The 288,358-nt window shown below is 37.3% G+C and overlaps 1 protein-coding gene across 9 annotated transcripts; it reads right to left on the bottom strand.

Moving 5' to 3' along the window:
• Window positions 1-99,713: 99,713 nt before the first annotated feature.
• On the bottom strand, window positions 99,714-261,877 carry MPDZ (multiple PDZ domain crumbs cell polarity complex component). 9 transcript variants are annotated; one of them, XM_045840215.1, is made up of 48 exons: window positions 261,581-261,877; window positions 237,481-237,567; window positions 231,129-231,196; window positions 229,524-229,690; window positions 203,043-203,249; window positions 202,224-202,363; window positions 200,609-200,822; window positions 199,638-199,766; window positions 197,992-198,186; window positions 195,259-195,373; window positions 194,824-194,912; window positions 188,776-188,959; window positions 181,595-181,704; window positions 179,298-179,444; window positions 178,273-178,437; window positions 177,724-177,909; window positions 176,372-176,581; window positions 173,668-173,784; window positions 171,290-171,457; window positions 163,669-163,953; window positions 163,297-163,420; window positions 159,317-159,515; window positions 152,262-152,366; window positions 148,561-148,653; window positions 142,042-142,219; window positions 138,860-138,970; window positions 134,297-134,395; window positions 133,466-133,537; window positions 131,131-131,290; window positions 128,507-128,703; window positions 127,154-127,245; window positions 126,843-126,933; window positions 124,584-124,664; window positions 118,580-118,672; window positions 118,417-118,491; window positions 117,012-117,186; window positions 114,917-115,062; window positions 114,049-114,132; window positions 113,693-113,886; window positions 111,257-111,404; window positions 109,598-109,684; window positions 108,660-108,750; window positions 107,727-107,770; window positions 106,567-106,689; window positions 104,849-104,953; window positions 104,180-104,292; window positions 103,263-103,386; window positions 99,714-101,431 (listed from the first exon to the last, which is right to left on the bottom strand). In XM_045840215.1, exons 3-48 carry the CDS (start codon window positions 231,142-231,144, stop codon window positions 101,285-101,287), a joined length of 6,195 nt encoding a protein of 2,064 aa, XP_045696171.1. In that variant the 5' UTR covers window positions 231,145-231,196; window positions 237,481-237,567; window positions 261,581-261,877; the 3' UTR covers window positions 99,714-101,284. The 9 variants fall into 9 exon arrangements, with proteins under 9 accessions (XP_045696171.1, XP_045696170.1, XP_045696174.1 ...); XM_045840214.1 differs by lacking the exon at window positions 237,481-237,567; XM_045840218.1 differs by lacking the exon at window positions 237,481-237,567 and having other exon boundaries at window positions 107,727-107,767.
• Between the last annotated feature and the right edge of the window lie 26,481 nt (window positions 261,878-288,358).

The following is a 288,358-nucleotide window of genomic DNA, read 5'->3' as shown; positions in this document are numbered from 1 at the left end:
TATCTAATTTCTACCATGTCATCTAAGGAAGTACACTAAATGTCACTTTTCTGCCTTAAGGAGAACAGATATTATCATTAAAACAACTGTTTTCACCCATTACTACCCATTGTTTCAGAAAGCTTTATATTAACACATACTCCCTTATTCTATAATTTGAAATAGGAGACCAACAATATAATGATAAATGAGAGGGAGAAATTCACTGTTAGCAAACACAGAGAAATTTCCACCCTCAGCATTAATTATGTAATATAGTGGCTTTGAGGGCAATGGATATAGAACGAAGTGCAAGCAATCAGCTGGCTTTATTCACTGAGATGGAAGAGACTGTCAAAGACACAAACAGCCAATCAGCTCCTGACTATGATGAGTGCTTTACCGGCATTCAAATCTATCATAGTGACCAAGTAAAGTCTACCATTTACCCAGCAGATAAGTAACTGAAGCTAATACATGTAAAGCAAATCTTAGTGGACATAAAGGGAGAGATCAACAGAAATACAACCATAGCAGGGGTTTTTAACACCCTATTGATATCAATGGATAAATCTATCAGACAGAAAATCAATAAGAAAATGGCAGCCTTAAATGACCTACTAGATCAGGAGAATTTAATTGATATTTTCAGAGCATTTCATCCCAAAGCAACAAAATATACATTCTTTTTAAGTGCACATGGAACATTTTCTAGTATAGACCACATGTTAGGACACAAAATAAGTCTCAATAAAATTAAGAAAATTGAAATAATTTTAAGAATCTTCTCTGACCATAATGGTATAAAACTAGAAATCAATCACAAGAAAGAAAAAAAAACACTGAGAAACACACAGAGACATGGAGGCTAAATAACATGTTACTTAACAATGAATGACTTAACAATGTGATCAAGGAAGAAATCCAAAAATACCTTGAAACAAATAAAAATAAGAACACAACAGTCCAAAATCTATGGGACACAGTGAAAGCAGGCTTAAGAGGGACATTCATAGCATTACAGGTCTACCTCAAGAAACAAGAAAAAGATCAAATAAAAAATCTAACTTTTCATTTAAGAGAACTAGAAAAAGAACAACAAAGCCCAACGTGTGTAGAAGAAAGGAAATAATAGAGATCAGAGCAGAAAAAATTAAAGAGTCTGAAAAAGAATATAAAAGATTGATAAAACCAGCCCTGGCTGGCGTAGCTCAGTGGATTGAGTGCGGGCTGCGAACCAAAGTGTTGCAGGTTCGATTCCCAGCCAGGGTACATGCCTGGGTTGAAGGCCATAACCCCCAGCAACTGCACATTGATGTTTCGCTCTCTCTATCTCCCTCCCTTCCCTCTCTAAAAATAAATAAATAAAATCTTAAAAAAAAAAGATTGATAAAACCAAAAGCTGATTCTTTGAAAAGATAAACAAGATTGACAGAACTTTAACAAGACTCCTCAAGAAGAGAGAACCCAAATAAATAAAATTAGAAATGAAAAAGAAATAACAATTAATACCAAAGAAATACAAATGATTAAAAGAAAATATTACAAGAACTATATGCCAACAAATTGAACAGCCTGGAAGAAATGGAAAATTCCTAGAAAGACACAGTCTCCCAGAACTGAATCAGGAGAAGTCAAATATCTGGACAAATTACAACTAGTGAAATTGAAGCAACAATCATAAAACTCCCAACAACAAAAGTCTTAGACCTATGGCTTCACAGGTGAATTTTACTAAATATTCAAAGGAGAATTAACACCTATCCTTCCCAAACTATTCAAAAAAATTCAAGATGAGGGAAGATTCCCAAGCTCATTTTACAAGGTCATCATTATCCTAATTCCAATACAAATAAAGACACTACAAAGAAAAAAATGTAGGCCAATATCCATGATGAACATAGATGCTAAAATCCTCAACAAAATATTAGCAAATCAGATCTAGCAATACATGGAAAAGATTGTATACCATGATCAAGTGGAATTTATTCCAAGGATGCATGGTTGGTACAATATCTACATATTCATACATGTAATACACCATATAAACAAAATAAAGGATTAAAAAAGAAACCTGATTATATCAATAGATGCAGAAAAAGCATTTGAAAAAAATCCAGCACCCATTTATGATAAAAATTCTCAACAAACTGAGAATAGAGGGAATATACCTCAATGAAATAAAGGTCATATATGAAAAACCTACAGCTAACATCATACTAAGTGGTCAAAAACTACAAGCATTTCCCTTAAGCTTGGGAACAAGACAGGGATGTCACTTTCACCTCTCTTATACAACAGCTGAAGTCCTAGCCATTGCAATCAGACAAGAAGAAATACAAGGCATCTAAATTGGAAAGGAAGAAGTAAAAATTGTCATTATTTGCATATGACAAAATATTGTATATAGAGAATCCTAAAGATTCCACCAAAAAACTACTAGAACTAATGAATGAATTTGGTAAAGTAGCAGAATACAAAATAAATATCCAGGAATCAGATGCATTTTTATATACCAATAATGAACTATCAGAGAAACCAAGAAATGAATCCTATTTATAATAACATCAAAAATAAATAAATAGATAAATAAATAAAAAAGCCCTGGCTGGGTGACTTAGTTAGTATGAGCATTGTCCTATACACCAAAAGGCTGTGGGTTCAATTCCCAGTCAGGACACATACCTAGGCTGTGGGTTCAATCACTAGTTGGGGTATGTAAGGGAGGCAATTGATCGATGTTTTACCCTCACATGGATGTTTTTCTCTCTGTCTCTCTTTCTCTCTCTCTCTCTCCCTCCTTTCCTCTCTCTCTAAAATTAATAATCATATCATGGGGTGAGTATTAATGTGTGTTGGGTGATTAATATAATTAATATAATATAATTGTATTATATTAAAAATAATAATAAAATTTTTTTAAAAACTAGGAATAAATTTAACCAAGGATGTAAAAGACCTGTACTTAGAAAAATTGTAAGACACTGAGGAAAGATACTGAAAAAGACACTGTGTTCACTTCTGTCTCCCTTGTCTGTGATCTCTTACCTGGATTATTGCAAAAGCCTTCTTACTGATTTTGCTGATCATAGCAGTCTCTCTGAAAGTCTATTCTCAACAAAGCAATAAAGAATATTTTAAAACATGCATCAGAATATGTCGCACTTCTACTCAAAACTATATTTAACTAAAAGACCAAGAATTTATTATGGCTGACAAGGCCCATATGCTCTAGCTTTTCATGACAACTCTGACCTCATTTACCACTGCTTTATACCTCACTTGCTCAACCCCAGCCACACTGACCTTGCTGTTGATGGTACCAAGAACATGTACCACAGAGCACCTGGTGTACTCTTACCTCTGTTCAGAGCATTCTTCCAGCAGACACGAACACAGTTTAGTCCTTTGCCTCGTTTAGGTTTTTGCTCAGGTGTCTGTCATCTTCTCAAAGAGGTCTTTCCTAGCTGCTCAAGTAATAACTGCAACTTCCTTTTTTTGTTTTTTTCTCCATGTCATTTATCACAATCTGAACAATCTCCACTAAATGCTTAATGAATATTGCATATTACTACCATTAGAATATACATTTCATGAGGGCAGGGATTCCTGCCTGTGTTGTTCTCTATAGTACCTTCAACATCTCGGAGCTCAACAAATAGCTGTGGAATAAAAGAATAAAAGAAAAGAAGCTTGAATTTTGAATAGGTAAAAATTATGCATTAAAATATCTCTGCATATGTATCTAAAACTTCTCAAAACCACAATTGTGACCTCTGTGTTGGGTGATCGATTATTGTAGATTGATTAGTTTTGTACATTGTTGTAAGGGATTTAAGAACATAAAGAAATGAGATGATATTAATTTTAAAAACCTTTTCGTGGTTTTTAAAATTAACTGTGCTCTCCTCATCTATAAATATACATCCCCAAACAAACCCATTTTGGGAGACAGCACTAATTACACACCTCCCACTTCACATAAATGAGGTCTATCCAGAAGGTATCCAACTATGTAATATGAAAAATAGAGACATTTATTGGAGAAGATACAAGTTACAAGAAATATTGTACATAGGAAAATGACATCTCAATCCCCTTCAAAGTAGACACCTTGGGACCTCACACAGTTCTCCCAATCACCTTCAGCTGCTCTGTTGTTTTTTCTTCAATCTCATCAATTGTTTGAAATATCTTTCCTTTCAAAGGTAATTATTAGTTTTGTGAAAAGCCAGAAGTCACAGGGTGCCAAATCTGGGCTGAGGGAAGGGGGCTGAGTACCTGGGTGATTTGATATTTAGCCATAAAAAATTTGCACAAGACGTGATGCATGAGCAGGCAGATAGTTGTGATGAAGCTGCCAATCACCAATTGCCCATAATTGTGGCCTTCTGAATCATCTGAATAGTTTCCATGGAGGAACATTCAAGTTTAATGTAAAATCTGAGGGAGATTCATTGCTCTACTCAGTCAGTCATTTTGAATGTGAAGGCCACACAGTACACATGCTCACTCAATGGCAACTACTGCTCCCGACTAACTAGTACAGTGAAGTCATTGTTCATGCACACACATTCCAGTCTATTCTCCTTGGGTGTCAGGTTACATGGATGTCATGCAAACCATTCTTGTTATATTAACAATGGCTGTACTGTTTCCAGACAGACCTTGTATCCATGTGTTATTTGCCCTTCTTCTGTAGTAGCAGATATGTTAGCTAAACACATGATCTCTAAGCTGAAGCTGAAGACCCCAGTCTGAGTTTCTCAACCTCCTTTCCATCTTGATGTTACACATGGACTAGGGTCTTGAAAACAGGCTGAGAGAGAGAGAGAAAGAGAGATTGATTTAAGTTAATATAATAGTCCTTAAAAGAAATGGACACAGCCATACATTTGTCTTTTCCATATTTCACTGGCTGGAATAAAGATATGTGTTCGCCACCTCACTTTCAAGTATGGGCTGAAGATAACATCTGAGGAGAGCACAGTTATGACATGGGAGAACCTCGTCTCACCCATTCCATTAAACCATCAAATCTGTTACTCTGAACTGTTACAGGAGAGAAAAATGAAATAAACAAAATTCTCTTCTGTTTAAGCCAATTTTTTATTAGAGCAATCTAGACTGGATTCTAGATAACATAGTAAAAATAATCATCAAAACTCTAAAAGAAATAAAAATTCTAATACTTAAGGTAGGGAAATTGTGGCAGTGATTTATTTAGAAGTAAAGTGTAGAAACCAATGTCAACTGGAATTAGAAAATTTTTAAAAATATAAATATAACATTACTCAATAGAATTCATGTGCTAGAACTGTATGCACATTATGTCATTTAATCAGTATAATAACTTCCATACATAGGTGTTACTATATGTGTTTTACAGGTAATACAAGGATTCAAGATGTTCAGATTTTTTAAGGAAGCACTGTAAGTAAGTGCTAGAGCTGAGCCCAGTTCTGTGAGCCACTCTTCAATCTTTAGATCAATACACACTCTCCCTCCAGAGGTCTTTGAGAATTTCAAATGGAAAGTAGTTGATTAGCCACTCAACAAATAGATCTCTACTCTTCCTGCTCTAGAATGGAGTTCTGCAGAAGCAGTGTGATTCAAAACCCTGAGCAGTAGACAGAATAACTATTAAGTTGAAGTCTAACCCCCCAGTTTGAACTTGGATTTCGAGAGTAAGATATTCAACCAGAACCTGAACCTGTTGGCCTAGTTCCTGCTATAAGATAATTCCAATAATAAATTGCCCTAATTGAGCTACAAATGCATTGGCAATAAGTAGAATTCTGTTCCCCCAGACACAATCCCTACTCATTTGAGCAGTCTGGAGTCAAAAGCAGAAACTAAATCCAAACAACACCTACAGAGTTGAGGTTCAGTAATTCTACAGATATGATTACAAAGTGGATTCAAAATTCTATTGTCTTTTTTTCCTGGTTAGGAAGAAGGGAGGTTATGAAAGAAGTTTAACAAAAATAACAACGGAAACTAAACTTACAGTCCTGAGGCACTGATGCATGTACATATGTGTGTGTACACATACACAACCTGGGGAAGTCCTTGCATCCAAGTAAACTACAATTAAAGAGTCTAAAGCCCAGTCTAACTAGTAATCAGTGCACAATGTGCTAAGCTACCTTTAGACCTCAGAGGCAATTTGAATACTCAGGACACTTACCTCTTTTTTAAATTGAATTTATTGCTGTGACATTGGTTAATAAAATTATATAAGTTACAGGTGTACAATTCCATAATGCATCATTTGTATATTATATTGTGTGTTCACCACCCCAAGTAAGGTCTCTTCCCCTCACTGTTTATGTCCTCTTTACCTCTTCCACCTTCCCCATCCCTCTTTCCCTTTGGTAATTAACACACTGTTGTGTATGCCTATGAGTGTGTTTGGTTTTTTCTTAATCCCCTCACCTATTCTCACCCAGTCTCCTAACCCCCTCCCTACTGACAGCTGTCAGTCTGTTCTCTGTATCTACAAGTCTGTTGCTATTTCACTTGTTAGTTCATTTTGTTCATTAGATTTCACATATGAGTGAAATCATATGTATTTGTCTTTCTCTGACTGGCTTATTTCACTTAGCATAATACTCTCCAAGTTCATCCATGCTGAAGTAAAAAGTAGTATAGCCTTCTTTTTATGGCCAAGTAATATTCCATTGTGTAAATGTACCACAGCTTTTTAATCCACTTTCTACTGATGGGCACTGGGCTGCTTCCAAATCTTAGCTATTGTAAATAATGCTCCAATGAACTTCGGAGTGAGGAAATTTATCTCTGGAATCTGGGTGCTTTCTCCACTGGTAAGAGCTCAATCTCAGCCCGTGAGAGTACTAATAAAGCACATAATACTTGACTTTTTATTTAGATGTACCAGCCAACACCATGGTTCAACACCCAATTTAGAGTTGAACCTGTGGGCTTAACATTGCACTGTATAAAGAGAAAAAAACAAACTTTTCACTTTGAACTCTTGAATTCATCATTATGTCTGTTGTATCAAGGCAGGAATTTCCCTTCCAGACCATTTGAGGAAAATTGTTAAACCTCATTTCTCCTCCCATATCTTTTCTTTTCTCCACTTTTCCTGAAATTTCTGTTTACATTCTCAGTGGTTTGGGGTTTCCTCTAGATTGTACTAAATCAAGGAAACATTTGGGGGACAACCTGAGGGAATAATATACAATGATGGACACTTAAGATTTTCTTCCCTTTCTGAAATGATTAAATTATTTGCATCATCTTCCAGAACCAGTTAGTAGTTATCCAAAGTGATTGGAAAATGTAACTTACTATTTTTATTCAATGCTGTGCCCTCTCTATTCAGTCTGCACTGGGCATCTCCTAGGTAGGTGCTCATGATTACCTGGTCGATATACATCAGATAAAACTAGTACATTATTCCTGCCTAATTCATTATGTGAGTTCTTATATGTATTTAGAGCAACTAAATTTGTTATTTATTAGGGGAAATTACAAAAATTCTCTGAGGATTAGTAAAGGTGTAAAAGGTTTCCAGAGTCATTTTCTCATTGGGAAATTCTATCTTGCTTTTGATTTGCATGTGTGTAGGAAGTGAGAGGCAATTTCATGTGTACAGTTCCTAAGGTGAGAAAAGACTGTAGAAGATGTACAAAATGGGTTAAATTTTTCCTAAGCATTTTCCTCACATCTTTCAATATATTCAAATTACTTGATAAATTTAGATGGGGCTGGATAGGATTCTTTCTTCAAAAAGCTGTACACTTGAGGGAAATGTCTAGATAGAGCTTAAGAATTCAGGCGTGTCACTATAGAGATGCAGTATAGTACGTGAGAAAGAATATCCTGTGTGAGAGTTAACAATATATACAAAGTACCTTGTGGATGCTATACCTTACCTGGCAACTATTATTATAACTAGTTCTCTTATGTTTTAAAGTAGTTACCATCTATTTAGACCTCTGTTTCATTTACCTATAGTCAAGTAACAAATCACACCCACAATTTATGTCTTAAAACACCAATCACTTAGTATTTCTTGTAAGTTTATGGGCTACCTCTGTAGTTCTGCTGGCCTAGTGGGGGCTCAGCTGATCTCAGCTGGACTTAGCAGCATTCAGCAGATAAGTTAGCTGGAAGCTAAATGCTCTAAGATGCCTGAGCTGCAGGACTGGACTCTGCTCTACTGTGGGGGTCTCTCTCAGGGCAAAAGCAAAGGTTCAAGAGAGTGAGTGAAAACTTGCATGGTCTTTGGTGGCCACAGTTAAGAATTGGCATACCCTCATTTCCACTGTATGCTTTAGCCTAAGGAGGTCATAAGGGCAGCCTAGATTCAAGGGGTATGGAGGTGGATCTCACCTTTTATGGGAAGAGCTGCAAAGTAAAATGGCAAATAGCATGGATCCAGGGAGCAGTGGACTACTGTAGTCACTTCTGCAATCAGTCTACCAACCCATCTCTAACATAAGACACCAAAAGTTATTAAAAAGTTTGTTAAATTTCCATGTTATTTTACATAAAATTATTTTCACCACATACCAAGATACCTCAAGCTTGAGAGCTTTGGATAGCAGCTTTGCAGTTCTGCTCCATTTAGTTCCCTCTCTTGAGACTGGTCCTCTTCTTTAAGGGGGAAAAAAAAGATGTTTCTGAAAATATATCACTGTAATTTTAGCCTTCATATATAATTTACAATACAATTTTCTTGACCAAAATCCTCTGAAGTGTTCAATCTTTGGGATTCTTAGGGGTTGTTAGATATGTTGTAACTATTGATTACCTAAGTGCATCTAGCAAAACCAAAATGCGTAGGTTAGAGAAGAAATTTTAGAACTGGAAGAAATATAAAGTTTGACCTTTTAGATAGAAAAATGTGTTAAATTTTATATAATTGTTTCCATTTTGTTAATCTTGTATTTTAAATTGACACCCATGAGTCCTCAGTGTCTGGACCCACAAAAGGACATAAGAGCATAGAGAAGTGGATCTCCTCCAGCTGGTTTTCTCATGAGAGGGAGGCTGTGCACCGTGACCATGCAATTGTCTCTCATGATGCCTGCCTCTTCAACGGCTACCAACCCATGTGAGTGAAGAAGTGAAAAATCCATATTATGAACAAGAGGTCTTCTGAGCAGAAGTAAATCTCAAGTGTGCTGCCTGTTTCCAGATGTCTGCAGATTTCTATAGGCAAAGCAATTGGAAGAAACGGTCACCATCCTATCCTGCCACAGAAGCACGTTTGTAACACTGGAAATCCCACGCAACAGTCCTTTCTCATCTCTTCATGAAGTGTCAGTTTGGCAAAAGAGACCTGAGTGTTTCAGCAACATCAACTACACTGATCGTAGGACCCTCAAACAATAGACTTACCTCCTCATTCATAAAAACACTGAATGAATATATTCATAAGACTGAATTTGCCAAGGGGGGGTGTGCTTGGATGGGAGTAAAAGACAGAAAACTGTACTTGAACAACAATTAAAATTAAGAAAAGACTGAATCTGTACATAAGCCCATGTTATGAATGAAGTAATTATGGTTGAATTATTCAGAGGCATTTTGTGAGATTCAAAAAGAGTGGGCCTTCTGCCCAAAGGTCAGTGAAGCACATCAAGACACGACCCATGAGAAGTCAGTAAACTTCTGTGAAAAAGATGAAAACTGTTTTTCTTGTTGTTGTTGTTCCACTTATTTACAAGATGATGATTATGGCCCCAGTTTCCACATTGCCAGCAACTTTCATGGAAGGAGAAGAGACTTATTTCAGGGTTGCTGGTGGTAGTGTTTTTATGACAATGTATACCAATGTAGAAAAGTCTTAAGTCACAATGATGAATGAAACTTTTTCTTCACAAAATTCATGAAGATTAAGACTGCTATGCTCTTAAGTTGCTACTTCACGCACAAAATATCAAGAGTTTCATCCAGACCAAATTTTGCTTGAAAAAGAAACTTTGTCCCATTTGAAAACCTTTGAATATCCCCAAGGAGATGCACAAAAATAGGAATTCTTTCTTAATGACATTAGTATGCACATAGCAGATGAAAGTTAGAAGCTGGCTTCACTCAAAGACAAAAGAAATCTCTTTCAATTGTTGCCAATTTTAATATGACCTTCTTCTAAGTTATAAAAGAAATGTCACTAATTCTGCAGTTGATCACACCAATTGATCAAGGTCATACTTCCTATTTTTTCTCTTGCTCCCAGTTACAAATCACCCACTACTCCATCAGGTCCTTTCAGACTGGGGCTTCCTCCATTAAGGGATGTTCTGAGCAGCATTCACAATGCAGTTTGAATGCTGCGACAAGTCTGAGATTTTTTCAAATTCTAAATTGAAAATTCTCATGGACACAATATGTACAAATCGATATATTTCAAGGGTGGAGAAGCGTGTTGTATACGAGCAGTTTCACTGGTGTCCTTGTTCCCATTGTCAGGAACCTCACCTTATGGGCTTTTTGGTGATAGACTATGTGAGTTTCTTTCCTATTTCTCTTTTTAACATGCTCTAATTAAGTTTATCAAATGCAAATAAAAACAGATGGCAACAAGCAAAATGTCAGGATATGTTTTAATTAATTCCTGTAAACAAAAACCTATTGTACATAGTGTTGCATCACAACATGGCGATTACAATTAGCCAGATACAGAGTAGCTGCTTCTAGCACTTCACAATTGTCTGGGTGAAAAGTTGCTTTCATAGCATAATTTGATATAGAAGTAATTTATTTCAAGAAAATTTTACTGAAACAAGAGAAATATCAAGAGAAAAAATACATACAAATGAATGTGGCTTGGAAACTCCCAATTAAGAACCTTGGGCCTAAGACAAGCCTTCTGTTCTTTTATTATCTAATATTTTCAAATATTTTGAAGCAAAACAGGCTTAAATATTTTAACTAATTCCTCCCTCTATATTCAGGGTCATACAACACACTGCCTATAAATTTGGGGGAAAATAATAACCCTTTTATTTTAACCGGCTTACACCCATATACAGGAAACTCTCGAGCCTTGTTATAACGGGATCTTCCCAGACCAGTGTTGTATCCTAATAATTGATAACCATGATAATGACTATGTGGTTCACAAAGTTTATACAAGGTCAGTGATTCATGAAAAGAAAAAAAACTGAATTGTGCACAATATATTTTTAGCTTGGAAACTCTCAGGATTTCAAATACTGCTGGCACTCCTTACCCTAATGTCTTCACCAGCCACAGCTGCTTAACCCTTTCTCCTCGAATGATTACTTCTGGGAAAAAGCATCTAGCAAGTGCTTATTTCTTTTTTAACATCCTGTAGAAAAGTGCTCTGCAAACGTTTTGACCATGATGCCCAATGAGTAACACATTTTACTTACCTATTCAAAACACACATGTGGATGTGTATATAATTTAACCCATAGAACCACTCCTATCAGTAAGTGAAATGTACTACAATATTTTCTATTAGATGCTTATCGATTATATTATGTTAACACTGGTCTTAACTCACTAAATTTATTTCAGCAACAAATAATGGGCTGCAACCTATAGTTTAGATGAAACCAGCCAAATTCAAAAAGAACTATTTATTTCTTCCTACAAGATTAGTGGATTTACTTATTCACATGTGTTTCTAGAGATTATCATTTGAAAATGAGGAGTCTTCATTCTATTTTTTTTAATTTACAATTCTGAATTAACAAACACATTCTATTATCCAGAACACATTATTCTTTGCTGGTCAGTCTTAATAAAATAATTATCATTGCTAGGAAGGAATTTTGTATAATTATTTCTAATATTCATAATAAGCCTTACACATAGGATGTATGATTTCCATTTTGAGAAAATAAGGCTCAAACAGGTAAAGTACCTTGTTGGGTCATATTGCCAGGAGATGACAGTGCCAGGGTGTGGCCTCAGGTCCCTCTGACCCAATGCCTAAAGTGTCCCTGGCTTTCCCTGTCCTGCCTCCGAGATTGCCGTATAAAATGCATGCCTACCATTTTCATGAGCACTCACCATATAGGTCTCTAGGCCACAGGTTAAAGAATCTAGGATAATGTCTCATGTGTTTCTCTCTTCCTTTGTTCAAGACACTTTCAGGCACCTTGATGAAGAACATAAAAACCCTTCCACCAAGAAGCTAAAATCTTTTAATTAAATCCCATGATGAAAGGACCAGGCAAGTGACCTGGGAGCACAGAGAAGGACTGACTTATGGATCAATTAGAACTTTGTAAAAAATGTTTTACCATGACCCATATTGGAAGAAGTGACATCTCATCTGAGCTATAAAGGACACAAAGGATTTCAAAGGGTAAAAAAGAGGGACAAGATTAGTTTAGGTCCATAAAAAGAGCTTGAGATAAATCATGGGAAGAAGGGGAATGCACTCTCTGGGGCTCAAGCGGGAAGCCAAATAAGGCAAGTGAGGAAGACAAAGGGAGGGTAAAACGGGGGATGAGTTGGGAGATTCAGGAATCAGCCTCATTCTTGAAAGGACGGAATACCATAATAAGAAACTTGTACTGTATTCCCTGTTTTTTATTTTGAAAGTAATATATATTGTTTCGTGTTTTACAAACTTCCCTTTAAAAAAGTAGATTTTGACTCTACTGTCAGTCTTCATTTAGTCAGAAAAAGCAGAATCAATCAAAGACAGATTTATTAAATTTGAACCATTAAACAGAGTGGATATAAGCTCTAGAAATGGCTGAATACATACAATGGTATACCCTCACATGTAGGTTTATCGGTACTACAATACATGTTTTAAATAACATCATATTAACATGGTTTCCCAGCCTTGTGAACATTCAATACTACATAGGTGTATTCAATAGTTTTCTATGGTTTTACATAAAAATACAGATATCACTGCCTAAACAACGTACTCATTCACAGTGGAAAAAAAATTCATGCTCTAGTCTAAAATTTGAAGTAGAAACCAAACAGCCTTTTAATTTCATATAAGCTCATAAACTTAAGGCTCAAAACAAGCTATGTCATATCTCAGAGCAGCAAACTTACTGAGATTTGGGAACCAAGCTGAAATTCAGCCTCTCTTATCAAAGTTTTCAATTTAGTCCGTTATTTACCATAACCAATCTGTTGTCTAATGACAACTGATACAATTTTAAATCTTTTATAATACCCTGTTTTTAAACTTTTTAATGTTTTTACTATTCTAAAGTGGTCCCCATGGCATTTTCCCCGTGAGCATGCTCAGAGTGAAATCCCAGCCTGGTTTGCCAGCCATGGCTTCGTCCCATGCTCGAGCCAGAGTACACGAGGATGCTGATGGTGCTGCCAGGAGTGTGATGGTTGGTCCAATGTGCAGACAAAGTAAATACTTCACTAACCAGGTATGAACTTTATAAAATCAGCCATTACTTTTTTCAGTGAAATTATGCATCATATCCCTACCACCTAACACAATGTAAGCACAGAGTATAAACACTCATTAATATCTACTGAATAAATAACTAACTGAAATAGTATAATTTTCAGCTGGGGTGACTCTATTGTAATACTCTTTAGAAGTATGAACATGTACAGGACTTTCAAAGGGATGAAACACACAGACCAAGAAAGAGAAACAGATTAACTATGTCTGCTTTCATTTTTTCTTATTTTAGGAAGCAAATGAATAATTTAAAGCTAATAAATGCTCTGTCATAGTGATACTTACCATTGTGAAAAATTTGGAATTTGTAAAATAAGAATGCTTTCTTTCCATCTGAGCTCTTTCCATCTTTGCTGCCCTCCTCTGGAATTTTTATCTTCTTGTTCTCTTTTCCAACAATATATGTGTGCTTCACATTTGCCTTTAGAAAATAACTAAAGAAGGAAATTCAAACTTTTTAATTTCTATTTTGAAGTGCATTTTTATCCAAATTTATAGCACAGTCTGGGGGAAATACCAATGTAAATAATTGCATATTTGTGCTATTTTGTAGGAGTTCCAAAGACCCCTTCTGAACAATCTAGGAAATGGTTTGTTATTTTGAAATACACATTTCTTTCCTACCATCTTACAGTTAATAGTCACTTTCTTTTCCCTTAATCATATGTCATCTGCATTGCATTATGTCTGATATATCATTCAGTGTTTTAATTATGATCAACAACTTTAAAAAGAATCTTAAAACTGTACAATATTTATTCTCTAAATGTGAATTTTCATGTACATTTTTCTGCATGCTTACTGATCACAAATATATTTCTCCATTGTACCCTGTTGAACAAACTAATACACAAGAGCACTTAGAACAATGCTAAAGCAATAGTAGCAACCCCACTCAGTGAATTCCCTGAGAGATTATTTTCCACTCTTCTATCTCCCTTGTATCATAACTATCATCTTTTATGCCCCATAAATCACTGCTTCCTAAAGCTTAATTTGCATATAAGACAGGTACTTGGGGATCCTGTTACAACGAGGATTCTGATCTGAGAAGCACTGCCATTCCTCGTTTCCAACAAGCTCCCAGGTGTTGCTAATCTGCTAGTCCAAAAGAACGCTGTGAGAAGCAAGCCCTTGGGATAGTGCCGTTTAATAGAAATAGAATCCAAGCCATGTATGGGATAAATATTTTTCTAGTAGCCACATTTGTAAAGATTAAAAAAAAAAGGCAAAATTGATTTAAATTATATATTTTACCACATTAACCCAGTAATATATCATATATTATCTCACAGCATATTATATCACAAAATATTAATCCAATACATTGTGATTTCATTATGTAATTAATATAAGAAGTTCTTGAGATATTTTACATTTCATATTATACATTCTCTGCCACTTGAAGCCCAGACATCCACCGCCCAAAGGCAGAACCACCTTGCCAAACAGCAGCTCCCCCAATGCATGAGTGAGCCCCGAGAAGAGCAGAGTTGACCTACTGAGCCTGACCCGAATTGCCGACCCATAGAACTGTGAGCTAAAAACATGGCTGCTGTTTTGAGCCACTGAGTTTTTGGTGTACAGTTAAACCAAACTGATACAGAAAGGGCTGGGTTTTTTGGATATTTTTTATTGTTTGCTTCAACGTGGGAGATATTGTAGCATATTTGTAAACAGAAATAATGCAAAGGAAAAGAAAAAATTATAATGAGAGATGGAGAAAATGTTAAGAGCAGTGTTTGGAGTGAGAGAGCAGAGGTGCAGTGCAGTGCACCAGTGTGAGTACTGGCCTTGCCGAGGAGTGAGGACAAACCGCATGTGTGGAAAGGAGCTGCAGGAGTGCCATGGACAAGTGAGTGCTCAGTATGATTTACGAGTTATTACTATCCTGGAGGACATGAACTTCAGACCCAGCATTTGAAAGGGGTTTTTCTAAAACCACCGCTAAATGCCACAAATCTGTTCTTTGCTTTGATTGGAATTCTGTTTTCCATCATCTCTACACATCCAACCTCATCGTTCTTGAAATACAAACGTCACCTATCCATAAAGTCTTCCCTGCCTTTCCCACCTGGAATTAATCTTATGTACCTCTGAGGCCCATAACAAGCGATTTCATATTCAATTTACAACTTTCTAACTTGTTTTGTAATTATTTGGGTTCATAGCATCTCTGCCTTAATGAGTTATAAATTGTTGAACATAAAGTTTATATCTGACTTATATTTGAATATCTGCAAGATCTGCCTGAACACACTATACAATGCACAAATATGAGTGAATGAAAAGGTTAAGGTAATTAAACATTATATTTAATGAGACATACAGAACCAATGGAGATAAATTTAAAGGCTGACACAGTTTAACAAATTATTTTAGGTGACTACTGATAGTCTACCTTTGGACACTGGAAAAATATGCTAATTGGTTTCTGTACATGAATGGATAGATTAGATAGTGTGGAATAGTTTCTCTGTAATTTCCTGCAAATGACAACTGCATTTTAATTTCTAAACTGGGGAATATTAAATCCAGCAACATTTCTTTTGCATTTTTTTTGTCCTTTGAAAGAGCGACTGTTGATTCTCTCACTGATTCCTTACAGTTCATTTAAATTATCTCGATGTGGCAGCAGCTGAATGTAGAAAGCTACCTTTGTGGACTTCAGCCAATTGTGACACAAGTGTACACAAAATATGCATAAAATAAGCATGCAAAATAGTGAGTATGATGCCTCCCACACACAGAATTTCTCTTCTTTTCTCACTTTTGCAGTAGAAATGTATATTAAGCATTAAATTATTATAGAAGTAAATCCCAAATAATTCTTCTCAAGGCCTCTGATATCTACCTAATCATGAAAATTCCTCTAAAAAAGACCTTACTCATAAAGAAGAATGACCCAGTTCAGGTCTTTAGGGAGAAAGAAATCCTATTCATCTGTTAGCTGTTGAACTGACTAGTGGGGACACCACTGAGGGACCAGAGAGGTGGCACCTGTCAGCTGTAGAGAACACTGTTTCACACACCTGTGTTGCACAGACTCGTCTTCCAAAAGGGCTATCACATATACGTGAAACAGTAATATGAGTTCCCCCCAATAGGTGTGTCTATATGTCCTTCAAAACTTGAAAATAAGCTCCTGTAGATTATTTTCTGGTCCATTTTCTGACTATCTAAAAATGGGTACTGGCTGTTCAGGATGCCAAAGTATATTGTATGATAAAAAGGTGAGAAAGTGTCTATAGTTCAAGCAAGAGAAAACAAAAACTAGATGATCTGAGCATCCAATGATCCGAGGTCAAAGAAACATTAGAAATGCAGTGAGATGGAAACAGGTTATCTATAGACTGGGGAGAAGAGTCCCTGAGCAGGGGAAGGACGTGAGAGGAGGACAAAGGACATCAGACATGGAGCTGCCCAGAGGTGTGAACCTTCCTTTATCTTTTGCAGTTGCAGTGAATTCTTAAAGACCAATTGAGGGCAAGATCGACAGTTCAGCATCTCTGGGAACCCCAGAAATGTGATGTCCATATCCACTTGTGCAATCTTTTCCAAGATTTCCCCACCAAGCACTCATGAGAAACACGAGAGCCAGGGCAATGGTGGGTGCCTCCTTCAGTAACACAAGGCTTGTCATAGATTGAGGGTGGAGCAGGTGTATTTTCAGACGCCAATCCATTCTCCACAAACTCTGTGAACATAAGGAAATGATTGGCTGCTGCTATGAATGGGCACAAAACCTCCTGTGTCCTGAACCCCTTTTAAAATACAAAGCAAAAGCCACCTGCCACTGGAGAGTGGGAAAGAAAACATGCCTGAGCCCCAAAGCTGACCTTTCTTAGCCATGAGGCAAAGCTGACTTCCTCTGTGGGTGGGGGGGCAGCATGGGAATCCTTCCATTACCCATCCCCAGCACAGATCAGCTGCAGCTGGGGGAAGTAGTAAAAATCCCCTTTGTGCATAAAATTCTGCCATTTGCAAGGCAGTATTCAGCTGCCAAACAGGAGAGAGAGAACCTTACTCACACTCAAGGTGTCCCACCAATAAATGACAGAGTGCAGTTGACACCAGTGGGGAGAAGTAGTACATCTGCTTGCACTCTCCAAGTACACAGAGAAGCAGGCAGGACTGCCTAGGAAAATGCTACTCCATAGGCGCAGGTGTACAGGATCTGGCTAAGACTGAGAATGGAGTAGTAGGAGAGATGAGAAACCACCCTAGTTTCCCCCAGAAGCCTTGCACCAAATGACAAAGAACATTACTGTACTCTAGAGGAGGGGCAAGAGCATGGAGAAAGCATGGAGAAAGTACACAAGGCCTGCTGCGGAGGCTGATGCAAAAACACTGGAGAACACCCTCCTCCAGCACCCCAAGCTTCACACCAGCCCCAGGGAATGTAGCCAGAGGACATCCATTTGCAAAAAGGATGAACCTCAACACTTACCATGAACAAAAAATTAACTCAAAATGGATCATACACCTAAATGTAAGAACTAAAACTGGAAAATTTCTAGGAAAAAACCCCGTGACTTTTGAAATTCAGTAAGAAGGCAAACAACCCAAAGAAGATATAAGAATGGCAAATAAGCGCATAGCAGATGCCCCTCATCTCTAATTGGGAAAATACAAATTTTAAAGCTATTTTGAGATACTACTATCCAAACACTAGAATTAGTAATATAAAAAGACTGATCAAACCAAGTTTTGGTAAGGGTGTAGAAAAACAAACTTTCATTCATTGTGGGGGGGGGGATGCAAAATTATAGTCACTTTGAAAAAACCGGTCTGACCATTTTTAATCTAAAGGCAAACATACATTTACTACATAAGCCAGATATGTAGCCAAGAGAACATCAGCCTATAAAGATCTGGGTATATGTTCAGGGCGTATTGCAAAGTGAGACATGACATTACTAAAACACAATTTTAGGAGAAAAAACAATGCATTGTTTGCATACAAGGGTGAGGGAATTCAGTGGTATATGTAAAAGAACAAACATTAAGTTGTTAACTGTGGTCATCATTTGGTTGCATTCTAGGCAATAGTTTTTTCATTTACTTATATTTTCTCACTCTTATGGTAAACATGAAAGAGTTGTGAAATCAAAACGAGTATCTAAAACTCATTAAAACTCTCAAGTTAGATCCTCAGACAAAAGAAACTGACCAAGACCAACATATATTTAAAATAAATACAGAAATCCTTATTTTTAATCTGTAACTGCTACATATATGCTGAATGATTTATCACGGAATTGTTCTGTGTAACTAAATATAAAGTCATGAATTTGGTACAATAAATATGTTTGTTGAAATAATAAAAGTAGTTTAATGTCTAATTAGCATAAGGCCAACCCTCCAAAAATTTTCTGTGTAGTTTCACAGAAATATTCACAGAATATTACCAATGACATGACTCTTTCTTCTTAATAACCCTGGGACTATCTTTTGATTAAAAATAAGGTACAACTTCTAACATGAAATACAAACTTATAAAGTTTGTAATTGTAATTATAAAAGTACTTGTTTAGTGATTCACTATATGCCAGTTTCTTTAGGCAGCCAGGGTCTGTTCTTAATCATCATGATATACTACTTTTTAAAATATATATTTATTTATTTATTTATTTTTAGAGAGAGAGGAAAGGAAGGAGAGAGGGAGAGAAACATCCATGTGAGAAACATTGATGGGTTGCCTCTCACACGCCCCCTACTGGCAACCAAACCTGCAACCCAGACATGTGACAGAAAATTATATCCACATGAATACACAAATGTATTGGTAGTAGAAAATGATTTCAGTGGGCTGTCTGTAATTTCAGAACCTTATCAAGGAGTCTCATGTGCTAGTTCTTGGAAGCTTCTATGTTAGTTCCCCATTTTCTCTTTGCCCAGAGTGACCCAAGGCCCTCATGGGGCTTGCAGTTTCCAAGGTTAGATTAATCTTCTGCAAGGTTTCCATGCTGACTACAACTTCCCTGGGTATTTTCTATATTCTACTCCTTAGGAAATACATTCCAAACACTGTGGCTTAATGAAATATTATTAACAAACAGAATAACTGAAGGAAAGAAGAAAGTGGCTTCTCCCATGTAACTTTTGGGGAAGCTGAAATGAATTCTCTCACTGACCTTTCTCCCACATTCCTGGTCTTTCCACTGAACCCAGGAGATGAGGAAAAAAAGGTCCCACCACGCCCTCTGCCTGTAAGAGTCCTGAACTTGACTAACACTCTCAGTAACAGCCTAATTAATCCTACCCATTTTTTACTGGATTTCATGTTACAGCTCAAGACCAAGTCTGACTAATGGTTAAAATCATTAGCATGATAAAGCCTGGCCCTTCTGAAATCCAGGCATCAATAGTAACACTGATTTAAGTAACTGAGCTACTCAAAAGGTTAAACAACACAATTTATAAATACATGGATCCTCTTCTTATTAATTATCTCATTTTTTTAGTCTTTGGGTAAAAAGTTCACATTTAATAATCTGCAGAAATTCAAAATAACTCAGTATATTTCTCTTTGATCATTTCATGGTTTGTAATGTCCCAGCACCAAATTTTTATAGTATTATTTAGCTAGTGGATTCTGATAAATATTCTGTCAGTGTTCCGGATACAATAGCTGGGATGACAAATGCCTGAGCCTCCATTTCCCTGATCAACCTTAAATTTTCTGGCCCTGTGTGAGTAAATTCTGTAGCTGGTACAAACAGAAGAAAAGTTTGGCGAAATGTAGCAGCTCAACGAATTTCTCCCTGTTTCTGTTTAACCCAGAGCTTGCTATAACCAATTGTTGAAGCTGAACAAGCTCCAGTCACTCATTTCAACTAATCTAGGCCTGGATAAAAATTTCAGAACTTGAATTACTAGTTCCCTATAGATAAAGTACAAAATCAGGGAGTAATAGATCTGGCCTCATTGTTTTTGTCTGTGTCTCTGGCCTGTTCTTAGTGTGCCCTCAATTCCACCCCCTTTCTCAAGGTCAATACTGAAGGGAATACTTAGGATCAGAGATTCATAAAAAATCTTTACTCCAACACGTAGATGACTTGAGCTTTCCTTTTTCTTTTCTACATGACAACATTTGAAGTCCTTGAATTCTTTGATACCCTTTCCCCTAGATGATTGAGAAAATCTGTTGATAAAACAGAATACTTACATTTTAAAATCTTGTGTAGTAAATACAGAACAGAACAACTTTTAAAAAAAGAAATGTGTTTTTTTAAAGATTTGAAATTTTCTCAGTGACAAATGCTCTCTGATCTCTGGGGCAAGAGGAATAGCCAGCAAAAGTGGGTTAAACTGCATAGCTATGCAGTTCTCACTGCTGTCTCCCTCCCTCAGTCTGAGTAATGACTATAATCACACCATCGCCCAAGTCTTCTGCCTCCAAGAGGAGTGCCTGTCCTAAGGCTGTTGCCAAACAACAAAATTGCCTCTAGTGACTATGATCCTGTGCATGAAATTATTTTCAACAGCCTACAGCATAACAGAATGTTTTATGTGACAAGTTTAAGAAATGTTTCTTATCAAGTGGCACAGGAGTCACTTTTTACCTCTGTTCCCAATCTGATGTGTCAGGTTTGAATATTTGTAAAAAAAAACCACCAACTTTCATCATAATTTCTCTGCTTCTTCCAGATACAGTGTCAAACTAATACATAAATAAAGTTGCTTTTTAAAGTATGGATGCCATAGTTTGGACACTGTCCAATTGTGCCTTAGACATCCACCAGCTTCCCTTGGATTATTACAAGGGAAGCTGGTAAACAGCTGGAAAACAGCTGAAAAACATCTGAAAAACAGCTGGGTCGAACCCTGTCCAAGAACAAGAACCAAACAATTACAATGACAGGTAACTAATTGATAATGATGTTTTAATCCTCAAAGATACTAATTTGATGCTTGACAATATTCAGATATGTAGCAGTACAATTTGGATGAATCATTTAAGTATTGACTCTGCCCTAGAATTACATAGCACCTTTAGTCGGAAGGCTCAAAACATTTCCAAGTATAAACCTAGACCAGAATAACAATGGAACTAACAATTGGGAATTAACAGGGGCCCATGAGTACATATGCTGTTCCCCCTTCATGATACTTGGCAGGTGGTTTACCTCAGGGACTTTTTGACAATGGGAAGTAGAGAAGGCACTAGGCAAGTGTCATTTGAAAGAACTTAGCTCAGTTTCTTATGGTCAGGTTATGATTGGTATCAACTAAACTATTTTAATCTTATCAGTTCATCATGTATTTATTCAAATGTACCCCAAGAAAATATCTATAAAGGGAGAAATCTGGTATCCTGGTAGTTTTATTAGTCAAAAATTTCTATAGTGAGCTGGCATGTCAACTCATGATAGTTAATAGCACCCTTCCATGAGGTTTTTATTTTTAGAAGAAGGGAAAATAAGAGAGAGAGAAAATAATGAAAGGAAAGAGGAACAACTGTGAATGAAAAAGGGTCTATGCAATAAACCCACCAAGCTCAAGGGGCTGCAAGGCGGTGGCCAAAAGTAACCACACAGGCTAGTCTTATCACAAATTCCTAACTGGTCAGGCCACTGCGGGCAGTCACATCCCTTGTCTACAGCATCCTTAGCAAAGGTCAATTTTTACCTTATGTGAGCCCTGCTTATCATTCCTAAGCATCTAGGATAACATACTTTTGAAATGTCAGGGTAATGTCAGGCCTTTTGAAGTCATAACCCCCGGCACCAGAGCAGCACAAGAACATTCCTGAGACCCAGAACCCCTCACTGCTATCTTGTTGCCTGCAAACCATCTCTGTGTGTTGTAAAGGTTAAAGGTTCACTATCTCGTACCCACCAATGTAAAAGAAGCATGTGTTTTTTTTCATTTTGCTCTTTTCCCAGTCTTAGAGATTTCTCCATTTTGCATCTTTTTCCTCCTTAATCTACCATCAGTGGATTTCATGTTCCCAATCCATGGAGATTTTGCTTCTGGGCATGACATCAATATTTTGGATCAAGTAAGCTCTTATAAGAATTTTCCATGCGCTGGAAGTTCTTTCATCAATATAACAACACAAAAATAAAAAGGAGATGAATGTGGGCACAGGAATAAGAGCAGGGGTGTAACAGCAGATTCTCTCTCTAGCGAGCAATGAGCAAAAAGACCATATTGATTCAGGCAAGACAATGGTGGGAAGTTACAGTGGGTAGATATGAGACAGCTGCTAGTATATCTGACTTCTGTATGGGGGTTTAAACCTCATGCAAAGCATTAGTTTTCCACTGCTGTGGTAGTAAATGACCACAAATTCAATGGCCTAAAACAACAGCCATTTATTTTCTCATGCTTTTGTAGGGAAAGTCCACATACAGCATGGCTCTACTCTGTCCCTGGCTTAGAGTCTCAAAGGCTGAAATCAGGATGTGTTTGAAGGCTGTGTTCTTATTTGAAGATTCTGGGGATAAATCCCTTTATAAGCTCACTCAGGTCATTGACTGAATCAGTTCCTTGCAGTTGCAGAACTGAGGTGCCCCTTCCTTGCTGACTGTCAGACAAGAGCCTGTCTTTGCTCCTACAACGTGCCCACATTTCTTCTCATGCCTTCCATGTGGCCCTTCCAACAATGGCAACAGGCCTCACACCACACATTTCTCTGACTCTCCTTCTGCCACACTCCTCTACTTTTAAGAGCTCATGTGATTAGATTGGGTAGAACCAGATAATCCAGGATACTCTCCCTATTTTAAGGTCCATAGCCTTGATTCCATATGTAAGGTCCCTTTGCCATGTAATATAACATACTCACAGGTTTCAGAGGTTTGGCCATGGACATCTTTGAAATGCCATTATGCTACCATAAGCACCTTTGCAGATTCTCTTGTTGGCCATCCTCCTCCTCCTCCCCTTCTTCTTCTCCTCCTCCTTCTCCTCCTCCTCCTCCTCCTCCTCCTCCTCCTTCTTCTTCTTCTTCTTCTTCTCTCTCTTTCTCTCTCTCTCTCTTTCTCTCTCTCTGTCATTCATGCTGCCCTTTCATGTTAGGAATAAATGGGAACCCCACACTAAGGCCGCTGACATCAGGTTTTCTGAATAACTAGTGGGGGCCCATCTGATACAGCCTGAAATGTGAGGAGGTGTGTCTCCCATAGTTCAAGGGAAGATACCAGTATAGGCCAATCTCCCTGCTCAGCGACCCCTGGGTCTCTAGCTACTGAGAAGTGGTAGCAGTATGGTATCACATCATGTTGCTTCACACCTTTATTAGCTTCATATTCTTTTTCTCCCCCTTTTTATATACCCTCCACACTGGGCTCGTATCTCCTAAATAACATATGAGCCCTTTAATCCTTGCCACAGGCCCTGCTTCCCAGAGGAGATTGACTAAGAACATTCCTTTTACAACCGTCCCCTTCACAGAGGTGGACTGTGGTGTATTTATAAGACAATATTTGATCTATTGGATAGACATTCAGAGAATACCACTGCCCCAGAAATAAACAATTGGGCTAGTAAACACTAATCTCTGTTTCCCTGCAGCCAAAATGGAGGTGATGGGGAGAACCATGGACAATGAAAAGCAAAGAAAGCTGGACTGGTAAGAGAGAAAAATAGATAAGAGACCATGAGATAGCACACAGATATGCTGACCTACAGACAAATGGAGTTAATGCTTACCTTTGTTCCTGATGAATTTTCAGTTTCTGTTTTCAAACCCTTGTGGTAAGATGCACTTGTATCCTTACAAAAATATTTCTCCCCTTGAATTCAGCTTGTTTGAAATGTGGCTTTGCTACTTGGAATTAAAAAGACTCTTCTAGTTATTGTTGTGATGTAATAAACCATCCCCGAGCCCAGTAGCATAAAGCCACCCTCTGATGATACAGATCCTGTGGGCAGGAATTTAGACAGGGCACACTGCAGCCTGCGTATCTCTTCCTCACAGCACATGGGGTCTCTGCAGGGAAGACGGGGAAGCTAGAGGTGAATCAACAGCTACAGTCTGAATCGTTTTGAGATACCACCATTCATTTGCCTGGTGGAAAAGGCTGACTATGGTTAGCACAGCCTCCCTGTGTGGCCCTGCCACGTGGGCTGGTTGGGTTTCCTCAGAGCATGGCTGAACATTCCAGAAGAACAAGGAAGTGCATGGCACGTTTGTGATCTAACCTCGGGAGTCACCTAACAGCACTGCTACTATGCTCTAATGGCTGAAGTAGTCACAAGGGCCCACCCAGTGTCCAGGAAAGAGGACACAGGTCTCATCCCACCATGGGGAAATGTCAAGGTCACATTGCATAAATAACATGTGCCATGTGAGACCTTGTTACCCTAAGACAAGAGGTGAATTGAAAACAGGTTCCGGAGGGTTCAGTGACCCATGGGAGGTTTGGAGTCCATCCTGGAGTCAGGGCGAAGAGGAATGTTGGAGCAGAGAAGTGAGATAAGTAGCAAACTGGAAGAAGGTGGCCAGATAAAAAGTGTGAGAACTGTAGTCTCCTGAGATTGTCCCATCTAATACAGCCAGGACTTGGACTGTGCTTTGAAGGAAAGGCAGGCCGACCCTGTCATTATCTGTATCAAATGCATTCCCAGTGACTTTGTGTTACTCTACCAACGTTGCTTCACAATAGTGCTAAAAGCTAATCTGAACATGCACTTCACAATATGAGCATGCAGAATAAATCAGTAGTACCAGGGTGTATGGAATCAATTTAAAACAGTTTTATTCTGTTGGAAAGGTAATGTTTCACTGTTTATCATGGCACTGACTGCACACACAGTGCCACTCCCTCACCCCCATTCAAGCTCCACATTCAAGGGTTTCTATGGCACAGGAAGCTTCAGCTTAATTAGAAAATGTTCAAATGATACATGATATTCTCTCTCTTTCTCTCTCTGTATGATTTCAGATTTGGAATGAAAGCTTTGGGGCCAATGAGGAAAGGCAGTGGAGTAGATTATTAGTAAAATCTTCATCAAAGAAAATAGGCCAAGATAGTTCCCCAGCAGCATTACCTTTTCATTTTTCCTGTTTGCTAAAATGCTGTTTATTTTTCATGCCATAGAAACATACATTATATCCATCAGGAATCTATAACATGGCATCTAAAGACTTTTAAGAGACTCTAAAAGAATAACATCAATTAAAGAAACCATGAAATGTTTTGTATCCAAAATTTTCCCTAATACACTTATTTTACTCATTTCAAAAGCTGTTTATCCAGCTTTTAACTTACTAGAAACTTCTGTGCTTAAGTCTATCAATTGCATTTATCCATTTTTTTGCTTAATAAGAAGGTAGAGTGATAATTCGATGTATTTTTTTTAGGTACCCCTCTTAAAATATCACAGGGAATAATTCTGGAATAAAACAAAGGTTAAATGTACCTTAGATTTTTCCTTTTCAGTACTTATATGAAAAGAGACCTATTGTTTTATAAAAAGACTGGCTAAATGGGCTCCATGGAAGTAATATTTCATTTCCTAAAATAACTCCTCAGTTTTCATAAGGGTTTCAGTTCTGTACTCGTCATGTGCTTTACACTGGGGAACTCTGTCATTTCCCTAGGCCTGATCGGCACCATCTCCACTTCCTGGGCCAAGGCAGCGAACATTTCGCAGAGCACATACACAGGAGGACACTACACCCTGTTTGTTTCACGTCTTTCATGATCATCTTCATCTTCCAAGTGTTTCACATTTTTAAATCTAAGTATCTCTTCTTCATGAAGGTATTAGGTAAGAACTTACCGAACTGACGATTTTCATATGGCAATAAATACCTAAGCTGACTGCAGTCCCGCTATCAAAAGGACAAAAGCCGTGCCTCCACTATCTGATCACTAAACTCTTTGAGGACTTGAACGAAACTTGCAAAAGTACGCCAGTGAATGTATGCGTGATCTTTAACAGCCACCTTGGAAGATGTATGCGTCACAGTTGTGTTACTGAGTCAAAATAGTTGATTTATCGTGGGCAGACTGTAACTGAGACATTAAACTTCATTAAACCAATCAGCAGAAAATTAATTTGTGAATAAGAACATTAGTCTTTTCTTCTTTTGTCATTATTCATTATTGTTACGAATCTAGCTACCATGTAACATAGGGTCCCAAATTCTATGCCATGGCTGGAGTTTTCCATTACTCATTCCTTATAACTCCTGGAATTCTTGGGATTTTTTAAAATGGGGAAAACACATAAATGAGCCATTGTTTGCAATATGAAAGCAGCCTGATCTGTGGGGAAAGCACAGCTGGGTTCATCCAACTAGGCCCCTTCCTTGTTGGGTAATCTGTGGCAAGTTACTTATTCTTGCCAAGACCCACTTTCTTCAGCTAAAAGAGGAGCATAATATACCTCCCCCACGCATCTTCAGAGTGAGTGTGAATTAAGACCCTCCTACATGTAAACTGGCCAGTACAGTGCCTGGGTGCTACTAGGTTTTCAATAAATGATATCTGTGATTATGATTATGTTTACCACAGGGAGATTTTATTCATTCATTATCAAAGATTTATGGATACCCACTTTCTAGGTCATGGAATGTGGAGCTTACATTCCAGAGAGTAAGTCACAAAATTAATGCCTTAAATAACCCAACAGGATGTTTTTCTTTCTGTCTTAAAAGTGAGGTCTGAGACAGCAATTAAACAACAGGGGCTGCTTTCTGCTGTGGCTGCCTTTCTGGTCTCTGCCACAGAACCAGAGACCTCAGCCTCATTCCAGGCAGTGTGTGTGAAGCTGTGGAAATAAATCACTCACCACTGGTTTGTGGGGCGGAAATGACAGAGACCTCGAAGCTTAGGCACACTCAAGAGCTCATGCATGAAATGCACTAATGGGTTAGTCAGTGGGACAACAGGCAAACTAGAAGCAGAGAAGCCACATCCAGCAGCCTGCCAGAGATGTGAGGCAGATGCTTACCTGAGAGCAGACGGAAGCAAAGACACTCCACCCTCACATCCTCCGTCTCTGTCCCCCACGTGTCCGTGTGCAGCCTCACACAAACTGATGAGCAGAAGATACAAATGGGGGTGAGCAGCAGGCTTTATTTTCTGTTCTGATGAGTTCAAACAGTGAAAACAGTGTCATCGAATTTCTGAGGTCAAAGTGTTAACTCACAGTTTTTCAACCTGTACATTTTTCTGTGATACTCAGTGGCTACAAATGAACAGTGACAGCATTTGGACCCATTTTGGGTACACAGAGGAGACTTGATTTTTCTCCTATCACTGCCTTCAGAATGCAGTGGGCACCCCCTTTTCCACACCTTATAGATATCTCCTCACTTTCTGGCCACATTCAGATATTAAAATGTCAAGTCTGGTCTGATTTTATTCAAAGTGGGCTCTGTTCGTATGTTCATTTTTCATCTGCTTTGAACAGCACAGAGGACAAGGGATGATGCAAAGGGACAATGGGATAATGGGGCACCTGGGTGGGCTCTTTAGAGTCCCTGATGTGGACAGTGCACTCATTAGCTGACCTCTTCAAATCCTTCTTTAGCTTAGGTACATCTTCAACCACTTACAGCTAGGGGCCTGCAGGCAGGACCTACCAGGTGGCACAAACACCCACAGCATTTTTTGCCACACCAAACCTGGACCTACAGTTTCCTCTACTGTGAGCCTCTCTCCGCACGTCTATTTCAGCCAGTTACTACTTCTCTAGCTAAAAGCAGGCACTGATGCACTGTCATGCTCCCAAATTTCTGGGGACATGTCAGATTCTCCAGCAAGAACTCCTGTCACCCAGCAGCATCCTGGTGGCTTCACAGAGATTGGACTGAGTGTGGCTAATCTCACCCCTTCTCATCTAGAAGGGAGAGGTCAGGTCCTAGTTTCCCTAGGTAGCTCCATCTTCTACATTGTATTCTCTTAGACCTTCCCAGATTTTGTACTGCATGGGAGTGTGATCAGGTAGACAACTCCCCAGTTCTCTACAGGGGAAGAGAAAAGTCAAACCTCTCTCTACTCCTAGGAGAATGCCTTTCAAGGATCCTCCTCTTGGAGTCCCAGATGTGGATAATAATCACTAGACCAGTTCTCTTGTTTATGAGTTCTGTATAAATGCATCTAGCAGCTAGTTCTTTCTGGGATATGGACTTATTACTGTATGTTATCCTAAATTTGAGGCTTAGTTGAAATTCCAAGACAGCAGGAAAACCTCATTCTGTATTCTATTACCCACTAGTAGGTTTACTTGAATTATGATCTAAATTGAAATACTGTTACAGAACAGAAGGAGTTCATCCACACAATGCTAGCAGAGCCAAACACTAAACTCTGAGAATTACAGCGGAGAAAGTTTGGCTATATTACTGATGAATGACACCACTCAGGACAACAGAAAGCTAATACTCAAAAGACCAAACTCCCCAATGGCATGCAGGTCACAGATACATAGGGCAAAGTCACAAAGCACTGTGGGTTAAGGATTCAAGGTTGTGTTGGGAGCTGATGGGTTGAAGGTAAAATCAAAGTAACAAATCATATTTCTTTAGATCTTGAAGACAGTTCTGAGCTCCTTCTGACATCTCTCTGTCCAGTCTCATGGGAAAGGAGCCAGGACATCATCCCACCTTAGAGCTCAGGGACTGAATTGTAACTTAGGTCAAGATGTTATCTCCAGCCTGCCAGAGGTCCTCACCACGTGATTATTAGTCAGGTCCAGGCTATTGTCATCTGCCTCAGGGACTGCTGATAATTCAGGGTAAAGGCTAGGTTTCTAAGGGGTTAGAGAAAGGTTGGGGGTCTGGATATGGTTTCTTGAGCTAGGATTTAAAGCTCAATTAAATCAAAGTCATAAGGACCCTCATTTCAATACCAATCAAGGATTCTAAAAACTGAACACTATAAGAATCCATACGACTTCCTTGATATTTTCTTTTCTTTAAGAGGGATTTGTTTGAATAAAAAGCTGCTTGCACTCTACCTTTTTTCTCAGCAATGGGTCCCCTTTTCTTCTGGCATTTCTTTGTTTGTAACTCCAGACTTTCATCTTTAAGAAGAGAAACAGAGAAGCAAAGGCTCATGGGGGAAAAGATGAATTTTAGATGATAATATTAGCCTATTATTCTGAATTTTCCATGCTACTTTTCCCCCAAAGAAAATAAGATCTCAGCTGATATATGATGGTTCTTACTTTTCATGATGTGACCTACATCTTTCAATGGATATGTGCTTGTAGGAGGATTGGGGGGAATATATGTGAATTTATCCTGAATAAAAGCAGAAGTAATCTTCTCAGAAGCAGTATCATTCTATTCTACATACAGCAAAGTTTTCCCAGCTGATCCTGAACCAGCACTGACACACACAGCCTGCCTGACGTGGGTGGGTTGGGATGACACCCTCAGGTATCAATCTGCAAAGGTAGATAACCTGAGGACAGAGAACCTTTGAAGCTCTGTGCTAGGTGCCTGGAGATCTGCAGAACCCAGGAAGCTGAGTGATAAAAAACATCCCTGTCCCAGCCTAAGGGCAGGGTCAGATCCCCATCATAGAGGTCTGCATTTCTTAGAGGATTTTCATAACCAGTCTGTAGTTTTCTTAACCCTGCTTTTAATCATACACTATGGCTGCATTATGTATTAATTGTTTTCTTCTAATATACTTACATTCCACATTTGAGTTGGAAAGACTATAAATGTTGTTTTCTTACCTTGAGACAAATATCTTGCCTTCTGTGGCTACAGTGTGTTAAAAGTACAACACAAAAGAGTGCTATGTACTTGATTATAAGATGGACACTGGCTTGTTAAAATTTTATTCTTTAACACCCTGGCACTGTGAACAGTTTTCACAGCTGTTGGTGAACTAGGCCTTAAGCAGGGGAGGGTGGCCATGTGAAGCACATGTAACTGTGGCACTTATTTTCATTAACCAGAAGTAGCAGTGTTGTGGGACTTAAACCATAATTCATGTCTGAGAACTAAAAACATCTACATCAGGGCAATGCTCAAATAATCCAATTGTCCTCAGGCCCCACCAAGTGTAAGGTAAAATGAGTGAGAATAAGGTAATATTAAAAATCACTGTCTCAGTTGAATTCCTCTTCAGCTTTTCCTAGTGTCGCTGCACGCTCCCAGCTGCCACCATTGCCCTCAGCCCCCGCAGTCTCCTTTCTCTACTTTCCTCTTGTAACAGCTTTCTTTTTTTCAGTGTAGGCCTTTTTATTTTGGTCCCCAATATAACAAAAAATAAAAAATAAGATCACTGAGAACCTCCAAGGTTTACATTTTATAGCTTCAACTATACAGAAAAAGATTAGACCAACCATCTCTTGAGCCAAATGTAAACTCTAAAGGCACAAACTTATTGGACCAGTTAGGGTAGCAACCAACTCCTGAGCCAGTTAGCTGTAGCATCTTGGACACAGGCTGCTTCTGTCTCTGTGGTAGCTTGAGAATTATGAGAGGTGGATACCACCTCAATCCAAGGAGATGTTTCCTAAGGAGCAAATAAGGAATTAAGTTTTCATTCTTTCATTCATTCATCTACTATTTGCCAGACATTTTACTAGATTTGGGGGATAAAACCATTAATGAGGAGGATAATTCCTGTCTAACAGAAGCTATGTGTTAAGGTGGAGAATGATATTAAACAATAAACAAGAAACAAAAATTCAGTAAAATAATAGTTACCGTGAATACTTTTTAAAAAGATATTGACAGGATCATGTCTTGCCTCTTCTGACTTCTGGTGGCCCCAGATGCCCCTTGTGGTAGCGTAAGTCCAGGCTCTGCCTCCATTTTTTCCTGATGTTCTTCCTTCACTTTTACATGACCTATTTCCTGCATCTTCACTTGGCCCTATTCTCGTAAGGACATCAGTCATGTTGGATGAGAGGCCCACCTTTCTGTAGGAGGGCATCCTCTTAAATAAACTAATTATATCTGCAATAACTCTATTTCTGAATAATGTCCCATTTGGAGATATTGGGGGTAAAGACAGCAACATAACTTTCTGGGTGTGGACACAGTCAACCCACAACACTAAATAATTTCAAATTGTGCTTTAAACGGGTTGTACCAGTGTTCACTTCCAGTAACGATGTATTACAAATCAGTTTTCCACATCATGAACATTAGATTTTATAAATGTCTAAATTTATGATGACAAAATGGTACTTCCCTGTCATATCCTTTTGATTACTAATGAAATTGAACATCATTTTATATGCATATGGGCATTCTAATGTCCTCTTTTGTGAATTGCTTGTCCATGCCCTTTGTCTATATTTGTATTGGGTTGTTTGGTCATTTTTAAATTGATTTGTAGGAGGTCTTTATAGTTTGGGGATACTAATGGTGGAAACTTAAATGCCTGCTGTATTTTTCATATTTAACAACTTAAACTTAATCTTTAATGCCACTGACTTACTCTGTTAACATAAAACAGGCAGAAATGAGATGTTGCAGAAGGAGGAGTAATGCGTAGCACTTGTCAACTATGGTGCGAGCATAAGAACAGAATTGGTTCTCACACACACACACACACACACACACACCTACACTGACTAATTATTCTTATTTCCAAGGTGAAAGTGCCACTTCCAGACAAGTAGACAAGGTTCACATGAAGCCAAGTCCCTTAGTAGAGAGCCCAGAGGGATCTTCATGACTAAGAACAAGATTCAGGGGAGGGCCAACCCGAGCCTCAATAACTATTTTCAATAATTTTCTCTATTCTTCATGTAAAATATTACTTTAGAGCTAATGAAAAAACCTGAGTGTCGACATGCTGAGAAATACCATATGTGTTTACAAAAAGACTGGGGCCATTTAAAGAAGCACATGTCTTCCTACACCAATAAGAAACCTGAATTCAGCAATAGATAAAAGCCAGCTGACTTCCAGAGTCGGACCTGTTTGCAAATATTTAGGAACGTGACTAGAGGGAAGAATACAAAGATCTCTAAGAGAAAAAGGTGGTTGTCTTCCCTTTGTGCTCAGGAGGATTTTAGAGATAATGACTTCTTAAAGTATGATTTGTCCATTCATAAAAGTGCATAATATATAGATATATATTCAAATACAAAACTGAGAAAGTATATGCAAAATTATACTACTAAAGGGGAAGTATATTTCTTTCCAGTCTTTTTATAAAATATTTTTTACTTTATTTTTAGAGAGAGGGGAAGGGAAGGAGAGAGAGAGGGAGAGAAACATCAATGTGTGGTTGCCCCTCATGTGCCCCCCACTGGAGACCTGGCCTACAACCCAGGCATGTGCCCGGACTGGGAATCAAACCAGCAAGCCTTGGGTTTGCAGGCTGGCACTCAATCCACTGAACCACACCAGCCAGGGCATTCCAATCTTTTTTAAACATAAAATTTTGTTTGTCTATTTACATATTTGGTTGACTGGTATATTAATCAGCGAAAGTCACAAGTTATGCTGTAGTAAAAATAATTACTATATATTATTCCTCAGGTATCAGTAATTTTTATTATCTAAAAAATTACCTAAAAATTATTATCTTACTATAACAAAGGCTTATTTTTTGTTAACTCTGAATGACAGCTCACTATAAAAAATGTGGTTTCAGAACTCCTTTCAGTGAAAAAGTAGAAACAGAAAATTGCACTGAGGCTTTTTTGTTCACATTTACAGACAAAATCTCATCAATTCTCCTTCCCCTCCCACCCCCCAGCTGCAAGGGATCTGGGAAGGGTAATCCTCCATATGCTCAGGAAGAGAAGAGAACTGCATACTGATAAGCATTATAATGCCCATCAGAGTCTGTATGCCTTTTTTTTTTTTTTTGGACTGGTGGTGTTTGTTCTTGTAAATGGTTTCTAAGAAATTTGGCCTTGTATCTTTTTATCTTACACAATCCAGACTTATCTCAGAATTGTTGGGAATGTCCACGTGTAATTTCATGTTGGCACTTTTTAAACTAAAGCATATTACGTACTAATTCCTTTCTGGACAGGACTGGCGTAATGTCCTATCCAACATAACTGACTCCATGAGCAGCAGGCAGCCCCGGAAGGTTGTAGGCAAGGAGTGCTCCATGGCCATGACCTCTGGGAGCTTACATCTTATCGAATTCCAGCCCTGACATTCCAACTACACAGGAGTGTCACAGTCTTTAAGATTAGAAAGTAATGCATTTAAATTTATTATGAATTTGAACTCTATTCCTCCTCCACAAATGGGTCTTTTGCATTTGATTTTACTTTTTAATAAATATATAGCCCTTTCTTCTTTCCTCTAAAGAAGAAATAATTAATTAGCCACAAGAAAAGTTGAAATAATCCAAAAGATGTATGGGGTGGGAAAAGTCATTTTCAGATTTAATAATGTCAAATGTGCATTTTCACACCTTTGGGAAAGAAAAAAAGAAGGCTAACACTAAATTTTAAGAGAATGACTTTTGATCTGTTCTATATATTTTACGAACTGTCACTTTGCCTTTACAAATGGAGAGATGTGATGGAAATTCATACCTTTATCACTGGACACAATAATCACTGCCCATAGCCCTGCCTAGCATCTAGTGATACTTCAGTTTAACTTCGGTCTGTTTCTCACACATATTTTTATTTGAGAAGAAGAAAAGATAAAATGTATTAATCATGCATTTAGGGGTTTGTTACCTAAAATTTTAAAATGTTCTTAATTCAGCCCTGCCTGGGTGGCTAAGCTGGTTGGAGCACCATCCCATGCACCGAACTCTGTGGTACAAGCCCCAGGCAGGGCACAGGCCCAGTCTGTGTGTTCAGTCCTGGTCAAGGCTCATACAGGAGGCAATCTCTCTCTCTCTCTCTCTCTCTCTCTCTCTCTCTCTCTCTATCTCTCTCTCTCTCTCTGTAAATCAATAAATATATCCTGGGGTGATGATTAACAAGAGAGAAAAAGAAGAAAATATCCTTAGTTCAAACTAAATGTGCTTGATGCCATGGTTCAGTCTAATGCCATCTTTACCACAGCTTTAGAACTCACTAGAGGAAGTTATCTGTTCATTCTCCTGTCAGTTTGTATCATTTGTTAACCAACCTCTTTAATAAGGAAATTATTACTTCTTTTAATTTAATTGGGTGTTTAATGTTCTCATCTAATTGATATTGAACTACCTGGGAGCAGGAAGTATATTTTACTTCACACTTAAAAGGAAAACTGTATTAGTTTCCTATGACCACTGTGACAAATCACCACAAATGGTGTGGCTTAAACCACCAGAAATCTATCATCTCAAAGTTCTGGGGGCCAGAAGTTTAAAATCAGTTTCACTGAGATAAAGCTGAAGTGTCAGCAGGGCTGCCCCTCCACCACAGTCTCTAGGGAAGGATTTGCTCCTTGACCCTCCCAGCTTCCCGTGGCTGTCAGCATTCCTTGATTTGTGGCCACATCACTCCAGTCTCTGCCCTGTGGTGAGACTGCCTTCTTCTCTTCTCTGTGGGTCTAATCTCCTTCTGCCTCTCTCTATAAGGATGCTTATGAAAACATTCAGGAATCCCTCAGATAATCCAGGATATCTCCATCTCAAGAGTCTCATCACATCTGTAAAGATCCTTTTTCTAATAAGGTAGCATTTACTGGTTTCAGAGACTAAGACATGGGCACATGGTTGGGAGCTGTATCAACCTACTACAGATCTCACCCACTGCCCACCTCAGCAGAGCACAGTCCCTGGAACACAGATGGCACTCGGGAACATCTCAAGAACTGTATCTTCCTGTTTTCCTGTCTCTCTGGTTGCAGTGTTTCTTATCTCTACTTCTCCTGGGTGTTTTCTAGTTCTGTGGCTCATTATCAATCCCAACCAAATATGGCAGCTTTCAGCCTAAGAACTACATAATTTTGCACTCCAGTTGTCCACAAATTACTAATTTATTCTTTCACTGGTCTTATTTCAAAATTCATGAGAAAGATCATCTCATCTACTCATCCTTTCTGTCTGGTATTCACTACTTATGCAGACAGTTTACACCAGAAGAAAGATCTCAGGATTATAGACTTTTCAGATTCTCCCCTAAGGAAGCAGAGCTGGGAGGGATGATAACTGTACTTCTGCTGTGGCAGAGGGGCACTTCTCTAATTTTGGAGATGAAATACTAACTTCAGAGGATAGGTTTGCTAATCAGAGTTTTAGGACCTACATTAGAGGAAATTTCCTGAGTCACACCCATTCCCTTTGTTTTCTGCACACCATCTCCAGAAATCTGGGGACTCTTCCTTTTCTGGGTACACTTTACTGGGCATCACAAAGATTGAACCTTGGAGTCTCTATAGGTTCAGGGCAAGATGCCTGATTTCTATCCCCAGTTTAATCTCTATCTCTATGCCCATATATGACACCTTTCAGCAAAAATACATTCTCCCTGCTTCTGATTTTTCTAGCTTCAGTAGGGAAACATTGTATTTTAATGTATCATTCCCCACTAACTCAAACAACTCTAACTAATGTACAAATATACTTTTAATGAGTAATTAAGAAGTACTATAAATTTCTACATGAATAGATTTTATTGTCACTCCAAAGTAAATCATATGATGCACTGTGAAATCCAATAATAGAAACAGAAACAGGAATTTAAAAAGACAGAGAAATTCTATTTTTTTGTTGCCAACAAGCTGGAAATCCCCTTCGAGAAATATTTTTAAATTAAGATAACAGCTGGAAGCATTTAGATATTCCAAAATACTTCAACATTCCTTATAGACTAACATTTGCAGAAGATTTTTAATAATGTATTTTAAAAAGAAACAAAGAGTGGGCCCATCAGCAAAGTGATATTTAGGAAAAAAATGCTCTCTTATTTCTAAGTAAAGCAAAGATCATAGATATTTGGCTCCACACAAGCCTTTTCTTCTGAATCTTCAAGAAAGTACCCATGATTTGTGCCTGCTGCTCCTTGGCCCTCTCCCTGCCCCCTGCCACCTCCACTGCTATTTTCAAAGCGGTATAGGCAAGAGAGGAAGGGCATTAATCTCACATATATTGAACCAGTAATGAAGTAAAAAATGTTTATGGAGTTTCCTCTAAACATTTTATACATGGTTTTGTCTGCTATTTTACAGTTTGGACTTCTTAAAACTTTGTTTTCCCAAGAGACTCATAAGCCTCTTCCTTAAAATGCTTCCATCCTCTTTGCTTAATTCCTCTTAAAATTTCCCAGGACATTCTTAGGCTCCCTGAGAGCAGACGTTAATTTTCAGGAAGTTCATTAGATTGCTGTGAGTGAGAGCTGTCCTGGGCACTCAACACAGAATATCTGCCTTCTAGTTGAGATGGTGCCTAGTCTGAAAATGTGTGTTACTTTAATGCCTCTGGTTGCCCACCTCTACACTGAACATAAAATATATGTCGCCTCAAGCTTCATTATTGTTAATTAAGCATGCTCACTTCCTCTTATGAAAGGTAGTACTTATGGCTAAACTATAACATTTATATGTTAGTTATAAATTTACTTTATGAGGAAAGCACTACAAATTCTTTGAGGAAAACAAATTTTTCCTGACAATATTTCCACTTTTCTCTCCAATTTAGAAACTTCCCCAACAAAGACTGATGTAAGAACAAGACAAAGAAAGAGCATAGTTTAAGAATTCTGACTAATGTGAAGAAAGTCAGGTTAGGGGACAGATACCTTTTATTTCTGATGTACAGATTCCAAGTTCTTAAATTTGTTTTCTTTTTTGTGTGTGTTTTTTATTAAGAATATGTTATTGATTATGCTATTGCAGTTGTCCATTCCCCCCCTCTTGGTCTCCCTCTGCTTGGTACCCCCATTCCCTCTAGCAATCCCCCACCCTTGGTTAATGTCCATGGGTGGTGCCTGTAAGTTCTTTGGCTTCTCTACTTCTCTTACTATTCCCAACATCCTCCTGTTTATTCCGTACCTATCAACTATGCTTCTTATTCCCTGTACCTTTCCCCCCCATGTTTTCTTTTCAAAGCTGGGTGTTTAGGTTGCTGTTAGAACACACCTGTGTCCTTCCCCTTCAACATTGTGTTGGTTACATGGGATCTTGTACCTTTCCATGTAAACTTTAGGGTCAGTTTGTCAATACCCAAAATAACTGGGAGAGATTTTGATTGGGATTGCACTGAATCTATTTATCATCTTGGGAATGAGTGAAATTTTGACATTATTGAGTTTTCATATCCATGAACATGATCTATTTCTTCATTATTGAGGTCTTCTTTGATTTCATTGATCAGAGTTTTGTAGCTTTCATTATACAGATCTTATAAATATTTATTAAATGTATAACCTAGGTATTTCACTTTTGGGGGTGCTAATGTAAATTGTATTGTGTCTTCAGTTTCAAATCCCACTTTTGCATCACTACTGTATCAGGAAAAGATTGGCTTATGTTCATTAACCTTGAATCCTACAGCCTTGCTACAATTGCCTGTAAGATCAGGAGTTATTTTGTTAATTCTCTGGATTTTTGACATAAAAGATAGTCTCACCTGTGAACCACAATCATTTTATTTCTTCCTTCCCATTCTATATACCTTTTGTTTCCTTTTCTGGTCTTATTATATTATCTAGGACCTGGCTGAGCTAGGACTGGGCCAATTTCAATGTAATTAAGTAACTCCATCTTTTTCCTTATAATATCTAAATATAGGACAAAACAAAGAAAATCATGAGCATGAAAGAGGTTCAAGTTTATAAAAATATGGCAACAATAAAATCTCTTTTTAAAATTGTATGTGTTCTACCATCTGTGTTTTTGTTGTTGTTGTTGTTGTTGATGTTTATAGCTGAACTCTGCTCTTAAGGTAAAGAAATAGTTTTGGGCTTGCACTCTGACCTCTGTGAGGCCACTCAGTCCAATAGCAGTTTTCCCTATCATACAAGTGGAAGACATCCAGAGCCAGCACATTCTAAAAGGAATAAAACATAAATGACTCATATTATGCAAATGCCAACAAGACTTCCAATCAAATGTATTCATTTAAACTGGGAAATAAGTTCATGAATGATCATTTAATCTGTCAGCGGTATGCAGCATCCCTAGTATGTGATTACCGTGGAGGAGTGTAAGAAGCTCCTTAGAGAAGGCAGAATTAGGTAAAAAGGAGTTTGGAATGGTCTGTAGCCTAATGCCTGCCTGGAGATGTACTGAGTGAGGTACAGTCCTTAACATGATCTGAATAGATGATTGTGTCTTAATTGCTATGAGTATGAATAAACTAATAATTTCCCTTCTCCTATCATCATTGCTATGACTTCTAGCATAGTTTTTATTCAGTAAATACTCAAAATATTTGATGGAATTGTTTTCTGCCTTTTCAAAGGTATGCAAGTCAAGTGTCAGAATCAAATTCTTCTAAATGAATTGAATTGTTAGTTTTGTGGTTTATTTGGGGGTTTCCCACACATCAAGTGCCATGTTGAGCAAAAATTACTCCTAAGGGGTAATTTTATGAGGATGATGGATAGGTAATGCAGGTGTGTAGAAATTTTAAAACTAATTGAAAGATAAATGCTCCACTGCTTTGCCCTGGAGCCACACACAGAACAGCAGGTAATTCATCTTTGCTTTTCTTTAGTCCCTTTTCCAACATTTTCTTTGCCAATAGATAAATCTCTTTATTTCTTGTGCATTTATAGTTTGGCATTTTAAAATTTTCCCCTATTCATTTCCAAACTCTATTAAAATTGCCAGTTTTGTCTTAGCCTGTTAAAAATATTGGTTTGTGGTTGCTTGCGGCTTTATATAAAGCAGTCACTGGTTTTCAACATAGATAAGGATGGTATATAAAACTTCAGTCCTAAATAGAAATATTTCTCTACCACCAGCCAATAGTCCACGTGTGCATTATTAGAACTCACCAAAACTTGGTGATGAGTGATGATGGTTAAAACTTTCAGTTTCCAGGATATCCTTCTACTTAATGATCAGAGTATCTCTTATGGTGAGCATTATATTTAGCATTTCTAAGAAAGAAAGAAAATCTCTGCGCTCAAGATGGTTATGAATTCTTTGAAAAGATGTCCACATGTGAAAAGGTGAACAATAGGAGAATTAAATAGCTTATTAGCCCTGGCTGGGTGGCTCAGTTGGTTGCAGCATCATCCTGTAAACCAAAAATGTTGCCAGTTCAATCCCTGGTCAGGGCACATATCTGGATTGGGGGTTTGATCCCCAGTCAGGTGTATGGGAAGCAACCAACTTGGTGTTTCCCTCTCACATGAATGTTTTTTTCTCTCTCTCTCCCTTTCTCTTTCTCTAAAATTAATAAAATAAAAACATATCCTTAGTGAGGATTAAAAAATTAGCCAATCAAAAAATAGTGGAAGAGATGTTTCCAGGAATCGCACATTAATGTAATATAGGCAACAATACAAAGACATTCAGATAAATTCAGAGAAAACTGTAAGGAAACTCCATCAGAGAATGTTCCATTGCTGGTCAGACTTAAAAGGTGGGTAGGATTTAGAGAACAGAAGATAAGGGTAAATATGTGAATGAATGAAGAGACTAAATGGTCTGAAGAGAAATGTTGGAAATGAGAATGTATTAGAAGAATAACTTTATCATACTAAATAGTTAGGGAGGTCAAATTTAGAATGTTCTTTCTAATATCTAATGGCACATTTGAACACTTCTTCCTTTGTGTAGTGGGGAACTATTTTAATAATGTTATAATAGAGCATATCATATAGCTCAATATTGTTTTATGGATTCATTCTTCAGTTCAACTGAGATTTTCCAGAGGCTAGGGCTGGGTTCCTTCTCTCCATCACCACGAGTATCAGTACACAACCTGGTACAGAAAAGTCACTCACTAAACCTTAGTTGAATGAAAGAAGGCAAAAGAAATACTGATTGATTTTCCTATTAGTAAAAGTCATAGTTTGCCATTAATTACTGGAGTTTACATTCTCACTAAGAAAGGCATAAGATATTTGAAGAGTCTTTGGTTTCAAATGAAAATCTATATGTCTTTTCACTAAAAAGGAATCTATTGAAAAACATTTGAAAATGTTAAGTTAAATATATTTAAGTAAGTCTATTTTTAGGTATCCATTCACTCAACAAATACTGAATACATCCTATGTGTTGGGCACAAATCTAGGGAAGTTGAATAAAGATAAAGTAGTTAACAAAATAGATTCAAGAAATCTCTGCTTTCTTGGAGCTTATATTCTAGTAGAGGGAAACAGAACAAATTTAAGTGAAAGTTCCAATGTGTATGATCATTTAAAAAAATGACTAAAACTGTTTATCTCATCCTGTATCCACATCCTTAGTTGTATGCCATCATAATGCATGCTCACTCTGATTCTGTGCTTGGCCATGTGACCTGCTTTGGCCAATAGAACATTAGCAAATTGAAAGATGAGAGATACATGCTGTAGTGTGAAGATGTGCCAGTCGTTCTGTGGGTGTCCTCCTACATCAGCCAACCTCCAGGAGACCTGTGAACAAGCCTAGCCTGTATCAGTAGAACGGTCTAGATGAACCATGGTTGGCCACAGACACAGGCATGAACTCAGAACAGATTAGATAAATGCTATCCATTTGAAGCTTAATAAATGTTGACAATTACATCTCATGAGAATTTGAAGTTATGTGTTAATATAGTACTATTGTGGTAATGGTGATTAGTGTGATAGAGAAATAGAAAGCTGAAAAGGTCAACAGGAAGTGCCAGCAGGGAATAATATGCAAGATTAAATAAGGTAATCAAGGAAGTTTTCACTAAAAAGATGAAATTTCACAAACAACAGAGAAAGTAAGAGAGGGACCCAAGTAGGTGTCCAGGAGGGAAGGGAGAGAGTTTCTGGTGGAGCGAACAGCATGAGCGGAGGCAGCCTTGTGTGGGCTGTCTGAAGGCTGACAAGGAGGCCAGTTTGGTCACAGACCAGAGGGCAAAAGAGTGATGAGGGAGGTGAGGTCAGGACTGTAAAAGGAACCAGGCAGACCCATTTCTGTAGAGCTCTAGAAATTTTTCAAAGCCTTAATACACTGATAACCTTGTGAGTTTCCAAAAGGTTAAAATTCCACAATTCCTCAAATCGTTTGATGATCCTATATTTTTTTCATAGAGTGTCTCAAAGCACTAGAGCTCTGCAGAACCCACCTGTGGGAAGTTTCCATTTTAGGGTCCCAGGCAAGGGGCAGACGGTATGAGAAAGGCTGAACTGAGCACCCAACCAAACTTTCCAGAAGAGGTGGAGTCTGCTCCAAATCACGCTCCTGCAGTGATGGGATCTGACATGCAGCAGATATATTGGCTTTTTTCATTAGACAAGTTTCATATGTGGCATATTACATCATCACATAAATGTTCCAAATGAAATAAAAATTCAACTGAAGAAATTGGACAGTGTGTAAAAATGCACAGAAGTTATAAATCACTGAGCCTTCCAAGCACTCCATGAACAGAAAACAAGGGTGGATTCTCCAGATGTTCCTAATCCACATCGTTAGGATGGAGGGCCAATACTTTAACCTGTCTCAGCAAAGAACATCTCATTTCTAAATAAAAGGCAGAGATGAAATTGCTGCAATGATTTTAAAGATGGATTAACATTTAAGTAACTTACATAAAAATGCACATGGCCATTAATTTGTTACAGGAAGGAAGGATCATCTCAATTCAAGGTCCCTGACGTCAGAGCAGTTTTTTGTTTCTGCTGAATGTAAGACTATGTTTACGTGAAAAGAGACTTTTCGATCACACTATTCCTGAATCCCAAACTCCCCTTTCCCCCTCCCTCTTCATTACACCATGTTGCCCCCATTCCTTCCATCATAGCTGCTCCTTCTGAGAGTAAGAAAACATTTTACAGGTGTGAATGAGTAGCATATACTCTGAAACAGAATCCATTGTGTTATGTTTAATCTGTGAAATCTCTTGGCCATCAGAACCACTTGATCAGTTAGTTATGTCTCCCATATTTTCCCTGTCATATTATATATGAAATAATGTGGGTAGAAACACTTTAAAATACTGTAAACCAATCATTTCATAAGGAAACTCATTCCCTAAACAGCACACCCCATACATCTAACAAAATTGCTATGTAAGTGCAAAGTACCTAGCTGGAGGCTGAAAGAGGCAACTTTTCCTTTGCTCCCCTTAAAGATCCACATCCCCTCCCTCGGTGGCAAATCACACTCCTTCAGCTCCTTTTCTGCAGGACAGAAGGAAGACTTCTTCCTCCTGCTCCCGTTCCACATAGCTAGTGTTCCACACAGGTACCGACTTACCAAACACCTATAAATGTCAGAAAGCAGGATATACAGGAGAGCGAAATGCAAGCCCCTCAGATTCTCCTCTGTAGAAACCTGCTGTCCCCCTTCTTCCCAGCACGGGTTATATGCTGCCTCCTAGGATGGGGCCCACCCAGCCCCTCCACACGTGAGCAAGGCACTGCCTCCTGCCAGATGGTGGACTGGGAAGATCTGCTTAATCAAGTAGAAAATATTGATTGCTTACCTGAGAAACCCTGTCTGCTATGTCCTCAGAGAAACCTAAACAATGACACCAATCCTGGCTACAAGGCAAATACACTATAGTTAGGGGAATAGGACAGTGTTCCTGTGTACAAAACAATCATTAACTGTTCTGAATAGAGTTGTTCAGATACTAACATTACAGAAGTTCAGTAGACTAAAATCTGTTACTTTGGGATAAGTCAGGTCATTGGGGAAAACATCAGAGATGAGGAAACTTATTTCAGCCTCAAAACATAAGCCTAAATTCAGTTTGATGGGTTGAGGGACACACAGATGGGCACAAGCAAGGCTTTTGATGGATATTCCTTCAAAACAGAAAACTGTTTTAAGTGTGTCAGGAACTATCGTAGGTGGAAAGAGGGTAACAAACCAGCTAGAATGCCCATTCCCTTGGATCTTAATCTAAGAGGAAAAAACAACAGACAGGCAACAAAAAAGAATAAGCATCACATTCAATTGTGATAAGTATTATGAAGAAAATAATACCGGCCCAGGCAAGAGACAGCAGTTTTAACCAGGATGGTCAGGGAAGGCCTTCCTGTGCAGGCGCCGTGTGCCTGCCGCCAGGACCGGGGCGCGGATGGTTGGGCGGCAGGACTCTTCAGCTCTAGGTTGCAGAGCTGTGACGTCTTGAGAAACATTGAAGAGTGGTTGAGAGGGAAATAAAAATACCACGTTCTTTTCCATAGAGACTCTTTTGGGCTCCATGACACACAGCATGGTAAAGACCCTTGGGAGCCCTGCAGTGAAGACGACCTGTCCAGTACGACGCTTCTCCACTGTGCCTGAATGTGACCGCCACGTCTGGGCGGTGGCGTGGATCTGTGTGCGGGGTGGGGGAGTGGAGGGGCAGGTTGTGACATAATAACATTTCTGCTATTGGTTCTCAAAATACCGCTTAAGACCAAACTGAGTTTGAAGACTCCCATAGAGTAAAACCTGAATGGGGCTCTCTATAGTCAAGCCATACCGCAGTTTGTTTGGAGTTTGATCTATAGTAAATGGGAACTATTTTAATTGTTGAAGAGGAAATCCACAAGGAAAGACTATGTGTTTTGAAATTGTTACCCTGACAGTGATGGTGCTGAGTGGGGTTTAAAGAAGGAAAATATGGGACTAGGAACCCTAGTCAGCAAACTACTATTCTGGCTTCACCACTCGCGTTTGAACCAAGAAACGGTGAAGCGGATGAAGATAACGGGGCAGATGTGAAAAACTAGGAAAAAGACTTTGCCAGTTGAGTGGGTCTCTCATCCTGAACGTGGGAGAAACGCTAATTAGTGAGTTGGAAGCAGTGGACTGATATTGTGATGATGGGTCAGAAAAAAACAAAAGAAAATTAAATAACATTTTACAAACAAACAAAGTATAGGCAAAGATAGAAAGATGAAATGGCAATGAGGACTGAAACAAAGTGTGACAGAAATGGCCAGGAGTGGAAACCTTGGAGTTTGCTATTCCTTTTGTACAAGGAAGCTACTGGGGTCTTCTCAGCAGCTTCAATGTGAAGTGTTTTAGTAAGCTGCACTGGGTACCAGTGTGCAGGGTAAATCTGGGCATGGAGATAGGAAGCGCCATGAAGGTAAATTTCCAGAGGCCAGGTTGAAGATGATCAGTGTCTAACAGACAATGGAACGTGGGAATAGGAGAGGAAAGAGAGGCTAACGCTATCTCACAGGTGGAGTCTGGGAAGGGGTTGGGACCAACCGTGTAGCAGACACTGCTTGGGAAAGAAGAGACAGGTATGATGGCATCTTCATCAGAACTAGGAAGGTAGGTTACACAATTGATTTACAGTTAAGGGTGGGGGCAACAGGTACCTGGCACAGATTCTCCATCCAGCATGGGTGGAACATGCTGAGTTTGACTCTCTGGCGGGTTATTCAGGGAAGATGCTCTGCAGCCCAGTCCGCAGTGGAAGGGACCTTTCAGGCCTGGAGCTAAAGAGGGAACAGAGGATGAGTTTAGCACAGAGGTGAAGACTGTCTGACAAAACTCTGTTTTGCCTCTATGGCAGGGGTGTCAAACTCACTTTTACCGGGGCCCACATCAGCCTCGAGGTTTCCCTCAAAGGGCTGAATGTAATTTTAAGACTGTATAAATGTAACTACTCCTAAACTAGGGGCAAGGAGCTCAGCGCTGCCACCAGGTAGAAACGAGGTTCCGGGCCAGATAGAACAAGGTGGAGGGCCGGATTCGGCCCACGGGCCTTGTGTTTGCTGCCTCTGCTCTATGCCCTCTGTGTGATTCTGCACGTTACTTCTCCTCTCTGTGACTTGCCTTCCTCTCGAATAACATGGGAATAATACCAACTTCATAACACTGTTGCAAGGGTTAAATAAATTAGTGTACATTAGACATTGAAAACAGTATCTGGCTTGCAGGGTTTTCTAGGACCACAGTTATACTATTGTTTTTATTGTTGCAATCATTGTTATTAAATGACGTGGATGAGGGACTTTTAAAGCAATGAGTTGAAGTAAGAGTCTGCAAGTAACTTTTTCTACTCTCAGTATTTAACTATAAAAATCTTTATTCTTCATGAGAATGAGTCAATACTGCATATTGCTATGGAATTTATATTTTGATTTTCATATCCAAGCTCAGAAAAAAAATAGCATATTAAAGGCATGATATACTATACTGCTGCCTTGTGAACAGAACAGTGTTAGTTCTTTGTGACGGTTAATTAGACCATTATTGTAACATATAGGGATTCAAAGAGATGAGTGGAAGGGGAAAAATCACTTTATTCCTGAAGATTCTATTTCAAATGTTTACCTTATTGATGATCTTCATCAGACTCAGCTCAGACACATTAGGGTTAGGGTCAGAGCAAGGGAAATTTTAAAGCAATAATTTCTCCAAAGATGTATGACTATGAGAACATTTGCCATTTTTTAATAGAAAAGCTTGTTTACTTTACACTGGAATGTTCACCAGCTATTGCTGCAGCAAAGCTGCAAAGCTGGCTGGGCACTGCTGCTTTAAAAATTCATGCCCGTTAATCCAGACGGGCTGTCAAAGTGGCCCTTCCCAGAGGAAGGGGTGGCCGCATCAGCACACCCTGTGCTGTGGTGCAGCGAGGGCACTCCGTGGGTCCAGCTGGTGATGGTCTCGGGAAGCAGCGAACACCCTGAAGGGCAAATGCTCACGTGAGAACAGCACAGTTTCTCTTTCAAAAGGGAAAACAGTTGGTTCATGTGTCTTACATGCAAAAACCTCAAAAATAAAGTCACAAGACCTGCTTTTGGGTGAATTTTGAGTGCCTGAAAAATATTTTTAATGCGTATTTTAAATGAACACTCAGTTCTTTTACTGAACCTTTCCTATTAGTGACAAATTACATCTGTTTAAAATTCTGATGACACATTAACTGTTCTATCCTATACATGAGCATATACAAATTAGATTTCTGTCTCTTTAAGTGTTTAAAACAAAGGTACATAAAATAATTTTTAATACCTCAATTTTGTTATCAAATATATGTAGACTGTACATGTTTTAGTAACTGCAACCAGCTCATATAAATATAGAAAGATGCCCTGGTTGGTCTGGCATGGTGGATTAAGCACCCGCCTACAAACCAAAGGGTTCAGGTTCCACTCCCAGTCTAGGGCACTTGCCTGCGTTGTGTAGTTGCCGCTCGTGAGCCAGGTCCCCAGCAGGGGGCGCGCGAGAGGCAACTGCACATGGATGTTTCTCTTTCCCCCTCCGGTCCCCTCACTAAAAAAAAAAATAAGTAAATAAAAGCTTCAAAAAACAATTGAGGCAGAAGATATTTCCCGTTGTTGATCCTAAGTTTCTACTTTGGGGCTTTTTTAAAAGATTATGGGTCCCCCCCCCCCACTTAAGTAGTACTGTGAATTTGAAGATGTTTCCCTTTAAATTCATAAAAGGCATAAAGATGGTTTGGTGTTTAATGTTTGAAACACCTGGAGCTAAAAAAAACTGCTACAGCCTAAAATTCATAATTATACTTTATATGAAATAACACATAATCTCTGCCTTCAGTTTAATAAAAATCTCCCTGCAAATTTGAATGGAAGATTCTTTTCGGAATCTTCCAGGAAGCTGACACACTTACAGGCATAAAGGGCACTGGGCTGGCTAGTTTGGGGTGGGAGGGGCGGGGGTGTCATTGAGTCTGAAGGGGAGGATCTGGGCTTCCTCGTGCCCTCTTCTTTGACACAAAGTCCACAGTGACTTAGCACAAGCAGGAGTGAAGGAGTATTTTCCAAAGTCTTAGTAGGGAAGATGATCTTTTTCTAAACGACAACTATGAAGGCTGAGCACCGGAGAACAAGACCTGGTGAGAGGATCCTAAGGTGAGATGCACTCATGGTTTCCTAAAGAGCTTCAACTCCTTGAGAGCAGACCGTATAATAGATTTCTTTGTCCAGTAAATTTAGCAAATATACATACTCTGCTCACACACACTGTATCTTTTTCTAGCTTGGTTGTGAGGCCAGTCAGAGTACTCACATTTTCTCTCAATTTTAGGCCACGAGAAGAGTCCCTCTTTCCTGCCCTGACTCCCCAGTGTTGGTGCAGAAAGAGAGCCAGCTCCCTGCCTGCGGGGCCGAGGCTTCGTCCTCTTCTGGTGCCTGTGACCACTGAGGCCAGAGGCCAGTGTGGACACAAGTTTGCTGCCAACTGCCTGGAATCTTCTCACCTGATTATAAAATTCTCAGACTGTTCATATGCATCATTTGCATGACTGTGAAGCAGTCAGGGGAGACTGAGGTTGGGAGGGGGATCTGACATATGAAACATTAATAGAGTCAAAGTCAGAAGTCTCATCCTAACTTCCCACTCTGTGGCTTAAGAGAGAAATAAAACCCAAGTGCCCTTCAGAGCAAAAGGAAGTTAATTTACCAAAACCCCTGAGGAAGTCAGGTTGATTTCAAATCTTAAACTAATTTGAAATAGTTCAAAATAACTGTTTTGTAATCTAATAAGTGGGGAATGGACAAAATGGGTGGGAGATACATAATGAAAGAAATAAACAGGCAAAAATGTAAAAAATAGCTTGTTTTACACATGTCATACATAACATTTTTCCCTTGATGGTTCACTTCCCACACATAAGTTTAATGACAGAAGAAACGTGGTCTTTCTTTCCCCTCAGTGTTTGTAAGCTCTGTCCCTTATAAGTGTGCCTAATGTACAGCAGGCTCTCAATAAATAACTATTGAATTGAATCAATTAATTAACAATTATAGCCAGGTTTTACAAAGGGTATGGGCAAGTGACACAAGTAACAGGACCAACACAGGCTTTCAAGGCAGCAGTGCGATTACAGCGCGGGGTGAGGAAGGGGGTGTGATGGCTGCTTCAACAAACCTTAGATGCTCCCCTTGGGCTCCTGGAGCAGGCTGTCCCCATCCTTCCTGCATTGGCTAATTGACAATATCACTCTAAAGTTTAGTCCACAGGTTTTACTAATGAAGATGTCAGGAATCCCTTCTGTTTTTAGAGGAAAAAGAATTACAGGGAGATATTGTTCTTGGGGTTTTTCAGGCCCTTCGGATGGCTTTGGTTTATTATTCTATTTTTTTAACGCAGTGGGGAAACAACTGGTTTCTTCCTCTGAAGTTCCAGAGATGGCCACATGATGGCGCTGGCGCTGCACCATAAACAAGCAGTTAAGGTGTGGATTCCTTAGGTCCCTCCAGGTGCCTGCCGCCTCCTTTCCCTGCCCCCACTCTGGCTGTGTTTCCCTTCAGGTCCTCCTTCATACCCGTAATACTTGCCAAGAAGCTGTCAGGCCGGAACTGGGTACTGCCCACCTGAAGTTGGTATTTTCTTTGTTCTCCAAAAGGCTAAATTCTATATATTCCTCCAATCTGAAAAAGTATCCAAGAACATTTTGAATGCTGTTTAAAGCTGTGCACTCAGTTTGAGGTATTAGTCTTTTTATTTTTCACTCAATTGGCTCTTGCAAGTGACCTATTCCTTCCTAAACAAAATAGCCAACAGAGTAAATTATGTCCTGATGAGTTATTAAAATCTTCCCAACTAAGAAAATTGAGACCCAAAGCTTTGATAATGTATAAAAAGTGTACTCTTGCACAGTATAAGGCATGTGGTTGTCCACATTTAAGATAGATTGGAAAAGTGATAGAGCAAAAATAAATTACATGACAATCACCTCCTTGCTAAGAATTAAGAGTTCAGAAAGCAGATACCTAATGTGATTTTCAAAAACAGAAAAGGGATAAAATTTCCTTGAATTAAACTAGGATTGTCTTTTATTTTTTAATGAAGATAAACTTATGGAGAAATGTTCCCAGGTTTGTTTTTATTAATAATTGTATCCACTTAGGTAAAGAGCCCAGTGAGTTTCGACAAACTTGCACACACTACGATGAACCCCACCACAGTCAGGCCCAGAACCTCCCTGCCGCCTGGCAGAGCTCCTCCGGGTCCTCTCAGGTCCGTCCTGCCCCTCACTCGCTTGACCTTTATTTCCTGAGCAAAATGTTGCCTGATCTTGACTTTTACATGAATAAACTCATACCATGTAAATACTCATTGTGCCTGGTTTCTTTTGCTGTTTTTGTTTTGTTTTTGATCCTCATCCATGCTATGGAGTGTATCAGCAGTTTGCTCTTTTTCATTGCTAAATAGCGTTTGACTATACATATATAACACTTTTAATTCATTCCATTCTTGGACATTGGATTTGTTACCAGTTCTGGCTAGTGTAACTGAAACTTCTATGAACATCCTTATATAAGTACTTTTGTTGACATATGATTTCATTTCTTCTGGTTAATGTCTAGGAGTAGATTTGCTGGGCATTGAGCAGGTGTATATGTTCTGGGTTAAAAGAAATTGCATTTTCTGAAGTGGTCGTATCAGTTTCCTAGGACCGAGAAGACAAAGGACTACAAACTGGATGGATAAAAACTACACAAGTGTATTGTCGCGGGGTTCAGGCAGCCAGAGCTGCTCAAATCAAGTCGTATGATGTCAAGATGCTGCCATGGCCAAGCTCCCCTCTGAAGGCTCCAGGGAAGACTCCTTCCTTGCCTTTTGCAGTTGCTGCAGTTGCTCAGAGTGCTCGGCTGTGGAAGCGGAATTTCAGTCTCTGCCACCATCGCCACACAGCTTCCATTCCGTGTGCTTCCTCTGTGTCTGTGTTTCAGTTTCCCTCTCTTCCTAAGGACATCTATCACTGGATTTAGGGCCCATCTTAATCCACTGTGACCTCATTTTAATTTGAACACACCTGCACAGACACTCATTCCAAATAAGGTCACATTGTAAGGTTCCCAGTGGACATGCATGTGGGGTTGGGGAGGCTATTCAACCAAGCAGAGTGGTTGGTTGAACAATTTTACACCTCCCGTCAGTGTTTGCAGGTCTAGTTGTTCCACATCCTTGACAATCCTGAGTGTGGTCACTTTTAAAATTTTAGCCATTTTCATATGTGAGTAGTGTAATCTCATTTTTCTAAATCCTCACCTGAGGAGATATATAGACACACACACACATATATATGTATGTGTCTATATCTATTTCTACATCTATATCTATATCTATATACATATGAGAAAGGGGAGAGAGATGTCGGTTGTTTCCCTTACACACCCCAACAGGTGATCAAACCCACAACGGAGGTGTGTGCCCTAGCCTGGGATCAAACCTGCAAGCATTCAGTGCATCGGATGATGCTCCAACCAACTCAGCCACCGGCCAGAGCTCTTTTTGGTTTTAACTTGCAATTCCGTTATGACTCGATGTTGGGCATCTTTTCACATAATTACTTGTCATTTAGGAATCTTCCTCTATAAAGTTATTTAAGATATTTCCCTTTTAAATTTGGGTTGTCTTATTTTTATTGATTTGTAGAGAGTTATTTATAGAGTAATCAGGCTATGAATCATGTCAGATATGTGTATTGTCCAATATTTTCTCTCAGTCTGTGGCTCTACTTTTTATCTTTTTATTTTCTTTCTTTTTCATGTCTTTTGATGACTAGAAGTTTAATTCTGATATAGTACAATTTTAAACTTTCATTTTATATTTAGTGCTTTTTGTGTCCCCCACTCCCCAAAAGTCCACTCAAACCCATGGTTGTGAAGATGTTATGTTTTCTTCCAGAAGCATGTGGTTTCTGCTCAGGACCGTGCGGAGGTCTATGGTCCATCTTGAGTGGATTTCTGTAGATAGTATGAGGTGAGAGTCAGTGTCCGTTTTCCCTCCTGAGTTTTCCCCGCTCACATTAGCTCTGTTGCCAAGAAGCCTCTCCTCACACCGTTATATGGCTTTGCCTGAAAATTAGCTGACGGTACATGTCCTGTTCCAATGATGCTGCCTATTCTCGCCACATTGTTTTAATTACTGTCATTTTCTAGTAAGTCTTGAAATCAGGTAGTGTGAGTCTTCTAAATTTGTTACTCTTCAGGATAATTTTACTATTCTAGATACATTTCTTTCCCTTACAAATTTAAGAATCAGCTTTTTAATTTTTACCAAAAAAGAAAAAACTGTGAATTTTATTGATGGTTGAATTGAATATATAATAACTAGCTTTTTAAATACTTAATTTTTAAAAATTCATTTCTTGCTAAACTTTTAAATTTTCTCTAAATTGCCTTAACTTAGAAAAATATGTATAACAGACTTAAACCAGATAAAATTTTATTTTGAAAATCTTGGAAATCATCCAATCCATTTTAAGCTCCTCTTCCTTGGGTCGGGGGGAACAACTTTTCAATAATTCAAGTCTGGGAAAGAATTTTTCTGACATTAGAAAAAATGTACATACTTATGATAAGTAAAAGCATAATTTCAAAAATGTTTTAGAAGATTTACTAAAAAAACATTAATTTCCACATTCATTTAACTGTTAATTTATAAATAGTCTTATTAGACTAGATCTGATAAAAAATACTACCTAGTTATTTTAATTCCACATATTCAAATTCTTAAGAATTAAAAACAAATCTACTTTAATCACATCACTCTCATTCCTCCATCCACTCTAATTACACATCTGCATGATATGTGCGCAGAATGTCTGAAAAATGCACCAGGCCAAAGGAAACACGTGCCACACTTCATTCTTCAAATGTGTTCTGTCTTAGGTAGTTCTCAGTCATTTTTGTGCTTCTCTCCACATGAAATATTTCAGTGTCCAGGAAGTAAAAACCTGCAAACAAATCCTCCATTGTTTCCTAGCTCCACGTTTCTTTACAACTTCTTGTCCCACAGCAGTGGCGCATTTTGAAGAAAGCAATTCAGCCCACAGCCAGACCTTACCTGATATTACGTCACTCTAACCTAACCTCTCCCAAATGTTCAGTGCATAAAATACCTGGATTATAACATTATGGTTTTTTATCTTCTCAACTCCAAAGTGACGAGAGCTGCAAAATTAAAGAATTATTGTTGACAGCATCACAGTGATTCAAAGAAACCTGCAACTCTCACCTGATCGTTTGCACCGTAGTGCCATGTGGAGGGTGCCATCTTTTGGGATTTTCAGGGCGCACAGAGCTACTTGCGATGGAGACTGTCTCCTCATTATTTGAGTAAAAGAAATAGCACCTTTAAAAAAAATGAACTTAAATTTGACTCCAAGCACTCATCCCAAAAGGCTTTCTGGAAATGCAATCCCAGTTGGAATTGCGACTTTCTTCTCCAAGGTCAAAAATATTGCCACAGAGCTCAGAGTTTTGTTTGGCGTGAGCATGGGGAGCAAGTGAGCACCAGTCACCTGAAAGCAGCTCAGAGACTGCGACTGGGGCTCTCTTTGTCATCGCTGCATCTGTGCGGTCCATGGGGCACATGACCTTTCACCCAGCGTGGGAACCTCATTGCCAGGCCACTTTCCCCTTGAAGTCCCTCTCTGATACCTTCCAGTCACAGTCCCTCAGGCTGGAAGGCTGGCTTTGGGCTTCCCATTCTTTACATCACTTCACCCCTGTTTGGGGCATAAAGTAAAGTTTTATGTTTTAATGTGGGAAAGATGAAAAGAGCACGGGTAATTTTTTCCATTCTCAATAAATCTTGTCTTTCTGTTGCCGGGATGAGACCTCGAAACTTCTTAATCGAAGTAGCAAGGCTAAATATTTACTCTCCTTTTATGTTACCAGAATACAGTTCTTACGTTTTTCCCCACTCCTCTTGCCCCTACACACGCAGCTCACTCGGCCCGGCAGGGGTTAACCCGAGGACAGCGCGAGCACCCACCGCACAGCACCCAGAAGGCAAACACGAGCAAGCAAGCGAGCAAGCGGAGCACTCATCTTCCTAAGTACGCCTCTCACGATTTCTCTCCTTCAACGTCTGCCAGGACCAGTTGAAAGTTTTGCAGGACCATGCAGGTGAAAATGCAGGGTCCCTTTTTTAAAAAATTGTTAAAAGTTTCAAAAGGTAGCAACAGAGCATAAAGCCAAGGGCAAGTCCTTCTGTGACTGCCTGGCTCACAGGCCCTGCAGAGCCTTAGTTCGGGCCTTTGTCCCCCGGCTTGTTATCCAACCACCTCCTACGACGTCAGGTTTTGTCTTTAGACTTGCTCCCTTCCAAAGCGTCCTGTACACACCCTCCATGTAAAAGGTCCCCAAGCAGGCGTATGGGTCTGTTATATCCCTGTTTAACCCCTTCAATAAATCCCCTACAGGACAATGTCCAAGTTATGCACATGAACTTCAAGCCGCTCCTCTATCCGGCTTCTTACTGGCTGGTTATCTCCATCTTTCTACTTCCTGCTCCACACGCTAGGCTCCTCCTCCGTGTCGAAGTGCAATGCCATCTAGGTATCATGGCCTGAATCTTCAAACCACCACAGACAGTAGGAAAGACAACACTGGACCGTGCTATACACAGAGGCTCCATTTCATGTTGATAGACATCTGTCCTTCTAGAAGACACACAGCTAGCACACATGTCAATTTGTCGGCACAGGAAAGGTCAAAAAGCAGCAAATCAAATGATGTTTTAAATATGCTTGAGATTTGTAGACACTATTGATGTTCTTTCCAATCCTACTATAGTACAAGTTCTCGAGTGGCATAGATTTAGAGATTTCATCATTCATATTTGTTTTCACTATTTTGTTTGGTAATCCTTTGAGCAAATTTTTATCGTACATTTATATGTGTCAGGTACTTTGCTAGGTGCTAAGGCCAGAAAGATGAATGAGATAAAAAGTATATAATTCCTTTTTGCAAGGAAATGATAGTTTAAAGGAGATGAAGAAGACAATTTGGTTAACAAAGCAGTTACATTATAATATACTGTGGCCAGCATTTACTGACCCCTTACAATGAGCCAAGTACTGCATTGGGAATTTCATATGTGCTATTATGAATCCTCAGAAAAGGTGGGCAGGAAGGGGTTTGGTGGGGACTGGTTGAAAGAAGGTGAAGGGATTAGACAAAGAACATATATGCAGGACCCATGGCCATGGACAACCGTGTGAGGATGGACTGTGGGGGTGGGCTGGGGGTAGGAGGGCAAAGGAAGAAAATCAGGACAACTGTAATAGCATAAAAATAAAATATTTTTTTAAATGTGGGCATTCCTATTCTTATATGACAAATTGAAAAACAAGTTTCCTAGAAAGTAAGCTTGTAGTTAAATCCAAGTGTGTTTGATTTCAAAGCCTCTGTTCTCTGCACTATGTTACAAGACTGTGTCTTATGTATATTAAGAATGGCACTCTACAGCTAGTAGTATGTAGTGACTAGCCAACCCTATTCCAGGTTGTCTAATAAACTAGACAGAAGAAGATACAGAGTGACAGGCCTTGTGGACAGGAGTGAAGAGAATGTACTGCCAGCTTCCAAAGAATGTCATTTTCTGGAACTGCAAATAGTGTGGAAGGAACGGCCAACATATGGTATAGCAACACGTGGAGCCAAGAAGTGAAGCAAAGAGCCACATGTCATAAGGGCTTTGCGGGCCACAGAGCGAGTGTGGCCGTTTTTCGGTAGGTGATGAGGGGTCCACTAAGAGAATTTAAGTGGGAAATGACACATCAGGTGAATTTAGAGAGATATCTGCTGCCAATTTGGAGAGAATAGATTAAAGGAGAAAGAGACCACAGGCAGAAAGATCATTCAGCAAGCCACTGTATTCTAGGTGAAAAATAAAGTTAGCCTGAACAAAGTCAGTGGGATGAAAAGAGGGAGCCCATTTCAAGAGATATATAGCAAGAAGAGAGCTTTGGTGTCCAATTAAATCAGGAGTTTTTGATGTATGCAAAAAAAATCTAAGAAGACTCTAAGGGTTTCTAACTTAAATATTTGAGTGAATGGTTTTTTAATCTAATTGCTCCCTCAGACCTACAACCCCAAGTGAACTTTTAAAATTTTATCTTCTGTTATAGTCTTCCAGTTAAGAAATCATAACTGCCTTATTATTTTCTTTATGATTGAAGCAAACCTTCATCCTTTCTTTTCAGAATCACATTATTTTGCTGCTGTTGTTCCTTTTGTAGTGGAAGGCCTGTGTGAGTTCAGTAGGAACTTGCAGGCACGCCTTCCTCTCTTCTCAGTTGTTCTGTAGGAAGCCAGGTGCTGCTCCAGGACAAAGGCACGCACAGTTCGTCCATGTGGGAAGTTCTTCCATTGCTACAGGTCCCCACAGTGCCCAAAGCATCTCCACGAACGTTTTCCATCTGACCCCCTGAGACAGCTAGAGAAAAATTAAACTTCTTATTCCAAACTGGAGACAATGAAGCTTTCAGAGAGTTTGTGCCATTCTTGTTCAAGTAGGGACGCACCCAGGTTTTCTGAAATCATGTCCGTGAGTCTCTCTTTCCTGTCCCAGCCAGATCTGAATTTGACTGACAGTAACAAAGTCACTAACATGTGCACCGGAACTAATCATGAGACTTTAAAAAAAAAACAATAAGGGACCAACAAATTTTAGAATCTGGAGAAGCTAAGGCTCAAGCCAGTTTCTATTAAATAAGGATTCATCTGGTTACTTGAATTTTCTCCTCGCCCTCCTGAGACATGTTGTGTGGTTGGATTCAGGCAGTTTGCACAGTGTAGTGAATCCACTAACTGCTCCTCTGCTCGCTATCAGCACAAATGACTGCGTTGGTGGGAACTCCAACCCAGGGAATAGACTATGAAATTGGTATTGAAGCTTTGGCAGCAGACAGTCTGATCAGGATCCTGAATGAAAAGCTCAAACACAAAGCACAGCTTGTTTTGTTTTGTTTGGTTTTTTAGACAGTAATTTCTAGTGGCGGAGACAGATGTTTCTTGAAGTGGCAAGAGATTTGCAAAGCAGAACGTTATAGCACTTACTGTAATTGCTTTATTAATATTGTATGTGTTTACAGCTTCTATCTTTTGGCTTGTGGCACCTCTTACTTTAAATGACTTTGGGTTTCCTGACGACTGGCAGTTAATCTTTCCTTCAGAGACCCTTTGAGCCACATACCCAGCTTTGCTCTGCAGAGTGAAATATTTCATGTGCAGCCATATTTTTGTTTGCTTTTATTACACCGAGAAGCCCTCGGGGGGCACTGGAACACCATCAGAGATAGCAGTCCTATACATGCAGAAAAACCCGTTTGCTGAGAAATGAACACCCAGGTAGGTACATGTCCACCCTTGCAACAGAAATGATCTACATCTCAGGACTCAATGTCAGCTACAGTAGTGCAAGAAAGATCTAGGAGGTTCTAATTCAGGGTCTTGTAAACACTGGATCCATTTGGAAGAGTCAAGCGTGCAAGGGGTGTATCCTAATAACCCTCTTTTTGGTATTTGGCTTATTTTGCTTTGAAAAGTAAAGACTATAGTTTAATTCTCTTCCAATGTGTTACTAAAAAGAGGGAAGAAAAATGAATACAGATATAAACCAACAAATGAACATTAAATGTGGTGTTGATACTTTCTGCGGTTGGCTAATTGCCCATCAGCGTGGCTCCTGGCCATCCCTGCTTATTCTCTCCCAGGCTGTAGCTCTTCCCTGTGAACTGCACACTGCACTTTCTGGAAGGGGGGAGGGGGAGAGGCTTTTTTAGGGGAGTTTTAGTCTAACTTTTGTGGTTGACATCATTATTGTTGGAATTTGAATCAAAATTGCCCCTAATGACAGCTTGTGGGTTAAATGCAAGCCCCACCCAACCAAAGGCAAGAAGAGGTGAGTGAAAAAGTAGCAAAGCCACCAGAAGATGCTGAACCCTCGGTTATTTCTGAAAGCTGCTGGGACTTCCCTCTGAAACCAACCAGCCATGGAGGCCTGAGCTGGGCACGATGCATCCAGCACTGCGTTGTGACAGTGAAATTCCTCTGTGCAACTACAAGTGAAGGCCTCCATACTTCAGTCTTGAAAGAGAAGCATCTTTCTTTAACTCATGTCTCTAGGAGAAAGCCTTCTCAATATTTCATTTTAATTGACTATGTCACTCTTTTTCATGCCAAGAAATCGTCCTCCAGTTATGCATAATTCATTGCAGTGGACAAGGCCTACATCAGTTTTAGAGGAAGTGCTGTTGAGAGGTGCAGGGGGTGCAGTTGCTTCCCTGTGATATTCGGATTGAAGCGTTTTTAAATCAATCAACACAGATTGTTCATATATAGACAAATTATTTGATAGAAAAAGAAAACACTAAAATGGCATAAGAACGTAGGTGTTTGAATGCACCGTGTGCAAGCAGCACAAATAAGTGCAGCTTAGAGCCGAGCGCAGACACCTTCCAGTGCCGCAGAACCTCGGTGCCGCTGTGGCCCTGCAACAGTGTGTGTGAACCGGCCTTCAGAACAGTGAGAGGAAAAGAAACAGGACCGCGTGTAGCATATATATTTCTCAGATGCTCCATTATTTATTGGTGCCTTTCATTTGCAAATATTAAGAAACTGAGTCAACAATTGTTTTTAATTCTTATGGTCACAAAATATGAAGTGATAAATAATTACTGGACTCTATATTCAACCATGACAACTCGACAGTCACACTGTTTTTATTCTTCCATAACATCCCTCTCCCCCAAATTTAACTGAATTCCTCTCCTTAGAAAAGACAAATGCTACCCTGCTAACACAAATAATAAACAACAGGAGATAAATCTCTCTATTGAAGCTACATTTCAGGTACTTAAGCTAATAACATCTTGCAGGTAAACAGATTATTTATGAAGGCCAGGTTAACATATAATATTATTAAAATACTGCCATTCCCTCAAGCTGTTCCATCACACAACCAATCTGACACATTACCATACTGCATAATGAAAAGGCAGCGCTTGCGACATTCTCCCCAGATTTTGTTTCATTTAAAATATTGTGTACAAAAAAAGTCATATTCAAGATACTGCTTATCCACATCCCTCAAGTGCTTTGACAGCTATAGACTTTTTTTTTTTTTTTTTTTTAGTAACCGAGCCATGTATACATGCATTTGCCACCCCCCCCCTTTTTTTTCTTTGGGTATCTCATAGCAGCATTCAATTTCACTTTTCCTTATGGTTATAGTTGGTTCTTACATTTGTACTTTTTTTTTCTGTGTGATAACCAATTTTACAAATGGGCACTACTGAGCAGAAGCTACCATATCTTACCTGTGTCTTGTATCTGGTGTCTTCCTGGTATACAGTGAACATTTTTCCAGGCAGGCAGGAAGGAAGGAAGGAAGGGAGGGAGGAAGGGAGGGGGGAGGAGAGAGAGAAAGAAAGAAAGAAAGAAACTCCTGGATATTTTCTGTCCACTTTCTCATTTTTTTCAACTCCAAGAAGTGATTTCTCAAGAATACTATGTTCCCTGGGCTGATGAGGATTCTCTTTCAGTGAAACCACAGGACATAGCTGTTGGGCACAGAAACTGAATGTCATGAATTCAGTGCCCTGCCACTTGGCAGGAAACTCTGGCTGCAAGCTTTTCATCTAATGTTTTTTTCACCTTCATTCTCTTATTGTGCCTTTTTTTCAACAAAATTTAGACAGTAATAACTAGTACATTTACACACCACAGTTAATGATTGTAATAGTATAAGGTAAGAGGATAAATACTTATTAACACAAAAAAGTACAGTATAACCCTACAATGAATACAAAAAATTATTTCAGCAGTTAATGAAAACATGAATACATTTGACAGAATTACTTAAGGGAAGATAATCACTCACATGCCTCCTGGGGGCAAATTAACTGGGTGTGTACGTGTTTAATCCTTTCAAGACTGTAAAGTATAATTGTTATAAACTACCAACCTCCCTGCCTCCTACCCGAGTCTGACTAGGCACCCCCAGTTCTATCTTACCTTCTGGTAGCTAATTTGAGTTTCACTTCCCAAGATGCACCACAGTATCTGCAGGAAAGGAGGCTAATAATGCTTTCCTGGGAAATTCTGGATTCTGTTCCCTGGGGTTAATTGTTGATCGAATAATGGACAATCAGAGCTGTAGCCATTTGGATGAAGACGAAGGAGGCGGGGCCTGTGGAGAGAACAAAGAAACAAAGGACGTTTTCAGAAAATGTTCTATAGATGATAAAAACTCATTTCTCATTATTAATACTTTGATGTCCTTTGCTACTGAACTCTGAATTAACTTGCTGGTCTATCCTTATTAAGTAACGTATGTATAACTGGGCTTTCCACCATCGTCTTGCTCCTCGCTAAGCCCGCCACTGACAAAGCTTTCCCTGGAATATCCGGAATATGTGCCCTCAAGGCGAAGGTATTCATCATGTAGAGGAAGCTAATCTATCAGTCCTCAGTGAGTAAAATAATCTTATTTAAATATATTAGAAGGTAATTTAATAAGATGAGTAAATGAGCAGCTTAGTGCCAGGATCTGACACGTTCTGATTAGAAATGTCAGGAGAGTGAAGAAGTTCTCTCAAGACAATTAACTTGTAAAGGAAATTCATTTTATAGTTCTGGCAATTTGAGATGAATCACTTAACTGCTCTGGCCCTCAGCTAAATCATAGCATCTATAAAAGAATGAGGTTGGGCAAGGAGGCTACAACTCTAAAATTATTTAAGTTATATTTAATATTTGTGATGATTAGCAAAAAAGAAAAAATATCTTAGAGTTCTGATCATATAGACTAGACTTCATAAAAGTAGATTTCAGTAAGTTATATATAAAAATATGTGGGAGTCTACTGTCAGAAAATATAAAAATGTCCCCAAGAATGGATGGGAGACACTAAAATTTTCAAGCAAACACAGTGAGGAAGAAAAGAGAAGTAATTGAAGGAACTGTGCCCTTGCAAACAGACATGAAAATGGGATTCAGACAGCAAGAGGTTTACTGGGGGAGAAGGCTCGGTGATGCCTGTGAGAGGCAGAAGGAGAAGGAAGTGGGCGAGGAGAGCCAACAGATGGCAGTGCAGATCTGCACCTGGTGACAGAGAAGCAGGGAGAGGGCAGGGAGGGGGCAGGGTGCGGCAGAGGAGCAAGGGACACACTCTCAGCTAACCCAAAAGGGCCTGTGAATAGAAGATTGTTGATTGGCCCCATCCCACCAAAATGGCCAGGTCTGAGAGTCCCTCCACATGCTCAGTCCATTGGCTGAGGGCTTCCCAGACTGCACGGCCTTGGCCCAAAGCTGAGGTGGGGATACCCCAGTTTTCTTCTGATTGGCATCTCCCTGATGACTAGTGATGCTTTGCATCTTTCCATCTACCTGGTGGCCATCTGTGTGTCTTCTTTGGAGAAGGGGGGCTATTATTTTTTTTAAAGCAAGTTTTGGAGAGAATGTGAGGTAAAGAGAACTATTGTGCACTGTTGATGGGAATATAAACAGGTATAGCCGCTATTTAAAAAACAGCATTAGAGGATCCTCAAAATATTAAAAATGAAATGACCTTATGATCCAGCAATCCTACCTCTCGGTATATGTATGTATTTTAGGGAACTGAAATCGGGATCTGGAAGAGAAATCTGCTTTTCCATGATCATGGCAGCATCATTCACCAAGTCATGGAAGCAAAGTAAGTGTCCATCAATAGACAGTGTGAACTGTTTAAATTGCATACAATGCTAGTCTTCCATTGTGCTCTAAGTGTTGAATCGTGTCCTAATTGGTGCTGGTGCAGCTTTTCTAGTATAAGCACATTGTTGACAGAGTCAGTGCCAATGGATTCAGTTCAAATGCCTTTTTTTCTTATGCACCAACTCCACACTGTAACATGTTTATTTGAATACCTTAAGAGAACATTATAGGTTATTATATCTATGCATGTCCAGTTGATAACTAAAGTCAATGCTTTTATCATGATATTATTATTTTTTCTAGCTTAGCTATATAAATATGAAAAAATTTATAATTTAATATAAAGACATAAGCAGAGATATAAAGTTAGTAATATGACTGGAGCAATAAAGAGAAAAAGAAGATTGATCACAAATATTTTAAGTGGAAACTGAAGTTTGCTGGGGCAAAACAAGAGTTATATAAAATAAAAAAAATAAGACACATGACTGTGCACTTGTCAACACCTGCACAGAGTGGATGTTTCAGTGAAGGCTCAGGTGAATAAGATTAACATTTGAATCAGTGCATTTGAGAAAGAATATCGCCATCCAAAATGCTGGTGACCTTCATTCAATCCCTTAAAGGAATTGAGTAGAACAAAAGACTGACCACCCACAAGCAAGAAGACATTTTCCAGCAGATGACCTTTATTCAGAGTTGAGCCACAACATCAGGTCTTTCTTGAGTCTCTAGCCTGCCAGCCCACCCTACAGATTCTGCGCTTGCAGCCTTCATAATTCTGTGAGGCTATTCCTTAAATAAATCTCTGCCCATGTACACGTCCCATTGGTTCTACTGGTCTGCTAACTCTGACTAATGCACACTGAATCTGACACCCTCAGTGGGCCACCCCACAGCACAGCTCCATCATTCTTTCATTCCTACAGTCAGAGCAAGGAATCTGAGAATGTCCTAGGTGCTAATAGCCTTCCTTTGAAATTCCCTTCTGGCGCCTTTGTTTCTGAGAAAGGCTCCCTCTAAAAACTGTCTTCTCTGAGACTGAGGACCTGGGTTCTCATGGAAAGGAGAGTTTAAGGTTAACATTTGCAAAGCAGAGGGTTGAATGGGTAGAACTCTACCTGTTAATGCTCCACCTCTGATCCTCCTCCTGGCCCTGGGTAGATGCTAAAAGACAAGACTAAATTTGTGACTAAATTCTCACTCCTTTCTCTCTAGGCAAACTGCAGACATTCATTATTCATGAATAATAGGCTTTTCTGGATTGAATTAATTATGATCATGTTTCTATCTCTGCTGCTCATTTTTAAAGTGGATAAAAATATATTCCCATTGTTTCTTCTCTGAAAACTCAAGTAACAAAGGTTTTCCTGGATGGGGTCCTCAGCTGACATTTCCCCCAGCAGCCCTTTGCTGAAGGGCACAAATCCCCAGGTCTTTACAGACATACATGCTCCATTCAGTAGGATTTGGTTCCTTGAGCACAGACTGATAGCGTCTGATCAGAGGTTTTTAGACTCAGAACTACCTTCCGGGTGATGAATATATTTATTACCTCGATTGTGGGTATTGTTTCCCACGTGTATGCCTATGTTCACACCTATCAAATGGTATACATTAAGTATGTGAAGTTTTTGGATATCAGTTACATCTCCATAAAGCTGTTAAAAACAGCTGATGGGGTCATTGATATCAAGGTGCTCCCATTTCTATTTTGTCTACCTGTGTTAGCCAGACATTTAAGAGATTCATACTACTTATGGTCTTAATTCTTAAGATTTTAAATGGAAAATTCAAGCACTCTATCACTTCCTTACTTTGACTTTTTTCAATTCTTTTGTTAATGCTAACGAGTCACCTTGCCCAGGATTCTCAAACCTTTCCCATCCTGGGTGAAGCTTCCACAGAGTAGACGGCTCCCCCTTTTCACGGTTTCCTTCTGTACAAAGAGCCTCTCCAGAGTCACCTGCCCCAAACGGCTTCCATTTCAGGCTCTGCTCCTCCCTTATCAGCTCTCCCTTGAGTGTTCCCCACACACACCCTACAACTTCTGGCACTATCCTGTATGGTCTAACTCTATGCCTGACTGATCTTAAAGGCCAAAAGACTCCCATGTCTAAAAAACACCCTTCAAAGTTTAAGCAATAATGAACTACAGGAAAATTACGTCCAGATGAGAAGAGGAGGCTCTAACAATGGCCCATTGACCTCATTTAAAAAAAAATGCCAACATTATAAAAGATACACCTGAGGAAACTAAAGAGACACACTTCAGAGGAGACTGAAGGGACACAGTAAGTAAGTGCAACGAGTAAACTTTGAGTGGATCCCGCGCTGGAGAAAAAACATGCTGCGAAGGATATTTCTGGGTGGGCGAATTGACAAAACTGAAATCGAGATGGTAGGTAAGTTAAAAGTAGAGGGCTCATGTTGATTTACTCAAGGCGATAACTATGCTGTGGAATTTTCTTTTTCGTAGGAAATACACACTGAAGTATTTAGAAATAAAGAGTCATGATGTATGCAACTGTATTTCAAAATTTGGGACAAAGAATAATTTTCATAAGATAGAAAGAGGGCAAATAGGAGAAATGATAAACACTAAGTAAATCTGGGTAAAGGGTGTTGGTACAACTTTTCTGTAAGTTTCAAATTGTTTTCTAATAAAATGGTTTTAAGAAATGGCCCACCTATCAGGCCCAGCGAGTTTAAATCCCTTTGAGATGAACAGATTCTGATGCTCACAGCTGTCACCATCACACCCAACTCCTCAAAGTGAGAAATTTCAACTTCTAATCAGTTTTATTAGGTTCTGTCTCAGACAAAAACATTGGGCCCTTCTTCTTAAAACCATGGTTCTAACATTGTCAACATGGGTTTTAAGTAATATTGGATAAAATAAAATAAAATAAAAATATACACTATATATAAAGATGCAAAAATTTTAAAAATCACATTAAGCCCTGACTGGTTTGGCTCAGTGGATTGAGTGCTGGACTGCAAAGCAAAGGGTCACTGGTTCAATTCCCAGTCAAGGCACATGCCTGGGTTATGGGCCAGGACCCCAGTAGGGGGAGTGTGAGAAGCAGCCACACACTGATGTTGTTCCCCCTCTCTTTTTCTCTCCATTCCCCTCTCTCTAAAAATAAATAAATAAAATCTTTTTTCAAAAGACCATGTTTGAAAAAATCACATTAATATCATGATTTGAAACCCTTACTCTGTAACATGCCAGCTGCATAACTTGAGAAATGTTATTTTACTTCTTTCTTTTTCAGTGTCTTTATCTGGAAAACAGAGATAAAAATCCTCGGTCACATGATAAACAGTAATTATGATTAAGAATACTAATAGAACCAATGGCAGCTTTACTAGACCTGAAATGTCTCTATTCAGAAGATTCTATGTTTTTTTCTTTGTCTTTTAGTGTATCTAATAAGCTCCTAGCTCCACCATCCATGGGACATAGTCTTGCAAGCCTCCAGATTGATTCTCCTTACCAAGATGCAGTGCTCCATTCTTCTGTTGCTGCAAGTTAGTATCAGTGCCCTGTAAAGTGACCTACTGAGGACCAACCCTGAGGCAGACCCAATCCACGTGATCCCCCAGAGAGCCCTTTCCCTCAGGCTCTTCCCTCCCTTGGACCTGCCTCCCAGTTCCGGGTTAGCAGATTTGACTTACCTTCTATTTCTCTTCAAAGCTTTTCTTCACTGGGATAAACCAGCCCTATTTTCCTTTACCAGGTCTCTTGCTCACCTTTGGTATGTCTCCTTTAGTCTTCATTTCCTCTTTTAAAAACCAATTTATGATCATCACTTTCTTCTAACAGAAACATTCTGTTGCCAACCTTTTACAGAATAGAAACAAGTACACAGAACAGGTGCCCAGTACTCTGCACTCTGTGTGCATCGATGGAAACATCTAGAAAGAAATTGATGGTTGCTTGAGGAGCATGAATTGCATTTGGAAACTACAGACTGCTAAATTCGGGGATGAAGGATGGGCTTCACCAGATTTTTGAGTGAGGAGGTGGAAATACCCAGTTTGGAAGCTTAAGACAATGAAACACAAGGCTCTATTCTGTAGCCCCAGGCTAAATATTACGGAATGATTTTCATTAAAAGGGAAAGAACACAAAGGTTTTGGCACTTGATATACATACTTGCAAATACATATCAAAATACAGACATGTTTTTACAGAAGTTTCTTTTTAAGTGATTTTTGTCTCAAATCCATTTTTCCAGGTGTTACTTTTAAGAAATCCTACAGACTTCACATTTTAGAATAAAATGACATCGAGAAACAAGAAAAACTTTTCAAATCACGTCTCTGGAAGAATAATATAATGACCAATATTTCTGTTCTCTGCCTCCTTTCCCCAGAAGAGAAAATAATCATCTTTATTTTCAGGAGTCAGACAAGGGATTTCAAGAATGGAACACAGGCATTGGGAAAATGTACATCAGACTTTTGAGAGGATCTAAGGGGTCAATTAGTTCAACTCTCCCTCCTACATAATAAGAAACTGGGGCCCACGCGTTTGTCACGAGCTCCACGGCCTATGCATTTCACCCGTTCCTCAGCCTTGTCTCCAACATGTCTGCCCTTCATCGAGGCCTCTTTGGGGCTTTCTAGAATACTATATTAAAGCACTTATTTCTAGTCTAACTGTTTCCCTCCTGCTATATCAAGATTCTTTTCAACTCTAATGAGAAAGATCACATTCTTGTTCTCTGATATAGAATTTGACAGCATTTGCATCTACAAGTCCCTCCTTATTCCTTTTCTTTACCTCTATTTCTCTAACATTATTGAACTACTAGTACTGAATGAGAGGAATTATGAAAGATGCTGAGGACATAAAAATGAGTAAGTTAACATTCCTGCCAGAAGGAAATCAGAGTGCTGCTTGAGCTACTCCTACTGTCATTAGTGAGGATATAGCCCATCTACCAGTTTGCAATTCTCTTGGATCTTCTTGCTTTCCTCTATTTGATGTGGACACGATCTAGCTCATATTAGGTTGTATTTGTTTACATGAATACTAATACTGTCTGCCATCTCTTTGTTCTTAAGTCTGTCCATCCAATCATTCATCCCATCATTCTGCTGCCTAGGGCAGCAAATTGCCTGATTTATTAGTTGGCCTAGCATAGGCATGTTTAATTTTATCACCTATTTCTCACAATAAATGGTCTTTTGTCCATAGGGTAAATAGTTCTGAGTTATGTAAAATGAAAATCTGGCAAACAGTGGTTTTCCACTTGTCCCCTCAGGGATGATCAGTTTGTTAGCTTCCTCTGTCATTTTTAAAAAGCTATAACATGACATTTAAAAATAGTACCATACAATCAAAGCTTCTCAAAATACCGGGAAAGAATTGGTAAACCTCTAGAAACTTGAGTCTTCATGTTCTTAATGGTTAGTCTCTTAATTAACAGCTTAGAGATCCCACCCGCTGTCAAAATAATTGTGCCATCTTTTCACTTAATTTTTATGTGACCTCAAGGGGCTCCCAGTTCTTTTTTTCCTTCTTGGAGACTCACTTTACTTGTCACATTACCGGTCTCATAAAGTGTTTCAATACACATTTTGACTCAAGGGACAACTGAAAAGAAGGACTGTTTGCTTTCTTACAATGCAAGAGCCTTGTTGACAGGGAGGAACTCTGGAGAAAGGGAGCAGCCTTGTTAAAACTTTGAGCTGTGCTTGAACACATCCTAAAATGATTAAATTGTCCGTTCCGGTTATAAATTATAAGCTGAGTAGTATAAAGCCAACTCCCATTGACCAATAAAATGAAAAATATTGGGGTAGGCCAGATACTAGTCTTCTGTGAACTGTTTCTTTATGAATTTTGAGGCGAACTGTTCTTTACAAGTGATAGTAAACAAAAGTTAGATTTAAAAAAATGCCTGGAGGATATGTGATTCATAAGAATTATGGAATCTATTTCTGCCTCTAGATAAAGACTACTGATAAATTATATGCACATCAAATGTAGCTGCTGATCCAGTAATAAATGTTGATGTAAAACAAAACTCAAAATATCTTCTTCTACAGCCTGCAACTTGTAGTTCATCCTGACAGCTCTATGTTACTCAGACTTCAATCAAGGAGGAAAGTCTTTATCTTTTTAGATTAAATAGCAATAACAGAAAGCTCTGTATCTATCTAATAAGAAGGTATCACAGTTCCCATGAGAAAAATGGGTTCTGGGGGGGACAAGATTTTCCATGATCCTGTCCTCCAAAAGGTTGAACAATTGGTACTGCTAAGGAAACTATCAGATGATAACAGCAATAAAGGATAACCTTAAACGCTTACATTCATGGTGTTTTATGAAAACCACAAAATTTGTCTGCCTCCACTTTCCTTTACATAATCATATCTGGTCTTTTATTTCTACCTGATTATTTGTATGTTTGCTCTTTGTTTTCATCCCCAAAGTACTCTCATTTTGAAAACTTTGGTGAAAAAGCTAACCTTTTGTGACTGCCTTAGGTTTTCACTATATTCTGAAAATCTAGAAAATGCCATGTAATAACAGGGCCCCCAGTTTGGAAACTGGAAAGCTGGTTGCATGTCTGCCTTGAGTGAGCTGTGAGAACGTGGGGACTCACTTACCATCTCTGCATGTGAGAGGACTGGCCAGGATGACCTGAGCAGTCCCTCAGAATCGTAAGTTATGTCTTTGTGAGCTCTATCCTTGCACTTCCACGGCTCATTAAAATTACCTCAAGGAAGTAAAAATAAGAGAGACATGTCCAAGCCCCATCCCCAGACTTTCTAATCTGATTTATCTAGGGAGGGACCTAGCCAAGTATATTTTTAAAAGACTCCCAGATGATTCTAATGTGCAGCCAGGGTTGATAACCACTGCTCCATGGACCCGCTCAGGCCTCTCACTTCTCAGTACTGGCTCAGTTCTCTAAAACCCTGCACAATACTCTGGATCATCCAACTTAGCATTTCTTTTTACTGCTTGTTTCAGTTTTCCTTACCAGATTGTAAATGTCTTTTTCTGTTTGATCACTGAGTCTACCACTGCTCACAGAACATTCTGGAAAAAATTCTGAAGAACAAACCTTTTTATTGTAAGTATTTTTGAACGCAAAATCTATACAGTTGTTGGTTTTATAAAGTCTAAATGAGGTTAAGTTTGTCTGGATTTCTATCCTCTCTTAAAGCCACCCCCATTTATTGTAGGCTACTAATGAGATTCCTGGGCTAGACTGTGAGCTCCATGATAGCAGGGGCCAGCACTGGTCACCTTTGGATCCCTACCACCTAGTGCCTAGTCAGACCAGTGGAAAAAATGAATAAGTCATCATTGAATAAATAATTTAATGAAGGAATAAGTACTTGGATAAATACTCATACGAATCTACTGATTTGTTCATGTAAAGTGAGCATATAGTCATCAGTATCCTGAAGTGGTGTGTATACTATGTGCATGTGCTATACATGCACGTGTGTGCACACACATGGGTGTATGTGCATGCATGTGTCTATATGCATGTGATAGTTGTGTGTGTGTTTCAGATGCACAATCACTGTGAGCATCCTTAAGAGGATCCAAAACTTGCTGAGTATTCGAAAGGATCCCTCAGCACCTCTTGGTTCTGCACAGCTGGTAGCTCTGCTCTCTGTAGCTATAGTCCTGGGAAATATGGTATTAATACTGAGTGAACAGATGGCGTAGGGTGTGTTACTTAAGACAGTTTTGCCAGGAGGTAAATTTATGCTTTATAAATGTACTTCAAAACTATGTTATTTGATTTAATCACTTAATGCAAAGACAGCTGCATACTATATTTGCCTTAACTGCAGTTATATGGGTTATCTGCCAATCTGTTAATTATAGTATTTTGAAAGGCTTCAGGAAAACAACAGTAATTATACAGATTGGGGTGGGGGAGGAACATTTTTGAAGCCTAAATTCAGACATTCATTCCCAGCTAACACAAACTTATTGAAGATTTAGAAAACCTGTTAGGAAAGTGGGAGTAGATGTGATGGTTTTCTTTTCAAAGCAACTTACGACTTACGTGTGTTCCCATCCTGCATTAGTTACCAGGGGTAACCACCGGGGGAGAAGGGAAGGGAGTGACACTCCAAGCGGACAAAGCTCCAGCCCACTCTCGGGTCTTTGAGCAACTGGTCAACTCCTTAAAATTAAAAAGAGGAGGGAGGTGAGAAAGAGGACAAAAAGAAGAGGAGGAGGTTCCACTTTAAGTATATACGCTACTCACCCTTGACTTCTCATACTTTTCCCTGATCTCCCTGAGCTCTTTGTACCTTTCTCTGTGAAACACTTGCAGTAATGATTAAGCAGATGTAATCAATACTTTATAAAGGAAGAGGAATATTTTTAAGCTCAGTCTGACAACTTCCTTTTCTTGCCAAAGACTAGATGCCACATATTTGCAGAAGTCTGGCCCATTTCCCCTATCCCCTGGGAATTCATGTTCAATGAATTTCATTGCCATTTTGAGAACAAGATTTACTGTGGGCAACTGTACTGGCATAAAAGGATTAAAGGGGACCCCAGCTGTCGATCAGCAAATTCTAGAAAAAGCATTACAGATCATCTGGCCTAACTCTCTCATTTGCCCAATGAGAAAACTGGGGACCCAAATCCTTAACTGACTTGGATTCCCAAATTAATGAAGAAAAAAATGGGAACTTTGACTAGGGAACCTCTTCTATCGGCTCAGGTTCTTTTTAAATGCATCATGCTGCCTATGGAGGCTATGAAGTGACAGTAACTAAACAGCAAGAGCACCGTTTATTTCCCTATGCTAGTCCAAAGGAGAAGCCAGTAATAACAATATGTGCCCTAATTGGCTGCCAAGGGCCTCCCTGTTCCACAGCCTCCAGTGCCATCCACACGGAGAATGCTACCCTATGCAACTGCACATCCCAGGCTGAATGCTGTCTACTGTGTGCTAGACACTATATGTAAGTACTTTCCAAACATCATGACAATGAAAAGAGTGAACAACTTATGGTGCAAACATCATTTCATACATGCCACAGAGGGAAACTAGTTCCAGAGGCTGAGTACTTTGCTTACAGTCACATAGCTGATAGCTAATGCAGTCTCATATTCAGATTTGGAGTTACTGGAACAAAGGCAGTGCCTTCCCAAGAAAGATTCTGGTCATCTGAGCAGCTATTTCCAAGTGGATATGCTGATACACAGCTGCCCATCTGACCTAGAGGAGCATCATTACTTCTGACTGTGTCAGGTGGAAGGAAAGGTTAAAACCAAGGTTGGCAAGTGGAGGAGGATTAGAGGGGGATGGCTTGGATGTTGGTACTTCTTAAATCTTATTTAAGTGATTATTGTGCCTAATCTACGAAGGAGTTCAGAAGTGCTTCTATCTTCAGTGGCTCCTAGTATTTCCATTTCCTTGAGGCAATTTAGACCAAAGTCATAAAAATGACAATCTATCTGAGCCTTCATATTTCTGCTTTGATGGATTTTTATATAAGGCAAATATATTTTTTTAAGATTTTATTTATTTATTTTTAGAGAGGGAATGGAGGGAGAAAGAGAGAGAGAGAAACATCAATGTGAGGTTGCTGGGGGTCATGGCCTGCAACCCAGGCATGTACCCTGTTTGGGAACTGAACCTGCAACACTTTGGTTCACAGCCCACTCTCAGTCAACTGAGCTACACCAGCCAGGGCTAGAAGGCAAATATTTTATTAAATTTGTAAAATGCATGCCTGTGTTTGATCCCAATTTTCATATATTTGGGGCAATATTTTTATTACTATTCTTTGGCTGCTGCTTTCTCTCTTCCTTTTCTGACTTTTTGCCATATCTCAAATTTTAAAATAATTATTAGTCATCTTTAAATGAAGCAAGTTTATCCTCTACTGGTTATTAAAGAAGTTCATACACGAGAGGCCAGCATTCCAAAATACGAGAAATTCTTTCTGGTTTATACTGAACTGCTTAATGGCGCACGCAGGACTGAGTGCATGTGTGCTTACTTCTTTGTGGACTATAATCACTAGCAGAGAAGTTTCTCTTGTTCCAAAGAATGCATTGTTCCTAAGAGGCTGTGTAGACCCTGGGGAATTCCAGCTGTTTAGACATTCACAGCCCCATGTAAAAAAATCTAGGTGTACTCTGGCATCCTCATTTAACCATCACTACATCTGGCAATCCTTTTCTTAGACGCTGTAATTTAAAGTAAAAAGAAAAATCTCCTACTGTCATCAAAGTTATAACCTGTGTCTGCATCTGCCATTATCATTGTTGGTTTGGAGTGACTTCTGAAACAAGGGAGCAAAACCAACTTTATTCAGTCTACCAAATGGAAACCTTTGCTTTATAAACCACTTTGTTTTTCTTATTTATATTTCATTTTTAAAAACCTAGTATCTTTTTTTTAAATACAGAAAAACACCAGACCCACTCAAATGTAGCCAACTGATCTTTATCAAAAAAAAAAAGGCAAAGGCAATTCAATAGAAATACTGTAGTCTTTTCAACAAATGGAGCTGGAACAATTGGACATTCATATGCAAAAATGTGAATCTAAACACAGATCTTACATCTTTCACACAAAAACCCTCAAAATGGATCATGATCCTAAATGTAAAATGCAAAACTATAAAACTCCTAGAAGATAACATAGGAGAACTTACAAATGGCCTTGACTTTGGGAATAAGATTTTACATGCAACACTAAAAATATGAGAAAATACAAGAAAAAAATTGATAAATGGATTTTACTAAAATTAAAAACTTCTGCTCTCTGAAAGATATTAAGTGAATGAAAGACAAGACACAGACTGGGAAAAATATGTGCAAAACACTTATCTGATAAGTGACTTGTATCCAAACTAGACAAAGAACCCTTGAAATTCAACAATAAGAAAACAATTCAATTTAAAAATGGGCAAAAGATCCAAATAGACATCTCACCAAAGAAGATATACAGATGGAAAATAAGCAGATGAAAATACTCTCAATATCATATCTCATCAGAAAAAATGCCAACTAAATCAACAATGAGACACTACTACATGTTTATTAGAATGGCTAAAATCCAAAATTCTGACAACACCAAATGCTAGTGAGGGTACAGAGCAACAGGAACTCTCATCCATTCTGGTGGGACTGCAAAATGGCACAAGCCTAGTGAGAGAAAGTTTGGCAGTTTTGTACAAAAATAAACACAGTCTTAAAACATGCCCAGCATTTGTACTCCTAGACATTTACTCATTTGAGTTAAAAACTTATGCCCAAATAAAAAAACTGCACCTGTGTGTTATGCACATTTGTTCATAATCAAAAACTGGAAGAAATAAAAAAGCCCCTCAATATGTGAATGGATGACCTGTTTGTGAAAGATGGAGTCTAACAAGGTTACAAGCAATGACAACGTTATTAGCATATTGCATAGTTTCCCAAGATAATTATGTGGAAGAATGCCTTCATTTAGATCTTTGAACACTGATTTTAATGAAATGTTTCAGAAATATTAACCCGTTCCCTCATGCATACATATAAAAAGAAAGAATGGTTGAGAGAGATGAGGGGCCAGCTAACAGGAACCTGACAGAAGAGATAAGGTGAAAAGAGAGGAAATGCATGGAATAACAGTAGAAAGAAGGGGAAGGGAAGTAATACCTGTTTATTTGTAAGCCTTCTTATTCCTGATGAAATAAATAGTGTTAGAACTAGGTTAAAATTAAAGTATTATATTCATGCTAAAATCATTCTTCTGTAGAATACAAATGATACTCTGCTATAAATTTCATGTGTACAACAGTTTTGGGGTGATCATCTCTATTGTTTAGTACAGTCTGCAGTCTAAGCTTACATATCCTTTGTTCACAAAACTCCATTCTCATGGATTCTGCTCACACAGAGCCACGCCTTCGGTACTTTAAGTCACCCTAGAGTGCCTCTTAAGTCTTTACACAGAAAAACTTCATATAAGTGATTTAGAAATGGATTAATCAAACAAAGAGCGTTAGTTACCTAGTGCATGCCCATGGCTGCCTGAAGCACAAGCTAGAACAGGGAGTTTAGAATGCAGCTTCTGTCTGAGTAACTCAGTCTCCTTGCCCAGATAGTAGAAAGGATGCTATTGAGAACAACACTCCTTCTGAAGAATGAAAATGGCACTCAGCCTTGGAGGCTTCAGGGCATTAGGGCTTGTGCTGTTTATGGTCCTAACAAAGTACCTTATTATAACTGAACCCCATTGGATTCTTGTGGCTATAATGTATATTAATAATTCTGAATTCTCTACAAACTGCAGAGACCTAAATAGTCTACTAACACTTACATTCATTTGGCACTGCTTGACTTTTTTTCCTGTCTTATTTCCCCAACTAAATAGTAAATTTCTTAGATTCAGGAAACACGTGTGTTCTATTTTTTGGCTAATAACACCCCAGTTAAACACATTATGTGCTGAAGAAATGTTTAATTGAATTTTTTAAAGTTTCACATAGATTCAATTTAAATCTAACTTAAATATATTCAAAAGCATATGTGGTACAGGATGTAAATTTTTTCTGTTTCTCCTTTTCCTTCTTAAAAGTATTATTCTTGTCTTAAAATCAATTTCAAAACTATACCTTAAAATAAACATAACTGCCCTTCTCTTTTTATTTTCACCAAGATTATAAATTCTCTTGTATTAATAATGTCATGTGCGATTCACTATTTACTTTAGTTACTGTTCAGTTCTGTGTGAAGATAGTTATTATGATATATAATCATATGGATTTTTAAAATTTTGATATACCCTATCTAAATGAACACTTAGGTGTACTTTTTAATTTCAGTGTTGATTCATATTTTGACATATCTGTAAATGTATCTAGAAATAAAACAAAATCTGACAAAGACATAAAACAGACTTTTTATAGAACTGTTGTCTTTCCATAATACAATTTACACATACATTTTTAAAAATGAAATCATAGTTGTAGGCTTCCAAATTCTGGCCATGTTAAAGTAACTGGAATTAGACTTGCCATCTGGCTGTTCAAGGAGAAATAACCTATAGACTGGACAAAATATAAGCCACAGCTATAGTCAGATGGTAGAAAACAGACAGTACAGGACTACGATCTAGGAGGTGAAAAACAATTCTGATGATTCCTATGTTCACCCTTAAGCTTTTTTTTTTTTTTTTTATGGACCATAGTGCAAGAAAACAGAACACAAGCAGGGCACACACAACAAATCTGGAGTTTGGGGAGACTAGAACAACTTGAATTTTGATGTAGAGAGATGGGAGCTTTGCAGAAAATATATCCAGAAATCTGAATGGGGGACCTCCCGAATCTATTCCTGAATGTAACATCGCACATGCGTAGGACAGAACTCCACAAGGGAGCTGCTGGAGTCCTGGGAGATGAAGGCTTGTCAGAGGTCCCAGGGACTGGGTGGCAACACACCATCTGCCGGAGTCTGGTCCCTGTTGAAGCTCCAGGCTATTCAGTGTGGACACTAAAAGATGTATGCTTTAGCAATGGAGTCAAACTAACCACAGAGTAAAAGCTATTCTAGACCTGTGCTAATAGTGCTTAAAAGCAAGACTCTAAGGTCTCAAGTTGATGGTAAGCTTTATTTAACTACCTGTCAAAACCAACTTCACTAGTGTTTAAAAATGGCAATGAAATCAAGCATCCAATTATATGTAAAAATAACCTATAGTAAACTTTAGAAAGGAAAACAATGATGTTGATAGGGCTACCATATAGTCAAAATTTATAAGACAGCAAAGAAGCAAAGCAAGACAGCCTTTATCCAGGAGAAAACATGCAGAAACAAAAATAATGGTAGAATTAGCAAAGACATTAAATGAATATAAATTTGCTCAAGATTTAAAAGATGATTAATCTCATAAAGGAAGAAAGGGGAAATATGAAAATATTGCTTTTAGAATTGAAAAATATCTGAAATTTAAAAATTCACTGGACATGGTTAATAATGGACATTGCAGAAGAAAAGGCACTAAAATTGAAGGTACAACAACAGAAACTGACAGAAGCACAAATAGGGGAAGAAGTGGAAAAATAAACTGAGATCAAAGGACCTGTAGTATAACAGTAAGTGATCTAATGTACATATAAGTGGAGTCCTGGAGGAAGGGTGGTACAAGAATATTTCAGTAATAATGACCAACTTTTTTCGAACTTGGTGAAATCTATAAATGTAACACATACCAAGCACATAAACCAAAAGAAATCAGCAAGGCAGGGAACCCTAATCAACTTGTAGAAAAACAGCTATAAAGAGAAATTCTTAAATGCAACTACAGAAAAAGTGATCACACTACATATTAAGCAATAAAGATGAAAATACTTTCATATTTCTGGGCAGAAAATGCACAAGGAAGATATATTAGTTTGCTATGGCTATCACAACAAAGCACCACAGACTTCAGGGCTTAAATCACAGAACTTTATTTCCTCACAGTTCTGGAGTCGAGAGGCCCAAGAGCAAGATGTTGACAAGTTCGTTTCTTCTGAGGCCTCTCTCCTTGGCTCATAGATGCCATCTTCTTCTGGTATGTTTACAAGGTCTTCTTTCTGCATGTCGGTGTCTGCATTTCCTCTTCTTATAATGAGTCCAGTCATATTGGATGGAGGCCCATACAAGCTCATTTTCCCTTAACTATCTCTTTAAAGGCCCCGTCTCCAAATAGAGTTGCATTCTGAGGTGCTGGAGGTTAGGACTACAATAATGAAATTACATCTTTGAAATAGGAACTGTAAATTACAACTTTTAATCTATAATTGTAGAACCAGTGAAAATTGTCATTTAAAAGTAAAGAGAAAATAAGAACATCTCATACAAAGAAAAGCTAAGAGGATTCCTTAGTCCTGTGCTATGAGAAGTTCCTCAAATATAAAGAAAACAATACAAGATAAAAATTCAGATACACAAAATGAAGGAATTCTGCTTCCGGCAAGGATGCAGTAACAGATCATACTTATTCTCCCACCTGAAACTACATGAAGTGGACAAAATATAAAATAAAGATTTATAACCCATTGTACATGAGGTCAATGACCCTGAGAGGTAGGAATTCAAGGAGGTGAGTTTCCAGGCTGCAATGCAGGGAGGGAAAGCCAGGCGTCGCCCAGTGGACTCTCTGAGTTAAGAACACAGAGGTGGGAGTCTAGTGAGACCAAAGTGGCTACAATTTTCAGGACAAAATACCTGAGAACAGAGAGCTACACAGAGAGAAAACTCGGGAATCTACCGAGCTACCTTCAAGTATTTAGCTGAGTACTGACCAGTGTATATGTGTGAGAAACTACCTGAGGTTGTGGAAAGAATTACTTGAAAGAATTAAGATAATAATGCCTGGGACTCCCTCAAAGATGGGAGTGTTCGTATTCCCATCAGCCATATGGAAACCCTCATGATTCAGGAGGCACTGGGTAAAGTACACAGAAACAGTAATTAGCTCTGAACTGAGCACTGTTCCATTGTCACCTAACAAATCTTAAAAAGCAAGACCTGGAAGGATCTACCTGTTTCCAAGTAAATTAACTGTGTCCAAGACCAAAACTCAAAAATATTTGTATAAAATATAAAAAACATCCAGCACCTCGCAAAAGAAAATTCACAATGTTTGACATCCAACCAGAATTACCAGGCACACAGAAAGGGAGAAAAAGATGATCTTTAATGAGGACATCAATCAATCAGTAAAAACTGCACAGAACTGACTTAGAGAAAAGAGACTTTTAAAATATTAAAAGAGCACTACAGTAACTGAGGGACAAATTTGAGAACCTAATATCAATAGTCTAATTGGAGTCCCTAGAGGAGAAGGCAAGTAAGGAAACATTTTTGAAAAAATAATGACTAAAACATTATTTAAATTTTATTAAAATTACAAACTTACAGATCCATGAACTTGTAGTATAAGAAATATTAAAAATATTGCTCAACACCAGTAGTAAAGAAAAAAATCTAAGAAGCAGTAGAAGAAAAAAAACATTTTCTGTACACAGGAACAAAGATGACAGATAGCATGTGTCTGATCAAAACTCGCCTATTTGGGAAAAGAACTCGGTAAAATTCTTTCAAATAGTAAAAGAAAGAAAAAACCCTGCAAACTTAGAATTTTATATCTAGTACAAATATCTTTCAAAAGTAAAGGCAAAATAAACATTAAAAAATGATCAGCAAACCCATATTACAAGAAATATTAAAGATGTCCTTCAAACAGGAGAAATATGATACTAGATGAAAGTATGGATTTATTAAAAAAACCTAAAGAGCAATGGAAAGGATAATTACATGAATAAATATATATAAGCTTATAGTCATTATAATTCTATACTTATGATTTATAAATATTTATAATTATACTACATATATAAATATTTGAGGTTTATTTGTATTTAATTTTTTTAAAGATAATCAACTGCTTAACAAAAATAACAATATAGTGGGAAGTTCATAGCATATGTAAAAAAAATTATGAGAATGTTAGCACAAAGGTCAGGAGAGCAAAAAATGAAAGTATACTACTGTATAATTTTTATACTAAAAATAAAGTGGTATAGTGAAATTTGAAGATGGAGAGCAGTAAGCTGAAGATGAATACTACAAATCACTGTGATAACAATATTGATACTTATAGCATATAACTAACAAGGAAATAAAATGTAATTATAAGAAATGTTTAGCTGGTATAAAAAGAGGTATAAATAAAAACTGCTAAAAAGATTATCCAGAATTTTCAACCTTATAAATAAAAGAAGCCCTTTATGCATAGGGATATGGTGCATTATTGTTTTTTTAAAGAAACAATGACAAACCCTTTAACTTGCAAACAGAATTTTTAAAAAATCACTAATGTTGAAAATTGTGAAAAAAACAAACATTAAGCATTTGTCTACTATTTTTTATGATTACAAAATGGCCAAAAAAAGTCCCCTTCATCCCCTTTTCTGGTAATGTGATCATATGTGAGACAGGCCCAAGTTTATCAACCAAGGGGAGGATCACAAGCAAGCAAGATAATGGATTGAAAACCAAACAAATGGTCTAAATATACCAAATTAAAGGAAGGGATTGTCTGATTTGATGTAAAACTAATGCCCACTATATGCTGTCTACAAGATATACACTTCAAATAAAAAAGACAATTAGACCCTGAAAGGACATACCTGGAAAGCTGATGAATATTTTATTACCATCTTCTCCTGAGATCTCCCCTAGAATCCCCACCCTTAAAAGCCCTTAGGACAGAGGACCCAGGGAGGTTTCCCTCCCAGGGGCACATCTACCACCTTCCCCTCCCTCCCTCTCCTCTACCCCCAGGAGCTTTACTTTTACCTAAACTCTCTTCTAAACTCCAAGAGCCCCTGCTTTTGCCTCTGTAATTTGTTTCCTGGGCCATTTCTTTTACCCCACACTTCTACCTCTGTGACTTTCTCCACAAACCTTCCCTTAAAGCTTAAAAAAATAAGACAATTAGGTTAAAAGTAACATGATAAAGAAAGATATGTCAGCACAAATAAAAAACAATCTGAAGTGGCTGTATTAATACCAGACATCACGGATGTCAGAGCAAAGAATATCCCCAAGGGGACATAGCAATCTTAAATTTTCTTACACCTAACAACACGGCTTCAAGATATAAGAATCAAAAAGTGATAGACCTTCAAAGAGAAAATAGACAAATCCACAGTTTCAGTAAGACACTGAAATATCATGCTCTTAAAATTAAACAAAAATGTAAACAGAACATCACTAAGGGTACAGAAGACCTGAAAAGCATTATCAACCAACTTGATCTATTTGGCATTTGCAGACCCTCCCCCCCGCCTGTAAGAACAAAAGCCTCATTCAGTCGTCATTGACGGCCTTTCCACCCAATACACACGCACAACACCCAGGCCCAGATGACTTCGTGGGCAGATTCTATTTAACTGACAAGGAAGAAATACTGATTCTACATAAACACTTTCAGAAACTTGAAAGGAGAGAATATTCTCCAATTTATGTACTTATTTTTTCTTTCCAAACACACATTTAATGGAAATTTCTTGTGTTCTCTTGGGTTAATAAATCACACCAGAAATCCCAAGCTAAAATTAAAGATATTGGTAATATTATAAATTAAAATTCCATATCATTAGCCAAATGTTCTCCAAAAATAATTCTTAGTCTTAAATAGAAACAAGACTAAACATTTTTAGAGATTTCTTTTTTTACTTATAAAATTTTTATTGTGTATTCTATTACAGTTTTCCTATTTTTTTTTCCATTTTCTCCCCTCAACACAGCCCAGCCCTCTCTCCCACAGTCAATCCCCTCTCTGTTGTCCATGCCTGTGGGTCATGCATACATGTTCTTTGATTAGTCCCTTCTTTTTCCTTCCACCATTCCCTCCTCACTCCCCCCTCCTACAGCTGCCAGTCTATTATGTTAAGTCAAATACTATTTATTTTACAAGGGCCATGTTACTATGATATCAAAACTCATATCAAAATATAAAGACATTACAAGAGAAGAAAATTATAGACTGATATCCCTCATGAATATGAATGCAAAAATTCTAAACAAAACTTTTTCAAGTTTAATTGAACAATATATAAAAACCATAATACATTATAACCAAGTTGGGTTTACTCCAGGAATTCAAGGTTAGCTGAGCATTTGAAAATAAATAAAGTTACTTCACCATATTAATAAAGTTAATAAAAAAGATCAATTCAACTGACTCAGAAAAATCAATGGATAAACTTAAGAAAATTGATAAATATTCCCAGCAAACTAGGGGGAAAAAATAAACCTCCTCAACCTGTTAAAGAACATTAACAAAAACTTACATCCAATATCACACTACATTGGGAAAAACCAGACACTGGGACAGGACAACGGTGTAAGCTCTCACCTGCTACTTACCATTACAATGAAGATTCTGCCTATTGCTATGAGGCATGAACAAGAAATAAAAATTGTCTGGATTAAAAAAAAAATAAAACTTTTTGATTTACAGATAACATTATTATCTATATAAAAAAATTAATGAAATCTACAAAGAAGCTCCTAAAACTAATGTGATTTAGTAAGTTTGCAGAATACAAGAGTAACACAAAAAATCAATTTTATTTCTATACACCAGCAATAAACAACCAGAAATTCAAATTTAGAAAAAAACACCAGTTACAACAGTATCAAAAAATTTAGGAGAGATAAATGTAAAAAAAAAAGATGCAAAAGACTTGCACTCTGAAAACTATAAGACTACAAAAGATTGTGTATAGAAATCAAAGAGACTTAGATAAAGAAGAAATATAGCTTTGTTCTTGAGTCAAAAGATTCACTGTGGTCAGGGTATCACGTCATCCCAAATTGATTTACATACTCAACATAATTCCATTCAAAATCTTCAAGGGCTTATTTTATAGAAAATGAACATTTAATTCAAGAACTCATATAAAAATAAAATATACTCAGAGTAGCCAAGAGCATTTTGAAAACTAAGAACAAAGTTGGAAGATTGATGCTCCCCCATTTCAAAGGTTATTTTAAAGCTAGAATAGTCAAGACAGTGTGATATTAATGTAAATATAGAACATAAATAAACTCACATGTATGGGAACAACAATTTTTCACAAAGGAGCAAAAATAATTCCATGGGGAAAAAAAAGAGTCTTTTCAACAAAAGTTCTGGATCAACTGAATATCCATATTCCAAAATGAATTGGGATACATTGGGATATTTCATACAATATGTAAAAACTCAAAATAAATCATAGATTTAAATATAAACTAAAAACTGTTAAACATTTAGCCCTGGCTGGTGTGGCTCAGTGAACTGTCAGCCTGGGAACCAAAGGGTTGTTGGTTCGATTCCCAGTCAGGGCACATGCTTGGGTTGTGGGCCAGGTCCCCAGTAGGGGGCACAGGAGAGGCAAACACACATTGATGTTTCTCTCCCTCTCTTCCCCTGTCTCTAAAAACAAACAGATGAAATCCTTTAAAAAACCTATTAAACATTTAGAAAATAAGACAGAAGAAAATCTTTGTGACTTTGAGTTAGACAAAGACTTTAAAATAGATACCCAATTCAGGACCCATAAAAGAATAATTTGGTAATTGAACTTCATCAAAATTAAAACTGCTACTCTTTAAAAATTACTGGGAAGAAAATAAGGAGAAAAACCATAAAATGGGAGGAAGAATTTATAGATATATAAATGTATTTATTTCATATGAATATTATATGAAATAAAGAACTTGCATCCAAAAATATATGATATATAGAAAGAATTCTCAAAACTCAACAATAATAAAAGAAGCCAATTTTTTAAATGACAAGAGATTTGGACAGACATTTTGCCTAAGAAGACATACAAATAGTAAATAAACACATGAAATATTGCTTAAAATGATTATTCATTAGAGGAATACAAAGTAAAACAGCAAAGTAAAACCACTGCATACCTATCAGAATGACTATAGTTAAAAAGACTGACCATATCAAGTGTTGTTGAAGATATGAAGAAACTGAAATTCATATTTAATAGTGTGGTACAGTTTGGAAATTTCTGATAGAGATATACATATATATTAGAATATATAAATGCTACTATATTTCTATTTTATATATATAAATTCTACTATATACAATTCTGTTGGGAACTGCCCTGCCTGATTTCAGAAGCTGTAACCCCCTCCCCCGACCCCCATGGCTAAGGCTGAGTGAGTGACCTTCGGACCAGAAGCCACTAAGGAGACAAAGCCTATCTCCCTGGCAGGAACATTGCTTCTGCTCCTTTTACTTCACCCTGCCTGGCCCCCAATGCTTGATCTGTTATCCAATGACAGTTAAGATTCCTCAAGGGGGGGAACGACCTAAGACAGGCACTATCACAGGGAGCCCCCAGGGAAGGACTTGGGGGGCTATAGCAAAAAGAGTTGATGGACTCTCTCCCCTCGGCTTTGACATAGCCTGAGTCCTCATTCTGTCTGCAAGAAGTCTTCTAATCTCTTGGATGCCTTACTTCTCCTGCCTGACTTAAGCCTGAAACAATGACAGAGGGTGGTGTAGCCCTGTGCTGGAAAGGGCGGGTTTACCAGGTGATCAGGCCAAAAAAAGAATATATAAAATCCTGTGAAACCTGCTTTGCTAAGGATGCTCTCAATTAAATGATAAGGGTCCGAGCAGGAAATGAGTTTGTTTCCCAAAGTTTGGTAGCCCTTTAGCTAACAAACTCTGACTCAGCGTAAGCCCTAGTAGTTCTTTGTATGCTATCTATTGTTTGATCTTTACTGCCTGACAATGATTAATGAGCTTTACCTATATTCCTGCGCAAAACAAACTCAATAAAAACCCATTGAGGAAAAGGCTCCTGACCCTTCTCCTCTGAGAGGTCGGCCACCTCTCCTCCCCAAGCAGATCATGTCTTGGTAGATTTATTCTCATCTGTGGTGGTGGTGGCCAGGTGGGGGCCTGTGGGTGGAGCGCCCCCTAATTCTACTGTAGGTTTCCACCAAGAAAAATAAAAATGTCTTATGGACACAAAACTTTTTCGTTAATTTTCTTAGCATCTTTACTCCTATTAGTTGAAAAGTTGAAATGAATTATTTTGGCTACAGTCTGTCTGATTCCTGACCACAGCACCCATTCAATAGTGAGACCTACGTCATTTCTATACTTAATGTAGCTCAACTTGTTCTTTACTTAAAATAAATTAATGTCCAGCCCTGGCTGGTGTAGCTCAGTGGATTGAGCGTGGGCTGAGAACCAAAGCATCACAGGTTCGATTCCCAGTCAGGGCACATGCCTGGGTTGCAGGCCACGGCTCCCAGCAACCACACATTGATGTTTCTCTCTCTCACTCTTTCTCCCTCCCTTCCCTCTCTAAAAATAAAATAAATAAAATCTTTAAAAAAAAATAATGTCCATCAAAGAAATAATAGAAAAAAATCCTTCTAGGGATGTGCCAGCTTGCTTTCAAAACAATCATTTATATAACTGAGATTAAAATATAACTGGCCTTTTCAGCTGAAGCAGATAAAGATCTGGGCTGCTGAAAGTTGCTTGGCTTCTGCTCTATTAAATAGCTGCAGTGTCACTGGCACTCACCAGACGTGAATCTTTGCAACCCTCTGGTTGGAAGACTAGCAGGACAGTTGCATTCGCAGCTTTAGTGATGTGGTTGAGGGTATGGTAGCGTCCGTAGGTACAAAAAGGCTATGCAATGTTTCCCATTAGTAACAATGATCCTTTAATTTGGCTTTGTGCTTTTAGTCCCTGATTTAATCCAGGTTACACCATTTCCCAGCCTTGGGGTGCAACTACAGCTACAGTTTTGGCAAAGGCAAGAGTGAATATGAAGTCAAAGGTGTGGCTTTGATTCTCACTTTGGCCCTATTTAAACTGTAAGATCTTCAAACAATTACTTACCTATATACTCTTTATTTTCCTCTTCTGTAAAATGGAGGTCGCTGTTCCTACCACACTAGTGTTTTAAGTATTCAGTTTTATAATGTATGTGGGTGAATCAAGTCATCATAAGCCCAGAACAGGTAATGGTTGGACAGGAAATCAGAGTCCTGTGCAAAAGGCTGACATGTTAGATGACACCCAGGAAGAATGCTGCAGGTAACAGAGGATGACTGGAGGACTGTTCTGTGCCACGCTGGAAGAGGACAAATTGACTGTTACCCCAGGGAAGGCTGGACCTCAAGTTCAACAGAGGGAACTTGGGTGGGTGAAATAGTAAAAGTTGGAATGTTAAACTGGATTAAACATTGGGTCAATCAAAGTCATCCCCTTTACAGCTTAATGTTGTGAAGTATCTCATTTAAGCATAATCTTATTAGTAGAAAGGAAGAAAGACTCCCTACCCCTACCCCAATCCCCGAACCCCCACAAAAAGCCTTCCTTGGTAAAACTTGCCAAATAAAAATCTTTTTCAAACTGGCAACATTCATGAGATAAACCAGAATTCTAACAGGTTTCCATTTCTGGAAAAATCACTTCACCTAAAATAGCAATGCTCTCTTTAAGGTCTAAGGATTTGTCTTCTGCTCTAAGGAAACATAGGGGGCACATTTGAGGTTAACTTTGGTTTTTAAAAAAGAAGTGTTAGAATTCTCTGTAGCTCTCTCTCAGAGTGTCTTTTGAGAATACTACAGGACTGCTTTGATATGAGCACTCTGTCTCTTTAAGATCACATCCTTGTAGCTCCCGAAGAAGGCCAATGCAAACTGAACATTGCATGACTAATAACAGACTTATACACAAGGGAGAAGGTTGAGCTGAGACAGGATGATTTTTGTCTAAAAAGCTCTTATTGCAAAGCCTTTCAGGAAGTTGCTTGTCAAGCCGTAGGCTACATCCAGAATCAAATCCCTTGCAAATCTCCAAAGTGAACTTGTGCAGGAGGAGCAGGGTGCCAAAACTCTCTGTGGGAGTTACAAGGAAATTTCGGTGACCAGATATAGGGGATCCAGAGAAAATTCATCACCAACACCAGTAACTGACAACACTGTCTCTAAGACACTCAGTTTGCTTGCAATAACCTCAAATTTTGTTTAAAAATTCCCCACCAAAATAATTCAGTTCATTTTAACTGGAAAACAATGTATCATGGAGCACTTTTGTGAGGACAATGGAAACTTTAACAAAAATTAGCAAATGAGAGTGTTAAAATTAATTTACCTTAAAAAATGCTAGTAATAGCAAGCATTTATTAATCTAGAAAATTTAGCTTCTGTAAGGAAGGGATAAGAGTTCCCAGCATAGTGACTGGAATTCAGATACATCTAACAGATGCTAATTTTTGTTCCAACAAATTGAGTACCTGCTCTATGCCCAGCGCTGTTGGGGAGAATAAACATGCAAAAGTGTAGGTGAAGGTCTAACCACGTGCAACCTAGTTTTCTAAGGAAAGCCTGTATTTCTTCAAATGTCTCTATAGGAATCCATCTTCAGCAAGAAAACTACTACTTCTTTAAGTATATTTATTCAAAATAATTAATTATAACTATTTCAAAGCCAGTGATCCCAGATAAGTTTAACCTTTTTTTCCTGCAGAGAAAATCTTATGCACAAAATGGTGAAGACTGCTGTGATAATCACTGATAGAGCTGGAAGCAGAAACTAGAAAAATGATTTTACTTTTATTAGTGATGTGTCACAACATAGCCATTCTTTATTGGATCAAACACAAAATAAGCACTCATAAAATCTATTTTCAACTGAAGTCAAAGAAAAATCTCAACCAAATCTTTCATTTTACCAGAAATAAAAAGTCATTTTTTCCTTCTAAATTCTAACAATTAAAGCAACAATAACATCAATGGAAATCCTGGCTTCTAAGTACCAAGTATTTTCTCAGGCTATTATTTTGTGTCCTTCACATAAAATTTATTCTTTGGAATACAAAAAGCTTGGCTTTATCCTTTTCATATTTTCTTACTTTAACGTTAGATTTTCAGGAAAGGGAGCTTTCTTAAAAATTGACTTTAGAATGAACTGACGTAGTGCTTGGTATTATAATGTTTCAATAGCCACAGGAAAGCTTGTGGATATACCCTTCTCTATGCTTTAAGTATTTAGTTCAAAAAGGGATAACTTTAGTCAAAACAAAAAGAATATAATCACATCCTCAAATCTGGAAAAAGGTATGTCTCACATTCTACTGCATTGTACCCAGGTATGTTTATGAGAAAATGTAATATATTTTGGAAATAAAAAAAACCAGCCTTTTTTCTGAAGAGTCCATTCAGCCACTTCAAATGGGAAGGATGGGCTGGGGTTGGGGGGCAGAGGGGCGGGTAATGTAGAGCAAAGGTGAGGCACCATGGACTCTACTGTCCTCTGGTGGTTGTACTCCAGAAAAAATAAAAATGTTTCATAGATTCCCTTTATTCTGTGGTGGGTTTATTTTCCCTTTGAGAGTTTAAACTAAATAGAGAGTTTTTTAACCAACTGGCAACATTTCCTAAAGTTTCAGGGACAGCCATATTTTGCTTCATCATTCATAATTATTACTATGATTATTACTTGCTCCTTTATTTTTTCAGGCCATTGAGGAAGCAAACCAGAGACAGACTCAGCACTATAAAGGCAATGCTGGAAATCCCTCCCAGCTAGTCTAGTTTTCAGTAGCCTAGTTTTATAACCATGCACATATTTTCCCCAACTGCTTCTATTTCTCATGAATATCTAGCTTCCTGTGTAGACCCTGCAGTTCCAGCAGTGAGATGCTCCAGCCCAGTGGGGTCACTGTTGCTCTACGTGTGCACAGGGGAACCAGCCAAGGCTGTTGACAACAGAACTAAAGGGCTAATGCTCCTGGGTGAGCCGATATTTTAATGTGGGTGTGAGGCTCTTTCATCTGTTCCATTTATTTATTGAGTCTCAAAAAATGTAGGCTAATCCATAATCTATTTATTCCTTGTACTTTTAAAAAATTACACTGCAACATCTTAATAATATTCATCACTAATCTAAATTTATTAATTTGTAATACACTTCCATTTATTGAATGTCCTTCATAATCACATTTTTCCAACTGACTATACATGCCCAGCTACTTCTTAAACTGCACAAAAAATGGCTCTGTCTTATAACTGATAGTGCAATAGCTATTACATGGACATTTCATCAAGCTTTTGTAAGGGACTGGTTATCAACAGTAGCCACAGTAGAAGTTTCTGGTTAAGATGGTGGAGTAGAGAAATACTGTATTTGGTTCTTCCTATGACAGCACCAAAATCATCAAAATTACAACTAAACTAGAGAACAACCACCATCAAGAACTGCCTGGTATAAGGGGCAGAGATGTATAAAAATGGGCTGGCCTCACACCCACATGGGGTGGTTAAATAGTGGAGGGCTATCTCGGCTATGGAGGTACGCCCTGAGGAGTGAGGAATCCCAGTCCTACACCACGCTCTCCAGCCCAGGGTTCCCATGTTAGAAAATAAATACTCCCTTAACTTCTGGCTGTGAAAACTGGCTGGGAGTGTGGCTGAGTGAGATGGAGGCTTCTTAAGTCCCGGGCATTCCTCCTAAAGGGCCTACACATGGACTTACTCTCACTTACTCACTCTGAGTTCTAGGACTAGGGCAGCAGCTATAGAGGTACCAGGGACATACAGGGAGGAACCGAATTGTTTGGCATCAGGGTGAGAGCTGGAGGGGAAGCTTTCTTCCAGATAGAAGTGCTGACAGAGGCCATTGCTTATGTGCTGAGCCCTCCCCCAACGGAGCTGACAGGCAGGATCCATATCTGCATCTCCATCAACCTGGCTAACACTGTTAACTCCACGCTGGAGAGTCCCTAAGACCCTGTCCTACCCAACTTGCAGGGCTCACTCAATCCACTTTCAGTGGCTTTTCTACACAAAAGTACTATCTTGACTCATGATACAGAATTTCTTAAAATCTCTCAAAGGTCTATAGATCCCTAACAAGAGGTGACTGCCCTTGCTTGGTGTGCCCTAAACTTCCTGTGAAGCAGCCCCAAGCATAGCACTAGTGACAGTTGGCCTTGGTTTTCAGCTTGGCCTCTCCTGGGCACCTCCCAGCTCAGCACAGGCTCCATACCATCTGCAGATCACTTTGTAGCTCATACCATGTAGCCCTGGGCAAGGCAAAGGCAGTGGCTGGCCTTGGGCTGTACCTCCTGGGAAGCCCCAGAGTCAGCACACCCAGTGGACAGCTTCAGACCATGTCAAAGAACCACCCAACGGCCTTCACAAGTGACACACTGAAGAGGTGGACTCAGCAGGCACCAGAGCCCTGCTGAAGAGTCCTGCTCTGTGGGGTGGGCTCCTGCACATCCGCTCCTCCACTGTAGTTGTGGCCAGTCCTCACAGCTCATGGGCCTGGGGGATAAATCCCTCCCATTGATGTACCAACAGCAATCAAGGCTCAATTACAATAGGAGGGTGTACACAGCCCACACAGGGGGTGTACCTGAAGCGTCCAGCTCAAGTGACGGGGAGGTGGTGCCACTGGACCCTATAGGACTCCTACTACATGAAGCCATTCTACCAAGACCCAGAGACATAGCAGTTTTACCTAATACACAGAAACAAATACAGGGGTATAGCCAAAGTAAGGAGACAAAGAAACATGTCCCAGATGAAAGAAGACAAAACTGCAGAAAAAGAACTAAATAAAATGGTGACAGGCAAGCTGCCAGATGTGGAGATCAAAACACTGGTTAATAAGGATCTCAATGAACTTAGGGGAAGAATATATCAACTCAGTGAGGGCTTCAACAGAAAGATACAAAACATAAAAATGGACGTAGAAAACAAAGAAGAACCAGTCAGAAATGAAGGATACAATAAATGAAATGAAGACTATACTAGACAGAATCAACAGATTACCTGAAGCAGAAGATCAAATCAGAGATTTGGAGGATGAGGTAGCAGAAAACACCCCAAAAGAAAAAAGAATCCAAAAAATTGATGAAACTTTAATTCCAAGCACACCAACATTTGCATCATGGGGATACCAGAATAAAAAGAGAGAGCAAAGAAATTAAAAACCTATTTTTAAAAACTATGACTGAAAGCTCTCCTAATGTGGTGAGGGAAATAGACACACAAGTCCAGGAAGCTCACAGCGTCTCAAACAAGATTAACCTAAAGAAGCCCACACCAAGACACATCATAATTAAAATGCCAACAGTTAAAGTCAGAATTTTAAAAGCAGCAAGAAAGACAGTTAACTACAAGGGAGCTCCTATAAGACTGTCAGCTGATTTCTCAACAGAAACTTTGCAGACCAGAAGGAATTAGCAGGAAATATTCAAAGTGATGAAAAGCAAGGACCTACAACCAAAATTACTCTACCAAGCAAAGCTACCATTTAGAATTGAAGGACAAATAAAGAGTTTCCCAGACAAGAAAAAGCTAAAGGAGTGTGTTACCACTAAACCAGTATTACAAGAAGTGATAAAGGATCTTCTTTAAGAAGTAGAAGTATGAAAAATAAAATGGCAATAAATTCATACCTATTAACAATTATTTTAAATGCAAATGGATTAAATGTCCCAATCAGAAGACACAGGGTGGCTGAATGGATGAGAAAACAAGGCCCATGTACATGCTGTCTACAAGAGCCTTACTTCAGAATGAATGACACACACAGACTGAAAGTAAAGGAATGAGAAACACCTGTATTTCACAAGCGTGGAAACAACAGCAACAAAAAAGCTGGGATAGCAATACTTACACAAAATAGACTTTAAAACAAAGGCTACAACAAGAGACAAAGGACTCAGCAATTCCACTTCTGGGTATTTATCTGAAGAAACCCAAAACACTAATTTGAAAAGACATATATATCCATATATGTTCACTACAGCATTATTGACAATAGCCACGATATGGAAGTAACCTAAAAGCCATGACTAGATGAATGGATAAAGAATATGTGAAACATATATAGAATGGAATGTTACTTGGCCATAAAAGAATTAAATCTTACCATTTGTGACAACATGAATGGACCTAGAGTGTATTGTACTGAATGAAATAAGCCAGGAAAAGACAAATACTGTATAGTTTCACTTATTCATGGAACCTAAAGAATAAAATAAATGAACAAACAAAAGAGAAACAGACTCAGAGATACAGAGAACATTTTGATGGTTGTAGAGGTGAGAGTGTTTGTAGGAATGGGTGAAATAGGTAGAGATTAACATGCACAAATTGATTGTTACAAAATAGTCACAGGGATGTAGAGTATAGCAAAGGAAAAATGGTCAGTAGTACTAAGAACTATGTATGGTGCCAAACAAGTACTAGATTTATCATGGTCATCACTTTGTAAGTTATATAAATGTATAATCGCTTTGTTGCATACCTCAAACTATGATAAGATTGTACATCAACTGTAGTTGAAAAATAAAAACATTTAAATTAAATAAAGTGTAACCAGAGTAGTAGTAAAAGTACAAGGTGTGTCCAGAAAAAGTCCAGCCATTGTTCCTATAACTAGAATGTTTTGCACGACATTGAGGTAACCTGGCAGCCAAGGGAGTGGACTGGAATGTGCATGTGTGAAGAATGACAACTTCACTGTACTAGTCAGTGGGGGCAGTAGATGCTGTTGAGTGAGCATATGTACTGTGTGGCTGTTGCATTCAAAATGACTGAGTACAGCAATGAATCTGTATCAAATTTTGCACTAAGCCTGAACATTTCTCTGCAGAAACCATTCAGATGTTCAGAAGGCCACAGCTATGGGCAACTGGTGATTGGCAGCTTCATCACGACAACATGCTTACTCATGCATCACATCTTGTGCAGAGTTTTTTGGCAAAGAATCAAGAGACCCAGATGACTCAGCCCCATACAGCCTAGACTTGGTGCCCTGTGACTTCTGGCTTCTCCCAAAACCAAAATCACATTCCAAAGGAAAGAGATTTCAGACCTTTGATGAGATTCAGAAAAATATGAGGAAGTGGCTGATGGTGATTGGGAGAACTGTGTGAGGTCCCAAGGTGCCTATTTTGAAGGGGACTGAGGCATCATTGTCCTACATACAATGTTTCCAGTATCTCGTATCTTCTTTAATAAATATTTCTATTTTTCATATTACATGGCTAGATACCTTCTGGATAGACCTCATATAATTTGTTTAATTTTTTTTTATGTAATTGTCCCAAGACTTAGTACCTGAGATGATAATAAACTGACAGGGAGATTTGCCTTATAATGCCATGAGGAAGGCAAACAAAATTTAAATAAAATCCAACTCGCAGATTCCATTTAAGAAACAGTAAACTTTAATACTTGCTGAGCAAAGAAAAAGTTGAATCTAACAGATCTTTCAGGTAGCTTCCTGCTGGAAATTTGTATATACTGATGACTATGCTGTCTAATGACTTTATGCTTGAATGTTTTAGAGTAAGGCTCAATAAGTTAATGATAATAATCAGGTATTATTCATGCATCTCCTTTATCCCAACTTCAAATGTACAATGTTAATGCTTGGCTAATTTCCTTCAATTAAAGAAATATGATAGTATTATTATAAATTATTTAAGTATTAAATTCTTTTGAAAACCACTTTCAAATATACCTGTTAAATTAAAAGACTCACTCATTGTCAGAAAACCTGAGTTTTAGTCCCAATTTTATCACAGATTATTGGTAACTTTGAGGATGGCTCATATATATTAGTGGATTGGGTTAGATTCCTCCCAAATTTAAAAATTTTCATCTTATTGAAAATCAAGAATTTTCAGGCTTCTTATTTAGTATTGTCTCTGGAATGATACCATGCCACACCCACAGTAGATGAGCAGGGTCTGATCAGATATAACAAGCTAGAGAGATGTAGGGTACTGGAATACTAAACCATCTCCATGTACAAGTACTTTCCAAATGAGAACAGCCAACTTGGAAACATACTTGACCATTAAAGGACTGGCTTCTACTCTACACCCTAACATTACAATATCAACTAACTCATTTTGTTGCAACTCAGTGGGTATGCCAAAAGCTGACCCAGTATCTCTCTCCCTCTCCAAATCCACACTTCCTACAGAGTGGGGGATGCACAGAGGGTTTCCTTCTCACCGTTCACAGCTCAGCTAACTCCTCAAAAATCCCTTCCTTGCTTTTAACTATCCAGTTCCTTTAGAGGGAAAAACCCCAACACTTTCTCTTTTGATAAGAAAAATAAAACATATTATGACTGTCTGTGTGATAGATCTTTTACATCCTATGGGGGCAAAAAGCTAAACAAAGCCCAATCCTTCTGTCCAGAAGTTCAAAATCTGTTGAGAAGAAAATACATAGCTAATCAACTTTCTCAGATCAAAATCTGGTACAGTAGAGGTGTGTTTCCTGAAAATGAATTCCTTGGAACTTGAGTCTCATCAGATATTTTTGGTCAGTTGGGTTTGGCAAGTAGTATTCTATATTCAATGAAGACTTATAATGTATTGCTTTTTTTTACCATTCTGATAAGTCTGACATGTAATAAATCACTTTAACTATGTTTAACCAATGTCCTAATAACTTATTTTTGGACTACAGAAGCTTTTTGTTTTATAATAAGTAATATTTCAGAGATAAAAAGTTTTATAAGTATTAGAAGATGAGTTCTGACTAATAATAGTATTTTCCGAGTGTTCTAGGTGTTTTCTGCAAGAAGCACTTTAACACATATTAGCTCATTAAATAGAAAACTTTGTGAAGAATAAAGCATGTAAGCTAGGCCTTGAAGGATGAAAAACTCAGGGACATGCTGAAGAAAAGGACATTCCAGGAAAAGGTAAGTACACATAAATCATGGAAGGGAGTGTATACGAAATACATCTGGGAATGTTCGGACAGGAAGAAGCCCACATTTAGCTTTCATTTACAATGGTAGAAATTTTATCAGAATAGGTTTCCTCTAAACTAACTTTTTCCCTTCTTTATCCCTTCCTTCCATTTTCCTCCACCACTCACATCACCACTGGTACCAAAACTCCTGTGCCAATATTATTTTCAGTATAGTAATGGAACCCATAATGTAAACAAAATAAAACAACATAATGCCACCATCTTTTATAAAATGGGTAGGTCCAAGATAGTGATGATAAAAATGGTGGAAAGATCATACTTGAGAATGAGTATAGGTATATTCTCTAATGAATCTATTGTGTGTATTTTAACTTTTAATTTATTGATTTTAGAGAGAGAGGAAGTAAGGGGGGGAGAGAGGGATAGAAAGATAGATAGATACATCAGTTTGTTTTTCCACTTATTTAGGTATTTCCTGGTTGATTTTTATGTGCCCTGACTGAGGATCAAACCCATAGCTTTAGTGTATCAGGATGATGCTCTAATAAACTTAGCTACCTGGAGAGGCCATTGTGTATATATTAAAACTATACACCTTAAAATAAACAAAAATATATATCATCTCATAGTTTTGGGGAAATTAGATATATGTTATTCTATTTGTTAATAAAGTCTTGGATTAGTAAAATGATTCATTTCCAGAACTATATACCAGGAACATGACAGAATATATGTTTAGATATTATTGGTCAATTTGATAACTTTTAATGAAAATAGTCATAGATATATGTTTCAGCTAATATGTAATAACAATGATATATGCTTTATAACTTTACAAACTTTCATGTTCATTAACTATTTTGACTTTCAAAAACATGGAAGTTATCCCCACAAAGAAATACAGGGTCCAGCACAAATAACACCCCCCCTTTTTTTTTCTTGCAAAATCTTTTATCACAAAATCATGAGCATATAATTCTGTAACATAACGATATCACACTCAAGGACACTGTATGACATTTTTGTGAAATGTTCACATTAAAACTATAAATTATACACCCATATTAAAGCCCACCTAACCACACTCACACAGGTGTTACTTCTGCCAGACCTTGTGTATTTAGAGAAACTAAATATCTGGCCCTAGTACAGAATAGGTTCATGGCTTACAATCACATTTTTTTCCTCCTTCAAATTTGGAACATTTTTTGCAATCCCATTCAAAGTTTTTAGAAGCAAAATTTCTAATCTGTTCAGTATTCAGAATCCCCGTCTGAAAAGTTAAGGTACTATTAGTGACTTTTCTTTTTTTCATTTGCAAGTTGAAAAACAGACAACCTCTCTGAGTAGCAACATGTTGATAAGGGTATCATAAAAAATTAGCTCCACGGTCATAAAGAAAACCCCTTCTAGAAAACTAATCTACCAAACTAATTTAGTTTTTGTTCACTACCTTTTGAAAAGGGATTGTACTTGAAAAAGAAGGACGAAAATAAAATTTATCCTAATTTAACACAGAGGACTGGGGAGTTTGTATGGGTGATGGGTATTGTACAATTTCCTGTTTACTTTTAAAATTAAATACTTGGTTTATTATGCAAGCAATGGGGCTTTTAGACTGACTATGAATCCTCCTAGTAGGTTTAATAATTCCCATTCCAAATATATCTTATTTAAAAAGTTAAAGAGTGGCACATTCACTTTACCAACCAATGAGATTCTGCAGTTCTCAGTTCTGCTCAGATCATTTTTGCTTACTGTTCTAGTAGAAATTGAGGAAGTTTCTAGAATGAGAAAAAGAGGGCACTTACAAGTTTATTATTAAAGTCAGGATGTAAATTAACACTAGGGATTGCACACTCGAGATCATCTCCACAGTTCCACTGTGTGGATCATCACAGCCCTTAAATTATGCTGTCTTCACTATAATAACAATATTTCTGCCATTTTTCAAGCATCACCACATGCAGATTCTTCATCCCATTTGATATTAATGGAGCTGTGGGAAAGATGTTCTCAATCCCATTTTACAGTCAAGGAGACAAAGGCTCAAAGAGGTCAGCTGCCTTCTAGTCAAGAGCCAAGCCAGGGTATGAACCCAGGGCCCTGAGATTTGGGAGCTCATGCTGTTCACACTACATTTCAGAAAAAATCTAGTTCCTTTAGCATAAGGCATTAATCAGCTATGACTTACATTCATGCAAGGGAGTCAACATGCATGTCAAGACATTCATGACTTTGTTACATAAATGCCTATAATGTACATAAAGGAAAAGCTTTAGAACAAATTTAACTACTGAATAGAAAGAATAATAGGTTCCTACAAATAAATGCAAATAGATGGGATGAAAATAATTCTCATAGTTTTAGTCCTCCAAATGACAGTAAAAGCTATAAAAATTTAAACATATAATTTATTAACCCTGAGATTAAAGCAGAAAGGATAAAGAAATTCTATGTTCCTTACCCTTTAAAACAAATAACTTCTTACAAAAATGAGCCAGCATCTTTCATCACAAAATGAACACCCGCACCAGATCTTCTTTTTGATGGAAACTGTCTGAAAAAGAATATTTAACTTTTCCTTTGTTTTTAAAATGTTAAGTAACAAACCTAAGAAAAATAATAGAAAAACAAATACTATAAAAAATTTAAAATCACCCTCAAGCTAAAAGGAGAGGTTGCTGGTTGTGCTTTAACCTCATAGGGATCCAAGGGCGCCAAAGGGAGTCCATAGAAATTCGGATTCCCTGGGAAAGGAACTTGTACACTTTCAAAAAGTTCAGTGACATCTCTGAAAGATTTGTAGCAAAAACACATTATCTATATGCTAAATTATAGCAACATATTTTCTAGAGTAATTATTTCTTAAAGAATTTAACAAGTTTATAAATACCTGAGTAATAATTGGCCAATTCAGTTTGTGCCTAGAGTAAGAAATCAAATTAACTTATCTATGATTCTATTAGTCAATCTATCTTTTCAACTCATGTATAAAAATGTAAACTTACATACTTCCTTATTGGTTTGTTAAGAAACTTTTTCTAATGGGACTGCCACATTTTAATACTCACAGAAAGGACAAAGACCATGATAATAATAATGACTTGTTTTAAAAATCAGGTATTTATTTCATTTAACTTACAGAATTGTGGTTTCTCCCTTTAAAAAATTAGGATGCTAGGCTGTGTTCTGTGTACTGTGTTGGAATACACCTGTGATTTTTCACCGGGTGCGCTGCGAGAAATTTTAAAACATGCAGTACCTGACCGTTTAGTCAGGGGCACTGAGCTCTTCTCCCTTAGAATGTCAAAAAATTACAACACCCAACACAATAGCCGTCTCTTGTGAATTAATCAAAATTATGCCTATTTTTTTGCCAGATTGGCCAAAAATGTATTTTTTTGGTGTGCTGCAGAATTTTAATGATTAGTGTATGTGCGCCATAAGATGAAAAAGGTTAAAAACCACTGCCTTACGCAGACTTGTCTGGGGCTGGTGAATGAACATATTTTATACTCAGTTGAGAGATTTTTATCAGTACACTTAAAGGCAGCAGGGTGCATAATTAGGTATGCCTGCCATCTGCATAGCCCTCCAGGTGCAAGAGGCATTAGCTTTATTTAATATTACCACAACATTAATTTTACTCCATTAATTTATGTCATTTCTCCTTTATTTCAAACTCAGATTGCCAAAACTAAAGCATTGAAGGTGATGCCCAACTCTGGTTTTAGTGAAAGCCTTATAAACAAAATCGTCAACAATCTCATTAACTAAGAACACGTTTAAGAACAGACATTGATCAGCTCAGATTCACCTTTTCAAAGAGTCTATAAACAAAACCTTTCTGATTTTGGTATAATAAAGTTTTTCCAAAGAGAGAGTAGATCACGTGGTCATCATTTTAAGAGGCATTGACAAGGCACTAGAAAATACTGCATCTTTTAATGAACAAAGCACGCCACTTCAGTTCCTTCAAGCCCAGGGAGACTCTGTGTGAGTCACTAGCAGCCTTGTAATGTGTGCCAGTCTCCCATCGGGACAAAGTCCTGATCCTTGTTGGGCAGCAGTATCTTCATAGAATTTAAGAACATGATCATTGCTCATAGTTACTTTATATTTATGCAAACATATTTATTTTTAACTTTTACTGTTATTTTTTTTAATCCTCACACGAAGATATTTTTTTTAACATTGATTTTAGGGAGAGAGAGGAAGTGGGGTGGGGGGAGAGAGAGAGACACTGATCAGTTGCCTCCTGTGCTTGGCTAGATGGGGGTGGGGGGCTGAATCCACAACCTTTGGTGTATAGGATAACGCTCCAACTGGGCACCTGGCCAGGCCATGATTTTTCCCAAATGTATTACTTTTTCACTTACAGTAGTGAGATACAACTCCTCTTTTAAGCACATTTAAGTTAAAAAATTATTTTAAGTAAAATATTTAATAATTAATAACAGTCTTATACAAGGATATGAGAAACACCAGGAATGATGTACACAAAGCAAATGAAACTTTGGCCCACTTTGACTTGCATCCCAACTTCAGAAGAAAAAGATATGATCACACGGAAGTGAAAATTGAAGGCAATTGAATAAAACTATTGAATTTATACTATTCTATGTCTTCCAAGACATAATAGGTACCACAACTATGACCATTTCTTGATGGCTAATCCTGTATATTGTATTAATGCTCTATATACAGTAGTGTAATTTCCAAAGCAAGGTAAAAGCACTTTATTTTATTGACTTTTAAGTTAATAAAATTTAGGGGAGTGGAACTTTGAATGCCAAATATTTCAAGGTAGACTCAAGTGAAAAAATCTTGATTTCCACTACATTGATAACAAAAGAGAAAGCATGTTTTCCCAGGGCAACTGTTTGTGTTTCTGAAAATATGCACATAAGGTGGAGGAGAATGGGAAGTTACGAAGATCAGAAAGTATTCTCAAACAATACAACTTTCTGAAAAAATGTCCAATGGTAAATGAACATGTAGAAGCTCTCTCCTTGAAGTTGCATGAAACACTCTTGATGATAGTACTTTTGGAAACTTCAGGACATATTTTCACTGAGAGAATTCTGAGATCATAATCATAGATTTTCCTCCTTCTTGACAGAATGCTTTTTAAAGGCCTACTATTGACCTCTCTTTACTTGACTGGTAAGTATAATTCTTAGACTTACAATTGTTTTCTAATTTACATAAAAAATGGATACTGTGGAATACCTTATTTTGAAGGGAAAAATGAAACTGCAATGTCAAAGTATATAAAAATCATTCCAAGAACTTTTGCTATGCTTAACTTTCATGCTCTTGCATTTAGAAATTTTCTTGCTGCTAACACTTTTTTCCTCTTGAGATAACTGAGACCAATACCGCCTTACAAAAAATCTCTCTTTAGAAAGGGGTAAAGTTAAACATTGATTCCTAGTAGACAAAGTTGAGGAACATCTTTGCACAAATCAAATGTGTTCCAGAATACTCGCTGCTGACATGAAACCACACACCAAGGCTGCTGAAAGCAGGTGATGATAGTTTTGACATTCCCACACTTAGACCAAAAAAAAAAGGCCTATTTACTCCTGTCTCCCTGCAGGCATCCTTTCGACTGCTCCATTCACTCTGACAAGAGATCTGAATAAAGGCTCTCTAAATCACTGCAAAGCATTCATTCTGAGACAATAAGCTAGCTGACCAGATTGGAACTGTACATTTCAGAGCAGGGAAGAGCTTCCTTTGCTGCTTCTAACCTATCAAAATATGCATTATCAAGATTCTTTTTTTAAAAGACTTTATTCATTAATTTTTAGAGGGGGAGGGAGAGAGAAAGAGAGGGAAACATCAATGTGTAGTTGCCTCTCACGTGCCCCTCACTGGGGATGGACCTGGCCTGCAACCCAGGCATGTTCCCTGACTGGGAATCGAACCAGCAACCCCTTGCTTTGCAGGTCGGCACTCAATTCACTGAACCACACCAGTCAGGGCTTCTTTATCAAGATTCTTAAAAACAAAACAAGAAACAAAACAAACCAAAATACTCCCCCAAAACTCTCCTTTGGCTTGTTTTATCCTTCACAACTTTTAATCTTTTTATGCTTCCAACTCAATCTTTGTTCTCATATGACTGGCTATATACCCCACTGCTACTCCTGCTGTTATGTATCAGTCAGTGTTTAAGTTAAACACATAATCATCTTTTAGGAGGGGTCAAAAAGAACACCAGAAATGTGTGGTATTCTCTATTGTGATACAATTGCACACACAATTCTATGGAACCAATTGTGGTCAATCTCGTACTGAGTTGTACATGACATTAACACTGTAACGTTCATGTCTTCGATCCCGTTACTCGGGTCCTTTCTTCCTTCACTAGCTAGAACACTTTTATTTCCAGAAAAAAAATAATAGAGGAAGTATAAGCTTTTGTCACTTCTTTCCAAAGCTGATGAATTTATCTTTTCCTCTCAATCTTTTTCTTTCTCCTTTCCTCTCGTTCCTCCCTCCCTCTCTTCCTTTCATGTGCTTCAGTTTTGTTAATTAACAGACATTCAGGAGGGGAGCTTTCCCTGAAGTGGTTTTATATTCCTGTAGTAGCATTCCACTGCTCCTTTTTTGCATTTAGTATGCAGACTGTAGCTAGCTAACTTAATGCCATCAAATTAATCATGATCTACAATTTAATCATTCATATGTTTGACAAAAATGTATAGAGCCTCTATTAGCCAGACACAATGATAGCAGCCAAGGATTTAAAAATATTTAAAATACTGTATTACATGTAGTTTCCCAGGACTCCCATAACAAAATGTCACAGACTAGACAATTTATAACAAAAGAAACTTATTATTTCACAGTTCTGGAGGCCAGAAGTCTGAAATCAAGGTACAAACAGCCAAGCTCTGTCTGAAGACCTTAGAGAAAAATCCTTCCTTGTTTCTTCCAGCTGCTAGTGGCTCTAGCAGTTTTTTCTCCCCATGGATTTACATGGATTTTCACTGCAATGTAGTATGACCTCACCTTCACTAGTGTATCTGCAACAACCCTATTTCCAAATAAGGTCCCAGTCTGAGGGTACTGGTGGACATGAATTTGGGGGGATGTTATTCAGGCTAGTAGATACGCACCACACTCTTCTCCTTGGGATACTCCCTCATATTTACTCAAATTTTAATTTGGTTGGTTAACTTCCCTCCCTATACCATAGTGTTCTTCATAAAAATCTTTGCTAGTTAAAACTTACAAAAGAGGGTAGCCCAGCTCCAGTGGCCTACCAGGTATACCTTCATGATGGGGGACCAGCAAGTGATGACTAAGAAGCTAGGTGTGTCACTGGGATAATGAAATGAGTTTTGATACAGTATCTCAGTGTACAATGATTGGTTAAGGGGAGTTATCTCCCAAGTTGCCGCATGTGTAGTTTTGTCTATTCATTTTGTACAACTAAGAACTACAGAGTTTTTATTAAAAAAAAAAACTGGATACAACTTTTGAGATAAAACAACCTATCCTTTTACAGGTGAGATGACAAAAGGGAATGCCCATGTTCATGAGCTAATTAAGGATGGGCTCAGCAGAACCAAGGGTCCCCATCCATGCTCAGTGTTCAAATCAGACTTCTCAGGCTTCTGAATATAAATAACTTTATTATGACTTTTCCATCTGAGCACTTCAACTCTGACTACCCTAAAGAACAACTTATAATATCACTGCATTAACAGCATCTCTGAAAAACATACACAGAAAGGAAGGAGACCTCTCTTTTTACAACGCTGCTTGTCTTCTTCTGCTCCACGAGGAGTCTCTGGGTCTTTAGCATCAGTAAAACTCAAGATGTAATGTAGAGAATATTGAGCTTTTCATAATAATGTTGTCTGAAGCTCCTCTCATTGTAACTGTGGACACCGCATGTTCAGTTAGACATGACGAAAAACAATTTTAAATTGTAAGCTTTGAACAATGTAATAAAGCTTTTCCCCAGTAACAAGAACAAACAAAAAACATGCCTGCTTCTTTATTCGTGCTCCATGAAACTTCTTTATTCACTTCAATTCTGCATTCACACAAAAGTGCTGTAATAAAATATCTGTACACTACTTCTGTTACAAATATAGATAATATTTAAAGTGACTTTATATATTCTAATGTAGGAGTTTCACGCTCTAAAATGGGAATGAACACATGATAATTTCTCACCAGTTGTCTCAATAAACAGCTCCATCTGTTTCCCTTAGTCTTAAACTATTGTATTATAAGATGTTAATATAGAGCAATGAAATGAAGTTATGTTAATTCTGTTAATTTTTCTATCAATTTTCTAATGGCATACAACCAAAATAATTACTAACACATTGCTTTTTTCCCTGTCATTAAGATTAATCCTAACAGAAAGCCAACTGCGCAGCGCGCTGACACGGTTTAGCATTGCGTCAGTGAAAGCCAGCACTGAAGGTTCGGAGAGCTTTCGCTTTTCGCTCCTGCACAGTGAGCACAGCTGCTTTCCAGAGAGTGCCAGTGGGTGCAGGGGAGGCATCATCATTTTACCTATAGAGTCCTGGAAATACTTCTAACAGGTCACGAATGAAAATGAACACGGAGATGTGCATGAAATGTGTTCTTTACATACTTAAGGACATTGCTTTTATCTGCTCTTTACACCACACTAGAAACCCACTCAAGGAAGGAGATATTTATGTGTATATTAAAGGTGGGAGATGCAAAGTTTTTATAATTGTCAAAAAATTTAAACACTGAGTATTTTTAAAGATTTTTAATAAAATTTTTTTAAGTTAGTAATAATGAGAGGGGTAGATTGACAAAATATAAGGAGCTTTTACAAAGCTTGACATTTTCTTCTTTATTTTATATTTTCATTTTCACCCTAACTTACTCAAGCCATTTCTCTTAGGTTAGCTTTAGAATTCTTTTCTCTCCCTCTACTAACCAGTTCAGCACACAATAATTTTCACCCATGTTACCATGAAGTGTCAGGTATCTTCCTGGAGAAAGAACGATTTAACTAGGCAGACAGTCCTACCTTTGAGTGCACGTTCACAATGTACAAGGAGAGAGGGGACATGACGCTTAGCTAACAGTGAGAAAGTTGTTCCCCTGTGAGTGTCACACACCTAACTGGTGTTTTTCCCTACAGTTCTGAAGAGCAAGATGAACACAGTATGAGAAAAGCCTCCTGAAAGACCAGTCCCTTTCTCTTTACAGTGTGACATGCGAGTGAGCGGGGGTGAACTTCAGGAGAGAACCACCAGAGTGACAGTGCCTTTCGTCCGCTTGAGGATGGCGACGGCTTCTTCGTGGGTTACCCCTTCCAGGCTCTGCCCATTGACAGCGATGATCTGATCACCCCTTTTCAGACGCCCATCTTCGGAGGCTGCTCCCTGCAATGACCAAGTAGGCCCGTTTACTTCTCACAAAATGCTGCACAACAGAAAAAGATCTAAACCAGAATTCAAACTGCTCCGCATGTGCAAGCACATGGCTCTTGGGGCTCCACGGGTGCTCCACAGCCATTGGGCAATGATGAACACACACAAAGGAGGTCTTTCTCCTAAATGATTTCAGCAATGAAATTCCTATTTGAGAGAGAATTTAGCAGTCAACAGATTAGCTGAATGGTTTTTTGGCTGCTCAGCATAGCAGGTGGGAACCCAAATTAATGAAGAATATTGGGAATTTGCCTGGTAAAATGGTTTCATAGAATCTGGGATTTCCGATCCTGTAAAGAAGACCTACGAAAAGGAAACAAAGGATCAGGTGGGAACAAAAGCAGGTTTGCAGGACAAGGGCATGAGGTTTGCAGAAGCAAAAGCCCATATATATGTTGACAGGGGCGGGACAAGGCCCAAACCCTGCTAATTCTAACACAAATACTCTCTGTGATTTCATAAAGGCAGCTCCGACTTGTTGGCTCTTTACTTCCCAAGGGGGTAGATGGAGTCTTCATGTTCTTTGTGGGCCCTAATGATTAAGTTTAAACACAGACATTGCTGTTTAAAAAGGACCCTATCTTAAGGCACGCTGAGGGTAGGCAATTATGCAATTACATATAAAATTAAAACACAAAAAAGTTAATGAGGAATCCATAATGATGAAATTCTTAAAATATGTTCTAAGCAGCATGCCTTAAATAAACTGTTCCAAGGCTGAGGAAATGACTGCATGCCTCTTCTATTCATTGGCAAATGCTGTTTGTATTTTTGGACCTACTAGTGGCTTTTAAAAATCTCATAAATTAAGGCTATAGCTTGACTGCTGTAGATACAGCACTTTAAACTGGTTAAAAATAATATTTTTTCAAAGTGACAGAATGAAGCCTCCATTGGTGGGCACTTCATAGAACCACAGCACTAATCTCCAGCCCCTGTATCACATCTTTCCATAGGTTTGATGTATTTTACTCCTTTGGATTGTAAAATTTTGAGATTCTGGATTTCCTCCTGCAGGAAATTTTGTCCAATTTTGTAGTTCCTCAAAAATGCCTTAAAATATATTAATAATAATTATATGGGTTTAAATTATTTTAATAGCTTCACCAATGTTGCAGTAACTTCATTCTTATCCTAAGCATTCTTAACACAGAACAGGTTACTATATAATTACAACTATATACTAATGGGTTTCCTTTTTTTCAATTAAATTCCTTAACTGCAAGTGCTGGTTTCATGTAGGTGATGGAGCTTCTGGATACTCTTCAAATTATTTTAGTTACTATTTCTCCACTTTACTCAATGACATTAACTGTAAAATAAATGTTCAATTAGTTAATCTGCATATCCATTTTGTGTACTTTTCTGTTCCTGTTTTATACTTCACAATAGTAAAAGAGAACAACACACACAGTAAAAGAAATGCCAGCACTTTATAGCACACATATTTAAAATGTCCTATTTTCAAAAGACATGCAATCATATGCCACTTATTTTTAAAAATATAAAATCAGTCATTACTGTCTAAAGTTCATTAATATTTTTATGCATATTGTCAAGAATTCCCATGTAATTTCAATTTGAGCCTATTTTCCTTTAAACATAACTAAGCCTCAAATTGGACAAAAATATTTAATGACCTGTTCCTGTAGGGAGCTCCAGAAGAAAATGACCAACTGTTAACCATTTGGTGTTACCTCAGGCCATAAACTAATAGGCCAGCTGCTGACCACTATTAACGATTGTTTAGAAGAGAAGGGGTGGTTAAAATCTGCAATCTTACCTTCGCAAACACTGTTTTAACATAAATGGGTAAGTCTCCATGAGGGCTGCCATACCCTCCTACTATACTGAAGCCCAAGCCATCTGGTCCACGGTCTAGTGTAATAGACTTACACTGAGGAGGTCTATAGCAAAAGAAAGAAAAAAAAAACAGTTTTTGGATTTTAAAAAATATATATATTCTTGTGGACCAGCAAGTTAAGGGTTATCTAACACCAACCTAGAACGAGTACCAATGTCCGTGTTACTGATGAGTGTATTACGGGTGTTTTGGCATGCTTAAATTCTCAGTCATTGCTCAGTATTTTATATTTACATACTCTAAGGAAATTCTACTCAACATCCTAATTCTATTACTCATTTAGGGTTTTCTTAAACTAACATATTCACAGCAAGTGCTCATAACAGGGAGAATCTTGTTCTTTTCCCAATTTATTCAAAGTGAGAGGTTTACGGTCCAGAGGACCATCATGGAATAACCCACAAACATCAGCACTCCCATACTCAGAGAGGAAAACCAATTACGAAAAATGTAAAAGCTGCACCAAATTATTTAAGAATTCTAATCCACTTCTCTCTTCTCTTCTATGTTCTAATTCTTTTGTACTCAAGCATTAGATACTTGTGATTTTTTTAAATCAAAAAAATGATTCAACGAGTAGGAAATGTTGGATAGATCTAACTTGCTCCATGTCGCACAGGGCAGTGATAGTGAGACTAAAAAGTGCTCCCCAAAAACTCAGAGCTGAAAGTGTAGGAAGGGCAGTGACATGTCTATCTGTCTTTGATAAACTAAAACCATACCACAATTATTTAATAGCTTAGAAACACTTGGTTCTCATATTTCACACCTCATCCCTTACTATTTCACCTTTATGTGAGCAGTAGGGACGTACAAACCATAATATATGAGCTCACCCCAAATCGTCCTGAAATATACCACTTGACGTCAACCCAGAGAAAGAAAGGCTGGAGCTGGGGGGCTCCTGCTGGTGACCTGTGACCACGCTCACGTCTCCTCCGGCAACCACCTGAGTGCAGAAGAAGCACAGAGAGAAAAACATGTGTTCATGTGGCTGGGTAATTTTCCTTCAAAAAAGAGCACTTGGATTAAAACATGTATTTTATTGTCCATTTTATCATTTCTGTTAACATAATATACAGCCAAAGAGAAAGAAATTTCACAAGGTTGGGAGACCTCTTCAACTGGCAATGAAAATATTCTCCTAGTTCAATTTATCAAGTTCCCTGATGGGTTTCAAACACAGCCTCACATGCCATTAATTTCTAAAGATCTTCAGAATACAAGCCACTCACACCACTTAAATTCTACAATTGATCATTTGCTGCTGAGCCCTGGTATCTTTTTCCCTTTCAAGTGTGAAACGATAAATGCACTGGGATAAATGTGACAGAACGTGTTTCTTACTTACTCTCTTGGAACTCTCAATGTAATCATTTATGTTCCAGGGAAATAGTAAATGAAATCATAGCAGGAGAGTTAAGAGTTTTTACTGGCTTAACATCAAAGCTCCTGTGTTTTCGAGCTACCTGTATTCTGAATAGTGCTTGGGAGAAAAATCTTACCTGCATTTCAATGGAGCCAGGGGTACTTTTCAGTAAGTTAACTGCTTGGGTGTGAGTCATGCCCTCAGTGGATGTGCCACCAATAGTGACAATCCTATCCCCCACCTGCAAGGGGGAAAAAGACACAGCCATGTGCTAAAGCAGCTACGTGGAGAGGGACACTGAGGCATGAACAATCATTTCCTTTTCTACTGTGCACATCACATATGTAGCGCTATCAGCAATGAAAATCGACCCAAGGAAACCACTAATCCCCATGAAGCTGCAATCATAAAAAGAAGATACGCATAATGACTAAGTTCTATAGTCTCTGGCGGGGGGGAGGGGGGTGATCACTCTTCATTTCTCCTGGGTAAGACACTGCTTCCTATTAAAAGGAAAAGATATCTGATGTCATTTGGAAACCAGATTTTCTCTGGAAGTTACTCTCATGCACATTATATGTGACTCTAAGGGGCGTTCAAACCGAGATCCAAAGGCCGAGTTGGCCCATGGCCTCTTCTGGTGAACAGAGTTTGCTATCCTCATTTGGATGCATTTATGAGGCAGAACTCAGGAGTTGTAACAGAGAATCCTGCATCCAAAAAAGCCTAGAACAGTCACCACTTGGTCTATCACAGAGAAGTTTTCAGATCCCTGTGCTGTCTAACAAGCATTGTAAGGTCAGTCACATATTTAGATATCAGAGGAGACTGAACCATTCCCAATTTAAAGACTACTTAAACTAAGTGAAATAATCCAGTCAGAGAAAGACAAATACCACATGATTTCACTTATATGTGGAATTTAATGAACAACTGAACTAACTAACAAACAAACAGAGACAAACTCATAGATGGAGAGCAGGATGACAGCTATTGATAGCGGGGAAGGGAAGGGAGAGGAGGAATCTAGCAAAAAGGTCAAAGGATTATGAACAACAGACTGAAGGGGGGAGGAGGGTATAAATGGGTTAAATGGTAATAGAAAAATACGATAAAAATTTTAAAAAATAAAAAGGTAGCCATGTTTCAAGACCATTTTAACACATGAGGCCACACAGATTTTATTTTGTAGAAAATTAGTTAGTTGCCAGTTAGCATAAATTCCATCATGGTGTTCTACATTTGACTAATCCCTTGACTTTGAAACAAGTTTTATATAGTTTTACAATTTATGTCACATTTACAGGGTGGGAAGCAAAAGGAGTTTTACAGTTGTAGGTATATCAGTTTATTCTTGTATTATTATTTATGAATCAGTGTATTATTTATTTGTATTATAACTATAAATCGATTTCTATCCACACCTATATGTTGAACTTCTGCAAAATTGATAGGGCAATGAAACATAAAAAATCATTTTCAACTTCATAAAGTTAAATCAGCATTTAAACAAATAAAAATGTGTAAGAAAATTTCCACTTCATACTGTTGTTCTGAAGCACTTTGTTTTCTTTTAACTTTTATCAGTTTCAAACAAGTAAAACAAAAAAAGGTACAACAGTAAATCTTCCCACTTCATTTGCTTGAAAATTTGCATACAATAGCAAATTCTCTCTTCTAAAAATTTTCTTCACCTTTTACTCAAAGCAAAGCTGAGGTGTGCTGCGAGTGGATTATCTGATTTAAAAGCAGATAAAAACATTTAAAACCATCTGCAACCTGTGGTCAGATTCAAAAGGTTTATCAAAGTTTGCCAAATGTGCTGGGACTACAAGAGCAATTAGATAAACTTACTCTGAGTTTCTGGGTCTGAGCTGCCACTCCATTCGGGTGCATCATGGCGATAAATATAGGAACATCGCCAAGTGGGCTGCCCACTCCTCCAGCAATGCTGATTCCCAACGAATCAGAAGGCCCCTGCCATGGAAGAGAGAGTTTGGCCACTGTGATATTTTTAATTGACTTTTGGTTTCTTTGGCACAATATTCTATCGTTAACTCTGATCCTCTAGGTGTGAGGGTGGAAAATGATGCTCAAAAAAATTGCATTATTTTATTTGACACAGGTCCTTAGTGTAATTTAGGAAAATAAGCATCTGTAGAAGAAACCATACATGTTAAGTGAAAATCATATTGTGGGGACTTATGAAGAGCAGGTAAGCTGATAAAATGAAAAAGGCACAATTTTGGAAATCGGAGGGACTTGTATTCAAAGCCAGGAAGCTGCAGTTACATAACACTGGAACCTGGAACTTGTCCTCTCCTTCTAGTGAACCACCAGGTCTTCCCTGACCGAGTGGAGATGACAGCGCCTCTCACAGAGCACTGCAGTGAGCTCCAAATGAGATGGTGGCAGCACAGAGTATCTACATGAGAGTTCAGCATGTAGTAATGGCTCAGTGAGTTGTGGCTGCTTTTATTGTCTCTCTTGTACACAGCTGTCAGGGGAATCTGCTTCAGGAAGACAGGACATATCTGCCAAAGGCAAAGGCTGACTTATTGGTATGAGGTCAGGCAGACTTTGTGTGGGGCTGAGCTGATGCCAGTCTTGACAATACAGAACATGCCAACAGTGACTTTTTAAAAAATGTATTTATTTTTAGAGAGGGAAGGGAGGGAGAAAGAGAGAGAGAGAGAAACATCAATGTGCGGTTGCTGGGGGTCATGGCCTGCAACCCAGGCATGTACCCTGACTGGGAATCGAACTTGCGACACTTTGGTTCGCAGCCCGAGCTCAATCCACTGAGCTATGCCAGCCAGGGCCCAACAGTGACTTTTTAAACAAGGTACTATGATGAGAAAATTCAGCAAAGACTGCATTGTGCTATTCTAACTGTGTTTCATAAATAAATTTTCAGATGGGACTATGAAAAAGTAAGATAGCTTAGAGAAAAACATATACGCAGATGCCTCTAATTTCAACACAATATTCATTTTCCCAAGTCCCCGAGTTACCTTTTTTATTTCAACTGTTCTTAATCCCTGTATTTCGGATGCTACTATAAAGATGAAAAAGATAAAATATGGTTATTAAAGCATTTTTTATTTTCATTGAAATTTTAGTGCATGTCTGCAGCTGGATGGGACTAGATGGCATACACAAAATTTTTTGAAAAGGTTCTCACAGTTGTTGGTACACATGATTACATCTGTCCCACAGAAACACTCTATTTCTCCAGTTGGAAAAACACACGCACCATCCCATGCCTTCCTTCTTATTTTAAGCAAGATTATATAACTGTATAATCCACTTCGAGTGAGACGAGGACAGTATGTGTTCTGGACAGAAAGACACATGTACACAGCTGAGGGGAATAAAGCCATGGGTGCACTGAAAGCACTCATGGACGTAAGTGCCTGAATTTCTAGAATATTAGTCATATTGCAAACAGAGAATGCCATATGGTTAGTTTCTTCAATTTGAACAACTTTCAACGAATGCTTCAAGCCAAAAAACTCTCTGCATCATGATTTCATGTAATTAAAACACAGGAGGATCATATTAATTTTCTCAATCAAACTTTTTGCAATTCTCATGGAAAAAGAAGGCTTCACTTAATGGCCTCTTCTGATTTACTGGTGTTACACTAAACTAAGAAAGGAAATAAAAATCAAACACACCAACAGGCTGAGGGATTACAATTCACAGGAGCCTGATTCTAACATCCGGTGTATCTCACCGGGCAAAGCAGCAATGGGAGAAGCAGCCACAGGCACAGCTTCCTGCTGTTCAGAATTTTTGCCGGCACACATCTCTCTGCCTGTGTTAGTATGTGGAATGATTTGGGGGAAGAGAGCTCAGGGGTAATTTAAAACAGGGAAGAAAATCTGTGTTGACAGCCAAAATTCAAACCAGTAAATCATGTTTAAATGGCAGGCCCATCTTACGTGCATTCTTTTTCGAGCTCCTTTCTAGCGACTCAGATGCACTGGACCCAGAGGGCGGGAAAGTGAAGGATGACAGGCTGCATTCGCTCATCTACGAAGACAAAACAGTGACCTTAGAGAGTTTTGGAAGTGATGATACCCCTTAAATGCCACTTATTTCAGAATTCAATTATTTTAATGCATCGAGAGAGAAATACCTGTTAAGTAATACTGGCATTTGATAATTTGATAGGCATTTAAACAGCTTCTAGTGATTTTTTTTAAAGGAAGAATTTGCATAGTGATCTAAAATTGAAGTGGAAAGGATGGATGAAATTGATTCCAACCTACCTAAAGTTTTGGTGTATTTTCATAATCTCATTCGAGGTAATCCTCTTTAAATGTCAACTGATGTTGTACATGGATGGGGACTTACAAACAGTAGCACTGGGACCAGTCACAGGATACCAATGGCAACCATCAAGGGGCCCATATGGGGTTTTTAAGGACAGGTCGATGAAAATGGGCTGCTGTCATCAGAAGACAAGACCAAGGAGGGCTTGCCAAGAGACTTGAACCATGTTAACACTATACTTTTATACATGTGGAAGCATCTATAGTATACTGCTTGGTAAATGTTTGTTATAAAACATTTTAAAATATATTATCTTGGTAGACTTTCATAAATTAATTGGTATGAGATTATGGAAAAAGAATCATGTTAGAAAAGGAATTAAGTTCCTTCCAATTCTTACAAACTACTCAAGAGCTACACCTTGCTTACCTGCCCGCTTTCAGCTCTTGCTTTTCCCTGTCGCAAACTCTGCACCCCACTCTGCCAGGCTACCAGAGAGCCAGGCCTGTGTACATGACCCTGAACAGACCCACAGTCAAAACTGTTCTTGAGTTCCTTTTGGCATGTGGACTGCATTCCCCTGATGAATCCCCCAGCTACCCACCTGGCTGCTCTGAGAGGGCCTCCTCTCTGAATGGAATGGTCCAGCTTTGATTCTTCCTACTTCCAAGGTCACTGTACCTAGGGAACACTGGGGGAGCAGTTGTTTTATGAAAATGTTTAAATAAAATGCCATTGTCCTCTTTCGGAGCACATTTTACCCTTCAAAACTGAGTTTTTAAAAGGCTTACTCCTTTTGGAATTTCCATAGGCAAGAATACCCCCAATGTTTTGTAGAAAGAGGCTTTTTAAAACAAAACTAGTCAAAATAGTAACAACATGCAGCGACAGCAACATCAAGTGTCTGTCTTACCACCTCTTAATTTACATGGGTACTCTTTCTGACAGGTAACAAGAAAATGAAAATTGGGCAATTATCTCAGGAAGCATACTGATTTAGATCAGCTACGTGAACTACATAACTCAGGTTTGAAAAAACAAAACAGAAACAATAAAACAACATGTTTTGCTCTCAATAGCAGACACGCAGACACACACGTAAACTCTCTTGTTACAATGTACCCAAATAAACAATACCTAAATTAGCCATTCTGCTAGCAACACAAAACAAGGAATGAGGATGCTACATAGTCTCATGTGGAAGTAGCACAAGGAGGTGTGTAAGATGTTGGGCTTCTGCAGTCAGACACACTGTTTTAAATCAGACTATGTGATTCACTAGCTGGGTGACCTTAATAGATGACTAGCTTTGTAAGTCTTTAGTCTTCATTTTTAATATGGAGACCATTACAGGCTATTGTGATAAGATAATTCCAAATATAATGCTTATGACAGTGCCCAGCACAAAGCAGTACTTCCATAACTACTGGGCACTGATATTATTATGCTCCTGCTGACAGGGGCTACAAGAGCTGTTTTACTGTCAAACATGTTGATCATGAATCAAATTTTGAAAGGTCAAAACTGGACATGCAATATCCCTAAGTTGTTCTGGTTTCTTTGGGGTGGGGGGTAGAAACTTAATCAAATCCTTCCTGAACCTAGTATATTTCCAGCTTACATAACTGTGAAGATCAACAAATTCTATACATTAATTATTTAATGTGTAGATTTATAACTCATCTACTTCAACACAGTTCTTATAAACTTCAAGGGTATCCATTACAAAAATTTTTCAAGTCAATTTTTCTATTATAAAAGCAATTCTTCCTAAATAGAATGTTTTGAAAACAAAATGAAGAAGGAAAACCAAGGATTCCATGGTTTCAATCATCACTTTGTAATTATTGTTAAAGGGCTTATAAGACTTTATTTTACATAAATGTTTCTATATTGCAAATACAATTTTGTTTCACATTCTCTGCTGCTATGTTTTTTCATATTAATATAATTTTCCTGAACATGATTTTAAACAGATACATTTGCCATGCATCTTTGCTACATTTACCAAAGTCTGTATAGTTACGTCAAGCTCCAATTTTTCTATTACAGATAACATTGCAGTGAGCTTCATGTGCAGCATGAAGACTTTGTGTATTGAGGATTATTTATCATGGAAATATAGTTTCTTACCTAGTATATCTTTCTTGAGAGAACATTTTAAATAAAGAGGAGTCACTGCTTTTTTTACTGTGATATCTCCAAGTCAAAGTCCCCTGTTTTATATTATGGCACACAATTATTTTTGACATTGGAATTTTACCTTTAGCAAAGCAGCAACAGCTTCCTGGGTAGCATTACGAACATCTTCTCCATTCACCATTAATATCTGGTCTCCCTGCATCAGTCTTCCATCAGCATCTGCAATTCCTCCTTTGACAATGTCTGACACAAATACTCCGCTGTCATTTCTACAAACATAATTTGAACTTGATTTTGACTTTCAACATTATTACTTTTTCTCAACTGTAATACAGTATTTATTTAATAAAAAGCTGACTTTTTAAACTAAAATATTTACTCTATTTTTATGATTTCACAAGCTTTATTGTTTTCAAAGCAACACTGGGACAGTATTATTAGAATTAATTTTTGTGGTAAATAATAGCTTACATCTACACTATGAGTTCCTCAAAAAATTAAAAAATGGAACTGCCTTATGACCCAGTGATTCCACTTCTCAGAACTTATCCGAAGACACCAGAAACACTAATTTCAAAGAATATGTGTACTTCTATGTTCACTGCAGCATTATTTACAATAGCCAATTTTTGGAAGCAGCTCAAGTGTCTATTAGAAGATGACTGGACAAAACAGCTGTAGTACATTTACACAATGGAATACTATTTGATTGTAAAAAAGAAGAAAGTTTTACCATTCAGGACAGCATGGATAGACTTGGAGAATATTATGCTAAGTGAAAGAAGCCAGTCAAACAAAGATAAATACCATATGATTTCACTCATATGTGGGATCTAATGAATAAACTGAACTAACCAGCAAAACAGAGACAAATTCAGACATAGAAAGCAGGCTGACAGATGTCAGTTGCAGGGTAGGTCTGGATGGGAGACTGGAAGAATTGAGCAAAAAAAAGAAATGAATGAAAGAGAAAAAACTCATGGACACGGACAGCAGTGTGATGACTCCTGGGGACCAAATGGTACATGAGCTTGAAAAAATATAGCTTATGTCTTATAACATTTTTAGATTAAACATATCTTTCAAGCATATTTATTTAACAATTATATACTGTGAGCAGAAGTGGTTTTTATTATACTTATTGTATGGATCACATGGCTACCAAGTGGCAAAAATGAGATATAGGAGTCAGTCCTTGGGAGCTAAATCTATTGCTATTTCTACACCACAATGAAGCCTTATATGCATATTGACCTGTGCCTATCAAAATGTGTTGCTATTACCATCAACATCATTAATGTTATTGAAAATGAACAGCAAATGTGTATCTCAAGCTAAAACCATTTACTGCCCAGAACTTAAGTACCTGCCTTTGCTGTGCTATCTTTTATTTTAAATCATTACAAATCTAACTTCCAATCAAGAGAGATTTATGCATAATGAACAAATACTAATCTTGTTCTAATCTTTCATTCAAAAACTATAAATAAACCAACAACTTCTTGCTGAGACACAAAGGTAACTGTAATTGGCAATGTTTAATGAAAGGTGAATTGCATCACTTGTTTTTGCCAAGGTGGCGACCTCAGGCCATTTCACCATCTGATCGTGTGCTTCCCCAACTTTATTCTTTTTTAAGATTTTATTTTACTCATTTTTAGAGAGAGGAGAAGGGGGGGGAAAAGAGAGGGAGAGAAACATCAATGTGTGGTTTCTTCTCACGCACCCCACACTGGGGACCTGGCCCAAACCTAGGCATGTGCCCCAGCTGGGAATCTAACTGGTGACCCTTTGACTCCCAGGCAGACACTCAGTCCACTGAGCCACATCAGCCAGGGCTGCTTCCCCATCTTTAGGATAAAGGTTTAGAACTTATTGTACTATATATTTGTTAGTATTTCCTATATATATATACATATTTAAATAAGCTTGGTACTGAATTTACGTATATTCACCAAACTGCCACCCTGCCTCTATCTTTACAGTGTTCCCTTTCGATGGCATGCTCTGTTCAAGCTGATCCTCCTCCCGGAATGTCCTCCACCCCCTTCCATAAACCATCATTTATCACTTTTAGCTTCAGCCTAGGCACCTCTTTTTAAAGGAGTTTTCCTAATCTACTTCCCTTAAATAGGATTATTTGTCCATTTCTCCTCTGCTTCTGTGGATCCCCACATACATTTCTGTCACTAATCAACAGGTTTCTTTGTTGCAAGAATATATTTAATTCTTGCCAAGCTGTGAGTTTTCAGAGGTCGGGAACCATGTTTTAGTCGTACTTAACTCTGCTCCCCAGAACCTAACATATTTCCTGGCACACAGCAGGTACTCAGAAGTAACAAATGACTTTTTTTCTGCTGCCTTCAAAAGCCCTCAAAATACTGACTGAAAAAGTTCAAAACCAATGTCTTTTGATGTTTCACACTGAGTGGGCTGACAATAGCTACTTACAGAACACTAGCTGTTGATAAAAATTCTACTATAGCTAGGACTCTTTAAAAGCCCTTAAACTCAATCATTTCCAATAGGTCACTGGACTTGCCCTTTTCAGTCTTACCTTTTACCAACAATGCTTAACCCCAGGCCTTTCCCGGGTTTCTTCTGTAGCTCAACAGTGAGGGTGTCACACACGTCCTCCTCTTTGTATGGGGCCTCGTCTCTGTAGAGTGTCAGGCGTACTCTTTGTGGTGTCTGTCTCAGGACATTTATCGCTTCATCGTGTGTGGCCTTTCTCAAGTCAATTCCATTCACCTGTATGGAAATGGGACACAGGACCAGGTGGGTTAAGGAAGGGGAAGAAAGAAGGCAGAAGGGTGTGAGGGAGGGAGGAAAAGAGAAACAAACACAGTAGGAGCCCCCTGCCCAGACCAGCCGTTTCTTTGCTAGCTGTAAAGGCCAACACAACATTTGTACCTCTAAAATCTGATCGCCGGCCCAGAGTCTTCCATCTTTACATGCTGCTCCTTCTTCATAAACTTCATGGATAATAATGGCACCCTAAGGACCCAGACAAATCATACATGTACTACTTTATTCCATTTCCCATAGGAATGATGAGCAGAAATGAAGCCAAAACACACTGCACTTTTACAGACAGTGATAAGGGTTATACATTCACTGGATTCATATGAGACACATCAAAATTCAAAGAAAAATATAACAATATAATTTTTGCTAAAAAGGTTCACAGGAGCTTATACTTCTAATGATAGGGAGGCTTAAAAATTATAAAATATATAAATCACACACATATATTATGGATACATATCATCTTTTGTATCCCATATGAAATGACAAAGCATATTTGACATTTAGAAAATTTGCCTACAAATTATCCACAGACTCCTCTCAATATGGGTCTAACCCAACCATATCAAGTCAGTAAAAAGAAATTAAAATACAGCAAGGACTAGTGAACTCATAGAAATATTCTGAAACTTAAGGCTGCAATCACGAGTTGTACAACAGAATCTTCTGTTTGTTTTCTTTTTTTAAACTGAATTTATTGAGGTGACACTGGTTAATAAAATTATACAGGTTTCAGGTGTACATTTCTATCATACATCATCTGTACACTGTATTGTGTGTTCACTACCCCAAGTCAACAGAAAATGATTGAGTCACAATTGGCTTACTCAAAATAAAAATACAAGTACCTATCCAGTTAAATATTTGCTCTGCAAATTAAAATAACAAGAATGGCACATTTTTGTAAGACGTTCTCTGTCATTTAACAGACTGAGAGGAAGCCCCCGGAGGATGACCTCGGGTGTGCCCTCACCAGCAGTGTGTCGGACCCCCCGACGATGCTCAGGCCCAGCCCCGTCCGCCCTTTGGAGATCTCAATCATCGTCTCGCAGCCTGGGATGATGGGGCAGGTGGCAGGGTCAGAAGCAAAGACTGCTGGTGTCGATGACCTGCTTGTACCTAAGAACAAGTTAGAATGAAACAAAACACAAATGAAATTGATTTGAAGGCACAGACAGTAAACCCGCCACCTTTGGGAGATGGTGCAGAAAAATGTGCCCAAGACTGGGACAAGACTTCAAACTCACCTTAATCTTCTAGTGACTAAACTATCAAAACAAATATGATTAAATTCTCATTGTTAATTTAGAGTGGCAGGCACAAAATTACCTGTTAAATTATTTCTTGCACTATTTCTGTATTTTTAAAGTTGCTAGAGATAGTATGTATAAAGGAATGAGAACAGAAGAGTTGAACTAAACCTCTAGTTTCACCGATATTCTACATTTCACCTGAGCCAAATAAACTTCTTATGAAATCATGATTTGTAAAGCTCAGAAGTGAGATGTGTGGCAGGCCCCACAACACAGTCAGGGAAGACCACAAAACGCACAGAATATCAACAATTTTGTCATGGTGCCTGCCTCTCAGGGCTTCTCTGTTTCTGTTCTCCACTTCTTGTTATTGTAGAGCATCTCTTATCATGTACTCAAATCTGAGCATTATGTAGCTGCACTTAATAGCTGAGTTTATAATCAAGTGAGATCACTTGCAGTATCTTTCCTATGTCTTACATGATGTCTTATAAATGCATATAATACATATTGGTACATATATGCTCAGAATTGAAGCAATCAGAATAGAGTATGAAAAACTGAGGCTAATGTAAGTTCACATCTCATTTTATTATAGTCTTTATATCTTATGATTTATGATATGCCAAAGAGCATAAAGCGAACAGCACATTTTAAGCAAGCTGGGACAGTTGGTAAAGTAGCTTTAGACCAGATGTTCTCTTTTAGGAAATCAGAGACAGACTAGTTTCCTGCTCCTGAAGTGGTAAAAGTAGGTGTAAGATATTTTCTTTTATGCTACATTTTTGTTTAGCTTTTCATATTTTGATAGACAATGCTTTTTGGGGATGAATATAAAATTAAAAATGAGAAAATTTCCATGAAAAATGTTTAACAATTCAGTGAACTATCCATTCTTTTGAAATAAATACTTTAATCAGATATGTGTTACTTTAGACTGTTTGTCCAACTATATTACAAATGTTTTAAACTGCTGTTTCCTTTTTTTTTAAGATTGATTTATTTATTTTTTAAGAGAGGGAAGGGAGGGAGAAAGAGAAAGAGAGAGAGAAACATCAATGTGTGGTTGCTGGGGGTCATGGCCTGCAACCCAGGTATGTACCCTGACTGGGAATGGAACCTGCGACACTTTGGTTCACAGCCCACGCTCAATCCACTGAGCTACGCCAGCCAGGGCCATAAACTGCTGTTTCCTTAAACAACCTGTCAGAATAACTGAATGTTACCAAAAGATATGTTTTCCCCAACTTCAGAAAATGTTAATGTGTTTAAGTACTTTTCTTCAATGCTGCAAAGCTTGAAATTTATTAAATACTAGTGCAATTTTTCTTAAAAAATAACTGGAAGTAATAATTTGTGTCTCAACATACTAGAGTGGCATTGAAGTGATAATGAAAGAGTGTTGTCCCATGGACCACATACAACCCTTTCATTTGACAAGACCTACTGTTACCTCCCAATAACGGGACTCAGATCGACCACAAACACACACTACAAGGTCTAGCATTTTTAAGAGTTTCTTGTAGTACGAGGCACCAGCTGATTCCACTGCTGAAGTGGTATCATTGTATCCATTTTTTACTATATCCATTTAGAAACTGAGGCATAGAGAAGCTAAATTACTTGCTCAGTGTAAAAAAAGAAATGTGCAAAATGCTTTTAAATCATCAGTCGGATACCTGGAATCAAGGTACCGAGTCCTCTGACTGTGGCCTTTTAAACACTGAGCTCCAGGCAGCAGCTGGCTCCCAGGGGAAGACCTGCTGCCAGTTCTCAGTGCGTGGCACACGCAGGACTCACACGGCCAGTCCTTACCTCGGACAGGCTCTGGTTCCGGGGAGCCAGCTCGAGGGACCATTGCAGACTGGGGACTGTTCTTTTTTTCTTCATTGGTTGTACCAGCTGCTGAAGCAAGAGCCTGGGAATCTGGATTCTCAGAACGAATGGTAAGTTTCACTGTTGTCTTTGCTGTTTTCAAAAGGCTAATAAACTGGCAGGGGGTGGGTGTGGAGGGGAAACAATATTCAAAGGCAAATTAGTACACTTATGCAAATAAGCCACTATTATAGTTGGAATCTAAAACTGTACAATTGAGAGAGAAGTCAGAGGCAAATCCTTTCTTTGTCAAGACTTGAGGGGTCAAGCTAGAATGATCATACTTTCTAGTTTCTCTACTTGCCTCATACTGATTAAGGCCACAGTTAACTTCTATTTGCAAGTCTAGTTCTCACTCATCTTCCTTATATAAGTATACAGATTTCAAGTTTTTATATTTTCAATTAGTTTCATCCATTTCTTTGGAGCACTAAAGCTTAGAATATACATGGGGTATTTTACCCACATCCTGATTCTACAGAGAATCTGAAGTAGCTTACACAAAAACTTTTAATAAAATAGAAACCCTTATGTTAAAAGTAGAGTAAGGAAAACTATGCAACAGAAGAATCAAGCCAAACAGAAAGTTAGAATATAGACATCTGAGTTAAAGGATCAATGCATACAATTATTAAAACAGAATGAAAAAAAAAATCAATTTAAGCTTCTTGCTGGCCAATGTAGAAATGGAGACATTTGCACAACAAATCTTGAGAGAGACATAGTGTTTTCCCTGGCACTTCTGTATCAGAGGCCTTGAGTGAGGTTCCTAAGGACTATGAACACTTTTGAGGAGGAAGAATCTCAGGCACAAATAACTGTTAACCCCAATTAGAATTATACATTTTTGTGAGAACTAACTTCTACTGGCTTTACTTCACTTAGTGACTGAGTGCTAAACTCTGTTTATCAAGCAATATACACAGTGGCTAGTCAGTTATGGGAACAAACATTCATAAAAATATTCCTTTGGTCTTAAAACTAAGTTGACCTTTGCTTAGAAGTTTATACTTTCCTAAGGGAAAATGGAAATGATAGGAAATGGTATTTATATAAATGTCCACTGAACACCAGATTTTTACCAGATAACAGAAAATAGCTCAACATTGCCTTGACTGGAAAATAGAAAATAAAAATTGAAGAACTTCCAAATAATCTCCTCTCTTCCATAGGGTGTCTGTGTGATACAGCTACACAGCTCCAACTCCCTGGGACCAGCTATGCACACGTGCGCGCGTGCATACACACACACACACACACACACACACACACACACACACGTCAGCCATGACCAAGAGCAGCTTCACAGCACTGTTTGCTTTTTTTTTTTTTAAAGAAAAAGTACCTTTTCAACAGGATAGCCAACAACAACTTCATCATCTATAGCCAAGATTTGGTCTCCAACTTGGAGCCGTCCATCCTAAATGGACACATGGAAGATTTGAGAGATTTTGCAGAAGTAACTTCCTCCTCCACCATGGTTGGACATGAGAAAGTTGAAGCCTCACCTTGGCTGCTACCCCATGCTCTGTTAAGCTCTTTATGATGACCCCGCTGAGCGTGTCCTCCTCACTGATAGCAATGCCCAAACCCCCTTGATCCTAGAGAAATAAAAACAAGACCAGGCAGAAAATTTGAAACACTAATTTTATCCAAATGGAAATGGCCCTAAGTTCTGAATGTCATCTTCTTTCCAGGGACTAAGAAAGAAATTTAAACTGTTCTAATGACCTCTATTAGAAATCTCTTTTTTTCTTATACAAACTTTCACATTTTTTAAATAGGAATAAATAATCCTCCATCAAATATTTAAATAGATGGTGGAACAAAAGTAGGTTTATTGTTGTTCATATGGAAAATAACACAATAATAATATAAGAGTAAACCGTGTTTTGCATACTCATAATTGTAAACCTACTTTTGCCCCACTCTGCATTTTCATTCCTCCTATATGCCTACTGTCTATAGTATCTTTAGCATATATATCCAGCAATATATCTCTAGTACCTTTAGCAAAATATCCTGCAAACAAAAAAGCATTCAATAATTCAATGAACATATAATGTTTGAGAATTTAATTGGGCGTAACTCACTAAGTCAATCAAAACCAAAGTATCCCCTGCTTTCTCTTTCTGGCCCAAGCTTAGAAAAACTACCAAGATGGGCTCCTCCTCCCCTCTGCACGTCTCTTTCTTTAGCGGCTAGACTGCAATGACTGCTGTATGCTCTGTCCTTTCTGAGGCTCAGTAGGTTTCTCCAGGGATTTGTGTTTTGATCGGGTGCAGAATGAGAACATTCTCAACCCTGAGCCCAAATATGTGCACTGGAAACCTGGCAAAGCTAGGCAGCAGCATCTACTGTGCATTTTCCACATTTGCTCTTATCAAAACCAAAAGTTCAATAATACTAGCTTTTACCTTTCTTTACTATTTATGTTCATAAAATTAAATAGGGTTTTGAACATTTTTGTTCTGGTTTGAGCTGGGATCCTCTTCTACTACAGTCTCCATCTAGGGAAATACGAAGCAACAAGATAAAGGGAGCCTCTGCATATTTCCTCTGGAAAGTTGACATAGCAGCCAAAGCTCGCCCTTGGGCATTTCGGGTCACAACCAAGACACCCAGGGGAGGCTTCACTGACATTGTAAAGAGTACCAAGGCTGGCTTTTCTGAGGCAGACTATTATTGCCTGAAGACTTTCAGACTGTCACTGTGCATCTCTCAGCCACTGCTCTCTTCCCAGGCAGTGAGTCATGTGTATGAAACCAAGCTGCACTTTAAGGGTGAACAGAGCTTGGTTCTAATTTACTTCCTGCCTAGCTGTAGAAATTTGGACCCGCCACTTAAATCTCTAAACCTCAATTTTCTTTTCTAAAGACAAGCCAAAAAAAGGAATAGTAATACTTGCCCAATAGCAAGGTGGCTGTGAGGATCAAATGTAGTAAGAAAGGGCTTGAAAAGTTGATGCATTATACAAGTGTTGTTATTATACATACATTTCTCCTGCTAATAACACTACAGGATATACTCAAATTTACTTCAGATAAATTCTTTAAACATGCCAGTATTTTCAAACCCTGAAATCTGATCTAGTAGTCAAAGAATCAGGCTTAATAAATAGGAAGGTCAAGGTTCTACTACACTGACATAATCCCAATGCCAATGCTAAATATTAATAATTCAGTTAACCTCTATTTGGGAATTTCCACACTAAAGGTCTTTCTAATTATTACAAAAATACATTTGTTTGAATAAGTAACACTCTGTATCTACAATGATTGTATGTATTCAAGTCAGATCTGATTCTATTATTGTCTATTCACTTAAGTGTATTCAGTGGGCATCAGCTGGTTGTTTACCTAATGCTCATTCTCATCTTACTGCCTTAAACAAACTCACAGGTTTTCAGTAGAATATCCAGTCCCCCTTCCCCTGCTGCCTCAAACAACATATATATACGCCCCTCCCTCCTTTGCCTATGTGTTTAGTGGTGGTGTTCAAACATGTTCACAAACCCTTGGATATTCTTCCCTTCAAGAAGGGATTCCTGAGTGTGAGCTGGACTTGGCAACTTAATGCAATAAATACAGTAAAGCAGAAATGATAATGTGCCACTTCACAATGAAGTCAAAAAGGGCCTAAGAACCTCCTCTTGCTCCTTCTCTTGGATCACTCACTCAGAGAAAAGCCGCTGCCATATCATGAGGACACTCCAGCAGTCCCGCGCAGAGGAAATACGGACTCTTGCCAATAGCTGTCAGAGTAACAATCGTGACTGCATATGGACCCTCCAGCCCCAGTCAAGCCTTCAGGTGACTTGCAGCCCTTGCTGGGAGTTTGCTGGCAACTGTACAAGACAGTCTGAACCAGATAACCCAGCTAAACTGCTCTCAAATTCCTGACCCGCAGAAACTGTGAGAATAATAAATGTCTATTGTTTTAAGTAGCTAGTTCTGAGGTAATTTGTTATGCAGCAATAAATAGCTCCAAGGATGGGGTTTAAGTCAACTGCACAATGTTATTTCACAGCAACAGTCTCAGCTCAGGAGAAGGTATGTGATCTGAACTGGTTCAGTTAGGATGAATCTCGGGACTTTAGGTTAGAATTTTGGGATACTCTCTCCCTCAACCCCTAATTATATGTGAAAGAAGTAGCAGCTGAGCCCAACTATGGTTCACAACCATTCTAGAACTATGAGGAAGACCCGCCTTGGGATCTAGCTGACCCACCTTGGGATCTAGCTGACACGGCTATAGGGGGAGAGCAAAGGACTGGTTCTGATGACCCTGCTGCGCCACAAGATCAACACCCCGGAGCCCGTAAATGTCCTTCTTTAGGAGTGAGGAGTATGTTTTTTGTTATTTGCAACAGGCAGTTACAAAAGGAACAATACACTACACATTTACATGTATAAATATGCCCCAATCCCACTTAGAATATTACGAAACAAGTATGTACACATCTCTAGACAATTTATTGATATCAAGGCAGGAGGACATATAAGTAAGGAAGACAAGGTGAGAGTGTGCAATTTCTCTTCTAGCTGCTCCACTTTCCACCCTGCTTCTGCCACAGCACATTTAGTCCTTAATAAAAAAAAAGATCTGAGAAACATTGTTTTGAGCTAGTTATAAAAACACCACCATAAAGGGAATATGAAACAAATTAAGGAAATATATAAAGGAACAGTTGTATAATTAAAGAGCTAAAAATGAGTAAACAGGAATTAAAAGTCAAACTAAACTAAACATGCTACTCCATTATCAGGAGAACTACTCTGAAGTTGGAAGATATCCTAAATTCAGAAGAAGAAAAACTTTTAATTGTATTTGAAGACTTTCACCATATAAAATTGAATAGATATGAAACATATCTCTGGCAGTCATGTAAGTCTGTTACTTGCTTTTATGCATATGTACTTTCCTACAGCAAAGTGAGCTAAAGATAAATCTTTAACCAAAGATATTTGTCTCTTAAATTGAACTTTCCGCTGAGTGTTCATTTCTCTTTCTGGGTGTTCATTTATGAACACATATACATTATGAACTTTTTGTTTATACTTCTAGTTTCCCACTTAAAAAAGAATTAAAAGAAAAAAGAAGATAATCGACCTGTCAAGAGAGTTTCTAAGAAGTCAAAACGGAACTCAGAATGACCTGTTACATTAGCTCCCATTTTGAACAGTTACAAGAACTGCTCTCTCCTTCTCGACTCTCCTGCCTTGACGTCTTTCCCCTGTACACACACTCTGTGTAAGCGGCCGTCATTCTTCCCTCACGAATGCTTAGTATGAACTAGGGTACACCATACTATGTAAGGTAATGGAAGAGGGAGTTTAAGAGTTACTTCTCTCAATATGCAATTTAGATGTGTAGAAAATATACCCACATGAAAGTTCAGCATAAGAGAGACACTGTTGGGCCATGCATGGTTAAATGACAAATAAATGAAGACATCAATAATAAGCATTATATAGGCCAGAATATTGAAGAACTATTTCAAAATAAACAGAAGTAAGATCATGCTAGGTCTTGAGTCATGTGGGATTTATTTAAACTAAACTAAAAAAAAAAAAAGGCAGAAGGACATTCCAATGTAAGCAAAGACAAGAAGGGATGAATTCTTAAAATAATCTCCTCGGGCTCTTGATTCAAGTTAGCTGCAATGAAGAAAAGGATCTTATAAAGGAACTGTGAAAGGCAATGCAACCCTGAAATCAGCAGTGGGAAGAGGAAGGTGCTAATTAGCAGTGGAATGAGGGATTCTTGAATGTGTAGACTTCTTGGTAGAAAAGAAAGAAGCTTCAATGACTTTTCTTCTTTTCCCTCCGCCTACAATATGAGTGGCCCATTAAGAAAGACTTCTCTTAAATGTATATGCAGGGTTATAAAAACAAAAAACAAAAACCCCAGCAAAGTCACAGTATTTTTTTTCTCCTAAATGCTTAACAAGGTCTGACCATGAGCCAGGCATTATGCCAACCACTTTATAAAGAACTCATTTAATACTTACAATTATTTACAGCAAAGATCATACTATCATATCCAATTTACAGGTGAAAAAACTGAAGAAAATGTAGATCACACAATGTGTCAAGTATACAAGGTCTATCCAGAAAGTACCCAGCCATGTACTATGAAAAAGAGACATTTACTGAAGAAGATACAAGATACAAGAAACACTGTACACAGGACAATGATGTCTTAGTCCCCTTCAAAGTAGGCACCTTGGGACCTCACACAGTTCTCCCCATCATCATCATCTACCCCACCATATTTTCCTGAATCTCATCAAAGCTCTGAAATCTCTTCCCATTCAAAGGTGATTTTAGTTTGGGAAAAGCCAGAAGTCACAGGGCACCAAATCTGGGCTGTAGAGGGGCTGAGTCACCTGGATGATTTGATGTTTTGCCAAAGAACGCTGCATGAGATGTAATGCATGAGCAGCCACGTTGTTGTGATGAAGCTGTTGATCACCAGATGCCCATAGCTGCAGCCTTCTGAATCATCGGACTTAGTATCCAGGGAGCAATATTCAAGCTTAACACAAAATCTGATGCAGATTTGTTTCTCTACTTGCTCAGTCATGTGAATGTGACAACCACTCAGTACACATGCTCACTCAATGGCATCTACTGCCCCCACTGCCTAAGACAATGAAGTAGTCACTGTTCATGCAGGCACCCTCCAGTCCACTCTCCTTGGCTGCCAGGTTACATCTATGTTGCACAAACTGTTTTCATTATATTAACAATGGCTGGACTTTTTCTGGACAGCCCTTATATACCTAATGAAGAACAGATACAACTGTGACAGACTGCCGCTAAATCTCAGGTGTTGTGGCATCATGCAATTTATGTGAATATCCTCCTATCTCTCATCCCATCTCCTTCCTTCCTCTTACCCCTCAGCACTTCACTGCTCTTTCTGCTCCTACTCTCATGCATCCTGTCCACCTGCAGGCTAGCATGAGCCTACAGCACCTGAAAGCATTTATAGGTTTCTATTCAGCAAACCACTTCTTGAAAACCATCATTTGAACCTAAGGTTTAGATCTTTTCAATAGCAAATAACCTCATTGGTATCTATCAGTGAAAGTTCTAGTAATGTGAGCTTTCAGTTTTATGAAGGAAAAGGACTATAACTTCTCTTTCTTTATTCTTTACTTTTCCCCACTGCAAATCCTTGGTAAATAAATCAAAAGAGGGACCATGAAATTTCAGATCTTGGGCTACCATAAAGGAGGAAAAGTGGGGTCCCTGCTAAAGTATCAGTTAGCAGAGTGGTTCTGACATGTTAGCATTCACTGGAATACTGAAACACGGAGTGGGGGGCCCACCCCAGAGTTACCCATTCAGTAGGTCTGAGTGGCCTCAAACAACTGCATTTCTAAGAAGATCCCAGGTCATACTGATGCAGGTGGTCCGGAGACCACACTTTTGAGAACCAGTGGGTCAGAACAGCGGTGTGAGGGGACTTGCATAATTTCATTCTAATTCAAAGCAGATTTACCTTGGGAAGCTCCAGGTGTTGCACATTTTTAAATGAACTGAGGTCCACAGCTGCCTCAGAAGTTGCAACACTTGATTCAGCCTGACAGAGAGAAAGAAATGGCAAAAACAGTAAGTAAGTGTTACTCATTCTTGTTTGTTTAAATACAGGGGCCACTTATTCACAATTATTTCATATATTGCAATTCATTATTACTATTTTAACATTTTATTACATTTATGAACAGTATAGTCTCTTCAAAATACTAATGAGGTGTGATTAGACAGCAATTATTTTAGATCACAGAGACACAATATGGTTTTCAAACTGCCTGGATTGACTCTATAATGCAATCTACTAGCAATCCAGCCACCAAACAGTGAAACTTACTGACACACAGAACACCAGCAGATGTTTTTTGTTTTTTTACTGTGTTAGTTATGAAGTGATTTTAGAAGCTATTAAATGTTTTCCCTGAAAATTACTAAAATACTCCACTTCATTAAGGAATATATTTGGTACAATCCATATGAAAATAAAATTTTCTCCTTTACAATCATAAAAAGCCACTTCACTCAGTTTACCATTACGGGCAATTACTCAGTTCCCCAGGATGAGACAACAGGTTACACATCTATCTGATATACAGACAAAGCCTCATGTTTATATGTTTATTTAGGGAACAGTGTTTCCTTTCCTATACCTTCTCCCACTGATAATCATCATGGCTCTTCTAATTTTCAACTTTTCCTCTTTCTATTATATCCTTCTAGTCATCTGAAACATGCCTCCAAAGCTTAACAAATAAGAACAGAACTTCCACCAAAAAACTCTGCATTTTTTGTCACCCTCTAGCCACTGCCTTTTTTTCTAACTTCTTACTCATATTTTGCTTTCTCAGGAATCACTAATAATTTCCTAACTGCCAAGTCCAATGGACTTTCTTTATTCATCTTCTTATTGGGCCTGTTTGCAGTATCAAAGTTGTAGGACATCCTCTTCTTGAAATGTGTTCTCATCAGCTGCCATGCAACATGTCTGTCTGGTTCTTCATCATCTCTGACCACTCTGTGTGAGCCTTCTTCCTTATGCTGATAACACATAATCCTGTCCTTGGCCCTCTTCTCTCTAAATGTTCTCTGTAGGTAAGAACCTTGCCCTTCATGCCAAATCTGTCTAAGATAATCCATCTCTAAGCACTAGGTCAAATGTATACTATACTTCAATCTTAAGCTGACTCAAATACATGAGTTCTAGTTTTATGAATATTTGTTCCTCCTTTAATTTTTAAAAAAACTTTAGTAAATGTCAGCCATCCCTCAAGTCACCAAGTCAGACATCTGGAAGCCTTGTACATCTTATCTGTTTCATTCACCAGTCTGTCCCCTGTCCAAAATATAGGACCTATACAAGGTCATATATATATATATATATCCCAATAAATAAACAAACATATATATACCCAATAAATATATATATGTATTTATCCAGTAAATATTTGTTGGATAAATAAATTCTCAACCATTCATCTTTCCCCAATGAGTACATTTAGCTGTGGATGAAGAATCTAGCGAGGTCTTACTCATGATGTATATGATGTAACCATTCCTTTTTTTTTTTTTTTTAACATTAGCTCAGGACCTTGTTATCCACTCTGATAATTTTCTTACTCCCTTTAACTTAACTTTTCTTTCCTGCAACCTCTGATTCTTCTCTGCACCACTTCCAAAGAAGTTTTAAAAAATACAGTTCTCATTCTTTGAGTACCTAACAACATGGCCTCAAAGACAAAGTCTTCATCACAGTCCCATAATCTGACCCTCCCTCCCTCTCTTCTCAGTGACCCTTCCTTACCAGCTCCTATTCCCCACCTCTTACTGTTCAGTATGTCCTTCAGCGTTAAGTGGTCTGCATTTGCCAGAGCTTCTACACCATTGCTCAATCCATGCCATCTACTTGCAATGTTTTTGCCCCCAAGTCTTCTTCCTACCTACCTACAAGTAACCTCCTCTCTTAAGTCTTATTCTCACTTTGTCTCCAGGGGTGGAACTGACACCTTGTCTTCTACCTTCATTATCCTTAATGTAAACTCTACTACTAGCCTTCATGTAAGTGGTGAGCTTACTTACTCGAGTGCTTCTTGTACTGGGCTATAAACTTCAGCGGGGCTGAGGCTATGACTTATTTATCTTTGATAGCCTGTAAGGGTTCTATACTTGTTGAGTTAATAAGTGGTATATCAATTAAATCTTCCCAGAGAAGCAAACATGTGCTACATACCTCCGTATTTTGAAGATTCTCTGAGGTAGAAGACAAAGCTTCTACTGTATTTCCAGGACATACAGCCATCTGACTCACTGCATCTTTATTTCTAAGAGAAAATACAATGACCTGTCATATCACAATGATTCACATTATTTTCAATCTTTTACTTTGAGATTCAAAAGGATTACTAGAGAAAATTCTATCATTTCAAAGACCTGGAACTGTAACACTAACACATTTATATATGCTTTATTTTCATTCAAAAGAACTCAGAATTGAAAGGCTAACACAATGTATTTAGTAAATCAGAAAAAGAAAATGCTCACCTGATAAAAATTATTTTTACTTTAAAAGGGGCACATTTAATGATTGATGAAGCATTCTGATGACTTCTTCCATATAAAATTTGACCATTGATCTATGGGAAATAAATATCATTAATTGAACTTGTAATTTTAATTTTGGAAATGGTTATCGTCCTAGCTAGCTCATGAAAAGTATATTTATTTCTTACTTTAAATATTATATATATTTTTATGTTTATATATACACTTGTATAATCTCTTTCTCAGAACATGAACTGACTTTGAAAAAGCTCATATTAAAAGCCAACATTAACCTGGCTGGCATAGCTCAGTGGATTGAGCACGGGCTGGGAACCAAAGTGTCTCAGGTTCGATTCCCAGCCAGGGTACGTGCCTGGGTTGCAGGCCATAACCCCCAGGAACCACACATTGATGTTTCTCTTTCTCTCTATCTCCCTCCCTTCTCTCTCTAAAAATAAGTAAATAAAATCTTTAAAAGCCAACATTAAAATGATGTCATACAGTCTGATCTCCCTAAACTAAAGAGGCAGTAGTTGGACTGAGAGTACTGTAGGAGAGCAGAGAGTAAATTTCTTGGCGGGCATTGGGCTTCAGCATGTTCTGTATAAAGCAAGGGCTCTGTGGAAGCACTTGTGACCTGCACAGAGCATCCCAAGAGGTCCCCTACTGTTATAGTTTCTACTTAGTCCCAAAACTCAAGCCCTGGGCACAGGCCACTGCGAGAAAGAGTGCTCACAGATCCAGGATTTGGGCAGCACATTGTGTCTGTGAAGCACAGTACAGAGTACTGAGGCAATATAAAAATATGTGGATCCCAACCTACAGGAAGCAAGGACAAACAAAACAGGCAAATCAATGCTAAACACTATAAAGTATGATCCACAAATTTATTTTGTGTGGAGGGCTAAGTTACTGTTTTATTTATTTAGCCTTAACCTTGACCCCAATGCACCCAACATCCATCACTCTACCATTAGGAATTCAACTTACAGAATGTCTAATGGGTTAGTCTCATTACTGAGGAATGATTGGTCATTTGGCTTTTCAAAAGCTCCTAATAAATGCAGCACACACAAAAAGGTTTGTTTAAGTGTAATCTTTATTACTGTCTTGAGGCAAAAATTGTTTCTGGTGCTACACAGTCATGACCTTTAAATGTAAGTTAATGGGAACATGGACTTTCCTTAGCAGAGATTTGGTTTAGTGTGAAATTTGCTGTAATGCATCTATTTTATTAGGCAAGCAATAGTTTTCTACATCACCATATGAGGCCCAGGTGAATTTTCTAGAAACTGCTGATTCCACTGCACCGATTCCACAAAAGTAAGTTCAGCATTTTCCACAAGAAATTACCTCTAGAAGCTCATCTGCAATCTGTAATCGACCATCTTTCCCAGCTGCTCCATTTGGATCAATCCCCACTATAAAGACACTCATTCTGGATCGGTCTTTGTTCCCAGCAAGACTGAGACCCAAACCACTACGACCTTTCTCCAGTTCAATCATATGTAGCTCGCCTGTGAGAGTTCCATAACGTTCTCTGATATTTTCTACACACAACAACAACAATAACACAACATTATAGGTGTTGAGAGTTAATTCACAGTCAAATACTTTACTACAGAAGGTTACTTAGAATAGCCTCAAAAGGGCATCATTTGTACCGGAATAATGCTTGGTAGTTAAGAAAAGCTAAATATGGCCACCAGGACTCAAGACTGGTTTCTTGGAATACCCACACTTTGAGGCATTTTTTCCCACTCAGGGTGCAGAGAGTACAGTATCTGATCAGTTGGTTTACTGGGGTGAACAGGTCCAAGAGTGATTCATATTAACAAACTCAGACTATGATTAAAATAGAAATTTAACATTTGCAGAGAAGAAAACATCCAGAATATTTATCTTGGTCAACGGAAGCCTTTCTCCCATAGGAAAACCTACAATGCATGTCATATCATGTTGAGCAATTGCTTGGCCCACATTTCCAGAGAAAAGGGAATGAAATTTGTTATTGTACAGAGTCATGAGGCCAGGACTCATCAATGTACCTGCCCCAGCTTTCGGACATACATCCTAAATAGATGAGACCAATCCTATTTCCCATTCCCCAAATTCCAAATGTAGGTGCCCCGTGTCATGAGCCCAGATGAAGAATCAGCCAGCAGCAACACTAATTGCCAGGTATGTGACAGAGCTGTCTTCAAGGCCCAGCCCAACTGAGCCTTGGTAGAGCCCAGTCTACCATAGCACCTTGGGCAGATTAATAATAAACTGCTTTCTCAAGCCATTAAGTTCTGGGGTAGCTGGTGATATGACAATAGGTAACAAACATTCCATTTAATGTTTTCCTCAGAGTATATTCTGGCCACTTTGGTGGACTAGCAATATATGCTAATTTCACTGGAAATAGACTGTGAACTATCAATTTCACAAATCATCTTCAGTAAATGTTACTATATGGCTGATACCATGTATTCTATATTGATTCTTAACTGGATCAATTTCATAAACTGCTGTTTCCTGAATCCTTCTAGAATTTAGCAACACAACTTTTACATTCTGTACTTCTGAATAGCATATGCCACGGATTTCTTAAGGGAAATAATTACTATTTTTTTAAATTTTAATCGTTGTTCAAGTAAAGTTTTGTTCTTTACTCCCATTGCAGCCCACCCACCTGTCCCTCTCCACCTCCCTCCCATTTCCACCACCCCCCGTTTTTGTCCATGTGTCCTTCATACTTGTTCCTGTAAACCCTTCCCCTTTTCCCCTGAAATCCCCCTGAAATTCCCTCCCTTCTCCCCTCTGGTCACTGTCAGCCTGTTCTCTATTTCAGTGTCTTTGGTTATATTTTGCTTGTTTGTTTGTTTTGTTGTTTAGGTTCCTGTTAAAGGTGAGATCATATGGTATTTGTCTTTCACCACCTGGCTTATTTCGCTTAGCGTAATGCTTTCCAGTTCCATCCATGCTGTTGCAAAGGGTAGGAGCTCCTTTTTTCTTTCCACTGCATAGAATTCCATTGTGTAAATGTACCATAGTTTTTTGATCCATTCATTTACTGATGGGCACCTAGGTTGCTTCCAGAACTTGGCTATTGTAAATTTTGTTGCTATGAACATTAGGGTACATAGGTTCTTTCAGATTGGTGTTTCAGGACTCTTAGGATATAATCCCAACAATGGAATTGCTGGGTCAAAAGACAGATCCATTTCTAGTTTTCTGAGAAAATTCCATACTGTTTTCCATAGGAAATAATTATATATTTAAAACAAAACTTTTTAAAGCACTAACACATTTATAACTCGACTGAATTTTTATTATTTCCCTGTAAAATGTTTTCTTTCCTCAGAAAACAGAGACACCTCAATCATCCTAAAAATAGCTGCTGCCTTTGAATGTTTCCTGTGCATCAGGAGTTGTGCTCAGCACTCTTGAGACATTTAATCTAATTTACAGTGAGCAACTGGAGATAAAACTGCACTTTAAAAAGAGGAATAAACCATGAAGCTAAAACACAGAGGTGGTTAAACAATTTGTCAAATGCCCCAAGTTTTTTATCTCAACAATTGTACTACATTACCACCCTAGTAGAGAAAGCAGCAAATTTCAAGGCATAGTATCAACGACAATCGAAAGAATCTGAGGCCTAGAGAGGGGCGATGACTTGTTGAAGACCACAAGGTCGTTGGCCCAGTAACAGCCTCTGAGAGAGCGCCCTGTCCTTTCTAATTCTCATATAAATGGCCAAGTGAGCTTTAACAGAAATGTGGACTTGAATAAAAGGAGGAATATGACTTCATGCCTTAGGAACTCGTGCTATATTCAAGAAAAACAAACTTATTTTTTTATCCACTCAAAACTGCAGTATTTATAACTAAAGCTGAAACATCCCTTTTCATTTAGGGCATAAGCCTTGAGAACCACAGAGCTCTTTTAATACCTCTTACAATTAAATGCATTACAAAACAGCAACTTACTCCAGCTATACCCAAACTCATCCTCTTTGTCCACTTCTGAGACTTTGCTCACAGATGATGGGGCTTGGTCACTGCTCATTTCTGCAAATGCTGAAGGAGGGGGTGGAGGTACACTGCACAATGGAGCCTTTTCTGGCTCTGTTTCAGACTGACTGGGTGCCTGTGGGAACAGGAGGAATGCAGTGGTTATGTGCAGCTTAAGGAGAAAAAAGTTAAGGAAAATAAGAGAATAATGTCAAAAACAAAAAAAAAAACTCGCTTTGAAATATCTGACACATAAACAGTGGGAAATATAAATACACATATAAATAAAATGGTAGACAGGATTCAGGTACAGTTTACAAAAACAAAGTGGGATGTTCACAGAACAATTCATTACATTATTATTTGGTATTTTAAGGTGATGAACTATTCAATTTTAAGGCTTAAATAACTTAAGATAAAAAATTATACAAACTTCCCTTTTGGAAAATTTCATTCACAATTTATTATGAATGTCCAGGGCTCTGGGCAAGATTTGGGAGGGGTCTAGAAAAGGTTTCCAAGAAACTAGAAAAAAATAAAGACAGTAATCAAACAACCAAAGATGTTCAAAGCTTGATAGTGAGACTGTACATAAACAATTTTTTATTGCTACCTGAATCCTCTCTCCAAATGACTGTGTGAACAAATCCACGAAAATGAACATCACACATGCATGTTCATCTCCCAGGGAGCTAGCTTGTTAGCAGAGAGCACACAGACTTGGATCTGAGGGGCTCATCTTAAGGGACAACACCATTGTTCCCTTGCCAAGGTAGCTTGCAAGGTGAAGGAGAAACATGGGAGACTATTTTATATAAACCCAAAGTATGGTATACTTGCTGTCATAGGTCCTAATCCAAAACAGGGCTTGGCTTCATCAAGTTATAGAGCAACATACTGAATATTAGAATTTAAAAGGATCTTAGGTCACTGAGTTCACTTTGCAGATTAATAAGCCAAGACTGTGAAAAGTCAAAGATTTTGTTCAAAATCACACAATGGTACGTTCTTTTTGTTTAATTCTTAACCCAATCTAATGTACTTTCCATTACACCAGGTTGTCTCCTCCAATTTCCGTAGTAAGACCGCACCTGGTCCAAGAGTCAGACATACCCAGCTGATGTTCTGACCCTGGCACGACAGTGTCCCTGGAGCCTATGTTCTCCTACCTTCTTTATTCCCCTTTCATCCTATGTAAAAATCCCTCTAATACACCTCTAATACACTTTATTTGATATGTGTATATTTGGGAAAAAATGTGAATTAAAAACAAAAAACCTCTTACAGAACACACTAAAGGATAGGCAAGCACAAATACTTGGGGATCATTAAGTGGTGTCAAGAATCAGAATACCACAAAATATACCAACTACTAAAACTATATGGCACTGAGTGTAATCTTTCTTCGATGATTCAGAAAGCACTTCGGGATTGTAAATTAGCCTACAATGACCATAATAAACATGATTTACTATTTTCCTGGCAAAGCACAGGAAAGATGAATGATAGAGACTTACGGGACAACAGATTTTCAAGTTACAGAATGTTTTGTATTAAAATGTCCAGCTTACACACCACTGGTCAGACAGACAGGAATTACTAGTACAAACTACACCCTTGTCATCTTTTAAAATGCTGGGCCATAAAACTCTCAAATTAACAATGTACAAATGAGAAATGAAGAAACAAAACTCATTTGACATACTAAGGTTCATTAAACATACTAGGTTGGGAAGTATGTAATTTAAAATTTTCTGGTTAAAATAAATACTTTTCTGTAACAACAAAAAATGTTAATAAGCAGGAATTAAGCCCATTTCACTTTTAAAAATTAGAACAAAATCTAATGTAAACTCATAATTTTAATAAATTTATGGGTACAAATTTTTAGATATTGCTTGCTATGTAATTTTTCTGAGCAAGTATTTTCCTTAACAAACAAATAAAACCTATGGTGTACAAACTGTTCAGGACCTTAGACTGTGAGCAAACTAAAATGGTTCCCTAACATAGCCAACGAATTGTAAAACAAATACAAGTTTAAATACATTTACTGAAGGCAAAGGTGTTCTATTTTACTGCCCCTAAGACATTCATTCTGAGATTAAATAATTGGCTTGTTGCTAGCACTTCTTAAAATTTTTTAATAAAAATACAACTCTTTAACCAAGATCATTCAGTGTTCACTGGCAACAATGTAAATTAAGTGCACCTGAAATCACGCCATGCCATGTATGCACATGGTATGATGTACACACACAGCACACTGTAACACACCACTTACTCATGGAAACTTCTCATTCAGACAAACCTTAAATGGTGTGGGAGCAAAAGGGTTAGTTGGGGAACAACGGAGGATAACTCTACTTGAATTCTGTAATTCCTATAGTAACAGAAAATATATTCCTTTAGATACATTATCTTTGGTTTTCTTTGTTACAAAGAAAGAAAATAACAAAGAATTTCATAACATGAAATTCCAATGAATATTCATAAAATGCTTCCTGAAAGAAATTGTTTACAGCTTTCTTCCTTTTCATGATTAAATTATAGCATATTAGTTCTCGTAAGTTTTTGTGTGAGTGTCAGACTTATAATTTCAGCAGAATGTGAGAACACCCAAGCACAGTTTCACATGTGCAGCAGCGGTTCCCGGGCTCCTGACTCAGGTACCCACGTGGACACAGTACATGAATATTCATGGGACTCTTGTAAACACATGACTTTCTGTGTTGTGATTAACTCACAGTGGGGATTTTAGGGCAACTTTGCATAAATCTATTCAAGACTTCAACCATTACAAGGCTTTTAAAAAGTTATATGTGACAGTATTTCATATATTTGGCAACTAGCAAAAACTTAAATATCAGAACATTTAACTCACACCAAAACACAGAAAAGGCACTGCACTCACAATTTTCCCTTACCCTTCGGAAGGACCATCTAATTTCAGCTACAAAAATGAATATGCTCTGGCAAGAAAATGTGCTTAAGAAAGGATTTACATGCCCACTCCAAACACACTGTTTTTTTTTTTTTTCCTGCCCCAATTTTGTAAACAGTGAACTGGGACAAGGCACAATAGTAACAAAGAACAAAACATTTGCAAAAGGCAATGGCAAGACAATGGGCATTATCCAACCTTGTCAGCGTTGAACTGCAGAGAGTCAGCAAATGGGTTAGTGCTGCTGAAGCTGAACTTAGGGTAAAGGTTGTGCGGCAAGGAAGGCAAGGGGGGTTTCTAAAAAGAAACATAACAGGCGCTAAGCGCAAAGAAATGTATTTCAGACAACTCAGTTTTAAGAACAAAGTACTTACTGATTTCAGTAACTGCAGAAAACTAGATCCTGTCATATTGTCAGATCTACTATTAACAACACCATCAGTCTAAAAAAATGTTTACCTCTAGTGACCTGAATCTGCATTTCTGTCTAAAGCTGGCCACCATCCCCACAGGAAATGCATCTGACAGATGGGTTCCTGAATTCTTTTATTCTCACTAAGCGTCTTCACTGCCAGACAGATGCATGTGTATTTGTCTACTTTATATACTAATATATATTCTATGCAGATCAATAAACATGTTTTAAACTAAAATCAAAAGTTTTAAAAATGTACATTTAAAAACAAGTATTATGCTTTTTTTGATAAAACAAAGAATGGTTTATCTGTTTCAGAATGCAAATTAAACACTTGTCTGCTAATTCACCGGTAATCTTCATTAGCCTTTTATTTTGTTTCCTGGTAAGGTAATTTTCATACTTCGACTAGGTATTAAGATTGCTTAAAGTTAATACTGTTTTAGTTAAAAAAAGATATCAATAATTTTTAAAAAGTGAATCACTGTACAGTGATGTTTCTATTTCTGCCCACTATTTAAAGTAGAAATATTATATATACATATATTTAAAATTCCCTATAAAAGTTCCCAATTCTTATATATTGGGGAATTTATGGGGCTTTGCAGGACACTTGAAGCCCTGCCCCAGAGTGTCTCTCATAGGTGCTGGGGCTCGCCTGTGTGTGGCACATGGAGTTAGGACTGCTGGGTTTGAATGTACTTATTAAAGGCAGGATGACTGCCAGACAGAATTTAACATTTTCATAGTTTAAGGGAAAGAAAAGCAATTTCCTTACCACAATAAATTCTCCTTCTCTTCATACCCGCTATCTTTTCCTTTTATTGACTACATCTTTCAAGGGAAAATGCAGACATTTAAAATTCATTTTGGCTCCAATTAAATGTTTGTGTTACTTCTCTCTATAAAAAAGCTCTACTGGCAAGCATCGAGAGTCGGGAGACTGTCACGTGACACCACCCTGCCTGGGAGAGCACTCAGCGAAGGCTACCCTCACTCAGTATGCCTGCACTGAAGTTCACGCCACATTACCCTTTCAATCTGCTCTTCTGCAATGTTTTTCCTACAGAGAGAAGACAGAAAAAAGAAATGGGCACAATGACATTTCTGTTCATCTCAACGTTTGCTCTGCTTTTCAGTTTAAAATGTCAACTCCTGCTTTACAAAAAAAAAGATCACAAATGCCAAGGAATGTGACCATATAGTATGATGGAAGAAATGACTAGGCAGAGATTAAAAACATATCCTAGGCAAAAAAAAGAAAAAGTCAATGCTACGGATGGTAGAGATTATTTCTAATCTTCATATGAAGAAGTTTTTGGTTTTACATTTCCTTTATAATTCTGGAGAATAATATAAAATAAAACCATAATGTCGAGAAATAGAATATTTAAAGAGAGCTCTAGTTTTTTTGCTTGCCTGCCTTCCTCCCTTCCTATTTTTTCTTTTAATTTGCAGCTCTTATAGGATTAGAATTTGGCCCCGAGAACAGAATGTAAAAGTACAGAATGAACACAGCAAGGGAAGTGGTAGATCACTATTATTAAAGAAAGATTTATAGAAACAGACTATGTTTCTTATTAAAAAATCAATGATGAAACTTCTGTTTATAGCTCCAAGGGCTGATAAAAATAGAAATGTTATTAAATAAGAAGCAGCACAGGGAAGACAAAAACATTCTCTGGCCCATATTAATAGGGCCCGCCCTTTCCTACAACAATGTAGTAGGACTGAGTTCTGGAAAGTGTCACACTGGTGGAATTATCAGGGCTAGCTCTGGGAAGTTCAGGATCTTGAACAGCCTAAGAGCCTATGTATGAGATTTTCTTAAAGCTTTATTATATCCATAAACAAAACATTTACCATTAAGAAACTTAGTTATTTGTGATTTTTTCCTTTAGATTATAGTAGATTCAATTTATTTTCATAGGAAAGTAAGTCATTGAATACAAAATATATCTCATTTTAAATGCAAAATTAATTATAATTTCCTAAAGCAAAATGCATATGTAGAGAAGGAAAAAAGCTTCCTGTACCCATCTTAGGTTTTCAGCTGGATCTCTGTAATAAGAGACAGATTAACAAGAGAAAAGTGTACATACTGATTTAACATAAGTTGCAAGTGACATGGAGCCTTCATAAGGAAATAAAGACCAGGAGAAATGGTTAAACCTGAGTGTTGTTACACTAGGCTGGATGAATAGTTGATAGTCGTGGAAAGTATCACAAAACAAAAGAATAAGAACTTAGTGGAGTGAACTGTGGGAAACTTAGCACAGTCTGTTCAATCAGTTCCCTCTCAGCATCCCTCCATCTTTTCTCCGGGGACAGGAAGGGCGCTCTCACAGGAGGACCTTACAACCTGCTTCAGTGTAGAAGGGGAGGTCAGAGTCATGCTAGCACCTGTCTTTTCCCAAATTCCTTTAGCTTAAATATTCAATACCCAACATGCCATACTTTGGGGTGGCATGTCCTGAAACCTTACTCGAGCAACATTTATCCTGGAATAATTGGTACAAAATCAGGCATCATTATAACTCAGATAATAAAATAGGAATATTTTCCAGGTGCAGGAAAAAAAAAACCTTCCCAGCTCATTAGAAAATGTGACTGGCACAGAAATAAATACTTGTAGTTTAAGTTTTTTTAGAAGTAGCATTGAGAATCCTATTCAGTAGTTTATTGTATCATCCTAAATGATATAAAAGTTTAAAATTAAAAATAAAACAAAAAAGAAATACATAAAACCCACCCACACAAAAAATAGCTTTAACTTAGACAGCCATTTACCAACACTATCATGCTGTGTCTATGTTTAACACAACAAATGGAAACAAATGTAGAAAGATTTATAGTTATTTAAACAAACTGAATAGCATTTGAAAAGAATGCAGTATGATGCAGCCCCACCATTTGGCAGATTTTCTCATCTGAATGAATAATTATTACCTAACAATAAACAACTGAATGATTAAAAACTGCAGATGTGAAGATAAATGCTTACATTACAAACAACTAAATTCATTTCTTACAGTAAACTCAGAGCAGAGCCACACACCTGTCTCAACAACAAAAGGAACGACCAATAGGATACATCTAGTCACTTTATTCAATGACACAAATTTTGACAGTTACTTTGATCTCATCTACAGAGCTGTTTGCTACTTTCCTACCATCATATTAAATTCTTAATTTTAAATTCTGAAAACTACTTTAAGTTCTTAATTTTAAAAGTTAAATGTATTTTATATAGTTACATATTTTAAATTTTAGATAATCCTTTTAACTCCCCTCACATATGCTGACCTTTTTCTTTAAAACACAATCGACTCTCAAAGCTAACACGCAGGTATCTCGAAGAGTCAGCAGGTCAGGAGTTCTCAGCTTCGATCTGGAAGTGAGCCTCTCTCTCAGCTTCAGGACACTCAGGAAACTCTGGCAGTGGTGTGCAAACCTTTCAGTGAACATGTGTGTTTCTGAAGAACTTTCTAAAGGCTATGCAGCCCAGATATATTTAAAAACTGCTGCATGTTAAAATATTTTCCTTTTTACTGAGGTATAAAGAAGGAATAGAAAAATAGTTTTAATTCTTGGCACAATTTTCATCTTTGGCAATATTAGGGTATATCAAACATACAAAGCCTCACTTAGTATCTTCTCCCTCCACAACATTCACTAAATGCCTTAGAGTTTTAGAAATAATTTTGAAGCCATTTTACCTGTGATGGCTGATGGTAAAATGGGTTAGTAGGTTTCTGTCCACCAGGGATGAAGCAGCAATGTAAAGCTATACAGTGATTGAAGCTGGGAAGCAGCAGTTATGAAATAACTCATATAGAGACATACAGCTTAAACAAAATCCATCATGTGTAAATGTAATGTTCAGTGGGACAGATAAATACATTAAGATCATTCACTGGTGATCATGAAATTTCATAAACTGAAAATTCTAAGGAAATCAATTTGTAAAGAAAATATCATCTCTCTGGCTTGTAAGGGACTCCACTGAAGGTCAGAGACTATTAACCTCAAAGACTATACCACATTTCTCTTAACAACTTACATACTTTATATCTATAATGAACATTAATAATTGTCCATCATTGGCCACCAATGAATCCTACTTCTGTGCATTTAAAATAAACTTCAAGTGTTTATTAAACATGGTAGAAGGGATTTCCAGGACAACCCAATTAAGAAAAACAGGCAAAACAAACTTTTAACAAGTCTCCTGAGATTCCAAGACTCAATATCTTTGCGTTTAGAGACAACTTGGCCCTTGATCCATTAGATTCCAAGTTGAACACTGTTTGGTTATGCCTACCTTGCCCTTTGTGTTTGCTTACCCTTGGTCTGTTTATAATGCTCTGTACCATAAAGACTACGGGGTTGCCTGCTTTCCGAATGGCTTCCACAGCTTGTTCGTGGCTTGCATCTCTGAGGTCCATGCCATCCACCTGCAATGGAAGGCCTCAGCTTAACATTTCAAGAAGCTATAGAACAACAGAACAGTTTGTGGATCTGGAGTTCTGAAGATCCTTGGAGGAGGCTCCTGGAAAATCAGTTTCAGAATCAAAAATAATTGAGACTGTATGTGAGGCTTTAGAAATTTTAATGTGGTCACCAGACTGTGGTCCCTTGTTTTGGACACTGATTTCTGTCTCCAGTAATCAACTGAAATAATAACCAATTAGAATGAAGGCTCTGCTTCTGCTTTCCTTACACTGCTTGGCTGCTCCTTTAATAAATGTGCATAATTAAATAAATAATGTAAGGGAACTGCCTAGTAGCACTGTCTTCATCATGAATGTCATAGAAATTTTTTTTTCCAATTCATTAAGAGTGCTTTGGCAAGTGGGTGGGTGATGGCACTGTGCATTCTTCTCTGGACAGGGAAGCTTGAGGATGAAAACAAAATTGTGACATTCAGACAGAATAGGTTATGGTAAGGTTAGTTTTGCAAAGAATCTTTGCAGCAGACATGACAGGAGCAGGAAGCCAAGAAATTGTGCTTACTTGTTAGTAATTCTTATATAAGTAGCTTGGAAATAAAAGTTATTTTGTAACCTTTTATTCAGCATGGCTTGCCTCCGTGATGATCAGCTGAGCTGATGCACTATGTGGATAGGAAGGAAAACAGTTTGAAAGGCCAAATGCTAATCCTGTCAGAAAACTGTAGGATACTATATCATTTTATCATTTTCAATTACTGCAATATGGTATATACAACAAAATAACAAAATTAGAAGGGGCCCAATTCTGGAAAACTATTAGATCTCTGCATAGAACATCATCATCTTTAAAAAAGTATATACATGAATATATACATGTAATTGAAAAACTCCCTCAGGCTGATACTTAGGGGATACTTAACATCTCTTTTTGTGCATTTTAAAAATGACTTCTAACTTTTGTAGAATAAAAGTTAGTATTCATGTGTACTATATATATCATTAGTGGGAAAATTTAACTGGACATTAAATATATTTGCTCACATCCAAAAAACTCTCTACTTAGAATAAAATCATTTGCAAGTCTCTACTCATCTAGTCTACATATGTTTTCAGAAACTCTTAGCAGAAATGTCATAGAATCCCCAGGATTACAGAGGCCTAAGGCTTCCTTATTTACAAGAAAATGCCCTTCACATAACAGCACTCAGCAAACCACTGCTAAACACCACACAGTACTTTACCACAAAAAAATCATTTTCAATTGGATAGGGATGTTTTAATATTCTTAATACATTTAAACAATATTTTGGTGAAAACTATGATCAATCCTTTTCATAAATAATTATAAGCATTCCTTCCTTTCTCTACTTATGTCAAAGGTACTTAATAGTGAAGGACCCATAAAATAAACTGCCTTGTGATCATCTAAAATGGAAATTTTAGGTAGAATTCTTTAAAAGGGGGCTAAGATTTCATCTGAAGAAAGGTAAGTATGCGGGAAGAGAAAAAAAGCCCACCATTCTTCCTTGTAAGTAGTTGGAGGAAAAATAAAACATACTCGGCTCTTGCTTTCTCCCAAGTCTCAATCTTCTTCCTTCTTCAGCACTCAGCAATCATCAATCAATCAATCACTCAATCCCCAAAATGCTAATTTTAAAATAATGGCTAAATTATAACCTTCTTCTAAACAATTAAGGCATTTTAATGTATAAGTTCTATGATATTAGAAAGTGAGAGACAATCACTTGTATAAAGTAAATATAACGGGGGCTTACTATGTGTAAGTCCCCATTATATTTAAAATTGTATAGTTTAACATTGCATTTATTTTTTGCAGAGTTGAACTTTGGAGAACCCAGCAAATTTCATAGTAATAAAGCAATGAGTTTCTATTTGGAAGCTGTCTATTTTAGTCTACTCTATAAATCCTGACAACTCAGAAAATCTGAATCAGGTATCTTTTTACTCTCTTAAGTACAGTAACACTATGCTTATCATGACCAAATAATTTATCACAGTGCTCTGAAGTGACCCGATTACTTGTCAAGTCTGTCCCACTTGACAGGCAGGCATGGCGCCTCCTTCCCTGTGGGACACCCGGAGCCCACTGGAGCACCTGGAACACAACAGTGGCTCCAGGGATACCTGTTAAGTAAACGAGTGAGTAACTCCTGAGGGAAGTCTACTGAAACCATTAAATTTTGCTTTGAATTAAGGAATTAGGTACAATTTGATCAAATGCTTTTCTCTCATACATAACCAAACGCACATGTGTACACACATGTGTGGCAAACACACAGCCTTGAGTGATGAATGGGCACAGCACTGAGAAGAAGGAAAATCCGAGTTTGGCCTGGGGCTGGGGGCATTTAAATGAAAAGTAATCAGGGCCTTAGCATACGAGATTTTTAAAAAAGCCTCATTTGGAAAAAATACCTCATTCAACTAAGTTTACAATGAAATGATAACTATATTTTTGAAATGAAATCTCAATTTCAACTTAATTATAATGGACATATTTTGCATGTGAATATATACTGTTAAAGAATTATTTCCCCAAGAAATCTGCTTTGCTCTTTTAATAAGAACTTAATTATTTTCTCTCAGGGCCAATGTTTTTGAAAATGGTTGGTAACACTCTCAAACTTCAAGATATATAATCTGTCAGCATATACTGAAGACAACAATTGTGGATGAAAAGAAACAAATAAGAAATGCTTTGCCCTGGCCAGGTGGCTAAGCTGATTGGAGGGTTGTGCCATACACTAAATGGTTGCAGGTTCGATTCCTGGTAGGGGAGCTTATGAGAGACAACTGATCCAAGTTTCTTTCTCACACTGATGTTTTCCCCCTCATCCCCTCCCTGTCCTCTCTCTCTAAAATCAGTGAGCATGTCCTCGGGTGAAGATTAAATACATTTTAAAAATAAGAAAAAGAAAAATCTAAATGCTTTAACCACAAACACATTTTACTCTAATGTTCAGTTGAGCAACCAATGTAAAGATGGTGATTCCCTTGGTAAAGAGGATGCAACAGGTAAAGAGTGTTAGCACAGAAAGCTCAGTGGAGGGTACCTCTACTATTCTATCTCCAGGTTTCAAGGTTCCATTTTTCCCAGCTGGACTATCTTCCAGAACATGCTTGATGAAAATGCCCCTCATCACTTCACCGTTGCTTAGACGACTCCCCATCCCTCGTCCACCAACAATGCTGATGCCCAAGGATTTGCTTGGTTCTCTCCAAAGCTCAACCCTGTAAAAAATAAACACAATGTTAAGTTCATAAGAAAACAGGGGAAAAGTTCATGACACTGGATTTGGCCATTTTTTTAAAAAAAGAAATGACACCACATTACAGACAACAAAAAGAATAGCATAACTGGACATCAACAAAGTTAAAAACTTTTGTTCATCAGAGTATATTATCATTAGAGTAAAATGACAACCCAAAGAATAAGAGAAATTATTAGAAAGTTTCTGATAAGGGATTGAACACATAGAGAACCTCTAAAACTCAACAACAAAAAAATGAAAAACATGATTAAAACTGGACAAAGAACTTGAATAAAAATTTCTCCAAAGAATACATATACAAATGGCCCATAAGCACATGTAAAGATGCTTAACACCACTAATAGGGAAATGCAAATCAAAACTACAATACAATGAGATACCACCTCACACCCATTAAGATGGCTACTGTAAAAAAAAACACACACACACAAAAAAACAAAAAAGAAAAGTGTTGGCAAGGAGAAATCAGAGACACTGTGAAGGAATTTAAACCCTTGAGCATGCACTGTTGGCAGCAATGTATAATATTTTATCTACTACTGGAAAACAGTATGGAAGTTCCTCAAAAAATTTAAAATAAAATTAGTATATGATCCAGCAATTCCATTTCTGGATATAGACCCAAAAGAATTCAAAGCATGGTCATGAATATATATTTGTACAACCATATTCATAGAAACATCATTGAAAATAACCAAATGGTAGAAGCAACCCAAGTGTCCATCTACAGGTGAATGAATAAGAAAAATAGCATATACAAATAATGGAATATTATTCAGACTTAAAAAGAAAGGAAATTCTGACACACTCTACAACATAGATTAACCATGAGAACACTATGCTAACTGAAATAAGCCAACTATTGAGATAAAGCACAAACTCTATAATGATTTCACTTATTTGATGTACCTAGAATAGTCACATTCACCAAGACATAAGTAGAAGGGTGGCTGCTAGAAGTTGGGAAGAGGAGGAAATGAGGAGTTATTAAATGAGTCAAGTTTCAATTTTACAAAATGAAAGAGGTTCTAGAGACGATGGTGGTAATGGCTACACAGTAATTTGAACGTACTTAATGCCACTGATCTGCACACTTATACAAGATTCAAATTGTTCAAAATTATAATAAATATTCTAAAACTCAATGGAATGTCTTTATATATTGACTTTTCAAATCTTACTTGCTCAATTTACTAAAGTTTGACCAGCAGTAAAACAAGGTCATTTTAAATACTTCCCAATTATGTGTCTTACACATTCTGATAAATACTCATGCATTTCTGAAGCTCATTTGTCATATGAAGTAAATACTGGACTTATATACTCCAGGCTGGGCACGGGCCAATATTAAAAATACCATTTTTTAAGACCTCTACTATTGTAGATATCAAGTAATCAAGAAATGCAGCTACCCCTGAAAAGACAGTTCTAAGCTTAGCAACCCAATCAAGAGAAAGAACATTCCTGCACTCACTACATTAGAAGCTGACCTATGTCCAAGTCTTCCTTGCCAGTGCAGATCTGGTAACTAACAGTCAGTGGCTGCCAAGATCCTACATGATCTGATCCCACTACCATTTCCATAATAGCGTCTCTCACGGCTCTCCCCTTTCCTCTGTCTATTCCAAACTCACCATCTTCTTGCTATTTCCTAAATTCAACAGACATGCACTCCTGCCTTGGGGCCTTGGCACTTGCTACTTCTGTCTTGCATTCACTTCCCCTAAACACATAAATACATGAACTCATTTACCATAAATCCAAATATCTTAGAAGAGCTAAGGATGGACTGAAAGTACACATCTTGTGAAAAGGTTGGGATATAAGGATAAGCTGATTGGCGGTGAGGGTTTTGGCCAAGATGAGGGAGCAGCTCAGGGAACTGGAGGAAAACAGATATCAAGCAGAGAACCTGGAGATAGTGAGACTGCAACCTGCTCCTTGCTGCAGAGAGACAATGTTGGACATTAAACAGGAGAAGAAAGCATGGTGCCAACATGCCCTCAACCTTGACATTCAAGGGGCTCACAGAGGAGAGGAAAAGTTGGAGTGAGGCTCCAGGGCAAGGAGGGAGACCCCAATAAAAAGAGGCTGAGGATAAACTAGCACCCCAGGTGGAGTGAGAGGTGGCTACTGGTCAGACTGAGTCAGATGATGAGACACTTCTTTGATCCACAGTTTTTTTCTTTATTAGAAATCTACAATCCCAGAGACCCTACCTGTTTAGTTTAAAAACATGTCACCGTGATCCTTATCTTATAAAATTTGTATGAATAGTTTAAACTCCTTAAAATCCCATTCCTCACATTCTTTCACTCTAGGAATTCTGTGAAAGACAAAAAACAACAAACTTCCTTGTCTCTAAAGCAGTTCCTACAGTAAAATGGCAAAGTAAGTAAGTCAGTAAAGTTAGTCACTGTATTAATATTTAAGATGCCAGAATACATGGGTGGGACTCCTCAATTCTTCTTCCAAGAAATAAAAAGTTAAAAGACAAAAAAGAAAAAAAGGAAGTAGCTCCTAAGGTGTTTTGTGGTTGGTGTAAATTAAAAAGCGGGTCTTACAATCTCTTGATTAAAAATAATAGCAGTAGCAAACACTTATTAAGGGCTGATCACATGCTGAGCATTATTATCTAAGTTTCACACATTTCATTTAATTCTCACATCATCTTTATGGGGTGGACATGCCTATTAGTCCCATCTTATGAAGAAGGGGAGAAGCACAGAGGGGTTAAACAACCTTTGGATAATAGCACAAAATGCTTACAAAGGGTTTGGCACAGACAGCAGTGTTTCCAAGTAACACCCCCTAGAAAAAACACTGTAACTGAAAAAACTGAAGAAGATAACCAAAGGTGCACTGCCAGAATGAAAACAGTGCTGAGGAACCAGGTTCATTATTCATGGAACGGAGCATGGCAAACATTCCGTGGAAAGAAGAAGACTCATAAAAGAAAAACTTGATAGATTGTGTATGGAGTTAGTTTTACATAAAAATGGCAGCCTTTCGTGTAGACTTATACAGAGATTTAAATAGAATGAAATTCAGAAAAGCAAAAGTGAAACAGAATTCTGAGGCCAGGCTGTCTAAGCTCAAACTAAGTCCCTGGGTTCAAGTCCTGCTCTTTTGCTACTTGACAACTGAGTGACCCTCTGCAATCTCCTTAGTCTCTCCCTTGCTTTCCTCATCTGTGAAATGGAGTCAATAAGAATCTCTACATCAGACTGTTGCTGTAATTACTAAATTAATGAAAACACATAAAGTGCAAAACAAAACTTTGACACACAGTAAACAACTAGTAAGTCTACTATCACTCTTATTATGATTACTGAAGCAATGTGATTAAGCAGCACATCAAACTTAATCCATATCACAAATGGGCAAATACGAGCTCTGCCACCTCAATCCTGTTATACCTACATGTTGTTTGTTAGAACACGGCACCATTTTCTGCCCATCAGACTGACAAAACCCTTTTTTTTAAAAAAATAACCATATGATGAAGTAATAAGGGTATAAGGAAAAGGGAACTCTCACATATTGGAAAAAGAAGAAAAACTGATACAGCCATCTTATAAAACAAGTTGACAACTTCTAAGAAAGTAAATAATACATTTAAATCTATGAACCAGCAATTCCACTTTTGGGTATATACCTAGGTAAATTCTCATAGATAACTATAAGGTTTCCTATAGAATTATTATAATAGTGAATAACTCTCAACTATTCAAAACTCAATTTGAGAATAAAATGTGGTATATTTATATATTTAAGTGCACTACAACAACTAAATTGAATTAATAGATCTTTAGGAATCATAACATATCTTTAAAATACTGGGTTGAGAAAAAAGTAAGCAAGCTGGAAAATGACATATAAAACAGTATGGCACCAATATTTTAAATCAAAACCACGTGCAAAATAAGACTAACATAACTTATTTGCAATTTTAAACTTTACACTTCGCTAAAAAGTATTCTCTATTTCCACACAAAGCACAATTTTTTGAATGCATGAATAAATGTTATTCCAATGATATAAAGAATATTCATAACATTTGCTCCTCATTTACCAAAAGGTGTGGTTATTTTGGTAAGTTTCCTCATAATATTCTGTGAACATAATAATCAATGAAATTTTCTCCCAAAGTACTTTAGTGCTTCTTTACAGAAGTATCATTTTTAAAACTTATGAAAACTCAAGACATCTTCTTTCTAAATGTAGTTACGACCTTTAGAGACATCTCCTAGGCAAATATGAAGGTTAAAATTTAGGATAAAATTAGAAAATATTCCTGTCTAGAAGTTACATTCATTCTTTCTCATAAGAAAATTTCATAATGATTTCAGTGTCCAACACCTTCTCTTTGCTTAGTTGTCAGTGATGATGATGATGGTGGTGGTGGTGGTGGTGGTGGTGGTGGAGATGTTTGACAAGGCCAGCCACTGACTGAGTGCTCACTGTACCAGGCACTATGCTAAGAATTTTAAATGAATTATCACAGTAAATTCTCCCCACCCTCCTAATTTAAAAGATTCCATTATTAATCCCATTTTATAGATGAAGGAACTGAGGCCTAGCAGAAATTCAACAACTCATCTTAGTGTCAAAGTCAGAATTCAAACACAGCTCTTACTGACTCCAAACATTTTGCACAGTGCCTTCCAAACACGGTTTTTCCTCCCATAATATTGTTAAATCTGCTGCCCTATCTTCTGCTTTCCCTGTGATTACTGTCCTCCAACAAAGCTCAAGTTCATCACTATGGTCACCAGCTACAAAATAATTTCATCTGGCAATTGTGCTTCCACCCTCAAATGAGAAACTTAACACCTTACACTATATATATATATATTTTTTGCCACAGACCTAGCATTTATATTCTGTTCTCAATATGGATAATGTAGAGACTGTGATTTCTTTAAGCAGGCTAAGCAGCTTTTTAAAAATTCAAATGAAGTAAGCCAGGAGGTGAAAGACAAATACCATATGATCTCACCTATAAGTGGAACCTAATCAACAAAACAAACAAGTAAGCAAAATATAACTAGAGACACTGAAATAAAGAATAAACTGACAGTAATCGGAGAGGAGGGGAAAGGGGAATAACAGGGGAAAAAAGGGGGAGGGTCATCAAGGAACATCTATAAAGGACATATGGACAAATAGAAAGGGGGGTAGGATTGAGGGTGGGAGGTGGGGGTGGGTGGGGTGGGGCTGTGTGGTGGGGGAAAAGGGAGATGCCTGTACTTGAACACCAGTAAAAAAATAATTCATATCAAGAAGCTGTTTTGGATGGCTGGAAATGCTTATAGGGTTTTTTTGTGTGTGAAAGCAATGTACATTTTCTATACTTTAAACATGAATCAACCCAGAAAATGTTTCAATGTGATGACTGCTGCTTCGTATTCTTCTGTAAGCAAGAAAAATCATGAAACTGTATGTCTCTGAAGACTATAAATTACTCTCCTTGAGCATTTTACTTATTCATTGTTGTAAAATATATATTAAGTTTTTACTCAGTACAAGGCACAACTATGATGGTCATCTTTAGATCTGCTCAGAGGGAGCGTCCAGTGATTATTTACATTTTACACTTAAGGAAAAATACCTTATTATTTTTATTTAATTACATTGTGCATCTCTGTATGTCACCTACCCAAGTACAGTACAATTTGCCTTTCTTCAAAGGCAAGATTTATGTCTTATATTTCCCTGTTACCATAAAATCATCTGCTTCTCATCTGGGTCCATAATAAGAACTCAATACATTTCAACAGAAGTGAATTTGATTTTATTTAGTATGAACACAAAAACCTGCCTTAGTGATGTACAGTGATACATGTGAACATATTTAGGACAGACATCTTGTCCATTACATATGAAATCAGTTATAGACAAACACGGGTTTGAACAGCAACAGCCCACAGTGACAAGACGCTACTAACACACGATCGTATGGCACACATGTTCCGAATATATCGTTTCTACAAATGGTAGAGAAATTTTAAATTAACATTTGATGGTATACCTAAGACTAAACTCTACAGAAAATAACCCTTCTAACCACCAATGTATAATTTTATGTACTCCCTAATACATGCCAAACTCTCACATACATGTTAGTTTTAACCCTGTGTGATCTATATTATCTTCTGAACCTCTCTACACATAAAGAAGCACAGGTGTATTAAACGACCTGCCCAATGTCACAGTATAAAGCTGTAATCCAGCACTTGAAACCACACCTTCCTATTTTTAAACACTGAGTAGGCTGAAGACAGAAACAGTGCTTACCGCCGGGGCTGATTCCAATTGCTGTACGCTGCATTCTGAAGTTCACTTTCTTCTCCCTCTCCTTCTTCTCGCTCTGGCAATTCTGGAATGTCTCTGTGAAAGAGTTACACATTGAGTACACCCAAATCCTAGTAACCCCATGCAAGGCTGTCATATATGTCCTTGATTGATCTGGCTAAAAAGGCAGAACTGCTTTATAGTTTCACCACATTTAGCCATGTGGTATGTAATAGTTTACATTAAGGGGAAAATAAAAAATTTATCAAACAAAATAAAAAACTTACATTAGAACCAATCTACCCTCCCTAACTTAGTCTGAAGACACAGCTGAACACTAGGTGTCTTGTCTAGTCTCTTTCCTGGTGAAACATGGGAAAATAAATGAAAAGAGAAGGGGACAGATACAGAATTTTAAAGAAAAACTATTTGACAGGCATTTTTTTAAATATACCTACCATGTGCAGGAAGATAGAAGCACCATATGAGTTATAAGCTCCCACAGCCCTGGCTGATGACCCCTGACCTAAAGAACTTCTGATTAAGCCAGGAGTTTAGCATCAATGCTTCCTAAGAATGGACCAATTCATTCCCTTCACCTTTTGAAGAAAGATGAAAATGCTTGTGGTCCACCCCCAGCCTATCCAGGGGGGTCAGACATAGACCACTCCATACAGGAAGCAGTTTACAATGCACCCATGTTCAAGGTCACTTTTCAATTTTGGTAGGAGTCCAGATTTTGCAAAATGCCAGGCATATAACAAAATGTGTCCAGTCAAGTACCATAAGGGCCACAGAAAATAGTTAAATCAATTATGGTGTCTTATGTTGTTAGAAGAAATTGAATTTCTAGAGAAATTTTCATATATTCAATTAAAAGCAGAGGCTAAAAAAATCTTGATTCAAAAATGATTTTCAGCTGATTTTTACAGAAATTGAAGACTCAAAAGAAAAGTATATTCTCAAATTTTATCCATTCTCCATTGGAAGGGATACCAAATTCTGTCAAATGACATAATCTTTAGATTCTGAGGTCAGAAGTAGTTAATCCAATAATTCATCTGCATTTGAATGTGCTTCACAACATTTTTGGCAAGTAGATGTCCAGGCTCTTACATGAATTTCCCATCTTTTTCTTTGACCTGATTGTTAGTTTTGTTTTGTTTTGTTTTGTTTCAACTATTAAAAGGAAGTCTGTCTGCCTATACGTCCTGCCCATTGGTTGTGTGTTGGAATTCCCCTCCCGTGCAAATGGAGGAACTAGGCTGTGCGTGATGCTGGGGTTCTGAGAGTCTAAGACAGACAGTGGGACAGGACTATGGGGAATGGAGTCACAAAAGAGGGGATTTTAAAAGTGATGCTAAGACACTGACTGAAAGTGAGACGTCTGAGTGAAGCTATTATCCAGATGATACACGGCAGAGAGATGAAAACTAGGACTGACCCTCTGGAACATAACTGGAAAGAGTATTACAGAAGCAGCAGGTGTGGAAGGCAGACAAGAAGAACTTAGAAAGAGTTGCTAAAATATTCAGTGACAGCCATGGGTTGGGTGGAGGTCCTCACCCCTGGACTCTCACCTATGAGGCTAGTCAGAAACACTCAGAGTCTCACAGGCTCATGCTTCTTTAGCTGCAAGAAGACTAGCATCCTGAATCCTCTGATACAAAGAACTCATTCTCTTCAAATGATTCTGCAGTCTGGAATCCTTTCCCTATCTGAGATATGCTCCTATTCATGTGTTGATTATTCTTTATGCATCCTAGGTATGGTTTGCAGGGCTCACGTGTCCTGTGTTCTAAAGAAGAGAATGGACTGATTCTCTTCCTCTTGCACTCACTCAGCCAGGAATGTTTTTGAATACCAGTAACATTTCTGTCAACTATAAAAATCCCCTTTACATGTGCATTTAGGTGCCAGACATTGGCACAAGGTAACACAGTCAAGTAGCACTAACCTTTTAATTGAGCTCATTTTACTATGAAACCTCAGCTCTTAACCTACGTGCTATGCTGCCCATATTTTTATCCTGGGCTTGGGCAACTCTTTCTTTGGATCCAATGGTTCAAAACATGGAGCCCGACTGTTTACATTCCAATCTTGGCTCTGCCACTTATTAACTATGAAACTTGGGCAAGGTAGTTAGCCTCTCTCTGGTGCAGACTCCTCCTCCATAAAATGCAGACTGTTTTGTTTTGAGCGCCCTTATATTAATAGCAAATACACTTTCTCTGCAGTGAAGCAGCCAGTCACAACACTGCACCACCTAGGCCATTCCCTGGTCTGCTGAAGGAGGCACAGTGCTGCAAGGGCCTCTCTCTCCCTAATACATTTTGAGTATATTTAAGTCCTTGGTGCTTAAAAGAATATGATGTTACTTTGGGATATTCTTTAATTAAACCATTCGAAATGATATTTCTGAAGGATAGTGGAATAACTGCTTTTAGCATTCTGACAGAAAGCATCAGGGAGCTCTAATCAATTCATGCCATTAACCCTGAGAAAGACATTCTAGAAGAGAGTGTGGCTGAGCTTTGTACAGACAGGGTAGGGTGAATACTCCTCTTCCCATAAAATTCATGAGGCCTCAAGGCCGTGACGTTCCTTCCCTGTATTAAACACACACCTTCCCTTCCCTAACACTTTCTGTATCACTGCACTCATGTGCAGTTTGTAGAGGGAACAGTGATGTCATACTGTGATCCTGCAGAGTCACTGGGGACCAAAGTGTTCAGGGATGTTCTAACGTTCTCTGAGGAACAGTAGAACACTTCTGAGAAGATCCCAGAGTATTTACAAAGCCACTTCTGCTCTGCTGCATGCCTAAAGGGAAAGCTGGTACTCGGTTGCCAGTGCAACTAAAAACACACAAAAAACAGGCCCACAGCTGAGAGTGTAAAACGGTACATTTTACCTGGAAAAGCAATTTCACATTATTTTTCTCCCTGTCTTAAACTCAGCAGCAGCACCAAAACCTAGTTCCTGACTTTCCTAAGGGAAAAAAAGACAACTTTTTCCTGTTCTTACTACATTGTGTATCAAGAGCATTTAAAAGGTATACACTCTCTTCTTCCTAATGTGTGTATGTATATATGTGTGTATATGTGTGCACACATGTGTGCATGTGGGTGTGTGCGTAGGTGAGTATATGCATGTGCACATGTGTATATGTATGTGCATGTGTGTGCATGGACATGTGTGCACATGTATACATGTATGAGTATATAAAGACATTCAGGTGAACATTCTCTAAAATTAGAGTAAAAAGTAGCTATTAAAATATTTCTCAATCTGTATGTATGTTAAGAAAAGGAATAAATAAAAATGCTGAAGATGCTTCAAAATACTTACAAAGAGAAAAAACATTATAAAATACTAAACAAATTGTAGCTTCCAAGGAATTAATGAATAATACTCATACGTAGGGTGAATTCCTCCAAACTCAATATGTTAAAAGTGCTACCTATATTTAGTGGTATAATTAGAAGCAATTTTAGTGTTTTAATTGGAATTTTTATATTTTCCACACTATGTCATAATTGCTTAAGTATGGGGGGAGGATGAAAATATTTTTTTTATGTTGAAAGAAAGAAAGGTAGTTTCTTTCATTGCTGGTCCTCTTTACTGTGGACTCAAAACTCTCCTTTACATATAATGTTGTCTACATTATTCATTCATTGTAGTAGATTTACTGTTTCATTTACCTGCCAGTGTATGAAGAAAAAATATCCAGTGCCATTATTCCTCCATGTTGTTGTCCCAGGTTTATTCTAAAATCTTCCAAATGCTCTGCAGGCACATAAGTTATTCTGGAACAGAACATAATCCATGAAAACAAAGGGAAGCAAAGCTTTGGCTAACTCTTAGGGATAGCTTCCAAAATATACAAATAAATTATATTGTCCCTTCATCCCTACTGTTTCACACAACTCATTTAATCAGCTTACTCATCAGAGAATCCAAACTTCAACAGAAAAAGTGTCCTATAGTAAAAGTAACAGAAATTAAAATTTAAAGTGCTACCAATAAACTATGTGTTTAACCAATAATTACATGGGGGAAGAAAACAACATTATTAATATTTCCAAATGAGAAGGGTAAAACAACTTTTTGTACTTAGAAAGATGTATAAATTCTTAGGGAAAGAATTGTCAGTAGTAACATTGATTTCATCCAAAAAGCCTTGGTTTCCTTAGCAGGAACAAATTAGGCATACACTATTAAAACACTGAGTTTTTATTTTATGTAAATAATTTTAAAGTCTTCTACAATGCATACTTAATTATGGATATTAACAAGTATTATCAAAAAATAAATGTTAGTTCTATTAAGTTATGAACACTCCAAGCCTGAAGTTAAGCTGTTAAAGTTTATGGAAAGATACTGTTACTAATTTGTAGCAACTTCTTATAAGTTCATTTTGGTTTCAGAAAAAACCTATTGTTTAAACTTGAATGGTCACTTACAAATTCAACAAGTACTGGCTGAATGCCTCTAATGTGGGAGGTACTGAGTCAGATGCTGACTACTGCTATAATGTTTAGACAGTGACACTTGAAAATTCAAGTTCAGGGCTGCCCTATCAGGCTTTATAGTTGATACACTTGTTTCAGTGGGCTGTTCCAAGATACTCAAATTAATGAAAAGGCAAGCATTTGCAGCCAGTTCAGCATGTTTGCACAACTGGAAAAAGAAATACACAGAAAAATGCACAATGTAAAAATTATAAAGACTATTAAACCAGCTATCCATAACTTACCCATAAAGACAATAACTATTAAAACCTCAGCACTGAGGTGCAAGGATGAAAGGATTATCTTTTATGTTATAATAAAATAAGAATTACACCAATGTCATAATTTATTGAGTAAGGAAGGCATGTAATTTCAGTATACTGGTTATTCTATAAAAAACATTTACTCTATGAAGTCACTTAGATTTGGAATCAGAAGACACAGTTCTGTTACTCATCAGGAGTGTGACGGGAAGGTGAATCACCACCGCTCAATTGCAGAAAGGACACTGCTTTTTATGAGGATGTTGTAAACTGAGATGCATAATACCAGTGTTCTGACAGGACATCAGCTAGTCCTGTCACACCTGATCACCCTGGCAAAATCCGAGGACCCCTGGGAATCTCTTCATGACATTTTTACATAGAGGTTTAAAAAATGAAGCAGGAACCTAGATTTAGGACTAGGCTGGGTGAGAGAGTTGCATTCTAATTTGGACCTTAGTGTATTCATCGATAAAAACACCTTTTCCATGGTATTAAAATACAGGGTACAGCAGAAGTAACGCCTGCTTGAGTGTGGTTGGTAGGGTACGTGAATGTCTCGCATGAGATGGACAGCAATTTGAACATTTCACCTAAAATATCATATGGTGTGCTTAAGTGTGACATTGTTATGTTACAGAATTACATGCTTATGATTTTGTAATACAAGATTTTGTAATAAAAAGGGGCATTATGTGTGCTGGACCATGGATATTGAATAGTAAATTTATATTTATTCATTCAAAAATAATGAGTCAAAATATCTAACACGTGATACTGGAAAAAAAGACTAATTGTATTTTATACAAAAAATTAAGATAATCAAAAAACCCCAAGCCTGACAAGCCTGTTCAAGAAAACTGGCATTTCTGAAGATCCAATGTGGTTGAAGACATGTAAGTAAAACCTTAAGGGAAAAAAAAAAGCCAGGGGGAGGTGTGAGGGGAGGAAGCTAAAACATGACAGTGAAAATAATGATAATTAGTTCAAAGTATTTAATTTTTCAACTGGCTTGAGAAGGAAAAGATATTTCTATATCAAATAATGTTTAAAGGAATTTTCCTCTGTATTTGTTCAAAGGTGGTTTTCTTTTTAGCAAAGGGTGAGGGATGGGGAGCGTTACAAATATTTTCCTGATATTTTAGGTAACAGTGAGAAAGGTTACAGAAGGCAGAGCTTCCACAAATATTTAGCCCAACGTGCACAGCATCCCACAGTGCAGCAGCGCCCACGGAGCAGCCCCCACTCACGCCTGCTCACAGAGCCACGCAAAACCTCCATCTTACCGGGAAGAGCAGCACTACGTACGAACTGCACAAACACACTGAAACTGCTTGTTTGAGAGCTGTGTTAAAGAATTCTTAAATGTAAACTAATCTTTGGTTAGATGTGGAGTGGAAGAAAAAGTGTAATATCAGTGATGCTGAAATGTGATATGGCTCTTCATCCAGGGCCCACACCTACACACACAGACAGGACTGTTCCCTGACAAAGGAACTTAAACACTCAGGAGTTGAAAACTATGATTTTCAAATAGGTTCACAATCATTAGCACAATGTGAAAAATGTAACAATCTCACATCTTTGTTCCTATGTAAATGAAGAAAAAAAAGCCAAAATCTATACACTGAATCTATATCTGGATCTTTCCCTGCATCAGAATGTTACAAAAGTATGAAATGGTTTTCACAGACAAGTTGTAACACACAGCCATAATGAGCTTTTTGACTCACCGATACTCACACATAAAAGGGGGCTCGATCATCAGCAGGTGCTGTAGAAAATCTAGAATGTGAAGCATACGCCGTGGCATCTTTTTACAATGGTGTTAACAAATGTCACTGTCTTGTGCTGAATATGAGATGCACACATATGTAGTTAAAAGTGGGTGCTCCTGGTTGTTTTTCCCCCTTTCCACCTCCCTCCCTTCTACACCTCCCCCAGAAAAGCATCTGCTCTTTACTGGTGTCTATAGCAATGATTATTAACAAGCATGGAAAAATGTAACTGCAATCAATCTTTTATTCCTTGATCAGGAATTCATCCCACACTTTAGGTTAAGGCAGGTGAATTCTGATTCAGCTCAGTAATTATCTGGCAGATGTTACAAGCAGCTGCCGCTAAGCTCAAAACCCTTTCTATTATTACAGAAATATAAGAGCTCCTGGCAAGGTGGAGTGAGAAGTGAAACAGAATGCATTCTGGTGAGGCTTCACATCTGGTTTTCCACAGAAAATAATGAAACCTGGAACTTAAACTGGCTGTTCTTGAACTCTTGAAACTCAAATTATCTACACAGGCATGCACAAACGCACACTCACCAAGTTCCTAGCTCTCTATGGTAAAAGGCTAAAAAGAAATCCAGAGTGCATTGCCTGGACAAGCAGTGCTTTTCCTAAAACCAATCAGTTATGTAACTGATCCACTAAATCTTTTTTTTTTTAAGTCCCTCCAATACACATCTCTACCACTGCCCCAGATGAAGCTTGGTTCATAAACAGAAATAAAAGGAAGAAACACGGATGGAACCCAAATCCAGGCAATGACTACAAAGCCTAATTAGCCAGAGGCAATGCATGGCTCCATTCGGAGTAATGGGGGCCTTCTGGGAGGATTCCTCACGTGGCTTTCAAGGTAATTCTAAACTTTCAATTTCATGAAAGCAAGTGATCTGGAAGGCATGGAGCCAAAAACACTTTATGCAAAATGTGTGGAATACGCTGTTCAGCCCTGGCCAATTTAAATCACTATTTGTTTTATCATTTAACAAATGTTTTTTTCTGAAAAACATTATGATTCTAATTTCTCTCTACCATGCACCCAATGGGTCAAACCATCGGAATCACAGGAACAGTAGGACGCTTGAGAAGAAATCAAACTATTATGATGGTATGTTTGTGAGTGTGTGTATATATGCCTTGCATCTTCTGGCTTTCCCCAAAACTAAAATCATCTTTAAAAGAAAAGAGATTTCAGACCTTTGATAAGATTCAGGAAAATACTACAGGGCAGCTGATGGCAATGGGGAGAACTGTGTGAGGTCCCAAAGTGCCTACTTTGAAGAAGACTAAGGCATCATTGTTCTGTGTACAATGTTTCTTGTATCTTGTATCTTCTTCAGTAAATGTCTCTATTTTTCATATTACATGGCTGGGTACCTCCTGGACAGACCTCATATATCATTCATCATTTAAGCAAAAGAAATGGACATTGGACCACAAGGGATGAGAAAAGCATTCAAAGTTTCTCTTTTTTCTTAGTATAGAGGCACTGTTATTTTTAACGATGTTCACTTGTACTCACATTATTCTTAAAATAATTGAGGGACTGTCACAGGATCTGATAATCTGTTCCATCATACAATAAAAGTTAAAAGGCATGCAAAAATATAAAAGTCCCTTAGTAAAATTCTGCCTCAAAATAATACATTTTTATGAGAAGAATCTACTCTAAGCAGTAGAGATTTTCTACTTTTTATTGAAGACAGAATGAAAACCAGATTGCAGATATTATTTTTCTTACTTAAGCTCTTACAATATGTACTTTGCAAAAGAATAATACAGAATGCAGTCAATAAAGTAGCATTAATACAAAAAAGTCCACCAACCAGTAATCACTGCATCAGTTTAAGGTCAACGATCTTTCCCTGAGCTCTTACTATGTCATCCCTTACACAGTAAACACAAAGACTCAATGGTTAATGTTATAGGGAAAAGCCAAACTATTACATCGATGAGGTGAGACAATAAAGTCATGAACTAATTTTTATGTTGGCTCAAGAAATGCTTTGTGACTTAAAGATGAAACCACATATATAACATGCTTTAGGTACATTATGGGATTATGAGACAGTTGAGGCACTTCCCCCAAAAGACCCTACATGACCAACATTCAGACTATATCAACCTACTGATGAATCTCCTGGATCATGAGATTCAACAAAGGGAATTACTGCTCAGACTGGTGGTGTTCTATATGATTTTCACCATTACTGGCCCTTAAATGATTGGCTTAGTTCTAGGATCCACACGGGTCAAACAAGCAGTACACAATTCCTTACACTGAGAGCCAATCAAAACTTTTTTGTAAGATCCTAAGGGTGGACCCCTTCTGTTCTGTGAGAGATATCATTTATCTCACGCCTAAGGTTTTTGCAAGAATCATTGGAAAATTAAAATTAAAAAAAGAAAAGCAACATTGTTTGGATCACAACACTGGAGATCCACTCCAGTGGATGTACACAAGTTCCACAAATGGCCAGCCTTCCCTCCTCGCTTTGGGAGAGCTGCAGGATGGGGGACGGATGAGGGAACAATGTCTGAATTGTGCCACCCCCACTGACCTAGTTCTAGATCATCTCCTCCTTTGATTTTGAGATAATCTAGACCCCTTCTGGGTGACACTGAGGCTGCTGTATTTCTGGAGTGAGGACCCATGTCCTTGGCCATCTGGGCTGCTCTGGTCCTCCCTTTTGATCTCCCTGAGTGGTTCCATGGGATCTTAGGATTGCTGTGTCCTCCCACCTCCTACCAGAATGGAAAGACCTTTTTGTGGGAGTTTTCTCCTTTTCCTTTCTCTTCCTAGGAAGGGGCTTCAGCCTGGCGTTGAGGGACTCTCTGCCTCTATTCTGTTCACTCATGTTGCCGTTACTCTGCCAGCTGAGATGACAGGTCCAGCTCCTAGACCTTGCAAGATCTCTGAAACAGGTTTGCTAGACATGTCCCTTCCTGTCACCACATTCACAGTGCCTCTGGGTGTCACTGCTGCGGCCCCTGGTGCTGCACTCTGGCCAGACACTGCTGGTGCCCAGGTGAGGAAAGACAGTGTGTCCCTAAGCACAGAGTACTTGCATGAAGCATGTTTTCAGACTCCTTCCCCACCAGCAGAAGCAAGAGAGGTGGCCCCAGACACCTCAGAGACCACGGGAAGGCTCTTGATGCTGACTTGATCTTGGTCACCTTCTTCACGGAGCTCTGTGGCTGCTGGGCTCTTCCTGTCCTCTGCCTCCAACACAGGAACGTCCATCACTTCACAAGCAGGTACAGCGCTGGGTACTGCTGTAAGCCTCCCCTAGAGGGTCTCAGGGAGAACACCAGGTCCTCCCAGTGTGCAAACAGATCTTCTCTTGCATAGGACGAGGGGCATAATTGTAGATAAAAAGCGTGGCCTGTGGCAAGTTTCAAGTGGGGCTGTTTTTGTCATGACTGTATATGGACAACTGTGCAAACTTCAAAGGAAGCAGCCTGGCCAACTCCATGCTCTTCTCTGACTTCAGAAGTCATGTCAGTCATGTTGGCACCGACTGCGTGGCTGACAGCTGGTTGTGCCAGTGGCATGACATCGGGTATTGTGAGGTCGGGGCTGCTATATGTGATGCCCAGAGCAACCATTTGCACACTGTTGTGCCTATCAATAACTTCTCTGCTGATCTGGTTGAAGTTGCTCTCAAATAAGGAAATGTGCTTAAACACAGGCACTTCTCTTGTGCAGCTACCACTGCAGCTTCCCTGTGGGGCCAGGGAACACATCCAGCACGTGGCTGCTCTGGGTATTGCCCTCCGAGAGTGTCCTGTTGCTACTCATGTGTGCCTTTCATTAAAACCACTGTGTGTCCTCTTTGGAACCTCCCCCTTGGTCTGAACTGCAGCCCCTCATGGGTCACCTTTACGCTTTGTTGTCCACCTGCAGCCATGTCTTCATCTCCACAGCTACCCCCACAGGAAGGGGCAGCTACTCCATCTGGGGGCAGAGGGTACGAGGCACACATGCACAGTCCTAAAATATTTCCACATTGTTATCCTAAAGTGATTATCTAAAATTAAGAACTACTCAGGAACAAATTCTTAAGTGACTTATATTAAATAAATATGTAATTTTTGTATATCAAACAGAAGTATGTTCTGAGAAAAAAAAAAAAACTCTGATCAATGAAATGAAATTCCTGAATTTCCCAAGACAAAGCAGGGTCCAAATGATACTTACTTTATGTCGGGCCCAATGAGAGAATGTCTTCTCAACATGGCTCGTGCCTGGGCATTGGTTAAACTGATGGTAGATTCTTCATTAATAGACAAGATGCAGTCCCCAACAGCAATCCTGCCATCTCGACTAATGGCACCTCCGTGAATAATGCTTCTAACAATCATTCCCAAGCCATCTTTATTAGCACTTACTGTCATCCCTATGGTAATGGAGGAACAGAGATATGCATTAACTTTGCAACTTTCAAATTCATCTTATTTTGAAAGTCACATAATTCCTATGAATTAGGAGTAACTTTTCCTTCATCCTCACCCAAGTATATTTTATTATTGATTTTAGAGAGAGGGGAATGGAAGTGGGGCTGAGAGAGAGAGACAGAGAAAGAGACATGGATGTGAGAAACTTCAATCGGCTGCCTCCCATGCATAGGCATGTACCCTAACTGGGAATCGAACTCGCAACCTTTTGGTTTATGGGACAAAGTTCCTGCCTCTTGAGCAACTGGCCAGGCAGAGCTAACTTTTTCAGCCAATAATAAACAATCAAAGTGAAAGAAAATTTTCTAATAAAAATATTTTAAAGTAAATTTTAAAGCGTGAAATTATGTCTAGAAACAGATGCTCCCTGTTGAATACATTAAAGATTAAACAGGTCCACAGGGCAATGAATGCACCTTAGGCTATTCGATGTGTTACCCTTACATGGAAAGCACTGCCAGGGAGAATATTTTGACAATATCAAATGAATTTTATAATAGGAATTCATCCCACCCTGGCTGGTGTGGCTCAGTGGATTGAGTGCCCGCCTGCAAACCAAAAGGAGTTCACCTTGGACATGTATCAAAGAATAAAGGACAGGACCATGGATGGAAAATTAGTTCAATAAATTGAGAAACTGTGTACTACTACTTTATTCCCAAATCATATGTTCATTCAGTATATGCTTATTATGTGCTTACTATGTGCCAAGTATTATGCTGGTGGCTTGAGATATAAAGGCATAACACAGAATTACTAACCTCAAGAAGTGTGTATTAGTCTTACCCTCAGTGCCTATCATGGTGCCTGAATGTATAGTAGTCTATTGAACTAAACTGCTGTGAGCTTAATTCTACTCTATTCCCATTTTATCTTCAAATCTGAACCTGAAGTTCTACAATCTCCAGATTTGGATGTTTAATTGCCCTCCTGACATGTTCCCTAGATGACTAATAGGAAATACAACCTTAGTATGTATAAAGTCAAATTTCCAAGTCTCTATCTCCCCTATTTCTCCATTTGTCTTCCCCTTTTTGGTGCTGACACCACAATACTACTCTCCATTACTCAAGGCAGATATGTTGAAGACATTCTTGATTACTACCTCTTTCTCACCTCTTATATTTAATCCATCACCAAGTCCTGTTATTTCCATCTCCAAAACTTACCTTGAATCCATATGTCTTCCTCCATTTCCTTACTAAGCCTACACTGAGCTAGCACCTTCTCTTGCCTCCCCTCTCAAAACAGCCTCCAAACTGGTCTCCTGGCTTCCACAGCGTTCTTCTCACAGCAGGCAGGGGGATCATTCAAAAGAGACAAATGACATCACATCCCTCCCTTGCTAACAACCCTTTGATAACTCCCCTTTTTGCTAGTATACAGCATACCTACAATACCCGGCACAGTCTATAGGTCCCCTTCAACATGTACCCTTCCTTGTTCAATACAATGACCTCCTTGGCTCCCTGTGCTCCAGCCTGTGTTTCAGAACTCACCTAGCCTCTCCCCATTTCAGACTGACGGCCTCTTTCAGTCCCTCCTGCACAGCTAGCTCCTCACTCATTAATGTCTCTTCCTCAAAAAGGCATTCACAACAAACCTCCCCTGAATTAATGTTCCCTTCTTATCCTACCCTCACTCTATTTCTTCGAAAATATAAAAACTTTGTAAGTTAACACTTTACATAAAATAATGTTAAATCACAAAAAATCATGTGCTAAAAGTTCCTTTAATTAAACCAGATAAAGAGATATAAAGCTATAAAAGTACTTATAAAAACTTTTCAGAGGTCAGATTATAAAATCAGATGTACTCAAATCACAGCTCTGACAAGAGCCTTCCTACTGTTTTCAATGTAATTCACAACCTATGCCAGAATGATCTTCCTAAAACACAAATCCCACCACGTCACCCTTCTGCCCTGCGTCCCCACTGTGTATAGGACTTTGAGCCATGCCGGTGTTACAACAGAAGTCCTGTGTCCTGCACACAGCCCACCCAGCAGCTGCCTCCCACCTAGCCTTCCTTTAACTTCAATTCTCACTTTGCTCACCTTCACACCACACTTCATACCAAACAAAATTCAGTAATGCTTCACATTTCTCTTCCTTAGCTCTTGTCAATTCCAGCTTTTCCCAATTCTTCAATTACGTGGTAAAAATCTACTTCTCTTTCAACAACTAAATCAAATATCTTCTCCTCTTTGAAACCTGTGTAAATTTCACCACACACTCTGAGAGTAGGGATAAGCTATTTCCTCTTTTAACCTTCAATGTTCTATGTATGAGTGTCTATCATTATATGTAATGCTTTTAGGACTTAATGTATTAACTAGCTAATTTTCTTAAACTCATAGAACATGAGTTTATACACAGTGGCTAGAATACAGAGAAAAAAAGAATGTTTGTTGAGTAAATATACTAGAATAGAGTTTCTTATATGGGCTTTACAAAATCTGTTTTATGAGTTGGTCAAAAAAATGGGTTCTATGGCCAATGAAGTATGAGAAATGCTGCATTCCATAACCTCTTCTTAAAGGTCCACATACATATCTGAGTATTAAAGATAGTGATATAATATAAACAGAAAACTGTCTCCTTAAATTTATCACATTTTAAACTTTAAATTTGGAACCCACTTATAACTCCTATTTATAGCCTATAGAACTACTATTTTAAGTGACATGCTTTCAGAAATATTGACAGATGAAACATTTGACATGCTTTGATATATCTATGTCTCATAATTAGTGAATTATAGAAAGTTCTTTAGCTTACATTTTATATAATTTTATTAAATGTAATATATAAGAAATAGTATAACTAAGTAGAAATTCTCTGCTGTAATTTTCTATTCAGCTGCTATTAGGAGTACCCAGCCACCACCAAGTGGAATGAGGTATCACTGTAAAGGGTACTGGTTGATTACATCATGGAAGGAGCAGAATCTCTGGTGCAGAGCTAACCAGTCTTGGGTCACACTCTGCATTCATATCAACCATTCTAACACACTACTTATCGTCACAGATCATTAGGAACAGAGTTGAGTCACATGACTGCTTAACTAAAAAAAAAAAAAAAAGGAACAAATGTGTTCTGCCTCAATATAGCTTTAGTTATTATAATTAGTATTTTATTTTTATAGGAAGTCTGCTTTTCCCAACTCTGAAGACTTTATGATTAACTAGCTGGAACCTTTTATGGGTAAGAAAGGACAAAAATCCTGCCACCTGGAAAGGACTATTATAACTTGCATTTATATTTTGGTGGTGGCACACCTGGCTGTCTTTTTAGTCTTTCTTTCAGTGAATGAAAGAAATTAAATACAAACTGACTTATGCATAACTGGTAACATTCAAAGAAACTAATAATTTGCTTTTCCAAAGAATTGAGAACTCCAAATTGCTGACTTTTCATTTTCTAAGAATTCCTTTTCTGATTTTCTGTTTCATACACAAACAATTCGTATATCTTTTACTTGAATGTAAATGAGACTACTGAATACTTTTAAATAATTAGGAGAGTAAGGGATTTAAATGAGTCCGAACTAAACAAATCTGTTCATCATTTCAGGAAAAATAATGAGCACACCAAAAACTACAGGAATATTTATAACATCTATTTTCTTATATATAGCCCAAAATATCAAAGCCAGGTTCAATTTTTCCTCTTTGCAAGGGAATTTGTTTGGGAAGATCTGTGTGGAAAATAAGAAACTTACCTAGACTAGAATTGCCTTTTGCTATAATAATAGTCCTCTCAAAAGATTCTCTGGACATATTGTGAAGCATGACACACTCAGCAGCAGAGGCCAGAGAGTTCTGTTGATTTAAGAACTCAGAGCCCTGACGGAGAGAAAAAAATAAGTCACATGAAAAGGAAAACTAGACTTTGGAGTATGATTTCAACATATTCTCTAACTGACTGTGCCTTATTCAATAAGAATCTATAACAAAAACAAGTTCATAGGTTGCCTTCTGAACAATCTCTCTGGCCGGAGAGCACTATCTCCAAATGGGGAGATAGATTAGCCAGAGTGCTGCACTGTCCTCAACCTCATTGTCTGACACAAACCATATCTTTAAGACATTACCTTTCCAGCTGAATCAGGTAGCAGAGGAGAAGTAAGTTCTGTGCTTGATATAACTTCATTTGGGAGGTGAGATTCAGTCCACACTCTCAGGTTTTCACATTCATACTGTTGTTCAATAGCATTTGCAGGTGCATAATCATTTATGGTAAAGCTAGAAACAGGCCTCATGCTCAAGTCTCCTGAAGGTGGACTGTCATCCTGTCTTTGCAGGAGACTCTGGGTGTACAATTCTTCCAAGGACATGTGCAGGTCAAGTACTGGATCTGAAGAATTTTCAGTAACATCCTGATTATTAAAGAAAAAATAAAAAATTATGGCCAGAATTACATCAATGTATGATCCTTTCTTAATGAACACTATTTACTGGGAAAAAAAAAAACCTCAATGTAATTGTTCAGTACTTAAAAACATTAGCAAACATACAAATTCTTCACTTAGGTGATGTGCGTATACCTTTATTTTTATAAATGCTTTTCAATGTATTTCCTGCAATCATACATCTTATGTTCTGCTGAGTTATACTGCACAATATACAGTATATGAGATCATTTAGATACAAAAGTATGCTCTATTCACAAATAACATCACTTGTGTTCAATGTACATGGGAAAGCAAGTAATTTATATTTCCAAGTCTTATTTCCAATGAGCTTGAGTTCCTAAGTATCACAAGACCAAAAGCATACAGAGAATGACATTAATTGATTCAGATTAACGAGAACCTTCCAGAGAAAATTATTTTAACATTTATAGGTATTTAGGAAAAGAACAGAAAGCCACATTTCATATTATTGTAGGGAAAATTTTCACAATATTATGCAAGATATAACAGAAGAAATGCTAAGAATGGATATTATTCTAACCCATTAGAAGATGTATGTTCTAACCCAGGCTGTCTCATTAGCAATCTGTACATCACAGAATTTCTTTTTGCTTTATGTTAATTTCTAAAATTCCCTAAACTCTAAATTCTATAAATCTACTCATACATATACCCAGGTATCTACTTACAACATATATATTATATCACTTGTGCTTTGGGCAAACAGCTGCTCCACGAAATGCTGTTGTTGAATAGACATCAGTTTTCTCTTCAATTCTTTGATTGATATTTTTAAAGTATAAGAGTAGTGTGTGACTACATTATCATTAGAAAAGATTAAAGCCATTCAAATATATGCACACTATATTAAAGTATTCCTTTGTGGCTCCTACTTCTGGTCCTTTCCCCAGTGAAAGTAGTTGGCTTCAGTTGTGTGTTTATCAATTACATTTAAAAAATTCACTTGATATATGTAATTCCAAATGCACACACTCGCACATCCAAGCACATATACTTCATTTTTAAAACCTAAACTGAACCATACGCTACCCAGTAGGTTTTTAGTTGCTTTTCTGAAGTATCTTTAATAAGAGATTCCCATGTCAATGAATAAAATCCAACTTCAGTCTTTTTATGGTTATGAAACACTCCTAAGTATGAAAGACTGGAGTGCAGACTCTGGAGCCAGGCTGCCTCAGTTCAGGTGCTGACTCCATCATCAGTTAGTTCTTTGAGCTTTGACAAGTTACTTAAATATACTCCATGTCTTGGTTCCCTCGTCTATTAATTAGGGAAAATAACAGGACCTGGTTACAGGATGTTGGGAGGACAGAGAGAGTTAATACCACAAAATACTAAAAACATGCCTAATTTAACAGAAAATGACCCACAATTCTTAGCCATTGCTGATATTTTTATTCGACATCTTTGTGTACCTGTGGAAATTTATTCACGATGAAATTCTACAATTACAGCAGTTGTTCAAATGATACACACACTTAAAATGATATGCACACATATACTGCCAAATGGTCTACCAATTTTCTCTCACAAAAAGGGAACACTAGAGTACCTATTAAGTAATCTTGACAACTGTAAATTAGCTTGGCAATTTGAGTTGTAAGAAATACATGCATTCGTGTTTTAGGGTTTTAATACATGTGTCCCTGACAAGTAGTGAGGACATGCCATTTGTATGCCTCCTGTGAACACTCTCTTTGTATACGTTATCAAAGTTTCTATCTGATGGTAATATTGTGATCATTGATATATTTCAAATATAAGGTCATTGTGATGTATACTGGAAATATTTTCCTAGCTTGTTAACTCTCTTTTAAGTTTGCATCTGATCTATACATGCAGAAATTAAATTTTATATGTAATCAAGAATCATTTATGAAATTTTGTCAATTTTTTTGTGATTCTGGGTTTTATAAATTGTTCAGTAAGTCCTTTCTCTACACAAAGTAAATGAATGTTTCTAGTAACCCGTCTAGGGTGTGGTATGAGATACAGGGCTCTCTCTTCATGTGTTCTAAGTGGGTAATCAGTTGCTCCAACACAATTACACTCCTCTCCCCAAATAAAGTTTTCATCTTTCTAGATTTAACATATTGATGGGACAAAGAAATGAGAAAAGTGAGAACATCAAACAAGCAGATAACATCTTTAGAATCCTCAGGAAAAAAAGATAGGAAAGTATCATCCTCTGTACTCCTAGAGCCCAGACAATAACCGGCTAGCTCCAATATCCAACTTTGATCATTTTAGTCCTATTAAAAATAACAGTGTACTTACTAAAGAAAGTGGTTAGCTTCTGTATTATTAAATTAATTATGATAATTAGCAATAAGTCAGCTCTCCCACTCCAAAAAATAAAGATAACAATAAAAACTACTTTTCATTAGAAGGAGGTCAAGCTGCCCCTGTTGGGTGGGGTTTGCTGTAAATCCTGTAACAAATTTCCATGCATTATTCATGAAGGAGTTAACACAGACACAGAAAAGAAAGAGCTAATCAACACAGCAGACAACATAAGCCTACTTAAGAAACATTTCTGGTTGCTGAACAACCAACTGAGTTTTATTTTTAAAAGTCTTACAGTGATTGTTTGGGGGAGGGGAATATTAGGGAATTAAATGGTAATGAAAAAAATACAAAAAGATTAATTAAAAAAGATAAAAGCAGCTCTTTCCCCATATATGTCCAAAAATAACCATAATTTCTCACTGCAACCTAGTATCTAAATGAAACTGAGATACCAAAAATCTACCCCAATATGTTCTTCTACTTGATATAGCTTGTTCTCTGGAGAAAAAAAAGGGGGAAAGGTTAAATAAAAATGTCAAATTTAGTTGAAAATAGGTCTATTTCTTAAAGGTAATGAATAAGCTAAGGTTGTACTTGAGTACATCATTTACCCAGGTAATATATTTACATAGACTAGCTTAATACTTAAACTTGCACTGGACACAACCTGCTTTCCTTCAATAAGCAGTCAACCACAGAAGTCTTCTTATTACTTTTCAAAAATATACTACAAGCATAGCTATTGCAACTTACATTGTTCCCACACTCAGAATTTCTGAGTTAGGTTCCTTTATTGTTTATATTCTAACTTTACTAAGCAAAAAGGCAACAGCTTTTATACCTTTGAGAGCTTCCATTTTTATCATTAAGATTTTCACAATCACTCTCATCATTTGACTACAGTAATTTAATTAGTTTTTTAATATTAACCCTCCCCTAAAAAAACCCAGACATTTTAAACATGAATGTAAAACCAGTAACATTTTGTTACAAAATGACAGGTGAAGACTGGTGGATTTGTTATGGGAGAAACTCAGTTCTTGCCGACACAGTAAAGAATTACAGATCAGCAAGCCTATTAGCATGCAAGCAAAATTTATTAGTGCTAAGTTCTAATGGGTAAGCAAAAACAAGGGTGGCAAGAGGCCAGATGACCAGCACCCAGGTGGCCAGTGCCACTCCCTGACCCTGCTGGCCAAAGGCTAGCTGGCCAGAGGCCCTCCATGTAGCAAGAAAGGGCAAGAGAGAGGGTCCTTTGTTCTGAGGACTTATATAGCTGGCAGGATGGGGTGAGGGAGTTACTTATGGATTGATGGATAAAGGTGGTGCCAGCTTTTCCCAGGGGAGGCTTGACTGCCCAAACGTAGGTATGTGTGGCAGTCTGTTAGCCTGAATCCCTATTTTGCTCTAGACTCCATTTGTTCATTTTGCATAATGACTAGAGGCAGGCAGTTAACTAAAGTTGTTTTATGGGCTTTTTCTTTGCTCACTGTAGACCCCTTCCTTCCTCCTCCAGGCCTTGGAATAAATACATGGTCCCAAGGTTTTCTCTTTCCCACCTAGTGGAGATAACACACAAAGAATTTCAAGGGCTCCTCCCTGTCCCCTACACTATCACAATTTTGCTTGTTGCTCAGAATGCCTGGCAGTCTTACTGAATCAGGCTCAGGACTACTGAGTCAATGGGTGAGAGACATGTTCTTTTGCTTTTAGCCTCCTGTATTAAGTTCTTTTGTTAGATTGGAATGCTGAAGGCCCTGCCTTTATTTCCCCTCTGGCCACTCATTCCTAACTGCTACCGTAACAGATTATATATATCTGTATCTATTTATATATCTTTATCTATAAATCTCTCTCTCTATATATACCATAGACTCCATTAGCTGTGCTTGGTGTACAAGGTACAAAAAGGAGTTTCTCTCTTGACAAACATCAATTTCAACTTTCACTAGAATCAGCAGCATTTCCTACAGGTACCAGAGCTCAGAAATGAAGGACAAGCACCAAACTGGTGACTGGTCAACCCTGGAGCAAGTGCGAACCATGAGTGCACCAGGAAGGGTGGGGCCTGCAGGTGAGGATTAGGAGAAAGGGAGACTCATTACACAGCTATTAAGTCTTTATTGGGCATATTTTTAAGCCAAAATAGGAAAAAATAAATGAAAGCATCCTCTTCCCCAAGATATGTTGATCTTTTAAACAAAAGTTTATAAGCATTTAAGTCTGAAAATAATTATTTCTGCATTTGTTATGTCTTTGGAGGGGACAAGAAAAAGGGGATAAAAAAATTAATCATAAAGTTAAAACCTAAAACAGTAAGAAAGGAAAAAAAAATGGCTTTTTGCCTTTAAAATCCACCTTTCAATGGCCTGCCTCTATTAATCCAAATGCATGGAAGCAGCTATATTTTTAAGATTTTTTAGTAGTGGTTATTTCTCTTAAATCCTTAACTGATAATTAATCAAATTAAGCAAACTCCTTTAAAAAGAAAAACACAGCAAAACAGGCTCCTTGATGGAAATGTTTTGTACAGAGGAGCTCTGCATGGGGCTGCAGCCCTCTGGGGTCTGAGCTGAGGTCAGGGCCCAGGCTCTGCACTGAGTAAGCCCTCCCCGCTTCAGAGTGAGCTCCTGTTCTGGGCACCTAGTTCCTACAACTTCTAGCAAACCTGACCAAAGTGAAGGACCTCGCATCAATGTAAGGAGAAAGGTAAAACTACCTGGCACCACCAGACACAACTCTGGCTACAAGATTATTACATATTTAGTGAAGTCAAGAACTTGAGGAATCACTGAGATCTTCACCTTCTATTTCATCTTTTTCATATCAGTATAGAGGATTCTTAGTTTTACTTAAAGTCATCTGCTATACAATCTTATTTCATCAGTTAAAAAGTCCTAATGTGAGCTCACTTTTCTTTAAGAAAAATGGTCAATTCTAAATTCTAGAACAAAATTGCCATTCTGTCTTTTTAAAGTAAATTTCGTGAAAAGAAACAGAAAGATGAATGCATCATCTAACTTTTTATTTATTTACGCACAATTTTCTAGTAAATATCTAGATGCTAAAAGATGCTACAGAAAACAAAACCAAAACAGAGATTTACCACATTGTAGGAATAGTCCTACTTTCAAAGAAAACTAAAAGCACACAAGAGTTTTTACAATTTGATTTAAAACACCCTCATTAATGTGTTCTTTGTTGTTTTGTAGTTTAAATATTTCAGTTGATAAGCCAGCTTGCCAAAATTTGCTTCACAAAAAAGTAAACTCCTTGGGAATTAAGAAAAAGAAAAAGAAAGGAGGCAAACAGACTTCAGTAAGCCAATATGTTTTGTTGCATACAGCCAGCATTTGCCCTGTAAAATATATGCACTTCTCAGTATGCAGATTGCGTGATACCTTTAAGTAACAATTACAAAGTTAAACAATGCAATCTGTCCCACTGGCAAGAATTGTGCTATGCTGTGGATTAGGAGATTTCATTAGGAGATGAACTCAGCTTCCAGCCCCGAGGCAAGGAAAGACTGAACATAGTCCAAACAGGATGCAGTCAGAGAGACAGTCTCAGGTGTGGTAAGAGGAGCAGCTGCTCCATTCAAGATTATACCTTGTGAACCAATTCAAAAAGATTGCCCAGCATCATTTGCAAGAATAACAGGTGTACCTTGAACATAAAAGAAAATCCTTCAATATCTGGCCAAAAAACCCCAAAACTTGTTAATTCAGGAAAGGAGGAAATCTGTGCTAGACCTACTGTGAAAATTCTACTTTCCAACTCATTCAAATTTCCTTCCCAATGAATTTATGTGGAAAATACATATTTCATATATTTAAGAAAGAATTACTGGCCAGGCTTTTATCTTAATTTTTATTGTTACCTGTGGGATATTTCCAACATAGAAAAATAAAGAAAATATATCCACATATGATTTTTTTGCTCAGATTTATAGATATTAACATTTTGCCATATTTTCTTCAGTCTCTTCCAGTTAAAATAATACAATGTATTAAGCTACATTCCTATACTTCCTTTTTTTCTCTAAGAATAACTTATTTCCTGAGGTTGAAAAGTAACATTGCCACAGAGTTTTAGTTTTTTAAATGCATCCATATACTCATAAAAATACACTGTATTGCTTTGTATAGGAAAAATATAAACAATGCCAACACCTCAACAGAAAGATAAGCAACCCATTAAGAAACAGTCAAAAAATATGAAGAGGCCATTGATGAAGTGAAACCCAAATGGCCAATGTATTAAAAAGGTACTAGTAGTAATCAGGAATCCCAAATTAAAATCATAAGATACCATTTCACACCCAAAAGACTGACTAGGTTTTAAAATATTACTTATTAAACAGTTTATGGCATGTCACCAAGAAAATAGAGTTGGAGCATTTATGTCAACAATCTATTTCTAAAATGCAAATGTCACAGGTATGACAAAAAGTAACTAACATAATTCTTCATTCACATCCAGTGACTTAAATATACTTTGCTGTACAGTATGATTTTTTATGTATTCTTTGGCATCATTTTATATAAAACATATGACAGCATTAAGTTTAACTTAGCTAGTAAATATTAAATACAAAAATATTTTACTATCCAACTTTTCATGAAAGTCAGTTTTAAAACCAATAAGAAAATAATTGTAATTTTCCCAAAGTATACCAGCAAAAAAAATAAGATTTGAGAAATACATTTCATGGTTGTCTTTGTAACATGAAATCTTAATCAAAGCTTTGAACCATTGTGTCTATCACTCTGCATCCAGACCGTAGAGTTAAATAGCCCCCATGAGTCTAAGAGTTACCCAATCAACACTACCTAAAGGAAACTGCACTTTAATCTGATAATGAACCCATGATTTGAGAAACATAATGTCTCCGACATGTTACTCCTATAGCTCAACTTCCCCTAAACAATGATCTCTGGAAAACCACACACAACGTTCTCTCACAGATGAGATGACATTTCCTTCGTACCTTGGGGGGAGAAGATGGAAGGGAGGGACCATAGTTCAAGACATCACTACAAGCACTGCCATGAAGAGATAAAATAGAGGCTGGAGTAGAGTAGATACTGTCATTATCAGGAGAGTACTGAGACTCAAATGCAGACTCATTTGCTAGGTCAGCATCATTTGTGTCCACCTAGGAATAAAAGCAATAGCATCAGTTGAAAATTCTATTCTATTACATATATGACAAAGTCTTCACTTCAGACTTAACAGGCATACTTAAATCATTCCTTATCTATGCTGTTTTCCACATAACCTCTTTACCGCATAACAGACTGACTAATGCAATAGAAGAGGGATGCCCACCATCTGCAAGGGAAGTTGGCTTGAAGGTTATTTTATTCCATCAATAAAGGGCTAAAGGTAACCATTAATAAAGGACCTGGATCAATTCTAAGTTTGAACAGTTTCATAAATTAAGAAAAATATTTGCTTTTTTTCTATTTTACATTATTTTTAAATAATACCTGCCTAACCCCTAGAATTTTGTAATAAAATGAATGAGGTCATCACTTTTCCTATTTAACCAAAATAAACTTCTTCAATAGCACCACTAGGTAACAATCTATTTCTAAATCTCACTAAAAACATATTTTGTTTAAATGATCTTTAACTGGATTTAAAAACCACTCAAGTTACAGACTTGGAGCTTGATGGTGATCATCAGAAGCTAAAGAGAAAAATCTGTCATTTCATGCTGAAATCACACTAACACACAAGGTGCTCAGTTATGATCTAGGCATGGTAAAACTGTGTTATAAACTGCTACTGTTTGAAAACCCATGTAGAGTGTGGTAGAGAATTTTACTATGCCTTATCTAAAATCCTGTGACTATCTTCTGTAGAAAAGTAAATGAAAGAATCAAGACATGACAAGCTTGAAGTTGTTCGTATAATTCACTCACTGTTACACCTTAGAATGGGTAGAACTGACATAAGTATTCTCCAATATTACCAATATTTTGTTTTATTGACAAAATCCCATATGTTCTATTTCTTTGTGATTTCAACTTACACATTTAGCCAGGAAAAGTTATAAGCATTATATAACATTATACCAAGTCACATTCTTGTATAAACAGGACAAGAAAACAGATGGGCCATTTCAAAATGAATTTCTCTAATTATACAGAGTCCAGCACAAATAACACCCCTTTTTTATTACAAAATCATAAGCACGTAATTCTGTAACATGAAAATATCACACTCAAGCACACCATATGACATTTTAGGTGAAATATTGAAATTTCTGTCCATCTCATGCGAGATATTCATGTACCCTACCAACCATACTCAAGCGAGCCTTCCTTCCACCAGTCTCTGTGTATTTCAATACATGTTCAAATTCACTAGCGAGTAACTGTGTGGCGATTTATCTTTTATGTATGTACATTATGTACAACAATCTAAACAGAAAATATTTAACATCTGTTATCTACATAGATAATATTAACTAAGCCTCAGATCATGGATTATAAGAGAAAAATACTTGTTTTAAGTAACATTAAAGAAAAATATCTCAAAACAGTTTGCATACCTTTCATTGATGACTCAGAATCTTAAAAGAGATCCCAACAATCAATTCATCTAATTATTGTAGAGATAAAAACACAAGGATCCAGAGAAGTTGAATGAACAATGTAAAATTACATAGTTAGGGAGAAAACCAAGGACAAATACTACCATAAGATGCTGAACTCACAGAAAAGCGAGACTACTCTTCTTTTTGATTGGTAGTCATCTAAGGAGATTCAGGAAAGCCATGACAATTCTAGGGAAGAAATGATTTCTCAGGGCACTTTCAGACAATGATGTATCTGTGACCTGCAGTATTTCAAAAAGAATTTTCTATGGCTGGCTATTATTGAATACATTTAAGCCATAGTATTTAATGTAGTCCATAGAATTCTAAACTATCTAGTTTTGAAGTGTTAACATAATATTAACATAATGCCCATGAAGACCTATTACCTGGTCAAAAGGTAGATAAAATGCTGATTTCTGGCTACATACTGAAACAATTAAAAGGATGTCTACAGATATTCTGGTATACAATTAGAGCAAATAAGTGCTTCGATAAACTCTTAGTATGATGTAAAGATTAATTCTACTTGTTGACATAATGCCTTGCTGAATAAATTTTCCTCACCATTTCAACAGTTTTCACATATGATTGTTTTTATTCCCATTTTGAATTTTTAGAACCATTGGAGTTGATGAGAAAATGTTTAGTTTTCCAAAACATAATGAACAAAGAATATAGTAAGACTTTAGAATATTTTGAAAGGCAAAAACAATACATAAGAATTTTGAAAGAAAGCTTGATAAGTCATGGCCACTAACCAGAGCCAAGTCAGCCCTGAAGAGGGCTTTGTCAGCCAGCCCTTCCTCCTCACAGGAGTGTGGGGGGTAGAGAAAGGAATCCTCCTTAGCAGAAACATAACCTTCTTCTGGTGAGAGCTGCAGGGAGAATGAAACTTAGTGTTGGAGGATGAAATCATGAAAAAGAAAGGAAAGAGGGAGAGACAGGAGAAAAAGAAGAGAAGAAGAAAATATGGGAAAGTTTTCAAATGATACCATATGACTTCAACATAGAATGACAAGCATAAAATATGATAAATATTTATATTTAACAATTTTGTTAAGATACAATGAGGATACTTATTGCAATACCAACATCATCTGTTAGAGGAGAATCCCTTTCAACTGATTTTTTTTCATTCTTCTTATGTAAGATTATCAAAATTAACAATTTTTATAATAATCTCCTGTTCAACTTTTTACCTAGCAAATATTCTGGCTAAATAAGGCAACTTTTATGTATCAAAACATAAAAGAATTGCCAAAGAATCAAAATATTAAAAAGAATCAACTTGTGTCAGGCCTTACTAGGACATTACTTTAAGGAATGTAATTTTACTTGACAAGAAATGTTAGTGAACTCTACAATGAAGTCTCTCAATTTAGCATGGCCTTTAAAAAGCAAAAAGCAAAAACCAAAAAACTATATGCATGCCATCTACTTAAATTGCATCCTGAGCTATTATATTATAACCTTGATCACACTAACAGGAAACCTAACATTCCTGTTCCAGCCTCAAATGAAATAAGTTAGCATACTCAGGTAATTGTAATGCCTGTATCATTACCCTGCATCATCAATACATGCCGAAGTATTTTAGAAAAAAACTTTCTCTTCTTTTTTACATAAGCTTATAGTAAACCTCACCTTATATAAAAGACATTTATCACATTAATTCAATGCATATTGAATTTGAAATAGCAAATATTCTCATAAGAGAAATTTATTTTAGAACAAGCTAAGACAAGAAAAAGTCTGTTTCCACATAACTGGCATAGTTCTCCTAAGGGCAGTAAAAAACATGTAGAGTCATGTTCACCATTTTTCTTTGTCTAACAAAGACCAGAATCAAATGTATGGTTAATCTTAATACACAGGGTGGAACAAAAGTAGGTTTACAGTCATGGGTATGCAAAACACAAAAGTTTATTCTTACATTATTATTTATTAATTATTGATTATTTTCCATACAGAAGCTGTAAACCAATTTTTCCCCACCCTGTGTATGTAGAGTCCTATAATGACCTATCTTCATTCTTATATTCCCCTTTGTATGGATCTTCTGTTCTGATTTCTTTAATCCTGATTTGATTTCAGGTTAGTTAGATGAACCTATTTTCCTTCTTCCCTTCTCTCCCTCTTTCAGTTTTCATAAATATATTTTCATATGTTACCAATTCTTTGTGGAATAGAAAGTGAAGAACAAAACAAATTAATTAACATTTAAAACACTGGGGTCCAGCCCTGGCTGGTGTGGCTCAGTGGACTGAGCATAGGCCTGAGAACCAAAGGGCTGCCAGTTTGATACCCAGTCAGGGCACATGCCTGTGTTGTGGGCTGAGTCCCCAGTATGGGGGAGAGTGAGAGGTAACCACACACTGATGTTTCTCTACCTCTCTTTCTCCTTCCCTTCCCCTCTCTCTGAAAGTAAATAAATAAAACCTTAAATAAAATGCAGGGTCCAGCAGAAGTAATGCCTGCTTGAGTGGGGTTGATAGGGTAATAATGTGACTAATAATTTATAGTTTTAATTTGAACATTTCACCTAAAATGCCATATGTTATGAGTGTGATCTTGTTATGTTACAGAATTACATGCTTATGATTTTGTAATAAAAGATTTTTTAGTAAAACAGGGGCGTTATTTGTGCTGGACCCTGTATATTGACAAAGCTTACTGTTTGAACTCCTTTCACAAAGACAACAAATTTTTATTAGATGTTTATGCAAATATGTCCATGTGTTTGTGTTTCCTTAAGAGAGGGTATATTTGCCCTTTCACTTAAAACTATATTTATAAGCTAAAATAATCTCACAAAGACAATGTCTCCAATATTTCACTTCAATTCAGTCATATGTGCTATGTTGCAATCACTATACCTAGTGAACATATTGACATGTAGTCTGTCATTAGCTATTTTCACTGTTGCAGTAATTAATGACATGAGGGCTATAACCCCCAGGGGGAGAGTCAGAAGCTGATGAACCCATTTTGGAAAGTTCAATTTCTTGCTTTGCAGTAATTAGATTAAAAACAGTGTTGAAATCGACAGAATGTAGGACCTAAAGCCACTTTACAGAGAGTCTACTTTATCCCACACTAATTAAAGATTCCTAATCAATTAACAGTTGTTGATGCTATTAATTTCTCTAATATTCCACTTGGCACAGATATTTGATGGCACATTTCTTTGAAAATATTTCATTCTACATCATCATGACATTATTATCAACTAAAAAATGTCAAAAGTGAAGTACAAAACAATGTTGTAAATTTATTTCTGAACCTCCTGTTTTATTTCATCATTAAAAACAATCAAAATTAAATCTTTACTCTATTGGAGCCATAACCATGGTGATAAAAAGTACCAAAAAGTCATGATTCAATCATATGAACATATGAAACTAACAGTAAACCATTTTGTTTGCAAATATAAAAAGGAATCAGTAAAATCCAAATTCTTACTGGTAAAGGCTTGGAAACTCCTATTTTCACAATTCCTGATGGTGCACCCTTCAGTGCCTGCACAGCTTCTTCAAGACTGCTGTTTTCCAAGTTAACGTCGTTGACAAACATGAGTCGGTCTCCAGGAAGAAGTCGTCCATCCTTTTCAGCAATGCCACCAGGTACCAAAGAACGTATTACGATCACAGTGCTTGCTGGATCAACTGGATCCTGAGAGAAGGGAAAAGAAAAGAAAAGAGAAGGCAGCCCTATTTTACACTGAAAATATTTTTACAAGTTGCCCCTGATTCCCCGAGCTGTAATGGATGAGTAATTATTTCAGGTGTCTTTAAAAGAAATTTCATTAATACTTCTAATGAATTATCTGGGCTAAGGGTTACCTCTGTTTTATAGTTTAGGAAGAGTTCACCCTAAACAAGGAACCCTCACTTGTCACCATTCCTGCATCAACTTTTCAAATTACATATAACTTTGAGAGAATTTTAACTTTTGATAAATTGTCAAATTTCATAACTATCATCTGAGGCTAGACAGATGTCAGATACATGAATTACTAAAAATCAGCATTTGGTAAATAGGATATAACTGTTCTGGAACATCAGTAGATGTGAATAAACTGAACACGGCAAGGGACACCTTTTGAAATAAGGAAATATAAAAGGAGGCCATACAGAATTTGGTGATGCACTGTAACATATACAGCAACCTTAATATCAGCACCAGGCTCCAGAATCAGGACTGCGAACAACAGAACCCCCAGGAGTCATCAGAGACAGCGTCTGGCTCAGTATTAATTAATGAGGAACAACAGCTGCGTCCATCTGACCATCCAAAGCATCTCCTCAGCTACTCACAGCACAGAACAGGACAAGATGTAAGGATGAAGGTCCCATGTGAACAATTTAAGTTTGTTCATAAACTTACTCAAATAATAGAAATGCTAGAATTAATAATATAACTGATTATACATCTATTCTTCACTTCAGACAAAAGCAGTAAGTATGTGATACTTTTTTTATCATTAAAATATGAACCATTAGTGCATAGATTTACAAATAGTTTGGACATACTCCCAAATGTCAAAAATATTCCTACAATATTCCTAAAATGTACTCTGCATGTTCTTCAAATCCACAAGAAGTGAAATGTAAAAGAACTCAATGAATGCAATGTTAAAAAGAAATCCTTTATGATAACCAATGAATCATATAAATTATTATTTTGAAAGATTTACTAAAACCAAGATGTCTTTGATGATTGAAATATTATCTCCTTTTTCTCTACTACTAACAATATATCATTAGTACATATTATCTTCATTAAAATTTTTGTTAAAAGTAGGGTATATTTACCTGATAATCTAAAATGCTAAAACCAAGTCCTCTGCTCCCTTTCTCCAGCTCGATGTGCTGAATGTCAGCCTCCCACATGGCCAAAGGTCCTTGAACCTTCTGTGCATTCTGAACCACATCAGTCATCTCCAGCACAGGATCCTCTGTCTCGGAAGACCCGATGAACTCGCCTAGATCTATATGAGGCTGGTAACAGACGAGACAGCTCTTATTTCAGAGGCACTAGACTAGCAGATATACATAACACTACAAAAAAAAAAGGGAGATTCTCAGCCTCTTTCCAGAACAAAATACTCTCAAATAAGAGTAGCAGTAGCTTATCAGGAAACCTTTAGGGATTAAGGTCATAATTACTGAAAACTATTAGACTAGAAGTAATACCTAACATGTAATGGGAATTAAAAATGTATGGTTCAAAGACCTTATATACAAATATATAATGGTTACATCTCAGCACCATGACTGTGGGTGATCTTCACTTTTTTCATTAATGAAATGTAGGCTTTCTATTATATATTCAGATTAGTCTCATATCCACATTCCCAATACCTTTTCTGTTATTTCAATATCACATAAGTCCAGGCTATCCAATTCTGATTGGGTGGCAGGTGGCACAGTTCGACGACAGCACACCATGGTTACTTCTATAGGCAATTCCTTTAAAATATTCACCACATCTTGGTGATTTTCCCCAAGCAAAGTTATGCCATTCACCTGTGGAAAACGATAAGTCGTCCAAGAAATAACATTTCATAACGTCAACATTCTTTTAAAAACAAGTTTCCATTAAATAAATATAAATTTTACTATTACCATAGTTCTGCTGTGCTCAGAACTACAGTTATATTTGTAATAATACTATCAAAAGCAATTTACATGCAAGTAGTCTTATCGAACCTTCTAAGGCACTCTTGGATAAATCACTAGTTTCCATCCGCATTTAATCTGCCAGTGTAGCAGTTTGGAAAAGAAGAGTTAATAAAAACTTTCCCAAATGATGAAAAGAAAAAGAAATTATTTTAAAAACTGACATTTTATACTATTATTACATGAAAAAAAATCAAAATGGAAAATGGTGCAGAGTGTGCACTAGCACATTTTTTTAAGTGGGGCAAAAGAATACATTGAAACTTTCTTGTTTTTGCATTAAAAGTATCCAGAAGGTTGCTCAGAAACAAACGTAAGAGTAGTTACCTATTGAAGGCTGATGGAACTGAGTGAATTGGACAGGAAAGAGGCTTTTACTGTAAAGCTTTTCATTCTTTGTGATTTTGAAATATGTAAATGTATATTCTAAAAGTTGACAATATGTTTAAAAAAATTAAAGATTTTTTTGTAGTTTTCTGGACCTAAAACAGAAAAATAAACTCAGCATGAAACTAGGTCTGAAAATCAATGTAAAAATATGGATTTGAATTTTCTGCTTTGGGTGGAATTTTAATTGTAGATCTCTCTAAAGTACCTTTCGGAGGAGACATTTATAATAAGAACTTGCTTATTCACCACATGAAGCCTCCCGTAGCCTTGTAAGAATCTTAGCTGGGGCAGAAGAGGACAATGGCACAGCTCCTTACTTCCAACAGCTCATCTCCACTGAAAAGCTTCCCACTGTGTCCAACAGGACCTTCTGGTAGAACAGACCGGATAAAATGGTGTCCCACTGTTGCTTCCAGACTTATCCCCAACCCGCTGTTCTCACTGAACTTGCTCACATGGGCCACCTGAAAGAAAAATCATCACAATTATAATATTCTTTCATTTTTTAAATTCTCATGTATGCATTTTATGTTACTCAAAACAAGTCAACTTTCTCACAAAAGCTTCAGAAACCTTATTGGAAAGCTGCAAAATTTTGGAGCTTTGTCTTTGGAAGTGTACTAATATCTATCAGTTTCATGAACCAACAGAAACCAAAAGGAAGAGGCAAGAAGCAAAAACCCAAGGAAATTTGCCATGTCTACAGATAACAGCAGTCTAGAAAATGCAAACTTTGCATTTACTATGCCAGGGACTGTGCTAACCCCCTTACACAGTTTACCTCATTTACTTCTCGTAGATCCAATTTCTATCCTTGTTTCCCAGATTAGGAAGGTGAGGTTCAGAGAGGTTACCTTAACCACAGTCAGTGAACAGCTAGAAAAGAGCTGTGAACCTAAGCAGATTGAACCTATAGCCCACAGCCCTCGCTTACACTGTTTAGAGGGACAACACTTGTCTTCAAAATCAAATCAAAGCTTAAAACAGGGGAATGGCCTTCCTATTTCCTATGTTACACACAAAATAATGAAGAATGTTAGGAAATCACCCATTTTCATAAAGACTCCATTCATTGTAACATTAAGATTGGAAAACTGGAAGTATACTAAAGATGACCTACTTCATCCCCTGTATTTTACAGTTAAGGAAACTGGGGATAGAGAGACTGAGAAAAATGCTGCTTAATTACAAAAGATCTCTTTCACATCTTAGTGGTAATGTGTGCAGGGCTATTATCAGAAACTACCTCATCTGACTTTGAAATCGAACACTGGACAGAACCTTCTCACTCCTAAAAACCCGTTGCAGACAACTCTTCCTCTGAGCAGACCCCCAGGTGCCCAAGTAATGTCCATCAACCCTCCTCTCCACTGTACCACCGCTCCTATGATTAGGTTTGTGCTGTAAACTACAGACAACAATTTAAAGTTGGATCCCAGTCTAACTTACTTTTGTTGAGGGCCAATAAATAGTTTAGTTCTTTCGTACACCTCAGACGTACCCTTGACAGACAGGTAACACTGTGAGGGCCACCCAGAGGCAATGTGCATGAAGCCTATGAAAAGTTCCCAGTCTCTAACACTGCTAACAAAGCAGCAGGTCCAAGGGTTCCGTTCATTATTCAACCATTCCAGAAGTGCAGTCTCAGCTATGTGCCAGCCTACCCCGCAGGAGGAGTTCCTCAACTTTCTTTTCACGTTATGTTAACCACACTTAAGATGGACCTTCCTGTATTTTTCCCTGACTTGATTTAAAATGGCAGTAACAACTGTACTCATTTCTTAATTGTCTGTTAACTGTCTTGAGTGTTTAAAAAAAAGATCATTGTCATGAGGATTAAACGAAACATGAAGAACACTGCTTGGCACAAAGCTCAATAAAAGCTAGTTATGAATATTATATGAATCTATTTTCTTTTATCTCTTCTAATCTGAAGTTAAACATTATAAGCAATAAGAGAAATTCTACCTAACCTAGTACTACATTTTCCCTTTTGAAATCCCTGAAATTTGCTGTATACCTAAAGATTGATAATTTGTGGCACCTTTGTTAAATCTTTTTAGGATGCCAACAATTGCTATAATAGTTATGCAAACTATTTTAATAAACATAAAACACTCAATATGGCATAAGTTATATGAAAAAAAAGCATGTAGAAATAAACCTCTCAAGGAAAGTAAATTCATGAGTGTGATAGAGAGTAGGAAAAAGTCTTTACAATTTTATATACAAGTCATAATTTATTTTTCTTTAATCTTTAAATAACTGCTATTATTCTTTTATGATTCTTTCTATAAATCCCAAGTTTAAGAATCAGGACAAAAACCTCCCTGTATCTATATAAGGTATACTACAGTCAGAAATATTAAAACATTGATAAATTATGAATTCTAAAACTTCATCCCATTCATTTCAGTTCCTTGGCTACTATCCAACTTTCTTTCTCCAACCTGAATTTTTTAATACCTGAATCAGCACATTCAGCACTCCAAAACAGTCCGGTACAACTGCTACTTTTCAAAGACTCTCTTTGATTATGATTTTTATTGCTCTCATGAACTTCCTGCTAAATACAGTTATAAGTAAGGAAGTTAGGGAGGGTAAAGTAACCTACCACAATTTCATAATTAATTCCCATAATCCTTTGCCACTTTGCCAGCAGGGCGGCTTCCTGTTGTTGTGTGTCTTCTACTTCTTCTATCTCAGCTAACAGTAATGGATAACCTAAAATCGTCAAAACAATTAAGTTAGTGACAAACTACAACAATTATCCTCATTTTAACACTCTTTTTTAAAAACTTTAACATTCTATACCAGGGATCAGGACTTGTCTATTATACAAAGTCTAACTCATTGTCCAATATATGAGTTACTCTGTTTCTCTACATATTTTAATAATTTAATTTAGAACCCTAACATCTTTATGTTCCAACACTATTCTCTTTTAAGAGGCTATTTTTAAGTCTTTACTATATTTCCATTGAAGTATTCATTTACAATCTAACATTTACTTAAAAAAATGAGGGCCCCGGATGACTCAAGGTTTCACTGGGTGGTCCTTTGGTGACGCTAGTAAAACACATGCTGCCTTTCATGTTGGTTTACCTATTTCACTTTTATTTGGTTCTACAGAGTAAAGAAGGATCATGCTGCACCTTAGCAAAAAGAGGCAAGCAAAAGAAACGAACAAATAAGATATGCAACTCCATGTACAATGAGCAAATAAAATAAGGAAAAATAAAAAACTGAGAATGCACATTAAAATAAAAGCCCATAATTGGTTTGCACTAATTGGCAAAAGGAAAATAAAAAAATTTTTGAAAGAAAATCACTAAACAAAATTAACTTAAAATATTTAGCTAAAGTAAGAAGCTGGTTGAAAAGAATTTGCAAGTCATATTCAAAGAGTTCCATATTGCATCATATTTATTATTCATAAAGCCTATCTACTTTTTTCACCCTCACTTGAGGACATTTGTTTTTAAAGATTTTATTTAGTTTTAGAGAGAGGGGAATGGAGGGAGAAAGAGAAGGAGAGAAACACTGATGTATGAGAGAAACATAAATCAGTTGCCTCCTGCACACGGACTTGGCCTGCAACATAGGCATGTGCCCTGATGGGTAATTGAACCTGAAACCTTTTGGTTTGTGGTATGATGTGCAACACACTGAACCACACCCATCAGGTTATAAAGGTTGTCTTTTAAAAAATCTCCACAAGGCATACTCTAAATTAATATTTTAATATCCCTTTTAACATTCAAATTTCAAATTTAAAGAGTGTTCCAAAATTCAGATTTTTTAATTAACTGCCTCCTCTACAATGGAATAATGAGCTTTCACTCTAGGCCCATTTTGCAAATTTGTTATGCCTTAATTTAATAAAGTGATCTGGTTTCTCCTTGAGAAATTGAAAACAGTAAAATATATATGTATATACATTTTAATTTAGAAAGTAGCCCACCCAAATGAGTATTTTCTTTTTAAAAGTAAATTCAGTCCAGAGAAGGATAACTATGACACAGGGATAACAAAGGTTACATAGACCCTTTCAACCTGATAAGGGTTAGAAAAAGGAGGGTCAGCTTAGAGTCCTATCTCCTCCCAAACCCCTTTTCTCTGATTCTGCTGTCCTTACAAAGGTGGGCAGCAATTCAAGCAGGGTGGGATTCTGAATGCAAAAAGTGGGGAACCTATATGCTACTGATAAAAAATCTGAAATGTGTCTCCATACAATCACAACCTACAGTTAACGACTCTCCAATCTCCCCCTCTCCCAACTGCCCCAAGACAAGATTTAGGCATGTTTAAAAAATCCTAAAGTGCAGTCTTCTGATCTTACTGAAGGGTCAAATGACTCCTCGAATCTTGAGAAAGAAGAACAAAGCAGGAGGGATCACCATATCTGACACCAAACTATATTACTAGGCCACTGTAATCAAAATAGTCTGGTACTGGCATAAGAACAGACACATAGATCATTGGAACAAAACAGAGAGCCGAGACATAAAGCCAAGCCTCTATAGTCAATTAGTATGTGATGACAAAGGGGGCAGAAGCAGTAAATGAAGTAAAAATAGCCTCTTCAACAAATGGTGATGGGATATCAGGACATTTACAAACAAAAAATGAAGCTCAACCATCAATTTACACAATACACAAAAATAAACTCAAGATGGATAAAAGATTTCAATATAAGTCATGATACCATAAAAGTCCTACAGAACATAGGCAGGAAAATCTCAGATATTCCATACAGCAATATTTTCACTGATATGTCCCCCAGAGCAAGGGACATAAAGGAAAGAATAAACAAATGGGACTTCATCAAAATAAAAAGCTTCCGCATGGCTATAGAACACATCAACAAAATAAAAAGTGAATCAACTGCATGGGAAAAGATATTTGCCAATGATATCTCAGAAAAGGGTTGATCTCCGAAATATATAAAGAACTCACATGACTCTACTCCAGGAAGATAAAAAATCCAATTAAAAAACAGGCAAAGGACCTGAACAGACACTCCTCCTAGGAGGACATACAGAGGGCCCAGAGACATATGAAAGGATGCTCAGCATCATTAGCCATCAGAGAGATAAAAATTAAAACCACAATGAAATACTACCTCACACCAGTTAGAATGGCCATCATAACCAAATCAACAAGCAGTAAGTACTGGCGAGGATGTGGAGAAAAAGAACGCTAGTACATTGTTGGTGGGAATGCAGACTGGTGCAGCCACTGTGGAAAGCAGTATGGAATTTCCTCAAAAAACTAAAAATGGAACTGCCTTTTGACCTGGTGATACCCCTGCTGGGACCACACCCTAAGAATCCTGAAACACCAGTTCAAAACAACCTATGCGCCCCAATGTTCACAGCAGCACAATTTACAATAGCCAAGTGATAAAAGCAACCTAGGTGTCCATTAATAAATAAGTGGATCAAAAAACTATGGTACATTTACACAATGGAATACTACGCAGCAGAAAGAAAGAAGGAGCTCCTACCCTTTGCAACAGCATGGATGGAACTGGACAGCATTTTGCTAAATGAAATAAGCAGGGTGGTGAAACATAAATACCATATGGTCTCACCTATAAGTGGAAACTAATCAACAAAATAAGCAAACAAGCAAAATATAATCAGAGACATCATAATAAAGAACTGACAGTAACCAGAGGGGAAGGGGGATGACAGGGAAAAGAAGGGAAAAGGTCATCAAGGAACAGGTATAAAGGACCCATGAACAAAGCCAAAGGTGAGGATGATTAAGGGTGGGAGGTATGGGTGGGTGGGGCAGGGGAAAGTGGTAGTGGGAAAATGGAGACAACTGTACTTGAACAACAATAAAGTTTTACTAATTTTTTTTTAAAAAAGTAATTTGGGAGCCTTGATTCTGAGTCTAAAGCCTCTCCTGTCTAATCCTTCTACATATGCATATGCATATTCTCTAAAGAAAAGTAGATGGTCTGAGTCTCCACAACAATCTCCCATCCCCATCCCCACTTACTATCTTAGGCTTTGTGCTTTGAAATAATGTTATCCTTTCCCCCTACTCCTGATAATTCATGTCAACCTAAATAATTTCCTCACCTAACAGTGTAATAATGGTAGAATGTTATCAACATGTGTGAATCTTACACATTTCACTGCCAGGATATATTCGCAAATACTGCTTTAAAATAAAAATTTCAAGTAAAAAGCAAAGAATTTAATAATGAAGTAGTAGATATTTTAAAGAACTACAATGTTTCAATAAAACTGTTTCATGAATTGACTTCCAGCCAAGATGGAGGCATAGCTAGGTTTGCTTTACTTTCTCGCACAACAAAAAGAAGGACAACAACAAATTTAAAAACAATAACCAGAGCTGCCAGAAAATCGAACTGTCTGGAAGTCCAACAACCTAGGAGTTAAAGTAGAAACATTCACCCAGACTGGTAGGAGGGGTGGAGATGGGCAGCCGGGGCAGAGAGGACACCCCATATGGCAGACCTGGCTGGGCAAGGTGGCAGCTGGCAGACTGGGTACTCCCACATTCACATGCAGATAAGCCAGGAGGCACCACTGGGAAGTGAGACATACCAGGCAATCCAGGGTTCTAGTGTGGGAAAATAAAGCCTCAAAAACCTCTGGCTGTAAGAATCTGTGGGGGCTGTGGCAATGGGAGAAACTCCCAGTCTCACAGGAGAGTCCACTGGAGAGACCTATGGGGTCCTATAATGTACACAAGTCCACCCAACCAGCAATCAGCACCAGAAGGGCCTAATTTGCTTGTGGGTAGCGGGGACAGTGACTCAAAGCAGGGCAAGAGCTGAGCACTGTTCCCTCTCTGATCCCTCCCTCACATACAGTGCTACAATGCAACAAAGTGGGTTGCCCCACGCTGGTGAATACCTAAGAGTCTGCCCCTTATGATGTAATAGGTGCACTGAGACAAAGAAATATGGCCCAAATGAAAGAACAGATCAAATCTCCAGAGAAAAATACAATTAAGTGATGAAGAGAGCCAACCTATCAAATGCACAGTTCAAAACACTGGTAATCAGGATGCTCACAGAAATGACTAAGTATGGTTGCAAAAATAGAGGAAGAAGTGAAGGCTATATAAAGTGAAATAAAGAAAAATATACAGGGAATCAACAGTGAAAGGAAGGAAACCAGGACTTAAATCAAGAATTTGGAACAGAAGGAAGAAATAAACATTTAACCAGAACACAATGAAGAAACAAGAATTCAAAAAAATGAGGAGAGGCTTAGGAACCTCTGGGACAACTTTAAATGTTCCAGCATCTGAATCATAGCGGTGCCAGAAGGAGAACAACAACAACAAGAAATTGAAAACTTATTTCAAAAAATAATGGAGAACTTCCCCAATTTGGCAAAGGAAACAGACTTCCAGGAAGTCCCAAAGAAATTGGACCCAAGGAGGAATATACCAAAATACATCATAATTAAATTACCTAAGATTAAAGATAAGGAGAGAATCGTAAAAGTAGCAAGACAAAAGGAAACAGTTATCTGTAAAGGGGTTCCCATAAGACTATCAGCTGATTTCTTAAAAGAAACCTTGCTGGCAAGAAGGGACTGGCAAGTATTCAAAGTGATGAAAAGCAAGGACTTATATCCAAGATTACTCTAACCAGCAAAGCTATCATTTAGAATGGAAGGGCAGATAAGGTACTTCCCAGATAAGATAAAGTTAAAGGAGTTCCTGGTCACCAAGCCCTTGTTATTTGAAATGTTAAAGGGACTTATCTAAGAAAAAGATCAAAGTTATGAACAGTAAAATGACAATAAACATACAACTATTAACAACTGAACCTAAAAAAGAAAAACAAAAAACAAACTCAGAAAACAACCTGAACAAGAACAGATTCACAGAAATGGAGATCACCTAGAGGGTTATCAGTGAGGAAGCAGAGCGGGGAGAATGGGTGAAAAGGTACAGGGAATAAGAAGTGTAATTGGTAGGTACAAAATAGACAGGGGGGAGTTAAGAGTAGTACAGGAAATGGAGAAGTCAAAGAATTTACATGTATGACCCATGGACATGAACTAAGGGGGGGAATGCTCGTGGGAGAGAAGGTGCAAGGCAGAGGGGCATAAAGGGAAGAAAACAATGGGACAATTTTAGTAGCATAATCAATAAGATATACTTAAAAATAATAAAAAATAAAGTGATTATCCATAGAAAAAAATAAAATTATTTCCTGATGGGCAGGATTCAAATGAAGGGAGATCAGTCTTGGATTTTGTTCAGTGGGTTTAAGTTACCAACGTACCTAAAGCAACCTGACAGGTAAGGAAAGCACGCAGCACCCAGTCTAAAAAGATCACAGTGCTCTTATATAATTACATATTAAAGCAATGCTGCTCCAAAAAGTATTTAAACAGCTTGATGAACTCCGATTTATAGTGAAAGAAATCTCAGAAAGTTTTCTCTCTAAAATTCCTTTCCAAACCAACCTTGCAATATTAACATTTAGAACTTTTAAAATATTGAGAAGGAAAACCCTCCCAAAATTGGAGTTTCATTCCTATTAGCCTATGGTTTAAAGATTCCCTTGTGTTTATTTTAGAAATGCTATATAATTTTCTATTCGCTTCGTTCAGTAAGTACACACATGGTGGCCATACAAACCTGAGGGGATTGAACTAAAATCATGTATGTAACTGACTGATCTCTAAAGGGTCTTGGTCAAAAAATGTAGAAGAGACTGACCCAGCAACAAAGTATGCCAGCTTTACATGAACTATTTTAATCTGCTAGAGCGATTAATCGGATCTATAAGTAAGGGTGTACAGGCACATCTTTTTTTGATTTTTTTTTGTAATTTACAATAGGTCCGTAGAGGCTTAATCACATTTTTAAAAATCATTTCTGTATAAAAGTATATAAAGAACAAAATAACCTGGCTCCAGTTGTTTACCTGCTTTTTCAATTGGTAATATGCTGGTGTTTCTCCTCAAACATAAAGAAGGTTCATCTTTTTAATAATTTTCTTAAATAAAAGAATATTTTAGTACTTATATTTATAATATAACCATGCATCTGAATTTTTCAAACCCTACTGTATATATTTGAACCCCTATATGAGAAATTGTTTTTTCACAGGTACTCTCTAATAACCACATATTCTTAAAGGAAAATTCTCCTGTTAATGGGACAAAGAAGTAATGAATTTCTCCTGTGATGTGCCTCCCGGTACCCCAGTACTGTAATAAGTAGTTCATGGCATAAATACCTGGATGGTTAACAGTGTGAGAAATGACACAGCACCTTCAAACCAATAGCCTGACCTCTACCAATAAACCCTTACCCCAGTGAGCTCCATGGGGGTTTCAGTAATTTCCAGAGATACTCATGTATAAGCAGGCTATGAAAGACATTACTAAGTGGGAAATTAAAGTTGATTCCTTCGAGGAAAGGCTGAGGAGTTAAGCATACCATGGGGCTCATACACAGATAGTTTCCCCCTAACGAGAAAACGTGATGATGGCAGGCAAAGGTCTGTCAGGGGTAGAAAGGTAAATCCCTATGCATGTTTCCAACGCAGAAATGGTGCCAGAATAAATAGGATAAGAAGTAATCTGCTTTATTCAGAAGCCCATTCTATACCTAATCGACATATCGTTGTCCCAGTTAATCCTGACTGCATTAAATTTCCTTTTTACTGGGTTCACACTACGTAGTGAGAGCTAAAAAACAGTTTTTAAAATAATTAAGGAATTAGAAAAGAATTGAAATGATGTAAGGGCATAACTGGCAACCAGATGAACTTGGTATTACCTTTGCTTATGCCGGCATTAACAGGAGACAAAACAGCATCTTTGGTGCCATCCTCCCTGGACTCAAGCTCAGCCTCCTGCTTTGCTCCCCTCCTCATTAGTGTCAGGTGCACAGTTTGTCCTGTGTGTCGCAACACCTCCACTGCTTGTTGATTGGTAAAACCCTGAAGGTTTGTGCCATCCACCTGGTAAACACAAGGCAAGTTAAAGAATAAATGGATATTACCATTTATTATCATTTCACAAAGTATGTATTTAGTGCTTGTTAATGTAAACAGAACGTGGAGTGAGTATCCCTCTAACTGGGGGATAGGCTAACACCTGTTTGGAGACCAGTACTAGCTCTCATTCACTGGAATCACTCAGGAGGGTTTTGTTTATTTTGTTTAATGCAGATTACTGGGCCTCACTTCTAGAAATTATAAGCCAACAGTTCTAGGGGGGCCCAGTCTTCTTATACCTCTTAAAATATTTTTACATTCCTCAGGTGATGTTGATGCACAGTCAATTTTGGAAATCAGTATTATGCAGGACATAAAACTACAGGAGACAATGACAAAAGTGGTCAATGGAAGTGCTAATTATTTTCTAAAATCATATATATATGCTTTAAAAAAGAATGCGAGCAAAACTGCATTCCTTTTCATTTCTTTGCCTCTTCAAAAAAAATGTATGTGGTTTTCCCTTTTTCTAGTTCACAAATGACAAAACATTTAAGGATGCCTCTGTGAGCTTTCCAAACAGAAGATATAATCATATAACCCCACTTGCCTTTCACAAACATGCCTAGGGCAACGCTCCAAATCTCTCTCTGAATGGCTTTGAATGGCCTGGGTCACTATCCTCACTTCCCATCACCCCTTTCACCCTGAATGATGTGCTTATTACTCTGCCCAGCAGTCCCAAAGGGCTCATTTCCATTCCTCCAACCTCATGGCTCTCTTCAGCCATGCGATCTCTGCAAGTCCTGCTACCTCAGTGCAGACTCTCTGCCCAACCAAAGTGTCCTTCCACAGATGACTGGAGAAAGATGTGGTACATATATGCAATGGAATACTACTCGGCCATAAGAAAAGATGAAATACTACCATTTGTGACAACATGGATAGATCTTGAGAATGTCACGCTAAGGAAAGTAAGGTGGACATAAAAAGTTAAGAACCACATGATTTCACTCATATGTGGATTATAAAACTGACAGCAACAAATGAACAAACAAGAAAAAAAAACAAAAACTCACAGATGCAGATTACAACAGTATGTTGGTTACCACAGGGTAGGGGGTGAGATAGCAGTCAAAGAGTAAAGGGATCACACACACAGCAACAGAAGATGATTTGGCTTGGGATGGTGAACACACAATACAACATACAGATGATGTATCATAGAATTCTGCACTTGAAACTTATATAACTTATTAACCAATGTCACCCCAGTGAATTTAATTAAACAATAAAATAAATAGTGGCACACAAAATTCAGTGCTAAGTAATAAAATAAGTTTAATTCTAATTTGAATAGTATTACAGCAAAACAAACATTTCAAGCCTTAGTCCATAAAAGACAGAAAGATGCACATAACACAGTTGTTGGTAACAGTAAACAACTGTAAACAACTGTTCATTTATAAGGATTGTCTAAATATAGCATGATAGATCTACATGTGCTAATATGATTATAGCTCCCAGGTATAGTTCTAAGTAAAACAAAATATTTTTAAAAATGTATGAACAAAGATAATATGGCCCTACTTAAATACAGATACATGATACTTTCTGGAATTTTAAAACATAAACTATTAATAATGGTTTTTATGAGAAGGTTTATTTTTAAACTATGTTCAAATTTTATATTCTTTAAACCTCAAGGACAAAAGTTAATCCAAGCTAAATAAACATGTTATTTACTTTCAGGGTAGTGAAGGAGAAAAACACTTGCAAAAATCTATCTTGAGTTTCCATAAAAATTTCTAACATGCATAGAACTTAGGCTGGAAGTTTTTAACTACAAAAGATTTTTATTACTCAACTTTCAAAGTGAGTTTCATTAAGAAAAATCAAATGCATATGATTTTGTTTACTTAATAGCAATAAAATACAAATACGTAAAGCAAAAAGTACATTTTTCCTTTATTTTGAAAGCTTGATGACCTAAATTTAAAAATATATTTCTTACCCAAATTTCAGAGATGGCAGTAGCACAGAACAAATTGCTATAATGGAATAACCATAGACTTTTAAATCCAGACTTCAGTTCAAATTCCTCAGTATCTTCATCTGTAATATGGGAATAATGATACTTCCCAAAATTACAGTACATGGTACTTTGTACTGGGAAGATACTCATCAGCTTGCATTATTATTAAAAGGGTGAAGAAGTGATTAATAAGCCTGAAAATCCCAAGCCTTCATGGGAGCAGCATTTCTTCAATATAGTAAGTCCCATCCTACATATAAGACAAGGTCACCGAAGTCTAAACCAAAGCCCAGGCCAGTGCTGGTCCCTCATTACTGAAGGAAGAGAGTTAAGACATGGCTTCAGATCCAATGGTGCCATAGACAAGACTGCAGTGGAAATAGGTGCCATGGCAACAAGAGATATAAAATTAACAGGAACAATTACAGGGTGAAATACTAATTGGAGCAATTAAAAAAATCACAGCTCCTTAGCATCCTCAACTGGCTGTCTAAGCCCTCCTCAAACACAGCCTATACCTGTATGTATAAAAATTCACAGAATATCAAAGGCAACATTTGGCACCTTTCCATATTTACATACTTATTTAATAATATTTTAATCAATCATAACCCCTACTGCTTTTAGTCAGGATTATGTACATTAATCTAAAAAGAATGAGTATATATGTTTATATCTAATGACAAGTTTGGTCAACTTGAGATTCCTTTTATAAAGTAATGCTTACATACTATATATAAGTGGGGCAAAATGTACTCATTCACTCTATTCCCCTTCTCTGTAAGGTCTATAGTGAAACCCCAGGAGTCCACAGAGCAAAATTTGTGAAACAGGAATCCTATAACACAGAAGTTTTAATGCCATAAAAACACTTTCTCAAAATAAATAATAAGAAATGATTTCTTAATCTTCCCACCATCATCACAATTATAAAATGAAAACATAGTATAGCTCCAAATAGCTGTTACCAAAAAAAAAAAGATAGAAAACAAAACAAAATACTACAGTTGTGAAAACACAACCAGTGTGAAAAACTTTACTATCAGTATCTCGAAAGTCCACAAGATGGTGATATTTTGCACTAAATTAATGCATAATCAAAAGCATTTCATGACGTTTCCTAAGAGTTTCAGGTGCTTCTAAGAATGTTGCTAAAAATCAGAAATCAGAACATTAATGATGGTAAAGACAAGAAATTTTATTGAAAGCAAAATAACTTTTCACAAGAAAGGTGCTTCCATTTTTGGGTCAACAAATTCCTTTATCACTGCCTTTGCCTGAGCAAAATCATATTTGATGATCCACTTACATAAGAATGAAAATAACGACATAGTATAGAGAAGCATTGTGATTCTCTTTTCAAATGTGTGATCATCAGGCCCTTAATAAATATCTGCTTAATTAATTAAATTGCATTTATGTGCAAAGTATTATGCAAAATATTTAAAATAAATTACTCATTTGTTTTCCTAAATGACCCTTTTCCTAATAGGAAAGGGTCATTTCCTAATCCCAGTTTTGTAGGTGAAAGGAGTTTGCAAAACAAACATAAAGTTGTAATAGGATTCAGGGACTCCACTCCTAAGTATATACTCAAGAAATGAAAACATACATGTACACAAAAATGGTACATGATAGTTCACAGAGGTGTAGAAAGGTGGAAACAACCCAAATATCCATGAACTGATGAATGGATAAATGAAATGTGGTATATCCATACAATTGAATAGCACTCAGGTATAAAAAGAAATGAAGAATTTCTTCTTATATGCTACAACACGGATGAACCTTGAAAACATTATGCTAAGCAAAAGAAGTCAATAACATAAGATCACTTACTGTATGATTCCATTTATATGAAATGTCCAGAATAGGCAAATTTATACATAAAGTAGATAGTTAGTTGTCTAGGGTTGAGAGGATGGAGGAATTAGGGAGTAACTGCTAATGTGTATAAGGTTTCTTTTTAGGGTAATAAAAATGTTCTAAAATTGATTGTGATAATTAATACACACTGATAAACAAAACTACTGAATTATACATTTTAAATGGGTAAATTTTTATGTGAATTAAATCTCAATAAAGTAAATTTATAAAAACTTTTCTAATGGAGTACAATATACAGCTTAGTGGGAAAAATAGTAGCTATGTTTCCAATTTTTAATTCAGTATCAGATATGGATTTAGAGTCTTCATCTATTAACTCTCTCTCCCTCCCTGTCCTCCAAAATAAAATACTTAAAGAAGTTAATTTTCATTGTATGTTAAAATGGAGATACCATGAGGAAAATTCATTCCCAGGAGACAGCCAGTTTAGGTGGCAAGCACACTTTGAACTTTATAGTAGATTTCAAGAGGTGAACAGGTGTAGTTAAGAGCTTTATGGAATTAAGTTCAAGAACTCAGGGAGCTGCAATGTAGAAGCAAATGGCAGAGATAAAGGAAACCTCTACTTTTTCTGTTAAATATAACAAAAAGAAAACATGTAACATACAATTTACCCTCTTAACTATTTCGAAGTGTACAATTCAGAAGTGTTAACTATTTTCACAGTCATACCACAGGTCTTCAGATGTTTTTCTCTTGCTAGGTGAAACTCTACACCCATTAACAAGAGCTCCCTATTTCCCCTCCACCCAGCCCCTCACAAAACCATTTTACTTTGTGCTTCCAAGTTTGACTACTCTAGGTACTTCATATATGTGGAATCATACAGACTTGTCCTTTTTTGTGACTGTATTATTTCACTTAGCATAATGTCCTCAAGGTTTATCCATGTTATAGGATGAGACAGAATCTCCTTCTTTATATCACTAAATAATTTTCCATTGTATAATATCACATTTTGTTAATCCATTCATCCACTGGTGGACATGTGAGTCATAATGTCACCTTAGCAATTGGGAGTAATGCTGCTATGAACAAGGACTCCTCTATCTTAACATTCTACTTTCTCTCTGTTATTAGTATCCCAAGGAAATAAAAGAAACTTAAATATAAGCAAAACACATATTAAGATAAATTGGCATTCCCCAATATGTCTGCCAAAGAATATTAACATATGTTTGAGGATAGAAAGAACTCATGATTACAAAGGTTTAGGAAATACTAAATTAAAAGAGTTAAACAAGTTTCTCTGCTACAGAACTTCTCGGTCTTTGATTTTTCAATGTGCTCTGTGAATCCCTAAGATCGCTGGCAGTTTTCCTCAAGTTGTTAACCAGGAAGCCCCTGGTGCAGCACCTTTTGCATTTGTGTTCTAAGGAGAAGTTAGGTAGTCCCATTTCCACTGAACACTGGACTGAAGTCAGACTGTCTTGAACACTGCCTTGAATAGCCCATACACTCAAAACATGCTGATGTTACTACAATAACAATGATCTAAGTAAGAGAGGCTGGATCTTTTCTATATTCTTGTATATTCGTAGAGCTAAACATAGCCCTGGTCATGGAGTCAACAACAGCAGTGTCATTCTGCTAACAAAAAAATGAAAATGCATCCCAAATTCATATTCAAATAAACTAAAGATTACAACATGTGGTCTCTGAGGTGTCTACAACTAAAGTGTAACTATGATATTAATGTAAGTTAAGCGTAACTATAATATTAATGCTACAACCCAAAATCAGATGTACCAGAAATTATTCAATAATGAAGTCCCATCTTTTGAGCTGAAATCAGTACACAATGCTCTACCTCCACAAAATAAAACTGGTCATTGTAAGGAGAGCTTTAAATCATCAAAGCCAGCTAATGTACTGAGCTAAATGTAGTTCTCAAAACTGAGTAAATTAGGAGAATGCATTTTTCAACCATGAGAATTAACAAAGTAAAATTAAATGTGTTACTTACTGCTATGATTTGGTCTCCAATTTGGATTCTTCCATCATGTTCAACAGCACTGCTCTTTGTAATGCTCTTTACAAAGATTCCTGAAGGTTCTAAAATTGAAAATAGTTTTATTTTTACTATTTATAAAGATCACTCAAATAATAAATAACATCCATCATCCATTATCTAAATATAGAGTCCTAATTTTGAACAAATATAAATTAATAAGCCACACAAATAAAACCAGTAGTAGAAACTTAGGCTAGAGAATAAGACAATAATTTTGTTTATCTTAAATACAAAATCAGAATCATATGCATTCAATTATTCCTAGAAATGTTTCAATCTGTTTATCCATCAATATAAAAATACATGATGTTGAGAAAATATTTCATAAGATAATTATATTAGAGGCAATTGTTAAATTAAAAAAAAAATATTAATGTTTAAAACTACCTAATTTTTTATCTCCAATGTAACCAGCAATGGTAATTCCTAATCCTTGGACATTCTTAGTGAGTTCTACATCAAATGTCTCACTTTCTTCACTTTTCTGAGTGGAAGCATCAACCTAAAATAAAATTGACAAATAAATATACAGAAAAATAAATGTAAACAAATAAGATAAGCTCAAAAGGCTACAACCTTTATTTAGAAATAATAAACTGTAATTAGTTGTCAGAGAAGTCTGCTGGAGGATAATAACATAGATTACTCCTTCAATCTTGATGACATGGACTAACATCAAATTTGTACTAAAAAGGTATGTCAGCAGTAAAGCAGAACACACACCCTCACCAGAGAAATACATTATTGTTTGCGTGTACAAAACTTTAAAATTCAAACAGTTTCTTATTAACAAACTCCACTGCTACAGAAGGCTCATCTTCATTTTTAAAAGAGGTAGGAGTCTAAAAGAACTCATGCTTTGAATTCAGAACAAGTTCAAATCTAGCTTTGCCACTGAATTTTTCTAAGCAACACTTTGTTCAACTGCCTACCAAAAATAAAACAGCATGTCCAGCTAACATTTACTGAGAAGTTTCTTTTTAACAAGCAGCTGACATATCTTAATTTATTTACTCCTTAGAACAAGCCAATGAGGTAGGCACAATTACTGTCAATTTTTCTCTGGGGAAATTGAAGAACATAAATTTTTTCAATGACAATCAGTAAACGTTCTAGCAAAGGCAGAATTGAAATGCAGATGGGCCGGTTGCCGAAACCCAGTTCTTAATTGCTATGCCATACGTGAAACCCCTAGAGGACTGCAGAGGCCATCCTGTCTACTCAGGACATGTTGCTGCTATTACTATAGTAATAGTTGATTCTCACACCACGAATATGACAATCACTTCTTCAGACACATTTTTAACAGACTGATGATTTAAGAAATCAGCGAGATTCACCAGTGACCTATTTAAAATGGTCCCTGTATTCGTTTTGTAAATTCATACTTTAATTTAAAAGCTATCTATAAGGAAAGTATGCCTTTCTGCTGAGTTCCTTCCATCCTTCAATGAAAACTGAAGGCAGTGTTCTCTAACATGTATCACTGGTGTTAATTATGCATTGGCCTGAAGGGTAAGGGCCCCTGAATTAAGCACTAGTGGACTAGTGCAGTAAGGTCTCAGTGAGCTACGGTATTATATACTAGTGTAGTGTCAGCAGATTGCACGGAGAACCTAAGACTGTCACAACTGAATGAAGGCTAAGGGTTTGAGTGGACATGCTGGTAGGGGCTAGCTGGTAATGTTCTCTGATTTTCTTTAAGAAAATATGCTCTCTGAGTATATCTCACTGATAGCCCACCTAAATGAGATATAACTTTATGGTAAAGTTTCATTTAGTTTTTCTCACTGCACATAATTATCTGTGCAAACTTAGCAAAAAGTTTAAAGTTTAGATAATTACAAGAAAATGACAGGATGAAATCTGCTTCAATTGAAACAAATGTGTTTTCTATTTTTAATAAGACTTATGCGAGTGCTATTTTAGAGGGTGGCAATTTGACTATCGAATGGTTTTAAAAGGGGCACAAGCTTCAGAAATGATGATATGCACAGAATAGATATTTTTCTAAGCTTTCAATTACATCAAATGGTTTTCGGTATTGCATTCATTTATATGTTGCTGAATAAATGTTTTTGTTTACCACAAAGAATGCCACTTAAATACTTTCATAAACAAGCTTTCTTTCTTTACTTCTTTCTCTCTGCAAAAAATAGCAACCAAACTCAATCCTAAAAACAACAGAATCATGGAAATTTCAAGTGTTCTAATAAAGTTTCAAAAAGGGCTTGTGGAGGAGGCGAGGATACTAAAAAAAGAACTTGAAGCAACTGGTTAGAAAACACATTAATAGAATAAATCACATAGATGCATTTAGCTCTATGACAAAGGAATGTAGGACTTAACATTTGCTATAAAGCTTATCTAAAAATTGAGTGTGATTCTCTTCAATATTTAAGGTTTTCTGGAAAAAAATTGTTTTGTAGATATTTTATCCACTACAGTCATATTGTGACCTGAACTATTTGTGATAACCACATTCTAAAATTCTGAAATTGTTTAGCTTTTTTCATATCAAGTTAAAAATAGAGATGGAATGCTATACATATGAATCAAACTTTTCTGATAACCTCAAAAGCATAACTTTTATTTAAAAATTTATAAAAACTGGATCAAGAATAGCGCCTTCTCATTACAAATCTGATAACAGTTGTGTGACATTCCTTAAAACAATAATATTAAAAGATTTTAGTGAGTGTTATTCATCAGCACTGCCCCCAAAATAAAAACACTATAAAGAAAGTTGTTGTAAGGACATGATTAAAACTTACAGCCCACCTCACAGAGAGCCTTTTAAGAGAAAGAACTAAACGTTTTAGGTATTAGTTACAAGTAATTTTTTAAAACTTTTCCATAGTGCAAAATATTATCCTCATAAATGTGCTACTTAGGAAAAAAACAAAATAGTGATCTAGAATTTTTTACACAATCTATTTTTCATCTCTTGCACATTATTCCCCAAAACATGACTCGTGCCAAAATACCTCTACATTTGAATTTTGTTTCATTTTTATCACTAATACATAAACATTATTAAATCTAGTTTCAAAATAAACATCCTGTCATGTCAGTGCTATTGACTACAACCTCCCCCATTTGCTGTTCTCACGGTCTTACCCGCATCTCGGGTGTAGAGCATGGGGATGAGCACACAGTGGGCGCAGCCGGTTCCTCCATGGCGCCTCTGGCAATCACCAGTTTCACTCTGTTCCCACACTGCCGGAGGACTTGTGCCACCTGCTCACTGCTCATTCCTGCTAGGTCAGTGTCACCAATCTTTAGAATGTGGTCTCCACTGCATAATCGCCCATGCTGAATAAGAAGAGAGGGATTTATCAGGCTTTATTATTATTACCTTCATCGGAGAAATCCTAAGTGAGGGAAAGGGAATAATTTAAAAAAATGATGACATGAAATATCAATCATGGGACACTAAACATGTGGTTGTGGTTTCTACTGTTTTTAAGTAACTAAAATTTGCAAGTATTCCTTAAATTGATAGTCAATATGAGCTTTTCAATTTGATTTCTACCCACTAGATACAAGAAAACATTGTCTTTTTGTGAATTTTTTTGAAGTATAGAAGGAGAAAATGCCGTTAAACAAAGATGAAGTATAAGTAATTATACAAATACATATTGCTCAAAATACGGTACGTAACACAAGAAAGCACAGAATTAATACAATTTTCTGCCTTGCTATTTAACTTATAAATATTTCTAAAGATTTCATTTGCAGAAGAAATCATGGTGAGATAAACGCAGTCTTACAAGCCTCCATAAAAATGGTGGCCACTAGAAATTTGTGCAGTGACGAAAATGTTCTGCATTGTCCAATATGGCAGCTACAAGCAGCATGTCGCCAGTCCAACTCTAATTTTATTTAATTTTAATTCATTTAAATTTGAATTTAAAAGTGACATGTGGCAATTACCCTCAGTACTGAATTCTACAGCTACACACTGAAGGTAAAACTCATTTATCACAAGCCTGTTAACTAGGGGAATCTCACTGATGCCACTACAGACTGGCTAATATTAGAAGAAATAACGTTTATAAACTATTGTGTTACTGTCAATACCTCTATTGATAAGACTGAAAATATATCTGACTTTCATTTATGAATATGACAAATATTTGATAAATCTGACTCCTAAGATCAAATATACATGCAACAGCAAGTATCTTTGTAAACAAATTGTTATAATCAAGGCAAAAGACACATTAGCAATACTTGTCTAATTAAAATATAAATCATAATAAGTAACTACCAATTTCTTATATATATATTCCAACATGTCACAGCATAAATAGCAATTCTGTGATGAGCAACTCTAAGTGACAAAAGCAGACTGTGCTTCATATACAAAGATGACACCTGTGACCCACCACTAAAAAGGCAAGATGAACCTTATTTTTTTTCCTACTATAATAAAGTATTCTTTCTGTAACATGTAGGGACCATAAAACAGTTGACTGGGTTTTTAGATATGATTTGTGATCATAAAATAAAGGACTGCTACCTCCACAATGATCAAAAACCATAAGCTTTCATCTGGGTCTATTACTTTAAATTAGTAACATCCGCATTTGAAAGATATTTCTCCCCAGGTCTAAGAAAACATTTTCAGGACAGCCCAGCAAACAGAAGATTATAACTCAGCTTCTTTGGTATTATCTAAGGCCAAAGTTTCTCTTTCCTGACAGAGAACATAAAAGACGAAGCCATGCTATTTGACAGAAGACCCATTGGAAGTGGCTTACCTGATCAGCCACCCCTCCGGGCAGAATGGTCTTCACTATCACGCCAGTTGCTTTGCCTCCTACAATGCCAAACCCCAGGCCAGAACCATCATTCACCAATTCAATGGTTTCCACATGCTGCCAGTGAACCTGAAAACAAAGCTCCTATAAGCATCTGAAAAAACTTAAGGAAAACTGAAGTTTTCATTGTAGCTGATATTTTTGTGAATATTATTTTGTGAGTAATATTAAGGAACTGAGTTCAAACATAATGAGTCTTAATAAATGTACCTTTTGTTTAGTACATTTTCCTTTCAACAGACTGTTACTGCATAATCATTCTCAAATTATCGATACATCATTATAGTGATCACACTTAACCAGGTAAAGACGGTGATGATTTGTGAGATCCTTTGTAAAGTATTTTTTAAAAAGAAAAAGATTAAGGAAAACCTTTTACCTATTAAAAATATTTTCTGCATAATCCTGCCTTGCAGGATTCCAAATTAGATGACTTCTTAAAGTCACTGAGAGCCTACCTAACAATAATACATGATGGGGCACAATTAAGTTTATAGTTGTTCCTCTGGAAAATAACAGTCATTAATAATAATAACACAAGAATGAACTCTGTTTCATGCACTCACAACTGTAAACTACTTTTGCCCTACCCTGTACAAGCTACAATTTACAAAGCAAAATCAAGATGTTATCTGTCTACAGACAGTCAATTTGGTTAAAGGATTAAATTTTTTTCATTTGAGGCATGCTGTCAAATAAAAAATCAACTTCATAAAAGTAGTAAAAATTGTTTTAGAAGCTAGAAACTTAATCACAATTAAATAAAAAATATTCCAGGCTACAAAGGGATAAAAGAATAAAAATGCAAAACCTCAACACAGACAAAGAACCTAAGGAATTGGAAACCTGTGAAAAATCAAAAAGATCTGGAAAAATAGGTTCTGTTCTTTGTGAACACCTTACACACTCACCGGATTAGAGTGAGCTGAAATTGTGCTAGCTGCAGACGGGGACCGGGAGATGATGGGGCTGATGAGCTGAGGCAGTGAGCCTCTGGCAATAACCAGCTGGACATTTTCTTTGGCTTTCTGAAGGATGCTGATAGCCTGCTGATGTGTGATTGTCTGGTCAAGTGCCTGTCCATTGATAGCAAGGATTTGATCAGTTTCCTTCAGTCTTCCATCTCTATCAAGAATGAAAAGTGGAGTAAAAGATATCTGACAGCTCTCAAGACAATGACAGCTTTTCTGGCATATATTTTCAGGTTATTTTAATTCTATTTTCTAATGTGCACACATTTAAAGCTTTTTCTGGTACTTCTATATTTAAAAACCTGATTGCTTAATATCACTAATCATTAGAGAAATGAAAATAAAAACCACAATGAGATATCACCTCACACCTGTCAGAATGGCTATCATCAATAAACCAACAAACAGCAAGTGCTGGAAAGGGTGCGGGATCCTTTTGCACTGTTGGTGGGAATGCAGACTGGTGCATCCACTATGGAAGGCAGTATGTGGGTACCTCAAAAAATTAAAAATGGATCTGCATTTTGACCTAGTGATCCCACTTCTGGGAAGATATCTGAAGAAACCCAAAACACTAATTAGAAAGAACATAGGCACCACTATGTTCACTGCAGCATTATTTACAATCACCAACATATGGAGGCAACCCAAGTGTCCATCAATAGATGAATGGATAAAACAACTATGGGATATTTACACAATGGAATACTACTTGGCAATAAAAAAAGAAGAAAATTTTATCCTTTGTGACAGTATGAACAGACCTGGAGAATATTATACTAAGTGAAATAAGGTAGTCAGAGAAAGACAAACACCATATGATTTCACTCATATATGGAAGCTAATGAACAAACTGAACCAACAAGGAAAATAGAGACAGACTCATAGATGGAAAGCAGGATGACAAAGAGATGGAAAGCTATGGGAGGAAGTTAGAGGGTGGAGGGATCAGGCATAAGGGAAAAAGGACTCACCTACATGGACAAGAGTGTGGTGATTGCAGGGGGCGGTATAAGGGGACTGAATGGTAATAGAAAAAGTAAAATAAATACAATTTGACTTCAGTTGATCTACCCCAATCAATTCCTCCCATTTAAACATCCTCTTCTTTCAGATACCCACTCAACCTACATCTTGGATGTTTCTACCTTCCACAAATGAAAGCAAAGATGTATATATTTACTTGTTGTTTTGAGTATATTAATAAAATATAGTTCAAATTGTCATGGGATATATATATATTTTTCTAAATAGTCACTTTTAAATCTAATCAAAAGAGCCCATTTACTAACATTGAGAATACTACCCTAATCAAATTTCTCTTTCCTTACTAAAAAGGGATTAAGTTCATTTATATTTAAAAGCTACTCTCTTTTTAGCAGGACTTACTTTCCATCATAGCAATGTTAGTGATAATATATTTTTAAACTGGTAATATCACTACATTTGAATTTTTGTTTGTTTTTATTTATTTTTGCTTCTCTGAATTCTCCCAAGGTGATCAACACCTCCTGAATGTGGTATCAAACCAAGAGAAGTAGCCCACCAGTCTCACCTGTGAGCCACGCTGCCCTCTTGGATCTCCTGCACAAATATCCCCAGTTCCCCCCGGTTTTCACTCCTCAGTCCCACAACACTGAAGCCGAGGCCTCCGCAGGGAGGTTTGAGGAGCTCAAACACTTCTATGTGGCGACCCTGTCCAGGATACAAAGCAAGAAATAAAACCAAACGCCAATCGCTGTACTAACAGTCATCTTATGAGTGACACCATTTTATTAAAAAATAAATTTAAAACATCTTTTCTAAGATAACATTTATCCTTCATCACCTAGAATATGGGTGTCAAACTCATTTTCACCAGAGGCCATATCAGCCTCGTGGTTGCCTTCCAAGGGCCAAATGTAGTTTTAAGACTGTATAAACGTAACTACCCCTGAACAGTTAAGCAAGAGCTCGGTGTTGGCATTGGGTAGAAACAAGGTGCCAGCCGGATAAAACAAGGTGGAAGGCTGGATTCGGCCCATGGGCCTTGTGTTTGCCACCTGTGACCTAGAATGAGACATTCTATTTATCCTGAAGAATATTTCTGGAACATAAAATATAATATTCAGTTTAAATTTGTTAATTTAAAAAAATAGAAAAATTTCTGAACTACCCAAACTCACACAAAACCATTTTCATTCCAATTTGTTTCACATGTTATAAATGTCTTCATTAATAATATATTTAATATTACATCTAATAAAATATATATTTAATATATATTTAACATGTTACATAATATAAATTTATTAATATTCTTCAATTTATCCAGGACTCCATTACAGTCTTACGATACCGTACATTGTATAGTAACAGGAAAAAATGTCCGTACCTGGGCCATATTTTTAATCAGTTGATCAAATTCATCACAAGCATGTTTCCCATTGATGTGTGGAGTACCTGATGCTGTTGTAAGGGTTTCCAGATTGCCATTGTTTGGGGATGATAAAAACGATTCATGCTGCACAGCTGCAGCTGGGCTGAGATGCGGCATATGGGCACAATCTACATTTGAAATGGCCGACACTGCAATGTTTACCTAAGAGTAATACGGAAATTAACAATTTTGACATTCCACAAACTATTTCATAAAAACATCCCAACAGGAGTAATAATGAAGTATATGCCAAATTTCAAATTGTCCATACACTTTAATTCAGTAACTGTATTTCAAGAAATTTATTTTAAAGAGAAAAATAGAATAACACAGAAAGTCATATGTATGAGGATGTGTGATGCAGCACTATTTATTAGATAAAAAATATTTTAAACTAATTACTTCCAGTGTTCAACTCCAGGATACTCATTAAAACACAGCAAAAACATATTCATCGATACACACACTTTTAATTGAAAATGACTAGTTATAGAATATGTATAATATAATTCAATGTACTTTAAAATATGTTTATATTTTATATGTTTATATATGCATTAAACATCTGAAACAATATACACCAAGCAACCAATATAACACTAGTTGTTCCTGAGAAATTGGATTCTGGGGATTTCCATATTACTTGAATTTTTAAAATAGTATATACAGTAAAGAACTTGAGTTTCCCCAAAGAGAGGTCTGGCCTTTGTCCCACCCTCCTAGGAAGTAACTTTTAGATCCTTGAAATTTCCTAGGTGATAGGAGTAGCTTTGTTATTCTTGGGGGGCTCCAAGGTCACATGATATAAACTCAAATTCTGAGATCATGTTAAACTATGTGGGCAATCAATCCAACCCGGGAAATGATGTCCAAATAAAAACTCTGAACAGAGAGCTCAGGTGAGCTTGCTAGGTTGGCAATACTACATGTACATTGTCATGCATAGAACTGGGGGAAGAGGACACTTCCTAAGGAAAATAAAAACTTTGATTTGAAATCTTATCAGGCTCTACATTGTGTGTCTTTTCATTGGGCCAATTTTTGACCTGTATCCCTTCCATAAAATAGACCAAAACTATGAATTTAATAGCTTTCCCTAAGTTCTGTAGGTCCTTCTAGTGAACCTGAGGGTAGTTTTGGGAATCCCCTGCACTTTCAGTTTGTTCAGTCACTAGTCTGCTCTTGTGTATATTCTTCCCTCTGACTTTGTATTTGGAACTTAACTCCTTTGCTGTTGGTCTCAAAGGTCTTGTGCAGAGTTGCCAGTCTGGAGGACTGTGCCTCCAACCTCACAGTTTGGCAATTCCAGGTACAATGATAAAAATAAACAATGACAAAAAATAATTCCATTTGGGAAAAATATTCTATAATTACTTTTGTGTGCCTGTTATAAAGAGCTCAAGTTAAAGCAAAGCAATTCACAAAACAGTGCAAACAGTCAATCCTGACTTCACGTTTCTGTAGTGTCTGGAATTTAACTTTTTATCTATAACTACTTATTAGAAAGGTTACACCAATCCTGTTTTTGGATCACTCTCTGAACTCATCCTCTAGCACTCTGTCCTTCACCCACACGGCTCCAGTGATACTGACCACTTCATCTTTCCTCCAACTGCCAAGCTGCTCTCCTCTGCCAGTCAGGTACATCCTTCCCCCAAGTAGCTACACACTTACTTCTTTCACTCAAGTGTGCTCAATGTCACCGCAGAGAAGCACTCCCTGACAACCATATCTAAAGAGTCATTCCACCATTATACTTCATACGCTCACCCTGCCCTATTTTTCTTCATGGTGCTTATTACCACCTGGTATGCACCCAATTGTCATGGAGCTCTGACACCAATCTGCCAAGACAGACTATAATGGAGAATTTTTCCAGGGGAGGAATTTGACAATTTTATTCTCTATTACATACTCATTCTCTAGAAGAGTGCCTAGCTAGCACAGAGTTGGCATTTAACATGTATTTGCAGAATATGTGTTTATTCATTTTATTAAGATCTACTCTGATAAAATCTCCCCAACGACCTTCCAAATATCTTTATTTTCAGTTTACAGATGACAAAATTAACAAAGTGACACAGTGTAGAGCAGACACAGTATAAATGAGCTGTATTTTCATCATTGTGTTCTTATCATTGTTTTATACACAGTCATTTGAAATATCATTTCTGCAAATAAGATATTAGGTAAAGAGCTTCTAGCACAGAAATCATCAAAGTATTTCACAATACATCACCAATCTGGCCTAAGAGTATGTTACTTATCCTTAAAAATAAAACAGAAAAATAAGTAAGTTACCAAAGTTACCAATAATTCAACCACTATAATGGTTTCTACAACCACAGATGAAAAAGAGATCAATGTGCTTAAGAGAGGCTTTGGGGGATCTTTTCAGATCCTTATTTTTAAATCTACAGCAGGCATGATCAATTATTATTTTTTCTAAAGCAAGCTTCTTATGCCAAACCTGATTTTTTTTATCCTGAGCCATGGCAACTTCAATACAGTCTGCCAGCAGAAGCTGCAGTGCTCAGGTTGAAGCAGATGGCATAATGAAATTTGTCACAGGCTGAGGATCCCACACATGAAGACCTATGGTATATTTCATAGGAAAAAATGTTTGGACTTCTTCTATGGTAAGCCAGAATGAACAAATCACATTCTAAGAATTGAGAAATCTCTCCATATGAAGTTAACTGATGAAGTATAAGCTCTGATAATATGTAAAGCAAGGAGCTGAGGGCATTCCAAGAATAAAGTTATAGGACCAGAGCAAGTACAATATTATGATATGAGAATGTATAAAAGTGCTAATTATCCGCATTTTCTCCAAATTATGTTAAAGGTTTAACCCACGTCCATGACTATTCCTGGCTCCTCTGAGCCCTTGAGCTCCACATAAATGTAAAAGCAAGAATAAAGAGATCACACATTTAAAAATTACAGTTTAATTATATATTATTATACAAAAGGCTTATTTCAATAATTTCTAATTCATATACATAAAAAACCACAAACTCCCCTTTTGATTCTGCTATCATTTTATTGAAATGGTTTCTGAACTAATTTGCCTGAAAAATCAGAATGAATCTTATTTTTCCTTGATAGGCTTGTTCATAGCAGACACAGTATAAATGTTTAACGAAAAGAAGCTGACTCCCATCTTAGTTTATAGAATATTAAATAAACACAAGAAAACACAACTATCTGGTGAATTTTACATACAGATAAACAATCTGTATAATTTATGGAAGTTGCTAGCAAGAGTCACCAAATAATTATGTGTTCTCTATTTAACTTCTGGCTGAGTATTTCAGTCTAATGAGGGCTTTTTTGTTCTTAGTAAATAAACATATAACTTAACTAATAGGTTTTAATTCATTCTAATACCTAAAACATAAGTAAAGATTTTATAAAGTATTCTATTAAAAATCTGTCAAATGCTTTGTGAAAGGACAAAACAAAACACCATCTCAACATTTAGAAGTAGAGGTGAAGCCCTTACAAGATGCCATCAAAACCAGTAATTGGTTCATTATTCTAAAAGGTCAGATAAAGCAGAAATAATAGCAAAGGACAGATATATAACTTAAGAACATTATTTTAATTTAGAAAATATATATTCATTCACAAATATCTTAATTATGGAAGGACTCTACCTTCTCTCTTACATAAACCAAATTCATATAATATGACATTATTTTCAAATCCAGCTTCTGAACATGGAACAAGAATTTGGACATCTAAGCAACAATTTCACTTAAAAAACCTAGATTTTTATGTGATCTTTCTTCAATGTTTTACAGTTTGATAAAACATAACCAATACATCAAGAATAGTTTCATCAATTCACATATGTGGTCTTTCAAAATATTTTGAGTTTTCATAATTTTTGGCATAAATTTTATATAGTAAAGTCATGCAATTATAAAAATAATTATAACTGGAATTAATAGCTATAAAGTGACTTTTTGATAAATGTGTACTCACTTGGTAAGTGCTTCAGAAGCACAAACAAGGAAATATCTGAATAAACAAGTATTTAGTGCTCTGGGCGAAAGCCTACATGCAATGTAGAAGAAATGGACAGTCTCCTTTCACCTAGAAAGTTACTTATTTATAGGTATGCTGAGAGCATTCCTTCTTCCATAATAGCATCCCAACAAAATAAAATAATCTTTAGCTCTATATACAATTAAGCTCACCTTGTGGGAACAGCAGAATCAGAGAAATCCTTCCACTGTGATCAATTAAAACATTTGAATAAAGAACTATTTTTTAAAAATAAGCTAGAAATGTACCAACAAGAATATAACACTTTTGTCATATTCTATGTATTGGAAGCAGATCAATAAGCCTGGACAACACTCAGGGAGAGGAGATCATACAAAAGCATGAACACCAGGAGGTAGGGATTATTAGTGTCCACCTTAGAAGCTAACACAGTATACCATAGCAAAACAGCTGAAAACTAAGGCAAAGGAAAGATCTTCAGAGCTGCCAGAGGGGGAAAAAAAAACAACACTTGACCTTCTAAGAAAAATAAAGCTGACAGCTGATTTAAGTGAGTCAATGAAAAAAGACAACAGAATTTAAAAATTAAGAATAAGAACAAAAAAAAAATGGACAACCTAGCACTTTCAGAATACCTCCTCTCCTCCCCACACATACTCACACTCAAAATATTGTGTTGTCTCAGATTTGTACAAAAATTAGCAAAGTAGAATTTTAGGCAGAAAGAAAATGATCCGTGATGGAATATCCTTAATGCATAAAAGAGTGAAGAGCAGAAAAAAAATTTTAAATGTGAGTAAATAAATAGAAATTGCTTAAAACAAGGAATAACCTAAAAATTGTAGTTTTAAATATATGTAGACTTGATAATTATACAAAAGAAAGGAGTAAGGTAAATGGGGTTAAACTGCAATGAGTTCCTTGCATTTTTCCAGGAAGCAGTGAGAATACTAACTAAAGTAAAATTAAAAAAATTAAGGATACCTATATCTGACAAAGGACTCATAGCTGGCTTATATAAAGTCAAAACTTATTAGTTAAAAAATATATATCCAACTAGAAAATGAACAGAAACATTTCAGTGAAGAGGATATATGGATAGCAAATAAGAACATAAAAGATGTTCAGCATCATTACCCATTAGAGAAATGCAAATTAAAAGCACAAAGAATATCACTATACACCTATCAAAATAATTAAACAAAAAATAGTGGCAACACCAAATACCAAGAAGATGTAGAGTAAACGGATTGCTCATATATTGCTGGTAGCAAGGTAAAATGGTAGAGCCACTTTGAAAAACAGTTTGTCAGTTTCTTAAAAAAATATTAAACATACATTTACATTATGACACAGCAATTATACTCCTGGGCATTTACTATAGAAAGATTAAAAATCTATGTCAATGCAAAAACATGCTCAAAACAGCTTTACCTATAAAAGTAAAAAAAGTGAAAACAAACAAAATGTCCCTCATTAGGTACATCCAAACCATGGAATAATATTCAGCAATAATAATTTTTAAAAAACTATAAACATACACAGTAATTTGGATGAACCACAAGAGCATTATGCTGAATGAAAAACCATCTCAAAAGGTCATATACATTATGATTGCATTTTTATAACATTCTTGAAATTCCTAAACTATGTACACAGATAGAAATGGTTGCCAGGTGACAGAGATGGTTTGGGAAGGGAGCTGGACGTGACTATCAAAGGGGAGACAAGGGAGGTCTTTTGGTGATGGAATAAATATGTACCTAGATTGTGGTAGTGGTCACACAAACCTACACGAGTAATAAAAATGACACAAATTGAAAAAACTAATGCACATTATACCAGTATCAGTTTCCCAGTTTTAATATTTTGCTACCATAGGAGGGAATGTGGGAAAGCATATATAGAACCTCTCTATACTACAGTAAAAAATTCCTCTGAATCTAGAATTATTTCAAAATAAAAATTTTTAAAAAAAATTGTCTCGGATCAAAGATATTTACTGTAATCTTTAGAGTAAGTATGAAGAGAATAATAAAATTAAGAAAAAGTAACATACTAAAGAGGAAGAGGATGAAGTAAGAGGATAACACAAAAAAATATAAAAATAAATAAAACCAAAAAGGAAAACAAAACATTGTAAATTAAAATAAAAATGTATCCATAATTACATTAAATATAAAAGGGTTAAATACACAAAGTAAAAGACAAACTGCCAGACTGTATCACACAATAAAAGGCAAATACATGCTGTTTACCAAAGATACAAGTTAAAAATAAAGATAAAAGATAGAGAAAAGATGAAAATAGAAAAAAATTATACACACACATACATTAACCAGAAGAAGGCTGATACAGCTAGACTAGTATCAGACAAGTGGACATTAAGGAAATAAGCATTACTGGAGACAAAGGGGGACAAATCACACAGAGATAAAGGGTCAATTCAGTAAGAAGAGAAAACAACCATAGTAATCTAAAAATACAATGTCAAAACATGTAGGGCAAAAGGACTCAGAATCCAAATGACAAACAGCCAAACCTACAATCATAAGTAGAGATTAAACACATCATCTCAGTAACTAATAGAAAAAATCAATAAAGATATAGAAGATCTAAACAATATTCTAAACAAAACTGACATAGCTGAGCAATATGGAATGCTGTACTGGACAAATGCTAAATGTACATTCATTTCAAATACAAAAGAAATATTTACTTAAAGTACATATCATCAAATCTCAATGAATTGATATCATACAGAAGATGTTCTCTCATTACAGAAGAATTAAGCTAAAAATAAATAACAGCAAGGTAAGTCAACTGAGCAATACATTTCTAAATAAACCAAGGGTCAAAGAAGAAACTGTAATAAAAACAAAACATTTAAAATTGAATGATAATAAAGATATAACACACCAAAACTGTGGGATGCAGCTAAAGCAATGCTAAGAAAGAAATTTATGGACTTAAATAGGCTATTGGAAAAAACTAGAAAAAAATAAGAATTAAAAATCAATGAGCAGAGCACATATGTCACAAAGCTAAAATAAAATAGTACACTAAACATGAAAAAGGAAATATGTTAGAACAAAATTCAAGAAAATAGAAAAAAAACACAATTAAGAAATTCAGCAAAGCCAAAAGTTTTTCTTTAGGAAGAAGAAAAGATTAATGAAATTGAGAAATCTCCAGCTACATTGACTCAAATATATGCAAAAGGCATAAATTTCCAATATCAGGAATAAAAAGAGGGATCTAATTAGACTCTGAAGGTATACAGTGATTAACCTAAACCAAAAATTTTGAAAAATACCAAATTATATGAAATAAACCAAATTTACCAAAATATCAGTAATTTTGTAGCTATTAATGAAATTGAATCCATTATTAAAAATCTTCTCACACACTAAACAAACCAGGCCTACATGATTTCATTGGCAAATTCCTCCAAATATTAAAAAAAATTAACACAAATTTTATAAACTATTTCACTGGCAGAAAAAAGTAACTGCTCTCAACTTTTGAGGCCAGCATAACCTTGACACAAAAACCTAACAAGGACATTACCAGACAGGAAAAAGTATAGGTATGAAAACACTGATCAAGAATGTTAATGTATTAATCCAAAGATATAGTAATTTTCCAAAGAAGATAATAATTTTAAGTAAGTTGGGCACTCCAGAAATGCAAGGTTAAATTAACACTTAAAAATTACGTTTAATTTGTCATACAAACAATAAATGAGAAACACAGGGGATTCACTCATTAGGTGATAGGGAAAAAAGCAGTGGATAAAATGCATACTTAATAGGGAAATACCGAGAGCTCTTAACCCTCAGATTGATGGTGACACTGTGACATCCACCATCACACTCCTCTTAGGCTCCAGGTTTTAGGAAGTACAATAGGATAAGAAAAAGAAATAAAAGGCATAAATACTATAATTGAAGAAATAAATACTGGAATTATTTGCAGTCGACACATAATCGTGTATACTGAATACCCAAGTAAATCTACACATAAACTATGAGCTTTAATAAAGTTGGTGATACAGTCAATATAAAATAACCAACCAGAGACTAAAACCTTTTTAGAAAGATTCCACTTAAAATATAACAAAAAAATTTTTTTGACAAAACTGGAATTCAAGACACCCACACACATGACCACCTGAATTACAACAATGGTGCTAATGCTAACAGAGAAAAGGTTGATGGTCTTCTCAGTAAATGGTTCTGAGTCAGAGGTATGTCAAATGGAAAATTACAAACACACCCATGAACATACATTCTTTATCTCTACCTCACACCACAGCCAAAATTTAGAACACAATACAAGCTTCTGAGAGAAAATCTCCACATCCTTGGCATAGTGACTAGTTTTGTTAAGTAGGCCCAAAAAGGCCATACCCACAGAGGAAAAGTTGGGGAAATGAGACTTTACTAAAATTTAATGAAGATATATACACATAGTAAATCAGTAAGGCTGACAAACCAATAGAAAAGTGGGCAAAGACTTAAACGGGGACTCCACAAAGGAAACTATGCAAATGACCAATAAGCATATGAAAAGGTACTCAACATAATTAATTAGAAAAATGCGAATTAAAACAATACATTAGAACATATGCCCAAAGCAACTAAAATTGGAAAATATGAAATTTGAAGCTGGTGTGCCAAGTGTAACCAATGATGTGAAGCAATAAGAATTTTCACAATTTTAGTAATAGCTACTTGCAAAAAGTTTGACAGAATCTACAAAGCTGATGTATGAAGCTCTGTTCAGGAAGTATCCAGCTATGTATTACGAAAAATAGAAACATTTATTGAAGAAGATACAAAACACAAGAAATATTGTACATAGGACAATGCAGCCTCCATCTCCTTCAAAGAAGGTGCTTTGGGACCTCACACAGTTCTCTCAGTGTCTCTTCCACTGTTCAAAATATTCTACAAAATCCTTTTGGAATTGCCATCAGCTGCCCTGTCCTATTTTCCCGAATCTCATCAATGGTATGAAATCTCTTTCCTTTCAAAGCTGACTTTAGTTTCGGGAAAAGCCAGAACTTGCAGGGCACCAAATCTGAGCTGTAGGGGAGCTGAATGTAGGGTAAGTGGAAGCAGTCTTCACCCAGAGGTATGGGTAACTAAGGGAAGCAGCATTCCCATAGCCTTGGAGGGGTCCGATAAACTGTTCCCATAACATGAGTGGGCTTGCATGCGCAGAATTATGCCAGAATTATGCTATGTTATATAATTTCTTGCATCTTGCCAGCTTTGTTCCCCTCTAGTACTTAAACAGGTAGGGACTCCCTGCTGGGACAGGTGCCATGACAGGTGCCACACTGGGGAGCAAGGGCCGTGATATGAGACATTTAGATATATACGCAGCTTGCAGCATGCGTGGCTCACCCATCCCTGAATAAAAGCATGCCAGACATCCCAACTGCTCCATGAATATTTTTCCATCTGCACAAATACCATGAACCTGCCTGGCCTTGAAGGGTGGCAACACACTAAGTCACCTGGGTGATTTGATCTTTCGCCAATAAACTGCACAAGATGTAATGCATAAGCAGGCACATTGTTGTGATGAAGCTGCTAATCACCAGGTGCCCATAGCTGTGGCCATTTTCATATTTATCAACCCTGAAGAACATTGAGGTAGTACTCATTAGTCATATGGCCTAGAGGGGCGTACTCATGTTGGACCACACTTTCCCAATCAAAACACATAGTTAACATGGTCTTGATCTTGCTGCAACTTTGCCATGACTCCTTCAGGCAAGGAGACCCAGGCGACTTCCGCTGGGATGACTGGCCTTTGTTTCTGGATCATAGCCATAGATTCACCATTAATCTTTGGTTATGACGTTCTTGAGAAAATCTGTTTTGTTGGTAGCAGTTTCAATCAAGTCATTAGCAACTGCAGCACAATGTTCCTTCTGCTCTGGTAGCAGAAGCTGGGGAATGAATTTTGCCATGACACTTTTTATGCCAAGTTGCTGCATCAAAATCTTGGACACAGTTTTTGGAATCCCCAGATTAACTTCTAGTCTTGCAGAGTCAGTCACCAATCTTTGTTGATTGCAGCCTGTACACGTTCAACATTCTCAGGTGTTCTGCTTGTAACAGGCCTTCCACAATGTGGATCACTTTCAACAGATTCTTGACCATCTTTGAAGCATTTGTGCCACAATTTTATTTGTGCTGCACTCATTGCATTGTCCCCAAAAACCTTCTGAATCAACTGAGTATTTTCTGTAGAGGAATGTTCAAGCTTAATGCAAAATTCGATGCAGATTTGTTGCTCTACTCACTCAGTCATTTTGAATGCTATAGCCACACAATACACAGGCTCATTCAACAGTGTCTACCACCCCCCACTGACTAGTACAGTGAAGTCATCATTGTTCACACCTGTACACTCCAGTCCACTCACCTTGGCTGCCAGGTTACATCGAGGTTGCAAACTATTCTTGTTATATTAACAATGGCTGGATTTTTCTGGACAGACCTTGTATATACTTAAGATGGAAAGATTTCACTCTAAGTAGATATCCAAGAGAACTGCACACTTATGAACATCAAATGACATGTACCAGGCAGTTTTACTTATAGTAGCCAAAAACTAGAGAAAACAAAACTCCAATCAACAAAAAATGGACAAATACATCCTAGTATATTCATACAATGAAAATGGAAAAGAACTTCCACTGCATATACTATAAATGTCACAGATATGAAATGAGAAAAAGAAGCCAGACACAAAGAATATATATAATCAGGTTGCATTTATATAAAATTCAAATATTTATCTATATGATAAAACTCAAAACATCACATGATCTGACTTACATGTGAAATCTAAAAAAGCCAAATTCATTGAAACACAAGAGATGGGTGGTTGCCCCAGGTTCGGGAAAGGGGTACATGAAGAGATGGTGGTCCAGGGGTACAAACTTCCAGTTACAGGATAAGTAAGTTACAGGGATCTAATGTATATCATGGTGACTATAGTTAATGGTACTGTATTTTATATTTGAAAGCTGCTAAGAGAGTATATCTTAAATGCTTTTACCACACACACACACACACACACACACACATACACACACACACAGCGGTTGTTATGTGAGTTCATGGATGTGTTAACTAACCCAATTGTGGTATTCATTTCATAGCAAAGTGTCAAATACATGTTATGTATCTTAAACTGGGATGTCAAACTCATTTTCACCCGGGGCCACATCAGCCTTGCAGTTGACTTCCAAGGGCCGGACGTAGTTTTAGGACTGTATAAATGTAACTACTCCTTAACAGTTAAGCAAGAGCTCGATGCTGCCACCAGGTAGAAACAAGATGCCAGACAGGTAAAACAAGGTGGAGAGCTGGATTTGGCCCACAGGCCTTGTGTTTGCCACCTATGCCTTAAACTGGCACAATGTTATATGTCAATTATATCTTAAATAGGCCAGAAAAAAATAGTGATTCCTACAGGGTAGAGGGTTATGACTGACTGAGGAGACACCAAAAGTACTATGGAGTAGTGGTAACTTTCTATACTTTGATTTAGGTGAAGGATTATATGTGTAAAGTTAACTCACTAAAACAAAAACCCTTGAGCTATATAATTTTGCTCTTTACTATATGTTACTTCTCACTTTTTAAAAAGTTTACAAAATAAGTGATATGATCAGAACACAGAACCTAGGCACTCCAATGGATGATACACAAGTACCTCTGTCCATAAAAGTAAAAGCAGCCTCTACAAACTATTCAGACTCTCTGAACTAAAGTTCAATTACCAGGCATTCACCTTAAATGGTGAAGAATATAAAAACTAGTTATCTGAGGATGAAGCTTACTCTAATATTGTGACGGATGACCCTCCACAGGCTTCATATGGATTCAACTGGCTAATTTCCATTCCCAGAATAAATCCTTTAACAAGTACTCAGTCAAGATGAATACTATGAAAATGTGTTAAATTTTTCTCCCCTAAAGACTATGAATTTTTAAAACTTGTAGTCACTTAGATACAGGTCAAATTACAAGATGAAAAAATAAACATTATGTTATACTTTTACACTAAAATATTTTGACCCATCTTGGCACTAGGCTGACACATAATTGAGATTTCAAAATTACAAATTGCTTTTTAAGTTTTTCAATAATACCTATTCTATAAAATTAATGTCATTCCAAAATACTCAAAGAGGTCAATGCCTTAAATATTTTAAAAACATTTTGATAATATAAATGTGCTCTGTACACTTAAGCTTAACCAAATTTTTTTCAAATACGTATATCCACTTAACTAAATTTGCTACAAAATATTGAAATATTGTCTTCTTAAATTTCATCTATCCCTTCTGGGTTGCTAATTGAAAAAGAAGTTAATATCATTACCTCTATTTTAATGGCTAACATCAATCTTTCCAAACTACTTATACAATTGTCTACAAAGATGACTGCTTGGGATCAAGCTGAATTTCCTTGTGTTTTTATTACTTCAACCTCCTCTCAATGCTTAGTAGAGCAATGAGAATAAAGTGATCCAAACACTATGTACATTTTATGGATATTACGTTTCTATCATTTAGAAGCTCATATATTATGTTGAATTAAGCAAGAAAAATGACCACTGCTTTTGCAACCCTTATTTCATAGACTTTAAACAAATTTCACAAACATATAATGCTAATTCAATTTCCCATTTTTCATTTGTTTGTTACTCCTTAACATAATCAGAAATAAGAAATGAGGCACTCTCTGGGGAATCTGACATAACAGGTGCACCTCACAGAAATGCAGACTGTTTTTTTAATTTGCACCTTGTCTCTTTTTCTTGCAGAACACACACACAAAAAAGGAATTTGCAAAAATGCTGTAAAACACTCTCTGGAACTGATCCCAAATATAAAATGGAAAGATGGATAGGCTGCTGAGAGTATTCAACGAAAAACAGTACCTAAAATGGTAGCAATCACAGGAAAAAAATTTATACATAATAGAACTGCATTTCAAGTTTGGAACCAAGGGAGGCCTCCTTTTCCATAAATCTTTCAGTGAAATACTGATTACAGCACAACTCTGATGCATTATTGAACAGGCAAACCCTTGCACAATAATTGATGGTGGCACTTTGATTTAATGATCCTTATTTTTAAAGCTAATTAAAAAAATTGAGTTGCATGTTCAAAGGGGATTAGCTTAATGTGACAAGACTATTTTGGACATAAAGTAGCTCACAGCTCCTAAACTAAACAAGATACAAAATGTAGCAGCAAGTTATAAAAGGGGCAGGGGACATTTTTAAATGAAATAAGCATAATTTTACATTTATTATGAGACCTTACTTTCATTCATTCAAATACTTACTGAGCACCTTAAACATCCAAGATACTGGGCTCTAGGTGATGGTGATTATGGTTTCCACAATCACTAATACGTTAGGTATCCTATAAAATTACTCCACCAGGATTAGTTCATGAACCTACTGAGACAAAATACTTTACTTTTATTAGCTATGCCTATTGAACAGCAAAGCATATGGTGGCCTAGAACCCACACAATAATTTGCAGATATTTTAAAGTGGATATTGACTACCAGTGGCTGCTAAATTTAAAAGATAAGGAGATTGAATTTAGAAAATAATTCCTTAACCAACTGTTTCACAAACCATAAAAAAAAGAATGATTAAAGAGTCATTCTGAGTAACCAAACTGTAAATTTCCTCCTGCTGCCCCTCTGTACACACGAGTCCATAGTTTCAGGCCGTATATTTGTCTTAAAATTCCCCTGTGGGAAAAAGGATAAACTATCAACCATGAGACTCAAGATGGAAAGCCAAGAACACTTAAAGAAACACTTCAACACTTAAAAACAGAAATGAATTAAAGATTATATAAGAGTCTTGTCTTTTCCCTTTTAGTATTTAGACAAGTATACAAAGATGATCAACATCTACCACAGCAATGCTGACTGCTATAGTTTATTAAATGACAAGCTCAAGTACAGACTTTGTACTTCTATACAATGTCATCAACTTAAGCGAAAGGCCAAGTAGCAGATTATGCTATTTTATAATGTTCTAGTTTCCCTACAAAGCTGCATCTAAAAAGATTTTATTTCTTCTTGAAATTCCATCTTAAAATATATTGATTAAAATCAAGCCACAACGCATACTCACTAAAATGTTGAGTTCAGGCAGCATAATGTGGAGTTCTCCATGTATATTTCATAAACTAGTTTTTTAAGGAAGGTCTAAATTCAACTAAAATATTGAGAAATATTTTATATGAAAAGAGTCATATATCACTCCACCACCAATTTCCTAAAACATACATGAACACCTGGATAAAGACTAGAAAATAAACTGAATTGAAAGCAGTCATAGTTATGTTTTAAACTTCATTTTACATTGTTATAAAAAAAGAATTTTAAGCTTACTATTTTAAAAAAAGTTACTTCCTATTGTGAAGTAAAATATAACAGCATATTTTAACCTATCCCCAAACCTTCTACTAAGATTCCAGTTCTACAAATTTCAAAAGAAAAAAAGGTTTCTTTGTCATACTGTTTGATCTGTTTTGATAACACCTTTATTTTTTATTAGCACCATTGTGGGAAAGGTGTCTGTGGTAGGCTGATAAAGAAAAAGATGACATTCTTTTCAGCTCCTCTCATCAAGAGCAATAGCTTACTTCTCCATCCATTGAATCACTTTAAAAGTTCTTGATGAAATAATAAAACTATTGATCTTTTTCAATCTTGACTCTTGAGTGTACAGTGTGTCTTTTCAAGCACTTACACTGCATAAAAAATAAAACTTGTTTAAAGGTAAAGCACTATTTTTTGAGTTGCAGGATGAACTAGCTACTTTTTTCACGCACATATTACATGAAAAAACTACTGAATATCAAAAAGTGATTATGCAGGCTTAGATATGTATATGGCAGATAATTTCTTGAAAAAGAAAACAGTAATCCTGTCACTTCAAGAAAACAACTGATAGCAACTGTTGCCAATAGTAAAATTTGAGCTTTCAAGTGACAATTAGAATTTTCAAACTTAAAACTGCAACCTTAAGCTTGACAACTTTCCATGGTGTAAAGACTCTGTTGATAAAATGGGAAGCTATCCTACCAAGTCTAATTTTTTATATTATACAATAAAATGTAATTTTTCCACTTTTCAGATTACCAAGATGATACAAAATTATACACAGGTGTAAAAAATTCAAAGAGTAAGAGGGACACATTTTATTGTAACTAAATACAAAACTTTTATTGGTTTGGTTTCAGATACTTCATTGTAACTAATTTTTGAGAAACTACAAAGAGCTTAGGTGCCGTATCAAAGAAGGATATCCACACATATCTAAAAAGGCTATACTGTTATGATACAAATGTTGGAATACTTGAAGTTGTTCCAGAGGCTCCTTAACTATCCTCGATTTTTTGTATTCTTTTTCCTTCTTGCTGTACTGGTTGGATGTCTTTTTCTTCCTTACATTCTAAATCATGCATTTGATTCTTAGCTTCATCCACTCCACTGCTGATTCCCTGTAAAATGTTCTTCATTTCACTTAGCATCTTCTTTATTTCTCAATGGATCATTTTTATGCCACTGAAGTACCCAATGAATTCCTTGAGCATCTGTATAAACAGAATTTTGAACTTTGCATCTGATAGCTTATATCTCCACTTTGCTTAGTTATTTCTCTGAACTTTTGTTCTTTCTTTCATTTGGACCATATTTCTTTGTCTCCCCATTTTGGCAGCCTCCTTATTTTTGTTTCCATGTATAGGGAGAACTGCTTTGACTCTGCGCCTGGGTAGTGTGGCCTAATGTAGTAGGTGTCCTGTACGGTCCAGCTGCACAGCCTCCCCTACCCACCAAGCTGGGTACTCAAGCTGCACCCTCCATGTGGGCTGAATACTCCTCCTCTTGTAGATGAGTCTTCATTGCTGTCAGCAGGTCAATAAGAGGTATTTACCGAGGCTAGAAAGCTGGTAGGACTAGCTGTGACACCTGGCCACAACCACCTCCCTCTGTGGCTTGTGGAGGTGGTTGGGTAGTGCTCCAATTTGGTATGTAACTGTCTGCTGGGTGCCAACATTTGCATTATAGGTGTGCCAGAAGGAGAAGAGAAAGAGCAAGAAACTGGAAACCTATTTGAAAAATAATAAAAGAAAACTTCCCTAATTTGGTGAGGGAAATAGACATACAAGTCCAATAAGCACAGATAGTCCCAGAAAACATGGATGCGAAGAGGACGTCACCAAGATACATCATAATTAAAATGCCACAGGTTAAAGGTAAAGAGAGAGTTTTAAAAGTTGCCCTGGCAGGTATAGCTCAGTGGATTGAGCACAGGCTGTGAACCAAAGGGTCACTGGTTCGATTCCCAGTCAGGGCACATGCCTAGGTTGCAGGCCAGGTCCCCAGTGGGGGAGACACATGAGAGGCAACCATACATTGATGTTTTTCTCCCTCTCTCTCCTTCCCTTCCCCTTGCTCTGAAAATAAATAAATAAAATCTTTAAAAGTAAAACATATAGTTGCATATAAAAGAGTTTCTATAAGCATGTCAGCTGATTTCTCAAAAGAAGCTTTGCAGGTTAGAAGGGATTGGCAAGAAGTGCTCAAAGTGATGAAAAGCAAGGACCTACATCCAAGATTACTCTATCCAGCAAAGCCTTCATTTAAATTGGAAGGGCAGATAAAGTGCTTCCCAGACAATGTAAAGCTAAAGGAGTTCATCATCACCAAACCATCAGTATATGAAATATTAAAAGAACTTATTTAAGAAAAATATAAAAACTATGAACTATTAAAACTATTAAAATGACAATAAATATCTAACCATCGACAAATTTAAAAAACAAACTAAGCAAACAAGCAGAATAGAAACACAATCACAGATATGGAGAACTTTGGGACCTTGGCCAGTGGGGAGGGAGAGTCTGGGGAATGGGAGGAAAGGGTGAAGGGATTAAGAAGTACAAATTGGTAGTTACAGAATAGGCATGGGGATGCTAAGAGCAAGTACAGGAAATGGAGTGGCCAAAGAACTTATATGCATAACACATGACATGCACAAAGGAAGCGTGATAGCAGAAGGACTGTAGGGTGCTGTACAGAACAGTTCCTGACACACAGTAAAAATGTAATACCTGTTCATTGTGATGAGGAGGAGGAGGAGGAGGAAGAGGAGGAGGAGGAAGAGGAGGAGGAGGAAGAGGAAAAGGAACATCTTATCAATATGGTTACCAAGAGAAAAACTTTTTCAATGTAATTTGTTACTTGGCTCATTCATGCATGTTAAAATTAGATATTTAATAAGGAAAGATAAATCAATGTACCACAGTTCTGGATATTTAAGAATATTCATGTATTCATTAATTAAGCAATCATTTACTGAATTTGAGCAAAGTTATCATGTTAGGTATAAGTAGTCAAAGATGAATACGGCATGGTTTTTATCCCCAAAGTATTAAATGGATTCCAAACAAATCTAAAATACAATTAATTCCTAAACTGCTTTTTATGCTTGTTAAGAAAAAATGGCAAGCGGAGCACAGCATAGACACCACAGTCTAGACATGTGTGTTGATGTGCATTTGCAGAACGTCTTTTCTTTATTTAAATCTCAACACTTCTGTGCTTTCTTAGCAAAACTTCCAAGGCAAAACATTTAAAGAATGTAGCTTAACCAAAAATAATATTCTTATCAAAGGATGCTGAAATTTTCTATATCAAACAGGAGAAGATATCAAAATTAAGTTAATCTACTTTAAATGCCAAGACAAATAGTAATTCAGAAAATGAAAATTTAGACAAACTACACGTTAGAATTTTTTCAGTTGTTTCTCCTATCAGTCCCACATTTCTAGAAGACACATAAAACTGATTCACTGGTCATAGTCTGCTTAAAGAAAAATAAAAATACAACAAAACCCTACAGAAAAGTACAATATAAATACAAGGATTGTAAAAGTAAGTTAATAGTTGTTTGTATGGAAAAAGACATGCAAATCATGATTGTGACAATAGCTTTATTAACTCTGTTTGGCATTCTCACAACTGTAAACCTACTTTTGCCCACCACTGTATATGAAAATGAACACATGAAGACTAATGTTGCTTTGCCATATTGTCCTTTCATTCCACTATCTATATTTACTTTAAAATCAAGTACAATTATAAATAGAAATGGAATGAAAATTCTAGTTTATATTTTAAGAGCCCTATAGTTAAAATTTAGGGGCAGAATTTAAGAGAAATGACAATAAATTTGAGTGTACAAAATATTTCGTTTAAGTGCATTTCTATTTAAGAATACTATTGATTCTTTTTTCCAATCTATTTGTTCCTTTATATTAGAGAACTAAGGGTTTCGAAACAGTATAAATTAAAAGTAAAAACATTGGCTTTGGGGTCAGAGAAACTTAGATTTTCCTCTTAAATCTACAAATGAATAGTCTGTGGTCCAAAATGAGTTACAAAACCTCTCGAAACCCCAATTTCCTCACAACAAAGATAGGGACAACCCCCACCTTCCTCTGAACTGATGGACTGATTAAATGAGACAAAGCTCACACAGTACACGGGGGTTTCTTAAAGGTGAATGTTACTGTTACTAAAGCTTCAAATGTAAACTGACTGTTCTTACTACTTGGGTTAAAATTTTATTTGGGTTATACCCAGTAAATTTCACATTTTTTCCTCCAAAGATCATTTAACTTTGTCACAAAGACACCACACAATTAGCACCATTTGCTGTTTCAGACACACATGCATACCCAATAGCAAGATGGTGTTGCATTTTAATCCAGCACTGTATAAAAAGCATGAACAGTGCCTTCTTGCCCAGGATAAAACAAGAATTTTAGTCCTTTCAAAGGCTCTATATTTACAAACTTTTAGTTAAAGGAACAAACATTTAAAAGCTGTTATTGTACCAAAAATAAAGTATTTGAAATTCCTACAGTAAATAAACTTTATGGTAAATGCAAAAACATAAGAATCACTCCTTTTCTTTAAACTTCTAGACAATGTACATTAAAGTCTCAAGAAACAGATTCTTTTCTGGTACATGGCTGCAATACTCTACCACAAAAGTCAAACCACTTCAGGGATAAGAAAAACCTTTCTTCATTTTCATAAGCAATATACACAGGGAAAAGTTCCAGTCCATTTTTAGATAATTTCTGTTAACAGGAATAAGGCATATTTTTTTTCTTTTTCTCCCCTCCGCCACCCTAGTGACACCAAGTCATAATTTAACTTATGCATTCTTGAGAGACAGGAGTCATTTCCCCTTTACTAACTACAAGCCTACAGATGAATCATCTTCCTTTCAGTCTCAAATTAGAAGCCATAGAGAGAAGGGTCATTTTTTTGTCACTTATATAAGTAATAAAATAAACCTGAGGAAACAGCCATTCCTGTTGTTGGAGACAGGAATTGCACAAAACAGTATTTTTCTAATAACAAAACTCAAAACAGGGCAATAAAATGCTCAGCTATCAAAATTCTTATCTTTCCATACACAGAAACTAAAAGCAAAGGAATAGAAAAAGATACTTAATTTCATGCAGATGCAAAGAAAAAATAAACAATGCATTAAAAAATGGGCAGAAGATCCAATAGACACTTCTCCAAAGAGAACATACAGATGGCCAATAGGCATGTGAAAAAATGCTCAACAATCATCACAAAAATGCAAATTAAAACCACAATGAGATAATACCTCACACCTGTCAAAATAGCCATCATCAATAAATTAACAAACAACAAGTGCTTGAGAGGTTGTGAAGAAAAGGGAACCCTAGTGCACTGTTGGTGGGAATGCAGACTGGTGCAGCCACTGTGGAAAGCACTATGGAATTTCCTCAGAAAACTAAATATGGAATTGCCCTATGACCCAGTAATTCTGCTTCTGGAAATATATCTGGAAAAAAAACCCCCAAAACACTAATTTGAAAGAATACATGCACTTCTATGCTCATTGCAGCATTATTTACAATGGTGAAGATTTGGAAGTAGCTTATGTGTCTATTAATAGATGAGTGGATAAAAAAAATCTGTGGCACATTTACACATTGGAATACTACCAAGCCATAAAAATTTACACAATGGAATACTACTCAATAGTAAGAAGAGGAAGGAGGGAAGAGGAGGGAAGCAGAGAAATAACCTTACCCTTTGCAATAGTACAGATGGACCTGAAGAGCTTTATGTTAAGTAAGTCAGTCAAAATAAGACAACGGCCTTATCATTGCATTCATATGTGGAATATAAAGAACAAAATAAACTAACAAAGAAAACAAACAAACTCATACATAGAGGACTGACTGATGCCTGCCATCAAGGAGTGTGGTTGTGGGGCTGTGTGAAAAACACAAAGGGATTAACCAAAAAAGGAAAAATAAAAACCCCATAGACACAGAGAGCAACCCAGCAAATACCAGAGGAAAGGGCAGCGGGGGGTTGGGGGGGGTGGGGGGCGGGGTAATAAAAGAGGGGAAAGGGAGGACAAATGGTGATGGAAGGAAACTTGACTGGGGTGGTGAACACACAGCCCTATATACAGATGTTGTATTATGTTGAAATAGAACTGTACATGTTAAACATATAATTTTATTAATGTTACCCCAATAAATTTAATAAATAATTCTCATCTTTCCATCGATCTTAAAAATAAAAATGTAAGAAATTATCAATTACTGATGCTACTGCTTAAAAGTAGCATACCTCTACACTTGGTCCATAAACTTGACTTGGCAGTCTACAAATACATACCTACTGATGGTGGCCCTGCAGGCAGGCCCCAGAATAGCACCCCCAACTGATATCAGATATTTGAAAGAGACTCTCTAAAATACACAGTATTTCTCTAGGTTTTCTAAAATTAGCTCCTGTTTTAAGACAAAGCATCAGAAAATAAAATACAGGTTGTACATTTCCTCATGCACCCTCTGGAAGAGAAACCATCACTTTAGTAAGTTTGAATGTGATGTATTCTTACTGTGTATTCTTAGTGTTGTTCATTGTTAGAAATATGAAAGAAGCGTTTCTTAGAAGAATAATTCATGTATTTACAATTATAATTGAAGGTCTTACCTATCAAATTGTCATTAAAACTCTTTCCTTAATTTTATATCTTTTTACAATTTTTTAATGTGGAGAAATTTTAAAAGTTATCAAGTGATTAAAAAAAAAACCTAAATTACTAAATACTTCACAATCTGGCTTGCAAGTGTTCCTCTTACCAACAGCCTGCATATATTTCATTTCTCTGATAACACAGGTCTCTATGTGACTATTTCACAGATGCTCAACCTCAGCAGTGCACACTTTATAAACCCAATAATTGTTTTGGAGGGTTGCTCTGTGCACTGAGGATGTTTAGCAGCAACCCTGGCCAGCCTCTACCCATTACATATCAGCTGCATGCCCTCTCCCACCCCCAACTGGGACAATCAAGCACGTCTCTAGACATTGCCAAATGTCTCCTAGGAAGGGAAAATGCAAAATCACACCCAGCTGAGAACTGTTCTGTACCCATGTACACGCTCACTGCTCCCACTACCTGAAATTACTTTCCTCGCCTCTATGGAAAATTCTTAACCATTTTTTAAGACCCATGTTATCTCCAGTATGAGCTTTTCTTCTAGTCCAAGTTAGAAATTCCTTTCTCTCATACCACCTACCTTCTTGTTGTTCTATTTAATTACAGAAGCTTATATATGTTCTATTTCCCCCTCTGGATAGTGAGAACCTCTATCTTATTTATTCATTGTATTTTTATTGATTTTAGGTGTTCAGTAAAGTTTTATTAGTAAATGATTGTGAGCCTCCTTTTATGAAGCATCCATGATATAACCCTCCAATCATTGACAAGCGAAAATCTGGCTCAATGAATGATGTCTCACATTGAGCAATACAAAATCCCCCAGTTTTTCTGCTGTTATTTTGCCAATGCACACGGGTAATAAAAATTAAATGATATAATTAACTTTAGTAACCCAAGGTGCTGGAAAAATATAGTTCTTATATTTTTATTTGATATTTGTTTAGATTTATCTTTGAATCAACTATTAATCAACATATTTTGCCATCAGAGGTTGTATCAAATACCTTTTGGAATGTGAATAGTAACATGTAGAGACATAGAAATATAAACCAAACTCAGGTTAAACTTAGAAACCAAACTAAGGTAAAACTTATAAGCAGATATATAAGTCAAAATTTTATACCATTAAGACTGTATTTCAAAAGTAAAAATAAAAAATATAATATTCATCAACACTGAACCTGACGATCTTGAAGTAATTTCCAACTTGATTTTATGTTAAATCAGTACCTCTCCAATTATTTCAAGAGATGTCAAAAGTTACAAGAAAACATGAGAAAATCTGACTTAATTGTGTGTGTGTGTGTAATATATGCAGCTACATGACATGTGTGTGTATGTGCATATCAAAACTTTTCTGGGAGAAAGCTGAATGAAGTAGGAGTCTGGAAATATCAAATAAAAACAACAACAAAAGAGTGTCACACTCCAAAAAATTTGGAAATCACTACAAGGAGAGTGCTCTGAATATTCTGTGCCTCGGGGCTTGTTTCCCACATCAGTAGTTCTTATAATCTGAATTAACCCACATCTTTTCTTCAATCTTAGAATTCATCTCTGTTGGAGAGAGAGAGAGAGAGAGAGAGATATCTTTGAATCAACTATTTTGATTCAAAGAGAGAGACAGAGAGAGAGAGAGAGAGAGAGAGAGAGAGAGAGAGAGAGAGAGAGAGAGAGAGAGGGAAGGAAGAAAGGAAACAAAGACCAGCAATATAAATTTTCAAATATTAGTCCCAAACTTATAATGAAAAAAATAATTTTAATCCACAGTTTTCTTTTCTTACAACTGACTCAGGGTAAAAAGATGTTTCCTTTAGTGCCTGTGGTCAATTCATAAGGCAAGGCAATTAAATCATCAAGAAAGGAGCATACACCTATACAGGACTGGAGAAGCATCATAGAATAAATATGCAAATCCAATTTCCTCATGGCTGACAAGTTTCTATTATCAAACTGCTAACGTGTTTATTTGCCCCTCAATGGCTGGATGTTTGTCATGAATACGCATTGAGCCCTGCAGTTAGTAGCTGTGATGGCTAGGTGACAGGGAGGATACTACTGGAGAATTTGCACTTGACAGACCATTGACACACAGTCACATTTCTTTTTTTTTTTCTTCTCTTCACTTAACAGGAATCATGCAGTAGGAAATAAACTGGAGCCATTAGAGATTATTCAGGTTTAATAGCACACATCCTTTTAGTTGGCTGTTAGAACAATGCACAATGTGGCAGAGTTAAACAGAGGCATCAATTATACTCTCAGTCCTGTTAATATTTCTGACAATATTTAAATAGCACATCCCTTCAGGGCATGGCTTTTCTTTGCCCTCTCAGTTACACACCTGTCAAGTGTTTAATTTGCCAAAGGGAAACAGTTTGGTATCTAAGAGCAGTCTTAATACTGAAGAAGCAAATTAGAAAAATTAAACATTATTGAATAGACGTAATGAGGAGGATCTGAGGGAAAAAATTGTAGGCTTAATTCAACATGGCATGTCAGCATCTGTCATTAAAGCAACTATATGATCATGTTCTACATTATACTGCATATACCTTGAGCTTTTCAATTATTCTCTCCCTTTGCTTTTCAAAAGACAGGAGAATTGTGGTGGAAAAATTCAGAGGGACCAAATATACCAATAATACTAACAAAGATGGAGACAGTAACTTGCACCTACTGTGCATATACAATCATACATCTGAAAACATAATCTAGGTATAAGGTAATAAACAAAAGCTAGCCACTATTGATCAGATCTGTGTAGTTACTGGTTTAAAAGCACAAAAATATTTCATTCTTTAGGTGCACTAATTAAATATTATACTATATATTAGCAGTTGGTAAACTATATAGAGAATTTAAGTCTATCAAAGTTTGGAATATTTGTGTTTAAACTTTAATACAGAAAATAATACAAGTTTCTGAAATTGTACTCTAGTCATACAAGACAAAACTCTGGTTCAATAAATGAATGAAGTTAAATTAGTAAAGAATGGAGACTAAGGTAAAGAATCAAAACAACTGAGAGGTTGTCACCTCTCCTGAAGTTGTAACCTCAGGAGGTTAAAAACCACCTGAGTGGTTTTACCAAAAATTAAACTTTTATCAGCTAAGGACCAAGTTTCTGCCTTTGGGGGAAAAAGTTATGTGAGACGGGCTGCACAGTCAGAAATGGGCAAGGGCGGTGCCTGGCAAGGCCAAGAAAACTGAGTTCTAGTTCTAGTCACTGGCCCTCCCTTAGTCGTCATGAGAAGCACGGTGTGGGTCACAGGGTTTCCTTGGACCCTTTCAAAACTTGAACAGGTGACCTAAGAGCCAAAAGTCCAAAGGTATGTGAGACATGTCTTCAGAAGTCACCAACCTCACAGCTTACTTAATCCTGAAATATATCAGTGTCTACCATTAATACAAAAACAACACCACACTGTATATAGTCACAGACGGTGACATACGATGATACTGTGCTTCACAGATTTCCGAGGAGGCTGCAGCTGAATCACACGGGGCTGAGACAGTTTTGGAGTCCGTTCCCTACTTGGAAATGGTAAAACCAGCTCAGCAACAAGTAGGCCCTTCTATGCCCTCCCTTGGGCAGCCCTGGCAAGTGCAAATGCTACTCCACTTACATCAGGCAGACCATAAGGGGCATTTTTACAGTTATCTCACTGAACTAGTGGTATTTCCTGACATACTTACTAGTACTTTTTGTTTCAACTTTTCCTCTCATTCTAATCACATCTTCATAATACAACAAGGGAGACGGCACCTGCTCAACTTCACATTCTCGGAAAAACCAGTTTTTCACATCATAATCACATTTATATTCAGGATATTGGTTTCTCCAAAATCTTGCCCATCCATTCTGAAAATGAGTGTCTAAAACCAATCTTTTCAATAACTTACAAAGGGGACAAACACAACTACATATAACAAAACACCTTTTTCATAATTCATGATGATAACTTTAAAAATCATTAAGTAGAAATTCACTAGAGAAAAATATTTTTAAAGATTCTTCTTCATTTAATTTGTTTGGCTACCAACATATCTAGATTAAGAAGTTTCATGACATTGCTACTATTTGTTTGGGTTATTTTTGCACTTGGCATGCATTTGAAGTATTTTTAATTGGAGCTGTTCTTTCACTGAATTATAAAACTAGTCTTAAGTTTCATTTTTAACCTTTTAATACAGAATATATGCTAGCAAGTCATCCAATACCATTAAATTAATGCTAAAAATATTAGAATGGGAATTAACTTGGTTTGAAGGCATAGATTGACTTCCAACCTTGTGAGGGTAACAACCATTTTAAAAATATTTTTTTGCCCTGGTCAGTGTGGCTCAGTTGGTTGGAGCGTCACCCCATAACCATAACATTGTGGGTTAGACTTCTGGTCAGGGCATATACTTGGGTTATGGGTTCAATCCCCAATCTGGGCACATACAGGAGGCAACCAATCAATGCTTCTCTCTCCCCTTCCTCTCCTTCTAAAAGCAGTGAGAGAATGTTGAGTGAGGACAAAAAAAAAAAAAAAATCACTTACATATTTTTTTAAAACCTGAGAAATGGTGATTTAATTAGTAAATTCAAATAACTGACTTCAATTTTAATTCTGTCATTGTGATATATTTCAGTTTTAATATAAATGCTAGGGCTTTTTAATGCTCATGATTTTTACAGAGAAAACTGTTACATTTAGAAGTTCTAATGTTTATCACCATCTGATGCTGTCATGGAAGGAATGGCTACTTACACTCCTTTAAGAAGTGTGAACTGCAATTCCTCTAACTGATGACAGTGTAATTATTCCTTTTACTGTTAAAATGGAGGTGATTTCCCTTCTTCACACATGATTACACATGCAAATCAAGGCTTATCTGAAATCTTATAAGTATACTGAATGTCTGAATCTGAATGAGCAAGATCACATGAACCATGAGCTTTGGTGATGATGGAAACCAAGTCTATAGCCAACCACTCCAATATTTTATTATCCCTTTCTCCTGTAGAGGCTCTTTTGTTAGCATTCACACAACCTTCAACACAATGTCATATCATCTACAATATACAGCAACAACCATTACAAAAATAACTAGGGGGGGAAAAGCCACAGTGAATCTGAATGTCTCCTTTGGAGGTTTAAATGACTTCATTAACTATTCATTAACACATACAAAAATCACCCTTTCAGAAAAACGCCAGCCTTTCACAAGATCTATGCCAAGCCGTGAATGCCAGCTTTGGGTGAGTGATGTCCTACCTGGTCTTTCAGCTGCTGCACAGAAGTCTGAAGGCTCAGAATCTGACTGAACAGTGGGCTCTGCAAGACTGACTTGAGAAGGTTCAGTTTGTCTTCATTTGCCACGTCCCCACGTTCTCGCAGCTTGGCTTGCAAGCGCTCTGCAGCCTGCAGGGCCCGGTTTTTGTCTATATCAAAGAGCAGCATCCATCAGTAACAGGATTCAAACATACACATCAACCCATGCTTATAGAGATCCTACAACTATTCCTTTTTGAAAGCATAAACTTGACTTAGAAAAAAAAACGAGGGACTGAAACATGTCACTATAAATATGTCCCTCAAACTTGAAGTTTCTTGTAAGAAAGTTTGTTTGCAAGCAGGGAAATGATTAGAGTGTATGATACATGCAACTAATTTTAAAGTACAGAAACTAATTCAGATAAAGTATATCTGAGTTCTAATGCCAGCTATTTCTGCTTTAATAAAAACTATTGAGACTAAATGCTCAGTATTCCTGTCAATGCTGATATTTTCACCTACTAAAAATTTTTTACAAGAAAAATTAGAAATGTAATTCACATATAAGTGAATATGGATAGTCATAACATCCAAAATATGACAATGCCATATATTGAAAAGAAAATCATCCTCTATGTGAGAATTTACTTGAAAATATATCACAGTAATGCATATATCACTTCAAAAACACAACTTTTTAATACTTTTAGAGTTCCCTCAAAATTTAAATATCAAATTTACATATATAATTTATAATTATGATAATTCAAATATTAATTGACCATACTTAATGTACCAGACACAAATCTGCAAAATATATAATAATATAATAGTAATAATAATCCCAGCATCTTACATGTTCCACCAGATAGTGAATTTCTACCAAAAATAATTAAAAACATCTCCCTAAGCACATATATGTGTGTGCACACACACATTGACTCACTCCCTCCTCTGCTCTCTCTCTTACTTAAAAGTGAAGCCAAATTTACTTTTTAAATGGAGCCTGTTCAACTATATGCCCTAACAGATTATATATTATATATATTAAAATATATTTGCCATATGATATTACTCAAAAACAATGAGAATTAATTATCACCAAAGGTACTTTCTATAACATTAAATATGGAATTACACAGAAATTGGGACATTAAAACATGAATTAATGTTCACCATGAGTTCACAAAAACACACAAATTTAAACGAGCAATATTTGCTCATATGCAGAAATTTAAAAGCAAATTATAATAAAGATACAGATGAAACCTTATCCTGGGTCCTATTTCCCATGGTATCTCAGAATAAAAAGCCACCATTAGGTTCATACATAAGAACTGGGTTTACATTTAAGCATAAAACTCAAAATTAGTAAAACGTTGCATATGCTTTTAACTTTTGTTTATAAATGATGTTTTTATAACACGTCAGATGAAACTGTACAAATATAGAAACACATTACCTTAGTTTAATACTAGTGAATAAAAACTTTTAAAAATCAAGTTACGATAGACTCCTGCTACTTAGAACATACCATATTTCAAAGATTCCACTGGAAGGACTTTCAATTCTTATTAAAAACAGTCAGAAAGTAATAGGTCTTACCTATAGTGTCTAACATGTTTTTTTAACGTTCAGTGTTCTTCTCTATAAACAGCAGCCAAAATGGAACTCTGGGCAGAAAAAAAATGAAACAGTCATGTTTTATCAGAACTTTAAAATTATATTCTGAAACTATATACTATAGAAAGCACTTGATATTACTATAATTCCTCTTACCATTAAAATTTTGTTGACTTAAAAGACAGTTTTCCTTATAGGCGAAAATATCTTATTTTGCAGGTAATACTTGCAAAATAAGGTTAACAGCATAAAATCTCTTTTAAATAAGATTACAAACATATGCAGAATATTTCCTTTAAAGCTCCTCAACACAGCTCACTAAAACTTTGGATTCATTTAAAGATTCTTACTCTCAGAGTAAAAAGCTAACTTGACTCTGCATAAGAAATTCTGTGGGCAAAAAATTAAAGTGTAAAAAGCAGAAGGTGTGATCCTGGCCTTGAAAGTTCACAGTGTAACTGGGGAGACAGCACATCCATACCAATCAGAAACGAACTGCGACATGCTAGCAGTACACCAGCCACTGGGAGGTAGTGGGGTAAATCATGGGCAAAAAACTGAATAAAAAGAGTGCTACATTAAAAAGAGATTCTTTAAAGGTTTTCAAAATACTCTCCTGGCTATAATATTCTCCTCTTTCCCATAAAAAAATAAACAAAAAATCATAAACTTCTCAAATGCTACAACTCACACAGATCTCATCTTTCTCTGACAATACTTGTCAAGACAGTTTTAAGTACTGAATTGAGCTCTCCACTGACAAAGGTCACATCACTAACCCATCTTTAATCTTTGCTGTCCACCAATTTTGCACAATATCTCCACAGTTAAGTCTACCATTTGTCTTGCAGAAAAATGAGTCATTGGGAAGTCAGTAATTCCTTCAATGGAGGAAAGAATCTACAACCACATCCTTACTCTCATCTGGAAGATGAGAAAGGGGATTTCTCTGAGGAGGAAGAAGTCAGTCGCCTCCTGTTATTTCTTTTAAGAGAAACTGCGTTTGGAAGGAAGGGGAGTATGTGAGGTATATATGTGAACACATGCAGACCATCAACACCTGCAATTAGCTCTGGGTAATAACAGAGAACAATACTTATTGACTTTCCTTACTCCAATTTAAAATATACTATTGAAACCACCAACTTCATTTCAAGCAGTCAAAAGCTCAACCACTGGCACTTGTTTTAAAACATGCCCTGGTGTCAAGAGAGCCCTCACTTTAACCTGGAACTGAAACCTAAATAGCAGTGTGGCCTTGAGCAAGGGGCCTAGCATCTGAACTCCAGTTTTCCAGAAAACATACTTATTCATTGCATATATTATGATAAATTAGATAAATAAAATATATCAATTTCCAGCTCACTGCATAAATCATAACTATGAAATATATATGCAGGATTAATGCTGAGACCACAAAGATGAGCACTCCAATACCAGGCACTTAATGGTTTCACGGGGAGACTATAACATTCCTTCATAAAAGAGCATATAATTAGGTTTCCCCTCTCAAAAAATTATTAACTTCTAACAATTAAAAACTTCCCAACATAAGGAAGCCCAGATCTATGTAGGTATATTTAATTAAATTGCCCAAGGGGAAGCATGGCAGCAATGAAAGAGCATGGATTAAGGAGTCTGAGGATTTCAACTTGAACACTTACTAGCTATATGTGTTTAAGTCACTCATCTATCTTTTCTGAATTTGAAAATCTCTTAAAGTTCAGAAAGGGTAAAATTATATACATGAATGCTTGGTATACACAATAAAATTTGGTGCTATTCTCTTTCCCTTATAAAATGTTAACTCAGAAAGATAGGCTGTATCGGGATGAGGTGGAGAGGGCCACCCTTTGAATTTAGAGACCCAGTGATTTAGAAGGAGTCTGCAAAGGAAGTATAGGATAGGCAATTCCCAACTAAGAGAAACAGTGCTGTCCAAGAGTTTACCTACAAGCCCGTTACGTGAAAAAAGAATTCATCCTTTTCAGATAAATTCTTATGATCATAAAGGTTTTTTGTTTTTGTTTTTGTTTTTAAGGCTCAAGTTGCAAGTCAGTGACATTAGCTCCCAGATGAAATCTCTACTCCTCTGGATTTCAGTGATAAAAAATTTGTTTGTTTTCTCTGCTCTGATGTCCCTAAAACAAATACATGGAACTTTTGTGTGTGTGTGTGTGTGTGTGTGTGTGTGTGTGTGTGTGTGTGTATGATTTTCCAGATTTTACCATTAGTTATCATGACAGAGACAGGATATTTAAAAAAATGTGGCCCTTTCTATGTCCTATACCCCTATCCCAAGGATCTAAGTATAAAGAAACTCATTTGTAATCACAGAATATTTGAGATGCAGATATGGAGTCCACTCCTATTAAGCAGCAGGCATAAATGCTCCTTCTCACCCATCCCTCACTACCCATCTCTACACGGTATCATTATATAGTAATAGAAGGGTATCTGAATGCTAACAGTGGGTCATGGATGATGAGTAAGACTTAAAAAAGATCCAATACATGTCAGATGCCAAGTTCTGAGGGTTTTTCTGAGCAATTCATGTGACCCTGGATGAAGCTGAAGCAGAGAGGCAATAAAGAGAAGAAATGAGATATAAACACAGTAACAAAGTAATCAACACTAATGCTGGAACAGAAGGAATGATAACAGCACCTACCACATGCTGGGTACTATACAAAGCATATCACACAATTAAATCCTTTAATCCTCACCTAATCCATTCACTTGAGGAAACTAAGGCACAGAAAGGTTAATTAACCTGCCCAAGGTCATACAACTAGTAAGTGATGGAGCCAGAATCTGAACCCAGGCATTCTAGCTCCAGAGTCAATTAACAATTTAACTTCTCCAATACCCTGCACCTCTTGATAGGAAGAAGATTTACCTTACCATTCTCTCCTCTTTCCAAGTTCAAGACTGTGTAGACCTTGCCCCACACAAAGAAAAACTAAAGGAAGAAAGAGGAAGACGACTTGTGTATAAAGTCTAGTGAAATAAGACAGTCAGAGGAAGACAAATACCATAGGATTTCACTCATATATGGAATCTAACTGAACTATGAGACAGACTCACAGAGAGCAGGTTGACAGCTGGGGGTGTGGTTTGGGGGGTGGAGAAATCAAGCAAAAAGGAAAATGGACACATGAATATGGACAACAGCATGGTGATTGTAGGGGGAGGGGAGGTGGTAGAAGTGGAAGAGGATAAATAGCAATGAAAAAATATAATAAAAAATAAACTACTAAAAATAATTATTGATAGATAATAATAATAAGTTCAAGGAACCAAAATGAATAAAATCTGAAATGGACTGGTGTCAACAATACAACATAGCCAACAACCCATATAAGATATGAACATGTCAGAATTAAGTATTTTAGAAACTATAGTAGATATATCAAAGAAAGATCAGTAATCTTCACCATTTATATAAAGTTCATGTATGTTTAAACAAATCACTTTTAAAATCCAAGTTTTTAAAGAAAAACTCCAGAAAAAAACAAGCTTCCTTATATTAATATTCAAAGGACATTAAGAAAATGGCTATTACATTTCAAGGTAAAAATCCCTCAATACAAGGATAAGAATATTTATTTAAATAGCAAAGAAAATACTAGTTCTTTTCTAGCTACTCTTGATGTATATTGTGTTTGTGGCCATATCATTATCTGGTTATAACTAAACCTGTCTGTTTCAGTAGCCATAGCACTGAAAACTATTAGACATATCAATAGTGACTTAGTTAATTCAGTACCTATGAGGAACTACAGAGCCAGGCACATTACATATACACATTACATCAGGGCTGCAGGAACCCTGACCATCTTTCTCTCCACAATGTCCTCCACTGCCTAGCACATTATTCTCTCCATTTTCCAGATAATACAACAGAGGAAAGGAGAGGCCGAGGCCTTACTCAAGGCCACACATCTAGCCAGTAAGCTAGAGAACTCACATTTGAATCCAACTTTGCCTCATTTCAAAGAGCACACTAATTCTTCTATCACACTACCTGTATCTGCCATACTGTCTTGAAAAAAAAAAAATCACATGGTATAAATACATTGTTGAATGGAAAAAAAAGTCCAGGGCAATGTATTAAATTTCTAGTATTTATATACAAGGGACAGAAATGTTTCTGTAGGTGTAACTAATATAAGCATGGTTAGTAAAGCATGGGTTATTTTTACGAGCTTTCTAAAGATTAATAATAGGATGTGAGAAGCTAGAGGGCATTAAGAGACATTTATTTTGCACTTCATTTCTTCTATATTTTTTAAATTTTGTATCAATATAAGGCTGCCAACATTAGCAAATGAAAATACAGGATACCTAGTTAAGTTTGAATTTTTGATATATGAAAAATTTTGTAGTATAATTACATCCCATGCAATACTTGGGACATACTGTATTTTTTGGACTGTAAGATGCACTCCCCGTCCCCCCCCCCCGCAAATTTGGGAGGAAAATGCAGAGGTAACCCTGCTCCTGCCTCCTGTGACCCCATTCCACTGCCACTCCCCCACAGTGAGCCAGGTAAGCTACATTCGGACTATAAGACATACCTCCTTTTCCTCCCAAATTGGGGGGAGTGTGTCTTATAGTCCAAAAAATACGGAATTTATACTGATCACCAATTTGTTGATTACATAATTCAAATTTAACTGGGAATCTATTACTTTATCTGGAAAACCTATTTATCCATATATTAGCTTAGGAAAAAACTCAACTTTTCAAAATCATTTTTAATTTAACACCTTTTCAATTCCTGAAAAACTGTAACATAATGACAGAGTTGCCAAATCCCTTAGAAATTTCTAAAGATTTTAGCTGTGATCATATGATTTTCCAAAAATGGGTCAGTAACACTAGTTTCAACAGAGGATAAAAATCGAATAGGATATTTGGTTTTATTTAGAAACAGAAATGTTATAATTGACTAATAATTTTACTTGTTTCAACAAGTTGTACTGGTAATATGTAGGCACAGCTTTTATGTAGTAGACAATCAGTGCTTAAAACATAAAACAAATCATTCTGCCCAATGCAGATTACATGGCAACTAACAAGTGAAAATATGTTTTATGTTAAAAATAACTCTAGTAAAAGAAACTGTCCCAAATGCATACAATTTTCTAGATATCTTAAACAATTCTGACTATAAGAGGAGTACAATATTAAGAGCTTCTGCAATGGTTTGTGGCTTGTCAGAGTTGCTCAGCATCTGTTACTGCATTTAAATTTAGCATTTGTCTTGTTCATAGCTGCATCAGCACTACCTGAACTTAGCTCTCAAATGTGAGGCTGTAGTCATTTGCAGGTACTTTGTCATAAATTCAACTGGCCATGACAGCAACACTTACCCTTTCAGTCAGAATTCATATTCTAGGATAATGTTATTGAACTATTGCTCCAAAAGCAGACAAATGACACCAACATCACGCAGTCATCCAAGAGGAAACACTCAGCCTCTTTTTAGCAACTTCTGCCTCATTTTTATAGTCTTGATCAAAAGAGCTTTTGTGAGCAATATTTTTATTTTGCAGTTGGCATTTATGAATCTTTTTTAATTCCTTCAATAATAATAATGTCTATTATTTTACTCTCCCAAATCAAAGAAAATCAGGTATCAAGAAACCTTGTCTTTACAAGATATTTCAAAATACTGATTCAAAATCAATAGTCTTGTCCTTCTTTTATAAAATGGAAAGATAAATTACCTATCCAAAGTGAAAATGCCAAGGAGATCAGAGGATTAGAAAAGAACTCAAGTTCTGTTATTACTGATTCGACCACACATGGGAAGCCTACATGAATGACGTTGTTGAGTGGCGGAATTAGAGAAATAAGGGCACAGTCTGGGAACCAAAAGGCAAAGTGACTGGAAGAAAAAACCCTGTAAACTGGCACTTAAAATACAAGATGACATAAGGACACCACACCCAAACGAAAGAGACAGGAAAAGCTTCTGAGACCCCTGCAGAGAGTCCTAAAGAACAGATGGGACTTAGGACAGAAAGAGTGATAAAAGAGGTCCCCACATAGAGGCAAAGATGCATCATACCTTTTGAGAACTGCAAGTGGTTTCTTGCATCTGGACTGAGGTTGAAGGAGGGGGAAGGACAGAAGCAGACATGATGAGGGTGCTGCATACTGTTCTTAAAGAGTTTAAATATTTAGCTGTGAAAGACCAATGAGAAGCAAAAGAAACTGGGAAAAAGGCCAGATACCAGACAATTTTTAGAAATAGGGATGAAAGTGAAAAATAAATAAAAATGGGAGATGGATTCAAGAATTAAGAGCCATAAAGCAACAGGACCTGGCAATATGGATGGAACAAAGATGAGTCTAGCACGAATTCCAGCTTTCCTGCTTCAGTTACTGACTGGATGGTAATACCAATCACCTAGAGAGAAAATATAGAAAGAACAGCATATCAGGGGTATGACTCTTCTAGAAATAAAATCTGTCCTTATCAAGAGTCTAAAAGGCTGAATCATTGTACCTTATAAAGCTGCCACAGACTGAATTACATGCCCCCAAAATTCATATGCAGAAGCTGTAACCCTCAATGTGACTGCATTAGGAGATAAGACTTCTATGACCTTATAAGAAAAAAAGGAGAAGATATCACTTGCTCCCTCCCCTCCTTCTTCCTACCCCCTCTCTCCACATGTAAACACCAAAGAAAGGCCATGTGAGGACACAGTGGCTATCCGCAAGAGAGGAAGAGAGTTTTCACAAAAACCAACCTCTGCAAGACCTTGATGGCAGACTTCTAGCCTCCAGGACCATGAGGAAATAAATTTCTGTTGTTAAGCCACCCAGTCTATATGGTATTTGCTGTGACAGCCCGAACTGACTAATATACAGGGTGGGGGAAAAGTAGGCTTACAGTTGTAAGTATGCAAAACACAAAGTTTATTCTTATATTATCATTTATTAATCATTGTATTATTTTCCATATGAACAACCATAAATCTACTTTTGCCCCACATTGTAGATTTCAACTTTTCCACAGCCCTTACGCCAAAAAACACATTAGTCACTATGACTCTTCTCTCCTCCAATCAGAACCCATGGAACAAGGGCTGGGCTCCTCACTCAAGGAAAGACAATCTAAGTGCTGACCTGAAAGGTAGAACTGGGCTAGTCTCTCTTGGGAACTTGAGAAACATTCTAAAAATAAACCAACCACTGGTAGAGCTAGAGTTGAAAAGAAAGAAGAGGAGTAAGGAATGAAGAGGCACATGCAAGCCTATGTTATGAGAGAGCAAACAAGTCAGTTGATAGAGACAGAGAAACAGAGCTTCAGAGAACTAACACAGCTAATGGCAGGGAAACAGAGTAATTGGTCCCTAAGATGCAGTCACTAACACTACTCTGTCTTACAGAGAGCTCCATTTTGCCAGAGGTAATTAGTATAAGGTTCTTTGTGCTATGAAACAACCTGCTTTCATGTAGCAACCCACTATCACCTCCCAAATAACCCGATCCCCTCACACACCCCTCTTAACAAGTACTCTTTCTCCATGTGAACACTCTACTTCCAATAAGGATGAGAGATATAAAGCAAAGATAACTTTAATAGGACCATGGAGATCATTAAGAATCCTACAGGGAAGATAATTACATCAGAAAAACAAGGCTTAGGGTAGCTGTTCTTATGGCAGATACATAAAATACTATGAAGTATTCAATTTTGATCAGTGCCTGAGAAAAGCTATTAGGTTCAATCAAATAAAACATTCACCCACTACTGAAAAAGGAATTTTTGATCTAACTGACAAGGTTTCATTCTACTAATGAAACCACTAACTGTAAACATTTAAAATAATGGTATTTTTGGCAAAAATATTCCAGTTATAACAGGCTACAAGTAGTAGTTTCACTTTAAACTCTACTAGAAAAATAAGCCAAATATGTATGTCAAAAATTTAAAATATCACTACCAAACAGAAATGGAATCCATAATTTATAAACTAGGAGGAAAAAAGATGAAATAAAGAATACTCAAATAATCTACAAGAGGTGTGGAACAGAGGGGGAAAAACAGGAAAAGAAACAGTAAACACAAAACAAGGGGACTAAAATAAACCCAGGTATTTGTATTCATAATAAACACAAATGGATCAGACTCACTTATTAAAGAATAGATTCACTATCCAGATGTCAAAAATGAATTGAGACCTGTAGAATAAGTATAGTTTAATATCACTGATCTATATTTTTAAAATATATAAAATATGCTACATATGTTCTCTCATAATACTCATATGTACTACAAATATGTACATTTGTGCTCTCATAATATTAAATAATTAATTAAAAGGAGACATTCTAAAATCAATTATAATACCAGTTACTTTCAGGTGTGGACAGCTGGAAGATACAGCCTGGATCAGAGGGAGGTCAGAGGGGATTTTACCTTTCTCTATTTTTTTAAGGAAACTATACTTTTGTAATGTTTTTAAAGTATATATGTAGAAAGTAACTGGGTTGAAGTATTTATGCATGAAATAATGAAATGTCTGGGATTTGCCTCACTGAAATGGAAGGAACAGAAGACACAAGACCTGGGCATGAGCCAACAGTGATTACAACTGAAAGGTAATGCGAGGGTTCACTGCAATCATAATTCACTGTCATGTGCACACTGTGAAATCTGCATTTGAAACTTTTATAATGAAAATTAGAATAAGAGATTGGCAGTAAACATATGAAAATATTAATATCTAATTTGGAGGATAGGACTAGGGATGATTATTTCCTTCTTACTTATTTCTAATCCCATCATCCTTCCTCAGAGTAAAAAGATTTTACCTCCAACTATTCAATTATTTGGAAATATTTTTTTTTACAATTGGTAAATGCTTCCAGAAAAATAATTTCTTCAGGCTAGATTACTTAACTTCCAGCAAACTGAGAGAAAATATTATGAAAAGACTTCTGCAAAAATTAGTATGTGGTAAGGAACTTTCACTTTTACCATTAAAAACAAAATTTTACTCTGATTTTTTGGAGGCTACTCTGCTAGTTTGGCCACCAGTTTTAGATCAAGAGTCTTAGAAACAGAGCGCACAGCCCTGGCTTAGCCAGCCCCACAGGAGAGGGAGCCACAGGGCAGGACACGATGAACACTGCTGTGGTTCTACTCCCGAACTCAAACACAGGGCAGACGCCAATCCCCACCTCGGGAAAGGATGGCCAAACTGAAGGGAGCACATAAACATAATCTGTTCTGACTGAAAGAAAACTTATCTTTCATATATATTCATATGACAATATAAGGAATAGTTAGTCACATAATATCTAAGCTGATACTCTAATATGAAGAAGTGTCATAATAATCCATAACATGTAGAGATACAGAAATCAAAACTTTGGCCAAGAATCCATATACTCTAAGCAAGTTTTGGTAAAAGTAATATCGTCTCATTCCTTTCCCAGGAATTTCCTAATAGGAAGAAAAAAAACACTTGTTGACTTTTTGTAAAGAAAAATATATACCCATATTTTTGGACTATAAGACCCATACCCCAAATTTGGGGGGAAAGGGGGTGCATCTTATAGTCTGAATGTAGCTTACCTGGTTCACTGGGGGGGGGGGGGGTGTCAGCAGCCTATGTTATTTATGTTATTAAATAATTTACCACATTTTTTGCTTTGAAAATTTTTTTCTTATTTTCCTCCTCTAAAACCTAGGTGCATCTTATAGTCCAAAAAATTTGGTATAACACAGAAATGAAAATATTTTATAATAGATATACTTAAACAACAACTATATTTATACTAACAAACATTTATTAAATTAACTTTTGTTTTGAAAGTCACTTCCTTTCATTTTTAAGACTGTTGGCCTGAGGTGAAAGGTTCCTTGTCTTTTAAAAAAGTCTACATGTTCTTACCTTAATGGCAGACTCCTTAAAGCTCAAAGTAGCTTTATAAAGACTTTTACCAGACTCACAGCCACTTCTAGAATGACATATTACATTCTATGATGCTTTTAAGTTAAGCCCCCTTGTTTACTGCTCATACCCAACTATGAAGTCAATTTTATAATTAGCACCGCAAAACACGTAGCTCACAGATAAGCTGGAGCTCCCTGAGGTTTGGTTAGATAACAAATCAGTTGTGTGTATGTATGGGATTAAAATCTCAGGCTGCTGTTATCATTCAACTGACTATTTGAAAGGCTAAACTCCATTGTATTGTATTTATTTCTTTCCTCCTCCACCCTCATCCATAATTTAAAAAAAAAAAAAACAGTCCACACATACACATTAGCAAACTATGGATTCCAGTGTTTTCTCTCTGGACACCCATTTTTACATATTTTCCCTCCATAATCTTATCTCTTAGTAAATCCCTATGGGACGGGAGCCCTCAATTGTTAAGTCACACCAAACGTGGTGACTCAGAGAAAAAATGCAGATGCTTCTGAGAATGAAGATTCAACCTCTTACTCTCTCTCACTCCCAAGTTAAACTCAGGGGAATTCAGGTTTGTTGGGCAGTTTGCCCATTTGCCACCACATTTTCGTGGAGGCACCAAGACTCAACAGGCCAGCATATTTCTTAGGCAGAAACATGCAGGGAAATCCCTTCAAGGGCTGTCCTCGCAGGCAAACACTGGGTAGACATCAGACTGCATAGGCCTATAGCTGCTCTTAAAGCACTCATTCCAGTCACATAATGTCCCTGGGGAAGCCGAAACTGTGCAGAGGGATTAACTCTGTGCGGCAGAATTCCCTGGTGCAATTTCTACACTGGCAACAAGGACTCCAGAGAAATTACTTTGGCTTCCAGCCTCCTGCCCTTTTGCTGCCTGGAATGAGGTAATTCTCCAGGCAAGACTATGTCCTTGGTGCTTAGGAAAAGCAGGGATACTTAAGGTGTCCCCATGGGACCCAAAACATGGCCAGCTGCTGTCCTGCATTAAGACTTATCAATTGCTGGGGGAGGTAATACAGAAGATATCTGTCACTTCTCAGCCCCCTCTCAGTGACAGGATTTTTTCTGAGTTTGTGAGATCTCAGTGTTGATACTGGGGCAGAACAATATGTGGTTTTGTCAGGTGTAACTGAATGATTCCTCAGGGTAAAGTCCTAAAGCAGCAATTTTCAAAGTTTTTCATTTCACAGCACACATACACTAAATTACTAATTCTGCAGCACACCCAAAAATATTTTTTCCTATGTGACCAAAAAAATTGGTATAATTTTAATTCATTCCCATCAAATGGCTATTGTTATATTGTTTTTTGTCATTTTTTTTCATTTGACAATCTAAGGGAAAAGAGGTCAGTGCCTCTGAGTAAACAGTCAGGTACTTACTACATGTTTTAAAAATTTTTGTGGCACAGTGGTTGAAAACCTCTGTCCTAAAAGATAGTGAATGGGAACAACTTCTCTAAATACAGATGAAACTGGAATTAGGAGGTGAGAGGGTAGATGAGAACATTACAACCATGGCACTTTGACTTATCTCCCCACCCAAACTACCTTGATTAATGCCCTTCACCGAAGGTCATTTACTAGTGTTAGTCCTTATAACTTTTAAAATAACTCTACTTCCCCCATTTCCCCATTATTGTTCCAAATTGTTTCTCCAGTTCTGGAATCTTTTCTACAAAAATTATGAAGAGTGTTGTCTATCATACCACCTATTCAGCTATCACTGAGTTATAAGTACTATACATAATTAGATATTTTTATCCTTCCCTATCAATCAGTGCCTCCTGAATTCAGTTTGTGCCTTTCATAATTTCCCTTTTGCTGAATTTGGACAAGGGTAAAGATAAAGTTTACAAACCTTACTAAAAAAGCGACAGGCTCAAATTTCTGAGAGGAAATCCTCTGGGAAGAAAACAGCACATTAGTGTGATAGTGAATATGGCTGTTTTTCTTCCCTGTACTATGCCTATGGTGGCTAGTACCAAAGACAGTGGCTATGCGGACATCTTTGCTCAGAGAAGCACTATATGGAAAGGGCTCATGAATGATCCCATTCTCTCACTTTCTCTGAGCCCACTCTTTGCACTACTTTTCACACAATACTTTTCAGCCAGAAAAAAATTACAAATTTATTTGAAGTTATTAATGCTTAATAAATTATTAAATTATTAATGCTTAATAATTTAAAATATCTTACCTGAAGACACAGAAAATTTTGTGAGCTTTTACCCTTTCTAAAACAAGTTGCTAATAAATTGCACAGATGCAGAAATAGGTCACAGAGATTACTAACTTTCTCAAGCTCACGTAACTCAGACATTTTTTAAGCAATCATATTTCTACAGCCATTAGTATGTGGCAGTACTGAAAATTCTATGTAATAGAACATCAAAATTATCTAAAAGCTTCAGCCAAAACTAATGTAATTCAGCTGTAAGAAACTTTGGGGGCAGAGAAGAAAGAAAAATGGGCTTAAAACCCTTACTCAATCAGGCTGCATGTATATCCTGAGTAGATAGTCTAAGAAATAAATTGTTAAGTTTTCCATGCAATTTTGTTGATTAAAAAACAACTTTATTCTTCAGGCATAAATTTATCACCAAGTACTCCCTTTAAGATATAAAAGTTTTCACATACATATTCACTACTGGATGTCTAAAATGTAGGATTGGTTGTAACTCACAAATAAAAGCAATAATTTGTTATCTGACTCTTTTTAAAACTGCTAGTCAATAACATAATAATACAACTGCATTTAAGAATTGACTGCTATTGCATTTACTATAATAATGATTTCTCCAGAGAATAGCCTCCAATTTTTAGTGCAATTTTTAGCCAGTCAACCACCACTAATTTTACTGTTTGACATGAAATCATTTATGAAATAGCCTTCATATATTCTTGTCTCCTTAAACAGAGCCATGCATGTTACACACACATTTCCCTTAATACTACCAATAGCTCCGTATTAGATAGACCCAACTTCAAGTAAGAAAACTCAGGCTCAGAGAGATAAAGAGTTTTCCCTTACATTCATGAAGCTTATAAGCAACGGAGCTAACATTTAAAGCCAAACCAAGTCTGATGACATTAAAGCCAAGTCCTTTCCACCAAATCATAGCTCTGAGCTCTAATAATAACAATAGTAAAGAAAAGCAAAAAGTTATTTACCTTTAGATTAAGTAGTCCCATGCAACTATGCTTTTAGAGTTCCCAGACTGCTTTATAAACTTCTTTTAAAAGAACATGTCACCAGATCTCAGCAGGCACCAAACCCTGCTGGGGCAAATCTGCTTAATGGGGTCAGCCCACACACACAGCAGCTTGTACACTGTGGTCAGGGTCAGTCCTCACAGCCAGACAACCTGAGGGCAAGGCCCACCCATGGATGGGCCAAAAGCAATTGAGACTGAACTTCAACAGGAGAGCTCACAAAACCCATGCAAGGGGCATTCCTGGAACACTTAGCTCAGGTGATCAGGGAGGCTGAACCACTGAGCCACACAGGACATCTATTTCAAAGGTCACTCTACCAAGATGGGTGGTGGTAACAGCAGATCTACAAAGCACATAAAAATAAATAGAGAGGCAAGCAAAATGAGGAGACAAAGAAACATGACCCAAATGAAAAAACAGGATAAATCCCTAGAAAAGGAACTAAATGAAATGGAGACAAGCAACCTAGCAGAGAGTTCAAAAACAATGGTTATGAGAATGCTCAAGGAACTCAGAACTTCAACAAATGAATAACCAAAATACCCACCTCAGAACAAAAGATATAAACAGAATAAAAGTATAAGAATAGGAAAAGATATTTATGCAAATAGAAACAAAAAAGCTGGGTTGCAATACTTATATCAGACAAAATAGACTTTAAAATAAAGGTTATAGTAAGAAACAAACAAAAAGGACATCACACATTGATAAAGGGATCAATCCAATTACGGGACAGAACTCTTGTAAATACTTATGTAACCAACAAAGGGGCAAACATTGCTCCTAAATACATAAAGCAAAAACTGATAGACGTTAAGGGAGAGATCGACAGTAACACAGTCATAGAGGCTTTTAAACCCCATTGACATCCATGGATAGATCATCCAGACAAAAAAATCAACATGGAAAGAATACCCTTAAATGACACATAAAACAGATGAATTTAATTGATATTTTCAGAACATTTTGCCCCAAAATAGCAGAATATACATTCTTTTTAAGTACACATGGAACATTTTCCAGAATAGACCACATGATAGGCCACAGAACAAGTCATAATAAATTTAAGAAGACAAATCACATCAAGAATCTTCTCAGACCTTATGCTATGAAACTACAAATGGATAACAAAGAAAGAAACTGAGAGGTACACAAACACATAGAGGCTAAATAACATGTTACTAAACGATGAATGAGTTAACAATGGGATCAAAGAAGAAATCCAAAGATAACTTGATACAAATGAAAACGAAAACACAAAAACCCTAAATCGAAGGAACACAGCTCAAGCAATCCTATGAGAAATATCACAGCAGTGTAGGTTTACCTCAAGAAACAAACAATCTAACCTTACACATAAAGGAACTAGAAAAACAACAAAGCCCCAAGTGAGTAGAAAAAAGGAAGTAATAAATGATCAGAGCATAAGTAAATGAAAGAGTCTTAAAAACAATACAAGAGATCAATGAAACCAAAAGCGGGCTCTATGAAGATAAACAAGACTGACAAACCTTTAAATACCCTCATCAAGAGAAAAAGAGAGGTCCCAAATAAATAAAATAAAAATGAAAGAGGAGAAGTAATAAGTGACACCCCAGAAATACAAATGATTATGAGAAAATATTACAAACAACTATATGCTAACAAACCAGACAATCCAGGAGAAATGGATACATTCCTAGAAACATACAATCTTCCAAGACTGAATGAACCAAGAAGAAACAGAAAATCTAAACAGACTGATTACAACAAACAAAATAAAAGCAGTTATCAAAAAACTCCCAGCACACAGAAGGCCTGGACTGAATGGCTTTACAGGTGAATTTTACCAAATATTCGAAGAGGAACTTACACCTACCCTTTTCAAACTATTCTAAAAAATTAAGGAGAAGGGAGGACTGCCAAACTCATTTTTGAGGCCAACATTATCTTATTCCAGAACCAAATAAAGTCACTATAGAGAAGGAAAATTACAGGCCAATATCCCTGATGAACATAGATACAAAAATCATAAACAAAATATTAGGAAACAGAATTTAGCAATATATTAAAGACATTATATACCCTGATCAAGTGGGATCTAATCCTGGGATACAATATTTCTATAATATCCACAAATCAATAACAAGATATACCACATAAACAAACTGAAAGATAAAAATTATATGATATCAATAGATGCAGAAAAAGCATTAGACAAAATCCAATACCCATTGATTATAAAAACTCTCAGCAAACTAGGAACAGAGAGAATATGTCTCAATATAAGAGTTACATATGACAAACCCACACCTAACATCACACTTAACAAAAACACTAAAAGTGTTTCCCTTAAAAGCAGGAATAAGACAGGGATGTCCACTTTCATCTCTCTAATTCAACACAGTTCTAGAAGTCCCAGCCACTGCATTCAGACAAGAAGAAATAGAAGACATCTAAATTGGAAAAGAAAAAGTAAAAACTGTCATTAACTGCAGATGACATGATACTGTTCATAAAGAACCGTGAATATTACACCAAAAAAGTAAATTATGTGAATTCAGTAAAGTAGCAGGATACAAAATATATATTCAGAAATTGGCAGCATCTTTAGACACCAATAATGAACTATCAGAAATAGAAACTAAGAAAACAATCCAATCTCCTATTCCATCAAGAAAAGTAAAATAGAGATAAATTTAACTAAGGAAATAAAAGAACTATACTCAGAAAATTATAATATACTGAAGAAAGAAACTGAAAATGATAGAAGTTAATGGAAGTATATACTGCGCTCATGGATAGGAAAAATAACATCATTAAAATGTCATACTACCCAAAACTCTCTATAGATTTAATATAATTTCTATCAAAATCCAATGGCATTTTTCAAAAAACTACAATAAATAATCCAAAAATTTATAACAAACCATAAAAGACCCCAAATAGCCACAGAGATCTTCATAAAAAAGAACATCAGATGTATCACACTGCCTGATATCAAACTTTACCCCAAGGTTATAATAAACAAAACACTATGAAACTGACATAAAAACAGACACACAGATCAATAAAACAACAGACAGCCCCAAAATAAACCCATACCTTTATAGCTAATTCATCTATGACAAAGGCACCAAGGACATACAATGGGCTAAAAACAGTCTATTTAGTAAACGGTGTTGGGAAAATTGGACAGATATATGTGAAAAAATGAAACTAGACCACCTTCTTATACCATATACAAGAATAAATTTAAAATGATTAAAGACTTAAAAGAAAGACTCAAACCATAAGACCCTTAAAAGAAAACAAAGGCAGTTGAATCTTTCACATTTCTCTCAGAAATATTTTTTCTGATATATCTCCCCAAGCAAAGCAAACAAAAGGGAAAAACAAACAAAAAAAAAACAAATGGGACTACATCAAACTTACAAGATTTTTCACAGCAAAGGTAACAATCAACAAAACAAAAAGACAACCTACTCAATGGGAGGATATATCTGCCAGTGATACATCCAATAAGGGGTTAATATCCAAAATTTATAAAGAACTCATACAACTCAACACCACAAAAAAAAATCCAATTAAAAAATGGGCAAAGGACCTGAATAGACATTTCCCCAAAGAGGACATACAGGTGACTAATAGGTATATAAGAAGATACTCAATGTCACTAATTGTCAGTAAAAGAAAATTAAAACCACAATGAGATACTACCTCATACCTGTCAGAATGGCTATCATCAGTAAATCAACAACCAGCATTGGCAAGGATGTAGAGAAAAGGGAACCCCCATATCCTGTTAGTAGGAATGCAGATTGGTGCTGCCACTAAGAAAAACATTACGGAGTTTCATCAAAAAATTAAAAATGGAACTGCCTTATAATTCAGCAATTTCACTTGTGGATACTTATCTGAGGAACACTGAAACACTAATTCAAAAGAATAAATGCACCCCTATGTTCATTGCAATGTTATTTACAATAGCCAAGGTTTGAAAGTCGCCCAAGTGCCTATCAGTAGATTAAAAAAAGTGTTACATTTACACAGTGAAATATTACTCAATTACAAAAAAAAAATCATTTGTGACAGCAGGATGGACCTAGAAGGTATTATGCTAGGTGAAACAAATCTGTCAGAGAAAGACAAATACCATATGATTCCACTTACATGTAGAAGCTAAGGACCAAAACAAACAAAATAGAAACAAGAGGGTTGGGTGCTAGGTGAAAACAATGAAGGAATTAAGAAGTATAAATTGCAAGTCACAAAATAATCACAAGGATGTAAAGTATGGCATAGGGAATATAGTTAATAGTATCATAATAACTATGTATGGTGCCAGGTAAGTACTTGAACTATCAGGGGGACCAGTTTGTAAAGTATGGTTGTCTAACCACTATGCATACATGTGAACCTAATACAAAATAATATTAAATGTAAACTGTAATTGAAAAAAAAAAAAGAAAAGAACACACCACCATTTTACTAGTTGCAAGATCCTGGGCAAGTCACTGAACTTCTCTGAGAGGCTACTGTAAAGTGGGCATTAGCAATAACATAATACGTAAAGTGATTAGAAGTAACAGGCATACAAAAGCTATTGCTGTCATTATTTTGTTCTCTACTAATGTTTAGACACTAATCTCTCCATTTTGCTGTTTCCAACTTGCTATCAGGTTAACCATGTTTATTAAATAAGTAACTCCTTAAAACAAATAACATTTGACCATTTCTGGTCTGGGACTTGCAAATTGTACCATGTTTTACCTATGCAGGAAATAGAGTACATGGCTTTAGAACATCTCCTTTCCCATTGCCAAAAACTATACATACTTTTTTGTACTACTGAGGAACCTCAAAATTGCCCCTACAATACTTCAAAGGAGTAGAAATGAAGTCAATAATTGCAAACTCCAAAATTCAGTTGGCAAAAAAAAACCCAAAAAAACAACTGACACTTAAAGGTGTTGCCTACCAGAAAAGACAGATGGGGAGGGAATAGGTTTGATATACGGCAAGACCCAGATAAACAAACAGGGGAGGAAAGGCAGAAGAAATAATGAGGTGAGGAAGCTAAAAGGGAGAAGAGATAAAAAGATGGAGTGGCAGCAAGGTAATTTAGAAAGTGCTTAAAAAATGCCTTAGCATTCACCAGCCTAACAGGAGCAGGAGCCAGGTGTTACCTGAGGTTATAGAGGCACAGGAAGGACTGAATCATTTCCCACCAAAGTGAAACCTGGCCCTGCTTAGAAAGGCTTACTTATTATCAACAACAGTATTAGCAACAGAACGGCTAAGTGTTCTTTCCTAACTTTAAGAAAATCAACAGCAAAACAATGGTATAAATGTATTTATACAACGCATTTTAAAAAACCCTCTGCATTACTTCAGCAAGTTTTAACTGTGCACTTCCATCTCCCTAGGCATGGGGCACAAGGAGATTTAGCATGAAGATACTTGCACAGGGTCCTTCCACTCTCATTTAAATAATTTTGCACTTTTATCTAATTTTGAATTTGTAACTTTGGTTTTTTATGTAAAAGGATCATCCCAAATTTTATAAATTCTACCCCTCCAAATCTGTACCTGCCTATATCTGAAGCATATGACAAACCAGAATAAGGACAAGTATCTAACTTCTGAGCTATGAATCTAGTGGAAAACAGTAATTACACTGCAATATGATGCGGAAGTTCTGTGAGAGTCCAGAGGAATTCAATGCTGTCACCATGAGTCAGAAAGAATTTGAAGGAAACGTGACAGGTGATTGTCCTGAAGGGTGCACAAGTTAGGAGAGTGTGGGGAAGAGCCACGAGAGGTAAAGGCATCTCTAGCTAAGGGAAGATGTTTGCCAAAGCAATGAAACCATAAAGAAAACAGAATTTACAGTGATCCGTCACCTATTGTGGGAGTTACGTTCCAGAGACCCTCGCGATAGGCGAAATTCTGTGAAGTAGCAGTGTTATATTTATTTTATTATTTATATATATTTTAAGGCTTTATAAACCCTTCCCACACTCCTATAAATCTTTCTCACTCTCTTCTTAACCTTTCCCACATTCTTATAAACACTTCATATGCTCTTAAACACTTTCTACACTCTTAAACCTACGTAATTTTAACAGCATATGAAATTCTATACGGTTACTCACCAGTGACGTATACAGTCGTCCCTTGCTATATTGAGGTTCACTTACTGGGGCTTCATTGTATCGCGGGTTTAAATCCATAATACAGTGAAGCCCCAGTAAGTGAACCTCAATATAGTGAGGGATAACTGTAATGACAGTGGTTCTACTGTACTGGGCTACCAAACTAGACAGAAGCTAGAAAAGCAATGTTTTCAGCTTCATCGGGACTTTGCCTGGAAACAAACTGTTTAGATAAAATGGCGAGTGGAGGAGGGATTACTAAAATTTATATTCTGGAGAAACAATTCTGGCAAAAGGGCAAATAATTCACCAAAGAGAAAAAAAAACTAATGATAACACAACCCGATGTTAAGTTGTTAAAACACCTTAATCGAAAAAAAATGTAAGCCTAGATTAAGGCAGTGGTAAGGAAAAAGGAAGGAAATATACTTATTAGATAATCAAGACTATTCAATGGCCACTAGAAGTATGTTCAGGATAGGTGGAATCAGTGAGGGACAGCAACAGACACTGACTCTCCAAGATTCTAATCTTGGAAACTAAAAACATTGGGACACCCTTAACTTAAAGAACAACTGCAAAAATAGCAATGTTATCTGTTTTCAGAAAAAGGAGTGGGGATGTATTCCTTACACAGAGCTTGAAATGCCTTTGGAAAATAGGAATTATTAGAATTTAAGTTCCACGAGGGTAGTCATTTTTGTTGTTGGCTACTTATCGCACCCCCCCGCAGAGGGTTATATCCCAAGCATCAAAAATAGTGGCTGACCCAGAGTAGGCACTCAACCAATATTTGTTGACAGAATAAGTCAATTACATCTGTAATTGGAGAAAAGAATTTGAAACACAAAAGCAGGGAATCACTGGCTTCTAGGTGTTGCTGAAGTTAAAGCAGATTTGATTCGAAAGAAGGTAGAGGTGAACAAGAGGGGTGAACTGAGGTAGGGAACACTGGCAAACATGAACATTCAAAACTATACAGGGTCCGGCAGAAGTAACGCCTGCTGGAGTGTGGTTGGGAGGGTAACAATATGGGTGTCATAATTTATAGTTTCAATTTGAACATTTTACCCAAAATGTTCTATGGTGTGCTTGAGTGCAGTGTTGTTATGTTACAGAATTACATGCTTATGATTTTGAAAGATTTTGTAATTAAAAAGGGATGTTATTTATGCCAGATCCTGTATATTATATGAAAACCAGAATTATCTTATAGAGGGTGGGCCCCTTATAGTACAGGTTTCCCCTACTACGTGAGTGTTCTAGGAACCCATCTGTTATCAGTGTACCAGCTGGCATTGTTGTGAGAGGCTGTGTTCTGCTTGAATGAATTTATTTGAAGACTCTTTCAATGTATTCACCCATTTCATGATGGGTGATCTGTGACCACACCTACCCACACCATGTGGAGTGTTCAGCAGTTTTTGATCAAAAATGGCATGTCCCCCATGTCCCACCATCCCTTATTCACCTGATATTGCCCTGGAAGACTTTTTTGTGTGTCCCTGGATAAAAAAAAAGTTTCTCAAAGGGAAACATTTTGCCCATGGGAAGAGGTGAAACAAAAAATGCCAGAAGCACTAAAAGGCATCAAAATCAACAAGACCAAAAACTGATTTGAGGAGTGAAAAAACATCTTGATAGGTGTGAAGTTTAAATGTGTTAAGAATAAATACACAATTTTTTATAAAGAAATTCTGATTTGGGGAGGTCTCTCCTTGTATTTTAGAATTATTTCAGTGGCAGAATCAGTTAGAAATAAACACCCTTCATGTTTGATCACGCCATATCACCTTCAAAAGCACTCAACACAAGGCCAGGAAGAGTGTTACCATTTGGCTGACACTGCATAAGGCTTACTTGACATCGCTTTGGTTCCTATACCAGCATGAAAACAAACTGTATATGGAAGATCACCTTAATAAGACCAAATTAAATACACAAGATAAAATATCTTAAGTGGATTTCACATAATTACCTATAAGGTCAATGAAAAATCCCAGTAGAATAAAAAACATCCAAACAAGTTCCAAGATGAAATAAAGTCTATATATATGGAGAGAGAGACTGTATCTTAAAAATATGAAATTGGCCATAATCCTCTCTTATTCACCTTCACACTAAATCAAAACATTCACCTTTGGATCTTCTGTTGAAGAACTGTGCATATACTCAAGAAATTAAAATTTGTTCACAATTATAAAAGCAATGTTTCTCATAATCTGTACTAAAGAATTACGAATTGCTGACAGAGGAAAACCTTCTATTCCTCAGTCAGCAAAGAGGTATCACTGTCACGGTCTGAGTCAACTGATAATCTTGTCAGTCGGTGACAGCCTATGGTGCTTAGAACACTCAGCAAAAGGAATGACAGTTTACAGCATGCTGGCAAGGTTCCACGTAGTCCAGATACAGGAAAACCACATGAGGAAAACCAAATTAATATGAACTTACCTGAACACAAACCTTAGCGTATAAGATAAACAAGCGTGGACCAATGCAATCCCCGTATTAATAATTCATAGATAAATACAACGGGCTACACTATTAAGTTACCACATGTAATTCCATAGGACTCACTAGGGCCATCTTGACAACTGAAATTTTCTCTCTGAAAACATTTTAAAAGGTCTTATTCCCTTTCAATAAGCATGACTATTTGCTTCTTAATTAAGTCACCTACTATTCATTAACTACATTCATTAACTGTATTTTACTATGTTACTCAAAGGGCCAAATGTTAATAAGATTATAAACCAACTTTTACTTTTTTAATAATCCAGACAGCACATCTGCCTGAAATGTTTTGTCTTTGCCATGTAATTTTAATTAAGAGGAAGTAGAGACAAACATATAAATCTTATAAATGACCCCAAAAGTCTGAATGATTCCATCCAGAATACTGTTTTCACAATATAATGCTTTTCTCCACTTCCATTCTCAGTATGTTTGAGGATCTTAATTGTAACATCTACTGTGTGGCAATTATTTGGATAATTCAGGTACCAAATTAGTCCTTTAACCCATTCACTATATGACTGTCATATAAATCTGTCATAAGCAGTGACAGATAAATCAGTCAAAAGAAGCAGGAAAAACGACTGAGTTGGGAGCATCAGGCAAGCCTTCCGGGAAACAAAGCTTTGGGCCTCTGCTGAGACCGATTCTGCTGGACACACACTCTTCCCAAGACAGCACACAAAGCTTTCCAAAAGCCTCAAGACTTATGAGAATTTTTTAAACTTAATCACTCGATATATTTAAAGATGAGAAAATTTTAAATCGCTTCATTTTACAATCACCAGTAGGTTTTTTAAAAAAAATATGACCTAACGTAGTTTAAAACTTTAAGGAACATTAAATAAGGGAATTTAAATTTTATCCAAAAGGGGCATGAATTTAATTAAGCCTAGAAAATACTGTCAAACACAGAAGTCTGACACGCACAATTAACACCAGGAACAAATACCCTGCAAGACAGTAGACAAAGCACAAAAGAATCCTAAACTGTTTTAAAAATTCCTGAATGATATATCCATACAATGACCTAGTACTCAGCAATAAATAGTAATAAACGCTGAACATGGATAAATCCCAAAATAGAGTGAAAGAAGCCCAACTAAAGACAGAACACAGTGTATGATCCTATTTATTTAAGGCCCTAGAGAATGTGAACTAATCTATAAGGACAGAAAGCAGAGCAAACCAGTGTTTACTCGGAGATGGGTAGGAGGCGAGGCTGGAAAGAGTTAAATAGGGGCATGAGGAAAATTTGAGAGTAATGGGTATGTTCAGTCTTGATTGTGCAGATGGTTTCACACAGGCCAAAATTTCACAAATTATATACTTTCCATACAGGCAGTTTATCATGTCAGTTATAAAGTATACCTCAATAAAATAATTAATCAATCCCTTCCTCTGACTTGAGAAAAGGGTGAAGCCAGAATGCCCTGATTCAACACCCAACAGATATCCACTGAATTTAATGGAGCCAGCCAGGGAGCAACAATCCAGGCCCAGGGGCTGTTTCTTCTTTTGTTTTCTTCCCTCAAAACAGGTGTACAAATAATGGGTTGGCCAAAATGTTCATTTGTTTTTTTTCTCTAAGATGGCTCTACTAGTGTTTAGTGGTCTTTAACGTCATTCAAAACAAGTTTGTTAGATTGTATCATGACAGCCATCATATCAGCATACATTTAAAAGAGAACTTATCAAAACTGGTGAATTGTTGTATAGCCATTTTTATACTGAAGATGGAGGAAAATAAGCAACATTTTCAGCATAGCATGCTTTATTATTTCAAGAAAGCTAAAAATGCAACTGAAACACACACACACACACACACACACAAGATTTGTGCAGTGTATAGAGAAGGTGCCAAGACTGATCGAATATGTCAAAAGTGCTTTGCGAAGTTTGGTGCTAGACATTTCTCGCTGGATGATACTCTATGGTCGGGGAGACCAACTGAAGTTGATAGAGGTCAAATTGAGACATTAATTGAGAACAATCGACATTGCACCACACGGAGATAGCCGACATACTCAACATATCCAAGTCAATAAAGTTATTGGTAAAAATGAACAACGTATCTTTTATTTTACAAACTAAACAAACTTTCTGGCCAACCCAATACTTTGTGACTTAGCCTGATCCAACATATATATTCAGCAGATTATTTCAGAATAAAGAGGCATTCAATGCTGCACTTTTCAAATGGGAAAAGAATGATTACTTACTACTCCAAGGACACCGGTAAATGTGGTAAGAAATGGGCAGGGTAAAAAGACAGGCCAAACTCCAGCTCCACTGAACCCTACAGCAGAGGCCCGTCCAAGCCCTTCAGTAGGAAACAAATGTCTCCCTGAGGCTGACGTCTCACTTGACTAATGAAAATGAAATACCCATGAAGGGTGGGGGGTGGGGAGACACCAAGCCTAACACTGTATGATCTTTATCCAGTAGTAACCTAGACAAACACTGTTAAGGGGGCCTAGCAAAGTTTAAGAAAAGCTGGGCATACCTTGTACAGGCCACATAGTATCTTTTAAATTGTAGAATAGAATTTTTAACTTTATTATTCTCTCATCACATTTTGTTAGGTTAGTCATATTGTATGAGCAGAATATTTTCTGCATCCAGTTCCCTGGAGCAGGGCATGCCAGGGACTACCCAATTACATCATGTGAAGTTATTCCAAACTTAACTATAGGTCTATGTCACAAATAATTTTAAACAGAGGTCGAGATTTAGAAATGCACTCTTCACTGGTGTTCTGTGTGCCATGCAGCAGTTACTACCTCCTCAGAGTCAAGAGGTGTTGGTTCAAACAGATGCTACTAAAGAGATGGATGTTTAATTATCTCAGATTCTATTTCCTCACTGAGAAAAAGAGCCATCGGTGAAATCTATCGATCTGCATCTCTACCTATGTGTTTGTTTTATCAGAATAATTTAAGCATTCTCAGTTAACAAACACGTGTTTTTTTGTGAGGGCATGGGATTGTACCTCACTAATAGAATTACAGGTAAATGTTGTTTCTTTGAGCTAGGTTATATTTCCTAAATAAAAGGTGAAGCAAAAGTAGGTTCACAGTTGTGAGCACATGAAACACAGAGTTTATTCTTATATTATTATTTATTAATTATTGCATTATTTTCCATAAGAAAAGCTGTCAACTTACTTTTGCTTCATTATGTATTTTTAAAATATGCTTTTTTATCATCAAAATAGTTACTAAAGAAATAATTATCTTACATATTTTACAATAACTAGCTTTAAAATGTAAGCAACACAGTAAATGGTAAAGTACCTCAAAACACAAACTATCAACACTAAATCATCAGCACAACCTAAATCATCAGCACAACCTAAATAAGTTTTTTCTTATGATTTTTTTCTTTTCTTCCTTTTTTTGTGGCTGATTTTTTGCTTTTTTCTTACAAGTGTTTCCTTTTTCACTTTCCCCTCATGCATTTATCTACAGCACCTTAGATCTCTCGAGGAATAGACGGTTTTACAACAAAATAACAATGTATTTTTCATAAATATAAATAAAACTAAAGGAGGGATAAAGATGTGGATTCCCTTGACCAAACGAACTTAACCACCACAGGTGAAGAGAAAAACAGCAAGGATTTCAGTCTCTTTTTACTTTTCTTTTTTAACTGAACTGGCCAAATTTGGAAGAATTACTTTAATATTATAATTTCAATATTTAAAAAAGGTTTCATTATTTTATGAAATTGTCTATGTATTGTTTTTTAAAGCTTTTATTTTTCCAAAAAAGGAAAGACTTCTGGCGTGAAAAAATTATGCCAAATATTTGCCCACAAAATAGGCACAGGATATGCATACAGTCTTTAGATTAATGTAATTTAAAGAATAAAAAATGCTGCTTTTATTAAACTCCAAAACCATCATGAGATATTTACAACACTAACATTTCATCTTTCAAAGGTAACATACTACTCATTTTCCGGAGATAAAAAATATTTTTAAGAAAAGCAATGCTTTTAAGAAACATTTAAAAAGAAAACGAAGGCTCTGTCTACAAAAAGGAAGGGCCCATTTCCCAGTAAACACCAGGAGAAAGAAAACAAGTGGCTGCAGGCCAAAGTAAAATACCTTTTCCTCAAATAGCAGTTTCCCTTTTTCACGAACATCAAATTACACAACAATGCTTAGTTATACCACCTCAATAGCCTCCTACATAACCCGCCTCCCTACGCTGAACCAGTCCGTTGCTGAACCAGTCCGTTCGAGGTCACACCAGTGTGCAGCCTACAGTCTGCAAGCGCCTCATGGTCTCCATCAGAACTCTCTTCTGGGCTAACTTATGTCCCCAACCCCCAAATTTATATGTTGAAGTCCTAACCTCCAGTACCTCAGAATATGACTGTATTTAGGGATAGAGTCTTTAAAGAGATAACTAAGGTTAAAAGAGGTCACTGGGGTGGTCCCCAACCTTATATGACTGGTGTCCTCATGAGAGATTAGGACATGGACATGCACAGAGGGAAGGCCATGTGAAGACAGAGGGACAGACAGCCACATTCAAGATGCTATCTACAAGTTGTCAGCAAGCAATCCTATGTTAATGTCTAATTTTCTTTGAATTACTGTAACTTTTATACATGTAAAATATTTTTATTCTTTCCTCTGTGTCTGTTTTTGCAACTCAGACTGTAAGCTTCTAGAACACTATGTTGATTGTATGTTCTCCCCAGCGTCTAGCCCAACACAACATGCCTCCTAATCCATCTATCTCTATCTACTAAATGAGTAACTACCTCAGATCTCAGAAAACACTTCACAGGAAGGCTGTGGATTTCTGATCATTAGCCTCCTTCATCTAAAGGTAGTTGCTTATCTCCTTTTTATTTGCCCATATGGAACCCCACCATATTATTTAATCTCAGTATATCAGCTTTCCCTACTAAATGTAACTTCTCAAATGTACTTATATTGATGCTGTCCTATGAATGACACTAATTTACAATACAAAAACAATACCGTTCTTGTTACAAGTATGGAGTTAATATTGCATATAACAATGTAACTATAACCAACAAATTCCTAGTTTAGGCCAAATGTGTTTTTAAAGCAGATACAACTGTTTGGGAAACATAATGATGATGCAAGATTCTGTCATGCACGTGGACCATCAAGCAGTCCTGAATTCTACAGGAAGTTGTCTGCTTCTTTACTTTCAAGTATGGTATCTTTACGGGCAGATGAGTTGTTACTACAGCATATATGAGGACATTTCTGGCCCAATATATCAACTTTGCCTCAAGATATTTTATGAAAGCCAGAGTACTTTGTCCATGTTACATATACAAAATGGACCCAACCTGCAGAAGTCATCACAAAAGAGTCAAGTCTATGATGTCAGACTTGGGTTGTAATCTGCAGAGAATAATCTGAGAATAATTATGAAAGAATAAACTCAGGCAGTTATCTTCCAGGTAAATTCATTGTTACAGGCAAGCTTCTAATTCCTTCATCTTAACTCTAGACAATGGGTTTACTTCTTTATTTGTAAAGCAAAGTCTTCCCACCCAGCAGGTAAAGGCCTGCATCAATACAAAATTACATACACTTCAAGGATTTCTATGAACCTGTTCTGAGCACCTCTAACTTGCAGAGATACAATAAACTACGGAAACAGCCTCTACTCCCTCATAATATATGTGCATTTAAAAGGTATCTAATTGCAATGACATTTTTAAGGGCCAAACAGGGCTATGTCTACATGATAGGAATTTCAAGCAAAATAAACACTGACATCCATCTAGTCAGGCTTAGGACATAAAAGGAAGTGTGTTAAAGGGAGAAGGAAGAACAAAAACAGAAATACTGAGGGAGCCAAGGAATGATGCACATGGGTTTGGGTCTATTAGTGATATGGTGAGATAAACTCCATCAGTTTTTTGTTTGTTTTAGTAAATGAGGTACAGAAGAGGCATGGGTAAAAGTCAAGGGGACTCCCCAAACTAGCTTTGTCTAAGTGACAGCATGCTTGTGGAAAGGAACCCATGGGAGGCCCTAACTCCTCCTTCTCATTACCTAAATAAGCAAAACTACAGTCTTCAAACCGGCTCAGGGGACAGAGCTGCTCAAAGTCCCTTGAACTCACCTTGGAACACCTTGAAACATGGCTACGTTAAATTTAAAATAATAGACATATTTCTACTAGTCAGAATCACTAGTTTCTAACAGAGAAAGATACCAAAAATCTACGAAAAAATCGAGAATGAAATTTGGAAATGAGAAAATCCAAAACATTTAATTTGTCTATTTTTTGAGGAAAAGTATGCCAGTTGTGGGGGGCGCACCAGAAACAGGACCTGAAAGGCTATGAAATGAAACAATGCACCCATGACAAAAGGGAGTATTTAAGCAATATGTTTAAAGTACGGCTTTGGCTGGCAACTTTTTCTGTACGGAGTAACATAGTAAACATTTCAGACTTCAAAAGCTATACATCTCTGTCTCAACCATTCAACTACTCAACTCTGCCCCTTGCTGTGCAAGCAAGCAGCCAAGAACAGTGTAAGAATGAGACACAGACAACAGGAGTGTGGCTGTGCTCCAACAGAACTTTAACATGGACACTGAAATTTGATTTTCATATAATTTTCATGTGTAAAATACTCTTTTCTTTCAACAATTTAATAATGTACAAACCATTCCTGCCTCCTAAACCTTAGCGCAAAACACCAGTGCAGTAGGCAGATTTGGCCTATGGCCCTTCGATTTACAGACTCTTGTTTCAAAAGACCCCAAGGTGAATTTTGAGCAGGGACAGAGCCCAATCTAGATGGATCCTCCCATTTGTAAACTAGTCCATTAACAGCAAGCCTGGGCATCCCAGGCAGGATTATCCCCATTGTCCTCTAAGTCTTCACCTTTCCCTCTGGCAAGGCAGAGCCTCCCTCCAGAGCTGTGCTCTGCATTAAAAGAACTTCAAGTTTTGTTGGATTTTTAAATGCAGCTGTAGCCCTGGCTAGTGTGGCTCAGTGGATTGAGCGCTGCCCTATGAACTAAAGGGTAGATGATTCGATTCCCAGTCAGGGCACATGCCTGGGTTGCAGGCCAGGTCCCCAGTACGAGGGGAGTGGACAGGCAACCACACATTAATGTTTCTCTCCCTCTCTTTCTCCCTCCCTTCCTCTACGTATAAAATAAATAAATAAAATCTTAAATGAAAAAAATAAATGCAATTGTATACTTAAATTCTACCATTCGCTAAACACATACATTACAAATGTAGACGAACCAACTCTAAAAGTTCATTACAGACATCTATAACAAGCTTCTACATGTAAAAACTCCCAAGCCCCGAACCATCACCTTGTTAGTTTTTCCGATCAGATGTAATTTATTCTGTAAAATGTAACCCAAATGAGGAATGTCTGCGGAAACACAAAACGGATGGCTACACTACAGCTGTCCACCAAAGCTGAATGACAGACCACTTTTCAGATTCTTCCCCTCTCAACATCAAAAGAAAATGGAGGGGTTTCCTTTTTGGCTGGGGAAGTCATGGTCATCCAATCTAATAATACCCACGAAACCCTAGTCGCCACCCGCAACCTCCCCACCCAAGGCACACAGCGCCCACTGCCCGGGTTCTTCCCAAACAGAGGGACTTCAGCAGCCCCACACGCAGGGATGGATGGAGATGCCCCGCGACCCCCAACTCCCCCTCGCCACAGTGCAGCCGCAGCCACCTCCCGCCACCGCTCGGCCCCTCCTCTTCTCCGCAGCCTCAGCTTCAATTTCTAAGTGATCTGCAGGAAAGAAGAGCCCGACTTCCGTGCCTCTGCAAAGAACACAAGCAAAAATTTACACCAGCACCACCGCCAACGCACACACAGTTCCTCTAGACACAAAGCGTTTCCGAACAGCGACTCCCCGGGAACATCCGGCATCCCAGGGCAGCGAAATCACAGACAAAAGAGCCCATCGGGGCGGGGGGAGAAAGCGGGAGGCCAAGGCAAAATGTGGTACCAAGAGCAGCAGCCGGAGGGTGGGGGGGTAGGGGGGGGAGGGTGGGTACCAATTAGCGGCACTATCTGGGCACTGCGCCCCCCGGGAAGAGGGGGTACACGAGTGTGGGGACAATCCTCCCCACCCCTACCCACCCCGCACAGCCTGGCACCGCGTAACCGCGGAGAGGGCATCCGGCCTGGGGCGCGTCCAGCGGAGAGCAACAGGCTCCCGAGCTGGCGAGCAACCGGCCCACGCGCCAGGCCCCGGTCCCCGTTCTGGGCACGATGCCCCGGCAGACGAAGGAAAGAAAACTTTCGAGCCACTGCAAGTAAGCAGAAACAAGGGGCTGGGGGAGGGGAGAATGAAATGTCTCGGAGTAACGTTCGCTGGCCGTGCGAGGGGCAGACGAAAGAAACTTCCAGACCTCCTCCTCTAAAAAGCCAGAGGAGCAGCAGTGGCAGCTCCCCGGGCCTCGCGGGGTGGGGCCAGCACACCCGCCGGCCGACCGCCCGCGCGCGCGGAGCCCCGGGCACCCGCGCACCCTGGCCGGACGGCGCGCGGGTGAAGCGCGGGAGCGCGCTCCGGCCTCCCGAGCCCCGGCGCCGCTTACCCGGCTCGCGGCAGCGGCCCCGCGCGGGGACGGAGGGGGGCAGAGGCTGAGGAGCCGGGGTTTCCAGGGACTCGGAGTGCCCGGCCTCGCCCTCGTTCTCTCTCTTCTCTTCTCAAGTAACGGCCCGTCGAGGAGCTTCGGGATGAACGCGCAGGCACACTCACGCACAAACGAGAAACTTAATCCCCCGCGGCCGGACCCCAACCTCGCGCTCCGCCGCGCCCCCTCCCCCCGCCCGCGCCGCACTTGCGCCGACAGAGGCTGCGGAGGCGGCAGCGGCGGCAGCGGCGGCAGCGGGTCCCGGCTGCCCGAGCTGCGTGACGCCTGCGGCCGGCGGGGCGGGCGCGCCTCGGCCAATCAGGGGGCGCTGCCCTGCCCGCGGTCCTGGGTTTTAAACTGGCTCCGGGGCGCTGGTCCTGGGTCGTGGGCCGTGGGCTCCGGGAGGCAACCGGCCGGAATGCAGAGCGGCGTGTTAAATAAAGGAGTCATTATTTTGTACACGTTTGTCCCACGCAATGTTTGTGACATAGTTACACTAAAAAATATTTTTCGTTGTGTATCTGAAATCTGAATTTAATTGGGCGTCCTAGATTTTAAGTAGCTAAATCGATTGATCCACGGAAACTGGCAGCCTCTGTTTCAAGTTATAGCGTCTTAAACATTTTTTAACATGTGGACTGCCCTGTGGATGCTGTCTACGTGGAAAACTTACTAAAGTGGTATGGAATGGTGATGAGAAACACAAGCGAGAAGGCAAGGTGGGGCGGGGAGAAGTGGAGCTAACAATCTTACTTTCTAAGTTACTTTTAACAAATCACTGTTCCTTCTTAGACATATGATCCGATTAAAAGATAAAACAAACATGGAGGAAGGGTTCAGAATTGCATGGTGATGGAAAAAATATTTATTTCTGCTTTGTGCCATTTAAGGATTGTCTTTCCTTAAAGGGGGAATAAATGTTGATGGAAGGAGACTTGACTTGGGTGATTATTGTAGCACTGTGCATCTGAACCCTATATAATTTTATTAATCAATATCAATGAAATAAGTTCCAATAAACAATAAATAGGCATAAAAAGATTGTCTTTCTTATACCCTCAATTCCTGAATTCCAGTAATCTTTCCTGTGGAAGAAAATTGCTCCCTTTCTCAATACATAAACCTGATATCAGAGTATACATCAAAGAATACTCGGAAATTCAATTGGAAACATTTAAAAGAATTTATTTTAATATTCTGAATAAAAATTCTATTTTCTTTGTCAGACATAATTTTTTTTGTTTTGTCTGTTACAAAACACTTGTATTTCTCTGATATTAACCAAATATTTGAAAACTAATGCAGTTTAAAACATATACAAGACTTTGGAGGAAAACTGATTTGAGCTGCTTTTTAAGTTAAAAATTTTAATTACATTTTTCCCATTGCCATTTGACCCCCTTATATCTCCCTCCCCCCACAGCAATCACTGGATATTGTCAGAAAGCTGCAAAACATATCGTTTGCCTGTAAATGATGGCGTTTCAGTGAGGTGAACCTAGTGCCCAGGGTGGACACTACGCCATCCACCACTGTTGGGAACCGCTCTGCCTGGTATCAGAAGCTATAACCCCCACCAAGGCTAAGGCTGAGGCTGAGGGAATGACCTTGGAACTGTAAGCCACCAAGGACACAGGCTTATCTCCCTGGCAGGAGCACTGCTTCTGCTTCTTCATCCGTAACTGGCCCCCAATGCTTGGTCGGTTAGCCAATGACAGGTAAAATTCCCCAAGGGAGGAACAACCTAAGACAGGCACGATCACATGGGAGGCCCCCAAGAAAGGACTTTGGGGGTTACAGCAAAAGGGGGTGATAGACCCTTGCCCTTTGGCTTTGACATAGCGTGAGCCCTCATTGTCTGCAAGAAAATGTCCTTATCTCTTGGTTGCCTTAGTTCCCTTGCTCCACCTAAGCCTGAAACAATGACAGGGTGGTGCCGCCCAGTACTGGAAAGGGCGGGTTCCCTGGGTGATCAGGCCTAAGAAAGAATATGTAAAATCCTGTGAAACCTGCTTTGTTTAGAATGCTCTCAATTGAATGATAAGGGTCCAAAGAAGAAGTAAGTTTGTTCCTTAAAGCTTTTTACAGCTCTTTAGGTATCTGACCCCGACTCAAAATAGGCCCTCAGACTTCCTTGTTACCTATTGTTTGATCCTTACTTCCTGGCAATGAGTAATGAGCTTTACCTGAATTCTTATGCAAACGAACCCAATAAAAAGCCTGCTCAAGTGGGGGGGGGGGCGGGAACGGGGTACTATCCCTTAGGGGTGCCCTCCCTGGGGAGGGTGGCCGTGGTGCTCTCCACTAGAGAGAGTGGCCATTTCGTCCCTATTTCTCCACAGGACTCAGTTGTCTCTGTGTATGTTTTTCTTGTGTTTTGACGAGCCATCCACAGCGTTCCACAGTCACTGCTGGTCGGTGGCCATGACACACCACAAGGCCCCTTGTGCTTTCGCAAGCCTGAGCAGTGCAGATTTGCCCACTGGGGAAATGAAAACACTGACTAGGTTGCCTCAGAGTCTATGGATATTCATCTCCTCTGGGTCCTTTGCAAATGAAAGTGAAGTTAGGACAAAAGGAAGTTAGAAAAACTTATTCCCTTGAATTTTCAACACACCCTGAAAACTTCTATCAGCATTTTCAAGTACCCATTCTTAAAAACATTTGCTCCACATAACTTTTGTGTTTTTGCCTGTAGAGTTATCTCAAAGCATCCCATTTGGAGAATTCCAATGTTTCCTCCTCTTTGAATAGCAAAGCACTTAAAAAATCAAGTTTTCTTGAGCTAGGGAGAGAACCTTTCTCCCCATTTTATTTTTCTCCTGTTACCACCTTTCCTCCCTTCCTTCACAGTTCAAATTCTTGAGATCAACCAAATGCATCTGGCTTTCTACCAAAATCACTGCACTGGAAGGGCTCTTACTAGAGAAAGTGATGAACACCCACTACTGAAATCCAATGTATATGCTTCTCTATTCACATTTCTTGTCCTCTCAGAAGAACTCATAATGGTTAGTTGAACATTCTCTTCAGAAGTACACCCCCCACCAATTTCATACAATCACACTTTCAGTTTTGCTCCTTCCTGTTACTTAGAGGAAGATGTGTGGGACCTGAAGCTTATACAGTTTGAGTCTCTGCTTTAAGAAAAAAATAAAGATATCTTTCTTTTGAAAATTTTACAAAAACATATGACCTTGCAAACATGTCTCTAGGGCTCCTCCCAGGCAAGAATTCGACCCAGAATCTTAAGCTTCATTAGTTTCAAAGTAGATTTGCCTCTGTCATCCAGTCACTCACTCTTCAATCTTTACCAACTATCCTCCTCTTCCTGACCTTTAAATGCTGCAATTTCATGAGGGAGAGACCCTCTTTTCTAAGTTCATTTTCACTTGTAGCTTATCTATTGATCAAGGATTTCAAAATTTTCATCTTCAATCCATGCTTCACCATATATCTGAGTGTTTATTGAGCATCCCTGTGTGCTTGTCTCAAACATACATTATTCCACCTGGATCCATGGTGTGTCTACTCAGGCCTGGTCATTTATCACAGTTCAGTGACTCAGTGAATGGCTCTGCCATGGACATCACTTCATGACTCTGACAAATTAAGTTAAACCCATTGTGACACACTCTCATTGTATCCTATACTTTTGCTTCACAATATTCATCCTACTTTGTAATTGTATAGTTTTGTAATTACTTATGCAATGTCTCCCTACCCCGTTAGACCATCAACTCCATGTAAACAGGTACCAAGTCACACTTTCATCCCCAGACCCTAGGAAGATGCTTTGCACCCAATTGTCTGTTCAAATAACATCTGCTTAAAAGATAGAACCTGGCACTTCCAACTTAATCCATCAAGACACAGAGAACATTTCTAGTTGCCTCCCAAGTACACATTATTTGTTCTGCTCTAACAACCGGTCACCTAGAGGTGAACAGCAGGCAGTCCCTCATGGCTACACGTTACTGAGGGCTCCAGGATCAGCACTGTATGAACGGAAGCCTTTCCCAAGGACTAAGTGACTCTTGGGGAATGCTAATTGTGGGGCAACGGATTATTTCCATACATTTACCAGCCATGACTCTTATTACTAATGCTTCATTTAAGTGAAAACTAGATGTCATGTGTGCATCTCCCTTTGCCTAATTTATAACAATATGCAGTTTTAATTTGTTACAGTTTGCAAAGGTTTTTATATTCTATCTGCTGGTTCCAACTGGCCTCTAATTTCTCAAATGAAAGAAAGGAGTTTGGGGTGTTTTTTTTCAGTTTGTTCAATATTATAAAAAACATGTTTATGCAATCATTAACTTTTTTTCCTCCATCGAAAACATTTAAGATTTTTTTAAACAAGGTGAAGAAGAAAAAGGAGAATATTAGGATAATGAATATATATGTGTCTAGGAGAAAACTATTAGGAGGGAATGGCTAAGAAAGAATCTCAGGCATGATAAAAATGTAAAATTATATCTCATTTGAAAGCATGTAGAGTTATCAGTCTCTATTCATACAACAAACTGTTTATAGAAGAATAAAGACACTGAAACCTAGAGTGTGTGTGATTGGGTCTCATCTCTCTAAGTGAGAAAGAAAAGGTGCCAGGAGGTCATGACCATCTGACCTTAAATTCCTTTCTTTTTGTACCCACAGAATTCTAGCACAGTGAGGAAATCGTGGGAGAAAGCACTGGGACTGGGTTATTTTGGGGGTGGAACACATCCAAACGCTGTTCCAGAATCTCTGACTCCAGTTACTGCAAGCTAGCTAGAATGCCATTCTGAAGTCTCTCTCCTCCATGCTATGGCAGCGTAAGTCCATTTTCCAAACAAAGTCAAGAAAAATCAGATATAATGATAAGTGGGAAGAGCTTGCTCCAGTTACACAGTATCTTTTTGGTAATATCCATACTTTGCGATGGCAAAAAAATAATGGAGATAAGAAACTGAGTTTTGAGACTACCACTGGATTACGTATTATCTGAAGTCCACCCCATCTCTTATATTTCCATTTACGTGAACAAATAAACCTCCTTTACTTCTTAAAGTAGTTTGAATTGGGTTTTCTGTTATATGTAACTAAAATAATTCAAACTCATGTTATATATATATTAGGCCATCCACAGTGAGCTAGACAGGTGCTTTTAAGTTTCAAAGAATACATGAGATTACTTCAATGGGAGCTTGTTAAAGAATAATTAGGATTATGATGAAGACAGAGTTTCCATAGGTAAAACACACTGAAAAATGTGACATGTTTCTGGTTATATCATAAGCACACAGAGAGAAATGGAAGGTCATTTCAGAGGATGCACCTCTAGAGACCAGGTTTACTTAGAATCTTTGCAAGTCTACCATAATTAGGACTCAGTATACCTGTCCCTATTTTCTTGCTCTCCTTTTGCTTTTAACAATGTTCGTTTAAATTGGTTCCTAGAAAGTCTGGTGATCCTTAATGTTTTGTAATATTTAATAATTAGGAAGTAAACAGCTTTAGAGTCTGTTTGTGCTGGAAAGTTTGTGGACTCATGGGTTTTACTTGTGAGGGTGCAGTATTACTCAGGAGCCTCTAAAGTTCAGGATGAGGACGTCTTTGCTCAGTTCTATTTGACATGTTTAGAAAGGACATAGCTGGGTGTGTCTCTGAGAAATAGGTGCCTGTCTTTGAGGAGTTCTGTATAGAAGTGCTGTGTGTGTGTGTGTGTGTGTGTGTGTGTGTGCATACATGTGATGTTGGTCCTTATGGCAATGTTGATTGTTCCAATTCTTGTGTTTCGCACCTGACATTTTATTTCCACTCTCCACTGTAGCTGGTATTTCAGTGTTCCCAGCTTTTTTAATAGAAAGATTCCTTCCCTCCAGCCATAGTACTCTAGGACCTAGGACAGTGCTTCTTGAACTGTGAAGGGTCAGGTGTTTTTTGTTTTTGATTTCCAATGTATTACTGACCAATGAACTTAAAATGAATTACTAGAAAGATGATTACATATTTGGATGTTTTATCATTGATAATGGGCTATAAAAATCTTTAAGAAAATGTTTATTTTTCTGTGCACCAGGCTATAGAAGACACTTTGGAGAGAAATTCTCCAGGGTCTTGTTCCCAAATATGGTCCATAAATCAAACATATATATACATTGCCTGGGAGGTTATTAGGAACACAGAATTTCAAATATCACCCCAGACTACTGAATCAGAATCTTCATTTTAACCAGGTTTCCAGATGATTCATATGTACATTAAAGTTCTTTGGGAGTTTCCACTCTTTCCTCTGTGTTTTGTCATCCAGGAATGTGCTGCTACATCTCTCTCCAGAAAGGTTTTTTCTTCAGAGCTTCAGATGGCTGGCACTCCTCATTTGCATCACTGATCAAACATCACCTCTGTAGAGGAGGCTTCTCTGGCTCTCCAGCAAAAGTAGTGGCCCCTTCCATGTCACTTTACCCTGTATTATTTTCTTTATAGTATTTATCACTTTCTAAAATTATGTCCCCCTCCTGGTCTCTCACCCCCAGCTAGAATGTAAGCTTGATGAGAGCAGAGATTTTGTCTCATTTCCTGTCTTTTACCCTGTGGGAGCACAGTGCGGGGTAGATGGGAGGCACTGCCTACAGCACTGTCTACACTCCATTTCTGGTTATTTCATGACTTCTGCTGACTCCTGGCTCTGACTGCCTAAGTGCTTCTGTTTATTGCTTTCTCTGTGTGTCTCTCTGAATTTGTAATAAAAAGCCAACCTAAATTGACTCATAAAAAGAAAGGATGCTGGCTTATGTAACTAAAAAGGTCCAGAGCTAACGCAGTGATCAGGCATGGTTTAGGGCTCTGGCCCCATAATGCTCGTCTTTCTTCCAGCTCTGCCCATCTCCACATGTCAGCTTCCTGTCCAGGGTAGCAAACAGATGCCCACAGATGTTCCAGCTCTCACACTCACACAGAATGCTGTCCAGAGACTATCTATTGCCATTGCTTTCCGTTAAAGAGTAAGTAAATTTCTGTCCTCCAAACCTCCTGCAATATTGCTCCAATATTCCTTAGACTGAATTGGATCACATGCCTGTTCTAAAAACATACACACATATAGAGAGTTGTATAATTACAAATGATAAACTGTACAGACCTTAAGTACACAATACAGTAACTTTTGACAATTATATACATCCACGTAGACATCAAACAAACCAAGAGGTAGGATATTTCCATCACCCCAGAAAGTTGCCTTGTGTCCCTTCCAGTAAACCAGATGGATAACAGTGCCAACCCATACTGAAGTTAGAAGCAAAAGGAATGATCAGCAATACTGATCCTGTCTTTATTTACAGTGTTAATACTTTATTCATCATTTGTATTTGTTTTTCTCATTTAAAAATTATTGCACTAAGATATTATTTATCTTGATTACTGGGTATAATTTTTTGTGCCCCCACCTTAAATGTTGCTCCCACAGTGAGTGCCACACTCACCTCAGTCACCTCTCCCTATTTGCAGCCATGCCATTAATGACCCCCTCTCTCTGCCTCTGTGCCTCTCTCTCAATATGACTTCTGCTGATGGCCTCTGCACATGACAGCCTTGGAACAGCTGGACTTACATGGTAGCTGAAGACTCCCAGAACAGGTACCTAAGAGAAGCCAGCAGGCCAGCTGCATCTCGTATCTGATTTAGCCTTGAAAGTCACCTAGTGCAACTTCTGCCATGTTTCACTTATCATGGCAGTCACAAATGACCAGGCATAAGGACAGCCAACATAGACTCTATCTCTTGATTGAAGGAGTGTCAGAGAAATTGCAGACATATTTTAAAACCACCGTGAACCCCACTTAGAATAGAATCTAAGAATACACATAGCCAACTTAGAATACACATAGCCCTTATTTTCTAGTATGAAAAATTTCTATCCAAACACATTTTTGAAAATTTAATTTTACATTCAATTTAAACTATCTCCTCTTTGCTCCCAGGTTCAGTTGGACAGTGTTGGTTTTATTCACTACCTTCTGTCCATTCACTCACTGCTGTTTCTGGCTTGTCCAAATTAAAGGTAAGAAGTTGGGAATGAGATGAAAAGGAACAAAATTATCTTTTTACTTGGCTCACTATTGAAAACTGTCTTCCATGGCAGATATCCAAAGGCTTACTCCTTCTCTTATGGGGTAATTCAATGAGTTATTTGGAGACCTCCTCCACTCTGGCTCCTTGGACATCTGCCCGTTATGGGGATGAGACATTCCTGCTAACCTCATAGAATTCTTTTTCATCTCCTGCTTTCCTGGTACACCTCACACAACTTCTTCCTACTGGGCTCCACATATCGAGACAGGCAGTTCTCTTGGGAACTACTTTCAAAATGGTGCCAGTCTACCCCTCACTACTTGAAATGTTTCAAGTTGTCTATATGACACTAAAGAGAAACTCAGCAACCCACTTCCATCCACATCTGCAGTGTCCTGGGACCTGTTGATCACAGGCAATTCTAAAACCTCTCACATTCAGACTTCTCAAGGGAAAAGTCAGGAAGTGATCTCTGGGCTCCCCAAACTCCAGAAGACCCACATCAAGTTCTGTGAAGGTTTTCTCACCATACTCTGCTTCAATAGCTGCACAAGGCAAGGACTAAGTTTTACATACAGTTCAGCAAGTCCACAGCCTGGGAAACAAAATACTGCTCCTCTATCAGACAAATTGGACTTGGTAAGTGATTCTTTTAAAGCTCCTCTGACTTGTCTGGGGAAGTAGTGAGGAAGCAACACTCTTCCCACACCGAGGAGTGAAGGAGAAACATACTGTACTCTTACTAAGTGTGCAGTTTTCTTTAAAGAAAGCCTCACTCTGAAAACCCTCCTTTGGATTCCTACTCTTTTTTTCTTGTTTTAATTTATTTTCTTCCATCACCATTTATCCCCCTATATGCTCTTCCACCTCCACCCACCCACCTCACTTCCCAATTACTACACTGTTGTCCATGTTCATGAGTTCTTTCATTTTTTCTTTTTTTGCTCAGTCCCTCAACAGCCCCCCACAGCACACCTCCTCCTTAGAGCTCTCAGCCTGCTCTCCATGTATGAGTCTGTCTATATTTGCTTGTTAATTCAATTTGTTCATTAGATTCCAAATATGAATGAAATCATATGATACTGGTCTTTCTCTGACTGGCTTATTTAATTTAGCATAATGTTCTCCAGGTCTGTCCATGCTGTCACAAAGGGTGAAATTTTCTTCTCTTTTACTGCTGAGTAGTATTCCATTATGTAAATGTCCCATGGTTGTTTTATCCACTCATCCATTCATGGACACTTGGGCTACTTCCATATCTTGGTGATTGTAAATAATGCTGCAGTGAACACAGTGGTACTTATGTTCTTTCTAGTTAGTATTTAGGTGGTTTCCTTTGCTGTGTAAAACCTTTTTAGTTTGATGCAGTCCCATTTGTTTATTTTTTTTCTTTTGTTTCCCTTGACTGAGAAGACATGTGTATATTGGAAAAAATATTGCTATAAGAAATGTCCAAGATTTTACTGTCTATGTTTTCTTCTAGAATTCTTATAGTTTTGAGTATAACATTTAAGTCTAAAATTTTCAGACACTGAAGAAAGAAGATACAAATAAGTGGAAGCATATACTACGCTCATGGATAGGAAGAATTAATATTATTAAAATGTCCACACTATTCAAAGCAATCTACTCAACACAGTTCCTATGAAGATACCAATGGTGTATTTCACAAACTAAAACAAATATTCCAAAAATTTATATGGAACCACAAAAGACTCTGAATAGCAACAGGGATTTTCAGAAAGAAAAACAAAGTTGGAAGAATCATCCTACCTAATATTAAACTACACTATACGTTTATAGTAATCAAAACAGCATGGTACTGTCATAAAAAATAGACATATAGATCAATGGAACAGAATAGAGAGCCCAGAAATAAACCCACACCTGTACAGTATTTGACAAAGTAGGTAAAAACATGCAATGGGCTAAAGATAGTTTATTCAATAAATGATGTTGGGAAAATGGGACAGATATGTTTTAAAAAATGAAACTAGACCACCTGCTTACACCATACACAAGAATAAACTCAAAATAAAATTCCAACTTTTAAAAAATCATAGCCTAGAAGTCGATGATAAATGAAGAGTGTCAGGATCAATATTGCAATGCTTAGTAAGTGCCATGGGGATGTGGCTAGTATTCCTGTTTATAATATGTGGATAAAATATCTCTGGGTCTTGAGATATAGAACTTAATCAAAGCTTCAAGATAGCAAATGTCCCAATCAAAAATGATAATGCTTCTGTTATCATATATTAAAGTCACATATTATAGTGTCTGTTGCTGGATCATATTCCATCTGTATCATCTCTTATCCATATTATGTTTTAATTATAGCTTTATAACTAAAAACATTTTTCTTAAGATCAGGAACAAAATAGTGATGTCCTCTTTTACTGCTGTTATTCAACATAGCACTGGAGGTCCTAGCCACAACAATTGGACAAGAAGAAGAATTAAAAGGCACTGAAATTGGAAAGAAAGAAGTAGAACTGCCTTTATTTGCAGTTGACACAATACTGTATAGAGAGAACCCTAAAGATTCCACAAAAACTACTAGAACTGATAAATGAATTCAGTGAAGTAGCAGGATACAAAATAAATATTCAGAATTAGTTGCATTTTTATATATCCATAATAAGCTATCAGAAAGAGAAACTAAGAAAACAATCTCATTTATAATTATATAGAAAAATACTGCACCTGGCTGGCGTAGCTCAGTGGATTGAGCGCGGGCTGCAAACCAAAGCATCACAGGTTCGATTCCCAGTCAGGGCACATGCCTGGGGTGCAGGCCACAGCCCCCAGCAACCGTACATTGATGTTTCTCTCTCTCTCTCTTTCTTTCTCCCTCCCTTCCCTCTCTAAAAATAAATAAATAAAATCTTTAAAAAAAAAGAAAGAAAAATACTTATGAATAAATTTAACCAAGGAGGTAAAAGATCTGTACTTTGAATATTTTCATACACTGAAGAAAGAAACTGATAAAAACAGAAATAAATGGGAGTATATACTGTGCTCATGGATAGGAAGAATTAACATTATTAAAATGCCCATACTATCTGAAGCAATGTATGTATTCAACACAATTCCCACCAAAATACCAATGCATATTTCACAGGACTGAACAAATATTCCAAAAATGTATATGGAGACACAAAGATTCTAAATAGCCACAGCATCTTGGGAAACTAGAACAAAGTTTGAGGTATCATACTACTTAATATCAAACCATGCTGCTAGGGTATGCTAATCAAAACAGCATGGTACTTTCATAAAATACACATATCAAGGGAACATAATACAGAACCCAGAAATAAGCCCACACTTATATGGTCAATCTATGACAAAGGAAGCAATAACATACAATAGGGAAAACTGGACAAATATGTGCAAAAAGAATGAAACTACACCACCTTCTTTTGCCATATACAATAATAAACTCAAAATGGATTAGTAAATTTTTGTAAGGCTCAAAGCCACAAAACTCCCTGAAGAAATCATAAGCAGTAAAATCTCTATTTCTCTCAGCACTATTCTCCTCTGCTCTATCTCCTCTGGCAAAGGAAACAAAAGGAAAAAAAACAAATGGGACTACATCAAACAAAAAAGTTTTTGAACAGCAAAGCATACCACCAACAAAACAAAAAGACAACCTACTGAATGAAAAAATATTTTCTCCAATGATACACCTGATGATGGTTAAAATCCAAAATTTATAAAGAACTATACAACTCAATACCAAAAAACAAATAATCCAATTAAAAAGTGGGTAGAGGACCTGAATAGTCACTTCCCCAAAGGGGACATACAGATGGCCAATAAACATATGAAAAGATGTTCAACATCACTAATCATCAAAGAATGCAAATTAAAACCAGAATTAGATATCACCTCAAACTGTCAGAATGGCTATCATTAATAAGCCAACAAAGAAGTGCTGGTGAGAATGTGGAGAAAAGGAAATCCTTGTGCACTGTTGGGAATGCACACTGGTGCAGTCACTGTGAAAAACAGTATGAAGTTTCATATAAAACATATAAATGGAACTTCCTTATGATTTAGCAATTCCACTTCTCAGTATATATCCAAAAAACCCCTGAAACACTAGTTTGAAAGAATATATGCAGCCCTGTGCTTATTGCAGTGTTATTTACAGTAGTCAAGGTATGTAACCACCTCAAGTGCCCATCAATAGATGAGTGAATGAAAAAGTGGTGGTACACATATGCAATGGACTATTACTTGGCCATAAAAAGAATGAAATCTTACCATTTGTGACTGCATGGATGTACCTAAAGGGTATTGTGCTAAGTGAAATAAACCTTTCAGAAAAAGACAAATACCATAAGATTTCACTTATATGTGGAATTTAAAGAACAAAATACATGAACAAACAAAATAGAAACAAACTCATAGTTGCAGAGAACAGACTGACGGTTACCAGAAGTGAGTAGGTTTGAGGGGCTGGGTGAAAAGGTAACAGCATTAACAAACTGACAGTTACAAAACAGTCTTGGGAATGTGAAGTGCAGCACAAGGAATGTAGTCAATAATGTTGTAATAACTACGTATGATGCCAGGTGGTTTCATGAAGTATTGGAGATAATACTATAAAGCACAGGTTGTACACACAAGGCCTGCCCCGTTTTATCTGCCCAATACCTTGTTCCTACCCAGCGGCAACACCAAGCTCTCGCTTAACTGCTAAGGAGTAGTTACATTTATACAGTCCTAAAATTACATTCAGCCCTTTGAAGGCAACCCCAAGGCTGATGTGGCCCCTGGTGAAAATGTTTGGCAACCCTGCTATAAAGTATATGACTGTCTAACAATTATGCTGTACAGCTGAAATTACTACAAAATAATACTGAATGTAAACTGTAATTAAAAATAAAATTTAAAAAATAAATGGTGCCCCCTCTCTACTATTTTTCTCAGCTAATACAAGAATTCTTTAATCATACACTTTAACTTATGGAAATCTAGAATATTAAATAATCCAAAACATAATCCAAATGGAAATTGTAGTTTGCTTTTTGTTTTAATAGAATCTGAACAGTTTTTTACACCTAACAACAATTTTTACTGGCTAACAATAATTGTGGATTTTAAGGAATCTATCCTTTCAAATTGAATACTTAAGAGCAAAACAGTATTGGTTGTAAGATGTCTTTCTTTCCCAAAGTTCTGTTAAAAAAATGCAATAAGTTAGCCAGAGGCCACCTGTTAGGTTAAATAATGATAAAGTGTTAAGTGAATTATCAGATCTGCTTTCTCATTTATAGTTTTAAAATGCTGGTTACTTAGAGAAAGTTGGACACCGGATGAGAAAGAGTAGTGAAGAGGAGAATAGAGAAGTAAAACACTTTAAAATTATATGCTGTGTTATATTATTATTTATAGCTTTTAAAGTCTTTGCCTTCCTTCTATTAGTTATTAATCTTCCCATTGTGATGATTGTTGAAATAGAATAGAATACATATGGAAAAAATTGAAAGATTCAAATTATCCATAGACTGAATAATTACCCTCTGAAGGGTCTTAATCTTTGCTGCAAGAGGATGAGGTTTTGCAAGAACATAGACATTATATATTATTTAAAAAGTATATAAAATGAATGAACATAGTACATTATTAATAATCTTAGTTCAGTAATGAGATTGCAAAATTGAAAAAGTGAAAAATTTGACAAGAGAAAACTTACATAATTGGTAACATTATTTTGAGGGAAGATTTGAGTTTCTACTTTAGAGGACTTTGCCTCAGCATTTTTGTCTGAATATTGGCTCTTTGTGATACATGCCATGGTCTTTGTGAAATAGTTGAATTATTGAAAAACATGCTATGGTTTATGAACAAGCATGAATTTGTTTATATTTGATAACAAGTAAATTTTGAGGGGTTTTAAATTTCATATTGCAATTAGATTATGCATAAATGACAATATGTGAAGATTGAGCTTCCATAAATAATATTCAGTATAATTTTAGTATAAGATAAAATTTAAAAAGAGATTAATATGATATATATGTAGTATATAAAAGTATTATACTATATGATAATTATATATGTAGCATGCAGATTCACTAAATTAATGCTAAAGATTTTTTAAATTTTATTTTAATCATTGTTCAAGTACTGTTTTCTGTCCTTTACTCCCATCCCAGCCAACCTACCCATCCTTCCCTACTTCCTTTCCATTTCCACCCCCCTAGTTTTTTGTTTGTTTGCTTGTTCTTTTACACAGACGCATCAGGTAAACTTGGGAGAGGAAAAAAAGGAACAAGACTGAGTAAAAACTTCTACGTATTCACTCAAAAAACCAGTACAATTTAGAGCTCAGAAGAAGCTACTACTGTGCTACTGAAGTCAGAAAGGAGAGATCTTACTTTATTTAAGACACATTTGCACCCTCTATTGTTTCACTTCATTAAGTAATGAATAACCTTGAATGCAGCAGGGATGGGTGATAAGAGAATAACTACCACTCATTTTTAAATAAATGATAATGAACTACTTGGTATGAGCCAGGTACTGGTATCACCACAGAAACAGGGACTACAGCAGCTTCTCCTCCCAGGGCACTCACATTTCAGAGAAAGGCCGATGTGAATGGATGACAGCAATATAGACCTGCTGCTATAATATCCATGAATACAGGACTGCTGGTAACATTTTTCTAAAGGCATTCGGGAGCTACTGGGGAATTTTAAGACAGGGCAGATCATGACCAACTTTACAAATCTTAAAGACCAAGAGGCAAATGGAAATTATCTTTTCAGGATCAGGTCTTCTTTCTCCCTCTCTTTTCGGGTCAAGTGCAATGTGCTTTCAGCCTTTGGCCAGGCTCAAACTAAGAGTTTAAGGTAAAGCACAGAAAGAGTGAGCCCACTACAGACAGGTGATTACAAACATGGAGGTAATAGATACCTCAAAAATGTTCAGGAATATTATTCCCTTTCTATGGCCATGTTCATAGCAGCTTTAACCCAAAGTCTGGTTTTCTCTCATCATGTGTCCAGAATCTCTGTCGCTTGTGAAACTGATCCAGTTACAATCCCCTATTACCTCTGATTTTAGAGCTTCTTAGGGTCCCCAATGAAATATCTCTCAATACCTATAAATGCCACTTACAGGTACTGTAAGGTACCTGTACTGTCAGGAATTTCCCATTACTACCCCCTCTACTACCAACACCACAACTACCATTTCTACAGTCACCTCCACTAGTACACAGCTCCATAACCTGCATCACCATCACTCTAACAAACACCAGCATCCTCCATGACTTCCTGGCTCACGGATTGTATGTCTGGAAAATATTAAATGCCCCATTCTGAGCCCTATTGGATCACTCTGTGCACACACACATTTTGGTGTGAACTGGGCATACACACTTCCAAAATTAAATCCTGGGGTAATTTCTTTCCCCTCAGTGAAAATAGAGAAAACTACTAAAGTTGGCTGTAGTTTCTTATTTGCTCAACCCCTTTGACTTGATTTACTATTGGTCCATGTCTCTATATATCTTCTTCCTTCTTTTCACATTTTGCAGGTAGTGTTTTTCTTCCACATCCAACCTCTCTGCAGAGCAATATGTGATCATAGAAAAACACAAACCCTGACCCACCCATCAACATTTCATTTTTTCATTGCTCTGTTGCCATTTTACCCAACCAACTTCTATAACAGATTGTCTAAATAGTTCAGATCCAATGAACAGTTTCAGATAATGTCTCCTACCTGAAGTTTCATTTTTTCTTGAAATAATTCTTCCCTGATTATTTCTTCTCAATCTTTTTTTCTGTAAATTTTTTCGTAAATTTTATTTATTATTCTCTGCTTTGGTATTTATTTTTTTAAATGTAGAGGTAGGTTTCTTCAAAGCCTTCAGACAAAAGCAAGTTATTTCTTTGTTAAAATAATTGTACCTTCAAAACTTGACTTTTTGGTTGTAGCTACTTTGTCAAAATAAAATTTAAATTTATACATTTTGTCATCACTCAGATTCCCTAGGGAGTTTGAAGTATATTGGGAAAATGGCCTTGGGATCAACACCTGGGTGAAAGGGTTGTGAAGGAAAGAGAAGTAGGCAAAGGAAGGTGTTGAGTGTCACAGTATTGAGACAGCCCTCAGCAGATCCTGCAGGGTGCTCTGGAACTAAGGTGACCCTTTAGGTTGTCCCAGAGGAAAGGGCTTCCAGCCTTTCATAGGTCTATGAAAATTGCCTGACTTTCTAGACATTATTTCCAAAGACTGTTCCAACATCATCATCCTCGCCTATATTTTTGTGGATTTTCTTAAACAAATTCATTTTTAAGATATTTTCTTAATTCCATAGTCTTTTTTTCCAAATAAAATAGAATTATTTTGAGTGGGTTTTGCACACTTTTCCTTCTCTCCATACAAAATGACACAGTGCAAAAAAAAAAAAAATCAGTGCTGAGTAGAGCACAGCAAGATTAGGGCACAGTCAGCTCATCAAAGTTTTTTCCATGGATGAAGATGAAGGCGTGACTGAGTCAAGCCTGGAAAAGCAAGTCCAGAGGCAGAAGCAGAATAACAAACAGGAAAGGTATTTGGGTATCAGGATCAGTACAGAAATTGGAGTGGGGAAGAAACTGGAGCAGAGCAAGAGTAAGTTGGAAACAAGGCAATTGCTACAAATAGCACCCAGTGACCACAGTTTATACTTATTTTCAGTTAGCCCTGAATGTGTGGTGAGTGGAATTATCACTGTGAATTAAAATGACACAAAGAGAGGAGACACTTTAATATTTGGGTTTATTTCAAGAGAAATAGACTAAGACTAAATCATGCAAAATAGAAAATTTGAACACATTGACTACCAATAAGAAGGTTAAATTTGGTCATTGAAAACCTCCCAACACTTCTTGAGTTGTGTCCTTTTATATTAAAGCAGTAACATAATAAGAAAAGCAAAACAAAACAAGAACAAAACCAAAAAAACCTCCGACCTCCAAACAAGCAGAAGTCCAGAACTAGATAGCTTCACTGGTAGCTTCACTGATAGCTTCACAACTAGATGGTGAATTCTCTCAAACATTGAAAGAAGAATTAATACTAATCCTTCTCTAACTCTTCCAAAAAATAGAAAATGAGGAAACACTTCCAAACTCATTTTATGAGGCCAGCATTGCCCTGAGAACAAAGCCAGAAAAGGAGAACACAAGGTAAGAAAATTGCAGACCAATATCCCTGATGAAAACAAAGGCAAAAATCCTCAAAGGGTATTAACAAACCAAATTTAACAATACCTTTAAAGGACCATACACCTTGATCAAGTGAGATTTATTCCAGGGATTCCAAGATGGTTTGACATATGTAAACCAATCAATGTGATACACCACACTAATAAAATGAAGCATAAAAATCATATAATCATCTAAACACATGCAGGAAAAGCATATAACAAAATTCAGTATCTATTTGTGATAAAAACTTTCAATGAAGTGGGTATGGACAAAAAATTTCTCAATATAATATAGGCCATATATAAGAAGCCTACAGTTATCGATATGCTTAATGACGAAAATCTGAAAATTTTCTTCTAAGATCAGAAACAAAACAAGGATACCTGCTCTCACCACTTATTTCAATTTAGCCAGAGCAATTAGACAAGAGCAAGAAATAAAAGGCATCCAAATCAGAAAGTAAAACTGTCATTGATTGCAGAGGACAAGATATTATGAGGTCAGTCCAGAAAAAGTTCAGCTATTTTTAATATAACTAGAATGGTTTGCACAACATCGATGTAACCTGGCAACCAAGGAGAGTGGGCTAGAAAGTGCATGTGTCAACAATGAGGACTTCATTGTACTAGTAAGTGAGGTCAGTAGAAGCTGTTGATCAGTAGAAGCATGTGTACTGTGTGGCCATTACATTCAAAATGACTGAGCTAGTAGGATTATGAATCTGCATCAAATTTTGCATTAAGCTTGAACATTCCTCTGCAGAAAATATTCAGATGATTCAGAAGATTTTGGGGGATGATACAACAAATGCAGTGCAAAAAAATTGTGGCACAAATGCTTCAAAGATGGTTGAGAATCTGTAGAAAGTAATCCACATTCTGGAAGGCCTGCAACAAGCAAAACACCTGAGAGTGTTGAACATGTATGGGCTGCAATCAACAAAGATCAGTGACTGACAGTGTGAGAAGCTCATCTGGGATTGCCAAAAATTGTGTCTGAGATTTTGATGCAGAATCTTGGCATGAAATGTGTCACAGCAAAATTCCTTCTGTGGCTCTTGGTACTAGAACAGAAGGAACATTGTGCCGCAGTTGCTAATGACTTGGTTCAAACCACTACCAATGAACCAAATAATGACCTATCAGAAAGAGAAGTTAAATAACTCCATTTAAAATTGTATCAGAAAGAATAAAATACCTAGGAATAAATTTAACCAAGGAGGTGAAAGACCTATACACAGTGAAGAAATTGATGAAATAAATTGAAAACAAAAATAAATGGTAAGATATTTCTTGCTCATAGATTGGAAGAACTAACACTTAAAAATGTCTGACTACTCAGGGCAACCTAATAGAACACAAAAGCCTAACATTCATATGGAACCATAAAAGATGTGTTCCTTGCCTACATTTGCAAACAACATTTTTCAGAATCCTTGGTCAACTGGCTTCCAGCTCAATTCCACAGTGGAAGGACAGAAAGAGGCAGAAACCAATCTGCCCTCTTTCTCTTTGCTTTGGGCAGCTTCTGGCAGTGCCTATCTCCTCAGAGTTTCCTGCTGCCTCTGGATGAATACAGAGGCCTCCATTCATACTGCTCTTGAGCTCTGGTTAACCTGCCTGATACCTATGCCCTTCATCCTAAGGGCACTAGAGGATTCCTGATGTAAGTATGTGAGAAGTCTCGCCATTACCTCTTTGGTTTTTCTGAAGTCTTTGTAGCTCATTTCTCATACTAAATGCCTTCTACTAAACTAGCTGGTATAGGTTCTGTTTTTCTGCCTGGACCCTGATACAAAATGAGAATTGTACTGGTATTTTTTTTCCATCTCTTTTATTGGCAATTACTTCCCACTACACTTTTTATGGGATCTTGCATACCATTCATTCATTCATTCATTCAACAAATATTTATTATGCTACCACCAAGTGCTAGGCACTGTTCTAATAGCTGAGGATACACATAATGGTGGGAAAAAAAATCAGCCTTGCTCTCACAGAGCTTGCATTCTATTGTGAGGTTGAATAAGCAACTGTCCCTGTTTGATGGGGATGGAGGGTTTCCTCTGGATGCAGGGCATTTAGTACTAACACCGGGGATATACCAGGCAAACGGAGATGGTTGGGATGGTTGTGAGGGAGGTAAAGAAAAACATATAGTTTTTAAAAGTCAGGTGGTGATAACATGTAATCATTATTACCTATGTTCACGGATTAAAAAACTCTTGAAGAAATGAAATTAGCCCTGGCTGGCGTAGCTCAGTGGATTGAGCGTGGGCTGTGAACTAAAGCATCGCAGGTTCGATTCTCAATGAGGGCACATGCCTGGGTTGCAGGCCACGGCCCCCAGCAACCACACATTGGTGTCTCTCTCTCTTTCTCCACCCTTCCCTCTCTAAAAATGAATAAATAAAATCTTAAAAAAAAAACCTCTTGAAGAAATGAAATTGCTCATCTTAATTCACATAGAATTAAACTGTGTAATGGATTTCATACTATGCCGAGAAACTGGTTTAAAATAATGGGAACAATCTAGATAGTTTTCTTTATGAAAATATAAAATTGCAATGTGCAAAAGTGGAACTTCATGGTTTCTTAACTTTGTATAATTTCCAATCTCTAACACTGATGATTTCTTGGGCTTACTGTGTTGTCCTGTGTGGGCAACTTAATAATTTGCAAGTTAGAGTTTTTTGTTTGCCGCACAGTTACTTTGTTGAATAGACTAATTATATTTGGTTCTTGACAGTCAACAATATTATAGCCCTAAAGTGACATTTATAAAGTTTGTACTCTTTATTTTGTAACACCTTAAATAGGTTTCATAACAAATGTTTCTATAGAAATTTCAGTTGAAAGGCAAAATGAGTTTGAATATATTCTTCCAAGTTAAGCATTTTCAAGTTATGGCATTTTATCAAAGTACTTTAGTTCTCTTTTGAAATTCCTACTAAGATGTCTAAATAAGAGCTAGGTTTGAAGCCTAACATACATTCTCCTAGAACTTATATATATACTCATATGTCTGTTAGTGCAAGTAAGTAGAGCTATCACAGACATACAAAAACCTAAGCACATGTAAATTCCAACATATAATGTAAAATATTATTGATCCAGTCCTTGTACTGACACTGTTGATATGGAATAATGGGTCTGTGATAGGTTTCTGATACTTCACTAGTACCACATGATCAACAGTATTGAATTTATAATGCCTCTTAGAACCTGTTTGCCTCTGCAGGACTGCAGCCTCTCTTATTATTTTGTGTTGTCCCCTGTCTGGTGGTGAGTCATCTAGGCACAGGAACTTAACCATTACAGTCTTTTTATAGCACTTCTTGTCAATGCTCCTTTGGCTGATGGTCCTCCCTGTGGGAATGCTACTCTGCTGGGCATAGAGAGTCTGCTGTGGCCACCCGAACCTGAGGGTGCCTTGCATGGATGCACTGTATGGGAAGTCAACTGTATGGCCCTAGGGGAAGTCAACATCCTAGGCCCTCTTCCCAGCACTACTAATGCACTTTGTCTAAGAGGGAGCTTCCCACCTGAACATATACCATACATGATCAGAGTTTTAGCCCCTCAGAACTCTGGGTGGCTGGGCAGGTTCGGTAGGGGGATAAAGAGCCCCTGGGTTGGTGTCCTTTGTCATAAGCAGTTTCATCCACTTTTCCAAGAATGTTAGAATATTATTCATTTCTATGTAGCAATGATATAAAGTATGGTACTGGCTAAGAAAATCTTAGAGGAACAAAAATCCTTGATGTTATTCTAATCTCTCTTATAGCCACATTAAATCAAGTAGTGAGGCTGGGTACATGAGGAGGTAACATCCCACTTCTTAAGGATGCTCATCTCTTCTCTGCTCACCTCAAATACACAATAAAAACAATTCATTTCCACAAAATAAAAAAATAAATGAATAAAATTTTATTTTTCTATTTTTTTGCTCCCAAATAACTTATGAATCAAAGTTTCTTTAGGGAAGAATACCTCCCACATATACTGAGTATCCAAGTTCCAGATGCAACCTAGCCAGACTGCTAGATTATAATAATATGCCTATTTTAATACTTTAGAATATATTCAGTTACTTTAAGCTTTTTTAAAATTAAAATTATTTAAAATATAAATTTCAGAAAGTATAGAAAGCATATGTAACAAAATATTATTTTATAAAAATTTCATTCCTTCCTCCTTCCTTAGTGATAGAGCCTTGCATTTTTCAGGGTGGCTATGCATGTTGGAAAAGGCAATCCACCACAGGCTCTAAGCATGCCTGTGTGTTCTTGCTGAGTGTGCCAAGAATGCTACTGACCTAGGTCATTTTTCAGGGCTATTTTGGCAGCAAGCAGGACCAAGAGGAGGCTTGTTAACTGCTTGCTATAAAATGTTGGGTTTCCTCAAACACAGTGCTCTTCTCTTGTAATGTAACACATTGCATCTGCAGGCTTTCATTCAGGCCCATGGCATCATTCCCATCATTCCCATGGGACTTCAGGTGCAAGGTAATCTACACAAACATGCTGTACCATGAATAATAAACAGCCCACAGTCTCTAGTCTTCTGTCAGCATCCATGAAACAATAACAGTATGACTTAACTGCTTGAGAATTAGATAAAATCAAACTCCAGACTTGGCAAACTCCAGACTTGAAAATGTATATTGCAGCTGTGACCAGGTGTCTAAATTCTGGCCAAGGATCTATAATTATTAGAAGGAATTTGTGACAAGGCTTCCTAAAGGGTAGTAGGTGGCTAAGGTGAACTTTTTTCCTTCCTCCTTTCTGTTGTTGGAATAAAAGTGAGGCAAACAGATCTCTAGCAGTCATCTTGGATGATGTGGTGACCTTGACAACAGTAGCCTATACCAAGAGCAGCAGAGAAGAAATACAGAAGAGGCTTAGGACCCAGTTGAACTTCGTGGAGTTTTCATACCTATTTTAGTCTTCTTGCCTGCCTTTAGATAGTTATATTAAGTAAGAGAATAAACTGTTATGTCTATGTTACAATCCTTAGGGTTCTCCTACTTTCAGAATTATTAAATAATTTTCATACAGGGGTGAACACAAGTCAGTTAATAATAATAATTGCAATGATAAATTAATAAATAATAATACAAGTACATAAAAATACAATAATAAACTATGTTTTGCATAGTCACAACTGTAAACCTAATTTTGCTCACTCTTGTATATAATAAACACCAAATGAATGAGATATCAGTAGTATTAAGCATCTCAAAAGTATTAGTAATTTGCCCTGGCCAGGTACCTCAGTTTGTTGGAGCATCATCCCATACACCAAAAGACTGCAGGTTCGATTCTTGGTCAGAGCATGTACCTAGGTGGCAGTTTTGTTTCCTGGTTGGTGTGCGTGCGGGGGGCAGCTAATTGATGTTTCTTTCTCACATCAGTGTTTCTCTTTCTCTCTCTCTCTTTCCTCCCTTCCTCTCTCTCTCAAATCAATAAACTTATCCTTGGGTGAAGATTAAATAAATAAATAAAACATAAAAGTATTAAATTTCTCAGAAGTTTCTCATGGACTCTCTGAATATACTCATTAGTAGAGTTAGGAATCAGAATCTGTTGGGCAGGATTCTAGGCCCTTACCTCATCACTCTAAGTAAAGAAAAGCTATTTTTTTATTGATATTGTATTAGTTAATCTTTTGCTAAAGCTTTTCTTTGAAGACAGACTCCATCTCAGAAAGTTTGAAATCTACTGTGTTAAGGAAATAGTTTATGAAGCGCCATCCATGATATTATGTGAACATGAAATTAGGAAACTTTATCTTAAGTTTGCTACTTGGAATTCATTTGACATTTTTGTAATTATATTTGCAAAAATAGAAAATTAGTTTTAGTTGTGATGAAATGTGTTTTGGCAATCCTAACACATGGATTTCCATTTGTAAGTAATTTTAAAAGGTTACATTCTTCCCCAAGTACACATTTTCAAGCAGCTATTATTACTACTCTACTTTATGTATTAGCATCTTGGGAAAAATATGGCCTTAATGTATAACCAGGGATTACAATGTTATCATATTTGAGATTTTTTTAAGCAACTGTTAAAAGGACTCTGCAATTACAACACATTAAAATACTTTTACTATCGCATTAAAAGTAATCTTATAACAACTACTTCAGCTTTTACCATAGTTAACACAGCAAAACTTCTTATAAAATTCATATGGGGCTAAACAAACACAAAAGATTTTTTAGATGTTAACTATCTGGTATGGAATATGACTTTGTTCTATTTTATTTTTAAATAGTCGTGTATCTATATCCTTTGAATTCAGATCTAATATTCAGTAATGAGAGGTGAGAAGCACCTACACAATATACTAGCTAGGCTTGAGTTGAAAGCACCAAGGCGTCTTTTGATTAATAACTGTTTTTCAAAATTACAGTGGTGCTTCTAAAAGTTGGTCTAGTAAAATCCTTCAGTAACCATAATGCTATTTCTTATACAGGCAGCCACTAGAAAGGGTGCATTTGTTTACCACTCAAAATGGCTCTGTTTCACTCTAGAAAAGGAAGGCTATGTAGCACAACCATCCAGAATCAGCAACTGATTTGACACTGAATAGACTGAGCAGGTACCTATTCAAAATGTTTAACAGTTGGTGTGGCGTAGGCACGGGGGAAGAGTGACAGGGTCAGATGGCATAAGGTCATGTGATAGGGGAGGGGAAGTTTGTGACCATTGTTGGAAGTCATAAATACACAGGCAGAGGAGGTATTGGGAGAGGAGGCCACAGTAACAAAATTCTGGAAGTTGGAAAGAGATGGAAAGCTGCAAAACCACTTGACTTGCATTGTAGACTTAGGCACTAGTGCTTCTGGAAACCAGGTGCTTCTGGAAATGAAAGTAAATATAGTGCAACAAGTCTGGTGACTAAAAGTACCTTTATGTAGAAATAGCTCCCAGACACTCTAACTCATTCCGCACAACTGGATTGTTCCCTATTCCCCATCATAGCTGAAGACAGGGAGTTTATTGTTTGTGGAGAGTAAAACCAAAGGCTTTTGGCCTAGAGAATATTGGGCACCACTGAGGGCCAGGATACTGTATTGAACATAGGGATAGTAAAGGGAAGGCTGACAGAATAATTGTCAATATCCAATAGTTTTCTCCTCAGTTCTGCTCTCGAAGCACCAACAATCTGACCTATACTCTTGAGCATGATATTACAAAATTCTCTATTCAGGAATTCAACCAATCCAAGATAAATTCTGAGAGATACTGATATTAGATACTCCCGAAACTTTTTTTTAATGAAAAAGTTTTAGAACCTGGCTGGTGTGACTCAGTGGATTGAGCACAGGCCTGTGAACCAAATGCTCACTGGTTCCATTTCCAGTCAGGGTGCAAGCCTGGGTTTCAGGCCAGGTCCCCAGTAGGTGGTGTGTGAGAGGAAGCACACATTGATGTTTCTCTCCCTTTCTCCTTCCTTTCTCCTCTCTTTAAAAATAAATAAATAAAAATCTAAAAGATTTGTTTTTGAAGTTAAAAAAAACTATTGTAGGTTAGTTTCCTGAGGAAATAGACTCTGAAATGGAGATTACCTTGCAGGAAGTTAAATAGAGTGGGGGGCACTCATGGGAACACACCTATGGGAAGAAGCAAAGGGAAAACAGGATGAGGAAGAGCTGGTTGGGCTGTGGTCACATCTCAAGCTGACAACATGGAAGATTTAAAACAGGGATGGTCCATCAAAGTTGTCCTGCATTACAACCAGGGGTTTGAGTTTCTGTGCCTGTATGCTGAGTAATCATTGGACACAGGTTGCACCCGAGGAGGGGGCATGACTTTGGCAAAGGTTTTCCCCAACTGAGGACAATTTCCAGCAAGGAGTGACAGCTGAGGATTGTCAGCGGGCAGCACTCCTAGCAGCCAGTGAAATAAGGGCTTCACTTCTGAAGGAGCTAGAGAGAACCTGGCAGTTATCCTGCAGTGAACCCCACAGCTGTGCACAAGTTTCACATTAACTCTTCAATGTCTGCATCAGGGAGGAAAGGCAAGGTTTTGCTGGAATAGTTCATGATCTCCCAGTCTCAATGGGTTACAGAAATGCAGTGCTTTGCTCAAAGTCAGCTTCAATTTGAGATCTAGAATCCTGGGGAATAGCCTCTACCTGGAATATTGCTGACTTTTTTGCAGAGAGGAAAGAGCATGTCAAACCATGCAGTGACTTGTAAGGCTCAGATGTGACAGACATCACTTGTGCTGACATTTCATTGGTTAAACATGTCACCTGTCTAAGCCTAATGTCATAAAGTGGGAATATATAATATCCCCTACATCAGTTATCTGTTACCCCCAAGCACAGTGACCTAATACAATATGTACAGAAGTATTCTTTGTCATGATTCTAAAGGTTGGCTAGGCTTGATACGGTTATTCTGCTCTCACAGTGTCAGCCAGAATCACTGAGGTGGCTGCATTCAACCAAGAACTTAGTAGAGGTTGAAATAGCCAAGATATTGCCTCTTTCCCATGAATGACAGTTGATGTCAGCTGTTGATCGAAGCACCTTGTTTCTCTTTCATTGGCTAATCCATTATTCAGTAGTCCTGGAGGGCTTCCTCATATGGTAGTAAGAACACTTCAAGAGAATTTAAATAAAAGTTGTCAGCCTCTTAAGGTCTATGTCTGAAACTGGTATCCCTTCTGCTGTAGTTCATCAGTCCACATTCAAGGGAGGGGAAGTAGAGAATGGTGAGTGCATGTCGGCAGCTGTCAATGGAGCCAACCACTATACTGTAATGGGGAGAGAAAACAAGAATTTGGTGAATGGCGATAATACCTACCACTGAAGACTCAAAGCACATTGGGGGTTTGAGGAAAGCTTTGACCACGGAAGAAATCTAAGCATATAACTTTACAGAGACCACATAGAGTGAGAGAAAGAAACATAAAATGAAAACAAAACAAAAAGCCCCACTTAACATTGGGTGAAAATAGAAAATATTTTATTCATAAAAAAGTAACATTAGGCCCCGCTGGCGTAGCTCAGTGGATTGAGCGCGGGCTGCGAACCAAAGTGTCGCAGGTTCGATTCCCAGCCAGGGTACATGCTTGGGTTGCAGGCCATAACCCCCAGCAACCTCACATTGATGTTTCTCTCTCTCTCTCTCTCTCTCTCTCTCTCTCTCTCTCTCTCTCTCTCTCTGTCTCCCTCCCATCCCTCTCTAAAAGTGAATAAATAAAAAATCTTTAAAAAAAATTAAAAAAAAGTAACATTATTTTTGAAAAGAGAAAACCAAAAGAGTTTTGGAATTTAAAACTAATGGTAGAAATGAAAAACTGCATTAGAAATGTGGGATTTTTATGTTGAAAATCTGCCCAGAAACAAGGCACAAGCAGAGTAAAATATAATAGAGAAAACATAAGAAAATGAGAGGATTCATCTGGGAAGGCCAAATTTTTAGTAACCAGAGATGCAAA

This window comes from Phyllostomus hastatus, unplaced genomic scaffold, assembly GCF_019186645.2.
Source record: "Phyllostomus hastatus isolate PE091 unplaced genomic scaffold, TTU_PhHast_1.1 phas_contig_34, whole genome shotgun sequence".
In the NCBI taxonomy this organism is placed as follows: domain Eukaryota; kingdom Metazoa; phylum Chordata; class Mammalia; order Chiroptera; family Phyllostomidae; genus Phyllostomus; species Phyllostomus hastatus.
Note: the sequence above shows the minus strand (reverse complement) of the source record. Positions and strands in the feature narration are given on the sequence as shown.

Excerpts from the sequence above, each read along its gene's own strand:
- MPDZ (XM_045840215.1), bottom strand. Across the intron at positions 198,187-199,637 it reads CCGGAGGGGTGGCTGATCAG|CATGGGCGATTATGCAGTGG; the intron begins GTAAGCCACTTC and ends CTTCTTATTCAG. Across the intron at positions 106,690-107,726 it reads GAACAGTTGAAATAAAAAAG|GGGCCTTCTGATTCGTTGGG; the intron begins GTAACTCGGGGA and ends CTTCCATGGCAG.